The following is a 288,358-nucleotide window of genomic DNA, read 5'->3' on the forward strand; positions in this document are numbered from 1 at the left end:
TAGATGAGGCCTCTAATTATTTTTTTATTAAAATAACATAGAGTAATATTGGGCTAGGTAATTCTGACAACAAACCTGTAAAGCCAAAAAGAAAATCTGCCACAATATATCTATTTACTGATATTCATTCAACATATCAAAGACCTAATGAAAGGATAAAACAAAAGGATTATGGGACAAAGATTTAGGGGGATGATGGAAATATGGAAGTTAACCAAGCATTTTGGAGCCTCAGATTCCTTAAATCAGTCTGCTAATTCTCAGAGATATCTGTTAAGAATAACAAGGAGAAAAGGGTCTTTGAAAGAGTCATAAGCCTAACAACACAAAAATTGCAGATCAGGTTATGTCAAGGTAGGTCCTTGTAAATCTGTCTTATTTTAGATTTGAACTTTTGGAGTCTACACTCAGAAATCAACTGTTCCTATAATTAAAATAGTTTTTAAAGGAAATTAAGTTTAACTTTTAATCCCCTTAATTTAAGATAATCCCAGAGAGAAAATATAAATCCTTATTTTGAAAAAAATGTATATTATCCTAAGCTTCTCATTATTTCTACATTTTCTTAAATATAGTTTCAGTCTTTCAACGAAATAAACCAGGCAACTATACAATGATCCAAACCAAGAGTTAAAAGAGGGAACAGAAATAAATCCATAGAAGTTTCTAAAAATTTGACTTTTTAAATGCAAACTCTAAAAGAAGGCTCACAAACCACGAAGTGATAAAAATGCAATAACAAAGCATATCAGAGTAAAACTGCTGAAAAGTAAAAATATTGAAAAAATCTCATAAGTAACCAGGAATAAAGATGAATTATACTCATGGGAGCAACAATTATGTCAGCCTCCACACAAATAACAGAAAGAAAATAAATATGGGAAAGAGAAGACAGTGGAAGGATGCATTCAAAGTGTAAAGAAAAAGTTATCAACCCGGCCAAAATATTTTATAACACAAGTGAAATAAAGTCAGCTTTAGAGAAACAAAAATTTTAGAATTTGTCACCAATTGGCACACAGAAAAGGAAACAGGAAATTGTATTTTTCAGAAAGAAAGAATAATGTCCAGACGATAGCACAGAAATGTAGAAAGACATTTGAAGAGTGTAAATCTAAGAGAATGTTAACCTTATAAAATAAGAGATTCGTGAATGCATGTGTTAGAATTTAAAGCACTAAAATAATTGCATATAATTTAGGCTTTAGAGAAAATGGAATTTTTAAAAATCTGTTAAAGACTTTATGTTATCTAAGAAGAAGACAAAAGAGCAAAGTAATATTAGGATTTTCTTAGCCAACAAATTATGACGTAGTCTGTACACTACCACTGAAAAACATTAGACATACAGACACATGTATACCACAAAACTGCCAAGCTAATTATAGAAGGAACATAGAATAATAAAGCATATCAATCCATCAAAAAGACAGAGGAAAATAAACATTGAATAAGTACTGCAAATAAGTCACCATACAATAAGTTAGTATACTCAAACTAATATAGGTTAGAAATCAGGCTAAGTGTAAATTAACTAACTACTCAAATATAAAGAAAAATAATTGACAGATTGTTAAAAACTACGTGCTATGTATAAGAAACCTGTACAAAATGTAAAGACGAAGAATGTTTGGAAGTTGAATGATAGACCAAGATATGTCAGGAATAATAGACAACCTCTGAGATGGCCAACAATGATTCTCACCTCCTGTTCACATGATATCTCATATGTAGGATAGAATTATACTATCATATTTAATATAGTGGACCTGCGTTACCTGTAGAATTTTGAGGCAATGCCAGTGTTTCATAGTCTATATTATAAAATATATTGTGATTTTTACATTGTGCTCTTTTGGATTGCTTACTCTGGAGGAAGGCAGCCTTCATGTCACTAACACCCAAGTAACCTGGAGAGAGGAAAATTGAGAAGAAATTAACACTGCATGCCAAGATTCAGCACACTAATTCTAACCATGTTGAGAGTCAATTTTGAAACTCATTCTCTAGCCACTGTCAAACCTTCAGATAACTGTAGCCCCAACTAATATCTTGATTCCAAACTCTTGAGAGATGCTGAAGTTGGAAAAGTCCAGCTAAGCTGCTCACTCACACAGATTGTGAGAAATAATAAGTGGTTATTGCTTTTTTTAAGCCACTTAGTTTTGGGATGTATTGTTACACAGCAATAGATAAATGATTTACCATGTAAAAAAAACAGTAACAACCTACAATGAAACAATAAGTACATCTATATTGATAGCCAATAAAAGTCTTTTAGCCAAAAACCATTACTAGAGATATATAAGGGCATGCCATAATAATTACAGGATCTATTCACCAATAATATATAAAAATTCTAAATATCTGTGCTCACAATAATAGAGTTTATTGGTAAAGCAAAGGGATAACTGCCTCTCAATCCAATAAAGCTACATATTCACAACTAAACATTACCTGCAAAATGCCTACATATTTAAAAATAATATACAATAAGAGATCTGAGAGACTGAAATAGACATTCCTTTATCAACTAAGATGGACCCTAAGGTTAAACAAACAAGTTACCTATGAGTAGAAGGTTCAGGGTAGCTAGCATGGAAACTTCCTAAGTTCCTATGGCTACAAGAAAAAACACAATGTTGGATAAATTTCGTAACCATTGGAGCTATCAGGCAAATTATCAGACCCCTCATAACTCTGATTTACAGCTCAGATCACTACAACTCTGACTGCACAAAGGACCAGTCTTTCAAACCTTATTTTTTGTTTTTTATAAGCAACGGAAGACCTTAAGCCAGTTTCAGCCAGTTTGTAGGGGCTGCACATAAACTGTCTTTATGTCCTATAGTTCACTATCCAAAACAAAGAAAAATTCCACCTTACTTCAATGCTAAAACCCTGCTCCAAAGTGAACATGAAACATATGTTACATATATGTTTACCCATTGTGTATGTGCTGGGCTCTCACAAATATGCACAGATTTTCCCCTAAGCCTGATGAATATGTATGACTCTCCTTTACAATATGGACCCTGTAAGGCATAAAACCCAACGCCCTTCCCCTCTTCAAAGAAAGAGCACCTTCAATCCATGCTGGAGACTCTCTCTTCCTGATTTTCAAACTGATTATCATCAATAAAACTATCTATTATTTAACCACACTGGCGGTCTTTTGGATGACAAATATATACTGTATATGTAATATAAGTAATATATAAATAATACTATATTATTGGCCAGTGACAAAAACACTCTAGAAATTAGATTGTATTTTTGAGTGTGTGATATGGGAAATACTACAAATCAAAACAGTATTAAGTAATTAAAGTCATTTTCAGAGAGAACTACATAGTCCTAAATATATTATACACCTAGAAAAAGAGACCAAAACTTGAGGGTATATTTAAAGAAGGCAGAAAAATGACACCTAATTAAGCCCACAGATAGTAGAACAAAATAATAAACATAAAAAGTAAAATTAATAAAATAAAAGCATAAAATATATATTATCAAAGAACAAATTGGTACTCTATAAAATGATAAAATTTTAACTCTTTGGTAATACTACTAAAAATTAAAAATTAAGGTGCAATAATTATTGACACAATAAAGAATAGGTAGGTCATTACTATAATCCTGTGGACAATCAATAGGCAATAAATTAATACTATGAAAAGCATAGTATCAAAATAATAACTTTTAGATTTCATAGAGAAATTACTAGAAAAATACATCTTAAAAAACTGAAAAATGTAAATACAGTATCTGAATATTATATTACTATCTAAAAATCAGAAATCTTTTTTTTTTTTTTTTTCTCTTTTGAGATGGACTCTCACTCTGCCACCCAGGTTGGAGTGCAGTGGCGCAATCTCGGCTCGCTGCAACCTACACCTTCTTGGTTCAAGCGATTCTTCTGCCTCAGCCTCCTGAGCAGCTGAGATTACAGGTGTGTGCCACCATACCTGGCTAATATTTTGATATTTTTAGTAGAGATGGGGTGGTTTCAACATGTTGGTCATGCTGGTTTCAAACTCCTGACCTTGTGATCCACCCGTCTTGGCCTCCCAAGGTGCTGGGAGTACAGATGTGAGCCACCATGCCCGACCTAGAAACCTTAAACAAAACCATTTCTACAATCAAAACTACAGGCACTGATGACTTCACCAGACAATTGTAACAGTAGTCTATTTAGAGGAATGATTTCAAAACACAAAAATGTTTTGAAAAAATGGAAAGAGTGAAAACATCAACAGCTCACTTCTGTGATACCAAAAGCCAAAAAGAGTATTAGAAGAAAGGGTAGTGCAAATCAACGTTCAAAACTTTAAAGCAATTAGCAAATGCAAATTATTTTATTGAGCAGTAAGAAACTAATTTCCTCAATTTTATTTCTGAAAATATTGGCATTACCTATCACCTAGTTCTTTTTTATTCGGTTTAGAATTTATTTTGGAAGTTAAAACTTTTTTTTTTTTTATGCCAGTCAACTCTATGAGCTGCAAGTTCTGATTGCATTTTTTTTCTAAGACTTGCCACTTTCTCTATGAGTATTTAGGCTCTTGTGATTGGTCTAACAGATTGGTCAACAGTAATCTAGATAACGCCATGAAAGTATTTTATAGATGTGATAAACATTTATAATCATTTGCCTTTAAGTAAAAGAGGTCAACCTTTCTAATATACATAAGCCATATCCAATCAACAGAAAAACTAAAGTGTAAAAGCAGATCATCTGCAGCAGAAATTCTGCTTTGAAATTGTAGTCCTTATAAACTTTAGACTCAATACTAAAACGGTAACTCTTGTCGGAGTTTCCAGTCTGCTAGCCTGCCCTAGGCATTTCATACTTGTCACCTGGCACAATCTCATAAGCCAATTCCTTAAAATCTATCTATCTATATCTATCTATCTATCTATCTATCTATCTATCTATCTATCTATCTATCCATCCATCCATCCATTTATAATCTATCTAATCTGCCATATTATACATATATATCCTCATATTATCTATATTCATATCTGTGTCATATTGGTTGTGTTTCTCTGGAGAAATATGAATTGATACAGATACGTTGGGGTTACCAGTTTCTTTGTGTCCACGGCTTTAATCTTTCTAGAAGCCTTCTGACAAGCTAAAAGAATCTAGAACAGTTCCTTATCCTTTCAGAATTCTTAAATTTTGAATGAGAATCACATGCGTATTGGAAGTCCCCCAATTTCAGTCTATCTCCTTCCTACGAGTGTATTATCATGGTCATGCCCTTGATTTGGAGAAAAACAGTTTAATTATCCAAGCCTTGGAATTTGTAAACTGTCTCTTCCACTTTAGTTCGATTTGCATATCAGCTCATTCTATTTTGAGCACGTCTCTTTCTTGTGTTCCTCAGTGATGCAGCTAAGAGTAACTAAGAAACATCGTCAATACTTTGCCTTGAAATCACCTTGCTCAATTTTAGAAATCCCTCAGATATATTTTCTGAATTGTAGGATAATACAAGCCACTGCCTTTCCTATGAGAGTTTCCTTTTGACCTGCTGCCCTTCTAAGATACTGCTATGTATTTTAGATTTAAGCTCTGGGTACCAATATCTATATAATTCAGTTTTGTCATAATAGTACCATGTACAAAGTCATCCTAAATTTCACTAGCTTATGACAAAACATTTATCCCCATGAGGGTTCTTAAGTGCAGGTGACTACAGTTTAGCATATTTAGTAGTTAGATGGCTGTGCTTTAGGTTGCAGTTGTTTTTGCTTTCTTCAAAGCTGAAGAATTAAGTTCACATCTGCTCTATTTTGTACTTACGTTTAAAGGGAAGCAGTTACTGAAGCATGATATTCCCATGACACCAGAATTGTAAGAACAAACAAAACTGTGCAAATATCTTTAAACCTTCTCAAATCACAACTGGTTATATTATAGTGGACTATTCAAATCCCTTTGCCAAGTGAACATCAACCAGCAGACAAGTATAGTCGGCCCATAGTGTGAGGGGATGAGAAGGGAGTCATAACTAACCCATGTCACAGAGAAAAATTTGTTATAACTCTGCATTTTACCTGGAATATATTTTTATAAGTAGAGTCAAGTAATTTTTTTCCTTGTTCAGGTACATGTTCTCAATTGCCATCAGCAGTTACTGTACCAGAAGAGTAACTCTCGGCCTTTACTCCTCCAATTAAACACCACCAGGAGGTTGTCCATGATGCCAACAACAGCTCTGACAAATGGTGAAATCACTGTAAATCTTATGTTGAAAGTTTTAAGCAGGTAAACATTAAATGAAAAAGACAATTGAAGACAATTGAAAAATGAAAAAATGCAATTGAAGGCAATATCTGATGTGCTCTGAAGTAACTATTCCTGATAAATTAATGTGTAATTATCAATGGTGTTAGGATGGAAAGTCCAATGTAAATTATTATAGTGAAGTTTATAAAATGTTTGGGACTTAAGAAAAGGGAAACATTGTTTATTGAGATCCATGGGGAGTGAAGAGTTTGTTTAATATTGAAAGCACAGCCAAATCATTTCAATAAACTTTAATGTAATGTAACGATTAAATACTTATTATATACCTGGTTTTTAAATAGGGGTCACAATTTCATATTCTTGAAGGAAACATTTTTATAACTTAAAAAATATTGGATATATGTATGTGTATGTGTGTGTGTGTGTGTGTATATATATGTATATAATATTTTTAAGTCTGTAAATTGTTTGGGAATGAAAGTAGCCAAACTAAACCTTTTGCCTAAGAAGACCAATGAACTCAGTTTGCCTGGGACTGAGGAATTTCCCAGGATTTGGGACTTGCAGTGTTGAAGTCAGAGCAATCTCAGGAAAACTGAGACAGTTGGTCACCCTGTTTGTGTCCTCCGCAAAGACCAGGCTCCTGATATGACAGTATATAGCAGTTGCTGTGCTGAGTGATCAAGATTTAAGAATTAATCTTATATATTCTCTGCAAATAACTGAAATCTAGGAAGAAAACTACAGGTGTATTGCTAACTGCAACAAAGTGTGAATTTAGTGCTGCAGGCTAAGGTGGGAAATGAAATTTAGTGATGCTTTTCTAATACTTTACAGGGAAATACACATTTGAGATTTGTTTTGTGAAACAATTGGGAATTTATAAAGTAAACACGTTGCATAAGTATGTCTTGGGCAAAGAGATTAGAAAGAAACAAAAAATAGACTTTTTAGAAGGCTCTCCCTGCCAAGTTATGAAATATAGACCAGATACAAAAATTGCAAAGGATTGATTACATTTTCACAAAAAAATGCCAACTTTTTTCAGAATTTTATTTTCTTTAGTTTTCATCTTTTTAAAAATAATTCAGCTTGCCTGATCACTTGCTACCAAGTGAAGTTTTGATGAAAATATTTAATTTTATAATAACCCACAATCTCAAGATACGGGTTATTATTTTCATTTTTGAGACTGTGTCTTGTTCTGTCACCCAGACTTGAGTACAGTGGTTCCATTTGGTTTACTGCAGCCTCAAATTCCTGAGCCCAAGTGATTCGCCTGCTTCAGCCTCCTGAGCACTTGCCATTAGTCTTGGCTAATTAAAAAAAAAAAAAAAAAAAAAAAAAATTGTAAAGATGGGGTCTTGCTATGTTGTTCAGGCTCAAACCTCTGACCTTAAGCAATGCTTCCACCTCAACCTCTCAAACTATTGAAATAACAGACCTGAGCCCCCACAGCTAGCCAAGATATGAAATGGTCTTTTAAAATTTATCTTTTGTTCCATTTGATAAATGTAAAATTTCATATTTGTAGTTTCATAACTAGTGCATATATTTAATGCTATTGCCACCACAAACATTCCATTTGAATGAAATTTAGAACTTACTCACAGTCAGATATAATATATGGAAAACTAAATTTCTATTTGAATTAAAATTTGAAACTGGAAAGAATGTTAAAGTTTCAAATAATGTGAATAATATATGAGCAGTGTGGGTGACACGATTTTATGTATATTTTGCAGAATGCATTTTAATTAAAAAAGATTAATTTATGAGATTTACTTCCAACTAAGTGTTTTAAGATTTAATAAAAATTGCTATTTCAATGTTTTCCACCCAACCTGTTTTGTAGTTGTTATAAGATAATTCACTTCAGGTAATTTCTGAAGAAAAGGAAGAAGCTATAAAGTATGTATCAATTTTGTTCTACTATTTAGATTATAATAAATTTTTATATAGAGAGAAGAAAAGTATATTATATTGATTTGTCCATCTAATTAATATACAGTCCGAACATCTTTAAATAAGGTTTTAAGGTTTTCTGGAAGTTTTGTTTCATCATAAGGAAAGTTTAAAACTCACTGTAAATCATATATTAGGTTAATTCGATTTTAGGTTTTATAACTCTTACTCAAACTGGCTAAAATCCAAGGAAAATTTATTGGTTTACATAACTGTAAAGGTTTATCAACTGAAAAGGTGTTTCTAACACTGGATATGAATGGATCCAGACGTAGGATGAAATCAGAACGGTTTCCCTTTACTCTCTCCAACTTTCAGCCCTGCTTTGCTCTGAAGTGGTTTCATTTTGAAACAACCCCTCTTCAGCTTATGACTACCAAGAGTTCCAGCTTAGTAACGCCAGAAGAAAACATTTTCTTTCCAATGTTAACATGTTCAGCCAAGAACAATCACTGTGACCAAGGGAACCTTGAATCAGTTCACACCCCATGTATTGATTGTAGAAGAATGTGTTTTCCCTAAAAGAAAGCTGAAAAAAGTGTAACAAGAAGAAATATAAATTTGTAGGCAGCAGGAAAGACCGTTTTTTTTTTTTTTTTTAATGCATTGATATTTAGTTTATTCTGCCTAAGGGCAAATTTCTACAATACACAGATTTCATCTTTTAAAAAAGTAACACAAATTTCATGCAAATAAAACATGCGATTGTATCAAAAATGTTTCAAATTTCAAAATGTGGGTTTTCTAAATAATAAAAACAAATCACAACACCCACACAATGACTTATTATAGTAGTTATAGCAAAACAGTCTCCAGACTACCCTATGCACAACTATTGCATTGACGTTATGTTTTTCTTATTGACATCAGCATGAAACAATATGCAGCAAAACCAAACAAGAAAGAAAACAAAACAAAATCCTACATTAACCTATATATTTGACATTTTGAAGAAAAAGGTATTAAAAATGGGTTGAGTTGCTATGCTTACATAGCAAGCGACTGCTGTTACTTTGAAAGTAGGCTACTCCATACTAGACATGTCTAAGGAGATCAAATCTTCCCTTATAAATACATTTAAGTACTTTTCTATTTAAAACCCAAATTAATTCAATCTATTAATGGGTGAAAAAGTACATAAAACTGATACACTCTTTATCAAATATCTATTGAATTTTCTTATTCAACTCTACCTATGATTACCATTTAGACTTTTAAGACTAAATCCTTTAAAATGTACAGTCATATTAACACTAAATATTAGTCCAATGACAAATTTTAATTTGGTACAACTTAGAACATTTACTAAAAAGCCTATGCTTGAAGTAAAGTGGAATTGCACCAAATTAAAAGATCAGTCTATTAATTTAATTTTACCAATATTGATCAATAAAAACCTTTTAAAGTTTTATATATTCCCATATATACTAATTTATGAAACATGGATAGCTAGTTGTTTTTAATATTGAATAGCATTCATATACTGAACAGTTTATAAAAATGTGAAAATGTGCTTAAAAAAATCCACTAAATGTTGTTGAACCATTCTTCTGAAATGATGTGCCACATAACTAATATTGAGTAGATATAAGGAAGTAATGATTCATGGATCCAAAACATTAGCAGATATGATAAAATAAAACACTGATGCAAATGTGAATCCTGAAACTGTCATGCAATAGTTGCTTACTGAATATTTGTGAACTTGTGAATCTAGAGCCAAGAAATAAAAATAATTAAATGATCATTTTATAGACAAAAATACTGCATGAAGAAGGGCATAAGTGCCTTCACTAGAGCAAATATCTATAGCTAATATCTTTAGCACTTAGTATCTGCCAGGCACAGTTCTAAGTACCTCACATGTATTAAAGTCTTCAATCTTCACAACAATCCTGTTAGGCATATGCTATCATTTCCTTCAATTTAACACTTGAAGAACTAAGGCACTAACAACTTGAGTGTCTATTTCAAGGTCACCAGTTAGGTAAGAGGCATGACTTAGACACAGGCAGTGGGGCTGAGAGTCCACGCCCTTCACCATCAAGGTATAATACAGTAAGCTAAATACGAGAAACATTTTGTAAACTTCGAACATCAAATATAAACACATAACCTAACCAAAAAATAGCATCTAGTATTTATATTGGCAAACAAAAAGTATGTTCACTCAATCGATTACCAAATAGCATATATGCAATAATTTTAATGTTATTTTACTATTAATAACTATAGTTTTGTCATTAAAATGCCTGAAATTTTTAAAAAATCATTTTCTATGTTTCTAGTGGTCATTCTGCTGTCACTCATAAATTACAACGGGTTGGAATTTAAAATATTATCTATTTCTAGGGGTTATAATAAATTGGATTCGACTTTCATACTAGAGAGCCAAAAGATTGGATAAAACTCTCTGCAGAAACCAATTGAGCCAAGTGAACTGTGTGTGGGGGGGTGTGTGTGTGTGTGTATTAGAGAAGTATTAACAATTACACATAGGTCAATCTAATTCTGGATATCACAGACCTTGAGGTACCCTTCAGCATTCGTTTTATCAAAATAAAGGAACACACACCTTAGGAACGTGTCTGCGGAAGCTCCAAATGCTGGAGTAAGCTGTGCCATCTGTGTGGAGTAAGCATCTTCATTCAGTTCCAAGAACATTCCTGCTTACATTTGTCTGAATATTAATGACATCAAACTGTGACATGTCCCTTGTTGGAACTGATTTCATAGCATTTCTCATTTGAACAAATATCATGATAAGCGTACATTTTAACCATTCTTTCATAGTTCCTGGCACATAACATTAAGAAGGGCATTGAAGCATAACTATTTTGATATTCTGCTGATATGGAAAATGCTAAAAATCTTAATAAGCAAGATACATGACATGTAACAATTAATTAGGCTGAAAGAACATGTAGATTTCTAGTGACATTACCTGAAGCTTCAAGTTTTTGTGAAAAAAGACATTAAAGCAAAAGTCATTGTCCATTCTCAGAGCCTTGTAAGCGAACATATCAGCTCTACATATTTTCATATTTTGTTTCTAAATAGAAGTTTTAAATAACATTGATTTCATAATGTTTTCCCTAGTTACTCAATGTACACATATAGAACATATCTTTAAAGATCATCCACATTCCTTCTTCTATATATAGCAATTGTCTTTCTTATATTTCCTTTTCTATTAACACAGATCTATATTATGAAGAGAATACCAAATAATGTTATTTTGCTCTTATAGCTACCATAAGCTTCTGAACAATTAAAATCTCTACTCATTACATGATACAAAAATTTCTGCCCTGCAAATGACTATTTTTTACAGAAATATTACCAGTGAGAAACATATGTTTGAAGGTTTCATATACATTTATCAATATCAGTGGAGTTAAAACGCTTGAATCTTGTAGGTTTGGTGTAAAAACTGCATTCTAACCTCATACACCCTTAAATAATCCTTAACATATAGGCAATAACCTTGTTACATTACTAATTCCCATAAGCTTGCTTTTGAAAATAATGATAAATTCCTCAGGAATTACACTTTTATGCATTTCTATTTTGAAAAGTATGTAATTGATACAGGTAAGGTATTCTTGTTTTAGCAAAATGACTAATAGCTGAGAAAAAAAGTTACATATTCATTAATATATTTGAATTCCTAAAATAATATTTCAGTATGGCTGGGCACAAGTACACACAATATTTTTGTGATGCTGTAATTTTCTAATAGCTACATTTAAAGCCTAAAAAGTTAAATTCATGCTAATAGATAAGTCAACAAAATTATATTTCTATAAGCATATAAAAAGCAAATCTATATAAATAATATATTTTCTATCAGAAAAATAGGTTTATTGGATTTTTAAAAATAAATTACCAGAGGTTTATAGAAAATGAATAAAACCTGACAATATTAGATCCAGTAATAAAACATTTAACAAGAAAGAAAAGCTATTACCTGGATCACCTCACTCTTCCCTAGTCATTCCTCTATTAAATTTTTAAAGAGCCTTTACAAATTTCCAAGTTTCTTGTAGTTTTAAAAATGTATTGACAACTTTAAAATGAAACAACTCTCTCCAACTACCTTCCCTGTGAGCAATCTTCTTAGATCTCACCTTCTGTTAAGAGCTCAACTCTTGATTCAAAATTAGCTCATAATTAACATTAACTATTTTTCTACTTCCTTCCCAGTTTCCTTCAACATATTTGTACTCCCATAAGCCACCAAGCCAACTCTAGATAAATTTACCCAAATTTATTGAGCGAAATAAATATCTCCACCTCATTAAACAAAGATTATCTGTTAATCCCAGCCATTTTTGTTTTCTAAGCAATTTGAAAAACTATATTCATCACTTTTTTTAAGACATCCTTCAGCTGTTGTGATAATAAAATGTATTTGTTTTCTATGCTGTAAAACAAACTACCATAAATTTAGCAGCTTAAGGCAATATATATCTGTATCTATGTATCTATATAATCTATATTACTTTTTGTCTCACAGTTTCTATAGGTCAGGAATCTGGGCGAATCTGGATCCTCCCCAGAGGATATTAAAATGTTGCAATCAATCAAGGTGTCAGCCAGGCTGTGCCATCATTTGGAGCTCAGGTTTCTTTATGAAGCTCTACATAAACTTTATAGTTGTTGGCCTAACATTTCTTTCTAGTTGTAACAGCCCTTAGTTCCTAGAGAGCAGCCCTTCTCCATAAGCAATTCACTAAATTACTACTTGCTTCTTTGAGGACATCAGTAACGCATTTTCCTTTGAAATAATTAACCCTGATTAGGTAAAGGCTACTCAGGATAATCTCTCTTTTGACTAACATAGCATTAACTAATTAGAAGCCTCTATTCCATGTGAAAGATCCCTTCCATATTGGTATGTGAGCAGGTGTCATCTATTACTTCTGCCAAATAACCCAGCTTAATTCCAGGAGTAACAGCAGAGCAGAGGTCATAGAGGTCAGCTAAGACTCTGCCTATCACATCTAGCTTCCCGGTTTTTACTAAACCTCTCTAGGCATTCTTCCTCAATCTGATTTGACAACTTACCCTGTAATCATTAAATATTCAAGTTTCTGCTAAAGTCCTAGGGTCCATTCTACTCAACTCAAAACTCAATTTCTTCCCATTCTCATGCATGCCCTTGGAATTGTTTACTACTCAAACGTAAAATGCTCACAGATTCTACAGAAATTAAAATAAATATAAGGAAACGTTAACAAAGTTATGCCAACCCATTGCATAACTTAGATGAACACATTCTTAAAAAGGTATAAACCAGTAAAACAAAAAACCCTGTGTGTGTATATATATATATATATATATATATATATAATCATTTATTTCACAAATATTTTGTGTGTGTGTGTGTGTGTGTGTGTGTGTATAATGTATTTGGAAACTTAGAACATTAAATATAAAATTGATTTTTTTCAGCAATCTAAATTCCATGGAGAATAAATTCCAAATAATGTGTTTTTCTTCAAACAGTACCTTAAATATTTTCTAACAGCTCCCTTTCAAAACCCTTAATTTTATATCTTTAAAATGTTTCTGTGATTTCTGTTCACTTTTAGTTATTAAGCCTCAATTGAGTTTAGATATAAAATCTTATATTTGTTTGAATCTTATTTTACCCTCTCTCCAAGAGTAGGCTTAAATTTCAGCCCCACAGATCTGAGGTTGAAATAGTGATTGGCCTCTTCTTTCATTCTTCATTTCTATCATCTTGAAATGGAGTGTGAGAAGGAAGTTTGGTTAAAAAAATATCTCTTTGCCTTCCCACTTATAGGTCTGACTCTGTTGGCATTATGAGGCTGAACAAGGTCAGTGGGCAGAGAGAGGCAGCTGTAAGTGGCCCATTGTTATATATGAATGAAGTAAAATGTCTAACTTGCTCTGCTTCTACCTATTGCCATCTTCTGTCTGCCAGTGTGGTGAGTGTGGTTGCCTTGGCTTATTATTTATCCTGGCTGTTTCATCCATTAAGAATACTCTGGGACTTAATACCTTTCCTTAAGCCCCACTTACCTGAAGCTCACCCAATAGCCTCATGGCAGTTGCTTCCTCATGAGATGTGGCAGTCATTACTGAGGTCATCCCAGTGCTCTTTAAGGGCTACAGGAAATTGAGATGGGTTTCAATCAGTTCTCTCCTTGGTAATGATACACAAATTTCCCTTATTTCCTATTGGCTGTGTAAAGGCCTCTGTGATCTTCAGAAATCCTATAACACAGAGATAGCATTCTCTCTTTCTTCATAAACCACAAAATCCCAGGGATGAACTCCAGATTCTCTCAATAACTCCCACAATGCACTCTGCTCTAAGGAAAGAAAAGAACAGACCCATCTAGTTTAAGAGTTCAAGATTTCAGCTTAAGAGTAAGATATCAAGTGTATTAGTCAAGGTTCTCTAAAGGGACATAACTAATAGGACAGATAGATATATGAAGGGGAATTTATTAGGAGAACTGACTCACACAATCACAAGGTGAGGTCTCACAATAGGCCATCTACAAGCTGAGGAGCCGGGAAGCCAGTCCGAGTCCCAAAATTTCAAAAGTAGGGAAACCTGCAGTGCAGCCTTCAGCCTGTGACTGAAGGTCTGAGAGCCCCTGACAAATCACTGCTGTAAGTCCAAGAGTCCAAAAGCTGAAGAACTTGGAGTTTGTGTTCCAGGGCAGGAAGCATCCAGCACAGGAGATGGAGGCCAGAAGACTCAGCCAGCCTAGTCCTTCCAGGTTCCTCTGCCTGCTTTTCTCCTAGCTGTGCTGGCAGCTGATTAGATGGTGCCTACCCAGATTGAGGGTGGGTCTGCCTCTCTCAGTCCACTGACTCAAATGTTAATCTCCTTTGACAACACCCTCACAGACACAGACCAAGACCATGACTTGTATCCTTCAATCCAATCAGGTTAACACTCAGTATTAACCATCACACCAGTCATTGCCAATCTCCAGGAATGCTGTGCTTAGATTTCTACTCATTGTGCCAGAAGTGGGAGTGAAATATAAGAAATTATCTTCTATGCCACAAAACAGGAGGGCAAAATATTCTCCCCAGTGACTTTCATCTCTTTCTCACAACCATCTCCCTGTTTTGATTGTGGATGTTATGAAAGATAGGTGTTCACCAGCAAGCCCTGTCTGTCTTCCATCCTTGTGGCTCTTCAGGGCAGGAGAGTCTTGGTACAAATTCTGGCATCTCTTCAAAATCCTGTACTGTTGAATCAGTTATGGTCCCTGATATGCTTTGACTCTGTGTCCCCACCCAAATCTCACATTGTAGCTCCCACGATTCCCATGTGCTGCAGGAGGGAGCCCGGAGGAGGTGACTGAATCATGGGGGCAGGTTTTTCCCATGCTGTTCTCATGATCGTGAATGGGTCTCACGAGATCTAATGGTTTTAAAAACAGGAGTCTCCCTGCACAAGTTCTCTCTTTGTCTGCCACCGTCCATTTGTAAGATGTGACTTTCTCCTCCTTGCCTTCCGCCATGATTGTGAGGCCTCTCCAGCCATGTGGAACTGTAAGTCCAATAAACCTCTTTCTTTTGTAAATTGCCCAGTCTAGGGTATGTCTTTATTAAGCAGCATGAAACCGGACTAATACAGTCCCTGTACCCACGGTAGAACAGTAAAAGTTCTATTCAAGAGTCAGATATATATTTATTGTATAAAATAATCATTACAAAAAGCCCTATAAATTCAGTATTACAAACAATTCTCCTTTATGCTCCCATTATATAGATGAGATTTATAAAAGCTAAGTAAGCTGCCTAAGTAGTTGCACAGTATCTAAATCTATTTGGCTCCCAAATCAAACTGTAAACCACTCTGGTAAACAGAAAAATGTACAAAAGAATATGCAAATTGCCAACACATATTTGTAATACAGCAAGCTTACTGATAGTCAGAGAAATACAATTTTAAACAAGGAGATGCATTTTCATCTATATACTTAAAATATGTTTTATAATAAAAGAATATCCAATGTTAGGCATTATACACATAAAGAAGAATGCCTATAAAATATTCGGAGCATTGTAAATTACTAAATTTCCTTTGAAAATGACTTAATGTTTATCAGAAGTCTATAATAGTTTGTCTTATTTTTATCTAGTAATTATGCTGCATGTAATATTTTAAATAACATTTTGAAAAGATATAGCATTACACAGACATTTCCTGGAGCATGTATAATAATGAAAAACAGATTTCAATAATATTAATTAAACAAATTACAAAATGTCCTATTAAAATAATATTATAGCAACTAAAAACAATACTTATAATTTATTTTACATTAGGTGGAAATTGCTTGTTTTTATGGTTGTAAGATTTTCATATTATGTAAAAATTTAAAAACCTAATGACAGAAATTTAACATAGCAGCCATATTTGCTTCTGGAAAAGGGATTACATGTTTTTCTTCATTTAATTTTGTGTACTTTTTCACATATGCTCTAAAATGTGTACATGTTTCTTTTTTGTAAGAATGTAGAAAATTTTTAATAAATATGTAACAAACCTGCACGTTATGCACATGTACCCTAGAATTTAAAGTATAATAATAATAATAATAAATTTTAAAAAAAGAATGTAGAAAATATATTAAATAGCATAGATTGTGAAAAAGCAGTTACTACTTCACTACTCAGGCTAAAAGTAAGAAAGACTGTTAGACTGACACAGAAGTTTTACAGAAGCTAAAGGCATTAGAAAAGAAAATTACCCACATAACATTTTAACGACAATCATGAGAAATATCAAGTTTTTTTTCTCTTATGTCTTATTCTCTTCTTTCATCTTAAAAGCAAATTCAAAGTGAAACTATTACTTATTTAGAACAAAAAAGTCTAAAAAATTCTGCAGTTTATATGATTAGACTAATTGTTGCAGTAAATAAAAACAAGACAATGTTTATTTTCATGCATGAGGTATACGCTAAACAAGACTGCTGTGGTTTGGATGTTTTGTGTCCTCCAAATCTCTTGTTTAGATGTGACCCCCAATGTTGAAGATGGACCTAGTGGGAGATATTTAGGTCACAGGGGTAGATCCCTCATGAATGGGCTTTTTGTTGCTGTTGCAGTAATGAGTGAGTCCTCACTATATGAGTTCCTGTTCTGTTTGTTTAAAAGGAGTCTGGCACCTCCTCCGTCTCTCTTGCTTCTTCTCTCACCATGTGATATACTGGCTCCCCTTCTTTCTTCCCCCCATGATTGGAAGCTTACTGAGGCCCTCACCAGAAGCAGATGCCAGCATCACGTTGCTAGTACAACCATGCAAAGCCGTGAACCAAATAAACCACGTGTCGTTATAAATTATTCAACTCAGGAATTCCTTTACAGCAATGCAAACAGACTAATACAAAGACAATCACTGATTTTTTATTATGGGTATTACTCTGTGATAAGTAGAGTCTCCCAATGTGTCTATTTTGTTGAAAGGAATTACTTGTTATTTTTAACTATTATTTCAAGCAATCTTGGTTAATATTCTGTAAGTTATTTTAAAGACATAAAATTTATTTTTTAATTCTTAAGATGTGTTTTATTATTTCTATTTTATATACTTTGTTCTTTAAGTGCTTTGTTTTCTCAGCCTAGAAATCTTACTTCAAAGAATTCTGAAACATTTACCAGTTTGGAAGGATGTGTTTGTTTTATACACTTTCCACTTTCTTTCATATTTCTCCACCCTGATTTTTGTCAGTGGACTCTCAGACTTAGATTGATCTTCTACCAAAGTATTAGAATTTTAAATTATTTTTAGCCAGATTAATACATTTTAAATTTTGTAAGATGTTTTTACTTCCAGGTGTGCTCATCTATGTTGCTGGTACTGATATTTTACATAACAGCTTTTACTTGTCTCAAGGATATGATCTTCTCTCCAATTTTCGAAAAAAATTATTTCCTTTAAGTATTATCTTCTGTTGTACTGTTCGTTCTCTTATACTAGCTCTATTTTCTTATTTCTTGAGTTTGGTGCCTCTTTATCATAGTGTTCATTTACTTTAAAATTTTAATTTTTCTGTTGTCTATTGTGTTTGCATTTAATAAAGTACTTAGCTACCTACCCATTTAGTAACAGGGATTGACTATTTTATGTACCAACAGATACTACTAGGAATGGCCATTAAAGTTTCTGTGTCATGGTACTATACTACAGTGAAGCAGGAATTAGTAAAACCAGATGAAAACAAGTCTTCAAATAAACTTCCAACTTTACTTTTATATGTACGTTAAATAAACAGCCTGATGACCTAGTCAGTTACAGGCAATGGTGATACTTTGAGAGGGTAATTGTTCATATTATTGTAGATTTCAGGTTTGCATATATTTATTTTATGTTTCTTCTAGCCTTTCTCCATTTTCATGGCCTCTGGGATAGATTGTTCTCATTTTTTTAAGTTGTAGAGTCTTTTCATTTATGGTCTAGTCAACTGGAGGCGTTGTTCTGCCATTTTAAGTCAAGGCCAATGTTTCTTGTTCTTGCCTAAGGAAAGGATTGTTGTTAACTACTGGTAGGTACAATTTATTTTCTCCCAAGTTATATCATCAACAGAGCTATTCTACTTTTTGACCTTACAGCTTGTTAAACCTATTGGGTTTTGTTGCTAATCAAATTATTTCTGCTTTCAGTCTTTCAAAAATTTTTCAAAATTTCTTATCTAATATGTATGTTCTCTTGAATTATGAATTATTTTTAAGTACACATGGCCTTCATTTCTATGCATATGTGGTCAGAAAAGGAGGCTGTAGGGGAGGCAGGTATTATACCTAATCTTCCATCCTGACACAATGCCCTTTCCTAGGATACTTTGTTTTGTACCCCTTTGGTCATGTAAGATGTGGCAGGTTTATTAGGTATGAGTTAAAAACAATATAATCAAGTAATATGCTGAAAGTCACATTTTCCTTCCTGGCAAAAAGCAATCAGTGTCTCCCATATAGAAAAAGGTAAACCCAGTAAAGCTGTCATACCACAAAATGAATCCTATGTACACTAAAATAGGCTGAAGGGTTAGATAATGACCTCTATCCCATTTTTGTTTGAGTCTGAATATTTATGTCCTGTTATCTCATCACTGGCAATCCCAGCTTTAAAATTTTCTTCTACTAGAGTCTCTTTAGAAAGAAATTCTAGTAGGAGAAATTTATGTGGAGTACAGAGTAGACAACCAGACACGCAGCATCCCAATTTCTCAGTGGTTGTGTAAATGTGTCTCTCATGTATGACTCCCTATAACATATGCACTAGTCTTTTTTCACTGATTGGTAACTTATTGGTATTAGGCTCAAATTTTTGCTGCCTCAAATTATGTCCTTCAGTTTCCAGCACTGTGGCCAGTCAATAACTGTGGAGTCTGAGTTTATACTTTACTTTCATACTAACAAGTTAACCAGCCTACATTTTATGGATGCAGACAGAAGACATGAGGATCCTGAGTACAGACCAAAAACTTTATCACTTATCCATGGAAGGCTGCATGAGCTTCTTGCTCAATTTGGTTTTCCATGGGATTTCTATGGGGATGACACAGGTGGACCTAGAAGAATGCTATTGAAATAGTGCCTTTGTGCCCCATCTGAAGAAATTTAAGTTTAAGAAACCACAATTTTTCATAATGTTTACAACCACACCTTACTTTTTTCCTCAAAGAGAGACACTGTCTCTGTTACATAGGACACAAACAAAACTGCCCTCTGTTCTAAAGGGAGACACGTTTTCTAGCTTCCAAGGATTCTTGCTTTACAAACATCCTTGAAATGACAGTCCAGAACAAAAGTTGTCAGTGCATCATGAATCTGAGTGTAAGATATGCAGAAATGAGAGAGGAACAGAGAGAATTGCCTTTCAACATTGCAACCCAAAACTTCAAGGTTTATATAAATGAAGGAATAAGTAATTTAATCATTGCTTATACTTAATGACATTTATAAAATTTTATTTAAATATATATCTGTGTGGTTTAGCTTATTTTGAAAATTTCCACAAATATGTATGTTATTTAAGAGCACAGAAAAAATTGGCACTTTATATATCTGAATAATTAGCATATTTAAAATAATTTTAGACATGTTATATGAAGGATTTCTTAGCACAAAACTGTCTAATATTATTCATCTCTATTAATGATATAAACTTTAAACATAGTTATTTTTCATTTAATTAGACACGAGCTGTAAAATCAATGCTACATCCATATGTGAAAATTACATAGGGAGTGCATTTTTTAATAAGCAATTAAATAATTACTGTTTATTGAAATTATATGAGTAAACTACAAATGGTGACATGTATAATATATAAAAACTAAATTAATGGTAAAAAGGATAAATTTCCGAAGTACATTTGGTTGATCTGTCCTCATGTGGATGCTGGTATATGTACGTGTTTGTATGTACGCATGCATGTATGTACTATGTAAATATCTTCTAGTTAAGTCTAACTCATTTCACTTGATGACTGGGAAGTAATCTCTTTCCTCAGTAAGTCTATTACTGAAGGTCTGAGGCTACTGTAAGTCATATTCCGTCTTGTTAGCACTATCAAGCCTGATGGTCCCTTTTAGCTGATACGACCCAAGGAGTACTCAGCTGAAGCGAAGATACTCACTACTAACTTCAATAATATCCTTCCTTTGATCCCAGGTCTGGACTATATATCCCATAATTTGTGCCACATAATCACTCTCTTCTTGCTATAGAAACCCCATTGCAGGACCATTGATTTTTATAACTCAGCTATATTTTGTATGTGTCACTGGGAAACCACTGGGAGATTCTAGGTCCTTTTGTTTTATACTAGAATGAATTCATCTGAGATATTAAAGGAAATGCTCTTTCTAGTCCTTAAATGACAAATCAACAACTTTATTATGTTTCTTCTACATAAAGTTGGTCTACCATAAGCTTCCTTTGATGTTCAATTGTATCACCTGGGAATTTCCCTTCCATTTTCCTACATGTTTCAAACCACTCAACACAGAGGATGGGAATATTGATATTGATGACTCTCCTTTCTCTGCACTGCTCTTTTAGTCCTCCTCTAGAAGAAAGGCTAAATTCTGATAATTTTTAAATTATTTTGGATTATTTGGAAATCTTGTTGTTTAACATTGTTGAATTAGCAGTATTACTCCTTGGCATGGAGGACAACCACTTATAACAGTGATCACAGGTGTAGTGGCTCATGCCTGTAATCCCAACACTTTGGGAGGCCGAAGTGGGCAGATCACCTGAGTTCAGGAGTTCGAGACCAGCCTGGCCAACATGAAGAAACCCTGTCTCTACTAAGAGTACAAAATTAGCTGGGCATGGTGGCACATGCCTGTAATCCCAGCTACTTGAGAGGCTGAGGCAGGAGAATCGCTTGAACCCGGGAGGCGGAGGTTGCAGTGAGCCGAGATTGCGCCATTGGACTCCAGCCTGGGCAACAAGAGCAAAACTCTGTCAAAAAAAAAAAAAAAAAAAAAGAAAAAGAAGTTTGAGTCTCAAAGTTGGTTTCCTGAGTCCATAGAGAGTCAAGGGTCTTAGAATTTAGGTTTAGTTACATAAAAAGAGCAAAGTGTGAAGGTTTGAGTGAAAAGGTTAACATCAACCATGATGTGGGAAAGAGAAGGGAGATGCAGACAAAAATTCTTGATTTGAAAGAACTTAGAATTTAAAGCCTTTCTTCTAAAGGATTGAAAGAGTGTTCTAGAGAAAAGGTCAGTTATCCATATTTCCATTCTTTGTGTGTAGTGGATTGAAACAGGACAGGGGAAGGAAAAATTCCAGATGATACAGTTTGAATATCAAAGGAAAAGGAAAAGTATGTTCTGCCTCCTCATTAAGAATCTGGGACATCAGCTTACAGTGTTTGATAGACAAATAGAGGAGAAACAGAGTAAAGTTGTTGATTTTTCATTAAAAGACAAGAAAGAGCATTTAATATCTCAGATACATTCGTTTGAGTAAAAAACAAAAGACCTAGAATTTCCCAGCAGTTCCCCAGTCATACATAAAATTACAATTTTAAAACTTTGTATTAACTTATCATATAAGACTTAATAATGGTGGCTTCTTTTATAAGTCATATATTTGCATTTCATCATAAATTTATATTACCTAAGAAAGCAACGCAGACAAATAAGGAGATAATTTACTTTATTTTGCTGAGTTTTAGATTTGATTTTTTTTTTCTTTTTTTTTTTTTTTAAGACAGGGTCTTGCTCTGTTGCCTAGGCTGGAGTGCAGTGGGGTGATCACAGCTCACTGCAGCCTCAACCTCCTGGGCTCAAGCGATTCTCCCATCTCAGCCTCCTGAATAGCTGAGACTATGGGTGTGCACCACCATGCCCAGCTAATATGTTTTTCATTATTATTTGTAGAGATAAGGTCTTGCTATGTTGCCCAGGCTGATCTCGAGTTCCTGTGCTCAAGCAATCCTCTTGCCTTGGCCTCCCAAAGTGCTGGGATCACAGACATGAGCCACTGTGTCTGGCCTAGAGTTGAACCTTTTGAAAAGGGAACTTACAAATCTTTGTGCATAATAGGAAGTTATTAAAATTCCATAAAATATCCTTATTATGTAGTGACTCATCAGTGTTGTTAAGAATTATTAAAATAATATACTCAGCATTAAATATATTTATAATATACTGAATAAAAATATATTTTAACATAATATACTGAATATAAATTATGTCTATGATATTAATAATATAAAAAGGTGTCTATACCCCACCTAATTAGAAGGCTGTTATATGGAGTAAGTGCAATGTGCTTTAGTACATCTTTCTAACACCTCCATGCACTGGGCCAGGTGATTCACTGAAAATGGTGAGCATTGACAGCATTATTCTATCATTATACAAGTTTAACTTTTTGCCATTAAAATGGAATAAATTTACTTGTTTATTATAGTGAATAGGATCTCCTTTAGTTAATATCCCAGTGAAAATACTGGAGTATAATATAATCAGAAATTGAACTAAAAACAACCCATATTCCTCAACTTTATTATGCAGAGATTTGGGTAAAGAAAATTGTTTTTTAAAGGAAAATTTTTAAACAGCCTTTCTTTGAAATTTGTTGCATTTGAAACAAGACACTATAATAGTTTAAAAACTCATTTGGTCATGAGTTGAAATGTGTCGTTGACTACTTTACTCTGGAAAAACTATCTGTAAAAATTTTGTTTGTTCTTCAGTGTATATGTATATTGTTTTCTCACCCTCCTAATACACTGAATGCTATTTAAGTAGCAAAAATATGCTATTAAGAATGGTCTTTCATCATTAAAAAAAATCCAACTGTAGTGATTGTTACCACAGAACATACTTAAAGCAATGAAATGGAAGAGAAAATATATATTTTACATATACTATTCAATAGTAGCATTCAAAAATGTTTGTGGCTTAGCAATGTAAGTTTCTCCCTTAAATGCCTTATCGAAAAACTTTATATTTAGTTTGATGTCCTCTTTAAGGAGGAGTTTTTTTCTTGAATAAAATGCTGGAATAATAACATAAAAGTTGCACTCATATTTCCCAGTAGCTGGAACTGCTTTAATTGGAGCATTGTTTTTTGAAATGGATTTACACATAGAAGTACTTTATGAGCTTGATGTGATATTTTTATCATTGTCTACATTATATATGACACATTTCATATAATACATGTATAATATATATAAAAATTTGTAAAGAGCAACTTGTAAAACACTGTATTGGCTTACTTATTAATTTTAATATAAGAATGCTGAACAAAAATACTCTCAAGTTTTGCCTACTTAAGATGACTCAATTAGAAATGCAAATTATAATTTATACAAAATTGAACACATCCATTAACATATTTAAATATTTTATTGCACAAATATAATTAAAACTAAATTAAATCCTCTTATATATATCTTGAGTTAATAACTTCCACTGGTAAATGATTTTTAAGTTTTTTTCTTATATTCTACACATTCAAAAAAGGTTAAAATTACAAATGCACATCTAAATAAATTATCTAAAAGTGAACACCTGTATACTACTATTTCAAAATACATCATTGCCATCATCACAGAAGTTCCCTTTATGCCAACTCAGTTGGGTCTGAGTGGTGAAAGTTAGTATCCTGAACTTTCAAGAAGAGGGTCCCTGGACTTTACACAATGGGAGCTGAAAGCCCAAAACTCCTCACTACGTAACTAAAGTTGGACTGGAAATGGACCAGCTGTCACAGAGACTAAAATATAGTTTCAAATCACTTCAATCTTTAAGCTGAGATAAAGGTATATATATAGTATGAATTTTCTTGAATCACTTTTAGTTACTGAAAATGCAAAATTGGCCAAATTGTTTTCCTAATGACGTAAACCCTAATCAATATATTCAAAATAAATATTATCTTTTAATTAAACTATATTTCATCTTTGTCTACAATCCAAAAAGAATAACAAATGTCCTAAATGCCCATCAACAAAGAAATGCTAAATAAAAAATGCTTTGATTAAAATTTATAATACTACAAAAATAATCTCTAAAACAAGTTGTATCTATATTCCACAGCTGAAAGACTTCCCATAATGTATTATTAAGTAAGAAAAGTAAGTTGCAGAGTGATATATCTATAGGTTCTCAATGCATTGCTTGTACTTCAAAATCTGTCCTGTGAGTTGTTGAATTTTTTTCAATAATGCAATTTGCTGTAAACTCATTTGCTAGTAACTGTAGCCTGAACTGAGGTAAGGTTCTTCATACCATCTGTTTACTAGGTGTAAAATTTCATATACTGCACTGCAGACATATTGATGTGTTGGATAAAGGGGCACTGCACAAGTCCTACTGATATACTTGTATCACATCACTCTTCTGAAGTCTAAATAAAATCCTTAATTCTGAAACATATCCAGTGGCAAGGTTTTCAGATATGTGACTGCGGACATGGCGAGGGGGGAGGGTGGAGGGATTGCATTGGGAGTTATACCTGATGTAAATGACGAGTTGATGGGTGCTGACGAGTTGATGGGTGTAGCACGCCAACATGGCACAAGTATACATATGTAACAAACTTGCACGTTATCCACATGTACCCTAGAATTTAAAGTATTAAAAAAGAAACATGGCTCTATTTTCAGAAAATAACCAACAATCCAATAAATATATTTCAAATTTTTTGTACAGATATGAAAATAGGTAATTCTATAAATACATGTATACCATACTATTACATTTTTTTACTTCAGAAGAAGTGGGAGTAGCTATATTTAAAGTTTAACGTTCTAATTTATATATCCTACATGATTTCATTAAAGATAGTGTTGAAATTCTGTAACTTCAATGTTTGAAAGAACAACTTATATGACAACCATTTTCCATACCATGTACTTAATTCACATGAACAGACTCTTTGCTTCCATGAGGCATGAAAGGTCCACTACATTTTATGCTCTACCTCTGCCTTCCTTGAAAACTTCCTGGGCTCTTTCATCCTTCAGTAAATTCTCACTGGCTTCATTTCTTCCTAGCCTCAACCACCCACCATATTTCTGAGTCCACTCCCCTCTCATCAGAAACCTGTCTTCTTAGCTCATTTTCCATATATGTCTGTTGTTTATTTTTCAAACTTCCTATTAATTTGTAATGTTAGTAATTTAATTTTTCCTATTTTAAGCCTCACTCACCCATCTAATCCTTGAAGTGCCATAGTTTTATATTGAAAAGGAAACATAAATATGTCTGGTACTGTACTTCCCCTGAGATATTTTTATAACTGCATCAAACTTAAAAAAATACAACGCATATATGTTGAATAAGAAATAAATACAATACATCAAAAAAGCACATATCTGACCTCATTGCACCATGGCAAAAATTAAGATGAATGTTAATATTAGAACACAGCAATAACAATTACACAAGAAAAATGCAGTTAAAGTTCACAGAATACTGCTTATACTATTTTGATACATGATTTACTTAATGAGAGGAATATGTTCTGTGAAATACATCTAGTGATTTCATCATTGTTCAAACATCATAAAGGGTATAAACGTAGATGGTATGGCCTACCACCCACCCTGGCTATAAGGTATAGCCTATTGCTCTTAGTCTGTAAAAATCTGTGCAGCATGTTACCATAGGCAATTGTAACACAATTAAAGATTTGTGTATTTACACATAGAAAAAGTACAGATAGAATACAGTATTACACTCCTACAGGACCACTATCCTAATGTGGTTTGTTGTCGAACAAAATGTTGTTATTTTCTGTGTGATTATATTTCAACTATATGTAACTAATTTACATATTTATATACTTGTATATCCACATACATAATTTAAATATATATAATCTCACAAATATCTGTATAGGAAATATTCAAACAGTATTTAGTTTTATTATTCAATAATCGTGTTTATTTTTACAAATTGGGAGTCTACAAAATTCAGTTTTAGAATATGAGATTGGCCACATTTGCATATTTGCTTCATGATTATTTTATATTTTACATATGAATTTTATTAAATATATTACATTTATCAACATGTATACACACACACACACACACACACACACATATATATATATGAACTCTATTTTAATGTTTCAGGTTACTGAAATTTTGGGGGTGAGTATATTAAATTTCCCAACCTTTATGGAAGATGACTTTTTTTTTTTTTTTTTTTTGAGACGGAGTCTCGCTCTGTCGCCCAGGCTGGAGTACAGTGGCGCGATCTCGGCTCACTGCAAGCTCCGCCTCCCGGGTTCACGCCATTCTCCTGCCTCAGCCTCCCGAGTAGCTGGGACTACAGGCGCCCGCCACCTCGCCCGGCTAGTTTTTTGTATTTTTTAGTAGAGACGGGGTTTCACCGTGTTAGCCAGGATGGTCTCGATCTCCTGACCTCGTGATCCGCCCGTCTCGGCCTCCCAAAGTGCTGGGATTACAGGCTTGAGCCACCGCGCCCGGCCTGTGGAAGATGACTTTTAAAACTAGATTAAACCCACTGGAGTGTCTATGTTTATGGTAATAACTATAATGTATTTATTGTGGAAAGAAAATCAGCTGATAAAAGTTAATAGAGAGACAGGCTTTCATTAGACTTTGACTTCAATCTGTGGCGAGGTACGTAACTCCTAGAATTCAAGAATTCACTTATTTAAATTAAGTGAATAAATCATGTTTCAACGTCAACGGATTTTTTTTCCTGATTATTTAAATTTCTGGTTTATTCAGTTGCTGTTCTCTTTTATTTGTGTAGATAAACTTTTATTATTCTATGATTCCTTTTTTGAATATTAAATGTAGGATTACATAGCTAGATAATGTCCTGGAAATATATTTTAGAAAACATTCACTTTTGGAATCAGATTACCTGTTACTTTGTTCCATTTAAATAAACTGTATTATTATAAATTTATGTTAGTATTTCTTTTCAGCTTTTGTATTAAACATCGAAGCAACCACGAGGCTTAAACCATAAAGATGTCTCTTGGAATATTTAGTATAATATTTTTTTGAAAATCATCTAAATGTTTTATTTTTAGGTCATGAAGGCCAGATTGAAGCAATCTTTGGCAGTTTTACATAACTCGTAAATGGATTCATTCTGTACTATGATAGACAGATTTACCTGTAGCAGCCAAGCCATCTAATGAAACACCTGTGGACTGAAAAATAGAATATATACAGTCCATGCTTTGTGTGTGTGTGTGTGTGTATATGTTATATATATAATATATACGTATGAGAGTTGTATTTAAATTTCCTAAACTACGGGATTTATCTTTTTAATTGAGTGACAACCTGGACCAGAATGTATTTATTTGTCCTATTTATGATAACTGCTTAGAGAAGTATTAGTATGCCGCTTTTGTGACTTGTGTTTAGAAATGTTATGCTTATGAACTAAGTGACAGTATCAATTGTCACACACAGTGACCGTATATCAAGGAATTACACTAGCATTAGGTAGAACAGCAGGTCCATTTGTTCAAATGCTCACTGAACATATGAGTGCTTTTCTCTAACAAGGTCTCCAGGGAACCAGCTTGCATCCATCACTGCCTGCATTCTAACTGGAAGATAACTATTTTAAACTCTTGCTAAAATACGTGATGTTTTAGGATTGAAAGAAAGTATATGTCAGGAGCCAGAGAGAAATATACTGTCAAAGTATACCGGAGAAATTCAAACAGAAACCAGTAACTGCTTATGTAATCAAATTTTCATTTTTGTTCTTGTATTTTATATGTTATAATTATAAGCCAGAGAGAAATATACTGTCAAAGTATACCGGAGAAATTCAAACAGAAACCAGTAACTGCTTATGTAATCAAATTTTCATTTTTGTTATTGTATTTTATATGTTATAATTATATGTGACAAAAAATAAAAAAAATAAAAATAACACTTCACAAGATTATTCTACCATAAAATTAAACACTTTTGGTTTCCCTAAAATGTTTTCACACAGCAGCAATTTTAAGGTCCAAATGAATATAAAACACAAACACATTTTATATATATGCAATACAATATGCTAGCATTTTGCTGAATTCATTATTTATTCTATAATTAATTTTCTTCTTTCATAAGGCTTATATTCTAGTAAAGAAGAAAGCCCTTACTTGGCGAATATCATGCCAGATACACCCTAAGGTGAACCCTAATGACTCATGTTTTTGTAAAACACCCTCCCTTTAAATATATGTGGTTGCTGTGACTTGTTTCTAACGAACAGAATATGGCAAAATTAATGAGTGGTCATTCCCTTAATTAGGTTGTGTTACATGAAACTCCATGTTAGCACTCTAGAACAAAACAGATTCTCCTTGCTGGCTTTACAAAAGCAAACTGCCATGTGATGAGCTAACTCTGGAGAAGGTGGTGAAGACTACAGAATACAAGATTATGGTCTACGTCTAGAACCTGAGAGTAGGTCCAGTCATAGCCTACAAGTACCAGATAACCAGAGGACCCAGTTAAACTAGAGTTGAACTCTTGACTCATGGAAATGCTGAGATAGCAAATGTACTTTTTTTCAAAGCTACTGAGTTTTTAGTAGTTTGATTTGCAGCACAAAAATATTTAACATTATATATATTTATTCATTCAGGATTAATTTTAGTGCATTTTCTTGTATATGTTTTTTATTTGTGAATATATATGTATATGTATATATAATATGTGTATATGTATATATTCACAAATAAAAAACATTTTTTCTAAACAAAATCTAAGGTTGATGAAGTAAGGGTTTACTTACTCTGGGTCAAACTCTCATATAACTATCAGACCAGATATTAACATAACTTAATTGATTATTTAATTCAGAAATATTTATTGTTTGCTTACAAAGTACTTGAGATACTATGGAAAGCAGGAGAAATACTCTTTGCCTTCAAGAAGCTTTTATTTTAATTGAGAAAATGTAAAGTTAATAAATATAAATTGCTAGACATCACATACTCTACATGGAATCATATTTTAAAACAAAATTCTCTAAGTAGTTTAGATACTTTTAGGTTTTTAAAATGGAGTGGCAAAGAAAAACCAAAAAAAAAAAAAAACAAAAAAAAACAAATTTTTCCTCAAACAAGTTTAACAACACAAAGAAGATATATGCAGTACATGAAACTTGTTCAGAAATAAAATTGTATGGCATATTATTATTCACTGTTGTTATAAAAATATGGGAACCTGAATCAGACAATTTCCTTGATAATATATTGCCTTTGCTTTTATTTAAATACTAATTATAATGGAGTGGGCCAGGAGTTCACAGGTCTGTGTCTCAGGAGGTATGGAGAGCAAGAGACTAGATTAAAAAATATAAGATATTGATTAAATACATATCTTAGCAATATGGTAGCCAACTCGACTGTTTCAAGGCATAGAGAATGAAAGCTGTCTGAGCATGTGGTTATAATATAATGTTACAGAATAGCACTATTCTGTTAAGTAGGATTCTTCTGAATAGAGGTCATAAGATTGGTCTTCATTCCTTCAGTTCTATGACTATCAGAATATTTCAAATTCAGATTTTCAAAGACTGATTGTCTTTGAAAATATAAGCAATAGGCCTGGCGCAGTGGCTCACGCGCACTTTGGGAGGCCAAGCACTTTGGGAGGCCAAGGCGGGGGGATCACCAGGTCAGGAAATTGAGACCATCCTAGCTAACACGGTGAAACCCCTTCTCTACTAAAAATACAAAAAATTAGCCAGGAGCGGTGGCGGGCGCCTCAGGAGCTGGGCGCCTAGTCCCAGCTCCTCGGGAGACTGAGGCAGGAGAATGGCGTGAACCCAGGAGGCGGAGCTTGCAGTGAGCCCAGATCGCGCCACTGCACTTCAGCCTGGGCGACAAAGACTCCGTCTCAAAAAAAAAAAAAAAAAAAAAAGAAAAAGAAAAGAAAATATAAGCAATACTACCACCACCATAACCTAAAGAAAAGCCTTTTAGGGAGTTTATACGGTATGAATAATTCACTTTTAAAAATAATGCCATAGTAGCACCAACCATTCTTAATGCTTTAGTTTTTATCAACATGTGACTGAAACTTAAAACGAAACATAAATATTAATATGCTTTTTAAAATTGTTACCTAGCACTCTCCTTTTATTTAAACATTTAAAGATATATATGAGGTTTTTAAAATAGGATAATTTTGACATCATATTTGGTATATGAAAGCAAAATATATAGTAAAAAATATTCTAATTAGCAAATCAGTGTATTGTTTTTTCTTATAGATTTGAATTTATTTTCAAAATCTGTCCTTTAACATTTATGATAATCATTTGAATACCCACAATTTTATTGGATGCACAACCATACAAATTTTACAGTTTTTATAAACCCAGGAGAAATATATTCATAGTTATCACTGCATACAAATTTTCTAATACATCTTGCACTCTCCTTGTCTTTGAAAATAAACAAATGGGTGAATTACAATTATTATAGTAACTACTTTCCTGATATTTATATGCTGAATTCTGAATCAATGACAAGACCCAAATTGGTTAGTTTACATTATGTGCAGAAGTATGAAATGAAAAATCTGCAGCATAATTACTGGCAGTTGAATAATGAATAATTTGTGCATGTTCAAACAAGTCCGTTAATGTGACACATAAATTCATGAACATTTATGAGCAATTAATTTTCTGAAAGTTAGTGGAACTGGATACCTTATATTATCTTCCTTAAAGTAAAGCTATTTATATGCTGTGACCAAGTTAACTACTCCTGGCTTCATAACTTTGATTTTTCTAACAAATATGATTTTTATCATTTCTAATAAACACTTTAAAATTCTATCACAGGTTAGACTTTATAAAATTTCAATCACATGTGAATATCTAAGAGTTTTTAAAGAGTTCTTAGCTCCTTCCTTTTAGCAAACATGTCAAAACCTTTATATGAAAAGTGTTTTTTTTTTTTTGAAAACTAATGATTAATCTCACTTCAAAAGCAATCTGAGTTTTAATACCAAATCTTCAAATGTGTAGAAAAAATATTTTAAACGGTTGTTTTTTTTTTACTTACATAGTTTTAGCAAAGTTACTTCTACTATAGTATGAAAGACATGGGACATACCACAAGATTTTCTGCTTCGTTTTGTTTTGTTTTTGAGAGGGAGTCTCAGTCTATCACACAGGTTGGAGTGAAGTGGTGTGATCTCAGCTCAATGCAACCTCCGCCTCCCCAGTTCAAGCAATTCTCCTGTTTCAGCCTCCAAGTAGCTGGGACTACAGGTGCACACTACCATGCCTGGCTAATTTTTATATTTTTTTGTAGAGATGGGGTTTCACCATATTGGTCTAAATGTCAAGTTTGAAATCAGAAAAGGTCTTAGTTGAAAAAAAAAATCAGTATATCATTAAGAGCATCACTATTTGGTCAAATCTACTTACATACTTATTTCAGAATGAATGGATGTGTCCCCTGTTTTGTTCTGGAAACACAAGCGCGCACACACACGCACACACATACGTGCTTATATACAGGTAAAATACACATAATTTTTATGAGTTCAAACTTATTGGAGTGAAAAGAAGGGGATAGTAGGGACAAGCGGTGAAAACTAGAACATGGAATAACTATATAATGCAAATCAATGTTCCCTATGATTTTAAATATTAAAATTTGCCATTTAATAATTTAACTTTGGAAATGAGAAGAGAGACACTTTGGAGCAGCAATTAACATATTACTGAAAATTCCTGAAAAAAATATTTCATTTATATTTCATTTCATTTGTAATTCTTGTTTGTGGGCTACGTAGGTGGCTGGATGGATTGAGCATGAAAGGACACAACGAGAAAGGCAGGCAATACTGTGAATCACAAAAACACGAAGACATAAATTTGGTTGGTTTAAGAGGCAGATAAGACACCATGACTAGAAGAGAATGTTTTTCTACATGAATTATAGAAGAAAATGGGATTACATCAATCAGGCAGGATAATTTGTTAAGAACTCTTGATGTCAAAAATAATAACCATAAGAACAATAAAGTTGGCCCTTGTTCTGTGTTGATGCCATATAGAGCAAAGATTTTTGAACCAATACTCAATACGTATATAATTAATAAGAGAAATAACATTTGATGATTTGGGAAAGATGATTGCAGTATTGAGGTAATCAGGGTATAAAGAAAGTTTATAGTATTGTGGCATTGATCAGAAAAGCAGATGATAATGTAAAATCTAATTCAGATAATGAAACAATAGACAAACAGTAAAAGAAAATCAAAAGAAATGAAAGTTTAATACAAATAAAATGGGATCCAAGAAGAAAAGCATTTTGTGGCAGATATATAAAAGCAAATAAAAATGCAATGTTTTTATTTACAAACATACATTTTATTCAACAATTGTGTAAAACTAGATTTTCTAGCACTATTTGTACTCATCTAATGTTTCAGACTGTTTCTCAATATAGGAGGAAACATGAAAAATAATACCTTAGAAAATCTCAAGTCCAATGTTCTCAATATTAATATCAATATCAAAGCAAGTTTTATTGGAAAGAAAGAGTAACATGGTTATAATTGTGTGTGTATATATGTTCATATATATATGTTCATATATACACACACACAAACAAGATATTAGGCATCTCTCAAAGTAATGCTCATAGTGGAATACCATCACAAAATAAAAGCACTTTAAGAGTATATTGGTCTTACCTATACTGAGGAATAGAAAAAATATATATACACTAAAACGATTAAAAGTCTACTTCAATGCTTAAAAATAGGAATTCAAACACAATAGAGAATTCTCTGCAGTTTGTCAATTCAGCCTCTATAAAAGAACATGGTCTCTTGGAGGGCATGATGACTTTCTCAGTTATAAAAAACATGTACTGAGGTAATAGACTGGGTAGATTTGTCCATCCTATCTAGCTTATATCCTAAAAACTTCCAACACATGCTGAATAACAATGTCATCAATCTTGCTGCTAAGGGCTACTGAATACTGCTGTATATCATATCAACAGAAAGACAGCAGAACAGGTGGCTGTCAAACTAGCAATATTTAGTGAGCAACAGGAACATAAATTCCCAGTAGGAAATTGTAGACATAAAAGTTGGTAAAGTTAATTAAAGTCATATATATTTGCATTTAATATATGTATAAATATGTACCTATATGTTTCAACACAGAGACACGTGTCATATGGTTATGTTTATTCTATCTTTTGTTATATAACACTAAATAATGCAAACTTAGTTGAAAGATTTTTATCGAGATTATGAATATAATTCTAAACTTATGAATATTCACACTGGAAAGATTTTTCATATCTCATTCATAATAGTTTGATCTTAAAATCATCATGTAAATGTCATATAAACCATAGACATGTCTTACAATCATCAGTTATTTTGTAAATATTTTACTACACCCTCTGGGGAATACAAATTAGATGTCATTAACATTTATTAGTTACAGTAATGTGATTACATACTATAAATGACAGAATGCTCTACATAGATAACGTAACTTACAATAGTTGAAGAATGTAAAAATAATCAAGTGGCTTTAAAATATCTTCTTTCCCAAAAGACAATAATTTTTTTTAAATTGCCACCAGCTGAAGTAAACACTCTGCTTTTAAAGACTCAAAATTATAATGTTAGGAGCATCTATAGGAACTCCTTTTCTTATTTTATTTTATTTTACTTTTATTTTAGTTGAGTTGAGTTGAGTTGAGTTTAATTTAGTTTTTGAGACGGAGTCTGGCTCTGTCATCCAGGCTGGAGTGCAGTGGTGCGATCTCAGTTCATTGAAAGCTCTGCCTCCCGGGTTCACGCCATTCTCCTGCCTCAGCCTCCCGAGTAGCTGGGACTACAGGCGCCCACCACCTCGCCCGGCTAGTTTTTTTTTTTTTTTTTTTAATAGAGGTGGGGTTTCACCGTGTTAGCTACGATGGTCTCAATCTCCCGACCTCGTGATTCACCTGCCTTGGCCTCCCCCTTTTCTTAGAGCTAATTTTCTATATAATGTAATATAATCACTTCAGTGATAGCTCATAGATTCCACCTACCCTCAAAACTGAGGTGACTCGACAAGGTTCAGATTCATTGTGGGATTATTTTAGAATCATTCATATCTCAATCACCTTTAGCTACATGTTTCAACATTGTAAGATGTATGTAATTGGGTGTGTGTCCACTGAATGAGAGTTTACATCCATAGATAATTTATAATGCAGATAATGTATGCCTTGATAAATAGGCTTTGTGTGAAATAAGTGTGTTCTCTACCTGTATCTAAACTTTTACAACAAAGTCCCTTGCTGCATGAGACAAGGCCATTTGAGTCACGACATTTTAAGCATTTTTCTAGCTCAATCATTGGAATACGTTTTATGATTTCTCTTTAATATGTTAACCCATTTATTATTGCTGCGGTATGGTAGTTACAGAGACTTCCCCTGCATATCCGTCCTTTTATTTTTCAAGATTTATATAATACACTTATGTTATTTTTAATAATAAAAACTAAAATATCGATTACAGTTTATAGAAACTTTTTTGAGTAAATCACTGTTCTGTAATTGTGTGGCCCTCCCATATACACTCCCTGATTAATCCTTAGCAAGCTCATATGGTAGTGTATTCTTTGCCTTGGCCGCTACTGAGAGCTCAACAATTTAGCATCTGTTGCTATAATTGGTTTTTATAAACATGGAAGATAATTGACACTTTTGCCAAAATTAATTTTAAAAATTTTAGAGGCGGCTATAATAGCCTGTAAAGATAAAACAAAGAAACATGATTATTTGGTGAGTTAGGGAGGAGAATTTGCTGTCTTGTTTCATCAAGACATATTTATTACAACAATCATTCTGAAAAATATATTTTTAAATATTTTTACATTTGTTAAAAGCCTATCAGAAAAAAAACCTCATATTTAAAGAAAACTAATATTTTCTTAAGGATTTTAGTTTAACATTTTTGAACTAAATTATCTTCTAAATACTACCAGACGTTTTCTATTTATAATTGATTTACAACTATTGGCCCTCTGTTCATTTCCTCACTCTAAACACATCCTATAATTTGAAATATATCCTTTAAACGTTTTAGACGTATTCTCTCTACTTTTTTGTATGATGTAAAGCCAGAAAATAGTACCTTACACTTGTCTCCAACACTCTACCTTAGTGAAAAGTGAAATGAACATGGCAGAATGCCAGAAATGTCAGAACACGGAAGGGAGCAGACAAATGATATCAAATAATAGTGAATAGTAAATTAAGAGGAAAGAAAGGTTATCATTTTGCAATAAAGATGGTCTGTGAATTTGAAAGTTTCTTATTTTCAATAAAATATTACAATAACCAGCCATTTACAACCTGAAAGAAATACAAGATATTGCAAAACAACTTATATTCAAAAGCAAAAGTCTTAACAAGCCTTGCAGATACAAAATATGCTTTGTCTATTTAGCCAGTAAATATCGGAGCTTCTATATCTGTCACAATGAAATGTATAAATATGTTTTTATTTTTATTCACATGCACACAAACACACATGCATGTATGCTAATAGTGTTCCATTTAAGATTCTTATTGTGCCCACTGTAAAATGTGTCATTGCTTGAAAATTATAACGTTTTGTTACTCAATTCATACTTATTTGCTATTAAAATAAAAGATACCCTAATTAATAGTATATATACAAATGTTTATTTACAAACTAAAATTGTATATATTTATGATATACAACACGATATTTTATGTATACATCGTGAATAGCTAAATCAAGAAAATTAACACTTACATTTTCTCACATACTTATCATTTCTTGTGGTGAGGACACTGAAAATCTACTCTCGTAGCCATTTTCTAGTATACAAGATATTGCTATTAACTATAGTCACTATGCTGTACAATACATCTTCTGAACTTATTCCTTCTAAATAAAATTTTTTATCTTTTGACCAATCTTTCTACTCCCCAGACTCTGGTAACTACTATTGTATACCCTGCTTCTGATTTGAAGATTTGAACATTTTTAGGTTCTATTCATAGATGAGATGGTGCTGTATTTGTGTTTATGTGCCTGACTTATGTTACCTCACATAATGTTCTCTAAGTTGTCATAAAGAGAGGATTGTTTTCCTAAGGCTGAATAGTATTTCCTCATGTGTATACAGCACATTTTCTTTATCCATTTATCTGTTGATGGACACTTAGGTTAATTCCATATCTTGGCTGTTGTGAATAGTGCTGCAATAAATACAAGAGTGCAGATATCTCTTCAATGTATTGGTTTTATTTCTTTTGTAAATCTTTTGAAGAAACTTCATGTTGGTTTCTATAGTGGCTATAACTGTTTACATTCCCATGAATAGTATGTAAGAGTTTATTTTTCTTCATATCCTCACCAACGCTTGTTATTTTTTGTCTTTTAGTAATAACCATTCTAAAATAAATCAAAGATTTAAACCCAAGACCTGAAATTGTAAAATTACTAGCAGGAAACACTAGGGAAAGCTCTATGGCATTGGTTTAGGCAATGATTTTCTGAACAGGAACACAAAGGCACAGGCAGCAAAAGCAACAATAGACAAATGAGATGACATTAAAAGAAAATGTTTCTGCACAGCCAGGGAAACATTCAGTAAAGTGAAAAGACAGCCTACAGAATGGGAGAACCATACATCTGATATTTGCAAACTATATGCCTGAAAAAGAGTTAATATCCAAAAATATAAGAATTTAAACAACTCAATAGCAAGAAAACAACCTGATTAAAAATGGGCAAAGGATCTGAACAGACGTTTCTCAACAGAAGACACAAAAAAGGCCAACAAGTATATGTGAAAAATGCTCAACATCACTAATCATTAGGGGAATGCAAATTAAAATCATAAAGACATATTACCTCACACCTGTTAGAATGGCTATTGAATTTATTTTAAATGAGCTACAATAAGAACAACTGCAAGAACAGAACATTTTATATTGTTTTTCTTGTTTTATATTGACAAATACATCATATTTGTCAAAATAAAAAAAATTAAATATATATAGTAATATTATTAAATATATATTTAATTAAATATATATTAATATATTTATTTATTTATTATTTATATATTATAAATAATATATATACAATTTATATAAATTAAATATATATATATATATATATATATATATTTTATTCTTTTGAGACTGAGTCTCACTCTGTCGCCCAGGCTGGAGTGCTGTGGCCAGATCTCGGCTCACTGCAAGCTCCGTCTCCCGGGTTCCCGCCATTCTCCTGCCTCAGCCTCCCGAGTAGCTGGGACTACAGGCGTCGGACACCTCGCCCGGCTAGTTTTTTCTATTTTGTAGTAGAGACGGGGTTTCACTGTGTTAGCCAGGATGGTCTCTATCTCCTGACCTCGTGATCCGCCCGTCTTGGCCTCCCAAAGTGCTGGGATTACAGGCTTGAGCCACCACGCCCGGCCATACATCATATTTGTAAATGCAAATCAACTTTTAGAATGCAGTGTGTCTTGGGAAAAAATGATCTCACTTTTCAAGGAATGTTTGTCTAGACATGATAAAAATTTTTGTCTACTGTGGCCAGGCATGGTAGCTTATGCCCGTGATCCCAGCACTTTGGGAGACCGACGTGGGTGGATCACCTGAAGTCAGGAGTTCGAGACCAGTCTGGCCAACATGGTGAAACCCTGTCTCTACTAAAAATACAAAATTAGCGGGGCATGGTAACAGTACCTGTAATCCCAGCTACTCGGGAAACTGAGGCAGGAGAATCGATTGAACCCGGAAAGCAGAGGTTGCAGTGAGCCAACATCACACCACTGCACTCCAGCCTGAGCAATAAGAGAGAAACTGTCTCAAAAAAATAATACTGTCTATGATTCCTTTTTAAAAATCCCAATCTTAAAAGTGGGAAGAGAGTCCTTGAAATCTGATTACAATTAAACCAACATCTACAATAGTATGTCTGTGGGCAGGTGAGTAGTTGAAGTGTGTGTGTGTGTGTGTGTGTGTGTGTGTGTGTGTTTTATTTCCTAATTAGGTAAATGATTTAACATTTTTAATAACAAAGGAATTTTAACGAATAAAGAATGAATAAAGGAAAGCTACTGTCGTTTTGAAGGAAACTGTTATAAAGAAAAAAACACACTTTTTTTTTTTTTTTTTTTTTTTTTTTTTTTTTTTTTAATCAGAGAGCCTATTAACTCTAACGTTCTCAGAATTTTTTTTTTTTTTTTTTTTTACTTGCCTCTTTTCATTCCTGGAAGGAAAACTGGCTAAGGCTATCTAAGTGTTTAAACTGTGATCACTATTAATGCTGAGTTCCACAAGTTTACCATCACCATGTAAATTTGCTTAACTACTGCTGAGACTTATTTGCCTTGGATTTGTGGAGAACAGTGCACACGCTTTATTATGTGAAGTAATTACACTGCAAAATACAGAATTGCTGCTTCCATGGAGTTTAGATAATAAAACAGATACTATATCATAACTTTCATGTACCTGGTCAAGAACAAAAATCACTTTTCAGTTAAAATTTAGTCGAGAAGTTGGATTGTCCTATACTAGGGATGCTCATAGTCTTTATTCAGGATGTGGAAAATCTAGAAACAAAAGGGAGATGTTGTTATATAGCCAAGCTGTTCCTAACAAAATAGATTCTAAAGCTCAAATAGTAAAAGCTTAAATCATGTATTATCAGAAGAGAGAAATACTTTTTGGTTATTGTTCTACTTTCAGAAATTGCAATATATTTTTAATGTAAGAAAAATAGGTGTTTTGTCTCAAGGAAACAAAAATCAGAACAGGATGTTACAGATGAAAATAGCATGGAATGCCTTGGAGGAAAGGAGCCAAGCATGCACAGTGAAAAGACACATACAGGCTGTGCTAGTGCAGAACCATTCTAATAGTTCTCTGTTAGCAAGGTATTGGAAATCAATATCAGAGGCACATTATATATTATTTACTGTCATTTTGTATAACTATGCTTAGCTACTTGATGAAATGTGTATATAGGTTTACCTTCAATTTTGACCCTTGCTTGTCCTATGCCACAGAACCCTATGTTTAAGTGCCAAATTAACATCTCTGCTTAAAGGCCCAATATGTCTCTCACACAGAACAGTTTCAAACAAAACTTGTAATTTTCTTGGTTATAAAGACCTACTTTCATCGCACCTAAAACCAAGATAGTAATGTCATGCTAAGTGTATATAATGGCAAACCGCTGACCAATCTCTTTTCTTCTTTATGCTTGACCCTGGTGCCCACCAACTTGCTAAAGTTATTCTTGAATCCATCATTATCTGATGTGATTTTATCGCTTTACATAATGGTTATATCACATATATTCCCTTGTGAGTCCTGTGTTCTATCATATATCCTGCTTATTTCACTGCAGCCTTTTTTCTTGCAATGCATTTTGATTGCTTGAAGAGTTTTCTTTCATAATGATAACAGAAGTTATTGCAAAAACAGTGCTGACATTGAAAAAAAGAAAAAAAAGAAAATCACACTGATGTATGACAGAATGCAGGTTTTACTGTGGCTTTACCTACCCTGAAGAATATGGTTAAAGAAACAGAGGATGAGAATACGCAATTGATTAAGCATAGGTAGAGTCCTTTGTTCACTGACAATCACAACAAAGACTGGCCAACACATATAAGAATGATAAATGAGAAACAGCAAGGGAACTCAAGAGATCTGAAGAGAACTGAAGAGAAAGGAGGACCATATCTTTATCAGTCTGATAGGTGAGTAAATCACACTACTTATTTGAAAGGAAAAATATATATATATATAGTATAATACAAATGCATTGTTAAGGAAATTGTGACAGTAAGATTAAAAAGTAAACAATAAAGTATCATGGAGATCACACTGCTGGCAGAGCCATCTCTAGGATTGAGGAAAAAACACAGAAGAAGCTGAAATTATTAAAGAAAAGGCCTGTGGAGGTTGGCTTTAACTTCTCAGGAAGAGGCACTGTTTATCTGGAGGTGTTGTACTGATCAGGAAGTAGGGGCCCTTTGAGACTGAGATGTCATCTCAGAAAGAACACTGAATCTGGTTCTGCAAGTGGTAGAAAGATTGACAGCTGTAGTCTCTTGCCGCTGTGGGAAGGACATGCTTCTTCTGGAGTGATGTGTGGCAGATATGGCACTCAGAGAAATGGCAAGTGAAATAGAGCCAATAGGAGGTCAACAGGAAGGGGCAGGTCTTTTTCTTATAACTCCTTATTTGCAGCTTTCCTTTATCACTGCCTACTAGCAAAGCCTAACAGAGCAGCTGGCAAAGGAGAAAAGTCGATTTCAGAGGAGCAGACCCAGCATCATAAAACAGGGTATAGAAGGGCGGACTTGAAGCAGGAAAACAATAGATTCTAATGGTGCAGCATCTGTAAAGGGACCCTGCATAATTCTAGTTCATTTCAAGCTTCCATTTTTGCCTCTCATATCTGTTTCATGCTAAATGTGTAGGCAACCACATAAATGATTTCCTGGTTGTTTTTTATGACCTGTAGAGTTCATGCCACACGAACTCATTAATTCTTTGAAGAAGCGGAAAAGTTAAAAATAAGTAACGTGACGTATAGCACTGAACAAATAGAATAGAAAGGTAAAAATTGGAGATAATATATTGCTAAAGACTTAATTCTTCACAGTTATGGTTCCTAATAAGGTAAGATAGCACATTAAGTTATTTTTCAGGGCTCCTTTTTTTCCCACTTGATGTAATTGGATGCAATTAGGACAATGTTTATTTATTTTTACATTTGGACAAAGTTTATTTACTCAATTTTGTGCTTTATGCAATTTCCCGATTTTCTACACCAAACAACTATGTATTACTTTTATAAATAGAAAAAAAGTACAAAAAAGAAAAAAAGCTGTAAGATCAATAACAGAGGAAAATATTTAAAATGGATATAAAAACAGTTGTTATTTATAATATTTTGAGACCATATAAATAAAAAAAAATCTCAACATAAAAAAGTGCAAAAAACATTAAGCAAGTTACAGAACACAAATGGCTAATCGAAAAACTGATTCAATCTCAGGAGTAATTAAGGAAGTAAAAACACAATAAAAGGATGTACTAGTGCTCATCCTTCCATTCATTTTTTCTTGAGCTTACATATTTTATAACAAGTCCGGGGTGTTCTACTAATAATGATAGCAGCAGGAGATGGACAAATTTCTGGGCAGACAGGGTCAGGTTCCTGGTGCAACCCAACCTTCAATCCAAAGACAGTTTAAAGCCTGAAAACTGAGATTCCAGTTCCAGGTAGAGTCCACGATGGAAGTGAGAACTTCTTCAATGCCTTTTAGTCAATCAAATGATGCTTTTCCCAGGCCTGCCTATGGACCCATCGGAATGCTGTCCTTCATTCTGAGCCCATAAAAACCTGGATTCAGTCACACGTTGGGCTACCAACCTCAGGTCCTCTCTCACTGTCGAGAGCTTTTCTATCACTCAGTAAAAATCTTCCTTGTCTTTTTCACGCTCCAGTGTCTGTGTAACCTCATTCTTCTTGGTCATGGAACAAGAGCCTGGAACTTGCCAAATGACAGGTGCAAAAAAGCTGTAACACTGTAATCCTCTCTCTCACTCACTGACCAACAGGAGAGAAAAAGCTGCTGGGAGCCACACATTCCCATTCATAAGACTACAGTAGTGAAGAGCTGTGACCCTTCTTGGGGCCCAGACCTCAGGACTTCCACAGCCAGAGCTGTAACACGCCCCCAATAGCCAAGTTGCAAGTGGCAGAAATGAACAAGTTATAACACAAACTAGCTGTAATATGCCCCCCATTTGCCATGATGAGGGTGGTGGGAACAAGGGAGAGCTGAGACATTTTTGGGGGACTCAAACCTTGGGTCACCCCAGGCAAGAGCCATATCATCCCTTAGGGCTCCACAGTTGCTGTCATCTGTTTTTGAGCACCACCACTTTCCCCATATCTAAACGATAGCACCAAAAGTGAAAACTGCCCACAGCACTCTTGGCTCAGCAAGGGGCTGAGTGTGGATTCCCTGTGCACGCGCAGGATCTGGGCTGGTAGCCTGAGCCGACCACAGCCTCACTGGGCTGAGTGGGTGGAGCGAGCCCAGTGGTGAGCCCAGAGCTGAGAAAAGCCCTAGCAGGGGTGCCACAGCCACAATTTCCAGCTAGCGAAGCAGCACCAAAAGGATCCCGTGTAAATATGTGTGTGTGTGTATGTATATGTGTTCGTATATATGCATACTGTATCTACACATATGTATCTCTTCATACATATATCCTACACATACATACCTATTTTCATATAATACAGAAAATATATGTATTATAAATATATACAGGGGAACTTTTAAACAAAACTCTTTCTTTAAAAATTTCCTTTTCCCTGACATTTTGATCCTTTAGATTTGACTTTCTTGGTAGCTCTGAACTTAAGTTTTAACTGCCAAACCTAGTGAGTCACCTTTATGAAAAATATTTTGTCTTTTTTGTTTGTTTGTTTATTTGTTTGTTTGAGATGGAGTCTCTGTCGCCCAGGCTGGAGTGCAGTGGCGTGTGTCTTTTATATTTTTGTTACTTATTAAATGCAGAACTTTCTTATTCAGTTTAAGGTCATGGCTAAGATATATTTTATTATGTATTTAATTAAATTATCCTTAGTTACAACTCTTAAATATTTTTAATTATTTTATTAAGGATGTTGATATTGTAATATGTAACCATAAATTAATATTTTGACCTATTTTTCTGATTTCTTGTAGTAAAATTGTAATTTATGAGTTAACCTAAACTTCTCATACAAAATTCTGATATTTTCCATAATTGCACCATTATAATGCAGTTTACTGCATGGTTTTTAGACCCTGAATATCTGGGATAGAATTCTAGGTTTTCCTTTATTTGCTGTGCAATATCGGGAAAATATTTTAATCTCCTGGTGACTCAGTTTTCTCACTTGTGAAATAATGATGCGATTATAATTAATAGTAGTATACTTCCATCACAAATTTGTCATAATTATTAAATGAGTAATGTTAAGTGTTCTACATAGCATTGCTTGACACAAAGCAATCACTCCATGAATATTAGGTTTTATTATTATTAAACTGGAATTTGTGTGTTAATTGGTAAAATATAATTCGATATATATACATATATATAATATATGGTTTCAAATCACTGTCTTCTTAATTTAATTAAACAGAAATTCTCAGATAATTAATGGTCTACCAGTAATTACATTTTTTTCCCTACCACCCAGATCTCTAGTCTGAACTTTGATTTTTCCTTCCTAAAGCTGCTTCTTTGAAGGCCACCTGCAACCCTCTTCATCCAGATGTGATAAACTGCCATCTACACTAATCTACTTGCACATAAGATTGATGATTTTGTTCTGCAGTTTTCACTTTGCATTCAGCTTCTCCCATACACTTCTATGATATATGTTGTGATAAGGGCCTATCTCCATACTATTTCCCTTTTGACAGGTAAATTGACAAGTAGAGAAGGGCAGAGTGGATCACCAGGGACAAAACCTTCTCTTCTGAGATTAACTCATTGACAGAAAATGTTTTTATGATAGTGTCCCTGGAACAAATGTTTCCTTTTTCGGAGACCTCAAATCCGAATGCATTATCTTGAAATAAGTTTATCATAGATCTGAAGTATCATTTTCTTTATCTAACTTATAAAACACTTTTGCATTTTCTTAATTGGTCTGTCCTTAGGCAGTGTGAGGACACTGGCTTCTGGCAGGGTCTTTGAGATAAGAACAGTGTAAGGTTTTTTTTGATAGTCTAGCTAGAATTGTTTTCAATATCATTTCAAGTCCTTATTTTACTTTCCAATTAAAACATCTTATTTTAATATTTTACTATGTAGTCTATGATTGACATTGTTGACTTATTTAGTGTCCTTGCATTTTTGAGTTCACACTATTCTTCTATAAAATTATACCTTCAATCTAAATATAATTCACTCCAAGGATATAATTTTAGAATTATAAAGTTATTTTAAAAGTTAGTGAGTCTTCTCTACATTGAACAATGTCTAACGTATACTAGATTCAATATTCAAGTGTAGTAGTCTACATTTAAAATATGGTCCAATAGAGCAAAACATCACAGCGCTGGTCAAGCTTATCTATTTATGCCATTGCCCAATCTTCTGTTTTGTTTTGTTTTCTCTCATGTAATTTACATCCTGATTTATATCACATCCTCTGACTGTTCAGTTTTAGTAGTTCACCTAGGGAAGACCCCATACTCTGAACTGTTCTAGGCTATTTCACTTGATATTTATCCCCACCTCACCCCCATTCTCAAATTTCCACCAGTCGATTTCAGTATACACTATCTGTATTTGTTCCATTTCCTAAGGACTGGGTAGTAAGTTCAAAAAAATTAATGACATAATCCACACAGCTGGGTTGATTAACAATTCCTAACACTTTTTGCCATGACAAGGCCTTACTTGCTGTTTGAATGGATGAAAGTGGGCACCTTCAAAATCTATCAACCTGAAGTCTGGCCGTCCCTGTCCAGCTCTTCTCCGAAGTTAAGCCATCTCCCCTCTAAAGCCTAGTCATCCCTCCAAAATCCAGTCATCTCTCTCCAGTCAAGCTGCTTCTTGCGAACGATAGAGTCTCGGATATTTATAGGTGCAGGATAGGGGTGGGTGGACTGTAGGTAGTTTTGGAAAAGGCAACATTCAGTCGGTAAAAAGACATTATTCAGGAAGAAACAATCAGGAGAGAGCAGGTAAACAGGGATTGAAGTTTTACTTCTGGCTGCAGGTTTCAGGCTTTTCAGCTCAAAGGTAGGGTTTTGCTGGAGACTAGGCCCTGTCTGCCTAGAATTTTCTGCCTCTTGCTTCTATCACTCCCAGAGCACTACAATATGAATTTACATATGTGATATAAAGTATACTTTGTCATACAATCTGAGAACACGCTTTGTGAAAGTTACACCATCTTGTCTCAGCATACACCACTTATATACTATATATTTTTTTGTTTTTGGAAATTTCCTTCCGTTAATTCACATGGGGGATGAAAGTAGGCAATGGGACATTACATTAGTAGTTACTCATAGAGAATGAGTTCTCATAAATCCTCTGCCTCAGAGAAAAGGAAACATAAGGTTACCAATGGGGGAAACAGGGAGTTAAGAAACAATATCACCTTTATAGAATTCCTTTCCTGTTACTCCCTAACCATTTTCATTTGCTTGTTCTCTATAATTGTTTTTCCTATTCTTTGAACCTTAAGCTAGAATCAACTTATTTTATTTAAGTGATTTTCATTGCTTGGTTAAAGAGTGATATTTAACATTACCTTTAATTGTTTTGAAGATAACAATTTTCCATCTGCTGCTTCAGGTATCTTGTTTTTAAATTTGAATTTTAAATTTTACTTTCAATATAGATGTTTAAATATAAAATTCTGTTTTTGTTTGGGGGTTATAAGGGTTTCATCAATCTGTTGCTTATTGTCTATTTCAAACTTTAGATATTTATCAACCATTATCTATTCAAATATTGCTTTTTACCTCCACTCCTCTTTTCTCTACTTTAGATACCAAAGATATACTAAATATGCTACCAGGAATTCTGCATTGGAATGGATTCTTTAATGAAGGAAATTAACAGATCCAGGTCTCTGGACCGGCAATCTCAGTTCTTGTGATAGTAAGCAAAGAACTGCAGACTAACACCAAATTGTAAGCTCAAAGCAAAGTTTGTTGAAGCACAATAAGACACTCTCAGAGGGAGAGCAGACTGATTTCTGCGAAGTGAAATCAGCACCGTTTTACAGAGCTGAAAGTGCTTTTACACAGTTTGTCGTGGGGAGTCAAAGTTTAGGCTCTGAGTGACAGGATGATGTTGGTTGATTGTCAGTTTATGGTTGTATAAAATGCACATGTTTAAAACCATGATTCATTAAGAAAAGCCCTCTTTGGGGCAAAACCACATGTAAATTTTTTTATAATGAAGGTGTAATGAGCTTAGGCTTAACTCAAAGATACAGTTTTAGGTTACTGAGCATGTTTCATTTTAGGACATCTCCACCTGTGCCCTAGTTTCTTCTTCTACCAGCTGTGCTGGCCACAGACTTTACCAAAAACTCCATCCATAAAGGTGGAAATAGGAGGGTCTTAGGGCTAAACTTCAGCAGGCCAGGGGCTGTCTTAGTGACAGCCTTTCTGTTTTCCTTTCTCATCCCCTCCCAGCTGCTAATGCCCACCTAACTACCTAACAACTGTATCTGTTTTTCGTACTTTCTTTTGTATTATATATCCTGCTTTGTCTGATTCACTCTGAATATTTTCTTCTAACATACATTTCAAATCACTAATTCTCTCTTAACATGTTCAATCTGCCATTAACCCATTGTTCAGAATTTTACTTTATTCACTGTGTCTTAACTTTGAAATATCTATTTGTTTACATTTATAGTTTTCAGTTTTAATATGAAAGTTTGAATATCATATTTCACCTCAATTGTTGTAAGCTTATTAAAATCTGTGCCTGGTAATGCTGTTACATGAATATCCTTTGGTCCTGGCTCTATTGTCTATTGCTACTTGTTTTGTAATTATGTTATTTTATTCTCAGTCATGACTAATTAGTTTTGTTGAATTCTGAATTTAAATGTGATACATTTCATATATTTAAGATTATGTCTGCTTCTGTTCTCTAATGTGTTATTTTTGCCCCATGAAGACTGCTGTTTAGATATTCAGCTTCCAAAAAATTTCTTCTGCGCAGTCAGCAGCAAGGGTACAGGGGCTCTAAATACTAGCCTCACCTCTCTAATTTTTCTTCTGTTTTTAAAGGTTTATATTATTATTCATTTTGTCTTCACTGCATTATGTTTATTTTTAATTTTAAATAATTAATTTTAGAAATAGATTTAATGTCAATGTCACCTTGATTTATAAAAAATTAGAATTTTAGAATTCAGCATATCTATTAAGACTTTAGAGTCCATAGAATTATATGAACTACTTCTTTATTATGTTTCCATTTATATTTAAAACTTTGTGCATAATTGGAGCAGAGTTGTACTGGAGGGAGCAAAATCAGTATAAAAACAAATAAAAATGAGTATGTATTTGTGGTTTAGACTGCTTGAAAATGGAAAATTTAATAGTCATATTAACTTCTCATTCTTTTATGACATTTTGCTATTTTGTTTGATTAGGAATGAAAATAAATTTGTGTATTTGTTAAAACCTATCAGAGTTATACCGTGACCTTCATGAGGCTGCTGGAATGAAGATTAAAACTGTCTGCTGAAGCAGTATTTTGTTTCTTGGAAAACTTACTAAAACCAAAAACGATAAATATCTGATTTAAAATGTGAAAAATCTCTAAAATATAAAGGCCTATGATAATTTAAATTATATTTTTGATGTTAACAATTATAAACACCTAGTTAATCAAATTATTTCTTCCAGATTTTATAAATTTAGAAGACACTAAAATAAAATTTAGATGATTTGAAGGGAAATATAATATAGGTAACATCAAGTAATTAAAATATAAAATAAAATGAAACAGATTAAGGCTATTATTTGGAAAGTGGACAAATTAATTGCAATTCTGTTTCCTTTAATGAAATGTAAACGATTATTAAATTAATCTTTAATCCCAAAGTTCTAAAGAATATTGTCTCTGCAGTATATTTAATATTAGTGGTTCTCATTGTAAGCTCTTGCCCATTCCAACATGATAGCAATGCCAATTTGTGAGCATAAATAAATTAGAGCCAATCATGAGATAAATAGTATAATGAATGTGACATAAAGACTGAGATGAAGCTTACTGATCACATCATTTAGCAACTGCTAATGAGGAGACCATCATGCCAATTTATCCCCCATATTATATAATTCAACTGAAGGATCTTAAGCAAATCAAAAGCTATAATGATTATCTGAAGAAGAACCATACCCATGTCAAAATGCTTACCTTATCTTAAGAACTGTGGTTTGAGAACGAAAACTGACCCTGGAGTTGTAAATGTTGGTGACAAAATAATATCATGTAAAGCTAGTTTGAGAGCTTAAAGGAAATCTGGAATAATGTGAATTCAATTGATCTTTTTGTTCCATAGTCATGAACCTCTGTAGGTGATATTTTGACATATATATAATATTTATAAGATTTTCCCTCTTAAAATCTTAGCTACACAATGTTATTGAGTAGTTCTTGTAAATATTCTGCCAAGCTTAGTAACTATGAGATATTCTTAAACATTTTCAGGAGAAAAATTACGTATTCTCTCCTCTAACTTGATAGACGAAGATCAAAAGCATGTTTATTTATATGTGCCTTTAAAGCTATTAAAACTTAGAAAGTAAATCAAGTACATATTTAAAGTTTTTCATCTGTATCACAGAAAAATACTATGGTTTTATTTTGCTATCAATTGCTATTGATGGAGAAATTGGTATTGCAATATATACTCTGAATTAGCATAAGCACAGAAATAATTTTTATAAGAGGCCATGGGAGTAAGTTGAAATTTTCACTACATTTACACTAATTATATCTATGGAATTCATATTTTAAACTTTTGAAAAATAAACAAGTAGCAGTAAACATTTAAGCTTTTAGACCTTAGAATATTCAACGTACCTTTTCCATCTCTATTTTCGCAATAATGATCTGTAATATGTAAATAGATAGGCATGAGCGGGACAGGAGGGAGCTCGCCTCCAACCCACCAGAAATGTAGCGTTATGGTTCAGCAATTATCGAAAAAGTGATAATTTGGCAGCCATGGAGAGACAATCTCCTGAAAGTCCACACCTGTTAACATTAAAAGTGTTAACTGAATGCAGACCCCATGGAGAAGTAGCTTCTTGGGCATGCGTGTTAAGAGACAAAATGGCCACGCATGACATTCCAGGGGCACACGCCACCGTAAAAGGGAAAAAAGCCTCAGATGGGCATGTGTATAACTCCCTAAATACACTGTCTTGCTCATTTTCCAAGGATAAGGAGAGCACCTGCATACAGAAAGCCCACCATAAGGGAAGAATCATGGGAAAGAGGCGAACCTATAAAGTCCTGGGATCAAAATCAAAGACCATTTTTTTCTCTCTTTGGCCTTCAGGCACCCACTTGGATCTCTTACAATCGTTCTTTCCTTTTTTTTTTTTTTTTTTTCTTTTTTTTTTTTTTCCTTTCCTGTTCTAAAGCCTTTTTAATAAGCTCCCACTCCTGCTCTGAAACTTGCCTCGGTCTCTTTTTCTGCTTTATGCCCCTCAGTTGAATTCTTTCGTCTGAGGAAGCAAGGACGAAAGTTGCTATGGACCTGGTAGGGATAACGCTGCCAGTAACTTGGATCTCTATCACCGGTAACAAGTCTATTACACACACAGTATGGGTGAATTTATGTGTCGGTTTACTTAAAATAAATTTAAGATGGCCGGTTAAACTTAACTGATGTTAAATTATATCTTAATTGAAATATTTTTTGTGGAATCAACATTCAGACATATTTGTGTTGATGGAAATAGTTTATTTTTGAAATTCTAAAATAAAAAGTAGAAAATTAGTATCTACTTGTTGAACTACAATTTCAGATATTTTTAAAACTAGTTTAATGATATGTTTATACTGGAGGTTAATTGTTTTCCAAATGTAATGTAGAGGGTTTTAAAATGATGAATACAAATTGCATGTACTTATGATATACAACAGAATGTTTTGAAACATGTACACATTGTGAAATGGCTACAACAAGCTAATTAACACATGCATTACCTCACATATTTATCTGTGGTATGAACACTTAAAATCTACTCTTAGGAATTTTCTGGTACACAATACATTTATATTAACGATTTTTTACTATGCTTCACAACAGATCTGATTGTTTCCTTTCTTGTCTGACTGACATTTTATATCCTTTGACCAACATCTCCACAATCTCCCCACCTGACAATCAGTGTCACCAGCCCCTGGGAATCAGCATTCTGCTCTCTACTTCAGGTTTGACTTTGAGATTCCATATAAAGGTTTGATCATGCAGTTTTTGTCTTTTTGTGCTTGGTTTATTTTACTTAACAGTGTCCACCAAGTTTGTCGATGTTGTCACAAATAACAGGATTTTCTACTTTTTCACAACTAAATAGTACATAGGAGCTTTAAGCACAAGATTCTCTTCAAATTTATACTGTATACACTGAGGTTTATAGCAATAAAATATTGAAAATTCTGTAGCTCTTTTGTAGAAAATAAATGTTATGTTTGCATTTAGTCACATATTCTACATTTTCATTTTGGTACTTTTCAACATATTTTTAGAAGGAAAAAGGGTATATATACATTTTAAACTACATTTTTCTATAAATGTGTCTCCTCTAGAAATGTGGTTATGATCCAAAACCAAATGACACGTAGAAGAAAACAATATTGATCATAGAATGAGATTTAAAAATAATACTAATATTAAAATAGAAAACGTAAAAAGAGGATCAAATGGGTAATACAATGTATCTAAGAATATAAAAAGAGTCAAACTGGGCAAATCAAAAAAGATAAATCAGAATTGATCAGCATTTTATAATTAATTGATGCTATTTTCAAAATAGTAGAGATAGTGGTTGAAAATATACTTAACTTTCATTGAACACTGCAACATGTTGTATGAATGCAAATTATCATTTATCCTAAGAAAATAAAACATTAAAAACAGTAATGTATATTCATATATAGTATATATTATGTACATGCATTACATTATATGAGCATTATATGTGGGTATGTTTGTGTATATGTGTGTATCTGAGGATGTCTGTTTATGAATGAATATGTGGAGAGAAAGTGAGAGTTAATAGCTATTATCTCAATATACTGAACTAGATAGAAGAGAAAGCTAATGTTTAAAACCCACTTCATAAAAGTGCTTTACCCTATTTACATAAGTTCTTCTGCAAATTTCACTGCTAAGTTCTTCCCTGAAACATTACTGAAAAGGGCCACTATAGAATTCTAAGTAAAGTTCAGTTTTTTTTTTAATTTCCTGATTCAAAATCCATTAATTTCCTTTTTACTCTGTGGGTTCTGCTGACCTTTATAATAATGTGAAAAGTATACCAATAATGAAGGGTAAAGATAAAAATGAGGTTCTAGCCTAGAAAGAAATTCAACCATGATTTTTCTCAAGTAAAATCAACTCTCAGGATTTAGGTGTCCATTAAATGCTTTTAAGTGATAGTGTAACTCATCTCAATGAAAATACATTTGCATTGAGTGTTTTTTAAATCACTTTGCCATTACTTTAATTAAATTCAAATAAATCTGTAAACAAAAATTTATGTGTGTTTTATTTACTTGTTTTATTTACTTATGCAATTCACATTAACATATTATAGGACTCTTTAAAAAAATATTTTTGGCAACCATATGTAGGTGAGGAAACTAAGAACCAAAACAATCTAATGTATGTTCTAACGATTTCACCATGATATGATAATCAATCTTCAAATCACTATCTTAAATCACTCAATCACTTTTCCCAAGGACGATGATTCCTAAGCTTTTGGTTTTCATCATCACACTTTGTGTTTTATTGTGATTTATCTCTGTCTGAATACAACTCATCAATCTAAAGTTAACATATGCAAATTAAAGAGATTTAATTGCTGAATTCAAAAATCACAATGGAACTCAAATGGAAACTTACTGATAATAGGTTAACATTTAAAAAGCTGCTTCTATGTGTTAGGTATATTTATACATTATATTTTAATAATAACAATTATATTGAGTATTTTATTATTTTCCAAAAGAAGAGATGGAGGCTCAGGGAAAAAAAAAAAAAAAAAAAAAAAAATCACCTAAGGTCACACAAACAGTAGGTAATACAAAGAGTCAAATTCATGTCTATTTGACCTCAAAATCTTTTCTTTGAACTAAACCATAGTAGTAGCTAAAACATTATAGAAATATGATATCCCATCAATCAGACTTGATGCAAAACTTTATTTGATTAAAAGAGAAGTTGAATGGAAAAAATTCACACATGATGGCCATCCTAATGTTAGATCTAAATGATGAAACTCACTTTTGCTTTTTTATGTGTGAACTATTTAGAACCATTGGCTGAAAATAAATGTACCTTTAAAATGGAAATATAATTTTAAAAATATTCTTTAAAAACCTACATGTAGGTAGTAATTGTATAAGTCCAAACTCCTGCTCTTTTCTTGATAATAAGAATTTCCTTAAATTTCTCTACCCTTATAAACAAGTCTGTTTTTTTCAGTCAGTCTGTGGAATTTAGTGTAATAGATGCTATTATTTTAACTTTATCCTTAAATATTTCATTCATTGTGGTAAGTAAATAAATTTTGCTGCATATGCAGCAGCAGATCACTAATGAAAATTAACATTTAAAAAATAATCTCAAATTTACCTCTGTGATATAGCTGCTTTAGAATAACTTAACAAATTACTTTAGGGAAGGAATATGAGTTTGCCCATAATTAGATTTGACCTATTTACCAAATGACAGCATACTTTCAAATTTTCTGGCTTCAGGGGATTCTGCTTTATTATCACATTGGATGAACTATTATGAGACTTACTGCTGAGAACCAAAGTAGACTACATTTGGATCTGTAAGTTGTACCAGCAACATCATACTACTTATCCTAAAGTTATCTTAGATCAGGGAGAAGAAGTTGCAATGTGCACTGAGGGTTTGGTGAAGCTAATTTTTCCATCCTTTATTATTTTATTTCAGTGGGAAATTGTTTATGTTTTATTATAGAAGTTCTTGAAAACATGTTTTGCAAATTTAAGTTGGGTCATCTAAAAATGTATTAATGGTTACCTGTTGTTTTATTTTTTATTTTTTATTTTTAATAAGCCAATCAGTCAGAGTATAGATAATCATGTATGAGAGCACACACTCTTAATTAAGTGTTTTCCTCAGTTCAGAAATTGGGATCTAATACTTTTTAATTAAATAGACCTGGCAACTTAAATGGTCTCCTTATGCCTATATAGACAAATTATTTATTTAATCTTGGAAGTCTGGAAGTTCCAGATATTTAAAAACTCTGCATATAGGTAATAATATAAATAATTACTATCTACATATAAGTAATATTTTTTTAAAAAAATGGTATAATGATAGAACAGACAAAGAACTTTTAAGACAACTAACTTATATTCCATATGTAAATTACTTAATTCTATGGCTTACCAAAATTTATATTCATAGTAATGGATGGTATAATTATTGTGTAGATTATTTAACTTGAGAGATAGTTAACATTATTGTCAGACTGATTGAAAGTTTGCTTAAGAATTATTTGTGCATGCATTTTCTATGAGTCAGAAAATAGTGCTAAACCAATCGGATTAAAAGCAAATAAGATTCAATATCTAACTTTTAAAATATCAGATTTTCATAGTTAAAATAGAAAGTAACTGAAAAATTTCAATAAAGTTTATATATATTTTGAAGGAGGTAATTTTAAGGTATTATGTGGACACATAACAAGATAGCTGTACTCCAACTTGTATGGACAGATTTGTCAGGCCTCTGAGCCCAAGCTAAATCATCATATCCCCTGTGACCTGCACGTATATATCCAGATGGCCTGAAGCAACTGAAGATCCACAGAAGTGAAAATAGCCAGGTCCTGCCTTAACTGATGACATTCCACCATTATGATTTATTCCTGCCCCACCCTAACTGATCAATTGACTGTGTGACAATACACCCTCCCCGCCCTTGCGATAATATACTTTGTGATATTCCTCCTCCCTTGTGAATGTATTTTGTACGATACACCCTCCCCACCCCTAAGAATATTCTCCCCACCCTTGAGAATGTACTTTGTAAGAAGATCTACCCCTTGTCTGCAAAAAAAAAATTGCTCCTAACTCCACCGCCCATCCCAAACCCATAAGAACTAATGATAATCCCACCACCCTTTGCTGACTCTCCTGTTAGGACTCAGCCGTCTTGCACCCAGGTGATTAAAAAGCTTTATTGTTCACACAAACCTTGTTTGGTGGTCTCTTCACACGAACACACATGACAAGATTAAAAAAGTCTGTAAACTCCCAATAGCAGATAATAATTGAGTTGAATCCTGAAAAAAGTGTAAGAGCTAGGCAAACAAATAATAAAGAGCAAAAACATGCTGAATATAATCAGAGGCCCTCTAAAACCTTAAGGAAGGGACAACGATGTGAATATTGAACGTCATGGAGGAATTCCAATTCTGTTGTGTAACTTAGGAGGTGAAAATAAACTAGCCTGGATTATAAAATCAAGCACTAAATTAAGGAATTTGGGGATATTTTATCTTTGGAGATTGAAATTTACACCAATAACTTAAAGAATATTTAGATAAAAATGATGTAATTGGACTGTTTTATAGAAATATTTTTAATCTCACTTTAAATAATAGATTAAAATGACAGAAAGCAAGAGCAGGCAGCCATTAAGATACTGTAAGAAATATGGAAGAAAAAGGTGGATGGGCTGAACCGGTAAAATGGTTGATGGATTGTTGGTATATGAATAGTAATATTAGACTTAAAATGATATTATTTCTAAATAGTAATAATATTAAGATATGTGAACTGATGTCAAAGGCATTGAGGGATTTCACCAGTCGCATATCTAATGTTTCTCCCAGGATCTCAGAAGGAGTAAAGACAGGTGTTTACTTCCTTGTGGTATTCAATGCAATCATTCAAGAAGACCAGTCAACTTGAATTCTGAAACTGAGACAGATTTTCTTGACTTTATTGGGGCTTGTCAGGAAGAATCACAAAGGAGTACTCTTAGAAGGGCTACCCTGTCTATTGGTGTGTAGACCTTAGAGAGCATCATAATTCTGATGAATCCTGAATACTGAAGAGGAACTAAGCTTGTGTACTGAGTTGCTGCTAGTTCACATATTTGAAACTAAACTGCTTCTCCTTGGCTTGTGTCCAGTTAGGCCTATGGAAATAGAGGTGGCTAAGGTCAGAGTTTGCAAAGCTATTTCATACAGACTTGGAAGAGTAAAAATAATGTATTATCTACCATTGCTTATTGACTACTGCCTCAAAAAGACCAGCCTGATATGTATAAATAATAGGAAATGGTATTTATTTTCATATTTGAAAATAACAATGAAAATCATACAATGAGACCACAGAATTCAAAGCCAATACATTAATTCAGAAAAAAACCATGGTTTTCTTTTTACAACTGTAGAAGAAATGTAATGATCAGCTGAGTAAGGTGGTCTTGATTCATCAGTAATTATTATAAGAAACTCATTAAGTAAAGAAGTTGCCATTATCTATGGTAGGGAAATAATTAGACTGAGAGCACCCAATCTCATCCCACTCATGAATCTAAGATACCATTTAAATCCTCACTCTTTCCTGAGTCAATGGAACCATGATAGAAGAGAACTATTTTTTGATACTGACTGAAATTTGAGTTGCTGCAGTTTCTTATTATAAGTAGGTAGAATTTATTTGTGTATGTATGTGTGTGTGTGTGTGTGTTGTGTGTGAAAAAATAGAGAATGCAAGTCTGTTTATAGGGCCTACATAGAAAGATATGCGAGATTGAGAACTGAGTTTATGAGAAAAGAGAGTTTCTATGTGAGATATTTTCCTTCTGAAAGTTCAAGTCCTCAATTATTTTTAACCTGGAACAGAACTAAAACATGAGAAGGTTAAATATGTATTCTCCAGGAAAGATGATTCCTTTGTGGAGACAACTGTCTGATGATAGACTGCGGAGTGAATTCAACATGCCCTTGGATACGGATTAAGTAATGCACTTAGCAGCAGAATCAACAAGAATGCAGGCACATGGTCTCCAGGTCTTTGTTATCTCCCTGAGTGGCCTGGTAATGCATGGACAATCTCTTGGACATACAGTGGGGTTTCCATCTCTGTGGATGGATACTTGTTTTTGTGTTACTTTTGCTCCATATGTGACAGGAATAAAAACAATCCCTGCAGAAGAAAAAAAAAAAATAGACTTCTTGGGTACCAGAAGTCAAGAAGTCTAAATACCAGGTATATGCAAAAGGTTCCTGAAAAACAGGTGCCCATCGTCTGGGAACGTTAAGTCTATGGATAGTGACAATTTCTGTAGCCAGAGATGTGAGTTCTTCAAACCTGTGAAAGATTAGGCTGTAGTCCCTTCCTAAAGAGAAGAAGTAAATCTCTGATTGTGCAAGTAACCCAGAATAAGCTCACAGGAATTTTTGGAAAATTTTCCTGTCATACTAGGGTGTTGCCACTTCTGATATTCCTGTAAGATTGTTTCTATAAGAACCACATGACTTTTCCAAAAGAAGAACTATATATACCTTTTGATATTATACACTTCAAATCAGGATTAATGTACCTCATAGTGTTGTTCTAGAAAATGCAACACTAAATGTAAATTCCTTCTCAAATCTGTGAAAGAGCAGAACAAAAGGCAGTTATTTTAAGTTTGTATGGTCTTTTAGAAACCTACACCTGTTTTCTCTCTCCAGCTTTTACGATGTAGTATAGAAGTTAATGCTAACACATTTCAATAACGGAAAGAGGGAGATGATCCAACTCTGAAATGTCATTAGAATGCTGAAGGCTTTTGTCTGTTAGTTACACAATTGGATGGTGCTCTTGCCCTTGATGCTTATTAAGAATATTTATTATAAACTAATTTGTAAAATTTATATTTTGTAAGAATAAAGCATCTACGTAATTTGTGATGAATTTATATAGTGACAGGATGTGTATTATAATCAAATATAGAGTTATAGTTCTGCAATTTGTAACATTGGCTTGACGGCAAGAGACACTCACCTTGCTATAACTTCTTTTGTGGTCATTAATTTTCTTATCTTTAAATCAAGACTAATACAAGATTAATTGTTTCCAATGTGGTTGTCCAAAATTCAACAAGAAAGTTTTTGAAAAATCGGTTTTTATGTTCCAAACTCAGAAGTCCTGAGCCATCATTTCTGGTGGACAAACATGGAAATATGTTATTTTTATGAATATATTCCATGGAGTCTGAATGTTTAAGTTTTGAAATGACTAAATGAGAAGATCATTAAAGATATTCCCAATTCCAAACAAGTGGGAATTAATCTGCTTTTTTTTTTTCTGCAGACCATAAAAATCACATAGCTAGCTTTTTTCTACCAACACTAGAGACATTTGTTCAAATGCAATTATACCCAGAATCTTACATTATTAAACATATATCAGATCTTTTTAGTTAAAGGGAGACTTAGTGAAGACCTTGTTCCATTATCAATTTGCTCCTCTAATGCACTCACAGAGCAATAGACACATTTTTTTTTTTTGATAACCTAGGACTCCACAAAGCTCATCTTTAAATAACTTTCCTACTGTTTATTCTACTTTCACAAATATATCCATAAAGGTGGTTAGTAATACGATCAGAGTTATGTGATGTTTGATTCTTTATTCTTTCCACCGAACCAGATCAAAAAAAGTTTCATTGCATATTAATATTAATCATTAATATTAACCCTAAACTATCTGGAGAATGACAAAACACACTCAATATAGCATGCATACATTTATAAAGTAAGAGACAGGTAAAAACAGATTAGACTAATGAAAGAATGATTTATTTTTAATTCTAGAGAAAAAATTAAAAAGCATGTCCACTCTTTACTCTTGCTTGTGTTACTTTCATATCTACATATTTTTTACATTGGTGCTTTTGTGTCCCGAATTGGTGGGTTCTTGGTCTCACTGACTTCAAGAACGAAGCCGCGCATCCTCATGGTGAGTGTTACAGTTTTTTAAAGATAGTATGTCCGGTGTTTGCTCCTTCTCATGTTCAGACCTTTTCAGAGTTCCTTCCTGCTGGTGGTTTCGTGGTCTCGCTGACTTCAGGAGTGAAGCTGCAGACCTTCACGGTTGAGTGGTACAGTTCTTAAAGGCAGCGCATCTGAAGTTGTTGGTTCCTTCCGATGGGTTCTTCGTCTCGCTGGCTTCAGCAATGAAGCTGCAGACCTTCCCGGTGAGTGTTACAGCTCATAAAGGTAGTGCCGACCCAAAGACTTAACAGTAGCAAGATTTATTGCAAAGAGAGAAAAAACAAACCTTCCACAGCATGCAAGGGCACCAGACCGGGTTGCCACTGCAGCCTCGGGTAGCCTACTTTTATTCCCTTATCTGACCCCACTCACAACCTGCTGATTGGTCCATTTTACAGAAAGCTGATTGATCTTTTTTGACCGAGTGCTGATTGGTGCGTTTACAATCATTTAGCTAGACACAAAAGTTCTCCAAGTCCCCACTAGATTAACTAGACACAGAGCACTGATTGGTGCATTTACAAACCTTGAGCTAGACACAGAGTGCTGATTGGTGCATTTACAATCCTTTAGCTACACACAAAAGTTCTCCAAGTCCCCACTAGATTAGCTAGACACAGAGAACTGATTCAGGTGTTTACAAACCTTGAGCTAGACACAAAGTGCTGATTGGTGCATTTACAATCCTTTAGCTAGACAGAAAGTGTTGATTGGTGCATTTACAAATCTTTAGCTAGACATACAAGTTCTCAAAGTCCTCACCTGACTCAGGAGCCCAGCTGGCTTTGCTTAGTGGGTCCTGCCCTGGGCCACAGGCAGAGCTGCTCACCAGTCCCATACCACGTGCCCGCACTCCTCAGCCCTTGGGCAGTGGATGGGACCGGGCACCACAGAGCAGGGAGCGGTGCCCATAGGGGAGGCTCGGGTCACATGGGAGCCCCCGGGGGTGGGGGGGGGCAGGGTTCAGGCATGGTGGACTGCTGGTCCCAAGTCCTGCCCCCGGGAGAGGTGGCTGAGGCCCAGCAAGTATTCCAGCACCGTGCGGGCAGGCCTGCAGTGCTGGGGGACCTGGATCACCCTTCACAGCTGCTGGCCTGGGTGCCAAGCCCCTCACTGCCCAGGGCCGGTGGCACTGGCTGGCCACTTGGAGTGTGGGGCCTGCCAAGCCCACGCCCACCTGGAACTCACACTGGCCCACCAGCGCTGAGCGTAACCCCAGTTCCCACCCAGGCCTCTCCCTCCACACCTGCCTGCAAGCAGAGAGAGCTGGCTCCAGCCTTGGCCAGCCCAGAGAGGGGCTCCCACAGTGCAGTGGCAGGCTGAAGGGCTCCTCAAGCATGGCCAGAGTGGGCCCCAAGGCCAAGGAGGCCCCAGGAGCGAGTGAGGGCTGCCAGTATGCTGTCACCTGTCACTTTTAAACATTTAGGTTTCTTAATGTATCACAGATAATACATTAGATTTAATGTTTAAAATAGATGAACCTGTACCTTAATATTTTCTATTTTCATGATGAACTCATTATATACACAATTCACATCATGCTCCAGTATTCTTTCTCATTTTTAATTTATTTTCATGGTTTTGGCATAATATCTGGCTGGAAGAAAAAAGCCAAATATATATATCTATAGCTACTTTAAAAAGACAAGATAGAATTATTTAGTGATATAATTGTCTATATCAGTAGAGAAATCCTCTATATTTTTCATGTAGTATGAGAAATAATTTATTTCTTACTGAAATGTATCATAAAAGTAGAAAAGATTTGACTCTTAGCTTTGAAAAATTCCTCATTATATGGAAGAGAATTAAATATTCAAAGAATAGAGAGATAAGTCCAAAAACGGTCTGGAAATTATTAAAATTATTAATTGAAAGATTATCACTGTTGAAAAGCTACCTTTTAAAAGAATGTTTGACTGAATTAACAATTTCCAAACTTGGTATTGTAAAGTTTACAAAGACCAGAAATTGACTGATGACCTTCAATCTGGTGATATAGTTTATTCTCAGTCACATAAAACCTGAAACCCAATAACTTCTAATCTGAAAAGTAATAAGATATCCCTTTGAGTTAAATTAGAATACAAGCAGCAGAGTGATTTTATTATAAGAAGACTTCATTTTTTTCAAATATTTTATGTTTGATATAACATATCAAAATATTTTGTTTGATATAACAAATACTTTATGTTTGATATAACAGGCAGTATTCCATTTTAGTCATTTAGTGAAAAGTTTCTCAATTTAATAATTTATATGTTATGTGAAAACAAAATATATAAACAAGTATTTTCCCCTTTCCTGTAGTGGTGTCATAGGGAAAGGTACTCACATGACACTGAATTGCGAGCAATACATCTAAATATTATTCTTAAACCAACTTCAGTGAGATAACTTTGAATTCTGTTTATGATTAATAATAAATATCTAAGATATGCTTGATATAATAGTCTTCAAATAACATAACTTGTTTGTTCTGCCAGGTGCAGTATCTCACACCTGTAATCGCAGACTTTGGGAAGCCAAGGCGGGTGGATTGCTTGAAGTCAGGAGTTCAAGACCAGCCTGGCCAACATGGTGAAACCCTGTCTCTACTAAAAATACAAAAAATTAGCCGGTGTGGTGGTGGGTGCCTATAATCTCAGCTACAAGGCACGAGAATCGCTTGAACCTGGGAGGAAGAAGTTGCAGTGAACCAGTATTGCGGCACTGCACTTTAGCCTAGGTGACAGAGGTAGACTCTGTCTCAAAAACAAACACACAACAGCAACAAATAAAATAACTTCTTTGTTCTGGTAGTCATTTTTATGGAGAAAAAAAAAAAAAAAAACAAGTAAAAATTCAAGGATGGCCAAGAGAATTTGACATTGATTTCTAGCCTACTTAAACTAAGGAAACAAGACGGAATTCCTTGTTCATTGTATTACTTGAACAAAGCCACTATCATACTTTTTAAGATGATAAATATCATCTAACTGATCCTTCCCTTCCAAGTGTGTACTGAGGGAATAACCAAAAATAACCCAGAAAAAATACTATAGTCCTCTATTCAATTTGACATTGTTCAAGCAATGACAATTTCACTGCTCAGGTGTCCATCTCTTGGTGACACACAGGCAGAGCTGTCAAATTCTAGTTGAACTTATACCACTTGTTTTGCCTTAAAACTTTTTAGTTGGGGTTTTTCTCTTGTGGATGATACAGTTTATATGTTTAATCTTTCAGTGTTATTGTCCCCTTTACAGGAAATCTGGCTCTAGTCCCCAAGGGCTGAAATTGGAAGTTCTCTGCTAGGAGTCTGTCTGTGCCTCTTATTGTCCCTTATCAAATAGCCCATCTCAGTGCCTTCCTTTGCCCTCCTAATTATTGTCCATCTAGGTTATTCTATGATCAGCTTCCTGGATCCTCACTTAATTACGAAAGACATATTTTTCAAGGTACTGGATGCTACCAGTGACAGAATTCAACCATTATCCTCCTTAAGCTTTGCCTTGACTGGAGAGAAACCTCTAGTACAAGTTCATGTTCCCTTCTTGGGGCAGCCTGAATTCAGTAACCAATGGATTTCAAAGAACTAGAAAATGAGTGTGGCTATAAAGTCTACAACCACATGCCCTACTTCTAGACAACCTTGAAAGGTTAGTCCAGCTTCACTGCTCTGTTTTAGATCAGTTGCAGCCTTCACTGACACAGCAGTGAATAATTTATTTTTCTCACCAATCCAGTTTCCTTCTCTTCAGACATTGATTCAAAAAGCATTCTCTAATAAACATTCTAAATCCTAATGTCTTAGAATTTACTTCCAAATGAACCCAACCTGAGACACTCTCTAAGATCCAAAAGGCAGTGTATTTTGCCCCTCTGTTGTGTGGTGTAATCCTGGTGTCTAGAGAACTGATTATAAATATGTAGAGTGTTCTATCTGCACCAATGTAGTCTGGAGGCTCTTATATCAACCGAGTCACTACGGTATGTATAAAAACAAATCCCCTCAATAAATGTGGGATAAAATAATGTGGAACCATATCTCTCAAAATACAATAAGGTCAGAGATTATATATAAATTTCAACTCTTTGCAATATTTTGCAATCCATTTTTGCATTAAGTAGCATGTTAAACACTTTTTTTTCCAATAGAATTCTCATATGCAAAAAACAAACAAACAAACAAAAACCTAGTGCAAGGAATGTTTCTCATACGTCATTATAAATATTTTTGTTCGGATATGTATATGATCTAATTAATGAGAAACTGAGACTTTTGCTGGCTAACTTTGTAAAGGAGGTGTAAAGCACAGTTAAAAATAGAAGCTGGAGTTTGTCCTGGAAAGTTTTAAGAGAAGGAGATCAAGGTGGGGAACAGTGGCTAGTAGTGACAAGTTATTTGGGATGTTCTGTAAACCAACTATTTGTTTTTATATACTGGATTCCAACATAGTAACTGTAGGTAAGGGAAAGTTACTTCATCTGTCTGGGCTTTACTCTTCTTATTTGTAAATGAGTTATAATAGTATCTACCTCACATGGTTATTGTGGAAATTAAGAATATATATTCAGACAGGGTGTGGTGGTTCATGCCTATAATCCCAGCACTTTAAGAGGTCGAAGCAGGAGGATTGCTTGAGGCCAGAAGTTCAAGATGAGCCTGGGCAACAAGGTGAGACCCTGTCTCAATAAAAAATTTAAAAGAAAAAATTATCTGGGTGTGGTGGCACATACCTGTATATCTAACTACTCAGGAGACTGAGGAAGGAGTTTTGCTTTAGGTGACAGAGCAAGACCCTATCTGTATCAGAAAAAAAAAAAAAAAAAAAAAAGGAATGTACTTTCAAAAATTTTAGATGAATCCTAGACTAAGTTGATTGACTTGGTAGGTATTGCTATACTTTTTAAAGAAGCATTTTTATTCTTGTAGAAGATTATATAATCCTTTTACTGAGTAATTTTACCAAAAAAGTTGGTGAGGACTAACCAGTGAGACAGACGATTGCTCACCTAGGAAACATTTATGCATGCCATAGGAAACCCAGCATTTTTTCTGCTGCATTTCCTACTTCCCACAGAGTTCCCATTATGTGTGAATTTTATTTTAAGTCAGTCAAGATTGAGTCTCTTTGAGAATGATAAGGGTGGTTCCTAAACCTGTATTTTAAATTCTTAATATATTTCCTTATTAGGCAATCCTTCCTCAAAAACATTCACTTAGTAGAACTAGATTTCAGAAGACAATCCATAAATAGATTATAACATTCCCCACATCACAGGCTCAACATTCGGGGCTTTCAGATTTCAAATGAGATGTGCCTGGGTTCAGTGAGTTAAGTGTTTTAAAACCGTCAGTAATTTTAAAAAATTCTGTCACTCTAAACCTAGGGGCTACGAATAAAGAAATAAATGCAAGCTAGATATTAGTTGTTATAAGTATAAATGACCTTAAATTGTCTGTTTGTATTAGCAAGGTTTGCTATTGTATGCTTTAGATACAAGTATTAAGTTACTTATATGCTTTTTCCCATTGTGCATTAATATCTTTAACCAAAAGAACTATCACTTTATAAGTCCTATTATCTGTTTCTTCTCCTGCATCCAGACTTATCATATAGTATTTTTGGAATTATGAATTAGTATTTCCAAAACATTATTATCTGCTGCAGAAAGTTGTTTGGTGCACTGTTGTTAAATCCATAATGAATAATGATTTATATTGTTTTCTTGGAAGCCAAAATTATTAAACTAGCTCACTTCAGTAATAAAGATAGCCACAAAGTTATCTTCCATCTTTCAGATTTTTTTTTTAATACAATATGACCTTTCTCCTCCTACTTCAAAAGTTGAAATCTAATTCCCTTCCCTTGGCTGGCCTTGTGATTTTTTTGACCAATAGAGTGGAGCATAAGTAATAGTATGATTTAGCCAGAGCTAAGTCAGAGAGAAGGCTACTGCTTCTTCTTTCTGGTTCTCTAAGGATGCTTGCTTTGGGGAAAGCTGGCTGCCATATGGGAAGTCTGACCCCATGGAGAACAGCATGCTGGATATGCCACATACAGCAGTCATTAGCCATGATCAACTGCCAGCCATGAGAGTAAACTGTGTTAGATATTGAGTGTCTGTTGTACCTTTCGATGACCAGAGCCCTTGCTGAGCCCATTCTGAATTCCTGACACACAAAATCATGGGCAATATAAAATGATTTTTTAAACATAAAGTTTTTGAGGTTATTTGCTATACATAAATAATAACCAGATCAGTCTCACTGTCAGATAGCCTTCTAGTAGTAGATTTTTCTTTGAAATTTCTTAAACATAATGTAATCTAATATAATATTACTATCACCACCCCAAGTTTGCTCTATTTTGGCAAATATTGTTAATTCAGGGGCAAATTTCAAAAATTAACATTGAGTTGTCAGATCACCAATGTATTTAAAGTTAACATATAGGCTTGGCACCACTGTTCCTGAGTAAATGAATAAGCCATGATCCCTGAGCCGCTATTGGCACTACAGGCTGTGATCAAAAGCTTGCTGGTTAAAAGATTTAGAACTAGCCATGATTAACATTACAGAAAGGCTTGACAATACTGCCTACAATATGCTCTAAGACTCCAAATATATTTAGTTTCCTAAACTTTATAGGTTATGCAAGTGATAGAAGGCAAGAATCCAAATTGAGCTCAACCTCTGCTATGAAATCACTGTTTCATCTAATTTACTGAGGTGCTGTACAATTGACACCTGTCAAGTAACGATTTTTACATTGGTTCCTTAGGGCACTCCAGCAACCTAAGGAATCACCTGTCATATTTTTCAGTACCTCCCTGTGACAGAGTTTGACTGCCTACATAGACCTGAATTTCCATACAGTTCATAAACCCAGTCACTATTTCTTCAGCTGAGAAAGATGTTTTATAATCTACAGGTATATTATTTTTGCAGTTTCCCTTTTGTACTATATAATCATGAAGGTACAGCAATTTTGGGTCTTGTCTTTGTGTCATTAATTAGTAGTACCTTAATACATTTTGTTTAATAATTAATTTTAAACAAGACAATTTTTCAAAAATTTTCATTTAAATGTGAGATTTAGTAACTCTTCTCAGTGAACCCTTCTTTTAAACAACCTGACCATGGAACAAGAACTTACTATTACTAGGGAGGGTTGTCAAGCCCTAAGAAGAAACCACAGATCTTCTGAGGAGGCCATAAGACCTCTGCAGAGGCCAGTAAATTAGGATAAAGGAAAGGAGATTCCAGTTGCACAAAGAAAACTTACCAAAGACATCTTTCAAAAGCAGAAACAATTTATTGCTTTAAGCAATTTATGTGCTGAAGGTCGGTATTGCCTTTTGATAGGCAAGGCTCTGAAGACAGCCCATAGTTCAGTGAAACCAGGTGACTACTTGGGCTTGTCTCCAGGTCAGTTCCAATGGTGAGGGGACACCATGCCACAGGCAAAACCTCACAAAAGGCTGCAGGTTGTGTTCTCCAGAGTTTGTTACAGGACCAACAGGTTTGTATGCCCACTGCACATTAACACACCAATTAAACTGAGACAGGAGGGTTTGCAGCAGAGAAAGATAAATTGTCCTTAGCACTGAAACACATGTGCACTATTGTTGATACTTCTAATGATCTGTGTTTAATCTATATACAGATGTCTTGGAAAAGCTATGACCATGGGAACTTTCACTCAAACTAGAAGCTGATACTCTGAGGGAAGTCCAGTGTTGGCTGGACTTTTCTAATCTGAACTAGAATTGTGGAAGTCAGAAGTAGCAAATTTATTTTCTCGTAGCAAACAATGCCAAATATTGGTGATTTTTTTAAAAAATGATTTTGTCTTAATCACTCAAAGTACACTGTGGATTCAAGGTCCTCCGTGTGATGACTCAGCACTGATCCTCCATATTAAAATGTTTTTTTCAGCATTGTTAACATAAAGGAAGAAAGTCAGTGAAGAGATGGGAACTGATGCTCACACTTGGAAGAGACACATATCACTCCAGCATATATTTCATTGTCCAGGGCAAGTTATATTGTCATATTTAACCAAGTGTCTTTGGTTGGGGGGGTAGTTTCATCTTCTCATGTTCTTGGAAATAGGATGGAACTGGATATTAATGAATGTGAATAGTGGTTCTTACTCTGTGGTTTTTGCCAAAGAGTAAGCAAACCAAAAGGAAGTCTCTTGGATTTTACATAGCTTTTTCCTAGTCTCCATAATAAATAAATAATAATAAAAGAGAGTATATGTATATATATACACACACACACTATATATATAGTAGATACATATATAGTATATATATATAGTACATATATATATAGTATGTATATATAGTAGAGGTTCCATATACTCTCTCTCTATATATATATGGATACCTATATAGTAGATATATATATATATATAGGTAAACCACCTCAAGATTGAGGTTCCACTTATATATATTATATCCAGAGCTCTTTGTAGATTTCATAATTAATTTACTCTCAGTCTTTGTATATCAATCAATTCTAGGAACTGCTTTCAATGCTTTATTGGGATTAGGTTCCTGTTTGACCTAAACCAGAACACTCAGTATTCGTTTATTACCAGTATTGTGTAATGGTTAAATGCAGGGCTCAGGACTCAAACTACATGGTCTGGAATCCTGGATCTGAAACTTCTACATGACAAAGGCAAACTTTTTCATCAGTAAAATACACTGTTCTTGTGAAAATTAAATGAATTAATACATGTAAGTTCCTTAAGAATATTAAATATTAAATAAATATTGGCTATTACTATGATTATCGTGTTTCCTCTTAGAACAAAGATAAGTATTTTCATCTTTATATTGGTAGCACAGAGTAGAAATATTAACACATAAAATAAGTTTAATAAATTTGTAGTAAATAAATACATAAAATAATAGATATACTATGTCCTTAATAAAGAGCCTGTAATTAGCCCACTTTCTGATGCTAGGCAGCAGTGTAAGTTGAGGAAAACTGAGTTTCTGTTCCATTGTTCCTCCATTTTATGAATCAAGTAATTTCTTGAAAATGTAAATCACACTGATATATAAATGGAAGAAGGTAATTGATTGTTTTTGCTTTAACAAGATGCAGAGTAGATTTAAAATTTTTATTTTATTTTAAAAACCACATTATATTTTGATAGATACAAAGTTATCTGGGTCTTCTCAAAAGGAGATAAATAAATATAAAACATTAAAATTGCTTCAGTTTGGAAGAGAGTTGTGATGGTCATTGTGATGCATTAGGACTAGACAATATGTGAGAAAGGCTGATGTGTTTTAGTATTAACAAAAAATGCTATGATTAGCTTTGGGTGTGTATAAGCTGCTAAGCTTAGGAAAAATTAGAGAAGGAAAGAGAACATGGCTGAAGCTGCATGTTATGAACTGAACAAGATCCAGTCTTCTTAGCTGCTTATGACCAGGGATACGGCTCTCCACAGAGACCTGGGAAAGAGATGTCTGAAGCAAGCACAATGGCATTACCTCTGGCAAGAGATTACATAAGCCATTACGACACCAGAGTTTGCAGTTGACCAAAACCAGCTATCAGTCAGTGATGAATGTTTTGCTGCTCCACTACTGCAGAAGACACTACAAATCAGTTCTCATGGTATCTATTTGAGTCTGAAACTCAAGACCTCAAGCAACTGTAACCAAAGAATAACTGAGATCATTAGTGCACAGAGTTGGGGAAGAGGACAGTGGACACAATATCTACAACTCAAGATTTCCAGCTTAATCCAAAGTAATGAATTAGAGAAAGGTGGGAAAGGAAATTGAAAGGGAATAGGCTTTTGCAGGGCCAGAAAATATTTTCTCCAGAACTAAAATTATGCCATGTATTGTTATGTACACATAAGACTGATCTTATTGAAAAACACAGTAAGACGATAATAAAATTAACATTGTTCAGCTTCTTTAATTTTAACTTTTCTTCTCAAGAAATATTGTACGTTACTGGGCATGGTGGCTCAGACCTTTAATTCCAACACTTTGGGAGTCCAAGGCAGGAGGATCACATGAGTCCAGGAGTTCAACACCACCCTGGGTATTGAACTTAAGAATATAAATAAATTTATTTAAAGAAATTAAGTATAGTATAATAAATTCAACTTTGACAGAATACAATGCTATTGCTTTTAAATTTATATTCTTATGTGATAGGTAATGATTATAAAGAAGGTGTTAAATATTTTTCACATATTCAAAAACTTGAGATTATTTTAGGCTATTGTGCAGTGCTTTGGTAATGGTTAATGGTTATTGATGTTAATACGTTATTATGTAGTCATTATAAATATTAAATATGATATATATAGACATTGTTCTATATAAATTATTTTTGACTTCCTTTATATGATATCACTGAAAGAACTGCTATATTATCTAATATTTCTTAAATTTTTGTTTTAGTTTAAATACAAACGTGTTTCAATTATAAGCTAAGAATAGTACTTTCTACCAATAAAAAGCAAATGATGTACATCACCATTTTTTTATCTCTAGTAAAACAAAACAAACAAAGCCCCACTACACTATATTAGTTCATTCATTACAGCTGTAGAGTTTATATTTTCCCTTAATCATAATATAGGAAATAATCATTTTGCTACCTTCTAATACTACATCTGTTTGAAAAAGATTGTGCTGTAATTTAGTGTACTATTTTCCCTGGACAAACTCCAATTCAAGTAAATTTCCAACTGCTAGCATAATGATTTTCTGACAACTTGCTCAATAGGAGTGCAGTTTCTACTAATAAACAAATATCACCTACATATAAGAAAAACACCCTGTTAAATGGAAAATACAATAAGCTTGGATTATCATTATTTGTTTCCACATACTTGCTGTATGTTTAAAAATGTATATTATCTAATTACTCCTAATTCAAAACTTTTAGTTTAAGTTGAAGAGTGCACATAATAGCTTTCTGTTGCTAAGTCATCATTTGAGCCATAATATATAGATGGTAAACTAAGTGTAGGGGCTTGTTGTCTGGTTCTGGCCCCATAACAAACTGTCCGTGTAACCTTTGACAAGATTCTTAACTTTGTCCCTTAATTTCCTTATTTGCTTCTGTAAAAATCTCATAAACAGTATATAAAAACAGAAATTGGAAAGGGCCTTGAAAATGAGAATGTATGATTTCTATGGATTTAGATATAGCATTGGGTAAAATTTATCACCTCTTCAATGAAGCACCTTCCGACTTGCTAAGAAGGAGCTAATTACTCTCTCTCTGTGCTTTATAAAAACATTTATCCTGTCATATAATTAAGCTACCTATCCCCCCCACCACCATACACACACTTCATTGGACTGTCCTCAAGAATTGTGGCTGTATGCCCAGCATACTCTCTAGAAAAGAACATGAAGAGGGGAGGGAAATGGAGGAAAAATGAAGATGGCCTTTCTCAGAAACTTGGAAACCTTTTTTTCTTTTTCTATTAATAGCTTTCAAAATCATTTGAAAAAATAAGCAAATATGTATGACAAAACACATTAAAACAACTGAGTAATGGCTTCGGTATTCACACAAATTAGCACTGACTCTGTCAATTATTTTAGCTGTCAACTAATTGTAGACTGGCTGGTGTTCTTTTTTCCAGAGACACATACATATCTTTCTCCTGCTTACATGATTGATCCTATTCTATTTTTAAGCTTTATGCCATTGTTGCAGTATTTTTCTGTGTTTAATACCTTTCATAAAATAGTCTCTTTAAAAAATACCACTTCTGTTAAGAATATGCAAGTAACACACCACCAAATATTATGGAAATATTAACTCTTAAAGCAAGAAAGAAAAAGTTTCCTTCTTTCCATATGTAGATCTAACTTTAAATAATTTTTATTTATATTTAGCCCATATTTATATTGCTATCATCCCCAAATAGACCACTTCAACATCAACATTTATTGGTCAAATTATTGTAAAGATATTTTCTTTCTTTCTTTCTTTCTTTTTTTTTTTTTTTGAGATGGGGTCTCACTCTGTCGCCCAGGCTGGAGTGCAGTGAAGCGATCTTGGTTCACTGCAAGTTCCCCCTCCTGGGTTCAGGCCATTGTCCTTACTCAGCTGAAAGTACAGGCGCCTGCCACCATGCCCGGCTAATTTTTTGTATTTTTTTAGTAGAGGCGGGGTTTCACAGTGTAGCCAGGATGGTCTGGATCTCCTGACCTCAAGATCCGCCCACTTCAGCCTCCCAAAGTACTGGGATTACAGGCTTGAGCCACCATGACCGGTTAATTTTGTTTTTGTATTTTTAGTAGAGAGGAGTTTTCAACTTGTTAGCCAGAATGGTCTCAATGTGCTGACCTCGTGATCCGTCTGCCTGGAGGTCTGGGATTACAGGTCTGAGCCACCATGCCAGGCCTTAAAAAGATATTTTCTAAGGTATGCATTTAAAAACTATTGTGGGGTAAATATCGTGAATGAGTTTGGTGGTATCCCACATAAATTCCTGCAGGTTTTTTTTTTTTCCTCAAGTGACTCGTTTTTTTTCCATACTTGAAAATCATAAACTGCATGTAGTATTCAGTTAACCCTTTTTTTGTGTGTTGATGCTGAGAATGGGGTTAACACACAATTTTTAGTGTAGATCTATAAGTTAAGATCAATTTTAGTTCTTTTCTCTATATTCCATTGGCTGTCAAAGGGTATTCTGTGAATGGGGGTGGGATGAAGTGCAAAGAGCATTCATTTTAATAGATTTGTTCCAAATGTTCTCTTTCTCGAGGTAATAAACTTCATTTTTCATATGTCTATGTGAGTGTTCCAGAATTGCAAATAGGAGTAAGTCAGGTAGCTTACTCCTGATTGTTTTGATATATCCACTTCTTCTTAATGCCCCTTGCCCACCACATATCAGTGCCCTGTTATTCATTTTGTTGATAAATTTTATCTTACACAGAGCTTCATTTAAATTGCAAATGAATGGGGATGTATAAGTGCAGGGGCTTGAGTTGTTTTCAAAATCAGGCAAAAATTTGCAGTATGAGCCTTTTTAGATGCAGAATAGTTACAAAAGTATTGGCTTTGATATCTAAAGGGATAAAGACATTATTTACATATTTTCATTCCTCAAATATTTATGAATTCTTCAACACGGAGCAGTACAGAGTTTGGCATTTCAACTAATCTTAGAACATTAGACCTAGTAGAGATTTAGAGGTCATTTGTTCAATAGCTTAATGTGTTTGAACAATGTGATATTTTCTGCGCTTCATAAGCAGAGATTTTATCTTTTAAAACTTTACATAAAATTGATATTGCTATTAATTCTTGTAAATAGCTAAACCCTTTAACAGTTGTTTAAAAGCAATGTATTTTACATAAAAGAATAAAGAATTCAAAAATGAATAGCTTGGGTTTAAATTTTCACCCTGTCCCTCCCTGATTATGAGAAATAACAAAAACAATTCAAAACTCTCGGTCTCAGTCTTCTCAATTGTATAATGACAGTAACGGATCATTATATAATTCAAAAAGACAGATAAAAAATGTTAGCATAGCTCACTGGTTTCCCTATAGACCAGGTCCATGGAGTTCTTCACTGTGTCATACCAGAAGTTTTAGTAATTAATTATTAAAATTAGAAACCTCTAAAGTAAAAGTTGTTTACAAAGATAAAGACATTTGGTTGCAGAACCATATTTTATCATCTATCTTCCGTGTCTGCCTTCTACATGATATAAGGCATATATTGTGTAAACAATCATTGTCCAAATATGACATATGGTAATTTATAAGGATGTCATTATTTGATTTTGCCCAAACAGGTTAGAAGTACAAAGAAATCCATGTATCTTAATCTGTATAATATGAATGGTATTACATCAGCAATAAATTCCTTCAGTTCAAAATTAAAAATTGGAAAATTAACATTGAAGAAATTGTTGATCTCAAGCAACACAGAAACTGGCCTGGATGTGTGAAACTCAAGGATAATTAATACCAGTGAGAACATATTCTTCAACTACACTCAGTTCTAAAGCATGCCAAGTGATAACCACTAACATATGTAAAGGACTATGTTCCTGAAACGGGCAGATGAGCATTTTTCACCTTGTCTTCAGTTACCTGTGGAGGCAAAGTTGTGAACACCAAACAATATTTAGGGTCTCTTTTCATCCACCAATAGCCACTGGAGGAAAAGAAGGTCTACATTGAAACATTGACCTCAGGAACTATTTCTTGAAAGCAACCTGAATTTGATTAGATTTGTTTGTAGAGCAATTTGTGTCCCACAGCTTTCAACAATCAGCAAGCAATTTCTGAAGATTATCAACTGGTTATGATCAGGTTAAAAAAAAAAAAGTCAAAGTAAGCATCCCAGGGTGACTGGGAATGTCCATACTTGCACTTGTTGAGGAGCAACACTGGAGGCTTAACCTACAGGAGCTTGGGGCTAAAAATAGGCCTCACTAAAATAATCCAGCCAGTCACTAAAAAATAAGCAACTAATATCTCGTACCTTGGAGGAACAGTGTCAAGGGTTTCAACAATATGTTCTCTAAAATGTCCAAAACACACACACACACACACACACACACACACACACACACACACACAAAAGCAAGAAACTGTGACCTGTATACCAAGAATAAAGCAGAGCAGTTTCTCCTTATCTTCGGGTGATATGCTCCAAGACCCCCAGTGAATTTCTGAAACTATGGACAGTACAGACAAAATTGCTATCAGTCAAAACACGTTTCTGTTCGTGTCCTCCATCTACAAATGTAATTGCTTTTTTCATCTTAACTAAGCACTTATTATGCCTTGTTACCATAACTTTTGCAGTTTAACATGGGACAGCAAAACTAGAATGAATTTATTTTTCCTTCTTTGCTTTAATGGGTAGAAAATTTGTTCTTACCACAGATCTTAGCAACCTCAGCATATATTTTTTCTTTCTTTAAATATGGGACTTTCACCTTTTCCCTAAGGGAAACACTATACAGATTCTTTTTTGGCATATCCAAATTGCTGGCATCACTACTTTGGCCCTCTGTGACCACTATTAAGTAAAATAAGGGAAATTTGTACATGAACATTGTGATACTACAACAGTCCATCTGATAACCAAGATAGCTTCTGAGTGACCAATGAGTGGGGAGTATATAACCATAAATAAATGGAACAAAGGAATAATTAACGTTCTCATGTTCTAGGATGAATGACATGAGTTACTGTGAGATGGTGTAAGATTGTATCAAGTTACTTAGAACAAAACTCAATTGAAAGATTATGAGTCGTTTATTTCATAAATAAACAGTAAAATTTTCTATTTGATATTTTTGAACTACAGTTTACTATGGGTAAGTGAAACCATGGAAAGCAACACCGCAGATCAGGGGTAATTAGCATAGGCAACAGGAATAGCCTATAACAGTGACCATGTATCAGAATTAACACACAAAGACTTTAAAGTAGCCACTGTTCCAATAGTTTTAAAAAATCATGAATAAAGAAATAAAGGCCAGGCGTGGTGGCTCACACCTGTAATCCCAGCACTTTGAGAGACCAAGGTGGGTGGATCACCTGAGGTCAGGAATTTGAGACCAGCCTGGCCAACATGGCAAAACCCTGTCTCAAAAATTAGCCAGGTATGGTGGCATGTGCCTGTAATCCCAGCTTCTAGGGGGGGCTGAGGCAGGAGGATAGCTTGAACCTGGGAGGCAGAGGTTTCAGCGAGCCAAGATCCTACCACCGCACACCAGCCTGGTTGACACAGCCCTGGTTAAAAAAAAAAAAAAAAAAAAGAAAGAAAAGAAATAAAGCAGAGTATGAGGACAATGCCACGTAAAATTTGAAATAACAGTAAAGAGATAAAACTTATAAAAAAGAAACAAATGGAAATTCTGAAGTTAAAAATCATAACTGAAATGAAAAATTCACTGGAGGTGTTCAACAGTAGATTTGAACTGACTGAAGACAGAAGTAGCAAATTTAAAGATAGATTGAGAGAGTTACACAATCTAAGGAAGAAGGAGGAGACAAAAGAATATTTCTATAAAAAATAAACACAGAGTCAGAGAAATATAAAATAGCAGTGAACACACCAACATGTGCATAAGGGAGTAGCAGACAAAGAGGAGAGAAAAGAGAAAATCAAAGACATTTTGTCAATCTTTTAAATTTATAGGAAAACATTAATTTATACATCCAGGAAACTGAATAAATTCCAAGTAGGATTAAACACAGAGATACACAAAGAGATACATCATTACCAAAAATGCTGAAAGCCAAAGACAAGGAGAAATATTGACAGCAACAAAAGAGAAACTATTCCTCATTACAAAGATTTTCAGTTCTGTCAACAACTGATTTATCAGCAGAAGCATGGAGGCCAGAGGACAGTAGGAAAATATATTTAAAATAATAAAAGAAAAAAAAAACAGCTAGGAATACAAATCCAGCATAGATATCTTTCAAAAATGAAGTTAAAATGAAGACTATCTCAGAGAGACAAAAAATGAGATTATTGTTAGCAGACTTAACCATAAGAAATACTAAAAGACAATTCTTCAGACTGCTAGAAATGGACTCCAAATGGTAATTTGAATATATATGCAAAAACACACTTTGCTAAAGTAATTATATAGTTATACATATTTCTTCTCCTTTATTATCTCAGCCAATTTAAAAAGTAATCATATAAAATGGTACATAAATAATGTACTGTTGAACCTGTAAAATATATTTGTCAGTAACAGCACAAAAGAGGTGGGGCAGAGCAAAGCTATATTCACCTAAGAAAATAACTTGAGATGGTTATCCAAATCTACACAACAAATAGAGCTAACCAGAAATGATACAATGGAAGGTTAATATAGCAATAGCTATAAATGTATAAAAGCTTTCCTTTGTTTTCCCATTTCTTTAAATGTCATAAACTCATATAAAATAGTAATTATAACAGTGTATTGTTGAGTTTGTAAGACTTAGATACGTATAACAATAATAACACAAAAAAAAGAGAGACATGGAATAAAGGTATATAGGAGTACCATGTCTATATGTCATTGGAATAAGATTTCAGTAAACCTGAAGCTGATTCTGATGAATTTAGATGTATGTGTTTAGCCCTACAACAACCACAGAAGAAATAACTAAAGAAAAAAATGACTATATCAAAACGATATCTTGGAAAATATTCACTTAGTGCAAAAGATAGTAACAGAATAAACAGAAGAAAAAAATGAAATCATACATATGGAAAACAAAAGTAAAATGACAGACATTTTAGCTTCAACTATATAGATAATAATGCATGCTATTAACATGTACACATTCAAAAGGCAGAAACTGTCAAATGTATAAAATACATGATTAAACTATATGCTTTCTACAAGAGACACACCTTAACTTCACATAGAATTACATGAAAGTATAAAGATCAAAGAAGATGTATTATGCAATCAGCAACCATAAGAAAGCTGGAGTAGCTATACTAGTATCAGACAAAATACTTATCTAAAAAGTTACTAGAGATAGAGATACATTTTATAATATTAAAATGTCATTCCATCAGAAAAATATAACAGTTATAAACACTTACGCACCTAACAACAGACCATTAAAATACACTGAGCAAAACTGACAAAAATGAAGAGAGAAATATACAACTCAACAAAACTAGTTGAAGATTCAATACCCCAATTTCGGTAACAGATAAAATAAGAAGCTGAAGATCAACAAGAGAACAGAAGACTTGAAAAGCAAACTGAACCTAGCAGTCATCAACAAAACATTCCACCCAATAATAGCAAAATATGCATTCTTCTGAAATCACATGGCACATTCTCCACAATAGACCATATATTGTCACATAAAATGAACCTCAATAAATTTAAAAGAATGAAAATAATGCAAACTATGTTATCTTATTACAATGTAATGAAATTGTGAATCTTTAACAAAAGAAATATGAGAAACTAAAAATATGTGAAAATCAACATATTCTTAATAAGTTAAAGAAAAAATAAAAAGAGAAATTAGAAAATACTTTGCAGATGAATAAAAATTATGAGATAATATACTAAAATTTAAAAAGCAGAAAAATCCATGATTAAAACAAAATTTATACTTGTAAATGCCTATTGAAAAAAATCTCAAATTAATAATTTAACTTTCCACCTGAAGATAATGGATAAAGTAAAACAAGCTAATCATGACACAAACAAAGGGAAGGAAGTATTAAATTCCATGTGAAAACTGATGAAATAGAGAACAGAATAGAGTAAAAATAGGAAAAAAAAAATCAACAAAGTTAAAGGCATTCTTTAAAAAGATCAACAATTATCAACCTTTGCTCTATTAACTAATAAGAAAAGATAAGAATCAAATTACTAGTGAAATGGGAAAATCTCCCTTACTTCTCTCGCAGGTCATGTGATGGAGGTGTGGCTCAATTCTTCCGTGCCCCACAGCTCATACCTCTAGGGGGAGCACGCAGATGGGCAAGTTGTGTGGCTCTGATCCCATGGCGGAGTCTAGAGGTAAATGTTTACAACTGAAGCTTCAGTGGGTATATGTTACAGTAACCTCTTTCCATTTAGCTATCCATAGGTGGCTTGTGTTAGTCAGCTCAGTTAGACCCCCTGCCTTTCCCCAAGGACAGAGGGCTTTCTGTATCCCAGGGTTTCTGGCCTCAGTGTACCAGAAGAATTTAATCACACGTGGGCTTGGAGAATGAGTGCAAGTTTTTATTAAGTCAAAGTAGCTCTCAACAGATGGGGGAACTAGAAATGAGATGGAGTGGGAAGGTGGTTTTCCACTGGAGTCAGACGGCTCAGCAGCTGGGCTCCTCTCCAACTGCTCCAGCCGTACTCCACTTCGTTCCTTCAGTGGACGGCCTGACAGCTTGCTGGCATCGGTCAGTGTGCTCTTACAACATCTTGCCACTTGTATCTTCTTCCACTGGTGTGGTCCTCTGGATGTTCAGCTGCTTGTGTCTCTACCCACTACGGTCTGGGGGTTTTGATAAGCACAAAATGGGGGAGTGGTGGGCCAGGGTGATCTTGGAAAATACAACAGTGAACCCTGAAAACAGAAATGCCTGTCCTCACCTAGGTCCATGGTCACAGGCCCAAGGGTGGAGTCCTTGACAGGGACCTGCCCTTCTCTACCCAGCACTTCCCTGTCCCCTTCCATATCACTAGTATCAAAAATGAAAGAGGGCACATTACTGTTGCTACTTCAAAAACAAAATGGATTATAAAAGAATGGTATGAACAACAGCATGCCAATGAACTAGATGACATAGACACAATGGGAAAACTTTTAGAAAAGCAAAAATCAAAACTGATTTCAGAAGAATTACATTATTTGAATAGATAAGTAAAAATACTAAGTTGGTTATTTAAAAACTATTCACAAAGAAAATACCAAACCCAGATGGCTTAATTTCTAAATTCTAAAAAACATTTAAATAATTAATAATAATCATTTGTAAATTCTTCTAGAAATAAAAGAGAGGAAAGATTTCTCAACTCTTTCTATGGTGCTAATTTATTTTGATACAAAAGCAAACAAATACAGTATATCAAGAGATAGCTTCAAAACAACTATCTCTTATGAATATGACACAAAGTCCTCAAGAAAATGCTAGCAAATAGAATTCATCAATGTGTTAAAATAATTATACATTGTAATCATTTTGAATTTATCCAACAGATGCAAAGTTACAACAACATCTGAAAATTAGTTAATTAAATATACTCTATCAACAGATAGAAAATCAATCACATGATAATTTCAACAGATGCAGAAAAAAGATTTTACAAAATCCAATATCTTTGCATGGTGAAAGCATTTAACAAACTGGGAATAGATGGAAACTTTCTCAGTCTTATAAAGAACATTTACTTACTACAGCTAAATTATACTTAATGGTGAAAAACTAGTTGCTTTTCTCCATCAGAAATAAAATTAAGGTATCCACAGTTGCCACTCTTATTCAACAAACTATTGGAGATTCTAGAGAGGAGAATTAGAAAAGAAATATAAGTAAAAGCTTCTAGATTGTAAAGGAAGAAGTAAGCTATCTATATTCACAGATGACAATATTTTGAAAATAGAAAATTCTATGGGATTCAGTAAACATTTTTAGAAGTAATAAACAAGCTCAGCAAGTTTGCAAGACGCAAGATAAATATGCAAAAATCAATATTATTTTTACACATTAGCAATGAACAATCTGAATATGAAATTAAGAATGCAATTTTGTATATAATAGCATCAAAAATAAAATATGTATAAAGAAACTTAACAAAAAAGTGCAAAATTTACAACCTTAACATTTAAAACTTTATTAAATAACTTAAAGATCTAAATAAATGGAAAAACAATCCATATTCATGGACGGATTATTAGAATGACAATATTATCCAAACTGATGTATATCAATGCAAATTCTATCAGAGTCCTAGCTGAATTCTTTGTGGAAATTTATAAATTCATTCTCAAATTCATATGGAAGTGTAAGGGACCCAAAATTGCCAGAAATAAAAACTTAAAAATGAACAAAGTTAAATGACTCACACATATCTATGTCAAAATTTCCTAGACAGTAACAGTAATCCAGGCAGTTTGTACTGACGTAATAATGAATATAAAGAACAATAGAACAGAACTGAAAGTCCGGAAACAAACTAATGTATCTATAGTCAATTGATTTTCAATAATAGTATTGAGACAATTAGTTAGGAAAAGTAAATTTTTCAACAAATGGGTATAAGACATCTGGGTGACCACATGACAAAAACGAATTTGCACCCTTGCCTCATATCATATTAAAACAAATAAACAAACAAAATAGACAATGGGTAAAGATGTACATGTCAGAGCAAGTTTGAAAGTTTTTAGAATAGTTACAGGAATAATCTTTGTGACCTGAGATTTAGCAATTCACTGTTACATATCACCAAAAATCTACAAGTAATCAAAGGAAAAAAAAAATAATAATAAAGAATCAGTGAGACTACACCAAAATTAGAAACTTTTGTGCTTCAAAAGATATCTCAAAACTAAGGTGGGGCAGGGGGTGGAGTAAAATGACAGAATAGCAATTTTCCTCCCAGTAGGAATACCAAAATGAACAACTCTTTACGCAAAATATATATATATATATACACACACACACACACACACATATATATTACCATCATAAGAATAAAAAATCAGGTGAGTGATCACCCTACCTGCTCTTAACATCATATTAAATAAACAAACACTGAAGAGGTTAGAATACACAGTCTTGATTTGCCTACATCACCCATTTCCCATCCCCTAGCAGCAGACTTGTGTCATGGAGAAAGAATCTGTGTACTTGGGGGAGGGAAAGTATAGTAATTGTAGGACGTTCACACTGGAACTCAGTGCTGCCTAACACTGCAGAAACAAACACAGGGCAGAACTTAGCTTGTTCCCACATAGGGAACATTTAGATCAGCCCTAGTTGGAAGTAAATTGTCTATTCCAGCAGTCAGAACCTGAGTTCTGGCAAGCCCACCACCATGGCTAAAGTATTCTTGGGTCCTAAATAAAGTAGAAAGGTATTCTAGGATACAAGGACAAGTCCTGTTAACTGTGCTGGTCTCGAAACCAGTGGTTTGGGTTGCACCCAACAAAATGAGACATTAGTAAGGGCAGCAAAGTGCTTGTATTACACTTCCCCCAACCACAGGCAACACAGCCTATAGCCCTTGAAGAAACTCATTTCCTCTGCTGGAAGAGAGGAGACGGGAGAGTAAATAAGACTTTTTCTTTCAACTTGAATACCACCTCAGCCACAGTAGAATAGGGTACCAGAGTCCTGAAGCGTCCATTCCGGGCCCTAGTTCACAATAACATTTTTAGACACATCCTGAGCGAGAAGGGATACAACTGTCTGGACAGGAAAAACTCAGTCCTGGCAGACTTTACCACCTGCTGATTAAAGAGCCCATGGGCTCCAAATGATCAGCTGTGGTAGCCAGACAGTTCTTGCTGAGGATCTTGGGTGAGACTCAGAGCCACGCTGGCTCCAGGTGTGACCCAGCACATTCCCAGTTGTGGTGGTTATAGGGAGAGACCCATTTCTGCTTGAATAAAAGAGAGGGAAGAGTAAAGAGAACTTAATATTTCAGTTTGGGTACCAGCTTAGTCACAGTGGGGTAGAGCACCAAACAAGATCCTGGGGTCCCTGATTCTAGGCCTTGGATATTGGAAGGCATTTATGTACTTTCCCTGGGCTAGAAGGAACTCCACTGACCTCATGGGAGAGAAGCAGGGCTGGCAGCATTCACTGAAAGCTAAGTGAAGAGCCTTTGGGCCTTGAATGGACATTGGCAGTAGCCAGACAATATTGATCACAGGCCTGGGGCAGTGACAACCATGGGGAGAACTCTTTTGCTTGAGGAAAGGGGAAGAAAGATTGGGAAGGTCTTTGCCTTGTGGTCTGGGTGACAGCTCAGCCCCAGTAAAACAGAGCACTTGGTAGATTGCTAAAGTTCAAAACCCCAGGCCCTGGCTTCCAGATGGCATCCCTAGGCCCAAAGGGAACCAGGGACAACACATCACCCTGAAGGGAAAGACATAAGCCTAGCTTGATTTGGCATCTGCTGGTTGTCGAGCCCTTGTGCCTTGAATAAATATATGCAGTAACCAGGCAGTGGTTACCACAAGCTTTGGATGAGACCCATTGCTGTGCTGTTCTTGAGTCTGAACCAGCACTGTTCCAATGACAGTGGCCACAGGGGTTTGTGCATCACCTCTCCCCCAGCTCCAGGTAGCTCAGAAGATGACCATTTGTCTGGGGGAAAAGTAAAGGAAGATAACAAGGGTCTCTGCCTGATAATTCAGGGAATTCTTCTGGATCTTACCAAAGACCGCCAAATCAGTACTTCTACGAGTCCGCAAAAGTCATAGGAATACTGGGTTTGGGGTCGCTCTTAAAGCAAATATTGCTGCAGTGACCAAAATCTTAGATCACAACACCCAAGTTCCTTTAAATCCAAAGAAGGACAGGTAAAAACAAGCCCAGACCGCGAAGACTACAATAAATGCCTAATTCTTCAACGCTCAGACACAGATGAACAACCATGAATATCAAGATCATCTAGGAAATCATGACTGCACCAAACAAGCTAAATAAGGCACCAGTGACCAATACCAGAGATAGAAGGCCTTTTAGACAGAGGATCCAAAATAGCTGTTTTTAAGGAAACTCAATGAAATCCCAGATAATACAGAGAAGGAATTCAGAATCCTGTCAATTTATCAAAATATTCAAATAATCAAAAAGATTCAAGCAGAATATCTGGAGCTGAGAAACACAATCAAGATACTGATTAATGCCTCAGAGTCTCTTAATAGTAGAAGTGATCAAGCAGAAGAAAGAAATTGTGAACTTGGAGACAAACTTTTGAAAATATAGTCAGAGGAGACATAAGAAAAAACAATTAATAAATGAACACACCCACACGACGTAGGAAATAGCCTCAAAAGGACAAATCTAAGAGTTATTGGCCTTAAAGAGGAGGTAGACAGAGTGATCTGGGTAGAAAGTTTATTCAAAGACATAATAACTTAGAACTTCCCAAATCTAGTGAAAGGTGTGTGTGTGTGTGTGTGTATGTATGTATGTATGTGTGTGTGTATATATATACATATATATATATATTCAAGTACAAGAAGATTATAGAACACCCATCAGATTTAAACCAAATAAGACTACCTCAAGAAATTTTAATCAAGCTCACAAGTCAAGGATAAAGAAATGATTCTGAACACAGCAGAAGAAAAGAAAGAAATAATATATAAAGCAACTACAACATGTCTGGCAGCAGACTTCTCAGTGAAAAACTTTTGTATTAGTCCATTTTCACACTGCTATAAAGATACTAACAAAGACTGGCTAATTTATAAACAGAAGAGGTTTAATTGACTCACTATTCCACATGGCTGGGGAGGGCTCAGGGAATTTACAATTACGGCAGAAGGTAAAGAAGCAGCAAGGCGCATCTTGCACGGCAGCAGGAGAGAGAGAAAGTGAGGATGTGCCACAATTAAAACCATCAGCTCTCATGAGAACTCCCTTTCTATCAGGGAACAGCACGAGAGAAATCACCTCCATGATCCAATCACCTTCTACCCGGTCACTCCCTCAACATGTGGGAGAATGAAGGACAAAAACCATATAATCATTTTAACTGATGCTGAAAAAAGCATTTGATAAAATTCAACCTCCCTTTATGATGAAAACTCTCAAAAAGACGGATATGGAAAGAACATATCTCAACACAATAAAAGTCACATATGACAGACCCAAAGTTAGTTTCATACTGAATGGGAAAATACTGAAAGCCTTTCTCCTAAGATCTTAAGATCTGACACAAGACAAGCATACTCACTTTAACCACTGTCATTCAACATAATACTGGACTTAGCTAGAGCAATCAGACAAGAGGAAGAAATAAAAGGCATCTAAATTGGAAAAGAAGAAGTCAAATTCTGCCTGTTTTCAGATGATACGGTCTTATATTTGGAAAAAAACTAAGAACTCCACCAAAAAAAAAAGAAAAAAAAATATTAGAACCAATAAACCAATTCATTAAAGTTGCTGGGAACAAAATCAACTATGAAAATCAGTAGCGTTTCTATATGCCAACCAAAAAGTATCGGAAAAAGGAATCCAAAAGTAATTGCATTTACAATAGCTAAAGATAAGTTGAAATATCAATGAATAAATTTAACCAAAGAAGAAAAAGATCTGTACAACGTAAACCATAAAATATTGATGCAAGAAATTGAAGAATGCACAAAATAATGGAATGATAGTCTACATTTATGAAGTGGAAGAGTCTATATTTGTTAAATATTCATATTACCCAAAGCAATCTACAAATTCAACGCAATTGAAAACAAAATATCAATGATATTCTTTAGAGACATAGAAAAAGTAATACTAAAATTGACAAGGAACCACAAAAGACTGAGAATAGACAAAACCATCCTGAGCAAAAAGAAAAAAACCAGAGGAATCACATTTCTTGACTTCAAATTATACTGCAGAGCTCTAGTAAACTAAACAACATGGTACTGGCATAAAAACAAACAAATAGACCAATGAAACAGAATAGAGAACCCGGAAATACATTTACACAACTGCAGTAAACTATTTTCTGACAAAGATGCCAAGAACATACATTGTGAAAAGTACAGTCTCTCTAATAAATGATGCTGGGAAAACTGAATACTCATATGTAGAATAATGAAACTAGACCCATATCTCTTACCAGATAAAATAAAATCAAAATTAATAAAAAAAATCAAATCAAAATTAATTAAAGTCTTAAGTCTGAGACCTCAAACTATGAAATTATTAAAAGTAAGCATTGTGGAAATTGCCCAGAACATTGAACTGGGCAAAGACTTCTTGAGTAATACCTCACAAGTACAGACAACCAAAGCTAGCATGAACAAACAGAATCAAATCAAGTTAAAAAGCTTCTGCACAGCAAAGAAAACAATCAACGAAGTGTAGAGACAACCCACAGAACGGGAGAAATTATTTGCAAACCATCTGTCAATCAAGGGATTAATAACAATAATAATAACTCAAATAACTCAATAAGAAAAAATCTAGTAATCAGATTAAAACATGAGCAAAAGATCTGAATAGACATTTCTCAAAGGAAGACATACAAATAGCAAAAAAGCTTTATGAAAAGATGTTCAACATCATTGATTATCAGAAAAATGCAAATCAAAACTATAAGGTATCATTTCACCCCAGTTAGAATAGATTTTATTCAAAAGATAGGCAATGATACATTTTGGCAAGGATGTGAAGAAAAGGAAACCCTTGTACACTGTTGATTGGAATGTAAATTAGCATAACCCCTATGGGTAACAGTTTGGAGGTTCCTCAAAAAACTAAAAATAGAATTGCCATATGATACAGCAATCCCCACTACTAGGTAGATACCCAAAAGAAAAATCAATATATTGAAGAGGTACCTGCACTCCCATGTTTATTGTAGGACTATTTGCAACAGCCAAGATTTGGAAGCAACCTAAGTGTATCCACCCACAGATGAATTAATAAAGAAAATGTGGTATATATACACAATGGTGTACTATTCAGCCATAAAACAGAATGAGACTCTGTCATTTGCAACAACATAGAACTTAAGGTCATTATATTAAGTGAAATACAGCAGTCACAGAAAGAAAACCGAACATAGTATCACGTATTTGTGGATGCTGAAAAAATTAAAACAATTGAACTAATGAAGACAGAGAATAGAAAGATGTTTACTAGAGGCTAGGAAGGGTAATGAGCGGGAGGGAGATGGTTAATGGTTATAAAAATATGGTTAGATTGAATTAATAAGATCTAATATTTGATAGTACAACAGGGTGATTACAGTCAACAACAGTTATTGTATATTTTTAAATAACTACAGGAGTATAAATGGATTATTTGTAACACAAAGAAAGGATAAATGCTTGATGTGTTGGATACTCCATTTACCCTGATGTGATTGTTATGCATCATTTTCCTTATCAAAATAGCTCATGTACATCATAAATATGTACATATACTTTGTACCCACAAAAATTAAAAATGGAAATAAAAAAGTTAAAAATAATTTAAGGACAACCTATAGAATTGGAGAAAAATCTGTAAACCATTTATCTGATAGGAACTAAAATATAGATATTATGCTGTGTGTGTGTGTGTGTGTATCTCACATACACACATACCAGACTCTGTAATTTTAAAAAACAATAAAAAATGAACAAGGATCTGAATAGAAATTACTTAAAGGGAGATATACAAATGGACACCATATTAAACGATGCTTGGAATCATTAATTATCAAGGAAGTTCAAATGAAAATTATAATGACATACTGCTTCTTACCCATTTAGAAGGCTACATTCAGAATGTCTGATATACAATAATAAGTGTTAGCAAATTTGTGGACATATCAGAACACCTATGTGTTGCTGATGGGAATGTAAAATTATGCAGCCACTTTAAAAACAGTCTGGCAGTTACAAAAATGGTTAAATAATGAATTATTATTTACTCTACCAATTCTGCATATATATATGCAGAATTTACATATATATGTAAATATATATATTTATATATATATTTGAGTAATACCTCACTACATTTATGAAGTGGAAGTGTCTATATTTGTTAAATATTCATATTACCCAAAGCAATATATATATTCATATATAATGTACATATTATATATTACATACATATCACATATCATATATGTGGCATTATATTACATACACATCACATATCATATATATGATATTATATTACATACACATCACATATCATATATGTGATATTATATATTACATACACATATCACATGTGATATATTACATACATATCACATATCACATATGTGATGTCATATTACACACATATCATATCACATATGTGATATCATGTTACATACATATCACATATGTGATATCATATTACGTACATATCACATATCACATATGTGATATCACATATTGTGTACATATCACATACCATATATGTGATATCACATATTGCATACATATCACATATCACATATGTGACATCATATTACATAGATACCACATATGTGATATCACATATTGCGTACATATCACATAGCACATATGTGATATCACATATTGCGTACATATCACATAGCACATATGTGATATCACATATTGCGTACATATCACATACCACATATGTGATATCACATATTGCATACATATCACATACCACATATGTGATACCATATATTGCATACATATCACATGTCATATGTGATATTTTATATTACATATATCACATATCATATATGTGATATATATATTATATATCACATTATATATTATGTATTATATATTACATATATTGCATTATATAACATGTATTATATATTGCATATATATCACATTATATATCATATAATATATATTGCATATATATCACATATATCATGTATTATATATTGCCTATATATCACATTATATATCATGTATTATATATTGCATATATATCACATTATATATTATGTATCATATATTGCATATATATCACGTTATATATTATGTATCATATATTACATATATATCACATTATATATTATGTATCATATTGCATATATATCACATTATATATTATGTATCATATATTACATATATATCACATAATATATATTACATATATTACATATATGTAAATACATATATTTACATATATATATAGATATACACCCAAATAGAAATGAAAATATGTCCACATGAAAACCTCCACAGAAATGTTTATGGTAGCATTCTTCATAATATCCAAAAAGTGAAAGCACACAAATCTTCATCAGCTGATGAATGAACAAACGATGAATGGATTAAAAAATGTGACTTATCAATACAATGGAATATTATGCAGCCATATAAAAGTAATGAAATAGTAACACATACTATGCCATGGATGAATCTTGAAAACATTATGCTAATTGAAAAAACAGTCACAAAACCTGTTATATAATCCCGTTTATATGAAATGTGCAGAATAAGCAAATCTGTAGAGACATTAATATTTTGGTGACTTAGATCTAAGGTGGATAGTGGAATGAGTGATAGCTAAAGTATTGGGTTTTGTTTTGAGGTGATCAAAATATTCTAAAATTCATTTGGTTCATCCTATCTGTGAATGGCTGAATACGTGTAGTGGAACAGATCTGTGAATACACTAAAATTCATTGAATTGTAGACTTTAAATGAGTCAACTGTATGTATATGAATTATATCAATAAAACTGTTCATGAATAAATTACTATTCTTTATTATATATATATTTATAAATGTAATTTAAGCTTCACAAATCATGCTATAATTGCAGACCTTGTAAGAAGGAAATGAAGCCATAGAACTTATGTTCCAAATTCCCATAGATAGCATATGCTAGATCCAGGATTAGAAAACAAATCTACTACTGACTTCAAAATCAGGATTTTTTTTTTTTTCTGCTTGATTGTATTTATATAAATATATAATTTCTACAGAAAGAAGGATATATATCCTACTTTTTATAATTATGGGGTTTTATGCCTAGAGAGGCAATTTTCAAGTCAATATTGATTCCCTTTTCTAGGTTAGTACAAAAAATTTTAAAGTAATCCTTGGGAAAAATATTTCAAGATATGAAAATACCTAATAAATAAAATTTTTATTATCTTATATTCTCTATTCAATATAAGATAGAGGTATTACCAACAGTTTTTCAGTTCTGTGCTTGTGTCATTCTTGCCTGTTGCTCATGAAATAAATTATTAAAGAGATGATTTCAAGAGTCTGAGTTGTTTATATTATCTTATATTTTGAGTTAGTGGATACAGAAGTAACTTTTTTTCCTTTGTTTTGAGCTTGGTCGTTTGCCTCCTTCAAACCAGGTAAATGAATGGAAGAGGGGAGACATTCTTATCCATTTTTTCTCTTTTTATCCTTTTCACTTTTTCAGACGTGAATGGTACTTCCATGATGACATAACTGTACTTACTGCATAATTACAAGCAGCATTAATGGGCCGGGCGTGGTGGCTCACGCCTGTGCTCCCAGCACTTTGGGAGGCTGAGGGCAGATCACAAGGTTAGAAGATCGAGACCATCCTGGCTAACACAGTGAAACCCCGTCTCTACTAAAAATACAAAAAATTAGCCAGGCATGGTGGCGGGTGCCTGTAGTCCCAGCTACTCAGGAGGCTGAGGCAGGAGAATGGCGTGAACCCGGGAGGCACAGCTTCCAGTGAGCCGAGATCTCGTCACTGCACTCCAGCCTGGGCGACAGAGCGAGACTCCGTCTCAAAAAAAAAAAAAAAAAAAAAAAGAAGCAGCAGCAACATTAATGTTTTCTCTCAATGTTTGCCATTACTTTTTAATTATAATGTGGAAGCACTAGAGCAATTCTCACAAGAAATGTAGTCATTATTCATACTTCTTTTTTTGAATTTTTCACTGTCGCCTGGGCTGGAATGCAGTGGCGTGATCTCAGCTCACTGCAACCTCTGCCTCTCAGGTTTAAGCAATTCTTCTGCCTCAGCCTTTTGAGTAGCTGGGATTACAGGTGCTGGCCACCATGCCCAGCTAATTTTTTGTATTTTTAGTAGAGACGGGGTTTCACTATGTTTGACAGGCTATTCTCAAATGCCTGACCTCATGATCCTCAGGCCTTGGTCTCCTAAAGTGCTGGTATTACAGGCATGAGCCACTGTGCCTGGCCTACCCATACTATTACATCTTTCACAATTTTTGGTAAAAATGTAAAATTTATCAGAATAGTACATCTTAATGCTTATTGTAAAAAAAAAAAAAACAAAAAACAAAAAAAAACACATCCTTTGAATTATCTTCAAACCAGCCAGGGATGGTGGCTCCTGACTATTATTCAAGCTCTTCGGGAGGCTGAGGTGGGTGGATCACTTGAGATCACGGGTTTGAGACCTGCCTGGCCAACATGGTGAAACTCCATCTATACTAAAAATACAAAAAATTAGCCAGGTGTGGTGGTGCACGTCTGTAATCCCCGTTACTAAGGAGGCTGAGGCAGGAGAATCAGTCGAACCCTGGAGGCAGAGTTAGCTGTGAGCCGAGATGGCACCACTGCACTCCAACCTGGGTGACAGAGTGAGACTCTGTCTCAAAAAAAAAAAAAAAAAAAAAAAAAGAACAAATAAAATAAAAATCTTTAACTCTCACTAGTCAATTTTCCATTACTCCAATCCATTATTAATATTTTAATACTAAAATTTCCATTTGATTAACTTGTGACTGGATCCTGCCTGATGAAATATTAAGTTATCAGTATCTTACAATCACAAATATTTGTTTCTTTCTTCTGCTACGTGTGCAATGTGGGTCAATAGTACCTCTCTGCTCTACAGCTTTCCACATGAGAACTAAGGCTAAAATTGCCACTTAGTCTAAACACAAATGGTCATCGTGTCATTATTTAAAAAGTGGAAAAGCACAAAGTGATTATTTAAGTTTCTGCCTAGATTTACTTATTATTAATTTTGCTCATAATTTGTCATCCTAAACAAGTCATAGGTCTAAAACTAACGTCAACAGATTTGTTAAGTATAATCTTCCCTAGGGTAAATAATGAATATTTAAAAAACAGTGATATGATTCACCACAATGAGAAAAATATATAATATGTTAGAAAATAATAACTGTTAAGAGGAACTATAGAACAAGTTGTTGTTTAGGATGTGTGTGTGAGAAGTGCAATTTGTAATATGTCCATCACAAAACTTTTCACACAAGGTAACATCTTCAGTAAATACTTAAGGACAAAGAAACAGGTCTCTGGATATCTAGCGGAGGGGATAAAGTATTCAAAGCACAGAGAATAGCAACATACTTAGTGGGTTTGGAGAACAATAAGGTGACAGCTATGATAACAGCACAGTGAGAAAGCCTGTAGCAAGAATTGATGTGAGAGAAACAAAGCATAACTGGAGGAAGGTTCTCTAGGGCTTGACAGATTATAGCGATGACATGGTCTTTTACTAGAAAGGAAAGAGCAGCCATTGAAGGGTTCTGAGGTGAGGAATGACATGATTTGACTTTGGATTTTGTTTTGTTTTTTAATTATTGACTACTGTGATAAGAGGAACACAAGTCAAAAACAAAAAGACCTGTTTTGAAGGCCCTTTATAATCAATACAGGAGAGAGAACAGTGTTTCCTGGAAGAGGCACTCTCCAATGGGGAATAACTGAATTGACTACCAAGAATACAAGTTCGGAGTTATATTTTCTTATTTTCCCGAAATAATTTATGAAACTTCCTAATTTCTCCACTTTTCAGTTTTTCTTGCTGGTAAATCTTGGCTCATTTATAAGTGTTATGCAGGTTTATCTTAATTTTTCCCTATTGGAAAACACTATAGTAAATATTAACAGCTCACTACTCTGATATTGTGAAATCAAAATCATGCAGACCAATCAGAACGAATACATGGTTTCTATACACTTCCAACAATACAAGAAACAGAATGGAACAAAATTAACCTCAGGTTTTTTGTTTTATTTTGTTTTGTTTCTTGTAAGTATTACATTTTCTAATAACCTATGCCCTAAGATGTGCTAATATAATTATCCTACAGAAGAGGACATAATTTTGTTGACACAAAACATATCCCTTTGTGATCAAATGTCAAAGGTATGAGTGTTACCTCTTAGGATTTTAGTGTTGGCATGTTGGTAAGATTGCAGACTATGAAAGCTATATGAATGTTCATTATTATTATTATTATTATTCTCTTTTTAATTATACTTTAAGTTCTAGGGTACATGTGCACAACGTGCAGGTTTGTCACATATGTATATATGTGCCATGTTGGTTTGCTGCACCCATTAACTCATCATTTACATTAGTTATATCTCCTAATGCTATCCCTCCCCCTTTCCCCCACCCTACAACAGGCCCCAGTGTATGATGTTCCCTTTCCTGTGTCCAGGTGATCTCATTGTTCAATTCCCACCTATGAGTGAGAACATGCAGTGTTTGGTTTTTTGTCCTTGCCATAGTTTGCTGAGAATGATGGTTTCCACCTTCATCCATGTCCCTACAAAGGACATGAGCTCATCCTTTTTTATGGCTGCATAGTATTCATGGTGTATATATTTGTATATATTCATGGTTACTTAATCCAGTCTAATATTGATGGACATTTGGGTTGGTTCCAAGTCTCTGCTATTGTGAACAGTGCCACAATAAAACTAGTTCTATGTCCTGGAGGAATCGCCACACTGTCTTCCACAATGGTTGAACTAGTTTACAGTCCCACCAACAGTGTAAAAGTGTTCCTATTTCTCCACGTCCTCTCCAGCACCTGTTATTTCTTGACTTTTTAATGATCACCATTCTAACTGATGTGAGATGGTATCTCATTGTGGGTTGATTTGCATTTCTCTGATGGCCAGTGATGATGAGCATTTTTTCATGTGTCTGTTGGCTGCATAAATGTCTTCTTTTGAGAAGTGTCTTCATATTCTTCACTCACTTTTTGATGAGGTTGTTTGTTTTTGTCTTTTAAATTTGTTTGAGTTCTTTGTAGATTCTGGATATTAGCCCTTTGTCAGATGAGTAGATTGCAAAAATTTTCTCCCATTTCTGTAGGTTGCCTGTTCACTCTGATGGTAGTTTCTTTTGTTGTGCAGAAGCTCTTTAGTTTAATTAGATCCTATTTGTCAATTTTGGCTTTTGTTGCCATCGCTTTTGGTGTTTTAGATATGAAGTCTTTGACCATGCCTATAACCTGAATGGTATTCCCTAGGTTTTCTTCCAAGTTTTTTATGGTTTTAGGCCTAACATTTAAATCTTTAATCCATTTTGAATTAATTTTTAAATAAAGTGTAAGTAAAGGATCCAGTTTCAGCTTTCTACATATGGCTAGCCAGTTTTCCCAGCACCATTTATTAAATAGGGAATCCTTTCCCCATTTCTTGTTTTTCTCAAGTTTGTCAAACGTCAGATGGTAGTAGACGTGTGGTATTATTTCTGGGGGCTCTGTTCTGTTCCATTGTTCTATATCTCTGTTTTATTAGCAGTACCATGCTGTTTTGGTTACTGTAGCCTTGTAGTATAGTTTGAAATCAGGTAGCGTGATGCCTCCAGCTTTGTTCTTTTGACTTAGGATTGTCTTGGCAATGCGTGCTCTTTTTTGGTTCCATATGAACTGTAAAGTAGTTTTTCCAATGTTGTGAAGAAAGCCATTAGTAGCTTGATGGGGATGGCATTGAATCTATAAATTACCTTAGGCAGTATGGCCATTTTCACAATATTGATTCTACCTATCCGTGAGCATGGAATGTTCTTCCATTTGTTTGTGTCCTCTTTTATTTTGTTGAGCAGTGGTTTGTAGTTCTCCTTGAAGAACTACATCCCTTGTAAGTTAGATTCCTAGGTATTTGATTCTCTTTGAAGCAATTGTGAATGGGAGTTCACTCATGATTTGTCTCTCTGTCTGTTATTGGTGTATAGGAATGCTGTGATTTTTGCACATTGATTTTGTATCCTGAGACTTTGCTGAAGTTGCTTCTCAGCTTAAGGAAATTTGGGGTTCAGATGATGGGGTTTTCTAAATAAACAATCATGTCATTTGCAAACAGGGAAAATTTGACTTCCTCTTTTCCTAATTGAATACCCTTTATTTCTTTCTCCTGCCTGATTGCCCTGACCAGAACTTCCAACACTACGTTGAATAGGAGTGGTGAGAGAGGGCATCCCTGTCTTGTGCCAGTTTTCAAAGGAAATGCTTCCAGCTTTTGCCCATTCAATATGATATTAGCTGTGGATATTTCATAAACAGCTCTTACTATTTTGAGGCATGCCACAGCAATACCTAATATATTGAGAGTTTTTAGCATGTAGCATGAAGGGCTGTTGAATTTTGTCAAAGACCTTTTCTGCATCTATTGAGATAATCATGTGTTTTTTGTATTTGGTTCTGTTTATATGCTGGATTACATTTATTGATTTGTGTATGTTGAATTATCCTTGCATCCCAGGGAAGAAGACCACTTGATCATGGTGGATAAGTTTTGTGATGTGCTGCTGGATTCAGTTTGCTAGTATTTTATTGAGGATTTTTGCATCAATGTTCGTCAGGGATCTTGGCCTAAAATTCTCTTTTTTCCCCCAGTATTTTATTGAGGATTTTTGCATCGATGTTCATCAGGGCTATTGGCCTAAAATTCTCCTTTTTTGTGTGTGTGTCTCTGCCAGGCTTTAGTATCAGGATGATGTTGGCCTCATAAAATGAGTTAGGGAGGATTCCCTCTTTTTTTATTGATTGGAATAGTTTCAGAAGGAATGGTACCAGCTCCTCCTTGTACCTCTGGTAGAAATTTGGCTGTGAATCCATCTTTCCCTGGCCTTTTTTTTGGTTGGTAGGTTATTAATTATTCCCTCAATTTCAGAGCCTACTATTGGTCTATTCAGGGATTCAACTTCTACCTGGTTCAGTCTTGAGAGGGTGTATGTGTCCAGGAATTTATCCATTTCTTCTAGATTTTCTACTTCATTTCCCTAGTGGTGTTTATAGTATTTTCTGATGGTAGTTTGTATTTCTGTGGGATCAGTGATGATATCCACTTTTTCATTTTTTATTGCATCTATTTGATTCTTCTCTCTTTTACTCTTTATTAGTCTTGCTAGTGGTCTATCAATTTTGTTGATCTTTTCAAAAAACCAGCTTCTGGATTCATTGATTTTTTGAAGGTTTTTTGGGTCTCTATCTCCTTCAGTTCTGCTCTGATCTTAGTTATTTATTGCCTTCTGCTAGCTTTTCAATGTGTTTGCTCTTGTTTCTCTAGTTCTTTTAATTGTGATGTTAGGGTGTCAAGTTTAGATCTTTCCAGCTTTCTCTTGTGGGCATTTAGTGCTCTAAATTTCCCTCTACACACTGCTTTAAATGTGTCCCAGAGATTCTGGTATGTTGTATCTTTGTTCTCATTGGTTTCAAAGAACATTTTTATTTCTGCCTTCATTTCGTTATACACCCAGTAGTCATTCAGGAGCAGGTTGTTCAGTTTCCATGTAGTTGAGCAGTTTTGAGTGAGTTTCTTAATCCTGAGTTCAGGTTTGATAGAACTGTGGTCTGAGAGACGGTTTGTTATAATTTCTGTTCTTTTACATTTGCTGAGGAGTGCTTTACTTCCAATTATGTGGTCAATTTTGGAATAAGTGTGGATGTGGTGCTAAGAAGAATGTATATTCTGTTGATTTGGGGTGGACAGTTCTGTAGATGTCTATTAGGTCCGCTTGGTGCAGAGCTGAGTTCAATTCCTGGATATCTTTGTTAACTTTCTCTCTCATTGATCTGTCCAATGTTGACAGTGGGGTGTTAAAGTTTCCCATTATTATTGTGCGGGAGTCTAAGTCTCTTTGTAGGTCTCTAAGGACTTGCTTTATGAATCTGGGTGCTCCTGTATTGGGTGCATATATATTTAGGATAGTTAGCTCTTCTTGTTGAATTGATCACTTTACCGTTATGTACTGGCCTTCTCTGTCCATTTTGATCTTTGTTGGTTTAAAGTCTGTTTTATCAGAGACTAGGATTGCAGCCCCTGCCTTTTTTTGTTTTCCATTTGCTTGGTAGATCTTCCTCCATCCCTTTATTTTGAGCCTATGTGTATCTCTGCACGTGAGATGGGTCTCTTGAATACAGCACACTGATGGGTCTTGACTGTCTAGTCTGTGTCTTTTAATTGGAGAATTTAGCTCATTTACATTTAAGGTTAATATTGTTATATGTGAATTTGATCCTGTCATTATGATGTTAGGTGGTTATTTTGCTAGTTAGTTGATGCAGTTTCTTCCTAGCATTGATGGTCTTTATAATTTGGCATGTTTTTGCAGTGGCTGGTACTGGTTGTTCCTTTCCATGTTTAATGCTTCCTTCAGGAGGTCTTGTAGGGCAGGCCTGGTGGTGACAAAATCTCTCAGTATTTGCTTGTCTGTAAAGGATTTTATTTCTCCTTCAATTATGAAGCTTACTTTGGCTAGATATGAAATTCTGTGTTGAAAATTCTTTTATTTAAGAATGTTGAATATTGGCTGCCACTCTCTTCTTGCTTATAGAGTTTCTGCCGAGAGATCCCCTGTGAGTCTGATGAGCTTCCCTTTGTTGGTAACCCGACCTTTCTCTCCGGCTGCCCTTAACCTTTTTTTCCTTCATTTCAACATCAGTGACAATTATGTGTCTTGGAGTTTCTCTTCTTGAGGAATATCTTTGTGGTGTTCTCTGTATTTCCTGAATTTGAATGTTGGCCTGCCTTGCTAGGTTGGGGAAGTTCTCCCAGATAATATCCTGCAGAGTGTTTTCCAACTTGCTTCCATTATCCCTGTCACTTTCAGGTACACCAATCAGACGTAGATGTGCTCTTTTCACATAGTCCCATATTTCTTGGAGGCTTTGTTAGTTTCTTTTTACTCTTTTTTCTCTAAACTTCTTTTCTTGCTTCATTCCATTCATTTGATCTTCAATCACTGATACCCTTTCTTCCAGTTGATCGAATCAGCTATTGAAGCTTGTGCATTTGTCACGTAGTTCTCGTGCCATGGTTTTCACCTCCATCAGGTCATTTAAGGACTTCTCTACACTGGTTATTCTATGTAGCCATTTGTCTAATGTTTTTTTCAAGGTTTTTAGCTTCTTCACAATGGGTTCGAACTTCCTCCTTTAGCTTGGAGAAGTTTGATCATCTGAAGCCTTCTTCTCTCAACTCATCAAAGTCATTCTCCATCCAGCTTTGTTCCCTTGCTGGCAAGGAGCTGCGTTCCTTTGGAGGGGGAGAGACGTTCTGATTTTTATAATTTTCAGCTTTTCTGCTCTGCTTTTTTCCTATCTTTGTGGTTTTATCTACCTTTGGTCTTTGATGATGGTGATGTACAGATGAGGTTTTGGTGTGGATGTCCTTTCTGTTTGTTAATTTTCCTTCTAACAGTCAGGATCCTCAGCTGCAGGTCTTCTGGAGTTTGCTGGAGGTCCACTCCAGACCCTGTTTGCCTGGATATCAGCAGTGGAGGCTGCAGAACAGTGAATGTTGCTGAACAGCCAATGGTGCTGCCTGATCTTTCCTCTGGAAGTTTTGTCTCAGAGGGGTACCCGGCTGTGTGAGGTGTCAGTCTGCCCCTACTGGGGGGTGCCTCCCAGTTAGGCTACTCGGGGGTCAGGGACCCACTTGGGGAGGCAGTCTGTTGGTTCTCAGATCTCAAACTCTGTGCTGAGAGAACCACTGTTCTCTTCAAAGCTGTCAGACAGGGACATCTGCAGAGGTTTCTGCTGCCTTTTGTTCGTCTATGCCCTGCCCCCAGAGGTGGAGTCTATAGAGGCAGACATGCCTCCTTGAGCTGTGTGGGGCTCCACCCAGTTCGAGCTTCCAGGCCATTTTGTTTACCTACTCAAGCCTCAGCAATGGCTGGCACCCCTCCCCCAGCCTCGCTGCTGCCTTGCAGTTGGGTCTCAGACTGCTGTGTTGTCAATGAGCGAGGCTCTGTGGGCGTGGGACCCTCGGAGCCTGGTGCTGGACATAATCTCCTGGTGTGCTGTTTGCTAAGACCATTGGTAAAGCATGGTATTAGGGTGGGAGTGACCTGATTTTCCAGGTGTCATCTGTCATAGCTTCCCTTGGCTAGGAAAGGGGATTTCCTGATCCCCTGTGCTTCCCAGGTGAAGTGATTCCTCGCCCTGCTTTGGCTCTCACTGAGTGGGCTGCACCCACTGTCCTGCCCCCACTGTCTGACAAGTTCCAGTGAGATGAACCTGATACTTCAGTTGTAAACACAGAAATCACCTTTCTTCTGTGTCGCTCATGCTGTGAGCTGTAGACTGGAGCTGTTCCTATTCAGCCATCTTGGAATCCATTATTATTTTTAATTATTATTACACATAGAGCATTTAAATAATGTTTTCTTCAAAATCATCATAATTGTCCTTGTATTTGCTTTTATTTTTAAAATGATGAACAGGGATCAGAAATGGCAGGAATCAAAAACTGATGGAAGAGAGGGAATGTATTTTTAGGTGGTTTAGTTTTGTTAAATCAATCATGCTCTTAAAAAATTACAAAAGTGAAACCATATTAATCTAGAATAGTAAATTTGAATTAGCATTGTAAAACAACTTGAGAACAAAGAAAATTATTTCTAAGATAAATGTTTTGAGTTCCCTTTAATACTTCAGGTATGTTGCCATTCAACATAGCATATGAATTATTTTCTTCCAATGTTTTTAATGTTGTTTTCACCCAAAGAGTCTTGATGAATACAACAGCTCATTGTGATTTTTTATAAATCCCTATCCTTCTTCTCAGAAGACACCTGTGACCTTCCTCTAGGATTCACTGACCTCGGGAATTCATAATTTGCTAAACTGTGTCTCGCTACTCACCTGAGCATAAGAGACTAGATCTGGAAAATATAAATAAAATATAATACCAATCTTAAAATGCTACCATCTTAAAATGAGGTCTCATATTTTTATTAAGAATCATTAAAATATTATATTATCTATATATACATTATCCTAGTTTATATATATTTATCCATTATGGACTATAATAGCCTTCTTGCCCTTATCTAAATCATTATTTTTTTATTTACAATGTATACGACATTTAATATTCTAGCTACTTAATATTTACTATAATTTCATTAAGAAATACAAATTTTTAATTCTTACATTAAGTCAGATTTAATGTTTTTAATGTTTTAATGCTTTTTCCTCTTTGAAATGTTATTTCATCATTTGGTAGTTTTTCTAATACCACTTTTGTCATTCTAACATAATTTTTTTTAATCTTATCTTTTGTGTAAGAGTTTAAGTATACTGAGTATAAGAAAAACATGCCTGAAGAAAAATTATCTCTGTAGTACACAGGATATTGTCTAATATATAGCAGGTCCTCATTTTATAGTTGTTAAATGAAATTATTCAAAAACAACGCCTTAGGGATATACCTCTATAATTATTTTTCTATAATCATGTTTTCACAGCTAAATTTTGCCACCACTTACATTTTGGCTCTTCAAATAGAATTACTAGTAAAATCCCTATGTATCTGGACATCAATCTTAGAAGTGGATATGCCAGGATTCCTAGCCCAGTACAGGTTGAAAATAAGACTTCTGGGCTTTTAATTAGTTGAGTTTATTTTATCAGACTGGGAAATTAGTGAGTCTTTTTAATCTGAGATTCATTTTGTACTTTTAAAATTATTTTAATTATTTCAAAGTATCCAGGCACAATATGGCAGTCATTTATAAATAAATAAATTAATTAATTAATTAAATTAAATTAAATACAAGATCATTATCATTATGTGTAATGTACTAATTATACAGAGCTTTATTCAGGCCAAATTTGATCGCTGTGATTTTTCATTGCTATTTTCCTGGTTTTAAAAGCCAGGCACTATTACAACCAATTTTTTTAAACCTTATGAGTGGCTCCTTTTATTTTGTCCCTTTTCTCTGTTACATGGAAAGAAACAAAATTACACTGTGAACAAAGTCCTCTTTTTTCTTTTATTTTGAGATAATTAGGAGGTCTCCTTGTTTGTCTTTGAATATAAAATGTATAATTCAAAATATTTATGTGAAAAGTGAATGTCTGGTATTACGACATCTGATTTTGCATGCTAAAAGACAGTTTGTGTGTAGTATTATTTTGTCTGTGTGTATGTCTATGTGTGTATGTGTGCATATATATATACACACACACACACACATACACAAACATACCTATAGTCATGTTAAGTATAAGGAATACAATTATAAGAATATCAAAAGTTTAAAAGAAAGAGAAAAATATAGAGTCTTAAAGATGGAAGTAACTAACTAGATGAGTGAGCCTAGAGTAAACAAATGGCTTTGCAATGGATTATTTTGGAAGGTCCAACAAGAATTAATAGTAGAAACTTAAGTCTTCAAGGTGTATTCACTATGAGTTTATACAAACTTTATATGATAACCTCAAAAATGTTTCACCTTTATAAAATGAACTAATATAAATAATTGTTACCCATTAGCACTTAATATGTAACAGTTTTAACATTTGTTGATATACATGTACATTCATCCCTTGGTATCTGCAGGGAGTTGATTCAAGGATCCACCCATGGATACCAAAATCCACTGATGCTACAGTCCCATATATAAAATGGAATCACGTTTACATATAACCCATGCACATCCTCCTGTATATATACAGTGGGCCCTCTATCCATGTGTTACTTATCTGTGAATTCAATCAATTGCTGATCAAAACTATTTGGAAGAATTTCATCTGTACTGAATATGTACAGAGTGTTTTTCTTGCCAGGTTTCTCTAAATAATACAGTTTAACAACTATTTACATATCATTTACATTATGTTAGGTATTATAAGTAATATAAAGATGATTTAAAATGCACAAGAGGGTGTGCATAGGTTATATGCATACACTATACCATTTTAAATAAGACTTGGGTATCCACGAATTTTGGTATCTCAGGGAGGACCTGGAAACCATCTCTCACAGATACTGATGGACAGACTTCTCTACTTTAAATTGTCTCTAGATTACTTATACTACCTACTAAAATGTAAATGGTATGTAAATAGTAGTTATACTATATTTGTACTTTTATTGCAATTTTTGTTTTATTTTCAATCTGATGGTGGTCGAATCCATAAATGTGGAATCCGTGGATATAAAGGGTGTACTGCACTGTCATCGAAATCTCACAAAAACCCTGTGGGTAGGCATTAGTATCATAGAGGAAAGAAAGCAGGAATACCTACAGTTTAATGCAGATTTTCAAGGTAACTCTGAGCTTGTCAGAGTCTAGGTTTGATCACACCTACCTGACTTACAAAACCTTATCTCTTTCTATGAAGTTACATAAATAGAGAAAAATACCGATTTTAGGGCTGAAAGTTTAAATATCAATTCTGTTTAATAATGTCTGGCTAACACCAGTGAGAAAAAAGTTAGGATTAGTTCATAGAACTTTGAGTACAAAATTAATGAGTGACCCTTGCTTTTTAAAACACATCTGTACCTAAGTCTTACAACATGAGTGCTATAAGATGTTACCAGAGACTAAATATAGATAACCAACTAGTAATAACAAAAGAGCAACCTGATAGTCCAAATATATTTAGAATGTTTTCAAGGACACACAGTAATAGTTCACACTACTCTCAAAATAATGCCTCTTGACCCAAATGGAAAGAAGGCTTTTTATCCATAGGAAACAATACTATCAGTGAAAAGTACAGCATAGATAATTTTGAAAGGCAAATATTCCAAAAAAGTATTTTTCTAGTTATTTATTCTAGCATTTATTCAGCAGCCCAATTATCCCTCCTGTGTGTATAGTACAATTTTAAAAAGGTTTAAGACAGAACCTTTTTTTTTACTGTTTAATCTTACTTGTAGGGGTTATTGGCATTTAATTTATTAAAATCTTAAAGCGTTTTTCTTCTAAATGTGTGGGTAGTGTTTATAACTAAAAAAAATGATAACAAAAAAAGTGAATGATAAATTTGACTGTATTTAAGTACTGTTATATTGCTTAAATAAAATCTGTATTAAGTACAGATATTGATCTGTTTTTGAAAGATAAGGTCTACTAGTGTTCATTAGCCAATGATAACTGCAAACATGTATACGTATATGCATCTCTACTTTGCAATCAATATATATATTTTTTTTTTTTGGAGAGGGGATCTAAAGTAGATGAATGGGTCAATGAGAAATAAGCTTCCATTTTTGACTATAGACGTCGAACCCTTGACAGAGATGGGTGTTAAAACATGTACTAGGTTAGCCCTACTCCAGGGATCCAGGCCATCAGACTGCAGTGCATAGTGAGGCCCGCCGAAACACCCACTGCTACCAGTTTTAGGTGCTAAGCACTATTATTGAATGTACCTTTTGGATATTGTCCCCAAGGGGGAATAAGGATGGAATGGGGAACTGTTTTGTATTACTTTAAATTTCCTGGAACTATTGACTAATGTGGTTCAATACATGGGATTTATTTTATCTACCCAAAATTTTAGAGAACTTTAATTGTAACAGAACTTTGCTGATAAAGAAGATTAAGAATACTTTGTCTAGTACATTTATTCAATGGTATTTATTGAGTACTGCTATGTGCTCGTTGCTGAGAATGCAGTTGTCAAAAAAGACAAATGTTTGCCCTTGTCAAGCTTACAGTCAAGATGTGGAGACAAACAAGCTAGGTATATGCATATATATATGAATGCACATTTAGAAACAGATGTGTAAGAAATGTGTTAAGGAAAAGAACAGCATTCTATAAGAAAGAATAGCAGAAGTTATATTTAAACAGGGGTCTAAGAAGTCTGGATTTAAATTCCTTAAATACTGTTATGACTGCTGAATGAAGAGGACTCCTAAGGAGGCAAGGCTGACAGTGGGAACAAACCACAGAACTAATTTAGAAGTTTAGGCAAGGGATGAGCATCATTTGAATTTGTGTAGCCACAGACAATGAAAGTAGAGAGAAGTAGATGAATAAGCTATTACCAATGTTATGCCAATGAGGCCAAACAATGAATTTAATGACAAGGGCTGAATTTTTATCTTACACTTTATACAATAGTAAGTAAACACCAAAAGCCTGTGTACCTAGAGCCACTTAAAGTCATGTGAATGTTCTATATCACTACATAGAATAAGCTATACTCCGTCCTGACTACAGTTTGACTAAGGATCACTTAGAAAATTTTTTCCAGTTTTATAAAAATATAATTGATAAATAAAAATTATATATCATTAGGGTGTAAAACACAATGTTTTCATATATTTATGCACTGTAAAATGATTACCATGATCAAGCTAATTGACACACCCATCACATGACGTTATAATCATTGTGTGTGTACATGTGTTACTGTGGCGAGTACATGAGATCTACTCTCACCAAACTTTAAATACACAAAGCTGCATCCCCAGGGTTAGATATAAACTCTTAATAATTTATTACTGATATACAAACCCTACCTCTCTAAACAAATCTCTTTTTAAAATCTATCCTTTCCACTTAACATTTAGCAAATATGTATTAAGCACCCCCAAATTATCAAACACTATGCTAAATGCTAGAAACCAATGATGGCAGAATGCATCCAAACTTTATCTTCATGTATCTTTCTCAGCTTAATAATAAAAACAGAGAAATATACAATAAAATATATGTAATGTGCCTTGTTATTACTTAATCTGTAATACTTGGTGAAGTAACATATTTTAGGATGACACAGGAAAGATGACGGGAGACTAGGTATGCAGAAGGTATGGCTAGTGCTGGGCATGGTGGCTCACGCCTGTAATCCCAGCACTTTGGGATGCCAAGAAGGGTGGAACACTAGAAGTCAGGAGTTTGAGACTAGCCTGGCCAACATCGTGAAACCACGTCTCTACTAAAAATACAAAAATTAGCTGGGCGTGGTGGCTGTAATTCCAGCTACTGGGAGGCTGAGGCAGGAGAACTGCTTGAATCCAGCAAAGGCTGCAGTGATTCGAGATCTCACCATTGTATCACTCCAGCCTGGGTGACAGGGCAAGACTCCATCTCAAAAGAAAAAAAAAAAAAAAAAAGAAGGCATGGCAAGAATGTATAAGGTTGAGGGGAAGTGTGAAAACAAAATTGACTGATAGTTTTCTGTGAAGAGAGAATACAACTAGACGTATTTTAGGTGGACTGATAAACGTCCACTTAAAGATTATTAAAATTGGAAGAATTTTAATAATGTCTGCAGCAAAATATCATTAGGAATAGTAGGTTGTTGGTAGTAAGATGGAGATTTTAAGTAGTAAAATTGTTAGTAGGTAAAGTCCAGTTTATTAAAAGCCACATAAACCACGATAAAGGGTTTGGAATTAATCCAAAGTGAAAAAGAATACAACTGAAATATTCTAGAGTGAAATACTAGTGCTTGTATTTCAGAAGTATAAGTAGGGCATAATGAAGATAACAGACAGTAGAGGATCAAAGCTGGAAGCAGAGGAACCTGAAAAGCGGATATTGAAATTGATATGAAAAACACAGTGTGGCTTACATGTTAGGGTGTACTAAAGTGGATGATGTTTAAAAACATTTAAGCTAAAATCAACAACCCTTTGTGATGGTTTGGATGCCTAGTTTGTTTGAATTTGAAGAGGAAAGAAAAAATTCCCAACAAAATGTACTCCATCATTTTTTGTCATCCACTCTGTAATGAAGATATATGAAAACATGCCGGGGTCTGTCCTGCAGACCCCAGCTGCAGGACGGTACTCAGACGCCAATATTCAGTGAAAAAACAGGCTAGGGGGCCAGGCTGCAGGCCAAAAGAATTGCAGAGCTGCAGCCCTGACTTGCTGTCCGTGCTGGCATTTATTCAGCACACATTAAAAGACGAAGACTTTGAGTCAACACCACTAGAGGGTGTTAACCTGGTCGCCCTCCCCCTGAGAAAGCCATCCTGCCTGCAAATGATCAAAGGTTAGTTTTAGGACCACATGAGTAAACAAGTTATTTAGAGAAACTCTCTTACATTCCTTTGTACCTACTTTAAGTTATTTACTTAAGGTAAGAGGATTAGGCCACCTTCAGCCAGATCTATTACTGAAGTTAAGCAACCCACCTCCCAGCTTTCCAAGAAGGTTTGTGTCTGTTTCTTATAACTACTTTTAAAATTTTTCCCACCAGTCTGCCTGAACTCCCAGTCTCAAAAATAGACTTGACTTGCTAGGGAGAAATAACAAGAAGATAATCAATATATATTAAATTAAGTGTGTTTTATAATACCCCCCAGCATATGAAAGGCCAACATCTAGGCAAAATTAGAACCTCACTCGCTACAACACAGTATTCTTTTCAGTATACATGCTGTAGTCTGAATGCATTCCCCCAAAAATTCATACGTTGAAATCCTAATTCCCAAGGTAATGGTATTAGGAAGTGAGAAGTTTGAAGGTTATTAGCTGATAGGATTAGTATCGTTATAAAAGAGGCCTGAGAAATCTTTTTCCTTTCCACGATGTGAAGTTACAGTGAGAAGACAACAGTCTATCAGGAAGCTGACCATCAGCAGACACCAAATTTGCCTGATCTTGGACTAACTAGCTTCCAGAACTGAAGGAAATAAGTTTCTGTTGCTTAAAAGCTACCCAGTATATATTATTTTGTAACAGCAGCCCAAATAGACTAAAAATCTAACCCTGACCCTACCAAGTGCTAACTAGCTATGTTTCAATGCACAAGTCAGAAAATAGGTTTCCTTCATACAGAAAATGGTAATTAGCAACAGATATGGTATTTATAAGAAGTTAATACAAAAGAGGAAAAATATCAAAAAATTAAGGGTAAAATTAACTGCATGAAAACTGAAGATGAATGCTAAATTGCAGTTTTGAGTACTGGACTAATTATGCAAATTATAATGAGCAGTTCACAAAAGCCAAATATATTCAACTACAAAAATAAATTCAATAGTAAATAGGTCAATATTATTAATGTATCATGTTTCCAAGTTCATGAAGTGACAAGGGTAAAAAGTTGAGGCTAAATCATATTAAATTCTACATATTCATAAAGGAATTTCAAAACATAAAATTGTTTCTTCACTGAATAAAGGAATTTCAAAACATAAAATTGTTTCTTTACTGAGTACAGTGAAAGCACTAAAAGGTCAATATATTAACTCATTAATTTACTAAAACAGAGTTGGAGATTGAGCACATAAAATCTTTAAAATATGTAATGACAAACAAATTGTTGACAAACAAATAATCAAACTTAGTTTCTAATTTCCTCTCCTGAATATATGAAAACTAGGGTTTCACAGGCAAGTGCAGGACAAAACAGAGTTGCAGAAAGGAAATTATCTAAGAAGCATGGAAAAGTTTGTATAGAATATCTTGAGTGGAGAGAAAAAATAATCTAAAATTAATACCATTAGGTAGAGCCAACAAATTCAAATCTTGCTGGAGGAAACTCCAAAGCAATGACATGCTTGAAATTCAATATGTGGCAAACATCCGTATTTCATTTAAAAATCTTTTGCAGTACAAGTAGGTGTTAGAAAGAATAAAAATGATTGTGCTATGGACTGAATGTTTGTGTCTCCCTAAAATTCATATGCTGAAACGCTGACCTCCCATGTGATGATATTTAAAGGTGGGTAATTAAATTTAGATTAGGTCATGATGTGGGGCCCTAATTATGGGATTAATGCCTTTATGAAAAGAGGAAGTTGTGCAAGATGTCTTTACACATACCATCTGAAGTTACAAAGAGGAGGCAGCCCTCTGTAAATGATAAGCAGGCTTTTACTAGATACAAGATACACATGCATCTTGATCTTGGCCCTAGTCTCCAGAACTATGAGAAATTAACTGCTTAACTCATCCTGTCTGTGATATTCCAACTAACTAAGACAGATTGTAAGATATATTTTTTGACCTTAGAAGCGCTAAGTTTCGAGAAGAAACGTATATTTACAGTAAGTAACTATTTTTTCCTGATTTTTTTTTTTTTTTTATTATACTTTGAGTTCTAGGGTACATGTGCATAACGTGCAGGTTTGTTACATATGTATACTTGTGCCATGTTGGTGTGCAAGTAACTTTGAAGAGATAAGACTGGGTAGCATCAATGGATTGAATGTGGAATCACTTAGTCTCACCTTCAGCCTTCACATATGCTTGCATCTATTCTGAAGAGGTTAATTATTATCCTATGCCTAAAGTTTCACTCTTCTATTCATAAAGAAGACTTCTTGATTGAAGTCAGCATCTGGCCTAGCATTCTGCTTTTAATTCATTGTTGGAGCATTTATTATATGATATTGATATGGATGAGGTCAAAGTTATAATCCAAAGTAATAGTTTCCTTAATCTATTAATAGTCCTGATGTATGAGCCAAAGTAAAATGCTATGAAGTGTGTTTTTAGGTTCAGTATGTACTTGAAAACAATTAAAATGTGCCAATGTAATTGTAACGACATGGCAAAAATTAGTTAATATTTTTCAACTCTAGATTGATATTTTATTTAGCAACAGATATGGTATCTATAAGAAATTAATACAAAAGAGGAAAACTCTAGATTCAAATTCATATCAAGCTGATAGAAATAAAATTTTTTTGTTGCCAAGACAATAGATAAAAATAAGTCTTAAATAGTAGTTAATAAAATTTTGTGTTAATTTATAATTAATTCGCAGTATAATTAGTTTTCTCAAAGAGGCCATAGTCTCATTACAAATTTGACTTTACATTAATTTCATTAAAATGTAAAAGTTTTTACATTTCATTTTTTTTGGAGGTGGAAAATTATCTTTATACTCTGGAACTCCATGAAATAATACTATAATATAAATTGTGAGAATTCTCTATGCAAATTAAATATTCACTGTAAATAATACACTAAGGTGTCACTACACAATAACTCCAAATTTTATACATAATTAATCATTCAGAAAGGAAGTTGTGTAATGTAATGTAAAAGTAGTTCATAATATCCACAATGTAGGCAAAATTGTATATTTCGTCTCATTTCTCTTTCTTCTTCCTAGAAAAAAAGAAAAAGTGAGCTCTGGTAGTGGATTTGCAGCTTACTATGTTTCATTTATTGTATGTAAAATTCAAAATTTGGCAAAATATCTGCACAAGATCTACTGAAGCCATAACATGGAGATACTATTTACAGGAAACAAACAAAACAAACAGAAAATGAATAATTTCATCAAGAGTAAGTTTTGATGAGAAAAAAACTCAAGTAATTGACTTTGCTAAACTGAGGACATTATAAATAATTCACTTTTTTAAAATACTTGTAAATTGAGATGTGTCAGTGATGAAATATCATTTTTATCACAAAGTTAAGCAATTATTTATCCGTGATTTATTTAGCGACTCCTTTGTTTCCCACTTTTTTTAAATGCCTGATCTGACAGAAGTTGAGTGTGTATTTATTTACTTTTGAGCTGCACACTTTCTTTCACTGATGCATTAATCTATTCCTGTGTGAATAAACTAATCTCTCCATCACTGTCACGTTAGAATTAGAACCTGTGTTTTTTATGTTAGGCAAGTCCATCTTACTGCCAACTCATGCTTTGTCAATATTGTCTTAGATTCTTGGTTCTTTCAGTGTCCACTTCAATTTTTTGTTCAACAAATAGTGCAGGGAAAGAAAGTTATTGTCATTTAGATTTGATTGTTAACTAATTTGTTATCTCATTAAAGTGTCAGGAAAATCCCCAAATGGAAAGTAAATTGCACCAATCTGAAAACAGTTTCTATTCTATTCTAACAAAATTGTCAAGTCAGTTCAAGGGGACAATAATGTGATAATGCCTAAGAGTGCTGGGGTACTGCAGGCACATAAAGACCCATATTTAACACAATAAAGCTTTCTTTGAAGTCAAAGTGTTTCTATTCAGAAGAAACTCTTTGAAGGAAAATACAAGTTGAATTGGACAGGGATATTTAGGGAAGGGAAGAGGATGCTCACTTAAACACAGGGGAAAGAAGGACAGGGACAGAAGGTCGTTCAAAAAATGTGATTTCTTCCCCTATTGCTTTGTGAACCTGAGAGTAAAGATAGATCTAGGGCCATGATTCTTACTGTCTACTAAAAGTACAAGGAAACTCATTGCTCTTGAGAATGAATATAATAAGCAATAGAAAAGGGTTACAATCAAATCCCCTTAAAATCTTTCAGAGAATTAACAGATAAGAGGAGCAAAATTTGAACCTTACTAATGAGGAAGGTATTCAAGAAAAACATAGCCAGAACATAAAGATATAAAGTGCAATCTAATATTTTAAAAAGTAAAAGTTCTATGAAATATGTAGCAGTTTTGATCAAACAAAATAAATTAGAATATTCTAGAAATGCATAAATTGGTCATTTGCATCATCATAGTCTCAACCCTACCTGAGATACTTCCATCTTTAAATTTGGGGCAATACTAATGAACTAACAAAGGAAATTGAGATGGAGTGGACAAAAATTTGGGAAAACCAGATGAAAGTAATTTCTAGAATCCAAGAAAAGAAAGGGTTCAAAGATAGAAAAGAGATTAACTTAAATTCCATCAAAATATAAGATAAATGAAGATAATGAAGTAACCAAGGTTTTTAGCAATAGGATTAATGACATTGAGAAGTACAGTTTAGTGGAGTGGTGGACATGAAAATCTAATTAGAATGAATTCAAGAGAGACAAAGAGGAAATAAATTAAGGAGCATGATTACAGGGAAATCTTTCTCGGACATTTTCTATGGAGAATTAAAAAAATAGATGGCCTCTGAATAAATGAGATCATAAGGTTTATTTATTTCAGAATGGGAGAAAAATAGGAGTATTTATTTATAAGATGGTAAAATTTGTATTCTGAAGGCAATGATTCAATAAAAGAGAAAAATGTTGATGTAAGAGAGTGATATGTAAAAGCCCCTGGAGAAATGTTTTTGAGCAATTATTAAGAATATGACCTTGCGAACAGCTGTTAGGATTGGCCTTAGCCAGGAACATTGACTACTTATACATTTTGAACAGCAGGAAAGGTTAGAGAATTTGGAAATAGAAATGGTTTGATACAGTGATACAAATTAATCTAAACTATCCTCTGACTTTCTTTTATTTTCTCTATGAAGTAGCAAGTGAAGATGGGAGTTGGGAGTGTGAATTGCGGAGGAAGTGTCAAAGGAAAAAGAGAAACGATAGAGGACGAATATGAAATAATTGCTTGGACCTCTAGAAGAATAGAGAAGCTTAAGGCTGTCTAGGATGTGTAGCCATAGATCAACTCTTTCAGGAATGTCTTGGAAAACTTATTTTAACCCCAAAATGCCACATTTCAGAGAGAGGGATGGATCCCTCTAAGGCATTACTGTCAGATAGAAATAAAACAAGACTATATCTACATCTATTTCTACTTTTGGAAAATCCTCCTTTTCTCAATAAATGCCAACATCTGCCAAGATCCAGCTAAATTATGTTAAATTCTCAGGCAGAATTAGGTTCCCTTCCAAATCAGTCTCATATTACTTTGCAGTGATTTCAAAATTGATATTTATTACATCAAATAAAAACATTTAAAGTGGTTAACCAACTTGATTCTTCTCTCTAACTCACAAAAACTTTATAGTAAGAGTTCAGTATATTCATTCTTTATATCCAGACCCCAGTACAATGCCTGGCACATAGCAGGCATACATCAAATACTGTTGAATAAACTAATGAAGAATGGAATGTGTTTATTTCACTTAGAATATATGAAAGCTGGGATGTTAAATGACCTTTGGAAGTTCCTGGTAGCCATAAGATTTTGCATTTATATTTTGTAGACTAATATTCAGAGTAGATTTCAAACTGTTTTTGAAATGGGTTGATAGCTCATTTTGTGGGTTGTTTTGAATATTGCTCCAGCAGGCAGAATACATTAGCATTAATCTTAGAAAGGAAGTGGCAGCATATCTATTTCTATAATTCCAATGCAAGTAATCAGTTTGTTGGGGGAAATAACAAGCTAAGACTTCAAACAAACTTAACTTGAACTGCCTAACCTTTTGTTTAGTTGAAAAATTTCCTAGAAAAAGATTTGTTGCTTCCTGCTTAGGGATTTTGCTCTGAAAAAGAAATACTTTGCTAATTCTTGCATTTACTAGTGTGCATTATCTATCTCAAGGCCAAATTCAGAAGCAAATTTCCTCAATACAGAGAGAGAGGAGGAGAAGCATTTTATTTTCATTATGCAACTGAGGTCCTTTCCATTTGCAAAATAAGATACTTTTGTCTGCTAGTCATTTATTGTTTATACATTTTTGATGACCCCTGTTGGGATCTAAAATTTTTACCCACACACATTTAATTCATTTTCTTCAGAAAACCACTATAACTTTATTCTCCAGAGGACCGGATCACAGTCAGTTCCTGTAAAAAGCCTATTTGTATTACTCCTTTACTCTGATACAAGTGTAAAAAACAGTGATGTATACTCTTAATCCATGGGCAAAATATGTTTAGCATGTGCCATTTGATTTATACCAGGTCCTGACTGAGAAATCTATTCACTAGTATACCACGTATTCATCTCTATCTTTGCTCAAATTTTCAATAACAAAAATATTTTTATTATTTTCAATATGATATTGAAAATATCTCTGTCTACCTGTATATGTATGTCTACCTGTTCAAAGGGTCATACTCCTAAACAGGGGATACATAATTCTCTATTGTAATTATTATTAAGTTCATTACATATAGTATAAAAGGGATTGCTTATAAAAACAATACAGTGATAATTATTCTGTGAAAGAGAATATATTAATCATTTCAATATATCTACTTAGAAACATAAAAGTAATTTAAATGTATCATTTCTAATACTTAATTGCTTTTGTAATAGAAATGTAGCACAAAGCCAAAAATAACACACACATGCTTACTTGGAGATATGTTTATCTGTATTCTTAGATATTCATTACCATAAACATAAGAGGTGTATCTCCACTTTAAGAAGGCAGAGTTAGGGGCTGTCAGTAGTTAATAGGATTTTTGTTAGTTTCTCTTAAAGATTATCCATTAGTCTCATATAATTTTCCTGTACAATATTAATATACAGAACTTTAGATTCATTGAAACTAACAAATAAAACCTTATTGGAATAGTCATAAGGGTAATGTTATCTTTAGAAAGAACAAATAATTTGTGGAAGGTGTATCTGGGAAACACATGATACAGATATCTAACAGTTTTTTTTAAATTATCCTGTTTGTTATTTTTTAATTTTAATTTTAATTTTTTATAATACTTTAAGTTCTGGAGTACATATGTAGAACGTGCAGTTTTGTTACATAGGTATACACGTGTCATGGTGGTTTGCTACAACCATTAACCCATCACCTAAGGTATTAGGTATTTCTCCTAGTGCTATCCATCCCCTAGACCCCCCACCCCCTGACAGACCCTGGTGTGCAATGTTCTGCTCCCTGTGTCCATGTGTCCTCATTGTTCAACTCCCACTTATGAATGAGAACATCCAGTGCTTTGTTTTCTATTCTTGTGTTAGTTTGCTGAGAATGATGGTTTCCAGCTTCGTTCTTGTCCCTGCAAAAGACATGAATGAATTCATCCTTTTTAATGGCTGCATAGTATTCCACGGTGTATATGTGCCACATTCTATTTATCCACTCTTTCACTGATGGACATCTGGGTTGGTTCCAAGTCTTTGTTATTGCATACAGTTCCACAATAAATATACATGTGCATGTCTCTTTATACTAGAATGACTTATAATCCTTGGGGTATATACCCAGTAATGGAATTTCTGGGTCAAATGCTATTTCTAGATCCTTAAGGAATTGTCACACTGTCGTCCACAATGGTTGAACTAATTTACACTCCCACCAACAGTGTAAAAGCATTACTATTTCTCCACATCCTCTCCAGCATCTGTTGTTTCCTGACCTTTTAATGATTGCCACTCTATCTGGCATGAGATGGTATCTCATTGTGGTTTTGATTTGCATTTCTCTAATGACCAGTAATGATGAGTATTTTTTCATATGTTCGTTGGCTGCATAAATGTCTTCTTTCAACAAGTGTCTATTTATATCCTTTGCCTACTTTTTGATGGGGTTGTTTTTTTCTTGTAAATTTGTTTACATTCTTTGTAGATTCTGGATATTAGCCCTTTGTCAGATGGATACATTGCAGAAATTTTCTCCCAGTTGCCTCTTCACTCTGATGATAATTTCTTTTGCTGTTCAGAAGCGCTTTAGTTTAATTAGATCCCATTTGTCAATTTTAGCTTTCATTGCATCTGCTTTTGGTGTTTTATACATGAAGTCTTTGCCCATGCCTATATTAAGAATGGTATTACCTAGGTTTTCTTCTAGAATTTTTTTGATTTTAGGTCTTACATTTAAGTCTTTAATCCATCTTGAGTTAATTTTTGTATAAGGGGTAAGGAAGGAGTCCAGTTTCAGTTTTCTGCATATGGCTAGCCAGTTTTCCCAACACCACTTCTTAAATAGGGAATCCTTTCCCCAATGTTTGTTTGTGTCAGGTTTGTCAAAGGTCAGATGGTTGTAGATGTGTGGTGTTATTTCTAAGGCCTCTGTTCTGTTTCATTGGTCTATATATCTTTTCTGGTACCAGTACCATACTGTTTTGGTTACTGTCACCTTGTAGTATAGTTTCAAGTCAGGTAGTGTGATGTCTCCAGCTTTATTCTTTTTGCTTAGGATTGACTTGGCTATGCAGGCTTTTTTTTTAATTCCATATGCAGTTTAAAGTAGTTTTTCCAAATTCTATGAAGAAAGTCAATGGTAGCTTGATGGGGATAGGTCCTGCTCATTATAACCACACTTCATAAATTCAAACAATTGTTTAAGAATGCCTCTAGCAGACAGACAAAATGTACTCCCCGTGGCTAGCTAAGGCTCTCAAAGTTAAACAGAATAAGGTGGACACTGGTGAAGGAGAAGTCACCTACTGCATGTTCTTGGAAAGATGTAAAAGTGTCACAGGACCTCTCATTCTACAAACAAGCCAAACTGGTTAATGTGGTTGGAAATTTCCCAAGTGACCAACAACAGACTACCTGGCACCAACTGAATGATCATCTGAAATCAGCCAATTAAAAGAGAGTGGTGATTTTAGGCTTAAAGATGATCCAATCAAGACTATTCCTCATTCTCCTGACTCTCCTCTCCTGCCTTGCACTTTGTACCTTTATGATTTCTAACTCTACAACCTCTCATTGAAGCACATTTTCTGTTTGCAATGAAGTCTTGGTCTCGCCAATCTGCAGATTCATCTTTTTAATAAAAAAATAAAGCTCTTTTTTTTTTTTTCTACACAGATCTCAGTATCTTCTTAATATAATGAAAATATTTTTATCTGCCACCACCCTCATCATTTAGCCTACCATTGAAAAAATGTGTATTATCAATGTCATGTTATTTTATCTTTACACAGGTTCTATTTATCTATGTCCTGGTCCTTTTCAATAGTATTCCATATGCCAAAATCTATCCCAGCTTAAAACACCTTATCTAAATATTGAATGGCTTATCATCACTCTTTACATTTTTTCTAATGTTCATGACATCACATACTTTTTGGTTTGATTGTTTGAATCCCTTTCAAACTTTCTTTTTGTTCACTCTTTTCCTTTTATTTTAAATGGCTAAATAGTATTTTGTTATATATATATATGTGTGTGTGTGTATGTATATGTGTGTGTGTGTGTGTGTGTGTGTGTGTGTGTGTGTGTATAAAATATTTTATCCATCCATCTGTTGATAGACATTTAGGCTGATTCTATATCTTGGCTATGGTGAAAAGACTATAATAAATATGAGGGTATAGGTGGCTCTTTCATATACTGATTTTCCTTCCTTTAAATAAACACCAAGCAGTGAAAATGTTTGGCCATATGGTAGTTCTGTTTTGTGGTATTTTGAGAAACCTCCATACTGTTTTCCACAATGGCTCTAATAATTTACATCCCCACCAGCAGTGTAAGAGTCCCCTTCTCTCCACATACTCACCAGCAACTGGTTTTTTTTTTTTTTTTTTCTGATAACCATCTTGAAGTAAGATATTTTATTGTTGTTTTGATTTGCCTGTCCGTGATTATAAGTGATATTGAGCATTTTTTTTTTTTTCTGTATACTTTTTGATCATTTGTATGCCTTTTTTTGTGAGATTTCTATTTGGAATCTTTGCCCATTTGTATCATATTTTTTAAAATGTTGAGTTTGATATAATCAATTGGTCTATATTGGAGTTTATTTCTTAACAGTTTGTTTTGTTTTGTTTTGTTTTGTTTTTTATGTCTTACCCATGAAATCTTCGCCTAGGCTAATATTCCAAAGCATTTCTCTTTGGTTCACTTCTAGAACTTTTGTAGTTGTAGGTCTTATGCTTAATTTTTTTTAATCCATTTTGAATTGATGTTTGTGTATGGTGAGAGAGCAGCATCTAGTATTATTCTGCATAGTGATATCCATTTTATTTCAGCAACATTCATTGAATACACTGTCTTATGTGCAATTTTCTTGACACCTTCATCAGAAAATATGGATATCTTTAGCTATCGTATTCTGTTACATTGGTCTATGTGTTTGTTTTTATACAAATACCATACTGTTTAAGTTACTATAGGTTTATAGTACATTTTAAAGTCAGGTAGTGTGATGCTTTCAGCTTTGTTCTTTTTGCTCAGCATTTCTTTGACTATTCAATATTCGATGTGGTTTCACATACATTTCAGTATTCTTTTTTTATATTTTTGTGAATAATATCATTGATATTTTTCTAGAGATTTCATTGGGTAATATATTCATTGTAACAATATTAATTATGTTCATTGTAACAATATTAATTATTCCAATCTATAAGCATAAAGTGTCTTCCTATTTTTCTGTGTCCTTTTCAAATTATTTCATCAGCATTTTCTAATTTCTGTTGTAGAGATATTTGATCTCCTTGGTTAAATTTGTTTCTAGACATTTTAGTTCTATTTGTTACTGCTGTACATAGGATTGCTTTCTTGGTTTCTTTTTCAGGCACTTTTTTGTTGTTATATAGAAATATTACTAATTTTTATAAGTTGATTTGATATCCTGAAACATTTCAGAATTCATTAGTTCTAACAGTTTTTGGTAGAATCTTTAGGTTTTCTACACATAAGATCATGCCATCTGCAAAGATGAACAACTTGACTTTAAATTTTCCAATTTGAATGACATTTATTATTTTCTCTTGTCAAATTGCTCTGGCTAGGACTTCCAGTACTATGTTAAATAAGAGTAGTAAAAATGGGCATTCTTATCCCATTCAAGTTCTTAGATCAAAGTCTTTCAGCTTTTCCCCATTTAGTATGATGGTACCCATGGGTTTGACATCTACGAACTTTATGTACTGAGGTATGTTCCTTCTATACCAAATTTATGAAGATTTTTCATCAGGAAGAATGTTAACTTTTATTAAACGCTTTTTCTGCATTTATTGAGATGATCAAGCAATAAAATTTCTATCCTTTATTCTGTTGATCTGATGTGTAACCTGTATTGATTTGTGTAGTGTATGTAGAACCATCTTTGTTTCCCTGAAATAAATCCCATTTGATTATAGTGTATTATCTTTTTGATATGCTATTGGGCTTTGTTTGCTAGTATTTTGTTGATTTTTTTTTTTTTTTTTTTTTTTTTGGCACCTATGTTCATCAGGAATATGGGAATGTAGTAGGGTTTTTTTTTTTTTACGTGTCCTTTTTTGTTTTCATTTTTTAAACTTTTATTTGAGGTTCAGGAGTTCACATGCAGGTTTGTTATGTAGGTTATATATAACACGAGGGTTTGGTGTGCAGATGATTTCATCACTCAGGTAATAAGGCAAGAACCCAATAGGTTTTCAATCCTCACCTTCTCCCACTCTGTACACTCAAGTAGGCCCTGGTGTATGTTTTTCTCTCTTTTTTTTTTCCATGTGTATTCAGTTTAGCACCCACTTATAAGTGAGAACATGTGGTATTTGATTTTCCATTCCTGTGCAAATTTGCCTAGAATAATGGCCTCCAGCTCCATCCATGTTGCTGCAAAAGACATGATCTCATAGTTTTTTATGGTTGTGTAGTATTTCATGGTATATTTATATGTGTGTGTCTATGTGTGTGTGTGTGTGTGTGTGTGTATATGTATCTCACACATTTTCTTAATCCAGCCTACTACTGATGGACAATTAAGTTGATTCCATGTCCTTGCTATTGAGACATGGGGTTCGTTTGACTTTTGCTTGTTAATTTGTTTAAGTTTCTTATATATTCTGGATATTAGACCATTGTCAGATGCACAGTTTGTAAATATTTTCTTCTATGCTGCAAGTTGTCTGATCATTCTGTTGATAGTTTCTTTAATTATGCAGACACTCTTTAGTTTAATTAGGTCTTATTTATTAATTTTTATTTTTAGTGCCGTTGCTTTGGCTTCTTCATCATGATATCTTTGCCAGGGCTTATGTCCAGGATGATATTTTCTGGATTTTCTTCTAGAAGTTTTATAGTTTTAGGTTTTATATTAAATCTTTAACACATCTTGAGATGATTTTTCTATATAGTGTAAAGAAAGGGGTCCAGTTTTAATTATCTGCATATGGCTAGCCAGTTATCCCAGCACCATTCATTGAATAAGGAGTCCTTTCCCCATTGCTTGGTTTTGAAAACTTTGTGAAAGATAAAATGGATGTAAATGTATGGCTTTATTTCATTGTGGTCTCTTCTACTCCATTGGTCTGTTTTTGTGTCAGTATTATATTGTTTTGGTTAAATTATCCTTCCAATACAGTTTGAAGTTGGGTATGATTTCTCTAGCTTTGTTCTTTTTGCATAGGATTGGCTTGAGAATTGGGGATCCTTTTTCCCTATATAAAAATATTAAAATAGTAAACAAATTCTGTGAAGAGTATCTTTGGTAGTTTTATAGGAATAGCATGGAATTTGTAAACAGCTTAGAGAAGTATGGTCATATGAAAAATTTTGATTCTTTCTATCCATGAGCATGGGATGTTTTTTCATATGTTTTTGCCATCTCCTATTTCTTTCAGCAGAGTTTGTAATTCTTGTTGTAGAGATCTTTTATGTCTCTGGGTAGTTGTATGTCTAGGTATTTTATTCTTTTTGTGGCTATTGTGAATGGGACTACATTCTTGATTTGGCCCTCAGCTTTAATATTGTTGGTGTATAGAACTACTACTGATTTTGGCACATTGAAAATGTAACCTGAAACTTTGTGGAAGTGGTTTATCAGATTGGGAAGCTTCTGTGCAGAGACTATGGAGTTTTCTAGATATAGAATGGCATCTTCTTCAAACAGAAATAGCTTGACTTCCTCTATTTCTATTTTGATGCCTTTTATGTCTTTCTCTTGATTAATTACTCTGGCAAGGACTTTCAGTATTATGTTGAAAAGGGGTGGTGAGAGACAGTACCTTCATCTTGTTTCCATTCCCAAGAGGAATGTTTCCACCCTTTGCCTATTCAGCGTGATGATGGCTGTGTGTTTGCCATAGATGGTTCTTATTATTTTCAGGTAGGTACCTCTGATGCCTTGTTTTTTGAGGATTTTTAACATGAAAATATGTTGAATTTTATCAAAAGACTTTTCTGCAACTATTGAGATGATCATGTGGTTTTTATTTTTAGTTCTGAATCCCATTTATTGATTTGCATATGTTGACCCAATCTTGCATCTCAGAAATAAAGCCTACTTGACTGTACTTTTTGATGTGCTGTAGGATTTGGTTTGCTAGTATTTTATTGTGGATCTTTGCATCTATGATCATCAAAGATATTGCCTTGAAGTTTTCTTTTTTTGCTCTGTCTCTGACAGGCTTTAGTGTTAGGATGATGCTGGCATCATACAATGAGTTAGGGGTTAAGGGGGCAGTATCTCCTCTTTGATTATTGAAATACTTAAATAATTTCAGTAGGAATGGCTTCAGCTTTTTTATATATATATAGTTCCAGCATGTGTGTGTGTGTGTGTGTATATATATATATATGTGTGTGTATATATATATATATAGAGAGAGAGAGAGAGAGTTAGAATTCAGCTGTGAATCTATCTGGTCCTGTTTTTTTTTTTTTTTTTCTTTTTTTCTTTTTTTTTTGGTTGGTAGGATTTTTATTCCTGATTCAATTTAAGAACTTCTTGTTGGTCTGTCAAGGGATTTAACTTTTTCCTGGTTCCAGCTCGGGGGTATGTTTCCTGGAATTTATCCATTTCTTCTGTGTTTTCTAGTTTGTATTCACAGAGGTGTATATAGTAGTCTCTGTTTTTTTTGTTTTTGTTTTAAATACCTGCGTGGTCAACGGTAATGTCCCTTTTGGTATTTCTGATTGTGGTAATTTGATCTTTTTTCTTTATTAGTTTAGTTAGTCATCTATCAATGATATTTATTCTTTCGAATAAATAATTATTGGACTCATTTATCCTTTGCATGTTTATTCACACATCAGTTTCCTTCAATTTAGCTCTGCTTTTGGTTATTTCTTGTCTCCTGCTAATTTGGGGATGGGAGTTGCTCTTGTTTCTATAGTTCCTCTTGATGTAATGTTAGGTTCCCAGTTTTAGATTTTTCTAACTTTTTGTTTATTGCTATAAATTTCCCTCTTAATACTACTTTAGCTATGTTTCTGAGATTTAATATGTTAAATCTTTGTTCTCATTAGTTTCAAAGAATTTCATGATCTCTGCCTTAATTTCATTGTTTATCCAAATGTCATTCAGACTGTTTAATATCCACATAATTGTATCATTTTGAATGACTTTCTTAATATTAGTTTGTATTTTTATTGTGCTGCGGTGTGAGACTGTGTTTGGTCTAGTTTTAGATTTTTTTAAATTTGATGAGAATTGTTTCATGGTTGATTGTAGGTGAATTTTAGATTATGTGCTATATGCCGATGAGAAGAATATACGTTCCATGGTTTTGGGTGAAAAGTTCTGTAGATATCTGTTAGGACAATTTGGTCAAGTGTTGAGCTCAAGTTCCAAATAATCTAACTTTTTTAGTTATATAGCTAATTTTTGTTAGTTTTATGCCTTGATGATCTGTCTAATGTTGTCAATGGGGTGTTGAAATTTTCCACTATTATTGTTTGCTTATATAACTTTCTTCTTAAGTATATAAAAACTTGATCTATGAATGAATCTGGTTATTACTGTGTTGGGTACAGACATATTTAGGATATGTGGGTCTTCTTGTTGAATTGAACTCTTTACCATTATGTAAATCCTTTCTTTGTCTTTTTTTTACTACTGTTGCTTTAAAGTCTATTTTGCCTGAAATTACTAGAAGAGCAACCCATGCCTTTTTCTGTTTTCTTGGTAAATTTTTCTATTTCACTTTGCTTGGAGCCTATGCTTGTCACTGTGTGTGAGATGGCTCTCTTGAAGCCAGTATATGGTTGAGTCTTTCTTCTTTATCCACCTTGTCATTTTGTACCTTTTAATTAGGATATTTAGCTCATTATTTTTATGTGAAGATTTAATTGTGTAATTGTATTGTTAGCTGTTTATTATGCAGATTTGATTGTGTGTCTGCTTTATAGTGCCAATGTTCTAAGCTCTTAAGTGTGTTTTTATGGTGGCCAATAAGGGTCTTTCCTTTCCACATTTAGCATTCCTTTAAGGACTTCTTGTAAATCAGGCCTGATGGTAACAAATTCCCTTAGCATTTGCTTGAAAAGGATCTTATTTCTCCTTTGTTTATTAAGTTAGTTTGGCTAGTTATGAAATTCTTAGTTGGAATTTCTTTTCTTAAGAATGCTGAATATAGGCACCCAATTTCTTCTGGCTTGTAGGGTTTCTGCTAAAATGTCTGCTGTTTGCCTGATGTGGTTTATTTTTACATAACCTGCCCCTTTTCTGTAGCTACGTTTAACATATTTTCTTTCATTTAGACCTTGAAGAATGTGATGACTGTGTACCTTTGGAATGATTGTCTTATACAGTATCTCACAAGGTTTCTTTGCATTTATTCAGTTTGAATATTGACCTTTCTAATGAGATTGGGACAGTTTACATGGACAATATCTTCAAATATGTTTTCCAAGTTGCTTGCTATCTCTCCTTCTCTTTCAGGGACACCAATGAATTATAGATTTGATTTCTTTAACCAAACTCACTCATCCCATATTTTTCAGAGGCTTTGTACATTTGTCTTTATTATTTTTCTTCACTTTATCTGATTGAATTATTTCAGACGTCCAGTCTTTGAGCCTTGAGATCCTTTCCTCAGCCTAGTCCATTCTGCTGTTAATACTTGGAATTGGATTTTAAAATTTTGAAGTAATTTTTTCAGTCCAATCAGATCAATTTGCTTCTCTCTTAAAATGTTGTTTCATCTCCTGCATCATTGTATTGTATTCATTAGATTTCTTGAATTTGGTTTCAACTTCCTTCTGAATCTTGATGATCTTTGTTTCTAACTGTAATCTGAATTCTATTTCTGTCGTTTCAGCCTGGTGAGGAACTTTTGCTGGAGAATTACTGCAGTCATTTGGAGCTGAGCTCTGACTTTTTGAGTTTCCAGAATTCTTCCACTGGTTCTTTCTAATCTGTGAAGGCTGGTGTTCCTTCAATATTTTAAAGTTGCTATCCCTTCAATGGGATTTTTGCTTTTACATTCTTTGATGCCTTTTAGGGTTTGTGGTATAGATGGATTCAGCAAACTGGTTTCATTTCCAGAATATTTTAGGGGACCAGCACTGAGCTCGCTACTCGTGAGCTGTGTGCTCTAACTTGAGGTGGGGGTGGGGTGGTGGTACTTGGCCTCCGTCTTTTTTCTCTGGCCTCTTGACTTTAGGAATATGCTGTGCTGGGGGGCTCATGGTGTTCCTGGTACACTGGCCACAGCATTCCAATAAGTGGTGCCAACCAAAATGTTCTTTTGTTTTGTTTTTTGTTTTTTTTTGTTTTTGAGGCAGTGGCAATGGGATCTTTGCTTGCTTCCTTGTGCCAACAGCTGCAGCAACATGAACAGTCGCACATGTGTCACATGTGTCAGCTGGGGTGGGGTCCTGGCAAGGGTGAGGCTGCAGTGTTCCTGTGCACACTTACGCCAGTGACAGTGGTGTGGAAGGGATAGGGCACTGGCTGGGCCAGGGTTGCCAGTGTCCATGCTTGCACTCATACCTGCACTGGCAGCAGCAGTGGCAGGGTGCTGGCAGGCATAGGGCTTCCACCCTCTGTGCATGTGCTTATACCAGCAGCAGTGGAAGCCCATAGAGCACCAGGTTGCCAGCATCTGTGGACAGCTTTACACTGGCGGCAGTGGCAGTATGGCATGTGGTAAGGATGCAACAGTGTGTGCATGTTGGTTCCAGCAATGGCATTGTGACTAGGTGTCCATGCATCATCATGGGGACTCTGGTGTCAGGAAGTGTGCTCACACACATGCTAGCAGGGGAGTGGAGACAAGGTCCACCTGTACGTGTGCCATCAAAGCTTTGGAGGGGTGGCCATGGGCAAGTTCATGCCTGCACTGTGAGGGAGACTGCATTGGGGTAAATTTGCAGGTAAACTGATGTGTGTCAGTGGGGATCACTCTCCTGAAGCTCTTAGACAGTAAGGTGTGGTCTCTGCCAATGAAGCTTCTATGATGAGGTCCCCCAGGAAGCACCCTCACTGGGCATCCAAGGCTGAACTGCAAGCAGATATGGCCAGGCTGGGGCCCTGAGAGAAGCCAACAGACAGGGAGGTGCTCAAAACAGAAAGACTCATTCTCACAGTCAAGATCACCCTGCTCTATCCAGTTCCAATAGTCACTCCAAGGCTAAAGTCTCCTATAGGAACAATCTAAGGCTTGAGGTTTGGGCATCCCCGGCTGTACTCCAATACAGATGTTCCCACACCAAATCCTGTGGGCTCTGCTGAGGGTGGAGTCCTGCCCTTACCACCTTTCTAAACAGCTCTCCCTGCCAGCTTAAGTGTCCGTGGAGGTCATGGTGTCTCCTGCTGCCAAGATTTCCAAAGTCCATATCAGAAATGGGCCCTTCCTCACCTGTTCAACTCACCCATTTTCCAGGAATCTCTTGGGTCCAGGAACTTGTCTCAGTGCTTGTAGCCCCATACAGGTTTCCCAACTTCCTCCCCAATCAGCCTAACATCTGCGTCCTCCCTGTGTCTACTCTTGATTCCTTCCCTTCAAAGATCTGCTCGAAGTGTGCAAGTCTTCCCAATGTACTGTTCTCTCAGTGGCAGATATTACTAGTGACTGCATCTAGTGAGCCATTTTATCTTCTGGTTTTGATTTCAGATACAGGTTGGCCTCATAGAATAAATTAGGAAGAATATTTTTCTTATCAAGTTTTTGGACTATTTGAGAAGAATTGCTAATTCTTTCTTTTTTGGGATGGTTTTCATTACTGATTTAAAGTTGGTACTCATTATTAGTCTGTCCACATTTTCTAATTCTTCTTGGTTCAAGATGGGTGGGTTATATGTGTCCAGCAACTAATCCATTTCCTCCCAGTTTTCTAATTTGTGGTCATATAATTGTTCATAATAGTTTCTAATAAACCTTTGTCTTTTTATGCTATCAGCTATAATATCTTCTTTCTCATTTGTAACATTGTTCGTGTCTTCTCTCTTTATTTCTTAATTAGCTCTCTTACAATTTGTTGATTTTGCTTTTTCTTTTTAAGAAGCAACATTTTATTAAGAGCTAAATGCACTTTCACAGAGCTGGCTATATACCACTAAGAGTTTGGTTATAGTTTTTAAATAGTTGAATTTTTCATTAAAACCAAAAACTCCTCTATAAGAAAAAATAGCTCAAAACATTTATCAAAATGTGTAAATATAAATATATATATATAAACATATATTATATATGCAGGTGTGTGCTTCGTGCATATATGCATACATGCATATACACACATATTTCTTTAAATTCATCCAATCTAAAACGTATCTAATTTACTGGTATTGTGTGAAAATTTCCTGATATATCATTGTTGAACACATAAATGCTTTCTTGGTTTGGGTTTAGTTTTATTTTATTTCATAATTTATAAATAAAAATTTTTCATCGTGGATATGTCATCTCCTGTATTTAGAACATATCCAGCACTTCTCAGTTGTGTTAACCGAGGTATAATTTCGTTTGCTAAAAATTGCAGGACAATTTGACCTCCAAATCATGCTAGCTGCATTTTGTCAGTGGACTTTATATGGAATACTTTTGCTGCATTAGATGGAAGACTTACATTAAGTTCCAATGAATATCATGTAATTGAGTTTCAACCAAGGTAGTTGCTAGAATATAAATTAAAACGGAGGTAATCACATACTTAAATTTATAGTGTGTTTATTAATTTAAAATAATTCACATTAATTAATGGCTGAGCTTTTACAAACACTTTGAAGAGTTTATTTTAAGAATGTAGTGTTTCAGGTCTATTTTAAAGGCACAAGACATTTTGAGCATGCTCATGAACCAGGTTGACAAAATACAAGTATGACTGTTAAGTCATATAATTTCAAATTTTCCTAATTTTGGTAAACAACTAAACTGAAAGGATGTAAAAACTGTCCAAAGTAATGTCTAAATAACCAGATGAACTTCAGTAAAAGAAAGAAGAGTGCTGCAGTTTATAGAAGCCTTCACACATCTGAGACCAGACTTCTCAATAATCCCTTATTAAATTTTATAAACTTGTATAGTTTGGGAGGAAATAACATGTTCAGATAGGGATACACAGTATTTTTTGTAAATCTGCTCACCAACTAAATGACAAAATCTATAGCATCCTGAAGTTTATGTTTGTGTTCTGCTAGGTGCATATTTATGCATATTTGTGGGTGTATATATATGCATGTGTGTTTTTTTGTGTCTGTTATTCATGCATGTATGTGTATATGCATAAGCTTTTAAGATTTATGCAAACACAAATAATTCAAAATAATATAAACATCAAAATAAAGTTATGTTTGCACTAAATGCTCTTGGTTAGAGATTTCAAAACTATCTTATGTCCACCTCATTATGCACAATTAGAGTATCAACTCAGCCACCTAATAAATATTTCATAGCTTTAAGAACTAAAATTCAGTAAAACAATACTAATCATGGAAAGATATCTACTTTTTACACTGACATCATAGAAGTAAGTATTTACAGATACAAGTACAGATACCATCAGGGTTGGAATATTTATTTCCATTAAGAATATACCTTCAAAACAAAATTAAACTAATTGACAATTCAAAGCTTTAAGAGGAAAAAAGTGGGGCCATGAAATCAGAAATATTCTCTTTTCTTTTCCATTTCCAGTTACCTTTACCAACACCAACTCTGACTCTCCTGTCCACAGGCCATGAAGACATAGATCTCTCTCTCCCTCTCTCTCTCTCTCTCTCTGTTTCTCTCTGCATATCTATCTATCTATCTATCTATCTATCTATCTATCTATATCGATACACTCACATATAGATACAAATCATCTCTTGATATTATATATCTACATTACTCCATCTTTAATATAATACTATTAATATATCAAAATGTGTGAACAAGTGGTTTAATAAATCATATTTAAAATTTGCAATGTTCCTCATTTTGCTTGGTTTGAGAATACGGTAATAAGCTTTTGGTTTTCTTCGAGCTGTTCAGGAAGAGCTATGCATTTGTAATAACAAATTTTGTCTTCTCAACCTCTACCCTCTATAAAGATGAGTCATTAAAATACCTCATAGTCAATAAGGATTGGAGTGAGAGGGATAAGGGCAGAAAACTGTGATCGAAGAGAGATAATATTTGAGATAAAGAACTAAATATGCATGCTATTATTCATGATTCACTTTATTTCTTCTGCCCATAACAGATTTCATATTTGTTTACACTTTAATCTGAGGAATAAATTGAAAATGGAATAGAATATTGAAATATATTGATCAAATATATATTGCATAATTTACCTAAATACTTGTTCTTTTATGCCAAATCAAAGCAAAATACAGAGCTACCATGATAATAGGTTATCTTATATTTTATTGATAATTTAAGGCAAACACTCAAGATTTTCTGCTTTTTAGTGATACCAATAGTCCTTAAACTAATAAGGAAATGTACTCTGTTATCAGTGTGCTCGGGGTTATGATTCATAGTACAGGTTATATACCATCTACTCGTCTTTCATATTAGCGGTATATTATCTATACCATATACTGTTCTTTATATTAACTCTTTCTCAAATCAATTTCACTATTTTTTTTTTGTCCCAGAACAGCCCCTGTAGTTGTTCTGCAGGAAGTAAGAAGGAAATATATTTTTAAACTTCCTTTAACCACCAGGAAAAGTAGAAAGAAAGCAATATTACAGAAAAAAAAGAAAGAAAAGAATTTCTTAATTTACTTATTTCTTAAATACATATAAAAAATTAAGAGAATATGTGTTCAATGAAGGCAGGTGAGTTTGCTTTTCATGATCACATAGGAAAACTAAGGCTTCCTTCTCTGTGTAGTCTACAAACCAGGAAAATCTCTGCAAATGTAGCCAAGAAGTCCTAACTTAAAATTATCCCATCCTTCTAATGGATAATTTTAAGTTAGGACTTTAAAAAGATTTCAGGTTGCTTGCAGTTAATATATGAACAAAAACAACAACATAAACGATAAAAAGTTATCAATGATTAAGTATAATGTATAATAAACTATATTTTATGAATCTTGTGTTAACTGTATTTTAATTTTATTTATTTATTTATTATTTATTTATTTACTTATTTATTTATTTTGAGACAGAGCCTCACCTTGTTGCCCAGGCTGGAGTGCAGTGGCGTGATCTTGGCTCACTGCAACCTCTGCCTCCTGGGTTCAAGCAATTCTCCTACCTCAGCCTCTGGAGAAGCTGGGATTACAGGCACCCGCCACCACGCCTGGGTAATTTTTGTACTTTTAGTAGAGACAGGGTTTTGCCATGTTGGCCAGGCTAGTCTCGAACTCCTGACCTCAGGTGATCTGCCATTCTCAGCCTCTCAAAGTTTTGGAATTACAGGCGTGAACCACCACGCCCAGCTGCTTTTTATTTGTTTGTTTGTTTTTGTTTTTGTTTTTTTTTGTCTTTTGTTTTTTCTAGCTTCAACCAAAAGGTTGAGTTTGGTCCTGGGTAACTTTATCTGTTTGATTACGTTCTAGACAATGTTTATACATGCTATCTTGAGACCATATTGAATGTTGAATGCTCAACAAGTTAGCACCATGCATGAACTTTACTAAGGTAGACTTCTATAACATATCTGCTTAAAAGCTGATCTAAATTCTATTTTGGTTGAGGAGAATGTCACAAATTTGGGTGGTAAAATGGGACAAAGCATTATCAAAAATGAGTATGATATGTGATATTAAGCTTCCTAAACTGAGAAATTATTTCTAAGGTAATTTCTTGTGTCCTTATTTCTTGTGTCCTTATTTCAACTGACTGGCATAACACAATACCACAAAATGGGTGGCAGGATATGAATTTTGGGGGTGGGGCACTATTCAACTAATCATTGTCTACCCTCTGTTTCCCCAAAATTCATAGCAATTCCCCATGAAAAATGCATTCATCCCACTCCAAAATTCCCAAAGTCTTAACAATGTCCAAATGTTACCTAAATATTATTAACTCAAAAAGTTCAAACTATATTATCTAATTCTGGTATGGGTAAAACTCTGTGTATGATCTATTTGCAGAGTTTCTACTGGTATAACATTCTCTAGTACCTTGTTGGTTGTGGATGTATGTCAAGGGGATCCATGCCATTAGTCATAAATAAGGATTCTTCCTAGATCCTTCCTGTACAACTCCATATCCATTTCTGGATTCTGCTGAGATGATGTAGTGAATCCATAAATTGCATGCCTAAAACCTCCAGTAAAAGTTTGTCCAACCATACCATGGTATTCTCTTCAGAGCATGCTTTAATATATTTTGAGATTAACACATAGACTGAGAATTTTCCAAATCATTATGTTCTGATTCTTTTTTGCTTAACAATTTCTTCTATTTGTCTTCCTCACATTTTGCTCTAAGTAGCCAGAAGAAACCAGGCTACTCATTCAACAGTTGGCTTGAAACTACCATCAGTTAAATATTTAAGTCCTTTGCTTACAAGTTCTTCTTTTCACCAAGTAGAAGTGCACAATTTAGCCAAGGTGTTTTTTTTGTTTTGTTTTGTTTTGTTTTATTTTTTTTTTCTTTGACCCTATATAACACAGGTCTGAGAAACTATTCCTTCTGAGAAATTTTCCATGTCCTTCTGTAAATGCCACAACAAATCTATCATAAACTGGGGGTGGCTGGACATGAATTTTGCAGCGACACTATTCCACCTACTATTATTCATCCTCTTTTTAATAACAGTGTCCAATAACATGTTTTGCCCTTCCTTCTGAAGCCTTAACAGAAGTACCTACAATGTCCATATTTTCACCAACAGTCTCTTCAAGGGAAACTAGACCATTTTTTTTTTTTTTTAACCATGAGCCGCTATTTTGAATCTTCTGCCCATTACTTGATTTCAAAAGAACCTTCCATTTCAAATCATTCAATACAAAAACAATCCACTTCCAAATACCAAAATCAATGTTCATTTTCGATGATTTCCATAACAGTGTATAGCAAATTGAGAAGTTTAAAACAAGGAAATTTGTTTTCTCATACTTATCATACTCTCATTCTTCTGTAGAATCAAAATCTGAAATATCACTGTTATCAAGAAAATGCTCCCTCTGCAGACTGTAGAGAAGTATCTTTTCTTGCCTCTTATAACTTCTGGTGGTCCCAGACATTCTTTGGCACATAGTAGCATAACTTCAATCTCTGTCTACCTTCATCATAGCATGTCTTTCTTCTCTGTTTCCCTGTCCTCTTCTCCTTTTATAAATGTATCAGTCATTGTCTTTAGAGTGCACGTCTACCTTCATCATAGCATGTCTTTCTTCTCTGTTTCCCTGTCCTCTTCTCTTTTTATAAATGTATCAGTCATTGTCTTTGGAGTGCACCATAAATCCAGTATAATACCACCTCAAGATCCTTTACTAATTACATCTGCAAAGACCCTACTTTCAAACAAGATTGCAATCTGTGGTTCCAGAGGTGAACATGATTTGGAGGTTTGGGAGGCACTAATGCAACTAATCAACACATTATACCTTCTTTCCATTAAGTCAGCAATAGCAAATCAAGATAAGGGCTATTGGATTATGCATTAAAATGCAGCCTTCCAGTGTTTTGTGTTGTGTTGTTTTGTTTTCTATTTTAATGAAACATATATTACTACATTCACGATATCAGCACGAAATAGAGAACTGGCAAGTATTTATAGAGGAACTAGCTGGGAAGGCTCTACAAAGTAATAACTTATTTGTATCTCCTTTGTTCTTAACAGAGTTGAGTTATTTTGAAGTATTATGAAAAATGTAAATATAAGGCAGAGTCAAGTGTAAGTAAACATTTCTATTCCAGGTCAACATCCTTATTTTCCTGTGAGATATGAATCTTTATCTCTAGCCCTTCTTAAAGACTTTTACTTCAAATTATTATTATAAAGTTTGAAAATGTTTTTATTGAGGTTGGAAAAATGGAGGTTTATTTAAAATCAGAAATCATATTTACATTTTTTTAATCATAAAATAAGTTCTTTACCACTTGCTGGTAATTAAAATGAATACCTCCCCCCACCCCAACACACACACTTTCTTCTACATTCTACAAGGATGATTTCCCAGTAACCATGGGACTCTTTAAATGAATTCCGAATAAGTAGATTACAAGAACAAATCTTACTTTATAAAGTTGGAAAGGATGCTAGAAATTTTTTACTTAACCTTTACCGCTTACCATTGAAGAATGTGAAAACAAGAGTTATTGACTTTCCCAGAATCATGTAGCTAATTAGTGACAAGACTGGAGTTGCAAATACTTGGTGTTTTAAAAAAAGAAAAACTAAGTCTACTGATTTCTCTCACTTGCAGACTAAGTCCTTTATGTGTTAGTGATGGTTACCAATGGTGGGAAAAACAAAAAACAAACAAAAACAAACAAAAAAAACACCTAACTAAGTACTTTAGGTTCCTCTGCTTCTCTGTTATGTTTATGCCGAGCCCCAGGAAACATATGCTGATCTGCCTTTCTCCCTGAAAGTCTCATTTTGCACCACAGAGAAGAGGCTGAACAGTATGAGTTTGCGCTGAGTTTCAGACAGTTTAACCAAACCCATTAATTTAAAAGACATGTGGGCTGGAATAATCAACTTATTTATTTGCCAAGGAAAACCAAATCATTATTTCTAAGACCAATATTATGAGACTGTCTATACTACAAAAGCGGCTGTGGGAATAATAATGTCTCTATGAAAATATTGTTTTAAGGATCTAATAATCCAATATACATGAAAATTGCTTAACACATAGTAGAAAATCAATGAATCATGATATCTTCTTTATATTTTCAGCATATTTTAGAGACAAAATGATGAAAAATGAGTCAAAGCGATATCAGGATAAAAAGAAATTAAAAGATCATAAACTATCAAGAGTACTTAGACAAAGGAGAAATTCAATACCTATTGCACTGACCCTCTCAAATTTATACTATTTGCTGTATTAGATGCATAAGCAACTTGATAGTCATTGAATTTTAGAGCTGGAAAAGACCTCTGGGTGTACTTAATCTGAATCAAGATTTTTCAACCTCAGCACTGTTGACATTTTGATCCAGATAATTTTTGCTGGGGGATCTGCTGTGCGCTATATATTGTTTAGCATCATCCCTACTACTGTGTATGTTAGTAGGACTCCCTATAGTACTCACTATAATACTATAGAAAGTAACATATAGTACTCACTATATGTTAGTAGCACTTCCTCTCCTGAAGTTATGATAACCAAAATACAGTGTCAAATGTTCCACTGGGGGCAAAACCACCCCCAGTTGAAAACCACGGGTCTGACCTGATCATGTTATTTACGAGAATGAAAATCATCAAGTGATCTTCTTAGTGTCCTATAAATAGGCTATCTAGTGCTATGATGTTTTATATATATATATAACATATATGTTATATGTATATATGTTGTATATATGTTATATATCTGTTATATATGTTATATATATAATGGCAGTTCTTCTGCCTTTTATTTTGTGTATGATTTGGAATAAATCACTTATCTTCTATGAGTCTCAGTTTCCTTCCTAAAATAGGAAAAAAAAAAAAATTATTTGACCTGAATTAATCATTGGATTCTGGGAGGCTAAAATAGGATAGCATTGTTAAAGGTTTCGAGGCAACACACCTCCATAGACATATGCAAGTGTGCACAGATATACTTGTGTATTATTGTCATTGCTATTCTTAGGGAAGAGCCAGGTTTTAAACCCAGTTCCCTTCATACTTAATTTAGTCCACTGACCTACATTCAGAGGGGCCAGTAAAGTAGTATTGCCAAAATATGTATATAAGAGTAACCCGAAGTACTTGCTAAAATAAAAATCCCCAAGACCATTCCCAGTTAATTTAATTTAAAAGTCTGAAGTGAACTCTGGAGTTGGCATGGTGAGTAGACAAGCTTAGATGATTTTTCTGTTCACGCTTATTTTGGAATCACTGTGGTGTTGGCTGTTTTCAGATGTTCTCAAAATAAGTTCTGATTTTCAAGTGTTATACTTTCTCCATTCAATATTATCTAAGCGTCAATTATTTGCCAAAAGTCTTATTTACATATGATTTTTATTGCCACTTCCTTACTAAATTTTTGCAATGAGTCTTTCTCTCATTAAGCATAAAATGGAAGCACTCTATCATGGTAGAATGTCTTTATATGATCCTGCCCCTTTCCTACTGATCAACGTTGTCTACTGTATTTTCCTTTTCTTCATCCTCCTATCCCTCCCTTCCGGACTTTCATTCTACCCTTCATAATTCACACTTCCTGGAATCCCAGCCCTAGTACTTACACTGGAGGCTGCTACAATAATACATGTTTACATGTTCTGTAACTCTCAAACACTTGTGATTCTCACAAATGCCATGCTTTACAAATTGTTTGCCCCAGATCGAGCACAATATAAACACCTATCTATCTTTCTCATCTCATATGAAGCACTAATCTCATATGAAGTCATATCACAAAAAGTTTACAAAATACCAAATGAGAAGACTATAATCACAGAGAAACATGAAATCATACGCATTGAGTGAGCGCTTCACCATCCCAGTGGTATGTATACAATACTGCATACATGTAGTATAGTGCAAATGGAGGCACAGAAATAGGAGAGATCTCTTCTGTTCATTTATATTCCCATTTCTGTTCCCAACTAAGGCAAACTAACTTCTTTGGTATGGTGATTGTATTATCTTATCAATACATAGATTGCTGCTATTCGAAGAGCACTTGGTATAAATTAACTGCCACTGTAATTTTTCAAAAATACAAATATCAGGACAATCTCAGCCACAAGAATGGTCTTTCATACTTCTGTTACCACTAGGAGAAGTATGAAACATACTTTATATGTTGATAAACTTCCAAAGTTACCTCTTCTAGATGAATATAACCACACCAGAATTAATCTTCAGCTTTCTCCTAACACAGAGACACTATAGAATTCTCCAATTTTCCTCTTAGGCCCATGTGACTTCTAATCAACAAGATTTACCACCTAGAATGTGTTGGGCAATGAGTGAATATAAAACTAATGAAAGAAACAGTTGATGAACAATTAGAGTATATATATATATATATATTCTCCACATGAAATAAACTTACCTACTGATTGATATGGTTACCCTAGTTTTATATGTTTCCAATTCATCTGTGAGGTTCATTTTTCTGGTCTTTACTCATTTTGTTCCCATAACTTTAATCACCAGTATCCAGCACAATCATAACACCTTCCCCTTATCTCATCTATCTGATAACTGTTATTGAATGGTAAAGAAATAAATTTGTGTGTTAATATTTACACAACATAGACAAATGAGAAACACTAATTTATTTAAATAGCCTATATTATATTTATATTTTATATATTCTCCTAGCAGACTTTTCCTCCTTTTAATGGGCAATATACTATGTTAAAGATGAAACGTTCATAGACTAAATTAATCATTTATCAGAGAGTCACACATGACTCTTTTTAAGTGTTCTCAAGAAAAATAAATGTCTAGACAAATCAAAAGTAGGAAACATATTACACACTTTCTTGCTATTTGATAATCAAAAAATAATCATTTTATTATACTTAACATATTTACTGAGAAGCAACAAGGGGCGTTTGCATTTACGCAAAGTGCTGCTTAGAATTTCCTTTACCTTTATATTGTTATCAAAGATGCTGGTCAATACTTTATAGCTTTTCTGAGCTTATGCATTCTGATCAAACTTTAGAATATAAAAGATTAAACTTCTCAGCTAATTACACGCCTGGAGGCACATTAACAATGCAAGTGTCAATGCTCTGTTAAAAATTCATTTTGCATTTTTAACACAGTCCTGATAGCAAAACTTTGAAGGCAACAAAGTGGAAAGAGTTATATTCTTATTTAAAAAGGTAGCCTAGAAACCTTGAAAAATTTGAACTTAATTATTTTATATTATGGGAAATTTCAGAGATAATATGGAATCAAAGTGAACTTTTTCAAGCTCAAAAAAAATCATGGGTCATTGATTTTAGTGAGAAGAAACTTAAGAATCTTTTGCCACCCCCTCCCCCCTTTTTTTAGTTAACTAGTGAGATTACTAAACCATAGAAAGATTTCGAGACATATACAAAGACAATTAAAGAAAGATAGATCTAGTACTCAGAACTTTGAAACCAGAGAGCTTTCCACAGTATTGTGGCTTCATAACAGTGAAAGATGTGCATTTCAATATGTTTGAAATGTAAGCTGCCTGTTACGGGATGAATTGAATCCCTTTCAAAATTCGCATGTTGAAGCTCTATCCCCATGTACTTTAAAATGTGTCTGTGTTTGGAGATAGAACTTTTAAAGAAATGATTAAATTAAAATGAGGCCACTGGGGGTAGACCCAATCCAATCTCATTGGCATCCTTACAGGAAGAGAAAATTTGGATACACAAAGAGATACCAAGGATGCCTGCACACAGAGGACAGACAAACTGATGAGGGGCACTTGCAATTCAAGGAGAGTCCTCAGAAGAAATAAAAACCCACCAACACTTCCAATTCAGATTTCCAGCTTCCATGAGATAACGAGTATCTGTTGTTTAAGCTACCCAGTCTATGATACTTTGTTATGGAAGTCCTACAAATCTAATACACTGCCTAAATTGTAAAAAATACAATGTATATTTTACAATAGAATTATGGATAATTCCTTTTTAAAATTTAACTCTCCACAGAACTCTGAATTTGTATCAAAACATTGAAACTAATATGAAAAGATTTTATGTTTTAGAGAAAGGCATGTAATCTGCAGTTTACTTGAAATAAGACTTTACAAAAAAACATCTAACAAAACAAAACAATTTGGCATATGGGAGATCAGATCAAATTTATAAATTACAAATAGAATTGCATAGGTATCATAATTGACTAGATGGCAAAAGTAAAAGTTATCACAGAGATAAAATAATTTGATAAATTCTATTTTATTTTTGTTTTTGAAAAATATTAAAAAATTGTTGTTTATCCAACTTTAAGATAGAACCAACATAGTTCTATTTTCCATATTGACATATTATGAACACAATATTAAGTTTCAGATTTTCTCAAATACATTTTTTAAAAGAATAACAATTATAGTTTTATAAAATTATGGAGGGAGTTAATTTAGTGCAAAGAAATTTGCGCTTAAAGTCAGAAATCTAAAATATTATTAGTCCTTAATTAGCAGTATGATTATGGTCAAATGGCTTACTTTGTCTCTGCCTCAAATGCTATGAATCTAAAATAAATAAATATTCTAACTAATCTCAATATTTATTTTTTGTCCTAAAATTATTTCATGCTGAACGTAATTGCTTTATTTGTAAAGCTGATATTTACGACTGCTTAAACATAAATTTACCCATTAGTCCACCTTGAGAAAGACTCTTAAGATAAATAAGTAAACAATGTTAAGTTCAATACTCTTGTAATCTTCTTACAAATCAGAACAAAAAAAAAAAAGATTGAGAAATTGACACATTTTAATTCCTTGAGACTTTGGCACCAAAAATTATTTCAAGGCATTTCACAGGTTTCCTGGCTTCTCCCATCATGAGGGCAAAGTTAAAGTCCACCTCGACACTGTCTAGTAAGACACTAAACTGAGAGATGTATTTTGTACTTCTTTTCCCCACACAGGTTCTTACAGATGTGACAGAGCAAGTGAAGGCAGACTTACAAATAATTGCTGTAGAAAATGATTGGGGTACAAAAACCAATGTAAATGTTTGCTTAAGCAGTTTCTTTTTGTGCACTAAACTTCTGTAGCTAATTTTTTTTTTTTTGTCAACATACTCCTAGTTCTAAATAGGTGTTGAGATGACACTGAGAAAATGGAAAGAAAAAGTAACTGCTTCTGAGTGCACATAATTTGAAATGACAAGAAGACCTTTGGCCTAAGAGGTAGGTGCAACATTTTGACTTTGCAAGTAATTTAATAACTATGAGCCCCTTAATCAATATAAGCTGCAATTTAATATGTGTAAAGTAAGTAGTTCATTAAATTATTCAATAAACACTTGTTGAGGACACAGAGGTGCCACACACTTGGGCTCATTTCTTAAGATTAGAAAAATGAAAGAAACCTGTAATTCAATAAGGGAGAGTTAGAAGTATAACGACAATCACAACCCTTGGTGACAATATTGCAATAGAAATATGCATGACAGGATGTGGAAGTGAAGAAGTAGCTCATTCAGCCTGGGAGGAGCAACATTTACAAATTTTCAATGTCATTGCCTTTTGTGCTGAGTCAAAAAGTATATGCATATTGTATCTGAAAGCAGGATCAAGAGAAAGCAGATCAGTGTGCACAAAAGCATTGCACAGAAGAATAACTGCCAGGGAAGATTGAATTTGATGCTAGGGTTAATATTTGTGTTCTCACAAGTCTCTTACAGATCCACATGCTATGTACAACACTACCAAACATGTATTTAAAACAAACAACAACAACAACAACAACATAAAAACACCCAGATGTATTTAGTCCAATAATTATTGACATAAAAGAAAAGAGTGGAGGTATTAGAAAAGGATTCATTTTCCAGCAAGGGCTTTTTGCAGCAGGAATACCTGGAATTTACCAATTCTTATTCCATGTTCTCTTTATCCCCAAACACTATATAATTTGTTTTACCTATTTTGTTTAGATAGATTTAAAATAAATACCAGATAGTGCAGAACTCTTCCGGTTCTCTCTAATGTCCCTACCACAGTCCCTCCATGCCCTGTGCTATAGAAGCATTGACGCTTCAATTTTCCACACGTTAACAGCAGATATGAGCAGTTCATGCTCTGGATGACAGCTCAAAGACAAAGGAATTCTCTAGTGCTATATAGTGTCATATTTTGGTGGTGAAGTGAGTGAAGAATGCAATTTAAGTTCACTACCATTCACATTGAGGAGTTGATGATTGCAGTACAAGGAAACAAGCACCTGCAAAGGAAAGAGAAATATCATCACAGTGTCTACTGAAAATGAAACCAGTGCTTCTTCAGCCCCATTAGCTTTTTTGCTACCACCTCATAACTTTCCAGGAAAGATTCCAAGCTTAGAGAATGCACCTACCTTTACTAGTGTACAGTATTCATTGTTTGTAAAAAATGAGAAGTATTACTGGAGAGTGTTTCTAGCTGGAGACACATATTTTAACGAGGCATGTCTTTGGGGTACTTGTAAGGAAGCTATCCACTTCAGATTCTCAGCGGGAGGATTGAGCAGATAGATTGAAGATAATTTTCATGTTTGTATTTTTTCATAAGGTTAACTAAACAAATAAAAAAAATAAATGGCAAACCTAATGAATATGAGAGAAGTGTATCCTTTCTTTCTTTGTTGTATGAGTGTGTGGGGTGATGTGGGGAGAAGGAGAAACAGTTGGTGAAGTGGTTAATTTTTAAATTATTAGCTAATCATCTTTTTCTAAAGATCCCTCTGAAATCTGAATCCTAAGGTAGGCATTCAATTCAAATTGCTCTGAGAATATTCATGATTGATTCTGGCAATAAGCATTTTAAACAATTTCTATATAGTGCTAATATTTTTCCTTTGCATCCTGGGAAACTTTAAAAATCGTATTCTTAATTTAATTTACATATTTGACCATTTTTAGCTATCTAGTGATTATCTAGTAATTATATAATTTTGATGTCACTAGTAAATTTAAGACAATTTCTCCTTAAAATTCAGTGTGTCACTAATTCAGGGTGATAATTATATGTGCAATAATTATCTTAAGCACAGAAAAATATATTTGATGGATTTAATGTGATAACTATACAAGGGATGCACTGTGAACACAGCATATTTGTTTTCTTAAGCCTAGAATTATTCACTTACTCTGAGGTTTATATTATTTGCTTCTGCCTCGTTAGACAGAACAATAATGCCTCATAGTGAGCTTTAGACATCTATGGAAGAAGGTATTTTTGTTTGTTTGTTTGTTTTTCAAATATTAACTTCTTTGCTTTACAAGAAGGTACTCTGTATGTGCACTTAAGGATAACATTTTAAATAGTGGCATTATACCATCACCTCCTATTTAATTCATTACCACTCCTTGTCCTTCTCTAATTGCTATTTTTTAAAAACTTTCTACCCTCTAATTTGAAACTGTGTATTTTTATTTAAGAAATCATCTAAAGCAGTGATCCACATTAACTTTTCAGCAGGTTCGTAATTTCCAGTCTTTAAATTTCTTGTGTTGCTGCTACTTGGAAAACCTCAGAGTGAAAATTTTAGCAAGAAATAATTTTCAATGCAGGCATCAACTCCTTAATTTGCAAGAGATCAGAATCACATTTTTCACATATAATTTCCAGTGACATAATTCAACTAACATTTACATCACTCATTACTTAGTACACTATTATTTGGTTGTAACAAAAAACATCCCACAATAAAGTGGTACAAATACAACAGAATTGAGTCAATTTCTTATATAACAGTCCATGGTGGCAGTTGGCCAAGGTATACAGTCTATATGTCTAGTCACAACAGAAACTCTGATTCATTTCATTTTGCCTATCTCCCATTTATCAGGTGTGACTCTGTTCCTACCATCAAGTTCACATTTCAACCTGTACCAAAGAGAGAGGAAAGGAAGTAGAAAACAAGCAATTATCTTATAAATATCTTCCTTGGAGTATATACATCACTGTCATTTTCATTTTGTCTGCTGTAATTAATAGCATGCCCAAACGCAACTAAAAAGAGATTCAAGAAATAAACTCTCTAACATCTAACATTCAGTTACTAGACCCCTTAGCAACTAAAGGAAAGTATGGGTAGTTGTGAAAAATCATCAGCCTCTGTTATAGCTCATAATTGCAAGTGGCCTTGTGATTACAGGTTTTTTAAAGAAGTTGCTAGAAACGTGGAAATCAACTATATTTTTAAGCAGGGACACTAGATTATGATCAGTTTTTCATGGTGGCAGTTTTCAACTTGTCAATGTTTGCTAAATTAAAAAGTTACCACATTTAAAACAAGTAAAAATAACTCAGAAATAAAGTTTAGTTCCTATAGATTATATTGCTAAAATGTAATTGGGCAATTCACGAAGCTATCAATCAAAATATTTGCACGATCTTCAATAATAAGATGAATAAACTCTGCAGACCTTAAAGTATGCTTTGGCTGTGTATCCCCATCCAAATCTCATCTCAAATTGCAATCCCCACATGTTGAGGGAGGAACCTAATGGGAGGTGATTGGATCTTGGATGTATTTTCCCTCGTTCTGTTCTTGTGAGAGTGTGGGAGTTCTCATGAGATCTGATGGGTTAAAAGTAGCAGTTTCCTCATGCTCTCTCTTTCTCCTGCCACCATGTAAGACATGCCTTGCTTCCCTTTGCCTTCCACCATGTTTGTAAATTTCCTGTGGCCTCCACAGCCATGTAGAACTTTAAGTAAACTAAATCTCCTTTCTTCACAAATTACCCAAACTCAGTATCTTTATAGCAGTGTGAGAATGAACTAATACAGGAAATTGGTACTGGTAGTGGGACACTGCTATAGCAATAACCTGAAAATGTGGAAACAACTTTGGAACTGGGTAGCAGCCAACAGTTTGTAACAGTTTGGAGGGCTCCAAAGAAGACAGGAAGAAGAATGCATGTTTGAAACTTCCTAGAGACTTTTTGAATGGTTTTGACCAGAAATGCTGATAGCAATGTAGACAATGAAGTCCATACTGAGGTGGTCTCAGATGAAGATGAGGATCTTAGTGGGAAGCGCAATAAAGGTGACTCTTGCTCTGCTTTAGCAAAGAGACTGGCAGCATTTTGCCCCTGCCCTAAAGATATGTGGAACTTTGAACATGAGGGAGATTATTTAGGGTAGCTGGCAGAAGAAATTTCTAAGCAGCATAGTATTCAAGATGTGACCTGGTTTTTTCCAAAAGAATCCAGTCATATGCATTCACAAAGAGATGATTGGAAATTGGAATTTATGTTTAAAAGGGAAGAAGAGAATAAAAGTTTGGGAAATTTGCAGCCTGACTATTAATTACAGCAGACAAAATGAAAATTTGCAGCCTGCTATTAACTACAGCAGACAAAATGAAAATGGCAGTGATGTGTGTATTCCAAGGGTGGAAAAGAAAACCCATTTTCTGGAGAAGAATTCAAGCTGGCTACAGAAATTTGCATAAATAACAAGAGGCTGAATGTTAATCACCAAGACAATGGGGAACATGTCTTCAGGGAATTTCTGAGATCTTCAAGAAGGGCTCTTTCAGCACAGACTCGGAAGCTAAGAAAAGATAAATGCTTTTGCGGGCTGATCCCAGTGCTCCACTGTTCTGTGCAGCCTCTGGACATGGTGCCCTGCCATCCCAGCCACTTCAGCTTCAGCTGTGACTAAAAGGGGTCAAGGTAACACTTAGGCTGTTGCTTCAGAGGGCCTATGCCCTAAGCCTTAGTGGTTTCCATGTGGTCTTGGGCTTGTGGGTACACAGAAGCCAAGAACTGAGCTTTGGAGACATCTGCCTAGATTTCAGATGATGTATTGAAATGCCTGGATGTCCAGGCAGAAGTCTGCAGTAGGTGTGGAGCCCCCTCATGGAGAAACTCTACTAGGACAATGCAGAGGGGAAAATGTGGGGTTGGAGTCCCCACACAAAGTCTCCACTGAGCCACTGCCTAGTGGAGCTATGAGAAGAAGGCCACTGTCTTCCAGACCCCAGAATGGCAAATAAAGAAGGGTTGCCCATGTGTCTGGAAAGGCAGCTGATGCTCAACACCAACCTGTGAAAGCAGCAAGGAATAAGGCAGCTGCTTAGCTTCTGGACCAGGATGACCTCAGGCATATACTAAATATCTATTATTTGGCACTGTGAATGGATCCTCACCCATATTATTTCCTCTTTGGTCATTTCTTCATCACATCTCATCCTACTATTTTAAAATCTCGTTGATTATCTTAGCAAAGTTCATTATCTTTCCAGTGTCTCTTATACAGCTTTATCTTCTTTAACAAATCTAATTTTAATCAAATACGCTTAATATTACTTGTGATATTTAGTGTCACAAGGGATAAAGTCAAAAATACTCATACTGGTTCTTCCATGTAATTATCTTTGTCCACTGACCAAAAACTATCTTGCAGCTGTACCAAATTCACCATGACATTTACTTATGTTCATTGTTTTGTAATGACTGCATTTTTATTATTATTTCAGATGTGGGTTAAGAGTTTGTTTTTAATACTAAAAGATCTTTTAATACTAAAAGATCAAATGCTAGTCAAATTTAAAAAAAAAAAAAAGAAAGAAACTCTTAAACAAAAAACCCTTAAAAAGACTGACTTATAATAATACATCTCCTTTCAAATAAAAGGCCATAAATGAATGGTTTCACTTCTGAATTCCATCAGACATTTAGAGAAGTGCAATATCAATTTTTCTCAAATTATTCCAAAAAAACTGAAGCAGAGGAAACATTTCCAGACTCATTTTAAGAGGCTAACATTACCCCAGTACAAAAGCCAGAAAATGACAAAATGAGAAAACGAAGTTATAAGACAATACCCTGATGAATGTGGAAGCAAAAGTTCTCAACAAAATATTAGCAAACTAAATTCAAGGACACATTAAAATAAATATTTACCATGATCAAGTGGAAGGTATCCCTGTGATGTAAATCAATAAATGTGATGTATCATATTAACAAAATTAAGGAGAAAAATCCTATAATCTCCATAGTTGCAAAAAAGCATTTGACAAAATTAAATATTCTTTCATGACAAAAACTCTCAACAGATTGGGTATAGAGAAAATGTACCTCAATACAATAATGATCATATATGACAATCCCATAGCTGATATCATTCTTGATGTTGAAAGGTTGAAAAGTTTTACCCTAAGATCAGGAGCAAGGGAAGGATGTCTACTCTTACCATGTATTTTCAACATAGTATTAGAAGTCCCCACTAGAGCAATTAGACAAGAGAAAAAAAAATGAAAGGAATCCAAATTGGAAATAATTAATTGTCTCTATTGGCTTTGACATAGTATTATATATAGAAAATCCTATAGAATGCACCCAAATAAAAACTGTTAGAACTAATAAACAAATTGAGTAAAGTTGCAGGATACAAAATTAAAATACAAAAATAAATAGCATTTCTACATACTAATAAACTAACAGATAAAAAAATTGAGAAAACAATCTCATTTACAATGGCAAAAATACATAAATACTTAGGTGTAAATTTAACTAATGAGGTAAAGGCCTGTGTACTGAACATTATAAAATACTATAAAAGGATTTGAAGAAGAGGTGGAGCAAGATGGCAGAATAGAAGGCTCCACCGATCATCCCCTTCACAAGGACACCAAGTTAACAACTGTTTACACAGAAACACTTTCATAAGAGCCCAAAGACAGCTAGGCATGCATAGTACCCGGTTTCAATTTTATATTGCTGAAAGAGGCACTTAAAAGATTGAAAAAAACTGTCTTGATTCGCTGCCACCACACCTCTCCTACCCCCAGAAGCTGCAGCATGGTACAAAGAGCATCTTCGAGTGTCCCAGGGAAAAGAGAACACAGAAATTGTGAGGCATTGAACTCAGTGCTGTCCTGTAGGAGGAGAAACGTAAAACCAGACCAAACTCAGCTGACACCCACTGAGCATTTAAACCAGCCCTAGCCAGAGGGTAATCACCAATCCCAGAAGTTGGAACTTGAGTTCCCACTAACCTTGCCACCAAGGGGTACAGTGCTGTTTCTCAGTATACATGAAAGGCAGTCTAGGGCACAGGGACTGCAATTCTTACGTGAGTCCTAGTGCTGAACTAGGTCGAGAGACAGAGCATTCGGGGGTACATGACCCACTGAGACACCAGCTAGGGTGGCTAAGCCTCCCCTAACCCCAGGTTGCATAGCTCATGGCTACTAGAAAGATCCCCCAACCCTTTTTTTTTTTTTTTTTTTTTTTTGTGGCTTGAAGACAGGAGAGGGAAGAATGGAAAGAACTTTGTCTGGCTTCTTGGATACCAGCTCAGCCACAAGAGGATACGGCACTGGTCAGAGTCATGAGGCCCATATTCCTGTGTCTAGCTCTCAGATGGCATTTCTAGACATATCCTGGGCCAGAAGGGAACCCTCTGCCTTGATGGAAAGAATCCAGTACTGCCAGCATTTATCACCTGCTAACTAAAGAGCTCTTAGGTTCTGAATCACCAGCAGTGATACCCAGTAATACTATGTTGAGGGCCTTTGGTGAGCCTCTGAGACTTGCTACCTTCAGGTGAGACTCACCACATTACCAGCTCTGGTAACTATGGGAAAAAAATTCATTCTGTTTGAGAAAAGCAGAGGGAAAAGTAAAGGGGATGTTACCTTACACCTTAGGTACCAGCACCAAGTGGGCTCTTGGGGGTCCCTGATTCCAAGACTTGACTCTTGGATAACATTTTGGGACATGCTGTGGACCAGAGGGGAGCTCAATGCCCACCCTGAAGGGTGAGTTTGAAGCCAGGCAGCATTCACCCCACAATGACTTAAGAGCCTTTGGGTCATTAGGGAACATCGATGGTAGTCTAGCGGTACTCCTCATGGCCTAGGGTGGTGGTGGCTACGGAGTGAGGCTCCTCTGCCTTTGGAAAGGGCAGGGAAGAGTGGGATGGACTATGTCTTGCAGTTCGACTGCCAGCTAAGCCACAGTACAGTAGAACACCAGGTAGACTTCCAAGGTTTCTCGAACTGTGCATCTGAACCGACCCAGGGCCTGGGGGACCTCGCTGCCCTAAAGGGAAGGAAACACATCTAGCTGGCTTTGCCATCTGCTTATTACAAAGCCCCAGAGAAAACCTAGGCAGTAGCCAGGGACTGGTTACAGCAAGCTTTGAGTGAGACCCAGTGCTGTGCTGACTTCAGGTCTAACCCAGCACAATCATAGCGCTGGTGGCCACAGGGAAGCTGGCATCACTCTACTCCCAGCTTTGGGTGATTTCGTACAGACCGAGAGAGACTGTTCATTTAGGAGACAGTAAGGGAGGAGAATGAAAGTCTCTTCCTGGTAATCCAGAAAATCTCCTGGATTATCTCCAAGAACATCAAGGCAGCACCTCTAGGAGTCTGCAAGAACCACAGTGTTACTTTGTTAGAGAAAGCAGACACAGCATAGATCACAACACCCAGGTCTTTTCCAATATTTGCAAAGCCTTTCCAAGAAGGACAGCTACAAAAAAGCCCAGACAGTAAAAAGACTACAATAAATACCTAACTCATCAATGCTCACCACATAAACTAAACAAGCCACCAGGGATAAATCCTGGAGAAACAGAAATATATGACTTTTCAGGCAGAATTTCAAGATAGCTGCGTTAAGGAAATTCAAAGAAAGTTAAGATAACAAAGAGAAGGAATGTAGAATTATATCAGATACATTTAATAAAGAGACTGAAATAATTAAAAAGATTCAAGCAGAAATTCTGGAGCTGAAAAAATGCAATTAGCATACTGAAGAATGCATCTGAGTCCTTTAACAGCAGAACTGATCAAGCAGAAGAAAGAATTAGTGAGCTTGAAGACAGGATAATTGAAAATGCAGTCACAGGAGACAAAAGACAAAAGAATAAAAAACAATGAAGCACACCTATGGGAATTCAAAAACAGCTTAAAGAGGGCAAATCTAAGAGCTATTGGCCTTAGGAAGATGTTAGATAGGAGATAGGGCTAATGTGCAGCTCCCAACTTGGACGGACAAAACAGCGAGTGGAGACTCACACCGGGATCCTTTGCTGTAAGAACCACCGCAGGAACATACCAAGAAAAACAAAAGAATTTGCATAACCTTTGAAAGAAGCCACAGGCTGCTGCAAATTCAGTCAAACAAGCAAAACACTGTGAGTTCCCAAAGTGTGACAGCACATATCCCCAATGGGAAATCTGAAAATCCCAATCATGGGAGAGGGATTTAACCTTACCTAGAACTGAACAGATGTAGGGAGCCATGCAAAATATAAAAGTGAAAGCAGTAGTGAGAACTGCGTTAGAGGCACTCCAATTCTACAGCTGGAGCCCAGGGAAGACAACCCTGAGTATATCTCACAGAGGCCTTCACGGAGGGCAGCCAGCAGAATTAGGGAGGGTACACATGGCGTGAAAAGAAAGACTAAAAAGATGTTTCCCACTGTGGGAAACATTTTGGAGATTCCTCAAAAAAAAAAAAAAAAGAAAAAACAATCCAAAATTTGAGCTACCATATGGTCCAGCAATCTCATTGCTGAGTATATACTCAAAACTCAAAAGGGAATCAGTATATCAAAGATGTATCTGCACTTTTTATGTTTGTTGCAGCACTGTTCACAATAGCTGAGATTTGGAAGGAACCTAAGTGTCCATCAATGGATTATAAAAGAATTGTGGCACATATTCACAATGGGGTACTCTTCAACCATAAAAAATAATGAAATTCAGTCAATCGTAACAACCTGGATAGAATTGGAGATCATTACATGTTCTCACTTAATTGTGGGATCTAACAATCAGGACAATTGAACTCATGGACATAGAAAGTAAAAGGATGGTTCCCAGAGGCTGGGAAGGGTAATGAGGGGCTGGTGGGGAGGTGGGGATTGTTAATGGGTACAAAAATAGTTAAAAAGAATGAATAAAACCTACTATTTGATTACACAACAGGATGACTATAATAACTTAATTGTACATTGTAAAATAACTTAAAGAGTGTAATTCGATTGTTTGTAACCCAAAGAATAAATGCTTGAGGGGATAGCCCATTCTCCAAGATATTCTTATTTCATATTCCATGCCTATATCAAAATATCTCATGTGCCCCATTAATATATACACATGTTATATACACCAAAATTAAAAATAAAAATAATTTTTAAAAAGAATTTGGGCAGGGAGCAGTGGCTCATGCCTGTAATCCCAGAACTTTGGGAGGCCGAGGTGGGCAGATTACAAGGTCAGGAGATCGAGAACATCTTGGCTAACACAGTGAAAGCCCGTCTCTACTAAAAATACAAAAAATTAGCCGGGTGTGGTGGTGGGCACCTGTAGTCCCAGCTACTCAGGAGGCTGAAACAGAAGAATGGCATGAACCCAGGAGGCAGAGCTTGCATTGAGCCGAGATCATGCCACTGCACTCCAGCCTGGACGACAGAGCAAGATTCCTTCTCAAAAAAAAAAAAAAAGAATTTGAAGAAAATACAAATAAATAGAGAGGTCTCTTGTGTTCATTGATTAGAATTAGCATTGTTAAAATGTTCACAATATTCAAAGCAATCTATAAATTCAATGCAATCCCTATCAACATTTCAATGTCACTTTTTACAGAAATGAAAGAAAAACTATTATTAAATTTGTATTAAGTCACAAACTACCCCAAATAGTAAAAAAAGTCATAAGATGGTGGCATCACACTCCTTGATATTGAAACAAATTATAAACAATTGTCCCCAAACGAGCATTGTATTCACATAAAAACAGATATGTTGACTGATGAAGCAGGATAAAAAAACCCAGAACTAAACCCATATATTTATGGTCAACTGATTTTTGATAAAGATGCCAAGAGCACACAATGGGAAAAGGACAGTCTCTTCACTAAGTCAAGTGGAAAAATTGAGTATGCACAGGCAGGAGAATGAAATTAGACCCTTATATCATATACAAAAATCAACACACTGTGGAATTAACACTTAAATGTAAGACTTGAGGCTGGGCGCAGTGGCTCATACCTATATTCTTGGCACTTTCAGAGATCAAGGTGGAGGAATTGCTTGAGTCAGGAAGTCTAGACCAGCCTAGGCAACATAGCAAGACCTCCTCTACAAAAAAAAAAAAAAAATTAAATTAGCCAGGTGTGATGGTGTGCTCCTGTAGCCCCAGCTACTCAGGAGGCTGAGGTGGGTGGATCTCTTGAACTTGGGAGGTCAAGGCTATAGTGAGCTGTGATTTCACCACACTGCACTCCAGTCTGGAACAGAGTGAGACCCTGTCTCAAAAATAATTAATTTAGACTTTTTTTTTTTTTTTTTTAAATAGCTGGGCATAGTGGTTCATGCCTGTAGTTCCAACTACTTGGGAGGCTAAGGTTGGGGGGATTCCTTGAACCCAGGAATTTGAGGTTGCAGTGAGCTATGGTCACACTACTGCACTCTAACCTGAGTGACAGAGTGAGACAGTCTTAAAAAAAAAAAAAAAAAGGAAAGAAAAGAAAAATATTATAAGTAAAAATAAAAATTGAAACTACTAGGAGAAAACATAAGGGGTGAATGACTCCCAAAACACAGACAACAAAACAGAACTAGACAAATAGGATTAAATAAAACTAAAAGATTCTATACAGCAAAGGAAACAATTGACACAGTGAAGAGAAAACCTACAAATGTGAAAGAACATTTGCAAGCTACATATCCCGATAAGGGAAATAATATTTAAAAAATATAGGGAATGCAAACAACCCTATAGCCAGAAAACAAATAACTTGAATTAAAAAATGGCCACATTATTTCTCGTAAGAAGAAATACACATGATCAACAGGTACATGAAAAAAAAAAAAAGTTCAGCATCACTAATCACTAGAAAAAATGCAAATTAAAACCACAATGAGATACCACCTCACATCTATTAAAATGATATTTTCAGAAGATGAAAGCTAAGTATTGGAGAGGATGAAGAGAAATGGGAACTCCTATACATTGTTGGTGGGAATGTAAATTAGTACAACCATTATGGAAAATGCTATGAAGCTTTCTCAAAACACTAAAACTAGAACTGCCATGTGATCTAGAAATACCATTTCTGGAATTTTCAGAGGAACTGAAATCAATATGTTGATGAGATGTCCACAATTCCATGTTCATTGCAGCATTACTCACAATAGACAAGACATGGAATCAACCTAAGTGTCCATCTATGGGTGAATAGATAAAAAAATTTGAGATATGCACACAATGGAATACTGTTCAGACTTTAAAAAGGGGAAATCTTGCCATTTGCAACAAGGATGGATATGAAACACATTATGGTAAGTAAAATAGGCCAGGCACAGAAAGACAAATAGAATATGATATCATTTTTATATGAAATATAATAAAGTTGAATTCATAGATGTAGAGATTAAAAAGATGGTTACCAGAAGCTGGAGACAGGGGTGATGGGAAGGAAAAAAATGGCACTTCTATTTTCCCCCCATTTATTGATCTTACCTTGTTATCCTATGTTCAATTCTGCATAGTCTATGGCCGATATGGCAAAAGTTAAGTAGAATTTAAATAGAAACAAAATTAATACAATGGAGGTTGTGGGATCTCTAAAAAGGGATAATGATCACATAATAGCATAATCTTAATATTGTTAACATTTTGAATATTTAATTGGCAGAAGAAATGTATTTTTTTAACCTTGCAATGATTTAACCTCTTTATATGAAATATAACATTGTATCTGCCTGTATTTCAATGAAAAGTCTCCTTTTATGATCACATTACAAACACTAATGTGCTTAGCAATTATGTTATAAATGACTTTTGTTCAGGAAATACAAGTTTAATCACAATCTTACTTATTTTGAAGTTACAAAAATATTATTTTAATTTAAAATAAAGGCATTTTATTGAATGCTAATTGATTGATATTATGCAAATTAGATATAGATTATTATAATAATGATTCACACAAGTGTACTATATCTTAAAACTACCATAATAATAATCTATTCAATTCATATTTGATGAGCATAGGAAACAATATTGTAAGCTTTCCATGTTTTAATATTTATCACTAAAAAACTGTCTTTATAGCATTTTGGGGTTGCAAATTGCAATGATAGCACTCTTATGATGTTAGTATTGTTAGTGAACGTTATATATATTGGAGAGTGGTTTACAAAAATAGTCACGTGTTTAAAAATTGTCATCAGATGCATATTCTGATTACCAAAGGATGAGTATAAGAAATAAAAATGTCAATTTATTTCTTTGGAATATAATTGAACTTAGGTATGAATTAAATTGACTTAAATAGGGTTATAGCATATATAGATATTTTCCTAATAGAATAATATTCTTGATAATAGTGATAACTACTATTTATTGAAAGCTTTCTACATTTTATAAGTACTATGATAAGGCAAAGTGGATCACGGTGGATCAAAGTGGAACAAAGTGAATGTTCTTAGAGTTTATCAAGTTACTGGAACACTATTTGTGTATTTTTCTATTCATAATGAATATTAATGCTGCCCATCTAGAAACAGATGATAGATTTTAAACAGATAATGAATGATTGACTGACTGATAGGTAGATATAGATATTCTTGGTGGATATAGATAATCTCATTTTGCCTTGGGAAAATATTATAAATTTCTTAAGATAAGAAACGTACACTTTATGATTTTCTAATTTGTTGATTATCAGTTTATGCCAATGTACCAGATATGCTTTATGAGAATGAATTGTTCTCTAATTCATTTTACTCTATTGTGTGAATTCAGATAGATACACATTGAATCTCTTAAATGATATTATTATGAGAATCATCTACACAATGGAAAAAATTCTATGAGATATTCACTGCTTTCTTTTTATCGATCTGTTTTTTACACAAAAACTAGCTTTAACATAAAACAACATTAAAAAATAAAACTAAAGAAAAATACTTTTTTTTTTTCAAAATCATGTTGTTGTAAATATCTATCTTTTCTACTTTTGAAGTGATTTCTGGAAATTTTGTAAATGCAATGTTCGTTTTTTAAATAGATCCCAACGAGTAGAAAATTTTCAGAGACATTAAATCCGAAACTTTGTCATTTGAAAAACAATGGTATTTATATGTTCAATAAGAAGAAACAGTAAGTTTCATGCTATGCCTGAGAACTGAGGATGTTTTTGTGATAATCATGGGCATGTACCAGTATTTACTTTTTAATTGTGTAAGCCTTTGTTATAAGTGCCAGCAATGAAGAGCACCCTTGACTCCTGCTAACTTCCTTTCAGCCATGGTTGGCTCATTATATTGCTTTCGTGCATAGCTGTTGGCAGACGTAGACATAACATTTTAACATGCATTGAGCCTCCTTCAAGCATTTTAATTGGTTTAAAACTAATGGTAGTATCTTTTACTGTATTAATTTATCGCTTCAGTTTCAGTCAACTGAAACCTTTGCCAGATGGTAATGCAGCCACTGCATACAGAATAGGAGATTGGAGGTATTTATATGATGCAAATGCCTCTTTTTGATTAAGTATTCATGAACTTTTTCTTAATGATTATATTGAAAAAGTACTACAAAGATTGAGATTCACGCCTCATGGAAATTAATAATCTAATTTTGCAAAGTGACAGTTTTGTTTAAAAGTGATGGAAGGCATAGCTTTTGAGAAGATAATAACAATCATTCAGAAAGAATATCCTTTCTTTAGTATTGTTTTGTTCAAATTCAATGAGATTCAGAAGTGGCAGCCATAAAAATAAACGCCCCTCATGGCATGGAATAAGAAAGCAAAGTATTTATTTATGCCAAAACTTAAAACGTTTCATAATGTTTATTCACTTATAGAAAACACACTGTGCAGTCGTTATAGAATCATCAGTGTGTTTCACAGTAGCATTAGCCTCAATTTTTTTAATTAAAAATAGTAGGCCGGGCGCGGTGGCTCAAGCCTGTAATCCCAGCACTTTGGGAGGCCAAGGCGGGCGGATCACAAGGTCAGGAGATCGAGACCATGGTGAAACCCCGTCTCTACTAAAAAATAGAAAAAAAATTAACCGGGCGCAGTGGCGGGCGCCTGTAGTCCCAGCTACTCGGGAGGCTGAGGCAGGAGAATGGCGTGAACCCGGGAGGCGGAGCTTGTAGTGAGCCGAGATTGCGCCACTGCACTCCAGCCTGGGCGACAGAGCGAGACTCTGTCTCAAAAAAAATAAAAAAAATAAAAAATAAAAATAAAAAAAATAGTAAGTTATTTCAGGTAGAATCTAACACTTTAAACTGTACATCACATGTGTGCATACACACAACATTCTCACAAAGAAAGTGCACCAAAATAGTATTAAAGCTATTTTCAATTTCAAGCAAACAAAATTCTTTAGGTTTGATAATCTGTTGCTTAAGACTGGACATAAAGAATGTAGATGAAAATTATGCTGGCAATACTTAAGAGAAGCAGACTGTGTACTTTTGAACAACTTTCCTGCTGGAAACATATCTACCCATCACCACAAAGGCAAAGTATGTATTCAAAAATGATCTGTATACATATTTATAACTTATAACCAGATGGTCAGGGTCAAAATACATCTGACCTAAACTTGACCTAAATACTGCAAATGTTTGTGTGTCTATCACTTTTCATCATCTAGCAATATGTGTCTTTATGATATGGTTCATTAACTGTACATTGGGTATTGCGGCCTGAATTCCTTCTGAGACACAGAGTCTTATCTCAAGATATTTGCTTACAGTACTTGCACTTAAAGGTCTGCATTGCCAGGGGGAAAAATAAGTCAATACCATTAGTAAGAGAAATATTAATTTCCAGGGATCCAGGGAAATAAAAAAGGTTATTATAACAATGGACTATTTTTCAATTAAAAATAACAGCACATTGTTATATATAAATTGTATTTAGAATAAGAACACAAGTTTATTGACAAGAATTTATGTTATTGATGGGAAGAAGGAGGCAGGTAAGGAGGGAGAAAAGAGACAGAAAGAGGATCATTTATACATCTGAGAGAAAGTGTTTTACAAAATTCATAATTGTCACAGGGTCATAATTTCAAACTAAACTTGGTCTTTTTGCTAGAGAGTTCATTTATTCTTGTCCAAGCATGACTTACGTTGTGAAATAAGAAGCTGTCTAGCCTTGTCTTAATACTCAAAAGTTCCAGAAATTCTTCTTCTTAATATTACTTGTATGTTTTCAAATCCATAGTGATTTATAAAGCAAAGAAAAAATACACCCTGTGAATGTACACATTTCCTTTTTTCTTTTCAGATTTTGCTATCTGCCAAAAACGCCATTCTACATGCCTCAACCTTCCGAAATTCTTTTATCAATGAAAATCGTTTTAAAGCCTTTGTACACTTCATATAGTGTTCTACTAACACTCATCATTTTCAATCTTTCTAATTTGCTTGGGCTTTGTAAGACTTTGTTGGACAATGTGATGAGAATTATAGCTTTATAATTTAAAAAGACTAAAATCATTTAAAACAAAATGTCAGCAATCCTGTTGTTTTTTAAAATAAACTTTATTGAGGTATGATTTTTCTTAAAATAAACTGCACAAATTTTAATTTTATAAAAGAATGTGTATGGGAAAATATACTAAATATATTAATGACACCTCAGTAAGGTACAGAACTTTTGCATCCTCCCCAAAAGTATTACATGTCCCCACTGCAGTTCATCTAAACCCTAGGCAATTATTGATTTGATATTTATCATCAAATCTTAGATTTTTTTGCTTTTTTTCCCCCAGAGCTTAATTTTACTAGAAGCATGCAGTGCACATTTCATTGTATGTCAGTCTTCTTTCACTCATCCCAATTGCATTATATATTTATTCTTTTAGAAAAATGCAGTACTCCTTTCAGTTGCTAGTTGGTATTCCATTATCTAGATGTATCTATTAGCCTAAAGATAGACAATTAGTCTTTTGTCCAATATTTGGTTACTTTGATTGAAATTGCTATGAACATTTTTGTATATATGTTTTTATATCACTGAGGATAAATAGGAATTAAATTACTGGGTCATTGTTGAGGTGTATGTTTAACTTTATAAGAAACTGTCACATTGTTTTATAAGCTTTTTCTCTTTTTTTTTTTTACCCAGGCTGGAGTGCAATGGTGCAATCTCAGCTCACTGCAACTTTCACCTCCCGAGTTCCAGCTATTCTCCTGTCTCATGTTCCCGAGTAGCTGGGACTACAAGCATGGGCCACCATTCCCAGCTAATTTTTCTGTTTTTAGTAGAGACAGGGTTTCGCCATGTTGGCCAGGCTGGTCTCAAACTACTGACCTCAGGTGATCCACCCGCCTCGGCCTCCCAAAGTGCTGGGATTACAGGCGTGAGCCACCACACCCGGCCTGTTTTACAAGTTTTTACAATTTTATACTTTCACTTCCTCTGAGATACTTTGTATAATAATCGGTCTCTTTAATTTCAGCCATTCTTAGCATCTATAGCTGCATATCATTGAGACTTTAATATATTTCCTGGACACTATGTCAACGTATTTTCATTGACCATTGATATGTTTTCTTGATTAAAGTTTTCTTAATTAATTCTTATGATCTGATTATTTGTCATGTATTGACTTGTATATCTCATCTTTATATATTATTTTTCTGTATTATGTACTCTGAATAAGGGTTTTTAGTTAGAAATTGATACCGCAAATGTTAAACTATTGTACCTCAGTGTATGATTTTTTTATTAGTATTATCTTCTGAAGAACTGTTTTTCCTTGCGATAAAGCCCAATGCATTATTTCTGTTATTTTTATTGTTAATAGTTTTTGTGTCCTAAAATATCAGTCTTATTTCCTTCTAGAACATTTATAATTTATGTTTAACTATATGATCAGATGAATCCATCTGATCATATAGCTAAACATGATATCAGATATTGCTCCAGATTAATTTTTTTTTGATTTATGAATTTACAGTTTCCTGATCACCATTTCATGGAAAGTCTATCCTTTCTTCATTAAATTACCTGAGCACATTTATTGAAAAAAATAATTGACCACATATGTGTGAGTTTATTCTGGAAACCTTCTTCTGTTCCGTTAATATATTTATCAATACTTTCACCATTAACATGTTGTAGGTAACTAGTTTTATAGTCTTGAAATCAGGTAACAAAATTATTTAATTAAATTCTTTTCAAACTTATTTCAGCTATTATTTTTTAAAATATGATTTAGAATCAGTTTGTCAAATTCAAAAGATAAAAGCCTGCTGGGGGTTTTGATTGGAAGACGAAGAAAAATGAATCTGTTTCTGGGTAAATCTAGCTCCAATATTCAAAGAGACTGAACTGTACATGCTCAGTCTATTTGTGGGAAACATCATTTCATCAGATATGTCACTCCCCCCACTATACATTATCAATGAAATCCATCAAAAACAAAATCTATCTATGGAATTTCCCCAAGTCAGACTTCTTTTCATCCCTTTTGTTACTCTGAGCTCGTTGGAGCCTTCTGATTTCACTATCTCTTTCGAAATCGCACATTCATTCTTATTTTATCTTTATGCCTAACATTAATACCCTATATCCAGACTACCACATAAGCCCCACTTTATATTATGACTTCCATTGTATCTTTTTTCATGCGTCACAAGTGTAGAAAAAAAAGTGTTCAGTTCTTAAACCTTGCTTTAGATCGATATTTTCTGATACAATTGATTATTTAAATATTTTATACTGAGATTTACAAAACCATTTTTGTCTCTGTGTCTATGACCAAACATATATGTACATATATTTATTGTAACTTGTTTTGTAAGTAAATATTGTAGTTAGGAAGTCTAAGGACTCCAGCAGGAATGTAGTATTTTATCGAAATTCGTATGCTTATTTTTGATGCCTGATGAGTTGAGCTTTTTTTTTTTTTTCCTTTTCTTTTCTGTCAAGTTCACTTTTCATCTGCTCCACAAGTCTCAGTGTACTGTCAGTGTTTCATATGAAGTATCAAATATTCACAAACAAAAATAACATGTTCTTCACAAAATTCTGACAGCACCAGCAACTGAGAAACACAGTACTTTCAATCACATCATTTTCCTTTTTCTTTTTCTTTCTTATCTGTATTTTTCCCAATTTTTCACAGAGAAAACCTCATTATCCAAGCAGTTACTCAAGGCCTATAGCTCTGGTGCTTCGAATAAATCCCACCAATAATTTATTCCAATTCCACAGTTTACCTTGTCTCCCTGATTAAGAAACAGATACAAAATATCCAGCAAATACCCCAACAGTCACTCCTCAATGCTATCCTTGTAAAAACACAGGCAGGATTAGCTGGGCTTCGTTTTGCAGAACGAAGTGGGGTCTCTTTCACTTGGGATCTGAGCCAGAGTATTAAGTTATTGATGCCCAGTAAAATTACCACATTTCATTCCACAGAAAACAGGCATTGAATGAATAGTGTCTCAATCAACATAAAGCTTTGGAACTTTGTTGCATGGTTGTGAGAATAGCTCCTTTGTCCAGACATTTTCAACTATGAATTATCCAAACTAAACATCACGCCAGTTCCCACATGTTGGTAGATACAGGAAAGCTGGAGCAAAAACAAATCCAGATCCCAGATGAAACCATGTCTGTTTTCTGAACTCCGTCCAGCACTTTCATTTGAATGAGTCAATAAATTTTCTCCATTCTTTAATATTTCATAATTGGGTTTTCTGTTAGTTTTCAATTATAAGCAACTAATTTGCAATAAATGATGGATCAAAACACAGTATTTCTTAACCACTTATAGGTCCTGTTAAATTGAAATTTCTTAAAAGGTCTGCTGTGGACATTTCCTTTGATAATTTTACAGTTTCTAATGATCTCATTTTAATATTTATCTATTTATTGAAATTCCTATTTTCAATTGGAAATTCCTACTATTAGCATTACTATGATAATTTAGAGTACATTTTCAATTTTCTGAATCTTGCAAAAGTTGTCATTTAAATTGCTTATATATATATATATACTTGAAAAAATGAAAATAATATTGTAAACACTAGAAATTTTATTCATTGGAATCTAATATTTTGACAATTTCATTACATTTTCAGATTAATGTGTTATACCACCTAACACTATATATTGGAAACAGAGTCCATAGCATAAATTAATAAGCTAGTGAGAAAGTTGGTATAAAATGTAACTCTTGTTAGAAAGAATATTTAGAAAACTATGCATCTTGGATTTGAACATTTTTATCAAAACATATGTGATAATATATTGAGAAAAGTCACCTGTTTCTTTCAATATGGTTTGTTTGTTCAAATGTAACCCAAATTATTCTTTTTTTTTTTTTTTCTTAAGGATTGTGCTCTTGACGTCAAGTCTAAAACTCTTCTAATACCATGCGTTGCCATAGGTCCCCAAGATGTCCCCCTTTATTTTCTTCTGAAATTTTTAGATTTTTACTTATAAAATTTAATTTTATGAATTACTTTGAGTTAATTTCTGTGGTATAAGCTTAGCTCAACTTTTATTTATTTGCCTCCGGATATCCAATTATTCCAGCACCATTTGTTTCAAAGGCCTTCTTCCTGAGTTGTATTGTACTTTTGTCAAAAACACGTTTGTCAAAAAAATTGTATTGTACTTTTGTCAAAAATAAGTTGGGCATATTTGATTGGGTTATTTACTGGTTTCTCTGTTCTGTACCATTGATCTATATTTCTATCTCTATACCAAAACAACATAATCTAAATTATTATAGCTTATAGTAAATCTTAAAATCTTAAATCTTAGTTAAAATATATTCAGCACTTCAACCAGAATGCTTAACAAATACTATGTCCATTTATCTTAAAATTATTCAAAGTAATAAACAAAAGCAATGCATAAAAACAGATAATGGTCTGGGTGTGGTGGCTCACGCATGTAATCCTAGCACTTTGGGAGGCCGAGGCGGGAGAATCACGAGGTTGGGAGATGGAGACTATCCCGGCTAAAACGGTGAAACCCTGTCTCTACTAAAAATACAAAAAATTCGCCGGGCGTGGTGGTGGGCGCCTGTTGTCTCAACTACTTGGAAGCTGAGGCGTGAACCCGGGAGGCAGAGCTTGCAGTGAGCCGAAGTTGCGCCACTGCACTCCAGCATGGCGACAGAGAGAGTCCATTGAAAAAATAAAATAAAATAAAAGAGAGAGAGATAACAATTCCGGAACATCATTGATTCCTGGGCAGGATGGCCCAATAGGAACAGATCCAGTCTGCAGCTCCCTGTAAGACCAACGCAGAAGGCAGGTGATATCTGCATTTCCAACTGAGGTACCGGATACATCTCATTGGGACTGGTTAGACAGTGGGTGCAACCCACCAAGGGCGAGCAGAGGCAGGCTAGGGCATCTCCTCCGGGCGTAGAAGGGGCTGCGGACCTCCCTCCCCTAGCCAAGGGAAGCCATGAGGGACTGTGCTATCCTACTATGTTTTTCCCATGGTTTTTGCAACTTGTGTGCCTACACAACCAAGGCTCTAGGTTTCAAGCACAAAACTAGGAAGGTGTTTAGGCACACACTGAGCTAGCTGCAGGAGTATTTTTTTTTTTTTTTTCCATACCCCAGTGACACCTGGAACCTCAGGGAAACAGAGCCCTTCACTCTCCTGGAAAGGGGGCTGAAGCCAGGAAGCCAAGTGGTCTGGTTCGGCGGGTCCCACTACCACGGAACCCAGCAAACTTAGAACTACTGGTCTGAAATTCTGGCTGACAGCACAGCAGTCTGAAGTCAACCTGGGATGATTTAGCTTGGTGGGGAGAGGGGCATTCACCATTACTGAGGCTTGATTAGGGGGTTTTCCCCTCACAGTGTTAAGGAAGTTTGGACTGTGTGGAATTCACTGCAGGGTGGCAAAGCAGCTGTGACCAGACTGCCTCTCTAGATTCCTCCTCACTGTGCAAGGTATCTCTGAAAGAAAGGCAGCAGCCCCAGTCAGGGGTTTATAGATAAAATTCTCATCTCCCTGGGACAGAGCACCCGGAGGAAGGGGCGGCTGAGGGTGCAGCAGAATGAAACGTTCCTTCCTGACAGCGCTAAAGAGAGCAGCAGGCCCGCATCAGAAAGCGGGAAAGATCTAAAATGAACACCCTAACATCACAATTAAAAGAACTAGAGAAGCAAGAGCAAATTAAAAGGCTAACAGAAAACAAGAAATAACTAAGATCAGAGCAGAACTGAAAGAAATAGACATGAAAACCCTTTCAAAAAATAAATGAATCCAGGAGCGAATTTTTTGGAAAGATTAACAAAATAGATAGATGGCTAGCCAGGCTAATAAAGAAAAGAGAGAATAATTAAATAGACACAATAAAAAATGATAAAGGGGATATTACCACTGATCTCACAGAAATACAAACTACCATTAGAGAATACTATGAACACCACTATGCAAATAAACTAGAAAATCTAGAAGAAATGGATAAATTCCTGGACACATACACCCCCTAAAGACTACACAAGGAAGAAGTCAAATCCCTGAATAGACCAATAATAAGTTCTGAAATTGAGTCATTCATTAATAGCCTACCAACCAAAAAAAGCCCAGGACCAGACAAATTCACAGCCGAATTCTACCAGAGGTACAAAGAGGAGCTGGTACCATTCCTTCTGAAACTACTCCAAACAATAGAAAAAGAGGGACTTCTTGCTAATTCATTTTACGAGTCCAGCATCATCCTGATACCAAAACCTGGCAGAGACATAACAAAAAAAATAAAATTTCAGGCCAATATCACTGAAGAATATTGATGCAAAAATTCTCAATAAAATACTGGCAAACCAAATCCAGCAGCACATCAAAAAGTTAACTCACCACAATCAAGTCAGCTTTATCCCTGCCATGCAAGGCTGGTCCAACATATGCAAATCAATAAACAGAACCAATGACAAAAACCACATGATTATCTCAATAGATGCAGAAAAGGCCTTCCATGAAATTTAACACCTATTCATACTAAAAATACTTAATAAACTGGGTACTGATGGAACATGTCTCAAAATAATAAGAGCTATTAATGGCAAACCCACAGCCAATATCATACTGAATGGGCAAAAGCTGGAATCATTCCCTTTGAAAACAGGCACAAGACAAGGATGCCCTCTCTCACCACTCCTATTCAACACAGTATTGAAAGTTCTGGCCAAGGCAATCAGGGAAAAGAAAGAAATAAAGGGTATTTAAATAGGAAGAGAGAAAGCCAAATTGTCTCTGTTTGCAGATGACACGACTGTATATTTAGAAAAGCCCATCATCTCAGGATACAAAAATCAATGTGAAAAAATCACAAACATTCTATACACCAATAATAGACAAACAGAGGGCCAAATCATGAGTGAACTCCCATTCACAATTGCTACAAAGAAAATAAAATACCTGGGAATACAACTTACAAGAGAAGTGAAGGACCTATTCAAGGAGAATTACAAACCACTGTTCAAAGAAATAAGGGAGCACAAACAAATGGGAAAACATTTCATGCTCATAGATAGGAAGAAACAATATAGTGAAAATGGCCATACTGCCCAAAGAAATTTATAGATTCAATGCTATTTCCATCAAGCTGCCATTGACTTTCTTCACAGAATTAGAGAAAACTACTTTAAATTTCATATGAAACAAATAAAAGAGCCCGCACAGCCAAGACAATCCTAAGCCAAAAGAACAAAGCTGGAGGCATCACATTACCTGACTTCAAACTATGCTATAAGGCTACAGAAACCAAAACATCAGGATACTGGTACCAAAACAGATACATAGACCAGTGGAACAGAAGAGAAGTCTCAGAAATAACTCCAAACATCTACAAACATCTGATCTTTGACAAACCTGACAAAACAAGCAATGGGGAAAGGATTTCCTGTTTAATAAATGGTGTTGGGAAAACTGGCTAGCCATATGCAGAAAACTGAAACTGGACCCCTTCCTTACACCTTATGCAAAACTTAACGCAAGATGGAATAAAGACTGAATGTAAAACCTAAAACTATAAAAACCTTAGAAGAAAACCTAGGCAATACCATGCAGGGCATACACATGGGCAAAGACTTCATCATTAAAACACCAAAAACAATTGCAATGAAAGTCAAAATTGACAAATGGGACCTAATTAAACTAAAGAGCTTCTGTGCACAAAAAGAAACTATCATCAGAGTGAACTGGCAACCTACAGAATGAGAGAAATTTTTTGCAATCTACCCATCTGACAAAGGTCTAATATCCAGAATCTACAAGGAACATAAAAAATTTTACAAGAAAAACACCTAACAACCTCATCAAAAAGTGGGTGAAAGATATGAACAGACACTTCTCAAAAGAAGACATTTTTTGTGCCACCTAACATATGAAAAAAGCTCATCATCACTGGACATTAGAGAAATGCAAATCAAAACTACAATGAGCTACCATCTTGTGCCAGTCAGAATTTCAATCATTAAAAAGCTAGGAAACAACAGATGCTGGAGAGGATGTGGAGAAATAGGAATATCTTCACACTCTTGGTGGGAGTGTAAATTAGTTCAACCATTGTGGAAGACAGTGTGTCGATTCCTCCAGGATCTAGAACTAGAAATACCATTTGATCCAGCAATCCCATTACTGGGTATATACCCAAAGAATTATAATTCATTCTACTATAAAGACACATGCACATGTATGTTTACTGCAGCACTGTTTACAATAGCAAAGACTTGGAACCAACCCAATTGCCCATCAATGATAGACTGGATAAAGAAAATGTTGCACATATAACCATGGAATACTATGCAGCCATAAAAAAGAATGAGTTCATGTCCTTTTCAGGGACATGGATGAAGCTGGAAACCATCATTCTCATCAAACTAACAGAGGAACAGAAAACCAAACACTGCATGCTCTCACACATAAGTGGGAGTCAATCAATTAGAACATATGGAAACAGGGAGGGGAACATCACACACAGGGGCCTGTCGGGGGTTAGGGGACAAAGGGGAGCAAGAGCATTAGGACAAATGCCTAATGCATGTGGGGCTTAAAACCTAGATGACAGGTTGATGGGTGCAGCAAACCACCATGACATATGTATACCTATGTAACAAACCTGCATGTTCTGCACATGTATCCCAGAACTTAAAGTATAATAATAATAATAATAATAATAATAATAATACATGAATTCCAGAACATCACATTAATCAGTATTATTAGCATCATCCTATATCATGCAATTTGGCAAATTAAGCCACAAATTTAAAATGTCCATATTTTAGGATGGGCTTCTCATACCTTACAAGAAAAAAAATGCTGTAGCTCAATGAGCAATAAATCAAGGAGCACGTGGCAGAAAATGTACACACATTCCACATATTTTTATCAATGCCTGTGCTTATTATTACTCAATGATATTTATATTAGTAAATTAACACAATGACTTTATATTTATAAAAAAATATGAATTTGCTTCACTCATGTGGTCATGCCTGACCAATTCTCATTAATAAAAGATTCTGGACTTCATCACAAAAGAGTTTCCTCTATAAAAGCAAACTACCTATCCAAATATTTATCAAAATGCCTAATATTCTCATTAAACATCTTTGAATGCCTTTGAACTTTTCCATAGGTTTTAGTTTTCTGATTGCTCCAAATGTCCATCAGTTTTTAGCTTATAACTTCCATTGTAGGCTCCCATAATTTCCTTTGGTCAATATTTGCAATGTTGCTGACTACGGTTTAATTTTATGAAAATAAAATGTATCTGAGTTATTACAGAAAAATATTACAAATGATGGTTTTCTTTTCAGGAACTTTCTGTTTATAATTGATGAATAAAAGTGCTCTATAAAAATGTATTTAGCAAATATGGCACACTTTATTGAACTTATCTGTGTATACCTGCTTCCCTTACTAGACTGTGATTTCCCCAGTATCATAAGCCATGATGATATAGTTTAGATATTTGTCCCCTACAAATTTCATGTTGAAATATAATTCCCAATGTTGGAGGTGAGGCCTGGTGATCTTTCATGAATATTTTGATGCCATCCCCATAGTAATGAGTGAGTTCTACTGCTAGTTCATGTGAGACCTAGTAGTTTAAGATTGTGGCACCTGCTTCATCTCTCTTGCTCCTGCTCTTACTACGTGATATCCTGGCTTTTGCTTTGCCCTCCACGATGATTGAAAGCTTCCTGAGGCCTCACCAGAAGTTGCGTAGATGATAACATATGCTTCCTATATAGCCTGCAGAACCATGAGACAAGTAACACCCTTTTATTCATAAATTAACCAGTCTCACGTATTCCCTTAGTGACACAAAAACAGATTAACACACGTGCCTTATGTGTCATTTTATACCAAGTAGCTAGCTTGAAACAAAACTCAATAAAAGTTTATTAAATAAAGTAAGAAAAGGAGGGAGGAAAAGAAAAAGGAAGAATTTGATTAATTATGTGAATTATTGACTTTTTAAATTTTCATATTCAAGAGGGTTTATGTGAAGGTTTATTACATGGATATATTGTGTGATGCTTAGGTTTGGACTTAAATTAACCCATCATCCAAATAGTGAGCATAGTACCTAATAGGTGGTATTTCAACTCTTGCCTTATGAAACCAATATCATCCTGATACCAAATTCTGACAAAGATACAAGAAAAAAAAAACTATAGGACAATATCCCTTATAAACATAGATGCCAAAATCTTCAACAAAATGTTGGGAAACCAAATATAGTAGCACATTAAAATGATGATTCACTATGATCAAGTGGGCTTCATTCCTGGGATACAAGAAAAGTTCAACAAATAAATGTGACTCAACACATAAACAGAATTAAAAACAAAGAAATATAATTACTGTTAACTTTTAAAGACACCGTTCCTTTAGATTTGTCAACCGTATTAGATTATTAGATTTCTAAATAAAACAAAATACTAGATAGAAAATTAATATTCATTTATGCACATACTGTGTATGTATATATGATAGCATCATAAGAATTGTTTCATTTCAAACAATATTTTCAAGCTTAAAAAATATCTATGGAAACTGCACAAATTATTCACTTTAATCCCCACAAAGTCTAAAGCACACTACATGGAAGCCCCTGGTTTGTCTCTTGCAAGTTCATGAACAACTTTCTCTGATCCTATATAGCATTATGTGTTGCCTTGACAACTCTATTCAATATATTCATGTACAAGGTATAACCACTTTGGAGGCTACCCCCAACATTTCCAACTATTAATTTCATGGTCACCAAGAGAATGCTGTTAACAGATCTAGGCTTCTGGCCAGTTGTGCTACATTATCTGTTATTGCCAACATGCTGAACATATGTTTTCTCTCCTTTTTCACATTGTGTTACACTTAGGCACCCGGGCACTAATAATTCACAGTATGTCATCTAGTAACAGTGATAATTCCTTACGTTTCTGCCTGCAGATTTTTGTCTTTAAAAATAAAAAGTAATATAGAGTATAGTGTTGGGTCATTAGAAATACTCTCTTAAACAGATTTTCAAAATATCTGTCTCTTTTATGTTTCTTACTGTATTCTATTTGGTATGAAGGATGTTTATCCCAGGGAAACTGGGTTATGATGAGGAAATCTTACAGTTAGAGCTGTATTTTATTTTAAGATCTTTGTCAGAGCTGAGTTGAGAGTATTCATCAGAGAGATTCATATTTTGATTTCAAAATGATTTGAGATGTTGGAAAGCTTAGTCATTAGTAAATATCACACGCTTTCCTACTTATGTTTTATATTCTGATTCTAACACCATTAGTTAAAATGGAATTACATGAAAAACCAAGAGCTGCTCCTTAGTTCATTCTTCAACTGTTGTAGCTAATAATAACACTCATGTTCTTTTTATGACAAAAAGCTTTTCTAGATCAAAGAAAAATACATATGTGTTATAATATTCATAATGTGTCCTTTTAAAGAGAACTATAGTGAGAAGTAGAACATTTTCAGGAAGAATTAAACTGTAATCAAACAAGATATTTCAAATCTATTTTTTAAACTATTTCAATTTTCAGATGAAAAGAAGCCCCTCCCTTACTCACACACACACGCACACAGGCACACACACACCCCAACTCACTGCTATCAATTTATGGTCAACATAGATCTTTAAAGAAGAGAGGAAAATAAAGTATTTTGGGAAAACACTGAAAGTGGATGAAGAGGTGATGTAGATGTTGTGGTTGAAGAGGGAGGAAGCTGGGAAGCTTGCTTGGGGTCCAGGACTGACCTCCGAACCTAAATTGCACTTAAGAAAGGGGTGAGTGAAGGAATCCTAGGATACCACACTTTTCCCGCAGGTCTCTGGGATCTTAGCTACAGGAGTTCCCACTACTCCCATAGACCTTCAGACTGGCATGGGAGCCACCCATATATCAGGGAGACACATAACTTGAACCCATGTGGATCCCAGAAATTTCCCCAGCACTGTGCAGCTACAGCAAAACACAATCATTGGTGGCCATCCCACAAAGATCTTGATCTTGCTGCAGTGCCTGCTTTCAGCCAGGCCAGGAGAGAGCAGGGTAACCATTACTATGGGACTGAATTGCATCTGATCCATGTGCATCCTTGCCTGACAGCCCCTCCGAAGACCACTTGTCTGGCCATTTCTGCAGAAGTTTGCCCACAGCACAGCCTCCACTGTGCCACCTGACTGTTTTGCTGGTGGCCTGGATATAGTTTGCACCCCAAGCACAGCTGGTGCTTGACCCCATGAGGCCAGTGGACAAACAATGGGCTCAGTGCTAACTTCTCAGAATTTAAGCACACCACCCAGGAATATCGAGCTGAGACTTCTGGCCAGAGTTCAAGCGGGAGAGGACCACCAACACTCAAAACAGATAGAAGAGTGGAGTGGTTTGTGGACCAGCATGGAACCTGGGCATCCCTCCCTCTGCAACACTGAACTTGAAAGGGTATGGCCTGATGGACAGCCACGGTTTCTTCCCCAAGGAGCCTCATGGTTCAGTTATCTAGGTGCAGAACGACTGGAACAAACCCAGCTTGCCATGCCTAATCCCAGAGTGTATGCTGGAGGGAGAACCACTAGGTTGAACAACCATGAAATGAGCAGGCCCTACAACTGTCTGCTAGACCGAGAACCCTGGACTGTAGGCACCATACTGTTTGCACACCTATGGTGCCATTGCTCTGCTGGAGGATCCTCCACCCTTGACCCACTGCATCACCAGACCAATTGCAGACATACCCCATAACTCACTCTGACTATAGCAAACACAGAGGACCAGTAAGTCCTCAGGAAGTCACAGGTCTATGGGTGACCAAACTTTTAGCATGCACCACCCATAAGGAAGGAGGGATCATAGCCCACCAAAGACCGCTTGGGGAAAGGGAAATGTGGGCATGAAACCAGCAATTAAAGGAGACACCACTGAGGCCCAAAATGCATTTGGAGAAGGAGTCATCTCTTACCCTCTACCTTCCCTTTCCACTGCACTGCTTCAAATGTACTGAAATACAAAAAGAGGCAAATGAAGCTGAATAAGAAGCAATACGCCAGCCCTTTTTTTTAAGTGCCATCTATGGGATTATAGGTGAGTTACACCATTCAACAAAAATATATTATTTCAACATTCAATACCTGTTAAACCCACTACAGGAACCTACCTACAACCAAGGAACCAGAACAGAGCCTTAGCCTTCTGGAAGCACTAAGAAGTTAACCAGAACATAAACCACAGTCAGACTCTCAAGGGAAGAAAGAATAATACTAAAAAAAAAAAAACTCATCCAAACAACAGCAAATTCAAACAAAAGAAGAAGTGTTAGGCTCACTCAGATGAGAAGGAGTCAGAGCAAGAATGCTGGCAACTGAAAAAAATCAGAATCCTTCCTCACCCTCCAAAAGATCACACTAGCTCTCTGGAAATGGATCATAACCAGTTTTAAATGTTTGACATGACAGACATAGAATTTAGAATTTGTATGATGAGGAAGCTCAATGAGATCCAAGAGAAAGTTGAAAATCAATCCTATGAAGTCGAGAAAATGATTCAAGATTTGAAAGATAACACAGCTATATTAAGAAAGAACCAAATTGAAACTCTGGAATTGAAAACTTGACTGAAATAATTTTTAAATACAATTGGAAGCTTTGACAACAGACTAGACCAATCAGAGGGAAAAAATTTTCAGAGCGCAAATCCAGTTCTTCAAATCAACCCAGTCACGAAAAAAAAAAAAGAAAGAAAAAAGAAAAAAATTGTAAAAAATGAATAAAGCATCTGAGAAATATATAATTATATAAAGCAACCAAACCTATAACTCACTGGGTTTCCTGAGAGAGAAGAAGGGAGAGTTAGCAATTTGAAAAATATTTTCCAGGATACATCCCATGAAAATGTTCCCAATCTCACTAAAGAGGTCAACATACAGATTCCAGAAATTCAGAGAACTCCCGAGAGATACCACACAAGACAAGACAATCATCCAAGGCATAATCATCAGACTTTCCAAGGTCAACATGAAAGGAAAATCTTAAAGACAGCTAGAGAAAAGGGTTGTATCACCTACAAAGGGAATAAAATAAGACTAATAACAGACTTCTCAGCAGAAACTTCCCAAGCCAGAAGAGATTGGAGGCCTAATTTTAGCACTTTTAAAGAAAAGAAAGTCCAACCAAGAATGTCACATCCCACCAACTAAACTTCATAACCAAAAGAGAAATTAAACATTTCCCAGACAAGCAATCATTAAAGGAATTTGTTACCACCAGAATGGCCATGCAAGAGATGCTTAAGGGAGTTTTAAACATGGAAAGAAAAGAATGGTATCTGCTACCACAAAAACACACGTAAATACACAGCCCAAAGTTTCGGTAAAGCAAGAACACAACTGACAACACAAAGCAACCAGGTAACCTCACTACAAGATGAACAAAAATAAACATATCAATATTAACCTTGAGTATAAATGGTTTAAGCATTCCATTTAAAAGATACACAGTGGCAAATTGGATAAGAAAATAAGACCCATCCTTCTTTTGTCTTTAGAAGACCTATCTCACGTGTAATTACATGTATAAGTTCAAAGTAAAAGGATGAAGGTCTATCATACAAATGGAAAACAAAAATGAATAGGCATCACTATTCTTGTATCAAATAATACAGCCTTTAAACTAGCAATAACAAAAGAAAAAGGACAAGGAGGGGCATTAAATAACGATAAAAGGTTCAATTCAACAAGAAGACTCAACTATCCTAAATATATATGAATCCAACATTGGAGGATCCAAACTCATAAAAGATTTCTACCACCACACAATAATAGTGGGGGACTTCAAGCCCCCTCCACCCCACCACACACACACACACACACACACACACACAGGATTACACAGATCATTAAGGCGGAAAATTAAAAAAAATTCTGGACTTAAATTCAACCTTTGACCAATTGGACCCAATAGTGATCTACAGAATACTCCACCCAACAACTACAGAATATACATTCTTCTCATCTGCACATGGAACACACTTTAAGATTAATCACATATGTACTCATGAAGCAAGTCTCGATTTTTTTTTTAAATCAAAACCATACCAGGCATATGTTCAGACAATAGTGGAATAAAAATATAAATCAATATCAAGAGGAACTCTCAAAACTACAAAATTACATGGAAATTAAACAACTGGCTCCTGAATGACTTATGGATAAACAATAAAATTAATGTAGAAATCAAAAAAATATTTTAAACAAATCAAAATAAAGACACATGTCAATACCTCTGGGATATGGCTAAAGCAGTGTTAAAAATGTATAGTGCTAAATGCCTACATCAAGCAGTTAGAAGCTCTCAAATCAACAAACTAACATCAAACCTAAAGGAACTGGAAAAAGAAGAACAAACTAATACCAGTGCTAGCAGAATAAAATGAATAACTAAAATCAGAGCTGAACAATGAAGTTGAGACACCCCAAAAACAGACAAAGAATCAACAAAACAAAAATTTTGGTTTTCTTTTTGAAAAGACAAACAAAATGTATACACTATTAGCTAGATTAAGAAAAAAAGAAAAAAGATACAAATAATTATAATCAGAAATGAACAAGTGGACATTACAACAATTCCCCAAAAAATACAAAAGAACTTCAGAGACCATTATGAACATCTCTATGCACATAAACTAGAAAATTTAGAGAAAATGGATAAATTCCTGGAAAGACATAATAACTCAAGATTGAATCAGGGGAAAAATAAAACTCTGAACAGAAAAATAATAAGTTACAAAATTGAATTAGTAATTAAAAACAAAAACAAAAACAAAAAAACCCAAAAAAACTGCCAACCAAAATAGGTTTAGACCAGACAAATTCACAGTTCAATTCTAAATGATATACAGAGATGAACTGGTACTAACCTTACTGATGTTATTCCAAAAAATTGCAGAGGGCCTCCTCCATAAGTCATTATATGAAGCCAGCATCATCCTGATATCAAAATCTGTCAAAAACACAATGGAAAAAAGAGAAACAAAAAACTATAGACCAAATATCCCTGATGCAGATAGATACGAAAATCCTCAAAAAAAAAAAAAAAAGAAAAAGAAAAAAAAAACCTTGCAAACTAATTTCAGCCACATATCAAAAAGTTATTTTAATCACAATCAAGTAGGCTTTATTCTTAGGATACAAGGCTAGTTCAACACATGCAAATCAATAAATGTAATGTACCACATCAACAGAATTACAAGCAAAAACCTCATGATCATCTTAATAGATGCAGAAAAAAAAAAAAAAAGCCAACAAAATCCAACATTCCTTCATGATAAAAATCCTTAACAAAGTAGGCATCAAGGATCATACATCAAAATACTTAGTGTCAGATAATGACAAACACACAAAAGAAAATCTTACTAACTGAGAAAATGCTGGAAGTATTTCCCCTTGAAAACTGGAACAAGAATGGACGAGCGTGGTGGCTCATGCCTATAATCCCAGCACTTTGGGAGGCTGAGGTAGGCGGATCACCTGAGGTCAGGAGTTCGAGACCATACCAACCAACCAACCAAGCAACAACAACAAAATGGTGGTATATATTCGCAATGGAATACTATTTCACCATTAAAATAAATAAATACATAAAATTGGCCAGGCATGGTGGCTCATGCCTGTAATTCCAGCACTTTGGGATGCAGAGGTGGGCAGATCACCTCAGGTAAGGGGTTCTAGATCATCCTGGCCAACATGGCAAAACCCCGTCTCTACTAAAAATACAAAAGATTAGTTGGGCATGGTGGCGGCTGCCTGTAATCTCAGTTACTGGGGAGGCTGAGGCAGGAGAATCGCTTGAACCCAGGAGGTGGAGGTAGCAGTGAGCCGAGATCACGCCACTGCACTCCAGTCTGGGTGACAAGAGCGAGACTTTGTCTAAAAAAAAAAAAGGAAGGAAGGAAGGAAGGAAGGAAGGAAGGAAGGAAGGAAGGAAGGAAGGAAGGAAGGAAGGAAGGAAGGAAGGAAGACTAGAACAAGACAAGGATGTACTCTCTCACCACTCCAATTTAACGTAGTACTGGAAGTCTTAGCCGAGCAATCAGGCAAGAGAAAGAAATAAAAGGCATTCAAGTAGGAAAAGAGGAAGTTAAATTATCTCTCTTTGCTGACAATATTATTCTATACCTAGAAAACCCTAAGGGAGCTGCCAATAGAATTCTAGACCCGATAAATTACTTTAGTAAAGTTTTGGGATACAAAATCAATGTACAAAATTTATTATCATTTCTATTCATTAGTAACATGCAAGCCAAGAGCCAAATCCAGAATGCAATTTCATTTCCAATAATTACAAAAAATAAAAAGAAACAAAAGTAGTAATACAGCTAACCAAGGATGTGAAAAATCATGTCCTTTGCAGTCACTAGAATGCATCTAGAAGCCATTATTTCAAGATAATTAATGCAGAAACAGAAAACCAAATACCAATATGTTCTCACTCATAAGTGGGAACTTAAAATTGGGTACGCATGGACAAAAAGATGAGACGAATAGACACTGGGGACTCCCAAAGCAGGTAGGTGGAAGAAAGGGAAGAGATGAAAAACTTCCTATTGGGTATTATGTTCACTATCTGAATGATGGGGTCAACAGGAGACCAAACCACAGCATCACACAATATACCCTTATACCAAAGCTGCACACATACTTCCACATATAAAATTATAATTTGAATTTTAAAAAAGAGAGGGAAAATTGAAATTAGTGGTATTCCACTGGAAAATTACCAGAAACCACTAGATGTCTGTTTCTTTTGACTCATTCTATAACGTTGACATTTTAACTCAGGAATAAATTTAATAAATTTACATTTTTACAGTTGTTTAGTTTAACCTGAATTTAAATGTATAAGTTGTGATGACATATAAGGAATATGCTTTTTTCTGTTTTATTTTGTAGTCATTTCTCTGATGCAATGTCTTTCCTTTACAGTACCCTTTTTAATATAGTGAAAAGTGTGCAGGAACTCATCACTAGCTCTAGGGAATTTACTTTTCTGTATATGTTTCATTGAAAGATGATAAAAAATAACTGCTCAGTAGAGCCAAATACTTATTTCATATTTCAGTTCAATCAGAATCTGAGGAAAATGACAATGTAATATTCCAGTTTTGTTTTCTGAGCACATCTTTTATTTCATTACTTTTACCTAATGAGCTGAAATAAATTAATAAATTAATAAAATTATTTACTGCTTTATATAAAAAAGAGCATTACATATCGTTACATACTTTAGTAAATTAATTACATATTTAACCTATATTTACAGTTTTGTTTTTATAATACTTCAATGATAGAATACATGCAGACTTTTCAAATAGTTCAGAAAAATGTGTCAATAATACAAAGATTATTGTTATATTTGCATAGATATTTTACATATTTGCATTAAATTTTCATTACCTATGTCTATTCAGAATGTCAAGTGAATGAGGTTTTTTTAATTACAATATATGTTTATTGAATTAATCACTTGCTATGCTTCCTGAGTTTGTTTAATGGAAAGAGATAAAGGTAGTTTCAATTGATTTTAAAGGCTTAAAAACTAATCAAAAGGCATACTTTTAAATTTCCCTGGTAATACATATTGAAAAGCAATCAATATTATACTAAGCAACAAGAAAATTGTATAGATTATCTCATATAATCTGCATAATAACATTGTGAAATCGTACCGTTATATTTATTATATAGAAGGAATATTTTTAGTTTAGAGAAGGTAAGTAAATAGCACACGGTTACACAATTTCTGTGATTTGACTGGAATTTTAATGCTAGTAGTCCAACTGGACTTCCCTGAAAGAGTATATCCATGTTTAAGAGTACATCCATGTATTTATCTTATTATTAAAAATTACCCCTTTTAAAATAATGAAGGAAGATCATTATAAACAAATACTTTAAAAGTGCTTATAATTATTTGAACCAACTACAAAGGGTAATCTAATTTAAATCTAGTTCTGAATATTAGTAGAAAATGTTAAAACTGTTTAAACAGTTTTTATAATTTTATACTTCTTTTGATTTTTAATATTTTTATCTTTACAATTACAGATGAGATTTATGTTTTTACGCCTTAATTGAGAAACTACCCAAAGTACCTTCCACTTTTCATTCTAGACTATTATGGCAGGAATTGTGGAAGAAGAATAATAGGGAAAGAATGGGTCAGCCTGAAAGTATTACATAAGTGTCTGACCTGATTCAAGAGAAGTTATAGAACAAAGGGAAAACTCAGGGCATCTTACTACCATCACTTTTCCCAATACATGAAAATACATGTATACCAACAGCTTCCTGAGTTCTTATGAAGCCAAGTCTACTTTCAGAGGAGGAAGCAAAGTACTTATTAAAACACATTTAGGATTTAGTAATCTTACAAAAATTACTGCCACAGAAGAAAAAAAAATTCTGATCAAAACACTAATTCAGCCTTCTATGTAATTCATTAAATAACAGGTTGACTCTGATTTAGACCTGATGATAACACCTACTGACTCAGGGGGGAAATATCACTTCAAGCCAAAACCTTTACAAATTCTTTCTTCTCCTCTTTCTCTTCCCTTCTCCCTTCCTCTCTCTTTTTCCTCTTCCTTCTCTTTGTCTTTGTCTTCATATTTTTCTTCTACTTCCCCTACTCTTCATTCTTCCTCTTCTCCCTCTCCTCTTCTTCCTCCTCCTTCTCCTTCTTAACTCAAGGCCATAGTTTGCAAATTTAGAGATTCATTTTTACTTTGCTTCTACTGTCTTAATTGACACAACCTTAAACCATATTCCCTTAAAAGAATTTATAGTTTGTAGATTAGCTGCTATGGCTGATAGATACTGAAGTTTCCTTTTGGTCATTCCTGAACCTAATTCTCAACTCACAACACTATTCTGGATATTTGCATAAACCTGATATTTAAAAATAAGGAAGGGGATTAAATAGGTTGGTGATTTAAATATTTTGTATTGAATACATTGCCAAGATACTGAAAAGAGTTTCAGAATATTAGTTTATTTTTATATATAATTTATTATCCATTATTTTGGCCTTTTCATTATATTACAAACCTCTGTGCAATAAAATGCTTGGCTGTTTTAATGGTGTCCTTCTGTAAAAGCTGAAGGTAAGAATAGACCTCTCTTCATTTTATACAGTATTTTGTTCACTTGTTATAGATAGTGACTTTCCTTTTCCTTAATCATTATGCAAATTTGTAATGATTTATGTATTATGTCACTTTCTTTTTTAAAAATCTGTTTAATATGTTTGCTCTGCGGGATGGAGAATGAATTCATGTTGTTCTGAGGCTATTCTTAATAATAATACATCTTTTGTCTTTATAATCAAGTCATTCATCTGCATCTAGTATTTAGCATTTTCCTCTTTCAAAATCAGTATGAAGTAATCTGAAATATATACATGCTCTTAACACTTACAAAAGTTAGGACTGTTTGAAGAGCAATATTGGTGTCAAGAAGTTGGTATAGCCAAAGCCCCATGCTTCAAATTTAAATTTCTTAAAAATGTTTCTTGAGTAAGTTTTTTTTATCACCTATTTGACTCTATTCTACACCATGTTTACTGAGTTAGACAAGAGTTATGAGGAGATTACTATAAAGCTGACTCTGTAAGCCAGGATCCATAAATAAATACAGTACTACTTTTAAAGAAATACAGGCTATTTCAGTAAGACTAGGATACAAATAGCAAAACCAGTAAGAAAAAAATAGTGTATATAGGAAAACATAAAATAATTTAAAGTAATCCAAAGTAATTTGTATTTGTGAATATTGGCATGCATATATATACACACACACACACGTACACACACACACACGTATATGAACTGAAATATATAGTTCTAGATCTAGTATACTATATTAGAGTTGTAGTTGGAATAGCAACTTATATTTGAAATAAATTATATTATATAATAAATATAAGTTGCTATTCCAACTATAACTCTAGTATAAGATCACTATACCCAGATTACCAAGACATGCACTATAGGCTAAATAATAGCTTATATGTCCACAAGTATATTCTAAATATAGCCTCAAGTGCATCTGAAATATAATCCTCAGAACCTGTAAATGTTACCTCATATTACAAAAGAGACTACTTTGCAAATAAAATTAGTCAGGGATTTTTAATAAGGAGACTTTCTTTGATTATACATTTTGCCCCGATGTAATTTCAACAATCATTATAACAACAGAAGAGAAGCCACATTTAGGAGAAACCAAGGTGATTACAGAAGCAGCAGTTTGGAGTGATGCACATTGAATACCGTAAAACGGATGACAGACAAAATTATACGTACCCACATTTTATTTTTCTAAAAAAAAAAATGAAATTGATTCTCCTCTCATAGCCTTCAGAAGGAACTAGCATTACTAACATTGAATTCAGTCTAGTAAAATTGATTTTGGATTTCCATCTTCTCTGTAAGATAATAAAATTATTTTTTAAGTCAAGTCTGTGGTAATTTCTGATAGTAGCCAGAGAGAGCTAATATACCATGTATTACATTTTTTTCCCCTAATTTATGGTAAAAGCATTTTATACATAATTTTTGAACTACTTTGGTAAAATATTTGTTATAGCTATACTGAGCAAAGTGACTTTTGAAGTAATTTTTATTATAATTTTATACATGCTTCCAACTACAACCAGTGTTTACTGTGTTATCTTCAGATAACTGAGAATGTATCTTGTTTTAAAAACTCTAATTATTTAACAATTGTTTGGAATTTCAGAAAACAAACATTGCTCTATTAGAATGTCAAATAACAGTTTTATAAAATAAATAGATATTCTGTAACTACAAAATATTATACCTATAATTAAAACTCAATTACAGAATTTAGTAGCATATGAGATACAACAAAGAAAGCATAGGCAATCTGGATGATTGGTAAGAAGGAATTTTACCGAAAGCATTAGAGAGAAACAAAACTGTAGATAATTCCAAAGAGGGGAAAGAGATATAGAAGGAATAGAGCAAAAAAAACAAGCACATTTGTATGTCATTATTAGAAGGTAAGGAAAGCAAAGAGATTGAAAGCAATAGTTTAGGAGATCATGCTGGAGAATTGTTGAAACTGAAGAAATAGTGAGACATAGATACAAAAACAAACAAACAAAAAAGCACAAACAAAACCTAAACCAAAACAAAATTGTCCAAACTGAAGAGATAATGAACCATAGCTATAACAAAACCAAAACAAACATTTAAAAAGACAAAAAAAAAACAAAAAACAAAAAACAAACAAACAAACAAAAAAAACACAAACAACTATGAACCCAAAGTAGGAGTCCTTAATCCAACTCTAGAATAAAATCAATGTACTCAACTCAGTAAATTTTTTATATAAACTTTATTATTTATAAAATCAGTATTTGACAAATTAACTTCTAGAACTATTTCGGGTAACAATTTTAAAATATCTGTCTTGAGTAACATATTTTTGTGGTAATCTTCATCACCAACATTATACATTGACTTCTGTTTCTAGATTTAATCTTGATACAGTTTAAAAAATCAGCAAAGGCCGGGCGCGGTGGCTCAAGCCTGTAATCCCAGCGCTTTGGGAAGCCGAGATGGGTGGATTACGAGGTCAGGAGATTGAGATCCTCCTTGCTAACACGGTGAAACTCCCTCTCTACTAAAAAAAAATTCAAAAAACTAGCCGGGCGAGGTGGCGGGCGCCTGTAGTCCCAGCTACTCGGGAGGCTGAGGCAGGAGAATGGCGTGAACCCGGGAGGCGGAGCTTGCAGTGAGCCGAGATCTGGCCACTACACTCCAGCCTGGGCGACAGAGTGAGACTCCGTCCCCAAAAAGAGGAAAAAAAAACCCAGCAAAATACATAAAACAACAATTTCATGGACATCAAATAATGATTATTAGTTATCATTGAGATGTCAGGAAACAAATGAGCTATATGATTGTCCAACCTAACATCCATGAAAGAGTTTCAAGTCAAGGTGCAAGAATGGGAAACTCAGGCAGAACTGGCTGGATTCCCTGAGATGGGGAGACAGAATTGAGAATCTGAGTTCAGGGTGCATAGGAATCACAGGGCAGAGTACTCACGAAGGGAGAGAACCTCAGACCGCTAGAGAGCTACTGATATAAAATGATGTTGATATAAACTGTATCCTGTGATTACACGGGAATGGGAATAGTGCCTGTTACCACCAACCACACTGGAAACCGAATTCAGAGGCACAATATTCAGAAATATCTTGCCTTACTAGTAGGGAATAATTAAGTCTAGAACAAATACTGCCTGATCTTGTTTACAAAACTTAAACCCGGATTTAAAAACATCAAATTCTTTTCATGTTTTCTTAGCTAAATCAGAACAAAACTCAAGAACAGAAGAATAAATAAATTATTTAGTATTCACTACTATAAAATTTAAAATAATAAGATTCAGTAAAAAATTACCAGGAAGCCAAAAAACACATATCCATAATGAGGAGAAAAAGCAATCATTTGAAACCAATCCAGAACTGACACTAGTGTTAAAATTAGCACATAAGTACAGTAAGATTGTTACTATAACCGAATTTCATATACTGATAAAGCTAGAGGAAAGGTCCAACATGTTAAGTACAGAAACAGAAGGTATAAAATATGTCTCAAATCATATTTTAGAGATAAAAGTTGTAATGTCTGGAAACACTGGATAAGATTTACAATAAATTAAACATTCCTAAAGAAAAGCTTGTGAACTTAGAGATATAATAGAAATTACCCAGAACGAAACTCAGAGAGAGAGGGAAAAAAAAAAAAAAAAAAAAAAAAAGACGCTCTTCACAAAGAACTTTAATAGCGTTCCAATGATTTGCAAACAATGCCAAGAAGCCTAACACACTTATGTATCTGAGTACCTAAAAGAGTGTAAAGGGCAAAAAAACAAAAGGGTGTGTGGGGGAGGTGAGGGTAGGGGAATCATACCTAAGTAATTTTTTTCAAATTTGATTAAAATTATAAGTCCACAGATCTAAGAATCTCCACAACATTAAGCATAAGAAATATGAATTAAATGACCTTAATTCACATTCTATCATAATAAAATTACCATAAATCACTGATTAAAGAGAAAATCCTAAAAGCAGCCATAGAATAAAGAAATGTTATGTATAAAAGAAGATAGCAGATTTCTTTTCAGAAACAGTGAAAGTGGGAAGACGATGACACAACATCTTTAAAATAAATTAAGCAAAAAACCAGAATATGTCTAGTCAATAATATATTTCAAAAATGGCAAAATACAAAATCAATTTTTAGCAAACTTTCAGAAAAACATTTTATGATGATACCATGCTATATATGTGGACTGATCTAAAGAGCTTTCAAGTTTCTCATAATGCTCTGAAGATTGAGACTGTGATTTTTAATGTATATATTATATATAGTAAAATTCACAAATCTTGATTATACAGATTGATGAATTTGTAAATTTTACTATACATAATTGTACAGTAAGTGATTTTTACAAAGTGGATAAGATTGAATTCATATTATATATGGATGATTATGTATGTGCAATATATACACATATATATCAAATATATCCACACATATTTATATATGATATAATAAAATATAATAATAGATCAAGATATTGCATATTCCCAGTAACATGGATGGCTGCTTCATTTACTTTCTCAGCTAGTGTCTCCTCAAATATAATTACTTTTTTGACTGTTATAACCATGGAATAGAATTGCTTGTGTCTGACTCTGCATAAATAGAATCATACAGAACACATTCTTCTGCATCTGATTTCTTTAAATAAAATATAATGACTATATCCCTCTTCTTTAGTTTTATGTACATCATTGCTTTTATTGTTTGTAGTATTCCTTTGTAAAAAAAAAAAAAAAAAAGTAACGTGAAAAATAGAACAATTAAAACATAGTTAATCATTCTAATAATGGATCTCAGATTGTTTCCAGGTTTTGCCTGTTAAGATCATCTGCTAAGAATATTTTCATTTATGTTTGTTGCTAGACATAAGTATTTCCATTTTTTTTATGATATACAAATATATAAACAGGCTAGCTAGTTCATGAAGTGGACTTTTTTTTTTAGGTTTTGTCAAAAATTTGTTTCATAATTATTACATTGAATTATGTTGTCACTTACAATGTAACAAGGTCCCAGTTGTTCCATGTAATAGCCCATAAATTTATTTTGAACTTTTTTAGATAGAAGAGAAAGCGAGCAGGAGAGGAGAGAGAGAGAGAGCAAGAGAAAGCGAGTGAGAGAAAACTATAGCACCAAATTGCAATCTATGAAAGACGCAGGGCTCTGTAAAGCTTGAACTAAGAGAACATATTTGGGAGGTTACACATACTGCATTAGATATAGTAAAGAATACAGATTTTCTATAAAATAAGATGAGAAATCTTTCAACATAGTCTCAGTGTTTCTTACATGTGTTAATGCTCCACCATCCCTATCTTGACTGCTAGCCAGGACTCTTGGATCCAGATTCTTACATTTGTCTTTGTCTCACTCTTTGAACCTTTCCTAGGAATAATCAGATGAATTTTTTTTTCTTAATATGCCCTTTTAAGTCCCTATATTTATGCCTTCTCTATAGCTAGTAATAAATTAAAGGATAAAGAAAATGTGGTACATATACACCATTGAATACCACACAGTTATTTTAAAAAATGAGATAATGTCTCTTGCAGCAATGTGTTTGGAGCTGGTGGTCATTATCCTAAGTGAAATAACATAAGAACAGAAAATCAAATTGCACATGTTCTCACTTATAAGTGGGAGCCAAACATTGAGTACACAAGGACACAAAGAAGGAAACAATAGATATTGGAGCCTATTACATGGTGGGGGTTGGGTGAAGGGTCAGGATAGAAAAACTACCTATTGAGTGTTATGCTGATTACCCAAGTGGCAACATGTCCAGTACACCAAAGCCCCACAACATGCAATTTGCCCATGTAAAAAATTGCACATGTACCTCTTGACCCTAAAACAAATTTGGAAAGAAAAAAAAAAAATGCTGTTAAGGTCCTAAAAAAGAAAAAAATATTTCTAAATATACATCAACTATGAAGTTTTATAATATAAACATATTTCTAACTTTATATCACTAAAAAACAAAAGTAAATATAAGATAATCACTGAAAATGGCAAACTTGCAAATAAAATTATATAGATTCCTTTTAAGTAAAGAAAGTTTTCATAGATCAGCACTTTAGTAGGTTTAATACAAAGCACAATTGAGATTCTCTCTAAAATTATATTTCAAATTGTTTGTTTATTTACCTATTTTATTTATCTGTCCTCCCACCATTATATGTGGGCACCAGAACAGAAGGGGCTAAACTAGTAAAAACAATTTTCAACTAGAGTGAATTAATAAAATTATTTTAATTAATTAATTTATTTCTGAGACAGAGTCACTCTGTTGCTCAGCCTGGAGTGGAATGGTGAAATCACAGCTCACTGCACTCTCAACCTCCTGGACTCAAGTGATCCTCCAGCCTCGGCCTCCCAAAGTGCTAGGATTACAGGTGTAAGCCACTGTGCCCAGCCTATTTTAATTTATGAATGTATTAATAAATATGAATAAATGAGTCACCAAGTATTGCACTCTTAAAACTATACAGTTTCCTGCTTTTTAAAAATCTTCTTCTATTTGATAATGTTGATGACTTTCTTATCTCAGTGAACTTTCAATATTTCATACTTCTTTTTTTTTTTTTTTTTTTTTTTTTTTTTTTTTTTTTTTTGAGATGGAGTCTCGCTCTGTCGCCCAGGCTGGAGTGCAGTGGCCGGATCTCAGCTCACTGCAAGCTCCACCTCCCGGGTTCCCGCCATTCTCCTGCCTCAGCCTCCCGAGTACCTGGGACTACAGGCGCCCGCCACCTTGCCCGGCTAATATTTCATACTTGTAAGCATAGGAGTAGGTTCAGTCTTTAACCCTCCATTAACATTTATTTATAATAAATTTCATAGAGAGCTTATCCAAAAAGTAAGCTCATCAATTTTACTCCATGTTTTCTCTTTGTTTCTCTTTCCTTGCTCACCACATTAAAACCTTAAATATGCCAATTAGTTTTGCCCTCCACAATTTATTTTCAATTGACAGTTTTCACCTCTATAGCCAATATCGTTGGCAACAGTAATCTTCTTATGCCTGGACAATCACATTCAAATTATTTGTAGTATTTCTGCTGCTGTGCCTTCTTTTAGTATAGTCCGTGCAGACCAGAATTTCTGAAGTACACAAATACTACCAAATGCTACATTTCTTAACTTAAGAGACTTATAATTTTGATTGTACAAGTTTAAGCTCTTCTGCAGTCTTCCTTCATTGTCTGGATTCCCTCACGTATTTTGCCACTCTTATTTTGGTTTTATTTAATAGACCAGGTATTTCAATCAATTCATTTTGTTGATATTCATTCAAGAATTCTTATTCATTCAATTTTTCCATATGCAAAGCTTTCTGTTATTTTTAATTTTTTGTTTGTGGTTCCTTTACAACCTGTGATGGTTATTTAGCCCTTTGAATTCGTTCTGTGACCAACTCTGCTATACTCTCTTCCCAGGAAACTGATCTCTAGAGGGGTTTCAAGTGGCACATCTTGTCCCCAGCAAAAAAGAAGCACTGGCAAAATTTTCATCTCCCCCACGCCCTCTCTGCCAGGCTGCTCTTTGGGCATTGGTGGTGTTCTTCTCCTCACAGACACAACTCATTTCTGGAGAGCGTTACCTCACAAATATAGATTTTGTCAGTTCGTAATACTTCTCCCTCCTATTGCACATAACAGTGAGGGTAACTACTTCTCACCATTGCTAGTCCCTTGGTAGTTTCTTGATATTTGCTGCCAACTATTTCTGGAGACATCATGATCCAAATCAAAGCTTACCTTTTTCATATACTCATTTGTTATTCCTTTAAAAAAGGATGACGTCCTCTTGTCAGTCTGTGTCCATGTATTTTGTAACAATTTACTATTCCATCATTTAGAGCCGACCACTATTTCACACACCACACAGAAACCAATGTCAGGGAGCTATAGAATAAAATGAAGATAATACAGAACAGCTTCTTCATGCTTAGATAGCACTACACGGGAGTGTTTTGCCTGTTGCTACACTGGAGTGGTAGGATTTAGGATAGTAGCTGCCTTTGGGACAGGCAGTGTGATTCGGGATTGGGAAGTGTTCTGGTATGCTAGTAGTGTTCCAGTTCATCATCTGGCAATTGCACATGTCTGTGTTTATGGTATTCTCAAAGTTCTCATGTATCTTTTGTGAACATTTCTATTTGTGTTATGATACAGTTGACAGGGAACTTAAAAATTTACATTTCATAATTATTAACAGGACAGAGAGGAGATTAAAACCAGTTACCTGAGAACTTGAATGTGAAGGCAATCAATCTAGGTTGATGTATTTTTAGCAGGGGTGCTGCAAAATATTAGAGTTTCCATGAAGGCACTTCAATTTTCTCAAAATTCAGAAGCAGAGTAAGTTGAAAGCTCAGATGAAGGTTAGTAATATTTGTAAAGAATGAAAAAGTTCTGACAATCATGGAGATAGAAAATCTGCCCACATTTTTGCCTACCAACCTTTTCCCCCTTCTAACCTGTGAAGCCAACCTCCATCACCACTTAACTATATCCTAACATTCTATACTGACACATATTCATGTTTCAATGTGAAATCGTGGAGAACTTTCTTTCCTATGTAATTTACAACATAATTTTGCAAAGCAATCTCCAGTGTTGAAATCTTTTATGAATAAAGGTAGACAATAAAAATTCTTTTAATACCAAAATGTTACGAGTTTGATTTAAAAATTAGAGCTCTATTTATTATAAATATTATTATGTTAATTTTCTATAAAACAATGTTTCCATGCCTCTGAACTGAACACAGTTAACCTTTTCAACATTTGTCCTAAGAACTAAATAAGATAACGAGAGTAGGTTTCCTTGAAAATTCTAAAGTGATATGCACATAGTGAATATCTGCAGGTGTTTTATGAATGTGAATATAGATGCAGATTTTATGTGGATGATGTAAGAATGTGGAATACATAAGCATGATGTAGGACAAGTCTTCTATGGATTTGGATAATAGGCAGACATATAAAACTGATGACAGACAAATATATAAACATAGAAATACATATAGATGGGTTTTGGTAACCTAAACATTTCTATCATAACTGGGGAAGTTACTTGGAGAAATATGTTTAAAGAACTGGGTTGTGACACAGTGAATTGAACCCTCAGAATTTTTTAAAACTGCTTATCTGAAATCAATAGTGTAGAAATGAATTATATTAGATATTATGAATAATGTCCACTATAAAAATATGCTTCTGGAATTGAGTCCTGCTTTTAATATAGTGATATTTAAATTCCCCAAAAGACAATGGCATGTCATTGTGTTGAAATGCTTGCTTAGGGCATAACTTCCATGTTCTCTTGAAAATGTGCTGATGAAATCTCCATTTTTGCTGTCTATTTCATATTTAAGAGAGAAACAGAAAATCTAGATTAATTAAGGTAAGTAGCATTAAGAAAGATAAAATGATCTTTACGTTAGAGATGAATCCATTAAAAAAATTAAAGGGGATGGGGGCAAAAGAGGGAAAAAGATATTGCTAACAAACATGAGCATAAAAATGAATGCATTTTAATGCTTAAAATGATTTGATAAATAAATAATGCCACTGATTTTACTGATAAGGTTTATGTTATTTCACTCTTTGTTCTTTTGATGAGTAAACCAAAGAATAATTGCAAAAATGAAATACATACCAGCTAAACTGAGACAAGCATTCAGATAGAATAAGATTTAGGTGATATAAAATTAATGACTTCATATTACTAAAATGTCTCATGGAGAGTCAGATCCTCTACTTTTCGTCCAGCTGTCTATTCTGAAATCAGTGCAAAAAAAATGTTGGCCCCTTAACCAACACCATCGGCAGAACACTTGCTATGTCAGTCTTTTCTATTCACCTTATGTACATTCACCCATCAAAAATTTTTTTTGGTGGGGTGGGTAGAGGAAATTAATAATCCAGCAAAAAATACTAAAAGTAAAACTCAGGCTTTGAATGAAAAGGACAAAACAAATAAAGACACACAAGCAAACAAAAACTATCTTTTTGTACAAAGTACAGTTTTATTAATTTTTACCATGTCATTATTTATTTTTTCCCTGTTTTTTCCAACTTAAACACAAACAGCCCAGTCTATTTTACTGAGATCAGCCTTCAGCAGAAAAATCTTGCCAATGTATTTCCATCTGCAGTTACATATGCTTTCAGATTTCTTTCTTTCAGGTGACAGAAGGTTAATATATGCTGCTTTAAAAAAGTGCCTCAATTTTGTTTCACTTTTACTGAAGACAAGCAGATAAACACCTATAGCCAGATCTCTGCCTGCAGACATGAATATGCTTTAAGAGAAAATATTTTAAGTTATGCAAGATGCTTTTAGAAGGAATTCTTTAGTGTGTTAGCTAATTGCAACCTAGCTGCAGAGAAAAAAAAAAAAAATGCTTACTTGGAATATTCTTGAAGGTTTTCCAACTTATTTATTGTATTTCAGTCTGTCATTCACATCTTCTGGAGATAAAGAAATAAATACAACATTTTTTAAAAGGCCTATTGTAAGATTTTATTGAAAATATTTTCTCTTGAGTGCAAATCTTAATTGCTGGTTGGTATTATAAATAGGAATTTTTCCTTTAGTCTTATGCAATCTGTTAAAAATAATAAAAAGTAACTACAGAACATTTATTTCAGAATTTCTTTTAAAAAATGATATTGAAGGGGTAAATATTGATACAAAGAATACAGCGACTTATTTTGAGATTTTATGACAAACCACAGGAAAATACACTTGAGTTTTTTCATTAGTCTAAATATTGTTATCAAGACTCATAATTGTTATTAAACAATTCAAATTGATGAAAACAACAGAAAAACTATAGGTAGGTTAAAACATGTATTTTACATTTAAAAACTGTAAATGTACTTACGATACCTCAATTATTTGATGATTAGAGAAAAATATAATTTTACATTATAAAAGTTTGTTTTAATATTATTCTTCTATTCAGAAAATAATTCTGATTCATGTTCTCTGATGCCTGATTTCAGTTTGACTTACAATGGATTAAAAAATACATATATTTTAGTTACTTTTCTACTTGAATATGACTCTCATTTTTGATAACTTAAATTGGCTTAAGTTCTCTTTGTAATTCAACATTTAAAAAAACACTACTCATATCAAGAATAAGAATCTTCTAATACTCTCTTGTGGCATTATATGTTTACCTAAATTGTTGATACAATCTTAAAAAGTTTAGTGGCATTGCTAGTCTCAGAGTCAGAAAATTTTCCCTGACTCAGAAAGATATTACTACGGTATGCTCATGGGAAAATAATTTCCCTTATTACTGAAGCAAACCGTTAACATATGTTTAGCTTTCATTAATCTTCCATGCACCAATGACAAGTTGGGAGCATTTTAACTGTGTCTGGGGCACACAATTATGATGTGAATTACAAGAATAAGAGGTCACAAACGCCCATAAGTTAAAGGAATGACTAAGATCTTCTTTGGAATCGTTGATCTAAAAATAAAATTCCTCTCAGTAAGTCTGTTAGAATGCTAAGTGCTAAACTCTAAACATTATTGTGCTGTTCTTTTGTTTCTGTTTTAAATGGAGAGTAGGGTGGAAGTACTGGTTAATTTCATAAGTACTCACCAGGAAATTTATGTATGAAAATAGGATTCCCTAGATAAGGAAGCCTTGACCATAAACTACCTGGATGGTGAGATGAGATCAGCACTAGTAGAATTAGTAGTGAACTCAGGCAGCTCAAACTAAAACCATCTGCTCTAAGCATAATTGATGTAATTCATTTACTTTTTCCATGTTTTTTATTTGTTTTTTTGTTGTTGTTGTTTTTGCATCCATTAAACATGATAAAGGCTCAACCAAGGAATAAGGGAAAAATGCACTTTGCAGGCATGAAGAAGAGTTGGTCAAGATCCTTCAAATAAGTTGATAGCAAAGAAATGAAAGTTACAACAGTAGATGTATCTGTTCTTTAGAAGCCCAGTGAACATACTTCCCCAAGTGCCCCTACAAAACAGTAAGTAGTTGTTAATCAAGGAAATGTCTGTGCACCAAATGTGTTGTATTATCATGAACTATTACGAATAAGGCGATCCAGTGACTTTGCAGAAAGATTGTGCTATGAAAAATAATACTTAAAATCAGAAACTAGAGGACTGTGGGCAGTACTGAGAATTAACAAACAGAAACCCCCACGCCAAAAAAACCCAAACAAACAAGGAAGTTTGAAACCAAATACCTCCTTGTCATGCTTTAAAATAGGCCATCTGTCATAACAGTTGTAGATTCAAGGTGGCATGAAAGACTTCAAATCAAAGGGATATGGATTTCAGCAATCATCAGGGAATGCAGTAAACACAGACTATTTTAGTTCAACCTGTGGCAAATAATTGAACCCATTGCATCTCCAAATATTACAGTATTGGACTATGGTGAATTCAGATACAGAACCCATGTACCTATTAATATGAATATATTGGGATATTCCAGAGGAATTTTAAGGGTCAAGAAGAAGGCAGGTATATGCCCCCAGCTAGGCAGTACACAGAAAACAACAGTAATAACAAGAAAAATTCTAATCTTTTTAAAGTTCTGGGATACTAGTGCCTACTACCAGAATACACCACATACCTAGTTGCTCAACAATTTCAGAGAACACCATAAACAAGTGTAAGGAGTTACAATGAAAGACATGGAACAACAGGACAGAGTGAGAGAGAGAGAGAGACAGAGAGAGAGAGAGAGAGAGAGAGAGAGAGAGAGAGAGTGTGTGTGTGTGTTGGAAGGAAGAATTATAGATTAGAGTGCAGTAAATAAATGCTGAACTGATATATATGACTTTTGATGAATGACATAGACAGGTAGAAAAGGCTTGATGGGATTCAAGGTAGAAGATTATGGTTTTGACATAAATGGAAGCCAATCCTTTTAAACACTTTTCAGAATCTCTTCTCGACCTCAGTGATGGAGCTATATGCATGGTAGTGTTACCAGGGGTCCTTGCTCCCAGAGCTCTCAAGATGGTGGTGGGCTACCTCCAAAATGGTGGTGGGCCACTTCCAAGATGGTGGCAAGCCTTATTTTCTCTGACCTGGGGTTCCCGGCCTCACGAATTCCAAGGAATGGAGTCTTGGGCCATGCAGTGAGTGTTCTAGCTCTAGTAGAAGCCATGGGTCATGGAAGAGAATCATGGTACCCAGTGACTAGTGTTCAGCTCGATTAGGATGAACCCAGGCACTTAGCCGTGCAGGAACAATGGTGAGCCTTTAGCCCAATCTGGAGTGGCAATGGGTGCCTGGCTGAATCAGGAGCACAGCGGACACCCTGCCAGATCTAGAGGGATGGAAGTCAGTGGTGGGTCTGTGACAGCAGCAAACAGCAGTGGTGGAAGGCAAGAGAAAGCTCAGCTTAAGTCGTAACACACACAGACCAGAAGAGTGTGCAGTTGCAAGATTTAATAGAGTGAAAACAGCTCTCATACAAAGAGAGGGGACCCAAAGAGGGTAGCTGTTGCTGGTTTGAATGCCTGGATTTATATCCCGATCCTTGTCCCTCCCGCTGCCCTCTCAGTCAATAGATGATTGGCTATTTCTTTACATCCTGTTTTTTGCCTAATTAGCATTTCAGTGAGCTCTCTTTACTATCTGATTGGTCGGGTGTGAGCTAAGTTGCAAGCCCAGTGTTTAAAGGTGGAAGTGGTTACCTTCCCAGATAGGCTTAGGGATTTTTAGTAGACCTAAGAAATCCAGCTAGTCTTGTCTTTCAGTGGGGAACAGAGTTAGTCTGAAATTACTACTTTTGTCATTCCCTGTACCTTTAATAGACAGAAAATTGTGGAAACTTTCTTCTATTAAGGTCCTTTTTTTTTTTTTTTTTTTTTTTTAGTCTACTTCAGGACAACTTTCACATTCACTGAGCTCCCTTTTACCAAGATTCCAGATTTTTCACTGGGCAATGGAGGAAGGGCTAATGAGTTTCATTCATGTTAAATTATAAGTATTCTTACAATTTATTTTATATGTAGAAGAAATGTAAAATCTACATGCTAAGGATAGAGGAATAACCTTCTTTAATATTCTCAAGGAATATATAGCCTATTATGGAGAGTAAGAAGAATAAACATACACAAAATATTTACAAGACAGTACAGAAAAAATAGTAATCATATATTCATCAGAATAATAAGGAGAATCCTATTAAAATTACATATACATCAACAAAATGTAACAGAAAGTTCAACAGCCATGAGCCCTGGAAATCTCTATTCTTTTACAAATTCACCAGATGCTATGGTCTGAATGTGTCCTCAAAGTGTTGGAAATTTAATCACCAAAGCAACAGTGTTGCAAGGTGGAGACTTTTGGGAGATGTTTAGGTCACAAAGGCTCCAATCTCATAAACAGATTTATGCCATTATAAAAGGGCTTGATAAAGAGAATTTGGCTTCTTTTCCCCCTTTCATTCTTTTCACCACATAAGGATACAGTATTCCTCCCCACCAGAGAATGCAGCATTACGGCACTATCTTGGAAGCAGACAGCAGCATCACCAGAGAGCTGAACCTCCCGGTAACTTTATCTCAGACTATATAGCTCCAGGAAAATAAATTTCTGTTCTTTATAAATTACCCAGTCTATGGTATTATGTTATAGCAACACAAACAGACTAAGACAGCAGGTAATTCTTTTTCGGTTATTATTATCAAAATCTTTTAAAAAATATTTAGGAATTAGGAGTCTATATGGTTTTCAAAGTAATTTTCATAACAAGGACATTTAAATTTTGCTACCACACTACTAAAGGTCTTTCAGTGGTCCTCCACTTCCTTCAGAATGATATAAAATATATATAGCATGATTTTTCTATGTTTAAGTAAAAACCCCTGGGTATATACTTGCTCTTCTACATTCATACACTGTCTATGTTCACAGTTCCGGAAATCCTATAGAATTTTGTGTTTTCCAAAATCTATTGTGCTACCTTCATCTCCATAAATTAATGAATAGTTCTTGCTCATTAAAACTACCAAAATAGTATTATTATTTTTTTTAACTTTCAGTTAGACATAAAGGGCTTGTAAGTTGCCACTCCAGTCTTCAAAGTAAGAGAAAAGCTGAACAAACTGAAAATCAACAACTCTCCTTTGATCCATCAGATAATTGATGCCACAGGAGCAAACTTTTTCTCTGTAGTCTCAGAATTCTCACAAAATACTCATGAAAACACTAGATATCTTTTTAGCCTTTGACACCACAGCTGTAGAAAATTGTAACTATACCTAATCCCTAGCCAGATAAATGTAAAGTGTCACATTAAAGGCCTGTTTACCTGAGTTTCTTTTACCTGACATTTGGCTTTCAACAAAAACTTAACTGATACGCCTCCAATGAGTGGAGGAACACCAAGGTTCTTAGTCCTCATGCCAGCTTAGATAAAACGACACGGTCACATGTGGAGTGGTTTTAAGGAGCCCAGTTGAATCGGCAAGATAGGAGTGGGAATAAAAAAAGGAAGAAGCTCCCCTGTACAGAGACAGAGGCAGGGGGTCTCCTGAGCACAGAGCAGGAACCCCACCTGCCATGGATATGAGCCAGGTATATGAAAAGGCTGGAGAAGGCGGTGTTTGATTTGCATAAGGCTCAGGAGATTGGTTTGACCAGGCATGTTCTTCACGTAGCCCATGAAAAAACTGGCCCTCCTATCCTAGCCTTATAATATGCAAATGCAGGGCGCCATGATGTTCTACACACTGGGGTTATGTGGGGGATGCCAGGTCGCCAGGCACATGTGGGGAAAAGGCAAGAAGAAGAGAGCCAGAGGGCTGGAATCACCATGTTTGGGTAGACCTAGTATCTAATCGCTGACATTTGCATATCAAAGGTTGCCCACCAGGCTATAAGAGGCAGGGCTTTACAAGAAACTTTTCTGGAGATGCTTCACAAAAATGAAAACTTTCCAAGGACCCCCGTTTCCCCTCCCTATTTACCTATAACAATTTCTTAATAACTACTACGACATTACCAGGCATGTTAAAAGGCAGTATCAGGACTAGAAGAAAATTTCCACTTTGCCCTCTGAAGGTTTGCTGAAAATCAATTGATAAAGGGCAGATTAATAGAAAAAGAGGCATACTCATACTAAATGTACTAACATACACATGTCTGGGTCGGAGTTACACAAAACACAAAAAAAGAGAGCTACATGGTTGACACCTTTATACTATCTTCAGTTTAAAAATAAGGACATATCACTCAGCAAGACAGGTTACGGGAGGGAGGGAAGAGAAAAGGCATGGCTAGCAAAGGTGGTCTTGTTATGCACATAAAACCTTACAGATAGCAGCCTTTAGATGGAAAAGAAAGTAGCCTGTGGTTGAATTAATTTTTCTGAGATCTGAACAAAGGCAAGATCTCAGAGAAAGCCATTTTTGTCACTGTTTATGTCACTGATGTAGACTTTTCTCTAAAAATGTAAATATCCTCCACAAAAGGCAGCTTTTCAGGGCTACTGTTGTCTGTCTACCCTCTGAATAGCTATCTCAAAATATGGCAAGAAGTGTATTTGGCGATAAAATACTTCTGGTATCCTTTAGCTGAAATCAGTCTAAAGAGACAATCCAAGCATCAAAACCAGACATCGCTATGAGAGAGTTTGGAATTATCAGACCAGGAATTTTAAATAACTACTATGATTAATATGCTAAGAGTTCTAAAGAATAAAGTGGACAACATGCAAGAGTAGATGAGTAATGTAACCAAGAGTTGAAAATGTAGAAATGAATCAAAATAAATGTTAGAAATCAAGAATGCTGTAATACAAATGATGAATGTCTCATCAGTAGACAATACAGGAAATCACCAGTAAGCTTTAAGATATGTTAACAGAAACTTCCAAAGTGAAGTTCAAAAAAAAATTATCCAAAGGAACATAACATCCAATAACTGTGGGAAAATTACAAAGACATGTAATATGTATTATGACAATATCAACGGTGGAAGAGACAGAGTTAGAAACAATGACCGATGACAAACCACAGAACCAGGAGCCTTAGAGAACACCAAGGAGAATAAATACCAAAAAGTCTACAGCTATGCATATCATAATAAAATGCAGAAATCAAACATAAAGAGAAAAATCTGAAAAATAAATAAAATGTATTTCCTACAGAGAAATAAGAATAAGGATTACATCAGACTTTGTTTCAGAAAACATGTAAGAATGAAGAGAGCAGAGTAAAATATTTAAATAATTAAAATGATAAAACCACAAACCTAGAATTCTGTGTCCAATAAAATTATCTGACAAAATTAGAAGAGACATAAAAACTATCTCAAAGAAAAATCGAGCAAATTTGTCACTGGTAGAACTATTTCACAAGAAACATTAAAGGAAGTTCTACAAAGAGAAAGAAAATAATATACATCAGAAACTTAGAAGTATGTTTGTGGGGAAAATAAAGTTTTAAAAATAAAAGAGAAAGCCTTTTATTTTTCTGATGTTTAATTAATCTAAATGATAAGAGTTCATTGAAAAATAATAATCACAGCAATGTATTTTATGATTATAGCTTATGGATAAGTGAAATAAATGACAAGGTCTTATGAGCTGGGAGGGAGAAATTTGATATACTCCATGATAAGGCACTTGCACTACCCGTGAAGTGGTATTACGTTATTTAAAAGTGAACTTGGATTAATCAAAATGTATATTGCAAATACTAGGGCAACCATTGTATTTTTTTAAAGACATATGATAGATATACTAAATAGATAATAAAGAAATAATGAACAATTCTATGCTCACAAATTTGATAAGCTAGCTAGATAAAATTGACCGATTCCTTGAAATGCACAATCTACCAAAACTCACTCAAGGAGAAATAAGATAATCTGAATAGGCTTGTACTTATTAAGGTAATGGAATCAATAATTAATACATTCCAAAGTAGAAAACATGAGACCAAGTTGTTTTACTGGTAAATTCTACTAAACATTTAAGAAGTAAATGACATTAATTAGATTATCTACAATCTGTTTCAGAAAATAGAAACAAAGGGCACACATTTTAACCCATTCTATGAAGCCACATTGCCCTAACCAAAACCGGACAAAGAAATATGAAAAGGAAACTGCAGACTAACATCTCTCATAAACATAGATGCAAAAACCCTCAATGAAATATTAGAAAACCAAATCCAATAATGAATAAAAAGAATTATACACCATAAGCAATTTGAATTTATTCCAGCTATGCAAGCCTAATGCAGTATTTGAAAATTAATGTAATTTATCACATCGACAGCTAAGGAAAAAAATCATATGATTGAGAGGTGAGGCCAGCTTGGCTTCTGGGTTGGGTGGGGACTTTGAGAACTTTTTTGTCTAGCTAAAGGATTGTAAATGCAACAATCAGCCTCTGTGTCAAGCTAAAGGATTGTAAAGGCACCAATCAGCACTCTGTAAAATGGACCAATCAGCACACTGTAAAATGGACCAATCAGCATTCAGTAAAATGAACTAATCAGTGCTCTGTAAAATGAACCAATCAGCAGGATGTGGGCAGGACCAAATAAGGTAATAAAAGCTGGCCACCCCAACCAGCAGGGCAACTGGCTCTGGCGCATTCCATACTGCGGGAGGCTTTGTTCTTTTGCTCTTCACAATAAATCTTGCTGCTGCTCACCGTGGGTTCGCACCACCTTCAAGAGCTGTAACACTTGCTGTGAAGGTTTGCGGCTTCACTCCTGAAGTCAGTGAGACCATGAACCCACCAGAAGGAACAAACTCCATACACATCTGACACACCAGCTTTAAGAGTTGTAACACGCACTGCAAAGGTCCACGGCTTCATTCTTGAAGTCAGCAAGACCAAGAACCCACTGGAAGGAATAAATTCCAGACACGTGATTACCTAAATAGGTTTGACAAAATCTAACACTCATTCAGGATTTTTTAAAAATCGGCAAACTGGAAATAGAGTGGAATTTTGTCAACTTCAGATAAAGGACGTCTACAGTAAACATAACATCATACTTGATGAGAAACTAGAGGCTTTCCCTCTAAGTCAGAGAAAAGGAAGCAAGTGTGTCTCTTCTCACAGCTCTTATTCAACATTGCATTGGAAGCTCTAGCTAAAGCAATAAAATAAAGTATACAGATTAGAAAGGAAGAAATAAAACTTTTGTGTGTGTTTTTTTTTTTTTTTTTTTTTTTTGCCAGTTTACTTTTGACATGATTGTCCATGTAGAAAATCCCCAAAATCAAAACAAACAAATGTAAAAATACTCTTACAACTAATAAGTGATTATAGTAAGGTTTCAGGATACAAGGTCAATATGCAAAAGTCAGTTGCTTTCTTATATATTGGCAATACAAAATTACATGTGAAATAAAAAACAGAACCATTTACGTTAGCATCAAAACCATTGGAATATTTAGATACAAATTTAACAAAAATGTATTACCATTATACAAGGAAAACTACAAAACTCTGATGAAAGGAATCAAAGTTCTAAATAGTTGTAGAGTCTGTATTTGCGAATACAAATTACTCAATATTGTAAATATGTCAGTTTTTTCCAACTTGAACTACAAATTCAAAGAAATCTCAAACAAAATCTCATCAAATTACTATGGAAACAAACGGTTTCTAAAATTTGTATGAAAAGGCACAAGATCCAGAATAGGCACCTTTGAAGAAGAGCAATGTCAGAGGACTCCCACTATGTAACTACAAGTTTACTCTATAGTAACAGCACTCAAGACAGTGCAGTATTTGCAAAATAATAGGTACACCAATCCAAACTGATAAAGTCCAAAAATAGACCCACACAAATGTAGTTAACTGATATTTGACTCAATAGTAATGCAATTCAATGGGGTAAGGTTAATGTTTTCAACAAATGGTGCTGGAAAAACTGAGTATCCACGTACAAAAAAAAAAATTAAATAATGACTTTGGACACTGCCAAAAAGTAAATTACATACTGCCAAAAATTACAGTGGATCCCAGGCCTAAGTATAAAGTATAAAAGTATAAAACTTCTAGATGATCCCAGGCCAAGATCGAGGTGACCTTATATGTAACAATGAATATTTAGATACAACGTCAAATGCACAGTTGAGGAAAAAAATGAATAAGTTGGACTTCATTACAATTAAGAATGCCTGCACTTGAATGACAATTATAAGAAAATTAAAACACAAGCCGCAGACTTAAAAGAAATACTTGTAAAACATACTCATAAAGGAAAGGTGCTCAAAATACACAAAGCATTGTTAAAAGTCATGAAGGAGGAAACAAATTACACAATCAAAAAGTGCACAAAAGGACTCAATAGACACCTCATCAAAGAAGATGTACAGATGGTAAATAAGCACATAAAAATGCTTAATATTTTATATAATTAAGAAAATGCAAGCTAAAACAGCAATGGAATATTACTACGTACCTACTAGAATGGTGAAAATCAAAACACTGACAACAAATGCTGGTATGTGCAGCTACAGGAAGTTTTATTCATTGCTGATGAAAATGGAAAATGATATCAAAATTTCACAAGACACTTTGGCAGTTTCTTAAAATGCCAAGTAGTTTTACCATATGAGCCAGCAATCATACTTTTAGGTATTTAATACCCAAACGAGTTAAAAACATATGTCCACACAAAAACCTGAACAGTAATTTTCAGTTACTCATCATCATCAAAAATTGGAAATAATCAAACAATTCTTCAATAGGTGAGTCGATGAACAAACATTCATGAAATACATTCATACAATGGAGAAATATTCAGCAATAAAAATAAGAGAGCTATCAGGCACAAAATATTGCCAAGTGAAAAAAGCCAGCCTGAAATGACAGTATCCTTTGTGATTCCAGCTAAATGACAGTCTAAAAAAGGCATAACTATTGAGACAGTAAAAAGATCAGTGCTTCCCAGGAGTTGTGGGGGAGGGAGGATTTTCTGGGCAAAAAAACCTCTTCTGTGTGGATCTCTAATCCTGGATACAAGAATGCATTTAGCAAAACCCACAGACTTGTACAACACAAAGAGTGAATGCTAAAGTAATCTATGCATATTAATTAATAATAAACTAGTATTATTAATAGTTCATCAATTGTTACAAATGTAATCCATTAATGCAAGATGTTAACAATAGGGAAAACAGCAGTGGGAGAAAAGTGGGACAATATGAGAAATCTGTACTTTTTAAAAAAAAATTTTTGTAGACCTGAAGGTGCTGTAAAAAATAAAGTTTATTAATTTTTTAAAATATGCTATGAATAAATATACATTTATGCCAAATGTGTTTTCATCCATTATTAGTTTAATCTGAGTAACCATAAATTTGAAATAAGTTGAAAGTAATATTTAAGGGATGCTAAAGGCTATGTAAGCATTTCAAATGTTCGATAGATATTAAACTAGGTATTTTAAATGTATTTTCAAACAATATATTTGAGTTGAAATTAAAATGTTTTGGCACAATTTTTCTTCTTATTGTTAATAATCTATTAACATTCTATGGATAGATATAGGAATGCAGAACAGGAATCCATTAGAGAATAACATACTGTTTTCTCTATTAAATATATATTGATGACTATTTGTAGCTACAATTTTAAAGACGACTTCTAAATCACTAATTATAAGTTATCCTAATTAAAAAATTAGAGGACATTTTGTGAATAATAGGCAAGTTTCAGTAATATTCATACATTTTTGGTAGGTGATTCTGCAAAAATTGAATAATAGGAGAACACATTTATCCTAATTGTCAAGTTAGAAAGTTTACCTTTATGGAAATTATTCCCCAATAAAACCTTTGCATATGCAGGAAAAAAAAATGTATTACAGAATATGGATGTGACTTTATCACTTCCTTTGTAATCTTTCAGCTTTTCTAGGTAAAAGTCATAAAATTTTACACAAACTAACAATTTATTATCTTGAATTGTTCCTGTCTTGGATTGATTTATACATGAGGGAAAAAAAGTATACTTTATCTTGGTTCTATTTAATTTTATGTTTTTCTAAGCAAGTTACTTTTATTGGTTAATAAACTTACTGGCATATTTCTAAGAACAATTAATATACACAAGTGAAGAAATAAAAATAAGTGAACAGGTTCAACAATTTATGTGAGAATAGTCAACTTTACAGACATAATTTAAATAATAATTTTATAATACATTTTATTTTGATTTAACTAATTTTATTTTAATAAAATAAACTAAATTATATTTATTCAACTAATTTTAATTCCAATTGTATGTTCAAAACAAATCGAATTAGCTTTTATTAACCATAATCGTTTTAACTAATATTTTAATAATCAACTATAAGAATAAGATGAATATGTCATTTTTTCATGGTTTAGTAATAAAGGTACTTCCAAGTCAAATCTTACTTGTCAGCACTTGTGCAATCCGTGAATGCGAGTAAGAGAATATATTCATTTTCTTTAAGGTTTATTGAAGTGGTTCCACCAAGATTGGGGTTGAAAATGCACACCTTAAAATTTAATTTTCCACTGTATGATGATTAGGTACCTAAGAGCTTATAGACGTTATGTGCATTCATCCTGATGCTCTCAAAAATTACACTCAGCTCTAAAATTATATTAGGTAGCAATAAACTTGATTTTTAAAAGATGACTATTAATAGTAAGTAAAAACAATAAGGTATGTCATGCAAAACCACACACTATTTCTGGCTAATAAATTTTAAAAGCCACTATGGCACGGTAAATTGCTCACTAACAGTCCATAAATTGGGATTCCATTTGTAACTCGGACACTGAAACTTGGCGTCACCATCATGGGCTAAACAATTGGGTTTCAAGTTGTTCATCTGTAATGAAATGTTATACGTTGATCAAATACAACACAGGAGATCAACTTTCAAATACGCAGAGTTTATTTATGGAAGCTGAACAGTTCAACCTCAGTTTTTTAAAAGATGTCATAAATTTTTAGAAAAAAAAATTTGACTTTCTGAGTGAAAAGAGAAGTATCTTTTTTTTTTTTTTTTCTGGACTCATTATATTTCCTCTATTCTGAGAAATACCTAGAAAATATGTTAAAGTTGAATAACTTGTTTCATCTAGAGATGAATTATTGTTTCCACTTACCATCTGATGTGTTTGTCAGCAGTTTTTTGTTTGTTGGTTTGTTTTCTTTTGGCTTTTTGATTTTTAGTAAGTACAAACTTTCTCATACAGAAATGGAGATGCTGAGGATAAGAACAAATTTGAATGAAAGATCACACGAACAACTAAAGGTAGTTTCTTTACAAAGGTTCTAACAAGGCTAGGATCAGCAAAGTAAATGGACTGGGAAAAAATATACTAGCTAAACAGAATTAGAAGTAATTAATTTTTGATTAAACATAATATTGATTGGTAAAATTGATTCATATTTGGTAAGATTGACAATGCTTATTCTATATTTGGTCAATATCTACCCCATCTTATAAATACCACTTTTTCTCAATTATTTTCTCAAACCATGAGTAACACCCTTTAACATTTCCAAGGTGATGATCTGGTTTTTAGTATCTATCAATAGGAGCAGTGAATTTACTTTCAAAATATATCCTTTTTAATAAGCAGAAATGTACATACACACAAATGCTTATCTTATTTTTTCTGTTTGAGAGTCACAGCCTTATTAATACTCCAATAATATTCTACTTAAGAAGATATTCAATGGGATGTGTAACATAGAATAAGCTAAAATTAAATGCTCACACAATTACATTCATTCATTTTTCTAATCAGTTATTTATTAAATGGTGTCAAGCTGTGTTCTAGCCCTGGTGATACACTACCGACCAAAACAGATAAAAAAATTAACACCCTTGTGAAGTTTGCATTATACTGGAGATAGTCAGCAAACTATAAACCTACACTGATAAATTATGTGCAGAATGAAATAGTTTCAGGAAAATGAATCAGATTCATAAGCATGATAGGGTATAGGAGAGATTGTAATTTTAAAAGAGATAGAAAAAAAAATTCATGGGAAAGTGACATTTAAGAAATGGTTTGAAGGAAGCGTGGGAGTGAGCCCCTGGGTCTGTCTGGCAGAGAGAACTTCGGGGTCCAGAAAGAACCAGAGCATAGCCTCCGGAGGGGGAGGAAATGTGCCTGCCTTGCTGTAACAGAAAAGGGAAGTGACTACAGCTGGAGTGGAGTGAGCTATAGGAAGAGTAAAGACAAATAAGATCAGAAGTAATAGGGGTCAGACTACATAGGGCTGTGTATGTCATATTTAGAAACGTGTCCTTTACTCAGAGAGGAGTAATGTGTCCTGGTGGATTTTGAGCAGAAAAAGTCTTCATTATATCAGATTTGCTCTGACTGTTCTTTTAAGAATAGATTGGGTGGAAGCATGGGCCCCAGTTAGGAATCTATAACATCAGTCACAATAGTGTGCTAATGGACCAAAGAATGTCTCTCTCTCTTTTTTTTTTTTTTTTTTTTTTTTTTTTTGAGACGGAGTTTCCCTCTGTCGCCCAGGCTGGAGTGCAGTGGCGCCACCTGGGCTCACTGCAAGCTCCACCTCCTGGGTTCACGCCATTCTCCTGCTTCAGCCTCCAGAGTAGCTGGGACTATAGGCGCCCACCACCACGCCCGGCTAATTTTTTTTTTGGTTTTTTAGTAGGGACAAGGTTTCACTGTGTTAGCCAGGATGGTCTCCATCTCCTGGCCTCATGATCCGCCTGCCTCGGCCTCCCAATTTCTTAGGCTCAGTGAACTACCAGAATAAAAGTTACTTCTAACACATATATGTCCAACATAGATTTCAGGGGTCCTTTCGCTCACCATGGTCACTAAGGAGCTCTAACTGGCAGAATCTCTGTCTTGGTGGCTTCTTCAACACATAAGAAAGGAAAAGGGGATGTAGTGAAACGTGAACCTGCTCTCAAGGCTTCCACAGGGAAGTTTCTCATATCACTACCATTTACATTTTATTATCTAATGCAAGCCACATGGTCACGTCTAACTTCAAAAAAAAAAATAAAGAAGAGCAATCCTCACGGGAGCCTGGAAGAGGAAAATGTCACAGAAAAATTTCAGAAACTCCAGCAAGTGGTGTCTTGGACTAGGGTGAATGGTGGAGATGGTGAGAAGTGATTGGATTATGGATATTTTTGGAATGTATAGCCAGCAGTGTTTCCTGACAAATAGGATACTGGGTGGGGATTAAGGGAGGAGGGAGGAATGATGGGTTTTCAGGATAAACAACTGAAAAGAAGGAGTGGCCATGATTTATATCAAGGAGACTGAAGGTTAAGCAGAATTTTGTAGAATTTTGTATTTTAAGTATTAGACATTCAAGTGGAGAGCACAAATAAGCCATCGAACTTACAAGCTGATACTTACAAGGCAGAGGTCTGCACAGGACACAAAAAGTAATAAATGTGAGCATCTAAGTGTCTTTTAAATTTAAATTGAGGTTGGAGATCACCATGGGAGTCAATAGAGGTCCCAAAACAGAGTTCTCTCACTAGCTGCTACAAAGTTGCAGATTTTAATATCTGATTTTATAATTTAATGTATCTCTCTAGATTAATCAGATATAGATAAGTCCAGGCCTATATAAATACACCATGTTTTCTTATATCTAAGTATATTTAGACATATTTTTCCATTCCCTATAACTAGGTGAGATATTTGAAGTACATGCAACAAGTACTACATGGGTACTGAAAGCATATTTATCGGGACACAGTCAGCCCTGCCCGTAACACTCTTACCATCTTTTCAGAGTCCACTGTCTACTCTGTAACTCTATTTTTCACAGGCCGAATTTCGTTATTTGCCTTATTATTTTATATCATATTGGACCAAAAATGTAGTATAGAATTTATTACTTTCTGCAAGTATTTTCTATTATTATTTTTATATATTTAAGAGGGACAAGTACAGGTTTCTTACATGCATATATTGCATCTTGGGGAAGTCTGGGCTTTTAGTGTACCCATCACCTGAATAGTGAACTTGTATGCAACAGGTAATTTTTCATGCCTTACTAGCCTCCGATCCTCCCAGCTTTTGAAGTCTCCAATGTCCATTATTCCATTTTTTTATGTCTATGCATATCCATTGTTTAGTTCGCACTTATAAGTGAGAATATGAAGTATTTGAATTACTGTTTCTGTGTTCTATTACTTAGGAAAATGGCCTCCAGTTCTGCCCATGTTGTTGCAAAAGATATGATTTAATTCTTTTTATGGTTGAGTAGTATTTCATAGTGTATATACACCATATTTTATTTATCCAATCATCTGTTGATGAACACACAGGTTCATTTAATGACTTTGCTATTGTGAATAGTACTGCAATAAACATATGAGAGCAGACGTCTTTTTTATATAATAGTTTCCTTTCCTTTGGACAGATACCCAGAAGTGAGATTGCTGGATGAAAGGGTAGTTATATTTTTAGTTCTTTGAGAAGTCTCCTTATTTATGCAAATATTTTAATTGGCTATTTTCTTCATAAAACCATGAGTATCTTTCCAGTATTTTCATAACAGTGTGTCATAGAGATCTGGAGACAGAAATGGATCTGAAATTTTGTGTATTGAAAAATTAAATTTAATATAATTATAATTATATTGTAATAACCAAATATGACTTTTTTTTTTTTTTTTTGAGATGGAGTCTCTGTTGTAACGGCTGGAGTGCAGTGGCATGATCTCAGCTCACTGCAACCTCCACCACCTGGGTTCAAGTGATTTGCCTGCCTTAGTCTCCCAAATAACTAGGACTACAGGTACGTACCACCGCACCCAGCTAATTTTTTGTATTTTTAGTAGAGATGAGGTTTCACCATGTTGGCCAGGCTGGTCTTGAACTCCTGACCTCAAGTGATCCACCCGTGTCAGCCTGCCAAAGTGCTGGGATTACAAGTATGAGCCACCATGCCTGGCCACCAAGTATGACTTCAGTGATAATCTTATTTGACCTCATAATTCATTATTTATCAAAGGCAGCTTTAAGAATTTAAAACAAGAAAAAAAAAAAAAAAACAGTTTGGCAGAGAGTGGATAATGGTTTATTTTGTTTGTTTCAAAATTTGAAATTGCAGGACTTCTTAGGGCCTCTACACAACTGAGCATTGTGAAACTCCGAAAGAGTGACTCAGAACGTTGTATTGTGGGAGATGGTGATCACTCGAAAGTCTGTTATTTCCCCCACTTTTCTGTTATTGAGATGGGGTTTCGCTGTTGTTGCCCAGGCTGGGGTGCAATGGCACGATCTTGGCTCATTGCAACCTCCACCTCCCGGGTTCATGCAATTATCCTGCCTCAGCCTTCTGAATAGCTGGAATTATAGGTGCCCGCCACCATGCCGGGAATTTTTTTTTTTTTTTTTTTTTTTTTTTTTTTTTGTATTATAAGTAGAGATGGGATTTCACCATTTTGGCCAAGCTGGTCTCGAACTCCTGACCTCAGGTGATCCACCTGCCTCAGCTTCCCAAAGTTCTGGGATTACAGGCATGAGCCATCGCACCCAGACTATTTTCCTTTCTCTAATGCAAAATCAACATAGGTAACTGTCTACTGGGTCCCTTTCAGGAAGGCTGGGAGAAAGACTATAAAATCTAAATTAGTTTAGAGAATACAGCTTGGGAGAATCTGCCCTAACACGTCTGAATTTCAAACATTTAAGGGTATTCCTTTTTCGTTTTACACATTTTCTAAAACTATTTTACCAAATACATCTTCTGCCATCATTCATTTTGCCTTAATTATTATGAGATTTATTTTTTAATATATGCACAGCCGATATTTCACTTTTTCTATGGTGATGAGACACAAACCACCTGTTTTTCTATTAATTTTGATGTTATACTTAACTTTAAAAGAAGTAGAAATAGCTTACCTATTTGAACATGATCTTAGATTTTAAAGAATTATTTGTCAGAAAAGTGTAATATTCTAAGTAAACATAAATAAAGCAAAACAATATATATTTCCACTTGCTTCAAGGTGTTGCTGATGACAAGGGACTTAAGGAAAATGGACCGCATTGTTCATGATAGCTGAAGAGATAATGTGCGAAATTGAAAATGCTATTTTCATAACTCAGAGGCAGGCAGAGACAAAAAGCATCAACAACTTATTTTGTCATTTTGCGAGAAAGCTAAGCAAAAACCTTCCTGTAGTTTCATAAGATTTTTCTCCTATTTTAGTATACACAAGTGAGACTGCTGCAAGTTCCATATGCTAAGACCTTAATTAGCAATTCGGTGTACCTGAGACTGCATCCTGATGCCATTGTTGCAACTGACTTTGAGAATGAAGGCAGCCCCCACTTTGTTCAGTGATTCCTATTTCCACTAACTGCCTTGTGAAATCTGGAAGCATCACCTGAGTTTCCCCTTGTTAACCCAGAGCATATCACAGGGCTCAGGTTGATGTCTAGGGCCCCTGTGCTCTCTGTGCTCTGCCCACACAGCAGCTGTAATCACATTCTGAGCACAGGGAGCCTGGTTTTATCTAAGTGCTCCAAATCCGTTGTCTCAAAAAGGGACAGAGTGTCTTTTATTGAAATGAGCTGAAAGCATTTACATTCTCCAAAAGAGCTATGCTTCCTAAGGATACTCAGAAATTACTAATTGTATCTGGTGCCAGGTGCACAAAGCAAATCATTTGATTTTGCTTTCACAGTTTTTAAGAAAAAGGAAGGTACATTTACAGAGAGAATCACCATATTGCTTCTCAAGATGTATTTATTGTTTCTGGGGATGATACCTGCTTTTTTTTTTCAATGTATTATTCTAGCTTAATTTCCTTATATTCTTTTCTTTTTCTCTTTTATTTTCATATTGAATTGTGATCAGAAGAGCAAATGGAATTTCATTTTGCTAAGTTCTTTGTTGATTCCTATATAAATTTCAGAAACTGTAGAGACTATCATGAGATTGGTGTTTCTTTTTTTTTTTTTTTTTTTTCAATGCAAGGACATTTTATTTTATTTTATTTTATTATTATTTTTATTTTTTTATTACATTTCTTTTTTGTTTGTTTGTTTTTTTGTTTCTTAAGAATTTGTTGGTTTGATATCCTTCGAACTGAGTGAGATTTGTGGGCATGGATAGCTAAGAGCTCATGAACATGCATATTATGGCCCATCACTTCTTTTGTTAATGTAAGAACCATAGTTATTCATGATGTTGTGTTATTCTTCTTTTCAGCTCTAATTTTTACTCTCCTGCTATGTCTTTTTTATCTCATGAATGGTATCATAAAATTATCATTCTTAATTTTGTGTGTGGCACATTGATGTGGTTCATTGTTTCTAATCTCTAAAGATTAAGACCAATTTTCACTTAACTTGTTAAACCTTTTCCATATATCCCTCAGTTGCCTTAAGTGGGTTCAGTTAATATTTCTCTAGAACAATTTTTTAAAGCAAATTAATGATGTCAGGTTTATTTGAATTCATGTTGATCTATAAATTTGTTGGTTTTTTTTTCTGGTATAAAATAATTACACAATGAGTTTAAATGGGCCAATGCACAGATATGTCTATCCATATAACTCAGTCTAAGACTATGAAATTTTTGGGAGGAGGGTAATTTGATTGTATGCTTATGTTGTTGTTTAATCTTAGATGTGCCACCAAATATATAACTAACATTTTCAGTCATAGTTCAGCCAGATTAAGTGGAACCAGTAGAAAGATATAAATTAAGGGTTTTATTGTTAAGTGCTGGCTTAAACAATTCTGAAGCCCCCTATGCAGTCAAAGATCTATAGAGTAGTATCAGGAAGAAAAGATTGAAATTCTCAACCATAAGTAAAAGCTTTACTCTAACAGTAAAATTCTTTTTCTTCCAGGAAAATTCAGTACCATTCTAAGGACTTTCACTGACTGAATCAGACCCACCAGATTATCTAAGAAAATCTTTTAGTCCACTGACTGTGAATGCTAATTATACTAATCTAGATAAGTGTTTGATTGAATAACTTGGTATGGTAAGACAGCCAAGTTGACTCATCAAAATGACCATTAAAGTCCAACACTTGTCAACTTGACATCCATGTACATTTTTTGACACCAAGCTTAATCTCCAATAAAAGACAGTAACAAAGTCATACTTTCAAGCTAACATAATATAACTATCTGGGTATAACCAAAAGTACACTATGACTATGGCTTTGTGTTTTGTTGGTTTAGACGTTTTAGTCCAAAGAGAGAAATGCTTCCACCAGGAGGCACAATAATTATCCCATTGAACTAAAAATTGAGATTGTCACCAGCCTCTTTGGTCTCCTAATGTCTCTGAAACAACAGGTGAAGGCGGCCATTTCCTCAGAGAAGGATCATAGTCCTTATGCAATATTTACTTTTCTCCCTGATAGCCTGTAACTTAAATACTGTTGTGTAAAGTTAACTGTTAGTAGTATATCTCATGTTAGATGGAAAGAGATTTGAAAGGAAAAGAAATTTTTCATATATATATATGCATATATATATAAAAATATTCATTAAAAACAAGGAATAAATGCTCATAAATATTACAGTCCTCCTGGCTACAACTGATTGCGGGTTCATAGCTAATATTTATAACCACTACTGCTACTATCATTCCAGTATCTCAGCTGATTGTGGGTCATTGCCTGGTGAGCTAATCTGAATCTTTATTACTAAAGGGTGTGAGCCATCAGCAGTACTGCTGGAGTTGGGTTGTTATGGTTTTCCACTGACTTTCATCATAGGACACAACAATGCTAGGAAATGAGTTAAGAGATCTCCTGTATTTCAGACATATTTTTCCTTACTTTCACTGTGTAGCAATAGCAAACCAATGTTTTCTCAGAAGTCAGGATCAATCACCATAGTCATTATACAAAGTCCCTTTTATCTGTTGATTCAGAGATATGAGGAGACCAAAGTGACAGGTGACAATCTCATTATTGTGCCTCCTTGTGGAAGCATTTCTTTCTTTAGACTAAGATATCTAAACCAACAAAATATAAAGCCATAAGGAAATAAAGTAAAAACTTTCTAGGGGTAATAGTGAATGTTGCCATACTCAGTTTGACTATTTGATTCCTAAACCTGTGAATTCTGGCTATGTGAGAAACAGCACCATATATTGATGCTTACTCAGAGCACATAGAGCTTTCTAGAGAAACTTGTCCCTGCATTGCAAAATTTCTGACTACCTTGTTCTATAACCGAGCCTCCAAAAGGCCATTTCACTGTTCTATCAAGTCAGCTCCATTCATCTGGTAAAACCAGTGAATTCCATGAGTTTGGGCTCACTGTTACATTTCTTTTGCTCTGAAGTGAGTTTCTCAGTCAGAATCAATGCCTTGTGTAATATCACGACAGTGGATAAGGCATTCTGTAAGTCCACAAGTGGTAGTTTTGTCAGAAGCATTGAATGCAGGAAAGGAAAATCCGTATCTATCAGGTTGGTAAAAAAGCAATTGCGGTTTTTGAAGTTACGGTTTGTGCCAACCTAATAGAGTTAAGTGTCTATTTCAGTAAGAACAATATGCTGCCCCCTTCCATGGCAGAAGTGGCTCAATATAATCAGCCTGCCAGGTAGATAACTGATCATCCTAGGGAATGGTACCATATCAGGAACTTAGTGTTGGTCTTTGCTATTAGAAGACTGGGCACTCAGAAGTGGCTGGAGCTGGTTCTCCTTGGTGAAAGGAAGTTCATGTTGCATAACTTCCAACTTTGCCACTGTAGCCACTTTAAGAACCTATTGACCAGTGGCAGTTATGGCTAAGAAAAGAGGATGGCAGGTAACTATGAAAGGTATCTTATCCATGTAATTTTTAAAACAAATTTGAAAATTACTAAAATTATTAAAATCCCACTCTGTTAATGTCACCTTTTCATAATTGTTCACATGGATACAAAATATTTCACAGTATTTGCCTACTAAGTGAGGTTGATCCACATGTTTCCTCCCCAGACCTGTCACCACTTTTTCAATTAAATACCTTCCAAGTCCTTGACCAACCAGCCAAACAATTGGCTAGATCTCATGAATCAACATCTACTAATACCTCTGGCAATTGTTTCTTCCAAGCAAAATGTATAAGCAAGTTCTAACAACTTTATTACTTTCCTTCAGGGATGCACCAGGAATGACCCATCATGCTCAGCTGTCCACTTTCAGATGTTGCCCGCATATCATGTAAACTAGGCCAGAGTTTTACATTGCTCGGTCAACTGATCATAAGAAACTTCCCAGGGAGCCATAGGTATAGGCTCATATCATATTTATCACTTCCATATGTGAAAATAGAGAGCTGCTGAGCAAATTATGGCTTGGTCAGAAAATATCCAATTCATGATGGGCAACTCTGGTTGTTTGCTAACTCAGGGGCTCATGGGTAAACATTTAGTCTCTAGTCTCTATTAAGGCCTAATAGGAAGTCAAAGACGTATCTCAAAAAGGTCTAATAGTTATCCACAGAGGATAACTGAGCTTTGCTTCAAAATCCTAAGGATCATTTCCGTGATTAATCAGTAAGCACCTGCCAAAGGATCCAACCAGCATCTTGATCTGCCACTGACATTTAAAGCATCATTGGATCTGCTGGATCACATGGCTCAAGCATAGAATCAACTTGCATGGCAGCTTGGAACTGTTGAGAAGTCTTATTTTGTTGTCGACCCCACTCAAATTCAGCAGTTTTTTAGATCTCTCAATAATGAGCTGGCATAGCACACTGAAATGGCATACAAGTTGCCTTCAAAATCCAAAAAGACTTACTTGGCATTGTGCCTCTTTTTGATTCAGCCAGATGCAAGAATTTAAACTTTTATTAAAAAGTATATCTTGACATGCTACATACACATCACTGATCTCCTAGAAATTTCACTGAAGTGAAAGGTCTTTGTATTTTTGTCAGAATGATTTTCCACTGTCTGTAACACAAATTTCTTATTCATAAGTCTAAATTAACTGTCATTTCTTGCTCAACAGGTCAAATTTGCATAATACCATCAAGGTAATAATGGATCAGCATAATGACTTGTGGGGGGGGGGGAAACACCATGAATGGTCCTGTAAAATAAATTATGATATAGGAGTAGAAAGTTGATATACCTTTGAGACAGGGTACTGAAAGTATACTTCTTGTGGTCGACCAACAGGTAGTGAGAAAAAAAGCCTTTGCCAGATTAATAGCTGCATACAAAGTAGCAGGAAATGTGTTAATTTGCTCAAGCGATGAACCCACATCTGTAAGAGCAGGTGCAATAGCTACAGGATTGGTGTGGGGACACACTGAACTCTGTGTAAGACACACCTGAGCAACAGCTTTAATGCCTACCTGGTCTCTGTAAACTCCTGTTCTGACTGGTGAACTCTGCTAACATTTTGTGTCTCTTGTAATTAATGTCAGTTCACACCCAGTATCAAATAATTCCCCAGAATTCAGATTATTTCCCTTTCCCCATTGCACAGTCACCTTGATAAATGTCCATAGTTTCCTTTTGGGAAGACTGAGAGAAAGATTAAAGTATAAATATTTAGCAATGTAGCAGAGTTCTCCCTCAACAGGTCCCAACCTCCCCTTTAATCAAGAGGCTCTGGGTCTGTAAATTGACTCATATCTGGAAACAGATTAAGGACCCATCATTCCCTGTTTTGGTGATTTAAGTGAAACTTCTGCTCACTTGACTTCAGGGGGCTTTTAGAGGGCCAAGGTTTTGTATAGGTTCCTTGGTTGTAGACAGTTTCCCGAGGTGGGTTTCACAGGTGTGTACTGAAGCACTAAATTTTTGTTTGGTGTAATTCAGGCTCTAGTACAGTAGATGGCACATGCAGGTAAGAGCCAGCAGATAGGCTCTTAGCCATGTTCTCTCCTCTTGACCTGGACATTTTCATTTATACATATCAATTAAGAATTTAGTATACTGGCCAGGAGTGGTGGCTCACACCTGTAATCCCAGCACTTTAGGAGGCTGAGACAGGTGAATTGCTTGAGCTCAGGAGTTCAAGACCAGCCTGGACAACAAGGTGAGACACCTCCCATCTCTACAAAAAATACAAAAACAGTAGTGAGGCACAGTGGTGCACACCTGTAGTCCCAGCTACCTGAGAGGTTGAGGTGGGAGGATGACTTGAGCCTGGGGGGCAGAGGTCTCAGTAAGCTGAGATTACACTACTGCACTCCAGCCTGGGCAATAGAGCCTGTCCAAAAATAAATAAATAAATAAATAAATGAATGAATAAATAAATAAATAAAGTAAAATTAGCATATTGCTTATCCGTCTGTTTTCTAGTTACATCAAGATCCAGAAGCAAGCATTACAGGTTTACTGAGTCAGACTATTCTGATTGCTGCTTTGACTTTCCTGTCCATCATGGTAACCATAACCACACTGTCTTCGGTAATTAGGTACCCCCACTTGGCCTGTGTCACCCTGGGATGCTATTAACCCTGTTACATTTAAGGATCTCAGCTCATTAGTAGCAATTTCCACTGTTATCTTTGACCTATAGAGAAGAGCTACCACAGAGTTCTTCAAGGATACCGAGACTCCTCTCACAACTTATGTTCTAATGGTCATAATGAAAGATTTATTCTCTGGATGCTCTTGGTATGGGTGCGCAGATCTTATGTTATAAATCTTCTATAACATTCCAATATCCCTAAACCTTTAGACATCTTCTTTGCAGTATAGCAAGGCAGTTCTGGCATTTAATCTCGATTTACTGTAGGCTACTTTTTCCTCCATGTTTCAGATAACCAAACAAACTGTTAAAGACCTATTACCTTCTCAAGCTAAAATACAGAATACAGAATCTCTTGTAGTGGGCTCATTTCTGCTCATGTATTCCCATTCCAATTATCAGGCTCCCATTCCTTTTCATTTAATGCCTGCATTTAAGTGAAGATGCACTGCCAGGTTGGGAATTCAATGTCTGATGCAATTTAGCCACTCTCAGGATGAGGCTGTGGGTTTGGTCTTCAATAATTTCAGCCCTGTGGCTATAGGAGATAAGGGTTTTATTTATGACAGACATAAAAGCTTTTAATTCATTTATGCAGAACTTGAGATGGGAATTTGAAACCCCGAGTTTATTCCTTTTCTACTTTCTCCAGTTAAGTTGTGAGCAACTAATCAATCTCATTATACTCGTTAGTTTGACAAAAATGTTGTCAAATATATGGTCACCCAGAACCTTTTATAAGTATTTGATTAGGAGTATCCAATGGTGATATTTTGCCCATCTGTATTATCACATCATGCCATGGACTTTCAATGCTCTCCTTACTACTGGAAATAGAGTCATTATTTCTTTAAATCTAGTCAGAATAGAATAACAATAACAGAAACCAAGAATTCAAGAAACTTAAGATTCTGTTTCTCTAGAATCACTTCTGATATCAAAATCTGTATCAACAAGACTTCATACACAGAAAGAGAATCAGCAGGAGATACACAGATTAAGGGACTTATTAGAAAGAATTGACATAAGTGATTTTGAAGGCTGGCTAGGAAGTTCATAAACCATAGGTAGTCCATAAGAAAGGTCAGGATGAAACTAAGTATGAGTTGAAGCTGCAGTTTGCAAGTAGACTTTCTTCTTCAGTGAATTCTCAGCTTTATTTATGAGGCACTTCCATTGGTTAAATAATGACCTCCCAGCTTATCTAGGATAATCTCTTTTATCTTTATTGCCGTGTTGGCCAGGTTGGTCTCCAACTTCTGGTCTCAAGTGATCTGCCCACCTGGGCCTCCCAAAATGCTGGGATTACAGGTAGGAGTCACTGTGCCTGGTCTAAAGAAGATTTATAGCATTTTATTACTTATTTACCTAATGTGCTAAACATTTAGCTCCTCTAGTTTCCCGGAAAACCGTGGAAGTTCTATTTAATAAAATACTAGAGAACTTAGGATAATGTGTAAATATATATATATATATATATATATATATATATTTATATATTTATATATATATATATATTTCTCCCAAAGAAATTATTTTTTTCCTAGCAATAATATGATTATTAAACTAACTAATATTTTAAATGCTTAGGGCAGTATCTGTTCCATTTAAAATGCTGAATATATGTAAGATACTCTTATTTAAGAGGTAGCAGAAAATAATACTGAAGACTGCAGGCTGTGAGGAAAGAGTACTTTAATTTAAAACCTAATTTTGCCTCTTATTAATTATATTATCCAAAGTAAATTTTTTAACTTAGTTTCATCACCACATGAATACAATATAAAAAATATATATATTTCCTGTCTCCTAGTATTGCCAATAGAATTATAAGCGCTTGTATGTACAAAACCTTTAAATTACTAAATTTATTATTAATATCAGCAGAATGTTAATAAATTTCAGAAAACAAAGCAACAAGATATAACTTTATTTAATTTATACTTGATAATAAATTTTAAAACTTTCTGATAATTACTGACATCATCATAAATCTGGATTTCAGGTTAAAAACTCCAAGTATTCTTATTTAATTTCATATTCTTTACATACTGAGTCTATGCTTCCAAAATTACTTCACAATTGCTCTTAAATTGCATTCCCCTGCTAGATCCCTTTTCCAGATTGTCTTCACTTAATGTGATTTATTTAAAAATTCCATAATTAATCATCCTTTTGAAACTCATATTTTAGAAATCTAGAGTTTTCTTATTAAACATTAGGCATTCTCCAATTTATAACACTTGCTTATGTGCAAAATAAAATCCATGCTTTTTCATATCTCATAGAAGGCATGCCACAATTTTCTACAGCTGATCTTTCCAATATTGCTCACTAAAGTTTGTATCTCAGTTTCATCAGAGTAACCTCTTTCCCAGTCTAGTTGTCCTTATGAAATAATAACTATGAAAACTATTTTCCATCTTATTCTATTAATCTCATACTCATTTAAAAACCAGCTAAATGTCAGTTGCAGTGGCTCACGCCTGTAATCCCAGCACTTTGGGAGGCCGAGGCAGGCATATCACGAGTCAGGAGATGGAGACCATCCTGGCTAACACGGTGAAACCCTATCTCTACTAAAAATACAAAAAAAAAAAAAAAATTAGCCAGGCGTTGTGGTGGGCGCCTGTAGTCCCAGCTACTCGGAAGGCTGAGGCAGGAGAATGGCATGAACCCGGGAGCCAGAGCTTGTGGTGAGTTGAGATTGTGCCACTGCACTCCAGCCTGGGCGACAGAGCGAGACCCCATCTCAAAAACAAACAAACAAACAAACAAAAATACAGCTAAAATACCTGAAATTTAAAAACACAAAAATATTAATTCAAATCAAATGAGTTTTAATTTACGATATTTTAAAAGTTTATTATTTTAAACAAGTCAAGATATACCTCTTCTTTTTTAATTAGTAAAATAACAATACCTACCTTTTTTGTAATGTAATTAAATTAAACAGATACAAGCACACTATATTGGGTTTATAGTTGTGATTATCAATGTTATACGTTAATGTTATATATTAATGTTCATTTACCTGGGCCATAGGGTGCCCAGACATTTGATAAAACAATATTTTTGGTGCGGCTGTTAGGGTGTTTTTAGATGAGATTAACATTTGAATCAGTATACTGAGTAAAACGTATTGCCTATCCCAATATGAATGATTCTCACTCAATTAGTCAAAGACCTGAGTAAAACCAAAAGGCTGACCCTCCTGTGGATAACGAAGAGTTCTTCCTGACTGACGGATTTTTAGCTGGACATTCACTTTTTCTTTTTTTCCAGCCTGGAGGTTTGAGCTGAAACATCAGCTCTTCCTGCGTCTTGAGCCTGCCAGCCTTTTGACTGGAACTACACCATGTGCTTTTCTGCATATGCATAATTATGAATGCAGATGTTGGGATGCCTCATCCTTCATAATTAGGTGAGTCAATTCCTTATAAAACTATATGAATATTTATTCATCCTACTGGCTCTGATCTTTTCTGAACAACCACAACTAATACAAATTTTGGTACCAAGAGTGGTTCTAGGGAAACATAATTTTAAGGATGAGTTTTCTAATTGATTCTGGGGTTTTTGAAATTGAAACTCTGATTAGATTTAAAGATGATCATGACTCTATTTGCAGTAGTAAAGAGTATACTAATAGTCCATAATGAAATTTGAAAATAGAGATATGCAACATACTAGAATTGGATGCTCCTACTCAGCATCTTATAAAAAGCAAATATTTCAATGATTGTGTATACGATATTTTTAAATATGTTGCCAAACTAAGAAATCTAATGAGATTGGCTAGTTGCATCTAAAGTTGCTAGACAGAGTGAGGAAAGAAATAATGAGCTTGGAAATTCCAATTCCAGCTCAAGCACTCAATAAATGACCTGAATCTAATGTGTGTGCCCTTAAGGAAACAGTTCTACTATAACCACTGGACTGAGAATGTTAAACATCAAATTCAGGGTCTTATCCTGAAACTTTCTGAATTACAATGAAAGTTGAACTTTTACAACTTCATAGTGTTTATATTGGTAAGTGAGGGCTTTGATCAGGAAAGAATGAAACATTGAAAGTTGAAATGAATATGTGTGGGAAAACATTGTTTAGAAAAATGGAGCCCCTAAATTTTGACTAGTCTTCTTCTTTTTTTTATATCTACTTTAAGTTCTAGGGTATATGTGCACAACCTGCAGGTTTATTACATATGTATACCTGTGCCATGTTGGTGTGCTGCACCCATTAACTCGTCATTTACATTAGGTATTTCTCCTAATGCTATCCCTCCTCTATCCCCCCACCACATGACAGGCCCTGGTGTATGATGTTCCTCGCCCTATGTCCAAGTGTTCTCATTGTTCAATTCCCACCTATGAGTGAGAACATGTGGTAGGTTGGTTTTCTGTCCTTGCGATAGTTTGCTCAGAATGATGGTTTCCAGCTTCATCCATGTCCCTGAACAGGACGTGTACTCATCCTTTTTTATGCTTGCATAGTATTCCATAGTGTATATGTGCCACATTTTCTTAATCTAGTCTATCATTGATGGACATTTGGGTTGGTTCCAAGTCTTTGCTATTGTGGATAGTGCTGCAATAAACATACGTGTGCATGTGTCTTTATAGCAGCATGATTTATAATACTTTGGGTATATAACCAGTAATGGGATTGCTGGGTCACATGGTATTTCTAGTTCTAGATCCTGGAGGAATCACCACACTGTCTTCCACAATGGTTGAACTAATTTACACTCCCACAAACAGTGTAAAGGCGTTCTTGTTTCTCCAAATCCTCTCCAGCATCTGTTGTTTCCTGGCTTTTTAATGATTGCTATTCTAACTGGCATGAGATGGTATCTCATTGTGGTTTTGATTTGTGTTTCTCTAATGATCAGTGATGATGAGCTCCTTTTCATGATTGTTGGCTGAATAAACGTCTTCTTTTGAGAAGAGTCTTCCATATCCTTTGCCCACTTTTTGATGTTTTTTTTTTTTTTTTTTTTTCCCTTGTAAATGTTAAGTTCTTTGCAGATTACAGATATTAGTCCTTTGTCAGATGGGTAGATTGAAAAAATTTTCTCCCATTCTGTAGGTTGCCTGTTCACTCTGATGGTAGTTTATTTTGCTGTGCAGAAGCTCTTTAGTTTAATTAGATCCTATTTGTCAATTTTAGCTTTGGTTGCCATTGCTTTTGGTGTTTTAGTCATGAAGTCCTTGTCCATGCCTATGTCCTGAATGGTACTGCCTAGGTTTTCTTCTAAGGTTTTTAGGTCTTCTTTACCAGTGGAAGAGGCCTCTTCATGCCCCATGGAAGTGGAATCTGACCTCTGAAGGAATTAACTCTGTATTTCCTGAGGAAACTATAAAGACCTTACCTGAGGCAGTTGCTATGCAAGACAATGCTGAGTTTCCTCAAGAACCACCCCTATCAACCATCTTGGCTTCTAGACCTATAATTAAACTCAAATTCCAGAGATGATATGCCAAATGTAATACATTAGGAGGTGTGTTAGAGTCCAAAATAATTACTTTCCTAATTGATACAGACAGAAATCCAGGGAATATGCATAAGAATGGATATTAAGAGTGCAGGATAATAATGGAAGAAAGATAAAGCTGGATCAGAGAAAAGTTACTGATATGGGCTCACCAACCAGAGACTCAGTATTTATTATTATAGCCAAGGAAGTTAGAAAGTGCTCTCACAGTGTGTTTGTTTGGTTGGCTGCAACAAGATCAAAAGGTAGCCCACAGTGAGCAAATTAGAAATATCAGACATGCCTTGGTTTAATGTTGAGGAAAAGATTCAAAGGCCTAAAAATTGTTAGAGTGAATTTGTAATTTAAGACTTACCTACAACAGGAGGATTGAGAAGACATACTTACGACTAATAAAGTGAAAAATAAATTTGTGAGGGAGCATTAGCAACCTTGAGGAACTATGTGATGACTCTTTTCTACCGGTCAGACCTCACAGTGCATACTGCAGTCACTGAATTAAGGCACCTAAATGCAATAGAGGTAATTAAATCTGAAAGTGATGGGGGCCATGTGGCAGCCCTCAACTGACAGAGATAAGATGGGTGTGATTATCATAATAGACAGCAGAGTCAAAGCAGCAATCAGAATAGTCTGACTCAAGCAGACCTATAACATTGTTTAATTTATCATGGTGTTCCTAAATTAAAAATGATAATAAGCCTACTAAATACTTTCTTGATTAGTATCCACAGAATAGTTCTAGGTCAAATGAACAAAAGTTTAACTCGCATGATAAAAACAGAGTCATGGCTCCTCAGTCAATTCCTGGCTTGAGCCAGTTTATAAACCCAAAACCCCTTGAATGAAGAGGAGGCTGGATTTTCATGACAAAGGATCCTGATTTGCTGCCAAAAAATTATCCTACTGTTAATCTTTCTCATGGCCATTCCCAAAAATAATTATAGCTTTTTACCCAAGTAACTGTTTGCTGGGGAAAAGGAAACAATAATAATACCTTTTGAAAACTACTGGACACTGTCTCCGAACTGACCAGGAAACCCAAAATTTCACTGTAGTCCACCAGAGTAGGGACTTAAGAAGGTCAGATGATCAATGTAGTTTTAGCTTAGGTTCATCTCACGAAGGACCCAGTAGGCCCCTGAACCTATACTAGAACTATCTCCCCAGATCTGGCATGTATAATTGGAGTAGGTACACTTAGCAGCTTGCAGGATGCCCGTGTTAGTTCCCTGAGGTGCACAGTGAGGACTATTATGTTGGAAAAGGTCAAGTTTAAGATATTAAAACTGTCTTTACCTAAAAATATTAGGAAACCAAAATCAGCATCACACTGCTGGAGAAATTACAGATTCATGTCACTGTTAAGGATTTGAAAGACACAGGGTGCTAATTTCCACAACATTCTCATTCAAATCTTCTGTTTGGCCTCAGAAGACAGATGGACCTTAGAGAAAGACATTGGATTATCAAAATTTAACCAGATGATGTCTACTATTACAGCTCTGTACCAAATATCATATCATTGCTTCAGTAAATTAACACATCCTCTAGCACCTAGTTTGCAGTTGTTGATCTGGTATGCAGCTATTGATCTGGAAAAGGATTTTTTTTTTTTTTTCCTCTAGTAAAGTCATGTGTAACAAAAGAAAGAGCATACATTCTGAGAGATGCATCATTAGGTCATTTTGTTGTGTAAACACCACAGAATGTATTCACACAAACCTAGATGGCATAGCCTATGACACACCTAGGCTATATAGTATACCCTGTTGCCCCTAGGCTTCAAATCTGTTCTGCATGTTACTATACCAAATACTGTAGGCAACTGTAAGACAATCATACATATGTGTGTATCTAAACATATCTAAACATAGAAAAGGTACAGTAAATATATATGATGTCATAATCTTATGAGTCTATTATTATATATATTGCTTTAAAGACAGATACGTTTTTATGCAGTGCATGCCTGTACTTGCTATAAAAGATCTCCAGAAGCAGTTTTCTTTCAACTGGCAAGGTCAGCAATATACCTTCACGATCCTACTTCAGGGGAATAGTAACCCTCCTTCCCTATGTTGTAATTTCATTCACAGGGATCTTCATCACCTTTTCTTCTATAAAGTATTACACTAGCCCACAAAATTGATTAATGCTGATAGGGTCTAGTGAGCAAGAAGTTGCAATTATTCTAGACTTAAAGGTAAGTCATTAGCATTTCAGAGGATAAAGATAAATATGATAAAAATTCAGGGTGATCCCAAAGTTGATGACCCTTAATGGGCGGCAGGTTGATTGTATTGGATTGCTTTTGTCATGGAAGAAGCACCATTTTGTTTTTAGAGAAACAGATACTCTCTGGATATAAATTTGCCTTTTCTGAACACAATGCTTCTATCTTCTGTGGACTTATGCAATGCCTTATCCATTGTGGTGGTATTCCACACAGCATTGCTTCTAATAAAAAACTCATTTCACAGCAAAAGAAGTGTGATAATGGATCATGCTCATAAAATGTGTCAGTCTTCCCCGTAGTATTTAAATATTGTTAATTTTCTTCATAATATTTAAGTTGCAGAATATTGAGAGAGTATAATTTACTCAAAGACATTGTATTGTCTTCTAGGAAAAGGGTTAGTAAATTTTCAGTTGTCCACAGGATAGTTGTATCATGTTGGTCATGTTATTGTCTTTATTTGGAAATCGGGTATGGTTTAAAAATTCCATGTAGGTGCCCCATTGACAGTGGGTGAACTTATGAAATATTTTTATGATTCAACTTGATTAGGCCACTGGGTACACAGACATTTGATTAAACATTATTGTGAGAGTGTCTTTGAGGGTCTTTCTGGATGAACCTGACTCTTCAAAGTATTGTCTGTGTCATTTTGTCTGTCTCTCTTAGCTCATTGGAATCTTAATTTCCTAGCAGATGATCAACAAATTTTCTTTCATTTGTTTTCTTACAATATCATAAAAGCACTTGTGGTGTTATGAATGATGTGGACATATATTGTTTTTCCTTCAGTTCCTGGCTTCTAGTTCCCGTAAGCACTTATTACAGTCTTTTGTTAGACTAGTGGGTGTGTTGGGTCTCAGGGGCAGGCCTCTGGAAACAGAATCTGCCTGACTTTCTCCTGTCCTCCTTTCACCTGCCCCAAGACAGACTTTAATATCCCCCTGCCTTTCTAATTATGGGTCTTAAAACCCTCCCCACAGAAGATCTCATCCTATATCCCGGGGGAAAGAAATGCTGACATCATGAAGCTTCCACAAAAATTCAAGAAGACTGGTTTTGGAGAGCTTTCCATAAGCTGAATACAGGAAGGTTCCTGGAGGATGGGCATGGAAGGGAGGTCATGGAAGCTCCCAGTCCCTTCCCCCATACCTTATTCATCTGCATCCTTTGTAATATCCTATCTAATAAACCAGCACATGTGTTTCCCTGAATTCTGTGAGCTGCTTCAGCAAATTATGCAAATCCAAATAGGGTATTGTGGGAGCTCCAACTTGAAGCCAGCTGATCAGAAATTCTAGAGGTCTAGACTTGTGACAGGTGGGGCAGGGGCAGGTCTTGGGGACTGTGCCCTCACCCTGTGTGATTTGATGGAATCTTCAGGTAGATAGTGACAGAATTTCACTGGAGGATGCCCAGCCGGTATCTACTGCTTGGTGTGGGGGGAAAGTCTTTCCTAAAATAGCATGTAACAATTCAATACATTGAGTTACTTTCTTTTCTCATTACTATGTTATCTGCTAGTATTCTGAAGAAAGTCGGTGTAAAATGTAGAAACCTTTAACAAACAGAAAAAGAAATAATTTTTGTTATTTACAAAGACATAGAATTCTACACAGTTTTAAGGTAGAAAATAACACACTGAAAAAAACTGGGTTTCCCAAAGTAGGAAACAAATACAGAGTTTTTGTCAAAAGCATAGTCAGAAAAAAAAAAAAAAAGGTTGTTATAGGAAAAGCAACACATGGATTAACTTCTTCACAATTTTGATTTAAGGGGAACATCTTTATAGGCATACAGGTCTCTTGCATAAATGGGAAATTATGCTATAATCATTCGATCTTTTGCAGACAATTCGATTGAAAATACCATAAAAGTTAAAGTCATTACTGTTAACCCTCAGGTTAGATATGGTAGTAGTGTGAAATTGTGTACACTGAATTAAAATGGAGTCTTAATATAGAAGACTTTCTACCAGATTATGCTTCATAGTAGCCTGTGGCATGAATATAAAAGATTAAAAAATTTCTTTATAGTTTTTTTTTTTTTTTGCTTCAAGAAAAAATGAGACTCTCAAGGGAAGTTATGCACCTTAATCTAACCAATATTACCCCCAAAGGGTAAAACATCCCTACTAGCCAATATATCTTTTTGATGTCTTCTGAATTGGCTGTTTGGAATTGAAGAATAAGAACAGAGAAAAGAGATTCTTCTCTATTTAGAATCAAAGGCAGATTTGCTTTATCCTGACCAGCTAATGCAAAAGCTATTTCTAGCTTTTGCAATAATTTTTTTCTTCCATGAGATGATACACAATGCAATTGTCTACATTTGTTTTGTTATAAAATTTGATTCTCATAAATTTAGTTTTGAGTTTAAGCCAGAAATACAAAAGAAAGCATTTATATCTAAAGCAAAGAAGAGAAAGAGTTAAAAACAGTTTATTGATATCCAATATCAAAAGAAGAGCATAGTATGACTTTTTAAGGACTTAAAAAATATTTCTTCATATTTCTGTTATAATGACATGGTCTACTATGGGCTTAAAACATGATTTTTTTTTTTGCTATTTATTTTTTCATAGTTCAAGCTCAATTATTTTTCTTTTGAAGGGGTGAAAAATATTAAAGAATATCTTACACTATTTCTATTACCACAGTTATTATCTAGGCAAATGAAGCAGGGAAATATTAGAATGAAATCCTCTTTGTATACCTCACTACAAAAGATTCTTCCATAGAACTCAAAACTAGAAAGTGGAAGAATCTTTTTGTAGTGAGGTATACAAAGAAGATTTCAATCTAAAATTTACTGATTCTTCCAATCAGTAAATATTTATTTCAAAGAACATTTTACAATGTCAGAAAAGATTTTTTTGTTTGCAAACTGGAGTAGGTGGGTAGAAATGATGCTATTGGAATTGAGTAGGCAGAAGCCAGTCGGCTGTAGTAGGTGAATGATGCCTAACATTCCACCAGTGCACAGAAAAGTACTCTACTAACAATAAATTATCCATTCCAAATGTCAATTATGCTGAGATTAGTTTCCTTAAATGAATGAAATAAAGCTTATTGATGTGTATTTAGAAAATTGAAGAATTATTATCATACTGATGAAAAAAATGCTTATTAAACACTCTTCAATAAGAACAAAATAACAGTTGAATGTATTATTAATACCACTGCACTCCAGCCTGGGCGACAGAGCCAGACTCCATCTCAAAAAAAATAATATATAAACAGATAAATAAATATTTTTTCAAATAGATTCTATTGTTATTTTTAATAATTCCAAACTATTCTTATTTTACCACATTTTTATTTCTTAAATCTACTATGAATGATTTCATAGGTCCTTATTTCCTAAATATACAATGACATTTTAAGAAACACATGTCTAAAACCTCCCTTTGCTTATGTTTTCCTTTACTATTACTTCAATTATTTTATGAATGGAGGTTAATTTTCTGCTTCTAAATCTTGTATGAATAAGTTAAAAATAATTTCATAGATATATTTTATTATGGAGGGTTTATCTACATATACATATTAATTATCAATGAAACAAGAATAGAGTATTATAAGAAAGTTTGTAACTTGGAAAGAATTCACAGTAAATCAACTATGAAATAGTTGCTGAAGTTGAAGTCATAAAATGGAAATGCAAAGAAGGGCAGATATTAAGTCAGAATGAAAGTGTAAGCAAAGGATGAAAGCTGTGAATTAGTGATATCCATTAGGGAAATATAAACAAATGAGCTTGAATGAATACATTTTTTTTTTCATCAAAGCACACAGAAAGATAAATGTGTATATGCTGATAATGTCCACACTCAAAAAGGTGCTTAGTGCCAAGCCAAGAGACCTGAATTTTTTTGGTTTTTGTTTTCAAATAGAGAAGTGTCACAGGAAGGAAATGTTCTAGAATGACTAATTTGTTGGAATATATAGAATTAATTTTACATTGGGGAAGGGGATGGAAACAAATTAGATATTGGAGAATAAATTTTAAGAGGAATACCAACTTTGAGATAAATATAGGAAGTCAAGACATTAGATTTTATCTCCTTGCAGAAAATATAGATCAGTCAAGGAAAAAAATCTAATGACTGAATGTTGATGTATACTATACTTAAGAAATGAGAGAAAGAATTGAATAATGAGGAATTCAAGTAGTTATATAAAAAAAGAACTAATACAGAGTGAAGTCAGTTAGCTAAGTCTAAGATTATGGTGTCTTAATTATTATAACATCATATTGGTTATAACTGAGAAATATGTTATTTATAATTGTTTTTCCATGTTTATAAACAAAATTGGTTCAGGGTTTGCCACCGCATATAAACTCTCTGTTTATAATAGACTGAGAACGGAGTGAGAAAATGTGCACGTTTTAATCCATGTTGGAAATTTTTAGAAGGAAAGAAATTATGTTGCTCTTGATTTTTTCTTTAATTTTCACAGAAAATCTTCAGGCAGATGTGTGCAGAATTAAAAATTTAGAAGAGCTTAAACTCTTTGTATATACATACACTGGTCAATTTAGCTTTTCTAAGATAGTTTAATACATATATTCATAATTCATTTATTCCTTCAAAATTATAATTCATCTAGAATTCAAAATTAATAGGTATGTAATTGAGCATACTATCCTTCAGTCTGATTCAGATTAGTGAGCATTAATACACTGACACTATTCTGTATGCATGTTATAGTTCATCAATTTTTTGCTAATGTAACTGCTATCAAAATCGAGCATAATAGTTTCATTAACTCTTTTCCTGTTTAGAAAAAAAAAGTGCAGCTTGCTGCCAGTGCTCATTTAAATTTACATAAACATACTCTTTGAGGCTGAAGAAAATCCGACTAATTTTCAATGTGGAAATAAAACATAAAAACTGTTTTTGGAGTTATTTCTAAACAGAGCTAACATCAGAATCATCTGAATCATCAGAATTGTCTATTTTGGAAAAATTGGATTCATCAAATGGATCTTCGCCCAACAACCATTTGAGAACGATGTTAACATAATGCATAGGAATGCTACATTTTCTAGGATAAGACATTTTCAGGGACCAAGAATTACTATATTTTGTAAATGGAAATACCATCGCTAAAAACAGAATGTTATAAATAGAATTGTATCTTTTGTTTCCAAACGACATACTAGAGTGATGAGAAAATAATAATAAAAGCTAAATAATTTGTGGCAAAGTTATCTCAGAGTAAATGCTGCAGCCACAAGCACTACCAGAAAGCATTCGCAGGGCAAATGAAAAAAAGTTAATACATGAATCTTCTTTCTCATTCTTGTTATGGTCACTTGTCAAAAGAGTATATTCAAGTGACTATAATTTTACATCTCTCTGAGCTCCTTTTCTTCCTTTTCCTTTAAGAAACTTACTTGCCACTCAGTGGTCCATTTTATTCTAAATACTTAAAATTTTCTTTAACTTAGAGAAACTGCCCTGTTTACATGATAAACCACCTCCCTTGTTCTTGTTTGTGATCTCTTTTTTTGAAATGTGTCTTAAAAGTTTTCTCAGTTTTATCTCATGAATTATATTTTATATGTTTTGCTTAACACAGTCAAGGGAGAGAAACAAATTTCTATGTTAATTGAAATTGCCAACACATCTTTTAGTGAGCTCCATTCTATCCGAAGGTTGCCCTAAGGTGGTCTTTTCTGCAAATGGGCCAAGTACGGTATAAACTATTAGAGTGGGAATAGGTTTAAATTAATATAGTAAAACTATGTTATCATGGTAGATAAATTTAGGAATTTTCTACTATGCCCAGCATCTAGAATGTAATTTTCCCCTCTTAGCTATTTTATGATGAGATAGAGCTGCCTGAGTCTGGTCCAGTATTTATATCACCAAAATACCTGTATTTGATGCTTATATGGCAGACGGCAATGTAGAGAAGGAACTACTCCTAACAGTTTAGATTAACAATCACAGTCACATTCTCTGAGTATATCAATTAGTTCCTGGTGTTAATTAAGTTTAGCGTAAAGTTTCCTCCTTACATATTTAAATTCAGCCTGAAGGTTTTTCTGTACATCATGAACTATAACAAGTGGAACTAAAAACTGACCATAGCCCACACCTGTGCAAATCACTGAGTTTTGGTCAAATGCAGCCAATTGTTTGAATTGTGTTCAAATAAGGCAAAGGCCAATCTGTAATTAATCCAACTGTTTCTGTACCTCGCTTCTGATTTTTGTATGTCATTTCCCTTTTTTTGTCTACCAATCTTCTTCCAACACATGGCTGCTCTAGAGTCTCTCTGAATCTGCTGTGATTCTAGGGGCTTCCTGATTTGTGAATCATTCGTTGCTGGATTAAACCCTTTTAAATTTAATTCGGCTGAAGTTTTTCTTTCAGCAGGTGGTGCCAGAAGTGGGGTCCAAAGTAGACCTTTTCACAATCCCCAGGAGCAGTGAGCGAACAAGCAAGGTACCTGCAGGACCCACTTGTATCCATTGATCTTTCATAGCAGCTGGGAGATTGTAGGTAAGTTCTTTCTTGGATTTCAGAGCTCCATAGATTTGTGTTTTAGGCTTTCCGAGTTTCTTTGAGCAAATTTCTCACCCAAACTGGGTTTGGAAGTTGGAACAGAAACTGGACTGGGTCCAGGATGGGATTTGGTTTGGTAATTGACGGGTTTGGATCCAGTTAGAGGCTTCTTACATCTGACTAAATCAGAAACTGGTATTAAATGTTAAAATTGTAGGGGCTGTACAATTTGGCTTTTAAAAATTCACAGGGAATTTTGTGTTCTACCCATTTGTTTCACTTTTCTTTCATGCTTAGGTAGAAAAAAAAAAATCATTGGCTAAGTTAATTCAGGGAACCTGAGAGAAAAACCAATATTTTAAGTAAAAACGAGATCCTTAATTTCTGAAAAACTGAGTTATTTCCAGCTTATACATTAGGCCCAGGAAGCAGTGAAGTCTTAGAAAAATGACAAAATCTCACTAAAGGTAACTTATAGTGGAATGTTCTGAATTTAAAAAAAAGAAGGTCCCAAATTAGTCTCATTTAGGGATGCCGATTGATATACAGAAGCTTCTAAGAATTTTCAATATTTTTATTTAAAGCATACATATTTTTATCTGGCTGGAATGGAAATTATTAGAATTTGGGTTCCCCATGAAGTCAGTTGGGGAGCATCTTGCAAAATTGAGAGGATTTGCCTGTGGTTCCATGATTTTCCTTTGTGATGCAGCTTGGCCCCAGGAGCTATGGTGTGGTAAGCAAGGTCATTAGGGCCACTCAGGGAAGGGGAATCCAAAAACTTGACATGGTAGCAAAAGTGTAAGCATTTCTTACCAGTCAGACTTCTGGCCTCTCTTTCTCTCTGTGCAAACTGATTTAATGAATGGTAAAAATAACTGTTTATTTCCTGCAAAGTTTTGATTAACAGAAAAAGTATTTGTAAGGCTACTCTTAAGCTGTACCCAATCTCATGTGCTTTGTGTGTCTTTCTGTATGGTTCTGTCATCAGGAGAAACACCTTAGGATAAAACACGGCTTAGGACCCCATAAGCCAGCCAGTAAACCAGTCAGTTACAAACTTTGCTACAGGTCTCTGAAGAAAAAACAGACAGACAATTAAAAAAAAAAAACAAAAAAAAAACTGGGTGAGGTCTCTATCTTATTTTATGTCCTTGGGAGCTTGACCTCGTAACAACATGGCAGTACTTTCTTTTTGTCTTTGCCATTTTCCCCCTGGATGCCTGGGTTCAGTCCTGGCTTAGGGAATGAGTATTTTCTGGTTAATAATATCTGTGTGACCTTTACCATTTTTTGATTTTCTTCCCCTCCATGAACAACTTATAGCTTCATTTATTAAAACTTATTTTTCCTGAACTATCTGTAAATATTCCAGATTTTGGAAAAACTGCTCAACACCCTCTTGGAAAATGCCTCATACACTCATGGTAAAGTCATAACCTTAGTTGAGGCTTGTTAGTTTCACCTGTGAGGTTACTTCCAGTAAAATTTAAAAGTCAGAAAATACTGACCACTTGTTGTGGCTAAAGTCAGGTAACAAGAGCATTAAAAGGATTTTTTTAAAGAGCACTATGGTTAAAAGTCAGCTTACTTAAAAGTGGATATCAAAGGTATAGGTATATTTAAAAGGCCTTTGTTTTTCTCTTCTAGGATCTTTTTTTTCTGGAAAAACGTTTTTTTTTCGTCTCAGTCAACTAAATTATTTTTCTCCATTTTGTCTTGCTACTCTTAATAAATACATGGGAGGAGCTAAGATAATTTCTGATGGCCTGGGACTTTTTGGGAAAAACAGAGGAGGTGCCATAAACCCTGTTTTGGGAAAAACCTCTGTTTTCCTGATGAAACCACAGGAATTGAAAGTGAATAGATACCTCTCAAATTCTAAGGCTCTGTTCTATTTTGCACTGTGTTATCTAATGTTTTGACTTTGGGGGGTGTCAGAGATTACTTTGCATTATAAGAGCGTTTTAGTATATAATAACTAGGTAGGAAGTAACTTTTAGGGATGGGCTAATTGCAAAATGGGCTGGTTGACTTGGGGTTGCCATGCAATAAAATGCACAGTAAAAGCATTGCACTGTCTTCTCCTGTAGCATTTCCTTATTTTTGGGGATCTAAGATCTAGTATAAAAATGAGATTCTTATTTTTGGGAACCTATTTTTGTCTTCCAGGTGTGCCTTCTTATAAGGCCCTAGAAACTGCATGTTTTCTTGGCTTGTTTCTTGAAGGGCTCCACCCTGAGACCAGTAATTCAATTAACAAACTGGCAAATAGGCTGGGCACGGTAGCTCATGCCTGTAATTACAGCACTTTGGGAGGCCAAGGCGGGCAGACCATAAGGTCAGGAGTTCAAGGCCAGTCTGACCAACATGGCGAAACCCCCATCTCTACAAAAAATACAAAAATTAGCCAGGTACTATGACATGTGCCTATAATCTCAGCTACTGGGGAGGCTGAGGCAGGAGAATCACTTGAACCCAGGAGGCGGAGGTTGCAGTGAGCCAAGATTGCGCCACCATACTCCAGCCTGGGCGACAGAGTGAGACTGTCTCAAAAAAAAAAAAAAAAAAAAAAAAAAAAAAAAAAAAAAAAAGAAAAAGAAAAGAAAGAAAGAAAAGAAAAAAGAAAAGAAATGAAAAGAAAAAAAGAAACTGGCAAATAAAAAATCTTAGAATTCTGAAATACTGAGTTCTTAATTTCTGAAAAACTTAGTTCTTTCTAGCTTATACATTAGGCCCAGGAAGCAGCAAAGTCTTAGAGAAATGACAAAATCTTACTAAAGGCAACTTAGAGTGGAATGTTCTGAATTAAAAAAAAAAGAAGGTCCCAAATTAGTCTCATTTAGGTACGTAGCAGTGATAATTGATTCGTTATCAAAAGTAAGTTGCAAAGTATTTCCTTGGTATTTAATTAATTTTTGTTCTACTTGGATTAGCAGTTTTATAATCCTATCAGTCTTTTCATTAAAGTTCCAGAAATTTTTAACCAGTTCAAATTATGTGATTCTAAAGTTATTATTCTCAGTCTGTGTAGTTACATATATGATTTGTATGTGATGCTTATATAAAAGAGCTCTAATTAATTGGCTTAAAGAAAAATAAGTGCTTAAATCATATACTTTGAAAGGAAAACAAAACTGTAATGTCTTTTATTTCATGTAACTTTAGTATTCTTTGGGAAATAAAAACAGCTTTAAAGATTGTTGGTAAAATAGTGGCATTTAGTCTAAATTAGGCAGGTCAGATATTAGGTTTGCTAAATTCTTTAAGGTCATAAACTGCTTTGACTTTTGAAAATTGTTCAATTTACTTACCTTGGAAATGTTAGATTCTAGAAACGGCCTGGGGCATGCCCCCTAGCTATGCAAAGAAAGTTTTAAAGAAGAGACATTTTATATAAGTAAGTATGGTAAATTCTTGTCCTAAAGTAAAATAACTGGTTGTTTAAAAAGAGAGATGTTTATGATAAGTCAGCAAGTCCAAGCATGCTGTAGATGAACTGTGTAAGTCATGAAAGGATTCATGAAATAAAATTTATGCACCAAAAGTAAAAGTTTTTAAGATATATCATTATAACATATAATTGAAACTACTGGAAAAAAACCAGTTTTACATGCAAGTTGTGTAAGGAAGTAAATGTGTTTTTATTAAAAGGTTATAAGAGAGCAGGGGAATGTAAATTTTTACCTAGTTTAAAAGGTTAAAGGATTGTTTTAAATTAGATAAGACAAAGCTAAATGTTTAAAGAAGTTGTGGAAAGTTGCAAAAAATTAATTTTGTAAAAAGAAATTCTCTGTGGACATTGGCTAAGGTTAAATGGGTACTCTTAATTTTTTCTTTAAATTGAACATTAAAATACAAGCACAACAGGTTTTTCTTAGAGCTCTTTAACAAAAATTGTACAGGGTTATAAAAGGTTTATGAGAATCTCACTTTATATTCAAACTGAGTAAAATTGAATCAATTAATGTATAGGCTTTTATTAAGAACTGGGATTGACATTAATGATACATTAATGAAAGGGTGAAATTTGACTTTCTTGAACAAGACTTTTATGTAATATTAAAGGATAATGAAAGATTTTTGTTTGCCTTTTGAATAAACTACTGAAAAAAAGAAGGAAAAGATGAGAGACAGATTGTTTGGAAAGCTTAGTCTTCTATCAATGAGTAAAGGTTTTTATAGTTTTAAAAATTTTTGAGTCATCATTTTGGATGCATGAATGATTTATAGTGTTCTGAAATTTTACTTCATAATCTCAAATGTTTTAAACCTTTAAAATATTTGATAGACCTGCTAAATCAAATTTCAGCTTCAAAATGGTCTTTTTTGACACCTTTGAGATGCTACAGAGGACCTCTGAAGCATTCATAAGAGAGGTAAACAGGATTATTTGACATGTTCAGTTACATGAGAAGCAGTGTCAAAATAAAAGTAATGTTTATTCTTCTTCAGATTATATTTTAGTGAATAATATTAATATATGTTCCAAAATTGTAGGAGATGTCTAGAATTCTAATATGTCTGAGTATATGCTAATCATACTTATGGTTATCAAGTTATTGTAGCCCACAGAAACAACCAAATTTCCTTGCCAATTGTGTTTTTAACTATGACTATTTAAAGTCATTTCCACCATTAATTGCTTAACGCTGATGCAGTTTCTGAAAATTTCACAAGCATGCAAAACCCTAGAATGTGGTGTTTTTTAGGAGATTCATGAAAGGATGAAAAGGACCCTGAAAAGCACTCTTGAATACAGGTTCCTGATAACTTTAGAATCACATAATTTGAACTGGTTAAAAATTTCTGGAACTTTAATGAAAAGACCAACAGGACTATAAAACTGCTAATCCAAGTAGAACAAAAGTTAATTGAATACTAAGGAAAGACTTTGCAAGATTTTCATGCTAAATCAGCTCATACTTAAATTTTTTAGATATACAATTTGAATGAATTCCATGGTCTAAGTCAACTTACTTTGATAACCAATCAATTATCACTGCTATGTACCTAAATTTGAGAAATAACTGGTATTAAAGAGGATATGTCTAATTTTAATTAAGCATGAACTCATGGAGAACCACAACAGCCACCTTATCTTTACTGAGTCCTTAAAGTTTTTATTATTAAAAGTTATACATTCCATGACTCACAGTGGAAAAGGTTACATGATCTAAATTAAATATATTGGTATGGTGACTTATACATTGCTAAAATAGTTTATAACCAATGTTTGGTTTCTCAAACCCATATTCCTGGGAAAACAATCAAAGATTCATGTATATTTGGTTACCTGATGGGCAAATTTTATAAAGGAATTTCATTCAATTGTCATTTTAAATGCAGGTTTTCTGGTTGTATAAAATCTTTCCCATGCAAGAGGTCTGTTCTTATAACAGTAGGTTATTACTCTACAGTGTATTTTTACCAGGTAACAAAAAAGCTTTTTATGGTTCACTGAGGACAGTCAATCTCTTTACAATCTAGAACCTTAAGATTGTATCTTCTGAGAACATCAGAAAAAGACTTCCCTTGCTATCCACACTACAGTAAAACTTTGAAACCATGAATTTGGAGGTTTTATAATCTCACAACTGAGAAGGGTCCCTCCAAACTCTTGGAACTGTATCCCCACTGGAACTCTTAAGGAAAAGCTAACCAGATAAAAATTTCCCAAGAAGAAGATAGCATCCTTGATGTGAAAAGCTTTTTCCAAGATCACAGATCCAGACTTCTCTGCTAATACAAGACTCTTCCTTTGAATATTTTATTGTTTATGATTCTATGAACAATAGAAATAAAAAGGGGTTTGTTGTGTGCACTTAAAGGCTATACTTCTATTTGTGAAGGATTTTGCAGCCAGCCTTTACATCAATAATCTCATACTTTGAGAGATAAAAGATGAAGGGCCAATGCATGTGAGAAGCTTTTATGGTACATATGTTGCCTCCTAATCAGTCAGAAACAGAACATTGATTTACTCCTCATAACCCACATCATGGGTTAAAGACAACATTGCCAGGAGACCTTTACTCTTCTAGAAGGGCATCATTTGTTAGGTCCTTTTCTCATAGTTTGGAATAAGAGAAGCAATTATTAGAAATGTATCCTTCATGGTAGGCTCTATAGCAGATTCCATGTAAAGTCTATGGTGACACAGCAGACTTTAAACTCTCTTGTGAAAATTATGCTAAATAATAGAATTAACTAAACAGAAAATGATCTTTGCAGCTGCTGGTAGTTATAGCTTATGGAGAAAACATCAGGTATTACAGAGATTTAGTTGTAGGGAAGTTGTAGTAAGTAGACCCTTTATCTAACTTATTCTTTGGTCTATTTGATTTTAGGTGGTTTTGTTTCAAGGAACCTTGGGTAAGGAGCATGTTCCAAACTCTCGGTACTACCCTTGGGATAGTCATAATAGTAGTTTCCCTGATGTGCCTGTATCCTCTCAAATATTTTGAATGTTGCATGCAACAAACTCTAGAATGTCAAATGGTCTCTCTTCAACTGCAATGACAAGATCTGAAAGAAATGCATGACCATGAGGATGTCTTAACCTATGAATGACATGTGGGGATGAAAAACTCAAAATGATTGCAACTGAGAGTTACAAGGCCTCAGTTTTGGTAACACTCTCACTTAAGTGAGAATCTGACCAAAAAGGGGGAATTAAAATATATATGTTTGTGTGTGTATATATGTGTGTGTGTATATAGATGTGTGTGTGTGTATATATATGTATATACACACACATTAACCCACTATTTTGGACTGAGCTCACACACTAGGCCCCAACAGACCAAACCAAACAAAAATGGAGTTGCTAATGCTAAATGTGACACAATCAAACTAAGACTTTAAGGAAACACATAGATCCTAGAACAGACCAGGTTTTGTTTTTCTCCTGCAAACAGGAACTTCCACCATAAGAAGGTATGCTATACTAAGTCCTTGTTTCTACCTTACAGAACCCACTGTTCTACCGTTCCCCAGTGAGTTTCAAGATCAATAGTGATAATAGCAATAATAGCGAAAGTTTTGGTAAATCTCTCAAAATTCAAAAAATTGCCAAAAGTGGGGAACTGTTAATCATGTTTAGCCTGAAGCTGCCTCCTTACATATTTAAGTTCAGTCTAAACGTTTCTCTGTACACTGTGAACTATAACAAGTGGAGGTATAGACCATAGTCTACACCTGTGCGAATCATTGAGTTTTGGCCAATCAAATGTAGCCAACTGTTTGAACTGTGCTCAAATAAGGCAAACACCAACCTGTAACTAATCTAGTTGTTTCTGTACCTAACTTCCAGTATCTGTATGTCATTTCCCTTTTTTTGTCTATAAATTTTCTTCCACCATGTGGCTGCGCTGGAGTCTCTTTGAATCTTTTGAGATTCTGGGGGCTGCTCGATTCACAAATCATTCATTGCTCAGTTAAACTTCTTTACATTTAATTTGGCTGAAGTTTTTCTTTTAACACTGGCTAGTTCTTTGCTTATTTTATTCACTCTATGAATAAAGTAAGAACTCCATGCTATGCTAACATTTCATTTTATTTTTTCAAATTTTATTCTTGGTTTTAGGGGAATATCAATCAATGGCCACTTTTAAAAGATTACCTCTCTCCTTTCTGTTTTGTCAATATTTTTTGACTTCTTTAAAACTAGCACATTTTCTTAAGATTTCTGTAATAATTACAATTTTGTAATAATACAAATTAGTTTATATTTTTATATTTATTTAATTATCTTGTTGCTCTGGCTTAAATGTCCCCTCCAAAACTCATGTTGAAATTTAATTACCATTGTAACAGTACTAAGAGGTGGGGCCTTTAAAGGGTGATTATATAATGAAGGCTCTGTCTTCATGAATGGATTAATGTCATTATTGCCAGGGTGGGTTAATTATTGTGGAAGTGGGCTCCTAATAAAAAGATAAAATTTAATCTCTTTTTCTTGCTCTGTCTCTCATACTCTCAAGTCTTTCACTTATCACTATGAGATGATCTTTGCCAGATGCTTGAACTTCCCAGCCTCCAGAATCATGAGTCAAAAAAAAAAGTTTATCTTTATACATTATTCAATCTGTGGTATATGCTGTGGCAGCAGAAAAAGGACTAAGATGGAAAATTGGTACCAGAAGTGGAACTGTTTCTGTAACAAATCCATGAAAAATGTGGAAGCAGCTTTGGAAGACAGTAGTTTGCACAGGCAAAGATTTGGAGAAGCAGACTAAAAATACCCTGTACTGCTGTGAGTGGAACATTGAGGATACATCTGGTAAGCGTTCAGAAGATGGAATAACTAGGGGGAAGCCTGAAACTTCTTAGAGATTTCTTTAGTGGTTGTGACCAGAACATTGGTAGAAATATGGACAGTAAAGGCAATTTTGCTGAGGACTCATGAAAATGAGGAACAAGGTACTGGAAACTAGAATAAACCCCATCTTTGTTATAAAGTAACAAATCACTGGCCAAATTGTGTCCCTGTCCTTCTTATGGACTACAGAACTTAAGAGTGGTGAACTAGGATATCTGGCAGAAGAAACATCTAGGCAGCAAAACATTCCAACAGCTGCATAGCTACTTTTAATTACATACTGTGAGATATGTGAGGATAGTAACAACTTGATAAAATTTATAATTAAAGGAGAAACAGAACAAAAAGATTTTAAAAATTTGCACCCTGATCACATGAAGAGTGAAGTGTGTTCAGGAAAAAAATACTACACGTGTGGTCAAACAATTCTTTGTTAAGTAAATTATTATGTATACAAGAAACTCAGATGTTATTTATAAAGACACTGGGTGAAAGTCCCTGAAGCACCTCAAAGATCTTTGAGATTATTCTTCTCATCACCAGCCCAGAGCTCTGGGAGGACAGAATGGTTTCAGGGGATAGGCCCAGGGTGCCCTCCATGGGCCTGTTGCTGCCTGTTTTCTGGCACAGAATTCTTCAGTCACCCCAGCTGCCACTCAATGTGCCACTCTGGATAGTACAAGCCATAAGAATCCATACAGTGTTAATTCCATAGGGATACAGAATGCAAGAACTATGGAAGCATGACTTTCTTCATCTATATTTCAAAAGATGTTGTAAACCTCTTGGAAGTACATAAAGAAACCTGCTACAGTGATGGAGCTGCCACATGAAGTCCCCACTATGGTAATATTTACTGTAACTACAGCAGTGAGGCCACCTTTGAGACTCTCACACTACCAGTGTGCAATGCCAACATGGGAAAACTACAGGCACAAGATGTCAAACCATGAGAGCTTCTGCCTGGCTAAGCCCAGCTAAGTTCAGCATACTGAACATAGAATCAAAAGGGACTATCATTCGGCTCTATGACAGGTTATTTTCTTTCTCTATCTTTGGGACTGTTACTTACACTACCACTTTCTCTTTGTCCATTTCTTTCTTTTGGATTGGAAATTACAGTCTCATTCTTATCTCACTATTTTATTTCCAAAATACAATACCTACAAGTAGATAGGTTGGTTTAATTTTACAGGTTCACAGATTGAGGAATTTTCCTTAGGATAAATCAGACCTTGCATCTCACCAATATCTGATTTAGATGAGACTCTGGAGTTCAAACTTTTGACTTGTTGCTGAAATGAGTTATGATTTTGGGTTTAATTATATAAAATAAAGGTATTTTATATCTGAGGAGGACATGAATTTGGGGTAGTAGGGAAAGAACATTATGGCTGGAATGTCCCCTCCAACACTCACGTTGACATTTAGTTGCCGTTGCAACATATTAAATGATGGAGTCTTTAAGAGGTGATTAGGTCGTGAGGACTGTGCTCTCATAAATGAGTTAATGCCATTATCATGGGAGTGGGTTAGTTATTATAGGAGTGGGCTCCTGATAAAAGGATGAAGTTTGGCTCAATGTTCTCTTTCTCTCTAGTGTGCTCTTGCACTTTCACTTTCTACTATGATGCTTGCACCATGCTCTTGGACTTTCAGCCTCCAGAATTGTGAGCCAAATAAATCTCTTTTCTTTGTAAATTACCCAGTCTGTGGTATATTATTATAGCAGCAGAAAATGAAATAAGTCACTTATAGATCATATTTCAAGGAAAGATAACATTAGTTTAAAACATATGTCTTGACTTAGAAATCTTATCTTTACTATTCAATATTGTAATGGATATTCAAATGCTATACATTCAAAGAAATCTTGCTTTCTTTAGTTATCTCTTTCATGTCATAATATCCCAAATAAACTGTATGTTTTAACCATTATCTGAGGTATATATAACTATTCTAATATTTAATGCCTATATAGCTTGGATTTTTTTAAGTCTTATTTTTCTAATATTTGACTTTAAATCCAATGAGTACACAGTTCTATTTATCTAAGCTGGTTATTGGTTGGAAAATGTGTCCACCAATTAAGTCAGATCATCCATGAAGTTGTCCCAAAAGTTAGAACACAACTCAGAGGGAGAAAAACTGTTGGAAAGACCATCAGAATTCCCATGGGGAGATCATTTATAAACCTTCATAGTAGTTAAAATATTGTTTTGGAATATAAAAGTATCATTGTTAAAATTAATACAACTTCAGAGTTTCAATTTTTCCTTTCAGAAAGCATCTGCTAGGAAATGAAACAAGTAGAAGTCACACACCAATGATTTCAGCATGAAGCTGATCATTTAGTGAGAGCAAGGCATATAGAAATAAATAATATTTATTTTAATCCTGAGTTCTAGTTAAAGTACTGCCAGTTAATAATTGACAGTGTGTGAAAAGAGGCCATCAGTTATTTGATGAGATTCAGCTGAAACTCCGAAATCTTTACTTTCTTGTAAATATGGTGATGGTGTCTGTACTTTGTGCATGAGATAACTAGAAAGATCAAAAGAAAAATTACAGAAGTCAGTTTTAAGTATGTCAAGATATTATACAAATGTGAATATAATTTTTTAATGAATATGTTTTTATTTTACTGAAAACTTTCTGAATCAGATCGACTTTTGCACTGGATTGTGTCTGACAACTAAGAGAACAAACAACAAAAACACCTTAGACATTTAGGAGAATGCAAAGTTTTATTTGGTTACTGAGAGGCAGAGATTCAGACAGACGTTACTACATTAATGCACCAAGCCTATGAACATGAAAGAATACTTTAACTTTTTTTTTTAATTGATAAGCCTAGCATTAGCCATGGATGTGCTACTTTAAGCTCTCCCTCATATTTCAGACAAAAGTTTCCATATTAATATACCAAGCCTATTAACACAAAAGCATAATTTACCTTTTTTTGTTAATAAGCCTAACATTGACTGTGGATGTACTACTTATTAGTTCACCTTCATGTTTGTATAATTTATTAAAATAAAAAAAAATCAAACAGAATGGTGTTGAGACACTGGTATCTTGGATTTTACCTTTGCATTAAAAGAAGCAGAGATAGGTTTGGAGAGTACAGACAAAATATTAAAAAGTGCTTGTCTGCTTACTCCTGTAAAGACAAGTTCTTCCAAAACCATCTGCCATGTAATCAGATTCTCTGGTCATCACAGAAAAACTCAGTCAAATCAAAGTACAGATGGTCGTTTATTACAAAACAACACAGGAGGCTTAGAATAGATGATACATTCGGTCATTTTTGCACATAAAGTCTCTGATTAACTATGAAAAATGTGAACATTTGTTTGTCTTGGAAAAACTGCTATTACTTGTCAGGCATGACCAATTCGTTATTTCTAAACTGTTATCCATATAATTAAGAAAAACAGCCATCTGTAAAGTCAGAAGTTTGTGTCTCTTTTCTGATCCACATGTAAATGTAATTTCTGTAGTCTGATTTACTTAAAAGAAAATTAACAGGCAGAATACAAGACAGATGATAGAAACTGATGTATTTTTTATAATTTTTGTTTTGTCACTATTTTTCCACTTAATGATAGTATGTAGCAAATATAGCTGGGTTTTTTAAAGGGCATTACAAATTTTCCTAGCATATTTATCTTTCAAAATTAAAGCATGATTGTTATAAAGAAATATGTAAATGTCACATAAGAAACTTTATATCATTTATCACCCTTTTGTATTATAAGTACTATATTAGTCACAGTTCTTCAGATAGAAAGAACCAAAACGTATATGTAGATATGTTATAGAAGTTAGTTTACGTGATTATGGAGATCCAGGAAGCTGATGTGTAAGTGCCAATCTGAAAGCTGGCAGGCTTAAAACAAAGATGGGCCAACGTTTCCATCTGAGCCAGAAAACTGGGAAAGACCAAGTTCCTAGCTCATGTGGTCAGGCAGAAGGAATTCTCCCTTATTCAGCATTTTTGTTCACTTCAGGCCTTCAGTTTTTTGGATGAAGCCCACCCACATTGTAGAGGGCCACCTGCTTTAGTCAGTCTAACAATACCAATGTTAATCTCATCCGGAAACACCCTTACAGTCACAACCAAAATAATGCTTGGCCAAATGTCTGGATATCATGTGGTCCAGCTGAGTTGACACTTGAAATTAACTGTTATATATACTTAGGAAAGAAAGTGAAATATGACCATGTTTTAAAAAATAGCTTTACTGGAATACAATTTTAATGTACATTCTATGTGTTAGTAGGTACACACATTTACTTGATGTTAATGAACAAATTTAAAGGGACAGAGCAAGATTGTGGAAGTGAAGCCTACATAATTCATTCCCCTCTATGGAACACCACATTTTAACCATTATCTGCACGTTGGAAAAGCACCATCAGAAGAACTGCAAATCAGGTGAGAAATCATAGTACCTGGATTTAACTTCATATTGGTGAAAGAGGCGTGGAGGAGAACAGGAAAGACAGCCCTGAATTGCTAACACAAGTACCACATTCCTACATCCTGGCTGCACGGCATGGAGAGAAAACCTGTGCTTTTTTGTAAGTGAGACTGCAGTGACTGGAGGGACTGTATGTTAAACTCAGTGCTGCCCTGTCACAATGGAGAATAAAGCCATATTGGGCTCAGCCAGTGCCTGTGCAGGGAGGGATCATTTGAGCTAGCCCTACTCAAAGGGGAATCACCTATTCTAGCCATTCGATATTGAGTTTCTAGTCAAGCCTCACCACCACAGGCTGAAGTGCTCTGGGGTTCTAGATAAACTTGAAAGGTGGTCTAGATCACAAGGATTGAAATTCCTAAGCAACTCTTGGTGCTAGGCTGGGCTTAGTGCTAGTAGACTGGAGTGGCTCATTACCTAGGGAGACATCAGCTGGTGTGGCTAAGGGAGTGCTTACACTATCCCTCACCCAACCCAAGGAAGTACAGCTTACAGCAACAAAAATGACTCAAGGAGAGCAAGGAGAGCAGAGGAAAGAGTAAGCAGGACTTTGTCTTGCATCTTGAACACTGGCTCAGTCACAGTAGAATGGAGCACTGGGCAGAGTCACAAGGACCCAATTTCAGGCCCTCGCTCCTTGATGACATTTCTAGACACACCCTGGGCCGAAAAGGAATCCATTACCTAGAAAGGAAGGAGTCAGTTCTGGCAGGAGTTATCCCCTGCTAACTAAGGAGCCCTTTGCCCATGAGTAATAAATAGCGATATACAGGCAATAGACTGTAGACCTTGAGCTATGGAATGTGCTGGCTTTGGGGATGACCCATCACATTCTAAGCTGTAGTGGCTGTGGTGAATGATTTCTTCTATTTGAGAAAAGCAGAGGGAAAAGTAAAAGGGAGTTTGTCTTGCATGTTAGGTACCAGCTCAGACACACTAGGGTAGAGCAACAGCAGGTTCTTGGGGTCCCTAAGTCCAGACCTATGCTTTTGGATTGCATTTCTGTACCTATTCTGGGCCAGAGAGTAGCCTACTGTCCTGAAGAGTGAGTCCCAGGCCTAGCAGCATTCACCACAAACTGATGGAAGAGCCCTTGGGCTTTAAGTGAACATTAGCAGTACCCTGGCAGAGCCTCTGTGAAATGGTAGGGGTGGTGGCCAGAGGGAGAGGATCTTGTGCTTGCACAAAGGGGAGGGAACCGCAAAATGATGTTGTATTTTGGTCTCAGTTTCAGTTTAGCCACAGTAGAACAGAACATCAGGTAAACTGCTAAGACATTTTACTTCAATCTCTGGCTCCCAGACATTATCTCTGGGCATGCTCAGGACCTGAGGGAATTTGCTGTCCTGAAGGAAAGAACCTTGGGCAAGACTCAGTGCTGTGCTGGCTTCAAGTGTGATCCAGGACAGTACCAGTGGTGGTGGACACACAGAAGGACCACACCCCCAGTTCCAGGAGGCTTAGCATAGAGAGAAAAAGAGAGAGACTCTATTTGTTTGGAAGAAAGTAAGAGAAAAGAATAGTCTCTGACTACTAATTTAGAGATCTTATCCAAGACCACCAAGGTAGTACCTATACAAATCTTGAAAACCCACAGCATTATCAGAATGCTAAGTCCCTTCAAATACCTGAAAAGCCCTCTCAAGAAGAACAGGCAAGGGCCGGATGTGGTGGCTCACGCTTGTAATCGAAGCACTTTGGGAGGCCGAGGTGGGTGGATTACCTGAGGTCAGGAGTTTGAAATCAGTCTGGCGAACATGGTGAAATGCCGTCTCTACTAAAAATACAAAAATTAGCCAGGCCTGGTAGTGGGTGCCTATAATGCCTATAATCCCAGATACCTGGGAGGCTGAGTCAGGAGAATAGCTTGAACCTGGGAGGCAAAGGTTGCAAGGAGCCGAGATCGTGCCACTTCACTCTAGCCTGGGTGAAAGACCAACACGCTGTCTCACTAAATAAATAAATAAATAAATAAATAAATAAATAAATAAAATGAAGGACAGGCACAAACTAGCCCACACTGTGAAGACTACAATAAATACTTTACTCTTCAATGCTCAGACACTGAATAACATCTACTAGCAACAACACCATCCAGGAAAACATGACCTCACCAAATGAACTAAATAACACAACAGGGATTAATCCTGGAGAAACAGAGATAGAACTTTCAGACAGATCATTCAAAAGAGTTCTACTGGTAAAACCCAAAGAAATTCAAGTTAACACAGAAGGAATTCAGAATTCTATAGGATACATTTACTAAAGAGATTGAAATAAAAGGAACCAATCAGAAATTCTGAAGTTGAAAAATGCAAAAGGGCAAATCTGAGAGTTACTGGCTCGGAAAAAAGGAGCAAAGACATAGTGGTAGAAGTTGATTTGAAAGGATAATATTAGAGAATTTCCCAAATGCAGAGGAAGATATCAACATTCAGTATAAGAATATTATAGAACATAAATAGATTTAACCCAAAAAAGACTACCTCAACATATTTAATAATAAATTACCAAAGCTCAAGGATAAAGAAAAGATTCTAAAAGCAGCAAGAGAAAAGAAGCAAATAACATACACTGGAGATCCAATTTGTCTGGTAGCAGACTTTACAGAGGAAACCTCACAAGCCAGGAGTGGCATGACATATTTACAGTGCTGAAAGAAATTAACTTTTACCCTAGAATAGTATATCCAGTCAAAATATCCTTCAAACATGAAGCAGAAATACAGACCTTCCCGGACTAGCAAAAGCTGAGGGATTTCATCCACACCAGACCTGTTCTATAAGAGATGCTAATGGAAGAACTTCAATCTGGGAAAGAACAGAATGTTAACGAGCAAGAATAAATCATTGAAAGGTACAGAACTCACTGGTAATAGTAAACATACAGAAAATCACAGAACAGTATGCTATTTTAATGGTGGTGTTTAAAATACTCTTGTTCTAAGTAGAAAGACTAAATGATGAACCAATCAAATATAATAACTACAACTTTTCGAGACATAGACAGTACAATAAGCCAAGAAACAACAAAAAGTTAAGTACTAGAAGGATAAAGTTAAAGGGAAGAGTTTTTATTGTTCTATTTTTGTGTGTTTGCTTGTAAATGCAATTAGAGTTGTCATCAGTTTTAAATAACAGGTTATAAGATAGTGTGTGGAACCCTCATGGTAACCTCAAATTTAAAAACATACAATAGATACACAAAAAAATATAAAGCAAGAAATTAAAGCATACAATCAGAGGAAGTCACCTTCAATAAAATGAAGACAGGAAGATAAAAAAAAAGAAGAGAAGACCACAAAACAACTGAAAAACAAATAACAAAATCACAGCAGTAAGTCCCAACTTACCAATAATGACATTGGATGTAAATGGACAAAACTCTGCAATCGAAAGATACGAAGACTCAATCGATTTGTTCTGTACAAGAAACACACTTTCTCTATAAAGACATACATAGAATGAAAATAAAGGAATGGTAAAATATATTCTATAACAATGGAAACCAAAAAAATCAGAAGTAGATATACTTTTATCAGACAAAATAGATTTCAAGATAAAAACTATAAGAAGAGACAATGTCATTATATAATGATAAAGGAGTCAATTCAGGAAGATAATATATAATAATTGTAAATATATATGTACCCAACACTGGAGGGCCCAGATATATAAAATAAATACTATTAGAGCTAGAGAGAGAAACCCCAATAGAATAACTAGAGACTTCAACTCCCTACTTTCAACATTGGGCAGATCTTCCAGACAGAAATATCAATAAAGAAACACTGGCGTTAAAATCTGCACTATAAAACAAATACACCTAATAGATATTTACACAATATTTATCCAAGGGCAGCAGAATATACATTCTTCCCCTGAACACACGGATCATTTTTAAGAAGACCATATATTAGATCACAAAACAAGTTTTAAAATAGTCAAAAAGATAGAAATACTAGCAAGCATCTTCTCTGATAATAATGGAATAAAACTAGAAATCAATAGCAAGAGGAATTTTGGTAACTATACAAACACATGAAAATTAAACAGTATGTTCTTGAATTAGAAGTGAGTCAATAAAAAATAAGAAAAAATTATTTTTTTTTCAAACAAATGATAATGGAAGCACAACATTCTGAAACCTATAGAATACAGTGAAAGCAATAATGAGAGGAATTTTTTTTAGCTATAACTGTCTACACATCAAAGAAGAAGAAAAACTTCAACTAAATGATATAATGATGCATCTTAAATAACTAGCAAAGAAAGAGCAAACTGAACCCCAAGTTAGGAGAAGAAAATAAATAATAAGGATTAGAGAAGAAAGAAATAAATTTAAAATAAAAAATACAAAAGATAAATAAAACAAAAAATTGTGTTTTTTGAGAAGATAATCAAAACTTACAAAATTTTAGCCAGCATAACCAAAAAAGGAGAGATAAGATCCAAATAAGTAAAATCAGAGATTTAAAAACAGACATTACAACTGATGCCAGAGAAATCCAAAGAATCATTAGTGGCTACTATGGAGAATCATATGTGAGTAAATTAGAAAATATACAAGAAATGGATACATTCTTAGACACATACAACCTACGAAGATGTAATCAGGAACAAACATAAAACCTGAATAGGTAAATTACAAGTAACAAGATCCAAGCCATAATAAAAAGTCTCTTACCAAAAAAAAGTCCAGGACCCAATGGCTTTATGGGTGCATTCTACCAAAACTTTCAAGAAGAATGAATACCAATCCTACTTAAACTATTCTAAAGAACATATGAGGAGGGACTGCTTCCACACTCTAGATGTCAATACTCTGATACCAAAAGCAGACAATGAAACATAAAGAAAAGAAAATGATCACTGACAAATATTGATGCCAATATCACTGATGAATGTTAATGCAAAAACCTTTAACAAAATACTAGCGAACTAAATTCATTCCATATGACCAAGTTGGATATATTCCAGAGATGTAAGGATAGTACAACATATACAAATAAATAAATGTGTTGTATCATACCAACAGAATAAAAGATAAAAATCATATGATCATTTCCACTGATGTGGAAATATCATTTGATAAAATTCAACCTCCCTTCATGAGAAAAATCCTCACAAACTTGGGATAGAAGGAATATACCTCAACGTAATAAAAGCCATATGTGACATACTCACAGCTAGTATCATACTGAATCAGTAAAAACTAAAAGCCTTTCCTTTAAGACACAAGAAGGATGGCCACTTTCAGCATTGTTATTCAACACAAAGCTAGTAATCCTGGCTGGAGCGTTCATAGAGTAGAAAGATATAAAGGGCATCCAAATTGGAAAGGAAGTGATTAGCTTTCTTTGCAGATGTGATCTCATATTTGCAAAAACCTAAAGACTCCATCCCCCCCAAAAAAAACTATTAGAACTGATAAATTCTGTAAAATTCCAAGATATAAAATCAACATAAAAAAATGTAGCATTTCTGTATGCCAATCGTTAAGAAGTTGAAAATGAAATTTAAAAAGTAATCCCACTTACCATAACCCCCAATAAAATTAAATACCTAGGAACTGAATTAACCAAAGAATTGAAAGATCTCTACAATTAAAACTATAAAATGCTGCTGAGAGAAACTGAAGAGGCAATAAAGAAATGGAAAAATATTCCGTGTTCCTGGATTGGAATAATCAATATTGTTAAAATAAACATACTACCAAAAGCAATATACAGATGAAATGCAATTGATATCAAAATATCAAAGACATTCTTCACAGAAAGAAAAAAGAATCCTAAAATATATATGAAATCAGCAAAGATCTAGAATAGCCAAAGCTATCCTGAGCAGAAAGAACAAAACCGTAGGAATCACATTACCTGCCTTCAAATTATGCTACAGAGCTATAGCAACCAAAATAGCATGGTAGTGGCATAAAAGCAGACACAAAGGCCAATGCAACAGAATAAGGAACCCAGAAATAAATTTACACACTTACAGTGAACTCATATTTGACAAAGCTACAAAGAACATACATTGGGGAAAAGGCCGTGTCTTCAATAAATGGTGCTGGTTTGAATACCCATATGCAGAAGAATGAAATTAGGCCCTTATCTATTGCCGTATATAAAAGTCAAATCAAAATGGATTAAAGACTTAAATCTAAAGTCTCAAACTTTGTAACCACTACAAGAAAACATTGGGAAACTCTCCAAGACATTGTTCCAGGCAAACATTTTTTGAGTAATATCGCAAAGGAACTGGCAACCAAAGCAAAAATGTACAAATGGTATCACATCAAGTTTAAAAGCTTCTGCACAGCAAAGAAAACAATCAACAAAGAGACAACCCACAGAATGGGGGAAAATATTTGCAAATTACCCATCTGACAAGAGATTAATAACTCGAATATATAAGGAGCTCAAACAACTCTATAGGAAGAAAAATCTAATGATTCAATTTAAAAACGGGCAAAAGATTTGAATAGACATATCTCAAAAGAAAACATACAGATGGCAAATAGGCATATTAAAAGGTGCTCAACATCAATGTTTATCAGAGAAATGCAAATTGAAACTACAAGGAAATATCATTTCATCCCAGTTAAGATGGTTTTTATCCAAAAGTCAGGCAATGGCAAATGCTGGCAAGGATGTGGAGGAAAAACAACTCTTGCACACTGTCGGTGGGAATGTAAATTAGTACAGCCACCATGGAGAAGAGTTTGGAGGTTTCTCAAAAAAAAAAAAAAAAAAAAAAAAAGAAAACTAAAATCAAAAATATAACTAACATAAAATCCAGCAATCTCACTCTGGGTATATAGCCAAAAAAGAGGAAATCAGTATATTGAAAAGGTGTCTGCACTCCCATGTTTGTGAAAACCATTGTTCACAATATCCAAGATTTGGAAGTAACCTAAGTTTCCACCAACAGATGAATGGATAGAGGAAATGTGGTGCATTTACTTATAATAGAATACTCTTTACCCATAAAAAAGAATGCAATCCAGTTGTTTGCAACAACATGGATGGAACTGGAGATCATTATGTTAAGTGAAATAAGCCAGGCACAGACAGACAATCATCACATGTTCTCAGTTATTTGTTGGATCAAAAATCAAAACAATTGAACTCATAGAGGTAGAGAGGTAGAGAATAGAAGCATGGTTCCCTGAGACTGGGATGGGTAGTGGGGAGGTAGGGAGTGGGGATGGTTAATGATTATCAAAAAATGTAGCTAGAAAGAATGAATAAGACTTAATATTTGGTAGCACAACTGGGGTGCTACAGTCTATAATAATTTAATTGTACATTTTAAAATAAGTAAGAGAATAATTGGATTGTTCGTAACAAAAGGGTAAATGTTTGAGGGGATGGGTAGCCAATATTCCATGACTGATTATTTCACATTTTATGCCTATATCAGAATATCTCAAGTACCCCATAAATATATACACCTAACATATACCCACATAAATTAAAAATAAAAATATATATTTATAACTTTAAGATATGTTAATTACATTTTACATTTAGCTAATCTTTATTTATTCATTTATTTATTTTTTTGAGACAGAATCTCACTCCATCGCCCAGGCTGAGTGCAGTGGCACGATCTCAGCTCACTGCAACATCTGCCTTCCGGGTTCAAGAGATTCTCCCACTTCAGCCTCCTGAGTAGCTGGGATTACAGGTGTACACCACCACACCGGTCAATTTTTGTGTTTTTAGTAGAGATGGGGTTTCACCATGTTGGTCAGGCTGGTCTCGAACTCCTGACCTCATGATCTGCCAGCCTTGGCCTCCCAAAGTGCTGGGATTACAGGCGTAAGCCACCGCACCTGGCCAGTAAATACTTATTAAATGTTTTTTTTTTTTTTTCTGATTTATCAATAAGCATTATTTATCTCAAGCAATAGTCCTACATTATAGAAATCAAAATCAAATTGTGAGCAAATGAACTAGTCTTATAAATGCAATTTTTATGTTTTTATCCCAGTTGTATTTCATTATTTCTTGAATTCCCAGAATGGTGGTGCATGTCACAAAACAAAAATGTATGCATTACTTACCAATGCCAGATATCTAACCTACTGCTGTTGTTGCTATTTAATCATATTTGCAGTTGTCTTTTATTCATTTTATTAAACTTTGTAAATCTTAAACATTTTAAAAGATTACAGACTTTTAATTAACATTATTAATGCAAAAAACAAAAGTGCTTTTTTCTAATAACAAACTACACTTGAATTGCATATTATTTTGATTTTAAATGTCTAGTAAAAAGTGAAATTTCGTAGGTGACTGTCAGCAGAATAAATTGTTTATTTAATGACTTTCAATTATTTTTAATCAGGCTCACAATAAGGAAGTTCAGGATCCTGGTAACTGCCATTTACAGCATATGTGTGAGCAGCAAAATTTACACAACCAGAATATTGAGTCTTTTTCTCTGCATTTAATGTCATGTAATATATTTAAATTTACTTCTAAACAGAAATACCTTTTAAAAATTAAAGCCGACCAGGCATGGTGGCCTCACACCTGTAATCCCAGCATTTTGGGAGGCTGAGGCAGGTGGATCACCTGAGGTCAGGAGTTTGAGACTAGACTGGCCAACATGGTGAAACTCTGTCTCCACTAAAAATACAAAAAATTAGCCAGCGTGGTGGTGCGTGCCTGTAATCTCAGGTACTCTGGAGGCTGAGGCAGAATTGCTTGAACCCAGAAGGCAGAGGTTGCAGGGAGTCAAGATTGTGCCACTGCACTCTAGCCTGGTGATAGAGTGAGACTCCATCTCAAACAAAACAAAACAAAACAAAACAATGGGAATACTGATATGACAGGGAAAACTGAATTCCCTTGTTCATGATAAATACAGGTGCTGTGGAAACAGATTAAGACATTTTCCACAAGTATACTTATTTATTATAACATCACAGCAGATCTGAAGTCCTTGATGTAACAGTCCATGTGCTTCCCAATTAAATTAAATTCCAGGAAAACTGAGAAAAAATATTTGTGAACTTTTATGTATAACTGAGGTCAAGTTTTATGTAAAAGTTGTAAAATGGGTATTTCTTACTAAGAAATTACTATTTAAAAGAAAAATTCAATGATAGAAGAAATAATCATTTTAATAATACATGAACAATTAAGAAAAGACTGTTGTTATTATTCTTTATCATTAGTCAGCATTAAAATAAAACTCCTAAAACACTCATCTATTCGACTGGCTTTTAGATTAGCTTGTTTGAAACATTTTGGTCTCAGACATTTTTCTTTCCTAAAAATCATTAAGGGTACCAATGAACATTTTTTTCTCTCTCTGTGTGTGTGTGTGTGTTAGAATTATATTTTTCCAACTTTACAAATAAAACTGAATGTATTTAAAGTGTGCAATGTAATATTTTGAGATGTCTATACATTGTGAAATAATTACCAAAATCAATCACATAGTTTATCATTTTGGTGTATGTGGTGAGAATATTCGTAATGTGTTCTCTTAGTAATTTCAAGTATACAGTACTTATTAAATACAGCTCATATGCTATACAATAGGCCTCCAGAGCATATTCATTGTCTAACTAAAGTTTGTATTCTTTCATCAACATTTCCCTATTGTCCCTTACCCCCAACCAGGTTCAGGCAACCACTCTACAACTGTCTGCATCCAAAAGTTAGACTTTTTTAGATTCCACATAAAAGTGAAATCTTGTGTGAGATCTTGTGGTTTTTGTCTTTCTGTACCTGGATTATTTCACTTACTAAATGTCCTTCAGGTTATTCAAGGTGTCACCAATGACAGGAATTCCTTCTATTTTAAGGCTTAATAGTATCCCATTGTGTTGTGTGTGTATAACATTTTCTTTACAGTTCATCTATCAATGGACACTTAAAGTTGTTTCTATATATTGTCTATTGTGAATAATGCTGAGAGTGAAGAATAGTTCTTTGACACATTGACTTCCTTTCTTTTGGACAGACGTGTAGTAGCAGAATTGCTGGCTCATATAGTAGTTCTACTTTTACTTTTATTAGAAATCACCATACTGTTTTCCATAATGGCTGTACTAATTTACACTCCTCCCAACAGAGTATAAGTGTTTCTTTTTCTCCACATCCTCATCAAGTCTTCCTATCTTTTACCTTTTTAGTAATAGCCATTCTAATAGACCCAAGGTGATATCTATTGTGGTTTTAATTTTCATTTTCCTGACGAATAGTGATGTTAACCATTCTTTCATATGCCTGGTCATCATTTGTATTTCTTCCTTGTAGAAATGTCTATTCAGGTCATTTGCTAATTTTTCAGTTGATTTGTTTTATTGCTGTGGAGTTGTTTAAATTTCCTATATATTTTGGATATGAACTTATCAGAAGTGTAGGTTATTTTTCCCATTCCATAGGTTGTCTCTACACTGTGTTCATTGTTTCCTTTGTAATGCAGGAGCTCTTTAGTTTGATGCAGTTTTATTTTTGCTTTTGTTACCTGTGCTTTTGGGGTTTTATTCAAAAAAATCATTAATCAGACCAATATCAAGAAACCTTTTTGCTATATTTTCTTCCAGCACTCATATACTTTCAGGTCTTTGCTTAATTTATTAATTTATTTTGAGTTGATTCTTGTTTATGGTGTGAGATGAGGTTTCAATTTCATTATTTTGGATTTCTGTACCTGGCTTTCCCAAAAGGATTATTAAAGACTCTTTTTCCCATTATGTGTACCAGACACCATTGTCAAAGATCAAGCATGGATTTATTTCTGGGTCCTCTATTCTGATCCAATGTGTGTGTGTGTGTGTGTGTGTGTGTGTGTGTGTGTGTGTGTGTTGTGTGTGTGTGTTTTCCCCAGCACCTTGCTGTTTTGATTACTATAGCTTTGTAATATATTTTGAAATTGGGTAGTGTGGTATCTACAGCTTTATTCTTCTTGCCCAATAAAGTTTTGGCTATTAGGAGTCTTTTGTGATTACATATGAATTTTCAGATATTTTCTCTACTTATGTAAAAATGGCCTTAGAATTTAGATAAGTATCACAATGATTCTAAAGATCATTTTGGCTAGTATTGATATTTTGAAAATATTAATTCTTCCAGTATATTGACACAGAGTACCTTTTATTTATTTTTGTTCTCTTCAATTTATTTTATCAATATTTCATGGATTTCAGTGTGCAAATCTTTTAACTTCTTGATTAAATTCATTTCCAAGTATTATATTTTGATGGTACTTTAAATATGATGTTTTCTTGATTATTTCTTGGCTAGTTCATTGTTAGTGTATAAATTCATTTCTAATTTTTGTGTATTGATTTTGTATTTTGTAACTTTACTGAATTTGTTGATTAATTCTAATAGATTTGGGGGTGATTTTTGTTTTGTTTTGTTTTTGAAATAACACCTCTGTTCCTCAGGCTGACATGGGGTCCTTGGTCTCAAGTGATCCTTCTGCCTTGGCCTTGCCTCTTGAGTAGCTGAAACTTATATATGTGTGTTTATAGATACAGAGGATATAATAATTTTAAACATACATGCACCAGACTAGAGCACTGAAACATATCAAGAACATATTATTAGATCTAAATCGAGAGATAGATTTTAATACAATAATCGTTGAGGACTTAATCACCACACTCTCAGCATTAGACAGACCATCTCAAGAAAAAGTTAACAAAAAATAAAAATACTGCATTTAAACTGCACATTAGAACAAATGGACCTAGCAGACATTTACAGATATACATATTGACCCATACACATTCTTATCATTATATTAAATACTCTCCAAAAAATGACTACATGTTAGTACACAAAACAAGTCTCAGAAAATTTTTTGAAATTAAAATTATATCAACTATATTTTTGACAACAATGAAATACTATTAGAGACTAGTCAATAGCAAGAGACTTGGAAAACATACAAATATACAAAAATTAAACAACATTCTGATAACTTACCATTGGGTCAAGAAAGTGAGGAGAAAACCAATTTTTTCTTTTTTGAAATAATTGAAAATCAAAACACAAAATACTAAAACCTGTGGGAGTTAGCAAAACTCTGGGAAGATTTCAAACAAGGAATCTAATGATACATATAAAGGAACTAGAAAAGCAAGAACAAATCCAACACAACGTTTCTAGAAAGAAAGAAGCAACAAAAATCAGAGCAAAAATAAAACAGAGACTAAGGAAGAATACAAAAGATCCAGAAAATAAAATATCTGTTTTCTTTAGAAGATTTTAAAAAATTGAACAACTTCTAACTGAGCTACCCCCCGCCCAAAAAAAAGAGAGATAACCCAAATAGAAAAATAAAAAATAAAAAAGGAGACTTTACAACTGATACCACAGAAATATAATAGATCATAACAGACTACTATGAAAATATATACACAAATAAATTGGAACGTGCAGAGAAAATGAATAGATTTCTGAATACAGCCTATTGATTTTGAATCAGGAAAATAAATAGAAAATCTGAACAGACCAATGAACAGTAATTAGATTGAATCAGTAATAAAACATTTCCCAAAACAAAAGGTCCAGGACCAGATGACTTTGCTGTCAAGTCATATCAAACTTGCAAGAGGAACTAACACCAATTCTCCTCAAACTATTCACAAAAATTGAAGCAGAGAAAATTCTCTGAAATTCATGCCACAAAGCCAGCATTACTCTTATGTGACCACACCAGACAGGGTCACAAAAACAACAACAACAACAACAAAACAAACTATGGGTCCTGATGAACAACATTGACGCAAAATTTGCAACTAAATACTGGCAAATAAAATTCAACAGTATGTCAAAAAGTTAAAACCCTATGATCAAGTGGGACTTATACCAGGGATGCAAAGATGGTTTGATACATGAAAATCAATAAGTGTGGTACATCATTTCAACAGAAGAACAAAAACTATATGATCATCTCAACAAATGCAGCATAAGCATTTGATAAAATTTAACATACCTTTATGAAAAAAACTCTGAACAAGCAAGGCATGGAAAGAAGATACCTCAATATAATAAAGCCTGTATATGACATGCCCACAGATAACAATCATAGTGAATAGGAAAATGCTAAAAGCCTTTCCTATAAGAACTGGAACAAGACAAAGATGCTTACTTTAACCACTCCAATTTAATATAATGCTGGAAGTCATAGTCAGAGTAATTAAGCAAGAGAAAAAAAAAAAAGCCATCTAAACTGGAAAAGAGGAAGTCAAACTGTCCTTCTTTGCAAATGATATGATCTAATTTCTAAGAAATCCTAATGAATTCCACAAAAAACTCTTAGATTTGATAAATAACTTTAGTGAAGTTTTAGAATACAAAGTTGACATACAAATATCAGTATCATATCTATTCACCAATAAAGAATTAGTAGAGAAATAAATCAAGGTGGCTATCCTGCTTACAATAGCTATAATAAATAAGCAAACAAATGAATAAATAAGTAAATAGATAAATAAACAAAATACCTAGAAATACTTTTAACCAAGGAGGTAAGATACCTTTACAAGGAAAACTATGAGACATGAAAGGAAAAAAAAATTAAGAGGACAAAAATAAATAGAAAGACATTCTATGTTCATAAATCAAAAGAATTAATATCATTTAATGACCATACTATCCAAAGCAATCTACAGATTTGAGGCAATCCTTATCAAAATAACAATGTCATTTTTCATAGAAATAGAAAAATAATTCTAAAATTTGTATAAAACAAACACACAAAAAGCCAAATAGCCAAAGCGATCTTGAGCAAGTGGTACAAAGCAGAGGGCATCATCATACTTGACTTTAAAATATATTATAAGGCTATAGGAACCAAAAGAACATGATACTGGTACAAAATAGACACATGGACCAATGGAACAGAATAGAGAACTCAAAACTAAATTCACATATTTACATCGAATTGATTTTTGACAAAGCTACCAAGAACATATAAATTATTGTGGGAAAATCAAATATTAATATGCAGAAAAATGAAACTGGACCCCTATCTCTCAGCTAATTCAAAAATCAACTCAAGATGGATTAGAGGCTTAAATAAAAGACCAGAAACTATAAAACTACTAGAAGAAACATCTGGGAAACATCTCAGGACATTGGTCTAGGCTAAAATTTTATTGCTAAGATATCAAAAGCATAGGTAACTAAAGCAAAAACAGACAGATAGAATTTAATTAAACTAAAAAGGTTTGTCACAGCAAAGAACACTATCAACAGACTGAAGAGACAATCAGTTAAACTCATGAAAATATCTGCAAGTGATTAATTCAATAAGGAAATAATATACAGAATATACAAGGGACTAAAGAAACTCAACAGTTAAAAATTAGACATGAATAGATATTCTCAATAGATGATGGAAAATGGCCAACATGTATATAAAAATTGATCACCAATCATCAGGGAAATACAAATCAAGACCAAAATAATATTTCATTATCACCTAGCCCCAGTTTGAATGGCTACTATTAAAAAGACCAAAAATATCAGATACTGGTGAGGATAAGCAGAAAAGGGAACTCTTATACATTGTTAGTGAAAATGTAAATTAGCACAGCTATGATAAAAATAAGAGTGGAGATTCTCATAAAACCTAAAAGTAGAATTAACATGCAATCCAACAATTCCCCTAGTGGGTATGTATCCAAAGGGGGCAAAAAATAATAATAATAATCAGTATAGCAAAGGGATATCTTCACTCCTATGTTTATTGCAGCACTATTCAAAATAGCCATAATATGGAATCAACCTGTGTCCACAAGTGGACAAATGGGTAAAGAAAACATGGTAGGCAGGGGAGAGTGGCTCATGCCTTTAATTCCAGCAGTTTAGGTTGCCAAAGTGGGAGGATAGATTGAGCCCAGGAGTTTGACAACAGCCTGGGTAATATGGTAAGACACAGTCTCTACAAAAAACACAAAAAATTAGATGGACATAGTGGCGTACACTTGTAGTCCCAGCTACTTGGGAGGCTGAGGTGAGAGGATGGCTTGAGCCTAGGATTTGGAGGTTGCAGTGAGCCAAGATTGCACCACTGCACTCCAGCTTTGGTGACAAAGCCAGATCCTGTCTCAAACACCAACCAACCAACCAAGCAACAATAACAAAATGGTAGTATATATTCACAATGGAATATTCTTTCACCATTAAAATAAACAAATAAAATTGGCCAGGCGCAGTGGCTCATGCCTGTAATTCTAACACTTTGGGAGGTCTAGACAGGTGGATCACCTCAGGTAAGGAGTTCCAGACGAGTCTGGCCAAGATGGCGAAACCCTGCCTCTACTAAAAATACAAAAGATTAGCCAGGCGTGGTGGCGGCTACCTGTAATCCCAGCTGCTCGGGAAACTGAGGCAGGAGAATCGCTTGAACCCATGAGGTGGAGGTTGCAGTGAGCCAAGATCGCACCACTGCACTTCAGCCTGGGCAACAGAGTGAGACTCCGTCTCAAAAAAAGATAATTACGATAAACAAATAAAATAAAATCATTTTATTTGCCACAATATGGATGGAACTAGAGGTCATCTTGTTAAGAAAAATAGCCAGGCCCAGAAAGACAAATATTGCATGTTCTCATTCATATGGGGAAGTTACAAAGTTGATTTCATAAAAGTATAGAGTAAAATAATAGACAACAGAAGTTGGGAAGGATGTGTGTGTGGAGAGAAAGAGGGATAAAGAGAAGTTGGTTAATGGGTGTAAACATACAGTTAGATAGAAGGACTAATTTCCAGTGTTTGATAGCTGAATATGGTGACTACAGTTAATAATAATGTACTGTATATTTCAAAATAGCTAGAATAGAGGATTGAGATGTTCCTAAAACATAGAATTTTACTCGAGTGACAAATGTCCCAAATACTCTGACTTGATCCTACAAAGTCTATGCATGAAGCAAAATATCACATGTACCATATAAGTATGTACAAATATTATGTATCAAGAAAACTAGATGGACTATTCAATACACTCATTTCATTTATTATTTTTAAAAGTTAAGTTTTAGAGTAGACAAAGTGACCAAATTAATTACCTTTAAAAGTGAGCTATTGATCCTAATTAAAATGCCATAATTTGTTCCTATCAGTCTGATTATTATACTTTATATGTATCACTGCTTTGAAAATTAAAATCAAAGAGAAAACTATAAATATAACTCAATGAAATTATATTATTTTTTAATATTTAATATTATTCACCATAATTTTTATTGTTCAAACACGCTCTCTTTTTCTCTTCAATTAATGCTTATTTAAAAATCCTGAAATTAAAAAGTTGCCAAAAAAGTGTGCATCACTGAAATGGATAGCAGAAAACTACGCCAGTAAGAATCTGGTTGCAGTGATTTCTAAAAACTCTCGACATGATCATGGGTAAGAATTAGGCTTAGTTATTCCAGAAAAATACATGATTATAAAGAAACAAACTTTAGATAAGCCTATAGATGACAGAATTTCCTCATTACTTCTTACTAATATTTTAATTGACACCTTTTCTTTGCTATATATGCACTGAGTAAGGCAGATCAGACATCTGCTGTGCTTAGGATAGATGAAAAGAAATGAGGAGAAAATAAATGTGATTTTAGGGGAGAGAGGAATGAAGTCTAGTCTCTATTTTCTATGTTATGTGGGCTTAGGCTGTATAGTTGGTCAAAGAGGTTAAGGAAGATGCACGTCACTAAACTGAAATTGCAAGTCTTTTTAACATGTAACTAACCTCAGAACCCAAAATTTCTTAACTCTCGTGTTTCTGCCACACTAACCATTTTTCTTTTAATTTTAATGTCACAACTAAGTTTGATACTTCTGCCTTTTTTTCTCAAAACAAAAAAAACTCCCAACAGTCTACAGTGGTCATTCTAGCTTAACTACTTTTATGAGGTAGCAGAATTCCTTATTTTAAACAATAAGGATTCTTACAAATATGGATTTGGAAGCTAGAATATTGAATTTATAGTTATATCTGAGATGTAAAAATTTATAACATCTCAGAGATAAAAGGCATGACTCATTACAGCCACACATCACTTAACAAGTAGAATACATTTGGAAAAATGTATCTTTTGGCAATTTTGTTGTTGCATGAACATTACAGGGCATACTTACACAAACCCACTATACACCTAGGCTATTTAGTACAGCCTATTGCTTCTAGGCCTCAAAACTGTACAATCATTATCATACTAAATACTGTAGGCTATTGTAGTATAATGGTATCATGTGTTAACTATTTAAACATAGAAAAAGTAATGTGTTGTGCTATGACGTTATGACAACTACAATGTCATTCAGGGATAGGAATTTTCCGCTCCATTATAATCTTATGTGATCAAAACATTGTCATGCAGTACCAAGTGTACTCTAAAATTAAATTTTTTAAAGGACAGATGTCTGTGGATGAAATCTTAACTGGATGTTCTAATCTCTAAGAAAGTTAAAAATCAAATTTCCCCCAAAACTCACCAACAATAGAAAAAATTGGTTTGAAATGTCTTCAAATTTTTATTTCAAGCTATGTATAAGGTAAAAAGCAAAAAAAAAAAAAAAATCAAATAATACAGGCATTTATTTGCTAATATAGGCATTTATTTGCTAATAGCAACATGTTGACTCTATCCACTCCCGCTGCTCCCAGCTGGGGAAGACACACCAAGTGAGAGTAAGTATTTGTATCAACTAAAGTGTTAACCAAAAGAAGTGAACAAGAAAGCAAATAAGCATTTATAAATATTTCTATAATATACACCAATCCATCTCATATAATTATGCTCAATATTTATGGAGGAATATTGTTTGCCATATTTCTCGATGTATATCATTATTTTAGACTGGTTGGAAAGCTAATGCCACAAATACCAATATGTGCACAAAGCATAAACTTTGTTAACACCTAAGGATTCATTTCTGCTTTGACAATTACATAGTTTGAAAAAGTATGATAAAAAGATACACTTTGCAAAAACGAAATGCAAAATTGTAACCTGGTTACCTGCAGAACATTATATGCTGACATAAAAGACAAATATTGTTATTGAAAATATTTCTGTATTTCAATCCCTTTAGGAAAGCAATTGTTCCATTTTTATACATTGTCAATGTTTTGAATGTATAGTACACAATGTGATTTCAAAGGCCTCCAAAAGACTACTTGTAATCCACAAAACAGCATCATAGATCTGCTCAACCTCTTTATCAGTGTCTCATGTTCTACAGACAAATTTTGGATAGAATTTGAGACTCATTAAATGTTGCTACCTCGGGTGATAGCAAAAAGTGATGTCATTCATACTCAAGTATAAGCCAATTTATGATTTTTTTTTGTTAAGATTTGCATTTAAATACTATGAAGAGTAAAAGTAATAATCTATATTTAAGTTATTTATCTCCACTATATGTGCTTTCCTTGAATGAAACCTTTAGCAGTTACAAATGCTATATCTTTCCTTAAGACTGAGGTATGATAAAGATAATAAAGAGTAGATACCACCTTCAAAGGACATTTAATTTTGTCTGCCTTTTAGAGTAATCTTGGTGTCATATCTATAATAGTCTGTTTAAGTTGTAACAGTTATGTTGATTAATATTTTAGGCACACTGCAAAGAAGAAAACCATTCACTTGAGAGGGAAAAATGTGATATATATTTCATCTTTAAACTTACTTGTTTGTTTTATCCCTTATGAGAATCTATATAGCAATCACAACCAATCAAAAGAGGGGGCTGGTGAGAATGAAGAAAAGGAAAAGAGAACCCTTTGTATTATGAAAAGAGTAAAAATGAGGAAATTTGTTTGATGTACTCAGCTGTTTTCCATGAGCCTACTAGAGAAGTAGCATGAACAATTGTTTTTCATGCCTGTCTTATGTCCTTATATAAACCCCCATCAAGTGGCATGTCATAAATGCAGCATGTGGCTTTAAGGCAGATTGTAGGGTGTGTCATTATGATTCTGAAAGTTCTAATGGCTGGAGAAGAGTGATGATAAAGGTTTCTCATCACTCTCATTTAAAATGCTAAAATATTCCTGTAAAAAAACACTTTGGTTTCAGTATTTAGCAATATTTAACAGAAAATATCAAAGACCTGGAATCAACCCAAATGTCCATCAGTGGCAGACTGGATTAAGAAAATGTGGCACATATACACCATGGAATACTATGCAGCCATAAAAAAGGATGAGTTTGTGTCCTTTGTAGGGACATGGATGCAGCTGGAAACCCTCATTCTTAGCAAACTATCACAAGAACAGAAAACCAAACACCGCATGTTCTCACTTATAGGTGGGAACTGAACAATGAGATCACTTGGACTTGGGAAGGGTAACATCACACACGGAGGCCTATCATGGGAAGGGGGGAGGGGGGAGGGATTGCACTGGGAGTTATACCTGATGTAAATGACGAGTTGATGGGTGCTGACGAGTTGATGGATGCAGCACACCAACATGGCACAAGTATACATTTGTAACAAAACTGCACATTATGCACATGTACCCTAGAACTTAAAGTATAATAATAAAAAAAAAGAAAATAAATATTAATTTACAATTTTAGCATTAAATGCTGGAAATAGCATTCTCTCACTGTTGAATATTTTGGACATTGCAGAATACAATTTTTGTAGTATGATTTTGAAAATGTGGACACTAGCACTTAATCGTTCAGTGCTTTAATTATAAATAGAGAGGTGTATAGTTATCTTGAAACTGTGTTTCATGGGCCTGTCATCTTGATAGCTTTTTTAAGGAACATTTCTAAATCATAAATTCAATAATTCTAAATATTCACATTTTAAAGTATATCTTATTTTACCTGATTATGCCATACCCGCCATTAATTAAGTATCCTGAAAAGAATTTGATATTTTAAAATTCATTCATTTGTAGCAATAAGCAAGATGGTAAACTAGAAGTGAAGCGACATCATTCTTTGGGGTAAATACCCGGGGTTCGTCATCTCATGCCAAAAAGATTAAGGACATGGACACACACAGGAGTGAGTTTAGGAGTGGAGGTTTAATAGGCAAAAGAAAGAGAAAGGAGAGCAGCTCTCTCTTGTGAGGGAGAGGGGCGTCTGAAAGGGAAAAGCCAGCCCTCCACGGACTGCGTGAGATTTTATAGGCACACTTGAGGAGGTTGTGTCTGATTTACGTAGGGACTGCAGATTGTTGGGACCAGCTATGGCGTTTACACAGCACCCAGGCAAGGGTGGTTATCTCATCCTAGTCTTATTAGGCAAATGGGGTCTTTGCTTGACCAGGGCCCTATTGTCTTCTTACTGTACACGTGATTTGGCAAAAAGAAGGGAGGATGGAGCCACCATTTTGAACATGCCTAATCCCAGGTGGCCTTTGACTATTGGCACAACTGCCAGCAATCACCCCTGAAAGCTTCCAGCTTGCTTGTCTATGTCTGCAGCTCGGTTTTACAGGCTGCTCCTTGTTAGAAAAGAAAATGATTTGCGGGCTGCTTCTCATTAAAAGGAAAACCTTACCGAGGATTCCTGTATGTACCCTATCTGCCTATGTATTTTTTTCTTCTTAATTCCTATATCAGAAGCAGCTAGTGTGTGCTGCTCCTATGGAGAGGAAACAAAGTGGCGAGTAAACACTGACCCTGAAAGCTATCTAAGAAACCATGTCAGGGCCCATCAAGGGGGCAAAAAGGCACAAACAGAAAACCATGAAGCTGGCAGCAGCCCACTGCAGATCAGCATCAAGCCAAAAGAAACTCCCCAACACACGGAAGGGATGAGTGAGTGAGAGCCTCTGTGGAATCCACATTTCTCACAGGAACCTGAGAAATCCTGGAAACAGGAGAATACCCTGACCCCACTGGGCCTCTAGACTGATACAGAGAGCTGCCATTCATTTCTGTGAAGGCAACCTTGAAGTCCATGAGGACCCCCGCAGGCCTTGTTCTCCAAAGCAACATAGCACCAGCTGCCACAGCCCCAGTAGTGGCCCCAGACATGGTGTTTGAGTCTGTAAGATTTTTTTACTCCCCCTCATCAGACAAGGGTCAGCAACAGCTTCCAGCACAGCAGCCCTACTTCTGCCTGAACTCTGCCAGAGGACGCTGCTATGTTCCTCAAGAAGCACCTGGTCATTTGACTGAGTGACTCCACCCATCCCCACTCTTACATAACTGGGAAAAACATGTCTGCTCAAGCTTCCAGCACAACAGATCCACTTCTGTCTGAACTCTGTAGGCAGGCATAGCTCCGTGTTTCCCCAAGAAGTACCTAGACAGCAAAATGTTGACTCTATCCACTCCCACTGCTCCTAGCTGGGGAAGACTCACCAGTTGTTGCTTCCAGCATAGTTCCCCATATCTGCCCGAATTCTGCAGGTGAGTGCAGCTCTATGTTCCCCTGGGATGCACTTGGACAGCAGGCCAAGTGACTCTATCCACACCACTGCTCCTAGCTGGATAGGACTCACCAGCATGTGTGACACATAAGCAAGGAGGGAGCCCTCATTCTCAGAATGCTGAGGAGGGTGACACCCAGGTTTGTGAGCTAGTAGGGAAGTAGGAAATACCTCCCTCCACCGGGCTGGTCTGGGAAGGGTACAGCCTGTCTGCCAACCACAGCCCCTGCCTGAGGCAGCCCTACAGCCCAGAAGACCTAACAAAGGAAATGTGAGCGTGGAGCCAGTGATCATAGAGGGCTCCTCCAAAGCTCAGGACCAGACCAAGTGAGAGGGTCGTCTGTCTTTTGTCCACAATACACTATCGCCAATGTACCAAAATACAAAAAAGCCATGCAGCTAAGAGCCTATCCATGGGCCATCAGACTTAAGTTCTACCTGCTGGATCATAGGCCAAATTACACCACCAAACTATTTTGCCAGTATACAGTGCCTGTGAAAACTCAGGCAAAAATGCAGCCACACATAATGATTATGTATAGAGTCTTGGCCCTTGAGCAGCACCTAAAATGAAGCCAACTAACTATCCTCAAGTTACATAATAGTTAAAGGAACACCAGCCCTCATACAAGAGAAAAAAACAGTGTAAAATTTCTGGTAACCCAAAAAGTCAGTGTGTCCCCTTACCTTCAAACAAACATACTTGTCTCCCAGAAATGATTTGTAACTACATTGAGTTGAGTAAAATGACAGATACAGAATTGAGAATCTGGATAACAAGGAAGCTCATCTTGATCCAGGAGACAGTTAAGACCGAATTCATGAATCCAGTACAATGATCCAAGAGCTGCAAGATAAAATAGCCTTTTTTAGAAAGAACCACGATGGCCGGGCATGGTGCCTCACACCTGTAATCCTAGTACTTTGGGATGCCGAGGTGGGTGGATCACCTGAGGTCAGGAGTTCAAGACCACTGTGGCCAACATGGTGAAACCCCATGTCTACTAAAAATTCATAAAAACTAGCTGGATGTGGTGGGGGGTGCCTGTAATCCCAGTTACTCAGGAGGCTGAGGCAAGAGAATCACTTAAACCTGGGAATCAGAGGTTGCAGGGAGCCAAGATTGTGCCATTGCATTCCAGGCTGGGCCACAGAGTGAGACTCTGCCTCAAAAAAATAAATAAATAAATAAATAAGAAAAGAAAAAAAACAGAAAGAAAAAGAAAAGAAAGAAACACGATGAACTTCTGAAACTGAAGAAATCACTTCAGGAACTTCATCATATAACTGGAAGTATTAACAGAATAGATATAGCAGAGAACACAATTTCAGAGCTTGAAGACTTTTTTTTTTTTTTAATCCAATCAGTCATACAAAAGTAAAGAAAAAAGAACTTAAAAATAAACAAAAAAAAAACGTTTTTTTAAATCAAATCAGTCATACAAAAGTAAGAAAAAATTTAAAAAACGAACAAAACTTCTGAGAAATAAGAGATGATGTAAATATACGAAATCTATGACTATTGGCATTCCTGAAAGAGGAGACAGAGTAAGCAACTTGGAAAACATATTTGAAGATATAGTCATGAAAATTTCCTCGATATTGCTAGAAAGGAAGACATATAAATTGAAGAACTATAGAGAACCCCTGCTAGATACTGTACAAGATGACCATCCCCAAGGTACAGAATTAACAGACTCACCAAAGTAAATGCAAACAAAACAAAACAAAACAAAACAAAAAACAAACAAACAAACAAAAAAGTCTTAAAGGCAGTTAGAAAGGTCAGGTTACCTACAAAGAGAACTCCATCAGGTTAGCAACAGACTTCTCAGCAGAAACCTTACAAGACAGAAATTGGTGGGGGGCAGTTATCAGCACTCTTAAAAAATATATTCCAACCAAAAATCACATATGCTGCCAAACTAAGCTTCATAAGTAAAGGAGAAATTAAATGCCTTCGTTAAAAAGTTAGAAAGAAATCAAATTCATGATCTAACATTGCACCTAGAGGAACTAGCAAAAAGAATTCAACACCAAAGCTAACAGAAGAAAAGAAATGACTAATACTAGAGAAGAATTAAAATTCAGACCAGAAGTCCAGACAGAGGATCAATAAAACTGAGTTGATTTTTCAAAAGAATAAACAAAATTTATTTAGCAGGTTAATAAATTAGAAAAAGAGAAGGTTCAAATAAGCACAATCAGAAATTATAAAGATGTCAGAGAAATACAAAAGATCCCTCGAAACTTATGAACATCTCCATGCACGCATATTAGAAAATATAGATTAAAATGAATAAATTCCTAAAAACACACAATTTCCCAAGATCGAACCAGAAAGAAAGCAAAAACCTAAATGGACCAATAACAAATTTCAAAATTAAATTGGTAATAAAAAAACTACCAACAAAACAGAGCACTAGACTAGATGAATGCACATCCAAATTCTACCAGATATACAAAGAAGAACTGATACCAATCCTACTGAAACTATTTCAAAAATTTAAGGAGGAGAGGATACTCCCTAACTCATTTTATTAAGCCAGTATCATCCTGATATGAAAATCTAGCAGACAAACACCACAGAAAATGAAAACTTCAGGCCAATATTCTTGATCAACACAGATGCAAAAATCCTCAACAAAACACTGGCAAACTGAATCCAGCAACACATCAGAAAATTAGTTCACCAAAATCAAGTAGGCTTTATTTCTGGATAAAGGCCTGGTTCAATACACAAATTAATAAATATGATTCACCACATAAACAGAATCAAAAAACAAAACCATATGGTCATCTAAATAGATGCAGAAAAAACCTTCATTAAAATCTAACATCCTTTCATGACAAAAACCCTTGAGAGATAAGGCATTGAAGGAATATTTCTCAAAACAATAAGAGGCATCTACAACAAACTCACAGCCAGCATCATACTGAATGGGCAAAAGTTGGAACCATTCACCTTGAGAATCAGAGTAAGACAAGAATGCCTACTCTCACTCCTTCTATTCAACATGGTACTGGAAGTTCTAGCCAGAACAATCAAGCAAGAGAAAGAAATAAAAGACATCCAAATAGGAAATGAAGAAGTAAAATTATCTCTCTCTGATGATTGTATATGTTTTATACTCAGAAAACCCTAAAGACTCTGCCATAAATCTCCTAGACCTAAAAAGTGGTTTCAGTAAAGTTTCAGGATACAAAAATCAATGTACAAAAATAAGTAGAATTTCTATACACCAGCAATGTTCTAGCTGAAAACCAAATTAAGAACACAACTCTATTCACAATAGCCACAAAAAAATGAAATACTTAGGAATTCATCTAACCACAGAAGTGAAAGATATATAAAAGAAAACTAAAAATACTGCTGAAAGAAATCAGAGACAACACAAATAAATTAAAAATTATTCCATGCTAATGGACTGTAAGAATCAATACTGTTAATATGGCCATATTGCCCAAAGCTATTTACAGATTCAATGCCATTCCTATCAAAACACCATCATCATTTTTCGTAGACTTAGAAAAAAATCTATTCTAAAATTCATATGGAACCAAAAAAGGAATGTGAATAACCAAAGCAATCCTACACAAAGAACACAAAGCCAGAGGCATCATATACCCAGACTCAGACTATACTGCAAGGCTATGGTAACCAGGACAGCATGGTACTGGTGCAAATACAGACATATGGAACAATGGAACAGAACAGAGAACCCAGAAATAAACTTGCATACATACAACGATCTAATCTTACAAAAAAAAAATAGACAAAAACAAGCAATGAGGAAGGAATATCCCATTCAATAAATGGTTCTGGGTTCTGGAATAACTGGCTAGCCATATGCAGGAGAATAAAACTGGACCCCTACTCCTATTTATACATAAAAATTAACTCAAGATGGATTAAACATTTAAATGTAAGATGTCAAGCTATATAATCCTAGAAGAAAACCTAGGAAATACTCTTCTTAACATTCTAGCTTTGGCAAAGAATTTATGGCTAAATCCTGAAAAGCAACTGCAACAAAAACAAAAATTGACAAGTGTAATCTCATTAAACTATACAGAGTTTCCACATAGCAAAAGAAATTACCAATAGAGCAATCAAATAAGTCCCCAGAATGGAAGAATATATTCACATATTATGCACCTGACAAAGGTCTCATATCCAGAATCTATAAGGAACTTTAAAAAATCAACAAGCAAAAAACAAATAATCCAGTTGAAAATGGGCAAAGGACATAAACAGATACCTCTCAAAAGAAAACATAAAGGCAGCCAACAAACATATAAAAAATACTTAACATCATTATCAGAGAAATGCACATCAAAACCACAATGAGATACCATCTCACACCAGTGAGAATGACAAGTATTTAAAAGTCAAAGAATAACAGATGCTATGGAGGTTGCAGAGAATAAAGAGCACTTATACACAGATGAGGGGAATGCAAACTAATTCAGTCACTGTGGAAAACACTTTGGAGATTTCTCAAAGAAATTGTAATAGAACCTCCATTTAACCCAGCAATCCCACTACTGGGTATATACCAAAAGGAAAATAACCTTCTATCAAAAAGACACATGAACTCATGTGTTAAATTGCACCACTGCTCACAATAGCAAAGATATGGAATCAACGTAGGTGCCCTTCAACAGTGGATGGGATAGAAAAATGTGATACATGTGCACCACAGAATACTACACAATCATGAAAAAGAATGAAATCATGTTCTTTGCAACAATATGTATGCAGCTGGAGGCCATTATCCTAAGAGAATTAACACAGGAATATAAAGTCAAAAAATGCATGTTCTCATTTATAAGTGGGAGCTAAATACTGAATACACATCAACATAAAGATGGGAACAATAGGCACTGAGGATTACTAGAAGGGGGAGAGGGGAGAGAGAACATGGGCTGAAAAACTACCTATTGGGTTACTGGGTTCTAGGCTCACTAACAGGGTAATGAGATTATTTGTACTGAAACCTCAGCACCACACAACATACCCAGTAACAAACCTGCACTTGTACCACTTTAATCTATAATAAAAGTTGAAATTATTTAAAATAATTCATTTTTTCATAAATGTTTTGTTTTTGACTCTGGAAAGCATACACATTTGAGCTATTCCTTAATGTGTACTTCTGCTCCCTGTTTTTTCCATGGTGTCTCACATTCAATAATTTACTTATTTACTTACATAATAATTATTTATAACCTACTCAAAGATGTAAGTTATATGAGAGCTGATTGTGTGTGTGTATAACTTCAGACATTGACATCTGTAAAACTGACAAAAGTTGATTAATTTAGTGATTATCATGGACTTTTAGGAATTAGAGCACTCGAAAAGGGAAAAAACATACAATTGGAAAAATAGTACTATCTAATTCTGTTTTTATAAGAATTAAATCATATTCACATATGATATGTAAATACAACCTTATTGAGCCAAATATTATGTGATTACTGTAGATCTGAGAATGCCATATAACTTACAGAAGGCTTCTTAGAAAACATTCCTCTATCTCTGAAAAAAAAATAGAAGACATGAGTTTCTTTTTACCTCTAGACATAATTGTGTAATATGAACTATTTGGCACTGGGAAGACAGCTCTTGACCTTCAGAGAATAACTAAGATACTGACTGTGGTGGATTCAGATGACCAAAATGTCTTTAACAATCCTGCCATTGAGAGACAGGGTCTATGACCACATCTCCTTTGGATCTGATGAGTCCTGTAAGTGCTTTGACTTGAGACCTGTAAGTGCTTTGACCAATACCCTGGACCTTTCAGAGACAGATAGATTCCACTTCTTGTCTCTCAGATATCTAGCTCTTAGAACCATTAGCTGCCACGTGAGTAATCCAAGTACCCACCTGCTATGGAGGCCACATGAAGAGAGCCTGCAACGATATTGGTAGAAAAAGTTGCTCACCTGATCTCTGTCATCTAGGTGTCTAGCCATCCTTGCCAAAGTATCAGGCATTTGAGTGAGAACTTTTTAAAGTTATACTATTACATTTATACTGATACATTTGAAATTTTCATAATAAAATGTTTGTTTTTCAAAAAGAAAATAACAGTCTAAAATCTTGCCTACTCTTCATTATGTTTATAAATTTTCACAAGATGCATATCCTCACTAACTAAAGATACGCTTGAGCACGGTGCCTGACTTAGTCATGCATGGGGGAAAAACTTGCATAAAGTTACTAAGTTTCTAGCTGATTCTTAATGGTAATTAAAACATATACGCCTAAACAATTATCTTTTTAAATTTTATAGGTAACACTCAAGAATGCATCAGCAATCAGCACTGCAAAATATTCTCTGAGATGCAATGTTCTCTGAGATAAAAATCAACTTTTTATTAGATGACAGATGTGTCTGCTCATACTATAAAAAGAGAGATATGTGTATACTTTGGGAAATGTTAAAAATTAAATTATCTCTATTACAAATCAGAATTCCATTGAATATAAAATTGTATATGCATATATATCCTGTATTTTAATATTTATGTATATGTATACATATGTATATATTTAGATACATGTGTATATACATGGATTTTAAATTTTGCAGGGAGAAAAAAAAATTTTTTTTTTGGAGATGGAGTCTCGCTCTGTCACCCAGGCTGGAGTGCAGTGGTACAATCTAGGCTCACTACAACCTCCGCCTCCTGGGTTCAAGCAATTCTCCTGCCTCAGACTCCTGAGTAGCTGGGATTACAGGCACACACCACCACGCCCAGCTAATTTTTGTATTTTTAGTAGAGATGGGGTTTCACCGTGTTGGCCAGGCTGGTCTTGAACTCCTGACCTCAGATGATCCACCCACCTCAGCCCCCAAAGTACTGGGATTATAAGCTGAGTCACAGCACCCAGCAGGGAGAAACATTTTTTCCTTGTTTTCTGACAATAAAACACCAGCGTTTTCATCGAGTTTGGGACAAAAACAAAAAATTTAGTTTTTCACGTCTAGGGATATTTTATTTTCTCTCACTTTAGTATAGGATGTAGAAACAATTATAACTCACCCATTTTTGTTATTTGCTGTTCTTCCTTTCCTTCTTCAGTTTTCCTCTGCATCATCTAAATTAATCTTTTTTATTTTATGAGATCTTGTTATTTATCAAGTTAATTATTTTTTAAAAATAGTCAATTTCAGATGGCTATGGTCAAATATCCCTTTAAAGAACGAACTTAAAATATATCATTATGATATATCAGTGGAGGGACGCTTAGAATGACTGACTCTTGGGAACACCCATACTAAGGGCACAGCAAGACACGTCTTCATCAGGTCAGAGCAATGGGTAACTGACCCACTTAGGAAAGAAACTTTTGTGGCATTCATGTGTAAAAACATGAGAAAGTTCAAAAGCTTGCCAGGTTTTCTAGGACTCCATCTGGTTGCATATTATGGCCCGTTCTTGTGCACATTTTAAAACTGATAGGTAAATTATAGCAAGGAAAATTCAGAGCTCAAATGGTCAACCTGCAACTACAGAGTTAAGTAAAGCTCTCTATTTCTCTTTCCTTTTTTGCTTGCTTCGAATCTGCTGCTATTAAGCTACTGGTGTTGAGATAAAACACACTGTTTATAGTACTACTAATTTAAGGCTACTTTGAGATTTTGTTTTTCTTATACATTTCAGTCTGTTCTATCTAAAATGTAAAGATTGAAAACATTTGAAACTGAAGGAGAAAAGATGAAAAAGAGGTTTTTAAAATGAAACTGACATGGAAAATGTGTTACTCAAAACTTTGGTACACAGCCTTCATTGGTTTACTCATCAGGGAAAACAAAGTTTAGCCATGTGAACAAGACCTAACTTTGTGGAAATAATTTGGATCCACCTGTCTTTTTTAAAGCTCATTTATAGAAATATTGTGACCTGATCTATGTCATCTGAAGTCAGCTGACCAAGAACAAAAAATGTTTCACAACTTCCTCAGAACTTCGCTGGTGCTCACATTTCTGCAGATGATCATCACTTCTTTACTTTAATCCCCTCCTCTTCCCCTTCCCTTAACATTAAAAGGAGTCCAAGGTTACACTAACTCAAGATGGTTCTTTAGGACACTAGACTGCCATATTCTCAGTTTACTGGCTATCTGAATAAAGTTGCTTTCCTTGTTCCAACACCTTGTCTCTTGACTTATTGGCTGTCATGCAGCAAGTGGTATGAGTGTAGACTTGGTTACAATGCAGCTATTAGCTTAGACTACAAGCTATCCCATCCAAGTATAAAATCTTGAATGACTAGAAGCAGCTAGCATGCACCACTTTTATGAACAGAATAAAGTGTGGTGGTTAAACACTAGCTCTTCAACTGGATCATCCAGGTGGACACACTGGGATTAATTGAGGAATCAATGCAACCCACAGAGAACAGAGAAGAGATAAGCCAGCCACCCACCCAGAAGTGGTATAGAGCCAGGGGAGACCCCTCACTGTAGGGAAATGGTGAATAAGTGACAGGAAATGGGGACCCACACTTCTGCCATGGACCTTTGCAACCCTGAACTCAGGAGATGCCCCATGATCCTTCCTGCACTGGGGTCTCCAGACTGACATGGAGAGCTACATGGAGTCTCAGTAGAGCTGCCACTCGGGCACATGAAAAGTTCCTTTGATCCCTGGGACAACCCGCAGCCCCCAGAATAAGCAGCTGCAGATCCAGTAATGAGAGAAGTCAGGCACCCTTGCACATCCCCAGGATGGGGGCAGACCATGGGGACTAAGCAGCAGATGAATAGCAGGTTTCTCCCCAGCTGCACATTTCCGAACAAGGCCAACTGGCCTGGGACACTAGCGTGGCCACCCCAGCCCCACCTGAGCTCTCAGGCCAGGAACAGTTCAGTACTTCCTTGAGATGTAGCTCCCAGAGGTAAGCAAGCAGACCACCATTTTTGCTGTTCCACAGCCCTCACTCCTGTTGTCCTCAGGCTTGGGAAGGAAAGCAATGATTAGGGACTAATGCAGACCCCCAGCACAGTGCAGCTGTCTTATGGAAAAGCAGCAAAACAGTTTTCCACAGGGGAACTCATCCCTCAACTCCTCACTGGTCAGTGACTCCCAACCTAGAAGTCTCTCAAGCACCTCTCATCTGGGATTTCAGGCTAGTATCAGCTCTGCACTTTCCTGGGACAGAGCTCAAAGACTGGTTCTCTGAACTAAGTCAGGCAAAAATAAAAAAGAATAAGTGAAACCTTCAGGAAATATGGGAGTATGTAAAAAGACCAAATCTATGACACATTGGTGCCTCCAAAACAGAGGAAGAGAAAGTAAGCAACTTGGAAAAAATATTTTAGGATGTTGTCCCTGAAAATTTCCCAAACCTTGCAAGAAAATTCAATATTCAAATTCATCACTGCAGAGAACCTCTGTGAGATAATATCCAAGATGACCATTCCCAAGACACACAATCATCAGATTCTCCAAGGTTGACATTAAGGAAAAAAACAAAAAAACAAACAAACAAACAAACCAAACAAACAAACAAACATTAAAAGCAGCTAGAGAGAAGGATCAGGTCACCTACAAAGGAAAATCCATCAAGCTAACAGTGGACCTTTCAGCAGAAACCCTACAAGTCAGAAGTAATTGGGGGCCTATATTCAGCATTAGTGAGGAAAAGATACTCCAACCAAAAATGTAATATCCAGCAACACTAAGATTCATAACAAAAGGAGAAATAAGATGTTTTTTGGAGAAGCAATTACTAAGGGAATCTATCACCACAAGAAATGCCTTATAAGAGGTACTTAAGAAAGTGCTAAATACAAAAATGAAAGATCATTATCAACCACCACAAAAACAGATTTATGATTATAGACCATTGACACTATGAAACAACTACATAATAAAGCCTGCATAATAATCAGCTAACAAGAATTTAAACAGGCTAAATGTCCCCCCCAACTCTCCAATTAAAAAGCAGAGCATGGCAATTTGAATGAAGAAGCAAGACTGAACACCGTACTATCTTCAAGAGACCTACCTCACATAAAAAGACACCCACGGGCTCAAAGTAAAGAGATGGAGAAAAATATACCAAGCAGATGGAAAAGAGAAAAAATCAGGGATTGGCATTCTAATTTCAGAAAAGACAATCTTTAACTAACAATTATAAGAAAGGAAAAAGAAAGGCATTACATAATGATAAAGGGTTCAATCCAACAAGAAGACCTAACAATCCTAAATATATATGCACCCTACATAGGAGCACCCAGATTCATAAAGCCAGTTCTTAGGGATGTATGAAGAGACTTAAGATAACCACACAATAACAGTGATAGACTTCAACACCCTACTGACAATATGAGACAAATCGTTGAGGCAGAAAACTAACAAAGATATTTGGGACCTGAAGTTGACACTTGACCAAACAGATATCCTCAGAACTCTTCACTCAAAACCAACAGAATATATATTCTTACATTCACATAGCATATACTCTTAAAAAAAAAGAAAAAAATACTCTAAAATCAACCACACATTAAGACATAAAGCAAACTTCAGCGAATGTAAAGAAACTGAAATTATACCAAACCCACTCTTGAACCACAGAGCAATAATAACAGAAATCAAAATTGAGAAAATTTCTCCCAGTGACACAATTGGATGGAAATTAAACAATCTTTTCCTGAATGAGTTTTGGATAAACTATGAAATTAAGACAAAAAACAAGAATTTTTTTGAAGTTGATAAAAATAATGATATAACATAGTAGAATATCTGGGACACAGCTAAAGAAGTACTAAGAGGAAAGTTTATATTGCTAAATGCCCATATCAAAAAGATCTCAAATTAACAACCTAATATCACACCTAGTGGAACTAGAGAAACAAGAGCAAACCAACCCAAAAGCTAGCAGAATACCAGAAATAACCAAAATGAAAACTGAACTGAAGGAAATTGAGATACAAAAAACACAGAATATCAACATATCCAGGAGTTTGTTTGTTGGAAGAAAAATAAGATAAACACACTGCTAGCTAGACGATTTTTTTAAAGGAGAAGATCCAAATAAACACAATCAGAAATGACAAAGGAGACATTACCACCAACCCCACAGAAATACAAAAATCCCACAAAGACTAATATGAACACCTCCAGGCACACAAACTAGAAAATCTAGAAGTGATGGATAAATATTTGGAAACATAAACCTCCCAATATTGAAGCAGGAAGAAATTAGTACCCTGAATGGACCAATGATGAGTTCCAATATTGAATTAGTAATAAAAAGCCTACCAAAGAGAAATGTCCAGGACCAAATGAATTCACAGCCAAATTCTACCAGATATATGAAGAGCTGATACCATATCTATTGAAACTATTCCAAAAATTGTGAAGGAAAGACTCCTTTTTAATTCATTCTCTGAGGCCAGATTCATTCTGATTCCAAAACCTTGCAAAGACACAACAAAAAATAAAACTTCAGGCCAAAATCCTTGATAAACAGATGTAAAAATCCTCAACAAAGTACTAGCAAACCAAATCTAGCAGCACATCAAAAAGTTAATACACCATGATCAAGTAAGCTTTATCCCTGGGATGTAAGACTGGTTCAACAGATGCAAATCAATAAATGTGATTCACCACATAAACAGAACTAAAAGCAAACCACATGAGCATCTCAAGAGATGAAAAAAAGGCTTTTGATGAACTTCAACATTCCTTCATGTTAAAAATCCTCAACAAACTAGGCATTGAAGGCATATACGTCAAAATCATAAGACCCATTTATGACAGTCCCACAGCCAACATCATGCTGAATGAGCAAAAGCTGGAAGCATTCACCTTGAGAAGCAGAACAAGACAAAGATGCCCTCTCTTACCCCTCCTATTTAACATAGTACTGGAATTCCTAGCCAGAGCAATCAGGCAAGAGAAATAAATAAAATGTATCAAAATAAGAACAGAGGAAGTCAAACTATCTATTTGCAGATGATATAATTCTATAGCTAGAAAATCCTATAACCTCTGCCCAAAAGCTCCTAGATCTGATAAACTTCAGCAAAGTTTTAGGATACAAAAATCAAGGTCCAAAAATCAGTAGCATTTCTATACACCAAAAACATCCAAACTGAGAGCCAAATCAAGAATGCAATCCCATTCACAATAGCCACAAGAGGATAAAATAGAGATACAGCTAACCAGAGAGGTAAAATATCTCCACAATGAGAATTACAAAACACTGCTCACAGAAATCAGAGATAACACAAACAAACGGAAAAAAAAACTATTTCATGCTGATGGATTGGAAGACTCAGTATTGTTAAAATGACCATACTGCCCAAAGCTATTTACAGATTCAATTCTATTTTTATCAAATTACCAACAAAATTCTTCATAGAATTAAAAAAAAAAAAAAAACTATTTTAAAATTCATATGGAACCAAAAAAGAACCTAAACAGCCAAGGTAATGGTAAGAAAAAAGAACAAAGCTGGGGACATTATGTTACCAAACTTCAAACTGTACTACAAGTCTACAGTAACCAAAACAACATGGTAGTGGTACAAAAATAGACACATAGACCAATGGAAACAAATAAAGAGTCCCAAAATAGTGTTATATAACTATAACCAGTTGATTTTCCACAAAGCCAACAAAAACAAACAACGGGGAAGGGATGCTTTATTCAATAAAACATGCTGGAATAAATGGGTAGTCATAGGCAGAAGATTAAAACTAGACCCCTTCCTTAAACCACATAACAAGAGTAATTCAAGATGGGTTATAGACTGAAAATGTAAAACCTAAAACTTTAAAAATCCTAGAAAATAACCTAGGAAATACTATTCTGGACATGGGTAGTGGCAAAGATTTCATGACAAAGATGTTAGAAGCAATTGCAACAAAAACAAAAATTGACAAATGGGACCTAATTTAATGAAAGAGCTTCTGCACAGCGAAAGAAACTATCAACAGAGTAAACAGACAACCTACAGGATGAGAGAAAATATTTGCAAACGATGCATCTAACAAAGGTCTAATATCCAGAATCTATAAGGAACTCTAAAAAATTAAGCAAAAAATAAAAATAAAAATAAATAAAAAATAAAAACCCCATTTAAAAAAATGGGCAAAGAACATTTACATCCACTTCTCAAAAGAAGACATATACACGGCCAACAAGCAAATGAAAAAATGCTCCACATCACTAATCATTAGATAAATGCAAATCAAAACCACAATGAGATACCATCAGTCAGAGTGGCTATTATTAAAAGTCAAATAATATTAAATGCTGTTGAGGTTGCAGAGAAAAGACACACATACACTGTGTATTGGAATGTAAATTAGTTCAGTCATTGTGAAAAGCAGTGTAATTTCCCAAAGAACTTAAAACAGAATTACTATTCTTCCCAGTAATTACATTATTGTGTATATACCCAAAGGAATATAAGTCATTCTGCCAAAGACATATGCATGTCTATGTTCATCACAGCACTGTTTACAATGGCAAAGACATGAAATCAGTCTAAATGTTCATCTACGACAGACTGGATAAAGAAAATGTGGTATATAAACACCATGGAATACTACACAGGCATAAATGAGAATGAAATCATGTTCTTTGCAAGATACAGCTGAAGACCATTATCCTAAACAAACTAATACAAGAAATGAAAACCAAACACCACGTGTTCTCATTCATAAATGGGAGCTAAACTTTGAGAACACATGGATACAAAGAAGGGAACAACAGACACCAGGGTCTATTTCAGGGTGGTGTGAAAGGAGGGAAAGAATAGAAAAACGACCTATTGGGTACTGTGCTTATTACCTGAGTGATGGAATAATTTGTACACCACACTTCTGTGACACACAATTTACCTATATAACAAACCTGTACATGTAACCCTGACTCTAAAATAAAAGTTAAAATAAAATCTTGCCTGGGTTGAGTGGTGCGTGCCAGTAATCCAAGCACTTTGGGAGGCCAATGTGGGTTGATTACTCAAGCCCAGCAGTTTAAGACCAGTCTGGGAAACACAGTAAACCCCATTTCTAAAAAACAAAACAAAACAAAACAAACAAAAAACAGTGCATGGTGGCGTGCACCTATTGCCCCAACTACTTGGGTGACTGAGGTGAGGGGAACGCTTGAGCCTATGAAGTCAAGACTGAAGTGAGCCGTGATCTCGCCACTGCAATCTAGACTGGACAACAGAGCAAGATCGTGTCTCAACAACAACAATCTCAAAAGACTCAGTAATTTCAATTATATAAATTGAATGGAAATTCAGCAAGATTTTTTTTTTCTCTGCTTACTCCTGAAAATCAGCCTCATTACACTTTCAACCATTCTTAGCTTGACTGTGAGGAGGTAAAATAGTCCTGGATCCAATAAGAAGACTTTACAAAACACTTAAACTCAGTTCAGACAAACGTGCACATGTATTACATAACAATGAAATATGAGATCACAGATTTTCAGATAGGATAAAACGTAAGATTTCATCTTCAGAAATGTGTTTTAAACTATGTGTCAACAAACCGCTCGGATGAAATGGATGCATTGGACACTAATTCATGCTAACCTAATCAAGAGGTCTCTATGCATTTCCCTCATACTCGATATGATGAGAGGAAATTACCCCTTGACAGGGTCATATTCATTACACATTTAACTGAATAAATAAAGAGACCACATTGTTCAGTCTTGTTCTGTAGTCACATCCAAGCAAACAGATACAGAAAAAAAAAAGAAAAAGAAAAAAAAAGAAATGCTATCCTTTAATTAAAATATTCCCAAAATTCTGACTAGGCTCTAAAGGCACAGCCCAGAACAATCCCTTGTCTGTGATAGCCACTTCTGCTTAAAATTATGTCAGTTTAAGATACTACTTATTACTTTCTAAAGAGTAAAAATATATAGAGTTTAGTCATTATTTTATTTCCTGAATATCATAACATTTTCTTGAGGTAGATCTATTTCTTTTCAAGAAAGAAAGAACTCACTTTGAAATGAATGGATTTGCCTCTTATTATAGACAAAATTTGGAGATGGTCTCAAATATTTTCAGGTCTCTGTACCACTTTTGTCCAATTATTCAATGAAACAGTAGTCTGGGAACTGTTATAAAGCAATTTTGAAGAGGTAAATTAAATTCCTAAATTGATATACCGAACAATAGAGAAATTATCTGTGTGAGCCTGACCTAATCATACAAACTCTTTAAAACTGAGCCCGAGACAGAGGAGAGGAGAAAATTGATGCAACCTTACTGGCTTAAAGATGGAGGGGGCCTTGTGGTACATAATGCAGGTGGCCTTTAGAACCTGTGAGTAGTCCTTAGGTAACAGTCAGAAAGGAAACGGAGACCTTAGTCTTACAAAGGCAAGCAACTGAATTTGCTGCCTTGGAATTAAATGTGGAGGTGGACTTTCCAAAGAACTTCCAGATCAGAAATCTGATGTCAGATGATGCCAACTTCTTGGTCTCAGTTTTTCATACCCTAAGCAGACCTCCCAACCATGTGCTGCTTGGCTTCTGACCTACAGATACTGCGAGGTAATATTTTCCTGTTTGAAGCTGCTAAAATGCTGGTAATTTATTACAACACAATAGAAAAATAATATACCTCTGCACATTTTTCATCTATGAGCTATTCCCAATCATCATATAGACAAAATATTTTCAAGCAATATCTATATTCTAAATATACAAGAACATGTAACAGTTTTAACATTTCAAAAATATTCCTTGTAGATACACTGTTTAAACATTATTTTAGTATAGTCACACCATAATCAGAATTATCTTAATCTTTTCCTCATATCCAAGTTTTAATGCTGTTATAAATATTGTATCACCTTTAGTCATTGTTCTTTGTAACTACTGAAAAAAAGTTATAAAATTCTAAGCTTTGACAATTTTTCAAAGCTTTTAATAAAATAATAAAAGTCACCTAACTTGATGCTAAGAGAGATTGTTATGATCCTCCTTGATAACATTCCAGTAACACTCTCTAAGTAACTATTTTTGGTTAAAAATTGAAATATATTTACATTATTTAATTCTTATACTGTAATTTCCAAACAGACAAAATATTTAGTCAAATTTAATTATATGTTATGAAATGTTTACTGCTTCTGTATACCTAATATAGCTGTCGACAATTCTGTATGTGCTATAGATTGAACTTATATTTGGTTATATTCAGTTTTATGACTACAGATGCTTGACTTTCGCCAAGTATAATCTTAAATATGGTGACAGTAAAAGTTATATTTGTTTGAAATGCAGTTTCATCATGGATGCCACATAGAAAACAACAGACTTTTACTATGGACACCATATAAAAGATGGTGCTTCCAAGTACCAGCTAAAAATGCCCTGAGACAAGTTTTGTTTGATGTTGTTGTGAACTATGTATTTGTGTATTCAGTTTGCTTTTAAATCCCTATTTGAAAATTCCATTTTCAAGTTGATGGTGTTTTAAAGTAATGAAGCAAGGGTAGTTAATAGTTCTAATTATGACACACATTTTGACAGGAAGTCATTATTATTTTAGACTCAGTAGATGAACCTTTAATATACTTCCAAAAGAATTAAACCTTCCTACGACCAGAACATGGGCTGACATCAAACTTTTCAATATTTTACAAATTATAACATTTTAAAGATAATTCCATACAGTTTTCAAGATGTGTAGTATTCAGTTACTTGCCTTAGAAAATTGGGATTACATTTATAGTTTCCCATCATTTTCATCAACTGAGGATGTTATTTGGGTAACAATATATAGAAAAGAATGAGTAGCCTAGTAGTATTCTTTATAACTAAAACAGATAGGTAAAACCATCCTAAATCAATAACAGAAAATCTGAACACATAAAATATTATAAATATGAATGTAAATCACAGGTATATCCAGCATGCCTGCATTTAGTATACTGGTATGTCAATCTCTATTGAGTGTAGTTTTTAAATCTTAGCTCTACCCTACTGTAATAATTGCAGAGGAGCCATTGAGAGGTCAATTAAAGTTGAATAACTAAATTCCAGCCCAACATTTTTAAGGAATCAGGGTTATAGTTTATTACATATTAAAAGCAGTTCCTTAAACAATTAGAGTAATGGCTTAGGGTTCTGTTGGTAGCTATTAGTATTACTGACTGTGAAGCAGCTGCTTGATTTAATTGGCAAACACTTGTTCTTTTCATTTATAAGCAAAATTAGCACCTACACTCTTGCCAATAAATTAGACATTGTACCTACTTTGAAATAAGCACCACTAACTACTGATTGTAATTACAGCAGATAACCTATCACACTTGCCTAAGGCCTCTGGTTCTGGTGCTTATACTCACCTTAGAAAATACAAGGAACTGATGTATCCCTGATATAACCAGTTCCTTTGTAAATGTCACACTTATTTTGGTAAACATTTGATGGAGTAATGCACCAAATAATATTTTTATTGTACTGAATATTTTGAATAGAGTTCCACTGTATGTAAGTAAATGGATACACAATATAATGTAATTTAGTGGAAGTTTGCTATGTAATTGGTTTTGCAAATATATAAGGCATAATTTTATTGGTATGGCTGCCTAAAATCTGTAGGAGTAAAACTTGTTCATACTTTTTTAGAAAACAGTAATAGTCTTACGTTGTTTAGGAGCAAAGTGGTACATTTGAGATTTTGAAATTTTATGCTAGCAGTCTTCCTAAACACACAAACACACAAACTCACACACAGACACAGACACACACACACAACTGGCAAAAAGAAAATTTAATCTGAGTCACATCTAGGAAAATATGGCCTTTAAAGACATTCTGAAAATGAAGATGACAAAACACTTAAGTGAGAATGTCTGAACATGAATTTCTAAATTCACATAGAAATTTATCTTTTTTATTTGTCTTTGAGACAGAGTTTCACTCTTGTTGCCCAGGCTGGAGTGCAGTGGCATGATCTTGGTTCACCACAACCTCTGGCTCCCGGGTTCAAAGGATTCTTCTGCCTCAGCCTACTGAGCTGGGATTACAGGCATGCGCCACCATGCCCAGCTAATTTTGTATTTGTAGTAGAGACGGGGTTTCTTCATGTTGGTCAGGCTGGTCTTGACCTCCCGACCTCAGGTGATCCGCCCACCTCGGCCTACCAAAGCGTTGAGATTACAGGCATGAGCCACCATCTCCGGCCAAAATTTATCTATTTTTAAAACTAAAATAAATAAATAATTACAATATTAATTTGTGACTCTACAGTGTTTAATCATCAATTTCTCATTTTCACTCACCAAACATGGCCTACCCAGTACCTAGATTTGACCTCATTTGGACCATTAAGTGAGAGAGAGTTGGGCTTCATTGATTCAGTACAGTGAGGTATTGAGCAGGGCTTGGGATTTGCTGCTACTCTGGTGCTCTACAGTGACTTGCAATGTTACTATTATAGGATCCTGGGCCCAGGACTGTTCTCTGTCCCTTCTCCAAGTGCAGGCTTATAGTTGTTTATTTTTTATTTTTATTTTTTTCTCTTACTCTATGAGAGAAGCTTCCAGGTAAGGCCGAGGTCATGTTCCTTTCCCACAGCTGCAGGCATGGTTCCTTCACACCTGCACCATTGACAGAGGCTTTCTGGATATTTCTTCTTCCCTGTGTCTTTCCCATGAATACTAGGTGGACATTCATGAGAACATGATCTGCAAAGAGCTCTTTTGTCTGGTGCTCTCAGGGATCTCATACTGTCCCACTGTCCCACACCTGACCTTTAGCAATTTGTTTAAACTTTAACTGATTTCTTCTTGCCTACTCTTACAGTGGCCTACACTATGTTCTACCACGTTGTCTCGGGAGTCACTGCTTGTGCCTGGCCACTGGTTGCCCTAGGACCTCAGCTTTCTGTCATTTTTAAGAACAGTACTGATTTTGCATGTTATTCTGCTTTTTTTTTTTTTTTTTTTTCCCAAGGTGCAGAGTAATATTCTTTTCAATTTTCTACATCCTAGAGAAAAATGACCTATGCATTTTAATCAATGAAACCTTTATTTTAAAAGGCTTTTGAGTAAAATTAGAAGAATTTCATCTGGAATTCCAATTAATGTGATACTTGGTTCGATTGTAAATCAATAAAGTACTAAATAGCCTCATGACAATTTTAATATTTATAACATATTGTAAAGATAACTTGATCACTGGCTTTATATACAATATTTTTAAAAGCACGTAAGAATTATGTGATTTTATTAACCTTTCTATATATGTTGTTTTGTGTGGAAATAGAACACATAATTTTTCAAAACACTTTCTGTCATTTGAAATGATATGACTTAGTTGCAATACTGTATTTCTCTGATGTGTTAAATACTAAGTCTTTAGGATGGAAACAAATATGTAGTGTAAATACACAATGAAATATTATTCATCCTTAAAAAACGAATGAACTTCTATCATTTGCAGTAACATGGATGAGTCTGGAGGATATATTAAGTGCAATAAACCAGGGACAGAAAGGCAAACGTTGTATGTTCTCACTCATATGGGACTAAAATACAGTTAATTTCATGGAGATATAGAATACAATGGTGGTTACCAAAGGTGAGGAAGGGTGGTGGTGGAGATAGGAATAAAGACAGGTTGGTAAATTGACACAAAAATACAGTTAGATAGAGAGTTCTAGTGTTCAATAGCACTATAGGGTGACTATAGTTATCAATAATTATTGTATAATTCAAAATAGCTAGAAGAGAAAATTTAGAATGCTCCCAACACAAAGAAATGATAAATATTTGAGATGATGGATATCCTTATTACCTTGATTTCACCATTCTACGTTGTATTCGTATAACAAATGATCACATGCAACTCATAAATACAATTACTATGTATTACCAACAAAAAATATTTCCACCACGATACTTCTGATACAATATTTTGACTAAGCTTATTGCACTTATGAACCATTTTATTTGTTGAATCGATTTAAGACCATCTATTATATGGTACTATAGTGCTTAATCATTCTCATTCCTCATAGTTCCTCTCTATATGGTCAAAAAACACTTTTTCTTTGCCATCTAAATACATCCTTATCATTCTTATTTTGTATCTTTGTTAAATGTTACACATTCTTCCCCACCTAACATTATTCCTTTTCTCTTTATTTTTCCTAATATTTTCTTTCAGGATTTATCTAAATTATAATATGCTTCATAAATATTTCCCCAATTATTTTATTTCACAATATTCTCTCTTGGCTAAATTATCACTTTAGTATTCTGTAGTTAATAGTTTCTAATTAGCAATCTAATTTGGCATATTTCTGTCCAATTGTTGATGTGTTGATCATGTCTCCTCATGCAGAATATGAGGCTCCTGGAAAGCAGGTAATGCATATATTTTAATTAAAGCATATAATTCCCTAAGAGTATAAGTACTAACATAAACATTCAGCACCATTTAATAGCCAATTATTAATTAATCATTTGTTAATTATATAGTAAAATTGCATAAATATTTTTATTGTGGCATAAAATAAAATTTGTGTCTGCACACATAAAAAATTTAGTAACTGTAAGGATCAAGGTCAATTCAGCGAGAAAAAAATATATATATAATTGGACCAGCATACTTATAAGATGTATAGCCTGAATCATTGTAACTTTATTGTTTTTAATCACTGATTTAGTAACATTGTTCTCACTCATATGTGGGACTATAACTGTTATTTGTGAATAAGAAAATATACCTATCTTGATCTAAATGAACAAAAGTTCACAGATTAAAAGCTGGTTACCAAAGAAAACGTATAACAAAGTATTAAAATGATCTAAGTAAACTCAAATTCTTCTAAGAAGTGAGTCATTGCTTTCTGAATTGATAACAGGAATTACATTTAAGATCAACTTTGATGTAATCTTGACTACCAAATCATAAATTAATATCTCCCAAATTTTACTTCATATTTTATTAAACTCATTTCTATATAGATATTTGAATATCTACATCATAAATTCTAATTTTTTTTGTATTTGTAGTAAATTTTTTTATTTTTGTATACCTTTATATTTATAGAAAAGTTTGACAATGACATGAACCCAGGAGGCGGAGCTTGCAGTGAGCCGAGATCGCCCCACTGCACTACAGCCTGGCAACAGAGCCAGACTCCATCACACAAAAAATAAAAATAAAAAATAAAAAGACTAAAGAATCCCCATACAACAAAAAGCCTCGTTATCTTAACATCTTACACAATATCAGGCATGATTTTTTAAACTACACCTATTTTTCCACAAAGTTCGATTCTCTAAGCTTTTGTTTTATTTTGTAACAAAAAAAAAAATAAAAAAAAAAAATCTGGTTGATTTTTGAGCCACAAATTTGTCTTTATATCAGTATAGATTTTGTACTATAATATGCAAAGTTAAGACTGTGGCAAATCAAATAGATTAACATGCATTTAATAATGACAAGTACATTTATCCAAATGTCTAAATCATATTGTTAATAGAAAAATACCTTTGCCTTCACATTTCTTTCTTTATATTATACCTTAGTGTGTATTTTCAGTAGTACAATTGTAATCATATTATAACAATTGTAAAGGTTTAGCATTTTTGTAAACTGTGACTCTGTAAACTCTGTGGACAGAGAGAAAGAGAGAGGGTTAGAGAGAGGTAAAGTTAAAGATGGAAGAAGGACTAAAGAGATCGTTGTTGGCTTTAAAAATGGAAAAAGGAAGCCATGAGCCAAAGAATGCAGAAAGACTCAAGAGCCTGGAAGAATAAATTGCTTCTCCCCTGCAGCCTCCAGAAAAAATCAAAATAAATAAAACATAAAAACCAGTCCAGCTAACACCTCAATTTTAGCCCAAAGAGGCCATATCATACTGCTGATTTGCAAACAAGATAACAAATTGGTACCATTTTAAGCTTTTAAATTTATAGTACTTTAAGGCAGTAAGAGAAAACTAGTATTCTCTCATTTAATAGATTGTCCACAACCATCCAAAGTTGAATTGAACAACAAAGTGAAATAAAGTCCAAGAAATGTTCAATTTGATTGCTATTGTTAGCATGACTTAGCACCAGAGTGCTGGTTGGATTCATTTTACGAATTCCTAAGAAAATAACTCTATCATTGCAGGAGATCTCTCACTCACATATTCATATAAATAATTGTTTTTGCTTTGCTTAGTCTTTGTGGCTTTCCATAGGCATCAGTAGTGCCCTTCCATGTTTTTTTCTCCTAAGTTTTTTTTTTTTTTTTAATTGCCCTCGGCAACCTTGAAGCTGATCTGAGGGAATTATAGGCTATCATTTAATCATGTAGCATACTGCTAATTAGTGGGAGCCATCCTCCTCTCTCTTCCTGCCTATGAGAGAGTATAGAGTATGAAACTAACTGTAACTTGAAAGTTTGCTCAAAACTCATCATTTGATCTCCTACTTAATCATTTTGTATCTTCTATGAATCTTTCTTTCACAATCCTGCATAATGGTCAATTTAGATTCTAAAGAAAATTCTTATCTATTGTTTTGAGATCAGTTCTGGTATTTAAATAGTATCAGTTACAAACGATTTTGGTTACAAATAACAGAGTACTCACCATTGCAGATATTAAAGGAATTTAATAATTTTACAGAATTAGTGATCACAAGATAGGAAATGTCATACTTGGCACAGTGCCAAAACAATGTTATTAAGAACCTAAACTAAGCCAGAAGAACAGGTGAAGAGGCTGAAAAGCTGGAATATTCTTGTGCATCTGCCTTTGCTATCAGGAAACTAAATACATTCCAGAAATATTGCCGTGTGAAACTTCCTTTTATAACTAATTGACAAAAACTATGCTACATGACTGCTTTATCAGAAAATGAATGAATATATTAAACTTCTAATTGAGACTGAGCTAAAGTTCACACCTCTGTAATGGTAATTTTATAATAAATACTGACTGAGAACATAAAGGAAGAATAATTTTGGTGAAAGATTAATCCTCGTCATTCAATTATGCAAAAGGTATAAAATATAATGTTTCAAAATATGTGATACATGGATTAGATAGGACATAAGAAATTGTTCCTAAAAAATCAGAAAAATAAATTACATGTTCCTATTTTCGAGATACTATAAACAGCTAAAACCAAAATTCATTATTCATAAATTTTTATATATTCAAAACATTGTCATTATTATTTCGTGATAGCTAGACTACCAATTATACCATCAAGGACAGACAGAAAATGTCTTTTCTTCAAATTAGCTTTTATCAAGTTGTCTATAGCTCTAAGACACACATTAGTTTACGAGAAGATGATTTATATAGATTCCAATAATAGTCTCGCTGTCCTGGATACCAATCAATAGAGACCATTTCTATTATTATTCACTTGACTTTGTCATTTATGCTGACATACAGCCAAAGATCAGTGTGCAAGTTCTTAAAGAGAGTTTTGGCATGTGAAAATAATGCTTTTAAAAATAACTTTCAATGTTAGTAAAGTGTATTTTAAGGACCTAACAGAATCAACTTACAATGTTTTAAATAACAGCAAGATATCTATCTTCTTTACCTCATTTAGATATTCCCCTATAAAGAATCTTCCTCATTAACTCTTTGCCAATTTGAACTGGTTACCTACTGAATACAATTGAGTGCAATTTTTAAATTAATAGTAGTAGTGAAAAATATGCCTACTGTGTGTGTGTATATATATATCACAGAAACAATAAGATTCTGTTACTGAAATTGTTTCAAAATTATTATTATTATTATTATTATTATTATTATTATTATTATTTTGAGACACAGTCTGGCTCTGTCGCCCAGGCTGGAGTGCAGTGGCATGATCTCCGCTCACTGCAAGCTCCGCCTCCCGGTTCGCACCATTCTCCTGTCTCGCCTCTGAGTAGTTGGGACTACAGGTGCCCACCACCATGCCCGGCTAATTTTTTGTATTTTTAGTACAGACGGGGATTCACCGTGTTAGCCAGGACAGTTCGGAACTCCTGACCTCATGATCCACCCGCCTTGGCCTCCCAAAGTCCTGGGATTACAGGCGTGAGCCACCATGCCTGGCCTCAAAATTATTTTTAAGCAAAGTAAGTTGTATTGTTGGGGAAAAGGAAGGGGGACAAACTGAAGAGTTTGAGAATTACACTCCCAATAAAATATATTCTCTTGTACTTCCATACTTCTGTCCACATTCCTACTCAATCATCTTTTTTCAGATAAGTCTCTTACATGAGGTCTTCATACTTTAATAAATCAACAAAATCAATTTTGAAGATAAAAAAATTAAATAGTGTTAAAAATTGTTCAATTTGCTAAGCTTATTTTACATGGAGGTAAAATAAGCAAAAGCACAGAAAAAAATTATGTGTGTGTGTGTGTGTGACTGTGTGTGTGTGTGTATTGGTTATTGCCATTATTTTATTTTATTTTGAGACTGGTTTTTGCTCTGTCACCCAAGGCTGGAGTGTAGTGACATGATCATGGCTCAATGCAGCCTCAGCCTCCCAGGCTCAGGAGATCTCCTGCCTCAGCCTCAAAAGTAGCTGAGGCCACAGGTGCATGCCACCACACTTGGGTAATATTTTTAATTTGAACAAATGAGGTCTCCCTGTATTGCCAAAACTGGTTTTCAACTCCTGGGTTCAGGGAATCCTACTGCTTCAGCCAGCCCAAAATGCCAGATTTTAAGCATGAGCCCTGGTGCCCAGCCTTTGTCATTCTTTTATAAAATAATTTAAAAAGCAATGTATTTCACCTGAGGTCCAAAATATTCCAGGCTCCTTCATGTAACTCCAGGCTTACTTATAAAAAAAAATGTCTAATAATGGCTCCTAAGTAGATTCTAATCATTGAATTAAAAAATTCATGTATGTTATACAAATTTTATTAACATAAAAGAATACAAAAATTATTTTTGCAACCTGAAATGCAGTAGATATAAAACAAACCCACAAACAGAAAAATACCCAATATTTTCCACATGGAGGTATAAGACATTGGAAAACTATTTTATAAGGTAACTTCCACAAGCCTTGAGAAATACAAATCTCATAATTTAAAAAAAATGTGAATACACTCTGTGGCTTTGGGATGGAATTATCATAACTTAATGCCTTAGGCCAATAACAACTACAAAATAAAGCATTGTATTCAAGTCTAGTTAGCAAGTAGCTGAGCATTTTTACTATAGTGTTTTAATCTTCATCTCATCACAGCTAAAAACTTGAAATGTTTTGACATCACAATTAGTATATCAGGAAAGGAAATAGGTATGATACTAAATCCACTACGAAGAAGTTCACAAATAATTGAGAAATCCCCTGCCTCCATTTTTTATAATATAGTACACCTGCTTTTTTCAAGTATCAAGGAAATAAAAAATATAACAGATTATATATATTTATATAATGTAATATGAATATTATATATAATATATTCTACCACCCAAAGATAATTACATTTTACATTTCATAAATTTCAAAATATTTTATATTTTAAAATATTTCATATTTTAAAATGTTATCTTCTCTCTTATAGACACACATAATCTTTTTGTTCATAAATTGCTTAAAAATATTTTTGATATGTGTGCAGAAATTCTTGCTTGTTTCTGTGACAGATCTTATTTTAAATTAGTGAATAGATATCTTAAAGGGTTACTCAATGGTCCTAACAAGACTATTATATTTCCCAGTATACTACTCACTTCCCACTCTGCCAAATGACTGTTTCGCATATCTTCATTTCCTTTTAAACTTTCCAATACACCTTAAACTTTCCTTATATCTATCTAATGTTTGTTCCTCATAATTAACAGAGAAAATATAATCATTCAATTATCATCTAATCATGTAACTGCCACCAAATCAATCAGCAAACCAGTATCCATGCTCAAAATGATTAAATCTCTTTTGTCTTTATCAAAGAGATGTCCCACCCCAAATCCCATAATAGTTTAAAATTTTTTTCAATGGCTAGAATCAAATTGACGCAATAAAAAATGGTAAAGGGGATATTATCATCAATCCCACAGAAATACAAACTACCATAAGAGAATACTATAAACACCTCTACACAAATAAACAAGAAAATCTAGAAGAAATGGATAAATTCCTGGACACATACACCCTCCCAAGACTAAACCAGGAAGAAGTTGAATCTCTGAATAGACCAATAACAGTCTCTGAAATGGAGGCAATAACTAATAGCCTACCAAACAAAAAAAGTCCAGGACCAGACAGATTCACAGCTGAATTCTACCAGAGGTACAAAGAGCCGCTGGTACCATTCCTTCTGAAACTATTCCAATCAATAGAAAAAAGAGGGAATCCTCTCTAACTCATTTTATGAGGCCAGCATTATCCTGATACCAAAGCCTGGCAGAGACAGAACAAAAAAGGGAATTTTAGACCAATATTCCTGATGAACATCGATGCAAAAATCCTCAGTAAAATACTGGCAAACCGAATGCAGCAGCACATCAGAAAGCTTATCCACCATGATCAAGTCGGCTTCATCCCTAGGAAGCAACGCTGGTTCAACACACACAAATCAATAAACATAATCCATCACATAAACAGAACCAACAACAAAAACCACATGATTATTTCAATAGATGCAAAAAAGACCTTTGACAAAATTCAACAGCCCTTCAGGCGCTAAAAACTCTCAATAAACTAGGTATTGATGGAAGGCATCTCAAAATGATAAGAGCTATTTATGAAAAACACACAGCCAAAATCATACCAAATAGGCAAAAAACTGGAAGCATTCCCTTTGAAAACTGGCGCAAGACAAAGATGCCCTCTCTCACCACTCCTAGTCAATATAGTGTTGGAATTTCTGGCGAGGGAAATCAGGAAAGAGAAAGAAATAAAGGGTATTCAATTAGGAAAAGAGGAAGTTAAATTGTCCCTGTTTGCAGATGACATGATTGTATATTTAGAAAACGCCATCATCTCAGCTCAGAATCTCCTTCAGCTGAAAAGCAACTTCAGCAAAGTCTCAGGATACAAAATCAATGTGCAAAAATCACAAGCATGCCTATACATCAATAACAGATAAACAGAGAGCGAAAACTTGAGTGAATTCCCATTCACAACTGCTACGAAGAGAATAAAATATCTAGAAATCCAACTTACAAGGGATATGAAGGACCTCTTCAAGGAGAACTACAAACCACTGCTCAATGAAATAAAATAGGACACAAACAAATGTAGGAAAATTCCATGCTCATGGATAGGAAGAATCAATATCGTGAAAATGGCCATACTGCCCAAGGTAATTTATAGATTCATTGCCATCCCCATCAAGCTACCAATAACTTTCCTCACAGAATTGGAAAAAACAACTTTGAAGTTCATATGGAACGAGAAAAGAGCCCACATTGCCAAGACAATCTTAAGCCAAAAGAACAAAATTGGAGACATGATGCTACCTGATTTCAAACTATACTGCAAGGCTACAGTAACCAGATAGCATGGTACTGGTACCAAAACTGACATATACCAATGAAACCAAACAGAGGCTGCAGAAATAACACCACACATCTACAACAATCTGGTCTCTGACAAACCTGACAAGAAATGGGGAAAGGATTCCCTATTTAATAAATGGTGCTGGGAAAACTGGCTAGTCATATGTAGAAAGCTGAAACTGGATCTCTTCCTTACACATTATACAAAAATTAGTTCAAGATGGATTAAAGATTTAAATGTTAGACCTAAAACCATAAAAACCCTGGAAGAAAACCTAGGCAATACTATTCAGGACATAGGCATGGGCAAGGACTTCATGTCTAAAACACCAAAAGCAATGGCAACAAAAGTCAAAATTGACAAATAGGATCTAATTAAACTAAAGAGCTTCTGTATGGCAAAATAAACTACCATCAGAGTGAACAGGTAACCTACAGAATAGAAGAAAATTTTTGCAATCTACCATCTGATAAAGGGCTAATATCCAGAATCTACAAAGAACTTAAATAAATTTACAAGAAAAAAACAAACAACCATTTCAAAAAGTGGGCAAAGGATATGAAGAGACACTTCTCAAAAGAAGACATTTATGCAGCCAATAGACACATGAAACATGCTCATCATCACTGATCATGAGATAAATACAAATCAAAACCACAATGAGATACCATCTCATGCCAGTTAGAATGGCGATCATTAAAACGTCAGGAAACAACAGATGCTGGAGAGGATGTGGAGAAATAGGAATGCTTTTACATTGTTGGTGGGAGTGTCAATTAGTTCAACCATTGTGGAAGACAGTGTGGCGATTCCTCAAGGATCTAGAACTAGAAATAACATTTGATCCAGAGATCCCATTACTGGGTATATACCCAAAGGATTAGACATCACGCTACTATAAAGACACATGCACACGTATGTTTATGGCGGCACTATGCACAATAGCAAAGACTTGGAACCAACCCATATCACTATCAATGATAGACTGGATTAAGAAAATGTGGCACATATCCCCCATGGATTACTATGCAGCCATTAAAAAGGATGAGTTCATGTCCTTTGCAGGGACATGGATGAAGCTGGAAACCATCATTCTCAGCAAAGTAATACAAAGACAGAAAACCAAACACCGCATGTTCTCACTCATAGGTGGGAACTGAGCAATGAGAACACATGGTCACAGTACAGGGAACATCACACACTAGGGCCTGTCAGGGTGGGGGGCTGGGGAAGGGATAGCATTAGGAGAAATACCTAATGTAAATGACGAGTTGATGGGTGCACCACACCAACATGGCACATGTATACCTATGTAACAAACTTGCAGGTTGTATACATGTACCCTAGAACTTAAAGTATATAAACACACACACACACACACACACACAATTTTTTTTTCAATGGATTAAAATAACAAAGTTTATTCCTCACTCTTACTATAAGTCCATCAAAGAACTGCTGGTTCTTCTGTTTTCAAACCTAATTGTCCTTACAGAATCCAAGCTCAGAGTATCTAGTATCTGGAATATTGTCTACCAACATGGAAGAAGAGAAAATGAAGATACAAACATGCACTAACTCTTAGAGCCTTTGCTCATAGGAAACACACATCACTTTCCCTCACATATCATTGGCAGAGCAAGTTACGTTGCCACACATGACTTCAAGAAGAGAGTGAAATGTAACCATACATCATGTACCAGGATGAAGAGAAAGCTGAAATACCTGTAAATATTTCTAATCACTTTTCCAAGTAACATCCCAACACATCTCCAGGAACTTTGCAACTAAACTCCTTCCCCAGCGGGTGCCACATTCTTTATGAAATTATTGTGTATACATAAAACATATATTAGTAGTTCTCATCTTAAATAAAACAATAAAGGGAAAAAAGATGCACAAGCAAAAAATTCTTACTTTCCCTAAATTATACCACAGCATCATTGCCATATTTGTTTGGCTATTATGCTAAACTAAATTTTTTGAATATCGTATAACTTCCTGTCACATATCTTCATTTCCCCTTCTCTTCAATCCATTTTAATCAGGTTTCTCTTCCTATCATTCCAATAAAAATGTTGCTTACCACAGTCAACAATGCATTTCTTTGGAAATTTCAATAATTTATATTTTATCCTCACCTACTTGAACTCTTACAGGTTATGGAATGTTCCATGTAGCCTTGCAATGTCTCACCTCAGTTATGAGTCATGTTTTCTTTAACTGGTTTGCCTAAAGAACCCACGTGTCTGCAAACTCAGAGTTCAGCAACATTGGGATTTACTATCTCAAGGCCTACCAGCAAAAAGTAAAGATGGAAATGGTGAATAAATGCCCCGGTTTCTCATATTTTAGATGAACTATTCTTAAGACCATTATAAGGCCGGGCGCGGTGGCTCACGCCTGTAATCCCAGCACTTTGGGAGGCCGAGGCGGGCGGATCACAAGGTCAGGAGATCGAGACCACGGTGAAACCCCGTCTCTACTAAAAATACAAAAAATTAGCCGGGCGCGGTAGTGGGCGCCTGTAGTCCCAGCTACTCGGGAGGCTGAGGCAGGAGAATGGCGTGAACCCGGGAGGCGAAGCTTGCAGTGAGCCGAGGTCGCGCCACTGCACTCCAGCCTGGGGGACACAGCGAGACTCCGTCTCCAAAAAACAAAACAAAACAAAACAAAAAAAAGACCATTATGGATGATACACAGAGTTCAAATTTAGTTAAACCTGCATTATCTACATTATGACACAGTATTCATATCTACCTTATGACATAATATTCATTATGTAGGTAATTAAGTTTTAACTAAATTTGAACCCTGTTAGGTTATTAGTGCACCTGTTACTGGCTTTTTCTAAGTCTCTGTTTCACTCTTCCTATTACCTCATTCTATAATACTTCTAGGTTATTCCTTATGAAATAATTATTCCCAAATCCTTAGCTCAGGAACTGAGTAATGCAAATGAAAACAATTGATATTAAGAGTGACCACAGAAAAGAGACACTCAGAATGGCACTCTGAACCTGGATCTTTCATTCCTCAGATGGAAGCAAGGGCTGATTGTCATTGACATGGCTAGAACTCCTAGCACACTGCAGCATCAGCATGGAAAGGAAAGCATTGGTGGAAAGGAAAGCATTGGCTTATGCAGAAGCTCTACTACTTGAATGATATGGGGACAAAATTAAGGATTGTGAAGAAATCACTAAGCTGAATAATTGAGAATCTTTGGAAAGAGAGAATGATATGCTCAAGTTAGTCAACTATTACCTACAACATGTTTTCAGACTTGGGAGGTTTGAATGGAAATATATAAAGATATCTTCATCTCCTCCAACTAGACAACAAACTGCTGAAAATCAGGCATGAACAATTATAATGGGAATAGCAGAGTTGCAAACAGAACTGAATTTTAAGTCTTAAGTGCCAATCTATGATAAAATAAGAGTTCTGAAAGTTGGAAATTTAAATTAGTTTCACAATATGTATGTATAGAAAATAATAAAACTGTGCAATTAAATATGTACAATTTTTAATTGTCAACTATATCTCAACAAAGTTGGAAAAATTAGATTTTTGGGGTGCTTTATGTAACATTGTGTCTATATTTCAATTTTTAGATTAGCATGAAGTGAAACTACAACTAGGCAGGGACCTATTTGTAATACTGAGGCCATGTTTGATAATAATTGATGATTGATGGTGATAGTTGTAATTAAGAGGAAAGGCTAACATTTACTGAAAGATGATACATGTCATTTTTTTCCCTACTATGTATGCAACAGGCGTTATTTTAATACAATTCATGGATGGAAACATAAAGCAAAGAGCTCTTACAATTTTTGTCCCAAAACTAAACAATTTAGAAAAATTGGAGTCAAGATTTTTACCCAGGTATGTTTGTTCCACTGCATCGTCTATTAAAAAATGATTTGTGTCATGTAAAAGAGCTTGGACTTTGCCTTAAGAACGTTTGGAACCCTATTGGAAAATTTCAACAGCCTTGATTTAGGAATTTGGAATTTATTTTAGTATTGAGAAAGAGAATATTGTCCTGTTTTTGAATATTTGTGTGAATATTAATGTGAAGATAGAGAAAAGTAGACATATAGCAGTGAGGCTTATGAATAGAAATTATAGTTCTTGAAGACTGATTGGATATGGAACAGGATGTAATCAGCTATAATATTCACAGTATTATTCAAAAACCAACACAGCATTAAGTACCAATCAATCAGATTGAATGTCAGATCAATCAGAATAGACAAAAGCAGTTTTACAGTACCAGTCTATTCTGGCTCATTATCAACTTAGGTAAAAGAAAGAGACAGGAAGTGTGTAGTTCATGTTTCTGACTTAAATGAGTGGGTGGATGGTAATCTAATCTTTCTGACTGGGACGTACTTTTGTACTGAATTATAATGTGGGCTTATTTCCTTCACAGAATAGTTTCTTTGTCTTTACCATTTGAAAAGAAGAAAATAGTATTAATTTCTTATAGATTTATCATGAATATAAAATAAAATACAGCATTTCTATCAATTGCCTAGAAAAATTAATCTTAAGTGCTTATTTTTTGAAGAGCTTTACTTTATGCAGAAAATGTGTATTTAAAATAATAATGTTCTTTCAAAATTTTTAAAGATTGTACTCTGAAAGATATTTACCAGGGATTAGAGAATTTATTTATAACAAAGGCATGTATTAATAGTAATATATATTAAAATAGATATGACTTCAATGCCCAAATATATAATATTTTAACAAATTGTTATAAATTAATATAACACTATATAACCACACATATTGCTGGAAGTATAAAATATATGTGTCCACACCAAAAAATATATATATTCATTTCATAGCTATTAGTGGATGCACTTATTATCTTGCAGATTGTCTTAATCCAGCTTTCTCTTCTCAACAGAGTATCTAAATTAGATATTGACAGGAGATCACAAAAGAGCTATGGAAATGCAACGAAAATTGATACTGCATAACTTTCTGGGATTTTTTCACTTCAAATTTTACTTTAGAACACTAATGAAATAAAAGTGTGCATGAGAATCCAGGAGAAAAGTGTGCATGAGAATCCAGGAGAAACATATCTTTTTATGGAATAAAAAAATGATATAACTTATTTCAGATAGTTGATCTATAACAATAAAAATTAAATGTACATACATGTATTTTTAAGTGTGCTCAAAGATGCACATCGACAGACACCCATTACATTATTATTTTTAATAGTATACAATATTAAAATCAACTTAAGTATACATGGGTAGATAACAAGTGATAAATTTTGTATGTTCCGGGATGAATACACAACAAAATACGACCCAGCAGTTGAAATGAATGAGTTAAATACAATTGCTGACCTGCAGAGATGTTCACAATATATTGCTAAGTGACAAAAGGAATATTTTAAATATTAGATAGTGTGACTAATTCCTTTACTATAGCTGAGAAATAAATTCTATTCTTAGGACTCCAAGGCTGCTCTGTGTGCCACTATACTCCATTGCCTTCTAGCCATATTGACAAAATTAGCATAAGTATAACCCTTGTGCCTTAGATTCTCCTGATACTAAGAACCCCTGATTAATTTCAGATTGGGGCATGGGTGCCTAGCAATATAGATCATCCTTAATTTGACTTGAGCTTCTGCCCAATACCCCAAAGAATAAAATAAACCAACAGACTTATTTGTTTATCATGTCAAATGCATCCATATGCCCTTATAAGGGAATGCTTACAACATAATTCAAGAAATAATTCTAACTACAAGAAGGCAATATAACTAAATATTATACTTATAATGGAATAGTATGACAATATTTTAAATAATTAGATGTGTAGGAAAACACTGGAGAAGGAAGGGGGAAAGGAAGAATGAAAGAAGGGAAAAAGCAGGCTGAGAGGGAGGTAAGGAAGGCTGACTAATTTTAGTTTTTAGTCTTCAGTATGATTCTCCCATGTCTTTTCTAATTTATTCCACACCCACACTTTTTTTAAAACATGCTATAAGCCAATTAACTGAACTCCTCTCACATTTTCTGTTTCCATGACTTTGTTCTTGTTGTACCCTTTGTAGAAATATCCTTTTCCAAATTTCTGAATATGTTAATCTTACCTGACCTTGAAGAGCAACTCAGTGTCTACCCATTTCACAAAGCCATTCATGATTGATCTCTATCCCAACCAAAGCCTCACTGTAACAAATTCTGAGTATACACAATCATACTTTATCTGATTCATTTAATAACATCTAACTTGTTCTACAGGGGCTGGTGAATGAGTTGTTATTTTTCTTGGCCTCTAAATAAATAAGATTTTTCAATATTCATTCTAGGGATATTAATATTTTTTTTCCTTGGACTGTATGTTTTTGCCTTTAAAATTTTTATTTTATTTGAAATATATCTGATTTGTATTTAGAGTTTTAATGAATTGCCCCAAAATTCATCTATTTTCTGCCTAAGTTGTCACAAAGCTGTACCTAAGCAAAGTTTAATTTTTGCTTATTGAAACAACAGTTTTTTAGTATTGTTCATATATATGTGTATATGTATATATACATCAAATTAAATTATCTTTTGTTAGCAATACCATCATCACTGATTGAAAGATGTTTCACACAAAATTTTAACTTTATCTTATTAATCCCATAAATGTGATAAATCTATGCAAGCGGCTCACTGAATCTCTGCTTTGAGGAATTCTAAAGGTTTACTATAGGCAAAATAAAGGTTATCTTGTACGTTATGACAGAAAATGGGTTCAAAGCTTGCCTCTAAATGCAAAAAAGTTTTACCTAATTTATATATGTATATGTGTGTGTATATATATGTGTGTGTATATATATGTACATGTGTGTATATATGTGCATGTATATATAGGTGTGTGAGAGTAATATATATGTATATATGTGGAATTTCTTGGTGTGTATATATACTATTACTTAGAAAATAAAATGAGGTTTCTGCTGGCTTCACTTGGTGTATTTTAAAGAACTATTTTTCCTAAGGTACTGGAATATAGGATTTATATTGTAGATTGTTAGGAGATTTGCTCTATTTTTTGTTTCATTTTATTACTATCTAACA

The sequence above is a fragment of the Chlorocebus sabaeus genome, chromosome 7 (assembly GCF_047675955.1).
Source record: "Chlorocebus sabaeus isolate Y175 chromosome 7, mChlSab1.0.hap1, whole genome shotgun sequence".
NCBI lineage: Eukaryota > Metazoa > Chordata > Mammalia > Primates > Cercopithecidae > Chlorocebus > Chlorocebus sabaeus.